This window comes from Pseudonaja textilis, chromosome 3 (assembly GCF_049901715.1).
Source record: "Pseudonaja textilis isolate UNSWEBS1 chromosome 3, rPseTex1.2, whole genome shotgun sequence".
NCBI classification, from domain to species: Eukaryota; Metazoa; Chordata; class Lepidosauria; order Squamata; family Elapidae; genus Pseudonaja; species Pseudonaja textilis.
The window spans coordinates 128,215,795-128,468,413 of NC_141992.1; the positions used below are offsets into that span (position 1 = coordinate 128,215,795).

Below are 252,619 nucleotides of genomic sequence, written 5' to 3' on the forward strand. Positions count from 1 at the left end.
ATGCACTTTTGTGGCCCGCTGGAGGTCATTTTGCAGGACTCTGGCAGTGCTCCTCCTGTCCCTCCTTGCACAAAGGCAGAGGTAGCAGTCCTGATGCTGGGCTGTTGCTCTCCTATGGCCTCCTCCACATCTCCTGATGTACTGGCCTGTCTCCTGGTAGCGCCTCCATGCTCTGGACACTATGCTGATAGACACAGCAAACCTTCTTGCCACAGCTCGCATTGATGTGCCATCCTGCATGAGCTGCATTACCTGAGCCACTTGTGTGGGTTGTAGACTCCATCTCATGCTACCATTAGAGTGAAAGCACCGCCAGCATTCAAAAGTGACCAAACCATCAGCAAGAAAGCATAGGAACTGAGAAGTGGTCTGTGGTCACCACCTGCAGAACCACTCCTTTATTCGGGATGTCTTGCTAACTGCCTATGCTTTCCACCTGTTGTCTATTTCATTTGCACAACAGCATGTGAAATTGATTGTCAATCAGTGTTGCTACCTAAGTGGACAGTTTGATTTCACAGAAGTGTGATTGACTTGGAGTTACATTGTGTTGTTTAAGTGTTCCCTTTATTTTTTTGAGCAGTGGATATCTATCTTTAAAAGTAAAACTTCCTTATTAAAATCTTTATGTACCAGCAAAATGTAAAAATATACTGATGATTAAAATTATTGATAGTGATTTTTGAGCATTTAAAATAGTTTATTGTTATTATTATTGGTTGATTGTATTTACTAAATTATTTTGGACACCTACCTCATATAGTATTAAAAAAGAACAGCTACTGATTGCTAGAAAATGAAATTATTTTTGATGCAATTTAAATTATTTATGGAATTTGCAGATTTATGATATTGGTTTTTTAAAAAATACTGGACAATATAAAAACAGCCCTATATTAAAAAAACATAGTTTCTAATATTAATGTGAATGATAAATTTCAGAATAGTATCTAGCCCTAAGTATTCCCCTCATGCTATTCTTATGGTTTTGATTTTGTTTAATCACCACAGAATTTCATAGCTGCTTATATTTTCAGACACACTCATGTATATGTATGTGTGCATACATATGTATACACACACATACTGTATGTGTGTAATAAATATATACATACTATAATATGCACCATCATTGCAAAAATTGCATAACTGATTCTTTAAAAAATAAATATCCAATGCTTTTAATAGTAACCAAAAACAAAAATTGGGAAGATTAAGAAAGATCACTTTCCTCACATCATTTAACAAGTTATGTTAACTTTTTTTAAAGTGTAATAAATTATCACTGACAAGAAATAACAATAAGTGCAAATATTGTTTTTGTGTGGTGAACATCTTCCAAAAAAGCTTTCAAAGACCAGGACACAAAATAAATATATAATCTAGTTCTAAAATCAGATCAGTAAACTGAGGCAAAATGTGACACCTTGAAGGATGACAAGACATCTAGATTTCCCAACTGCCAAAAAATGGAGGAGAATGGCCAGTGGTGGGATTACTACCGGTTCTGTGGGTCTGGCTTGGTGGCAGGGGTGGGATTCAAATTTTTTAACAACCGGTTATATGGGCGTGGCTTAGGTGGTGGGCGTGGCTTGGTGGTCATGTTAATGGCTGGGTGTGGCCAACTCAATATCATCACACGAAGGCATGCATGCCTGGCCTCTCATGACTGTGGGGATGCTGCGACAGTCGTAAGTGTGAAAAAAGTCACTTTTTTCAGTGTCATTGTAACTTTGAATGGTCACTCCACACAAGCAAAGTACCAGCAAAGGAGGGGGAAAAAACTCCAGAGAAGTTCCTGAGACAGGAAGTCTAGTCCTGCCAAGAGTGTAATAAGGGTTAACAGAGAGGCAGTTCCTATAAGCAACACCAGAATGTTTCCTTCCTGCCTTCCTTACAGGATTAGGTCAGTAATTTCTTCTAACAACTGGTTCTCTGAACTGCTTAGAATGTTAATAACTGGTTCTAGCGAATAGGTGCGAACTAGTAGAATCCTACCCCTGCTTGGTGGGCATGGCAGGGGAAGGATACTGTAAAATCTCCAGTCAGAGGTGGTATTTGCCGGTTCTCTGAACTACTCAAAATTTCCGCCACCGGTTCTCCAGAACTGGTCGTAACCTGCTGAATACCACCTCTGTTATGTACCCTTCATAAGCAACCCTTCTGTAAAACTGATAACTGATCAAGTTTTAGCGTTAGGGTTAACATCTGTGAAGATGTTTCCAAGACAAACATAATACACACACACACACACACACACACACACATTTGCCATCATATCATGTCAAATCTTAGTGACTGCATTTCTCCATGACAATTTCTCCTTAACTTGGTCCTTTAGGTGCCCTCATTGCCACTTTAATTGAAGCCTCTCCTCTCTGCTAGTTTTCCTACTTTTCTCTTTCTGCCCACTTTTCCCAGTGTTAGAGCTTTCTCCAAAGAAGTGGGTCTTTGCACAATGTGTCTGAAATAGGATAATTTGAGCCTGGTCATTTGTGCCTTGAGTTCATCTTCTTAACAGTAGCGTGGCACCAGCAGAACGTAGCAGAAAATAGCATTCTGTTTAATACCTTATCATTTCATATGACACAACAATATGAATAACACTATATTTTTCTTATTTTTAGAACATATTTTTGAAATAAAACATTTTATTGTTCACAAACCGAGTCTGGGGACACAAAATTCTTCAGAAAGCATATGTTCTTCAAAAAAAAAAATCATTTTTAAATTTTACGAATACAGCTTTGCCTCTTAAAATGGAGATAAAACATATTAATAAAAAAACACACACAAAAGCAAACATGATTTCATTTAGTTTCATGAAACCAGGATGGTTTTTTTTTATAGGCCATGGTCAAAATGAAGCAAACATACTACAGTTTCCTTCCCCCTTATTTTCTCATGTCTTCTATATCATCCAGATCTTTTTCTTGATGTTCTCGTTCCCACCTCATTTCTTTAAGCTCTTGTCGGTACTTCCGTTCAATGAACCGTTTTTGATGGGCCATCTGAGGAAAATTATCTGAAACAAGAAGAAATATGTATCAATAAAACCCAGCCAATGACATGATCCTACCACCATCAAATATAACATCTATATATTATTATTGTACTACCAAGTCAGGATAATAAAGAGCACTTGTTGCACATATTGGTTTGGTTGTAACCCCCTATTTACTTTGAAGTAGTCTACTGATTTATGTGAATAAAATTTATGTGAATAAGATTTATCAGATTTGTTAGCAATCAGAGGATGATTTAAATGGAATAAGATAAGTCAAAGTGTCATAGTAAATATTGGGATACGATTGAGATTCCACCACAAAGCTATGGGGTATTTAACTGTTATTTTCTGTTTTATGAAAGTTTCCACAGAGATCCGTTTGAGTTGATGATTACTTAAGAGATTATATTAGGAATGTAAGATGAGTGATCCTCGTGTTCCACAAAATACTTGTTCAGTAAGCTTCTACTGTAAACATGTCAGCAGGAGGGCTGGAAAGAAACTTATTATGATGATACAATTCTGCCATAAAGCTTAGATTATTAATGGATTATGCTGAGAAGTCCTGAAAAATCCTATCACTCTTCATCAAAGATGAGAAGAGGCCCATCTGGAGCCAATCAAGCCAATTTTCCTCCATTACTACTATAAAAGACATGTGTGTGTGTGAAACAGAAACAGAGAAGCCATTAAACTCCTAAAGACCAAAGTACCCAATCTAGAAGCCAAAATCAGTTAACGCAACCCAGGAGAAGCGGTGCAAAATAAGGCGTATAAACATATCAACAATGGTGATGCCAGATGGAAGGTCAACGTGGAAAGTGTTGCCTTGGTTGAATTTTGTGCCAGAGAACAAATTGCCATGTGTGATAGATGAGCTTGCGCTGATGCCAAAACAGCTGATGTCCTTGGGAACAGGAGATTTGACACAGCACCACCACTTGGGAAATGCAGCTGAAAGCAAAAGGTGAAGGAAGAGCTAAAGAAAGCAGAGCTTTGACTGTTTTTTGAATTCAAGAGTATCTTATTAAGTACATCACTTCTCTGAAACAGGTGAGAGAAACCATGACTGAGGGACAGACATCTCCCGGTGGTGAAGTGTCAGAAGTCTTAAAAGTGGATGTGTAAAAAAAAGAAGGCGTTTTGGCCAACTGGTTTACAATGGAAGGCAAAATTTGGAGAGGTCTTTTCTTATGAATTTTCTCCAGAATCACTTAAAAACCTTGATCATTCTTCAACATTTCTCTATTGTTTAATATGATTCAGACATACACATCCTGGCTAAGAATATAAGTGCAGACTTACATTGCCAGCTAACATAAAACACTTGTTTGTCATGAGAATCCCTGATCTGCTTTGAAAATATATGAGCTAAATTAAAGACAAGAAGTATGCAATCTTTTTTTGGCTGGTCCCTGCCTTTGGCCTTTAAGAGACCCTGCTTAAATTAGAAGATGTGACTTCATGCATATTTATTTTTAGTTAGTATTATTGCCCTTTGATTTAAATCCACCCTTGGAGGTAGGCCAGGTCAAGAAACTAGCATTGCAGTGATTCCAGGATTGCCACTGTATTGTTGGAGGGTATAAATAATAGAATCTCAGAAGCTTGTCCATATATCTTTCCCAACATATAGAAGAAAATTAAGGCAGGGTTACTGTGAGCTTCTTTCATTTGCTTCAATCTCTGGATTGTGTAATCTGTTCTCCAGGTCCCTCCTAAATGGCTTCTTCCTTCCTTCCTCAAAGTCAACCCTAAATTCCTTTACATTGAAAAATGCCCACTGTTAGGAATAGCTTTTTAAGGGGGCTCCAGGATCAGCCTACAATAGGGATCCTCAACCCTGGGTCCACGGATTGGTATCGATCCGTGGCCTGTTGGCTATGCAAGTATGTGCAAGATGTAGGTTGCTTGCACGAAACCATCCCCCAATGCTGTTGGTCCATGGAAGATCATTCTTCTTCCAAAACTGGGCCCAGAAGCCAGAAGGTTTGGGGACTTCCGGTCACAAGACTTTGGCTCAGAGATTTCGGATTTTGTACCTATGTTATAGGTCATTGTTTTTCAACTTTGCGTACCTAGCATGCTGGCTAGGGAATTCTGGGAATTAAAGTCCATGCATCTTATTCAAATGGCCAAGGATGAGAAACACTGCTACAGGGAAAAAAACTGTAGCATGATTGAAAGGTTCCGTCCCAGGTTTCCATATCTTCCACATTCATACGAGGAAGCAAATGATTAACAGAGAACAAATGTAAAAATGAAAATCTCCCAGAAGCACATATTCAATGAAAGAAAAGCCAAGCCTTTAAAATGTGGGCCAAAGATTACAAGCTGGCTGATGGAAGTGGACAAGCTCAGTTCCACTAGATAAAGCTCTTCTTCAATAAATAAAGGCAGGCAACCTCTGTCAGAGGTTTCAATAAGATGGAGAGTTACGTAGGGTTGTAATACAAAGATTTAGGTTCTCATTTGGCAGTAGCTTGTGAGTTTTGCTATCAGTCTTACAAGGTGAGCACAATGCCCGCATCTCACAAAATAGCGACTTTATTTTAATCACTGTACGTAGATCATCCATGTCAGAAGAATATTTGCAGGCCTGAATTTAAGCATGGGCTTAAGTGCTTTGCTGGACCCAGGCCAGAGAGCTCTTGTACTTTATTTGACTGAGTCCCTGACTATTGGATCTGAAATATGAATGCTTCCAAGGGATTATGATGATAAGGAGAGAAAGCTAGATATAAAAAGTTGTGCAGAATAGCAAGCAAGCAAATATTCCCCCCCCCCGCCCCCATCTCAGCTTTCACCAAAATACAAGCCCACTTCAAACGGATCGTCTCCTGCAAGTTTCTCAACAGGGGGAAAGGATTTTATTTAGAAAGGGAGTCTTTGGTTTTTCCCCACAACACCCTCATTCTGTGTATAGGCACAGCATGTACTGTATGTAGCCCATGTCAACATCAATGGCTCCCTTAGGCTGAAGCCAACAATGATCCCCATCCTCCAAAGCAATCCTTTGGAGATGGTTTGCTTGTCTTCCTTTTTCAAGCAAGTTTCCATGATAGCTGCCTGGGGCAGCGGTGCATGAGATCCAAGTGATTGCTCAACTCTGTGATAAATGATCACAAAAGTTGGGCAATCTGTAAAAAGGCTGTGTGCAAATGGCCCTGAGAGACAGGAGGGGAGCCACAGCTTTAGAGAACGATCAGACGAACAGGGGAGGAGAAAGTTCTCCCCGCGTCTCAGGAGGGGCTTCCCCTTGTTCTCTGAGAAGGAAGGAAGGAAGGAAGGAAGGAAGGAAGGAGGGAGGAAAGGAAGGGAGGGGAGAAGTGTTTTCAGATTTGCAGGATTATTTCTCTGTAATCTTAAAATCAAGGAAGCATCCATCATTTTGCTTTGCTTTGAACTATCTTGAAGGAGGAACTCAATCTGAGTAACAGGCAATCAAACCTGTTATGAAAACAGGAATCTGTAAAGAAAGTCTTCAACTTACAACAACTTCGTTAGGTGACCGTTCAAAATTATAACAGCACTGAAAAAAACGACCTCTGACTGTTTTTTGCACAACCATTGCCCAGGGTCATGTGATCAAAATTGAGATGCTTGGCAACTGGCTCATATCTACGATAGGTTGCAGCATCCCGGGGTCATGTGATCACCTTTTGCAACCGTCTGACAAGCCGAGTCAATGAGGAAGTCTGGTTCACTTAACAATCATGTTGCTAACACAACAACTGCAGTGATTCACTTAACAACTTCAGCAAGAAAGTCTGTAAAAATGGGACAAAGCTCACTTAAAACTCACTTAGGAACAGACATTTTGGGCTCAATTGTGGTTGTATGCTGGGGACTACCTATATCATGTGAATGCTATACAGGTGAATAGAGAAAATCCATGAGCCTGGAGGTCAATGCCTACTGGCAGACCCGTGCCTAAAAACCAACATGAAGTTCAGCATCAGTTGTGACCACAGAGATAATAGAACATAAAACAGTTTGTTCACTAGTCAATACATTATTTTACTAGCAGGAATGATAACAGTAAACAGTGCTGGGGCAACATATTCACTTGTTCACTTTAATCTGTATTTTCCCTTTGTTGCACATAATGTGTCAGCCATGGAAGCCATATTTTACTTAGAAGCTTCGAGGCTGCCCCATTTAGTGCCTGGGAATTTGGGAGGGGGGATTTCACAGAGAGGTAGAAGATTAGACTCAACAATATTCTTTCTTATAAAATCAAGGACATGTCACCCGGGCACCTGGAGAGGAGTGTCTGGAGGAATGTCTCCAGTTGGGACGATGTTTGATTGGACCATGTGATGGGCTGGTGAGTGCAAGGGATGTATCTTTGAATTTCTATTGGGGAGGGAAAACCCGGAACTCTCAAATTTGGGTTTTCCCAGATGTGCCAATATGACAACTCTAATAAAATGGAACTTTGAAGAAATGCCTGTCTCGGAGTTTATTGGTTTGGAGCTGGTTATTTGGGACGCTGACACAATGCTTATAACTCCTTCCCCAGAATTACTCTAGTAATTTCCAAGAAACCCACTTACATTTTTCCAGTGCATCCATTGCTGCACACATCTCTGCTTGCTGAATGCTGCAAAAAATAAATAAATAAATTATGACAAATGTAATTCAGAAGCAAGTTACAGCTTCCCAGAACTGCTGTGCAGTAACTAATTTTTCAAATAATTACTGGCAGTTGTTACCATAAAAAACTCTTCCAGTCTGCCAAACCCGCACTACATGTATATTACGACTTTGCAGAGAGTTATTTTAAAAACAAAGAATCCATAGTGTTAAACATCCCCTTTTCAAAATTCTTTGGTGATTTGTTTGAACAAAGCAATTAAAAGTCAATTAAGCAAACGAACAAACAAGCCCCCATCTTCAGCAGCAAAAATGGACTGGATTCTCCATTTCTTCCCAAACCACCTTATTTTATTAGGAGTTGTTTTAATGTTATTCTTAAGATTAGTATGCTTTGTGTCAAGTCGAGGAAAAGTGAAAAAACCTTTTAAATGTTATTTATTCTGCAGATAGCACTTGGCATTTACCGTGCAGAGAACTTTAAGATATTTTTTCCATTCATCATACTGAAATCATTTTTTCCATAAAATGGACAGTCAGGTTGGAAGATACTTATCGGTTTGCAGGTTAGACTGAGCTGCCACCGAGTCCAGGTTTAGCTGGGCCTTGACACCAAGCTGCAGGGGGCAACAGTGTGCTAAAAGTAAACCATGACCATGCATCCAGTTCCAGCTTATCAATTTGCTGCGTTCTTTGAAAAGAACTTGTGGATATTAGAGTGTCTTTCCAAGCATTAAAGCATTAAACAGAGTGACTCTTCTCCAGTTTTCCATATATTACTCCCTCACTGGATCAAATTTTTTTACTACAGGTTCTGTGGACGTGGCTTGGTGGGCGTGGCAGGGGAAGGATACTGTAAAATTTCCATTCCCTCTCCATCCCATTAACCTGCTTTCTAGTTCCGTTCTCCTGTGCAGGGCAACAAAAGAAGACCCAGCCAATCAGCTGATACTCAGGAGGCAGAGAATAGATGGGGGCAGGGCCAGTCAGAGGTAGTATTTCCCGGTTCTCTAAACAACTCAAAATTTCTGCTACCAGTTCTCCAGAACTGGTCAGAACCTGCTAAATACCATCTCTGCACTGGACACTGTCTTCTGTCCTACCTCTCCCTAATGAAGATTCTTTTTCTCCCTAACAATCATTCTTTTTAATATGTCCCCAAACACAATTTCAAGAGATTAAAAAAAAATGGAGCTTGGACTTTTTTTAAAAAAAAAGTTAATAATGCACTAAAATATTTGTCAGAATAAAGAGTAGTGACTGACACATTATCTCTTGACCTTCTGGCATTAAGCAAAGTCACCGGAAAGAATATTTTACAAACTGAAAAGGTTCTCCAACAATAATTAAAACTCAGTATTGTGTCAAGCTGTTGCTTTATGCCACTAATAGGCACACTTCTCCTTTCTCACCTTGGATACTTGACATTGAGAATCAATGTGCCTGTGAATCTTAGATTGTCTCGATCCCAGGTTAAGGTGCAGAAAAGGGAGAAGTTTTCTAAAATTCACTTTTTTAGAAGTCCAATTAAATCGTCAGTGAATGTCATTTAGCTCTCCTTACCCACGATAGATAGATAGATAGATAGATAGATAGATAGATAGATAGACAGACAGACAGACAGATAGATAAATGTAGGTAGGTAGGTAAGTTGGCCGGCAGGCCAGCAGACAGATGATAGATAGGGAGGCAGGCAGGCAGGCAGGCAGGCAAATATATAGAATATATATAAATTATGCAAACATTTTACATACCTTGGTCCCTTCCCACAACCTATTCTCTCGCCTTTGAAATAAACAGCCACGGTGTATGTCCTAGCATGAGAAGGTCCAACTGTTTGCAGTGTTCTAAACCACAAACAAACAAACAAAAAAACAGTTCTGAAAACATTCTCTCTAATACATCTGAACAGAAATGCAACTATTTTAACAAAAGTCACAGCACACGGATGGACCCTGACAGATTATTTTATGAAACAATGCCATCATTTCATTAGTGAATACTTATGTTTGCTTAATAGAGAATTTTCCTCTGTCAATCAATAATTGCTTCTCTTTCTACTATAATTTCTACTTTATATACATAGTTATGTGGTTAACATCAACTGCATCATATATTTTAGAATGATTTCATACTTCAATCTTATAGTCATTTACCTTATCCTTCACCACATCCTCACTTCTTATTTGAACAGGATGGAGTATATCTTTAATATTTTGCCCTTGATCCAAAAATATAATCTTAAATGATGAAACATCTCAACATTTTCTGCAGCCTTTTCCCCCAAACATATGTTAAACTGGTACTACCTGTTCTAGCAGCAACCATTTTGTTAAACAACAACAACAGCAAAAGTCTGTTCCTGTCATGTCTGAAGTTAGCTGGATCCTCATTTTACTAACCTCAGAAGGATGGAGGGTTGAGTCAACCAGCTGGTCAGGATCAAATTTCTGGCAGTGGGCAATGAGTTGGCCTCACTACTTATCACTACACTGTATATATATATCCTTGAGACATGGTAGTGCAGTGGTTAGAATGCAGTATTGCAAGCCAACTCAACTGCCCACTGCCAGGAATTCGATTCTCAAGATTGACTCAATCCTCCATCCTTCCAAGCTCAGTAAAACAAGGACCCAGATTGTTGGGGACAATATGCTGACTTTGTAAACCACTTAGAGAGGGCTGTAAAGTGCTATGAAGTGGCATATAAATCTAAGTGCCTCTCATAGCATTTCCATCATAAAGGAAAAGTAATTTGGGCCATGAGTGCTGCATCTGCAAAAGCAATTGGGTGAGCTTAAGAAGTAATAGCATGACCAATGCGATTCTAGTGGACAAAGTGAGAACTGAATTTGGGAAAACTGAATGTACCCAAGACTATCAATGTTCTACTGCACTTACAGCCATCACATTGCCACATGCACAAACCTTCGTGACTACATCTCCAATGCTTTAAACTGAATTTGAGATCCAAAGTGCAACAATATACTTTCATTTAATCAGAGCAACTAATTCCTTCTTTGAATGAAGTGTGTGATATTCCAGTCATGTGGGAATTTATAAAAAAAAGGAGTCACAAAGTAACAATGCATGTATACAAATCAATCTCCTTACTTATACAGAGGAATATCTGGCTCCTTCCCTTCTGTTCTAAGAGTTAAACAGCATTGCTGGAGTTGAGATTTTGGATCATTCCAATCCTGATTTAGGATGAATTCCTAAAATGGACCAAAAAAAAAAGAGAGACGAAGGAATAACAATTGTTCACAGGAAAAAAAAATGGGGATTAGGATTCCAAACAAAAAGAGCCTTTTCAAATATATTTTTCTCTTAATATAGGTAGGGTTGCAATTTGTGTGTGTTTAAATAATGCAGAATTTGATCTAGTATGATTGATAAATTGATACCAGGTCATGTTTATTATAAGACAAAATCCAATTAACCAAGACTAATGTAGCTGCAATCGACACTAGTGTATGTACAGTTAAGGTTGCAGATGTTGGGGTTGTAGATGTTTTAGTTTGTAGAAAATGGAGCAAAAGAAGGTTTTCTTCAAGGGAAGCGTAAAACAAAGAGGCTCATTTTGAAGACGGAATACAGGAGATAGTAATTACGCTCTGGATATAGGTTTATCCACTTTTAATGTTGTTCAGCATTTCATTAATAACATATTAAAAAATTATGTATAAAAAATTCTCTTATTTCCATTGAACTGGAAGCAATTACCCTATTTTCCAGGGAAATATCGCTTTGAATAGTGCAAATTCAAATAATGTGATCTCTTCATGGGTTTCATTAACTGCACTAATCAAGACACTATCTGTATCTAAGCCACGAATGTGAGAGAACAGAGGTTTAAAACCTATATTATTACTCAGGACACAGACAGCAAAAATCTTGGTTCAGCTGGGACTCCGTAGCAAAGTCAGCTTCTTGGCTGTGTAACACATAACAATCGCTCTGAGACTTACTTTCAATCGTGGGAAAAAGCAGACGTTCATGAAGGTGTGGACATATTCAAGATCTTTATCTATGTACAGAGCAGCGATAAAGGCTGAGGAAGAAGGAATAACCAAACATTAGCAAATATTATTTTCTTTCAAAAACACGTTAATATTCCTAGACAATCTGTTGCAAATATTCCAAGTCAATGGTGATGTGCGATGGTATATAGTAAGACATCAAAAACACACATAACTAGGTGAAAGGTATTTTTACCATCTTGGGAAGCAGGAAAGTCTGAGAGGAGGGGGAAAATATTGCAGGGATATTAAAGTCCACACTATCCACAAAAGATATATGGAAGACATGAGCAAAGAGGTAAAAATAAAATGAAAAGCAAAAGCAGATACTTGATTTACTAAATGTTTTCTCAGAAATAAACAGCAAGGAAACAACTTGTGTCTTTCACACACACCAAGATTTGTGCTGGGAGCTGTAGGAAAGCTTGTGCTTTTAGCACTTTCCATATCTATACAGGAAAGAAGTGTGTGCAGGGGAATGCCTCTAACGATTACAGGTACAAGGGCTATACTCTGGATTTTCCTTCCCATTCTGTTAGAACAGTGCTACACTCTCCATCTAAGGTTGGCTGGGAGAAACACAGGAGATGGATACGTGTGTAATGGCCTTGGTCTAAATCAGTGTTTTTCAAATTTGACAAATGATGGTAGTAGACATCTAAACTTCTTAAAATTACCAAATTTTTTTAAAAATAATCGATCTGATCAAATTATTTTCAGTCAGTATTTTAGTCTATGTATTTTAATAGAGATGACTGTTCCACCCTAGTGTCCTTTGCACAGTTTAGAACTTACAAGTAATTGATTAATTCTAGGAATTATAGTCCAAGTGCTTTTAAGAAAGCACTACATTGAGAAAAAAACAGATTACGTTGTTGTGTTATTGGTTCACTACGAATACTTTCCTTTTTGGGGTGAGGAGTGGGAATTCAAATTCTTTAAATGTGAATTCCACTGAAGATCTATCAGAGTCTACTGTTTAATAGATTTCCCTTCAGGGGAGGGGGGGATAGCAAACAAACATCCTGCTAAACTTTGCAATGTTTCAATATTAGACTATGGCTTTTTCTTGCAGCTGAGGCTGTTTTACTCTTATACTTTTTCCCCCCTTGCAGCTGAGGCTGTTTTTTTAAAAAATAAAGTTTTATTTGGATTTTCACACATATAAAATACAAGTAAAACATCTATTTTGAAAATAGCATGGTCCCGGGTTGAACTTCTTTATACAGACACAAAACTCAATTTCATGCTCCTTTTTGTATTCTATTCCATATCTTATACTATTCTACATTTTCTATATAGTTTCTCCCCTCTTTTAATTTTCTCAATTTTATTTTGATTATCTCATCTCAATTCAAATCAGTATATTTATACTTTTGTCTGTTCTGTTTCAATTTCATATTATCTTTTCTCATTAAACAAGTTTTCTCCTGTAATTACTAATTGGAGTATGACACCTTTATATCTTTTAATTACATCCATTCAACTCTTATTTAAACTTCAATATATACCTTAAGGTTATGACCTTCAATATAATACATAATACATAACTTCCAATCGAATTCTGCTTGGTACATTCTTATAATACTCACTATATTCTTAAAAAAAAAAAGATTGTAAATATATGTAATTATAAACCCTCATTCCGTTCCAGTTCAGTTCTATCATTAATTATCATTAAAATCTTAACATCTGTAACACTTCTTTTCAATTAAATATCATACTTCCTTAAAAACACATATAATCTCCATAATTAATTTTTCCCTTATTTCTCTTCACGTTTTATAAATCATTAAATATACCTTTTATTTCATTTATTTATTGACAAGCATTCCACTGAATTACGATAGCTATTTTATCAGACATTTTAATCATACATTGTTTCATATTTTCTAAAATTATTTCTGTTTCTAATATAACGATACTATCTTATGTACCTTTGTAGAATCCCCTTTTCCATTAAATTTTCACCCATTAACTCTAAATAGGCCCTGTTTCTCTGTATTTTATTTCTGTCCTTTATGACTTCTTTTCCTTTCTTTCTTCCCTCTCATCTTCTCCCTCCCCTTTTTACCCCCTTGTCTCTCTAGTTCTAATTCTCTCTTCTGCATTTCCCTCTTCTGTTGCTTTCTGATTTTATACTTATTTTTCACTCTATTTTTTTTTTTTTGGTGGTGGTGGGGGGAGTTGTTTTTCCCAATCTTAAACTTTCCATTCTCTTTCCCCCCTTTCCTTTTTTCCCCCCATCTAAGATTACTTGTTCAATTAAAGATGGCTTCTTCTTTGTCGCAATTTTCTTGTTCTGCGGGCATTTCTTGTTGTTTCTCATAATTCCAAATCTCCATTTCTAAAAACTGAAATTCTTCTTCTTCTTCTTTTTCTTCAGCGTTTGTCTCGCGCTCGGGCGAGGTCCGCTAATGTCCTTGAGTACTGCTTCCACACCTCTCTGTCTGCCACGTGTGTCGGGTCTGCCTTCGCGATCTCTAGATCGGCCTTGATCGTGTCCATCCAGCGTTGTTTAGGTCTACCACGCGGTCTCGCTCCTCCGACAGTCACCTTCATTACAGATTTGATGATGGATTCTTCCTTGGCGCGGCTCACGTGGCCGAACCATCGTAGCCGGGACTGCCTCATGACCGTGGGGAACTTCTTTGGTCGTCGGCCAGCACTCTGCGCCGTATATGGCCACGGGGCGCACCACAGAGTTATAGATTTTCGCCTTCAAAAACTGAAATACGAAGCCAAAAGAACCTCTCTCTTCTTGTGCATCTTCTTTGTACTTTTTAAGTTCCATTTTCAGTTTTTCTAAAAGTGGAGCTATTTTAAACAGTTTTAAACAACCACCCAATTGATTTTAGTCATTCAAAACAATAACCAAGAATCCAGAAATCATCAAGTAATCCAGATAGTCTCGAGTTATATCTTCTTATTTCTTTTTCGACTTTCTCTTCCTGGGGTTTTTGTTGCGATATTTCAGTTAGAATGTATCTTTTGGAAGTCTTGTTGAGATTTTGCTATAAGTTCCTTTTTAATTCCAGGCAGTCTCCTCCCTACCAGATCCTGCCCTTTTATTCTTCCTTTCTCCTTTCCTGTTTTCAAAAGCTTTTAATTATCCAGAAATCTTTATTATCCCTTTGACTTTTTATTTTCAGCATTAAATGCCTATAGATGTCAAAGTAGATTTTTTGTCAATTTCTTGCTTAAGTCTCTTAGCTGTCAGCATAGGAAAAGGAGAAAAAAAAACCAAATCTTTTCCCTTTTCTCTCTCTTTCGCAGCTTAAAAATCTTCTTAGGGAACAATGTTATTGTTTTTTAATAGTTTCAATTCCAGGGTACCTTATTTGTTACTTTTGCTGTTTGACCCGGTCAACCAAAACTTTCTCCTCTTATCTTCCTCCTGCACATTCTTTTCCGGTTGAGTTCTTTTTTGTGGTGGCCATTTCTGACCACCGCTGCAACTGCCTTCGGGAAAGGGAGCAATGGCCAGCTGGGGAGGAGAGATGCGGCTCTCCTCAACCCGGCAGGCAGTCTACCCCTCTTCACCACCTCTACGGGGTGGCTTAGCCCTGAAGCCAGCCGGCTCGGGGCACTCCAGTGGCGAGCACAGATTGAAGCCTTGCAGAGACGAGGTTTCGGTCTGTCGCTGAAGAAGCTCAAACTGGAAGCCCGCAGCTGCTAAACTTTGCAATGTTTCAATATTCTTGCAGCTGAGGCTGTTTTACTCTTATACTTTTTTCCCCCTTGCAGTTGAGGCTGTTTTATACTTGAGAGAAACAAATTTCTCCCAAATTGGCCTTCCCCCTCCTTGTACTCTCAGGATGTGTTTTGACTTAATTTTCAGTCAGGTTGCCATCTTGACATATCAGGTCAAGTATCAGGCCAAGAAAACTATTTCCAATCCCAATCAAAGATTCTTCCACTTTTGTTCCTAATACGCTAACAGGTGATACCTACCTACTCTTTTCACAATAGTCTTTCTACCTTAACATACCATCTATCCAGTTTCTACTAAGGAAAGTTTCACCTTCCTGCCCGGTTCTGCTTCAGAACTGTGTTTGAGGCAGCTGGGTTAATTCAAGGTCACTGAGAAAACACAACATCATTCTATATTGCAGTATAGACTTTCTTCTTTAACAAAAACTGAAAACTGAACCAATGAAAAATGCCAAGATCTACACAAATTAATTAAGAAGCAATTCTGAAAAACTAGACAAAGAGACAGCTCTTCAAAACCCATTGTTTAGCCAGGAGACTGTAAGTTTTTAGAAATAAATCACAGCAAAGCACACACTCTCATCGCTTGGCCATAAATTATAATTCTTTGTGAACTACTTCCATTTACTAAAAGGATCTGGCAAGAGACACTGGGCCCGCTCAACTCACAAAATATATTAAAATGCTCTGGATAAAGATTACCTTTTGGGCCTGATATTTATTGCCACTTCTCTTGCACAGGAAGAACAACTTAAAAAAAAAGTCAAACAAACTTAAAATTAAGAAAAAGGTGATATTTCATTTACAATGTGGGTTTTCATCACAGTGCCTTTGGAAACAATGCTACTTAGGAAATTATAAATTGATTATATTTCAAATAAAAGAAGGAAGTCAATTTTTTTCCTTTGTTTCTTTAGTTGGGGTATCTAAGAATAAGCATAACAATGAAAAGCAATTCATTTTCTAATGTAAATTATACAAATGTACACATTTTAGATCCTCAGGATGGCAGCTAGCGGTAACAGATCTATCATATAAACCAAGGGTCTTCACACTTGGCAAGTTTAAGACTTGTGGACTTCCACTCCCAGAATTCCTGAGTTAACATGACTGGAGGAGGAATTCTGGGAGTGGAAGTCCACAAGTCTTGAAGCTGTCAAGTTTGAAGATCCCTGATATAAACAAACTTTCTTTAAGCCAGCACCTTAGAGGTTCTTTGGTCTGGTTCTTGCCTTTAACTGTTGCTGTATCACCAAACTTTATTTAGCTATCAAATCACTAGAGAAGGAAAATGAATTAACAGCATTAGTACTTACATTCCAAAAGATCAGCTAATGTTTTTGTTCGCAGTGCAACAGGCCGTTTGGTCTTATCGTTAGTAATGGCAAACTCCTGCATGCCCAGTTCTTCTGCCACTTTGGCTTGTGTCCTGTTGTTGACCAAAGAGCTTCGCAACAACTGCCAAGGCAAGAGAATCCACTCAGGTAAATGTGCATGGTATTCTGAGGAGCAATTCCCAATTTTTCGCTTAGATCAGAGGTGAGTAACTATGGCTGTTTTATGAAGTCTTGTGGACTTCAACTCCCAGAATTCCTGAATCAGTATGATTTCTGCTGATGGGAGTTGACGTCCACAAGTCATGAAAGGGCCATAGTTCCCTACCCCTGGCCTAGACAAATAACATGTTGTCAGCTTTTCCTTGACGAAACAAAACCGAAGAAGTGCTACTGTTTATCTGGTATAAACACCTCCTGTTTTCTTCTAGCAATTTTTCAAAGAAGAAACAAAGAGAAATGAGGTGGACACTTTTATCCCACTCCTTCGTTCTTCAACTTCCTCATGTTAATAGGGAAGGTCTGCCACATTTCACCTCACTGCATACCTTCAAAGGGCAAAAGAAAAAGGCTAGAAAGATTCAGGTGCTCCCAAAATATACAGGTGTTCCTTTTCTCTCCTGGCCTAAGAAAAGCAGAATGATTTGTGCTGATCGTGCACTATCTCTAATTTATCTTAAATGTCAAGCATCCTATCCGGTTGTATAGATTGTCTTTTTATCAAGAAAGGCAAACATTGAAAAAAAAATTACCCACCCTTGCAATCAAATGTTATTTGTCTTGGTACGCAGTCAACAGAAGTTCCTCCCAACTCTTTTTAGATTAGCCACAGTTTAGACTAGTAGTACACAACCATTCCAAATAAAAAGACACATTATAATGTTGAGATAATATCATTGTTACCCAGAAAGCTAGGGAAGTTTGCCCATTTGTAAAAGAGATGACTCAGTAAGTGAGACCAATCACATAATACCAACTGACCAAAAGAAAGACTGGTGAGGTTGATCCTTCCCATCCTCTCCAGCTGTTCTCCTCAAACAGACACTTTGAAACCCCAGATTATCTTTTCTGGTCTGGTGATGGACACATTTGCAAGTAAGCTATGGACTACAGCCATTCAATTCTTTAAAAAGAAATCTAAGGAAGTCTATTAGCCCTGTGTAAAATCGAAGGAGATTCTTGACAATGCTTTTTAGTTCGCAATTCTGTCCAAAATTAAATTTATTTTTAAAATAGTTTGAATGAAGGCTTGAAAACAAATCATGAATTTTATGCCTAACTGTAACTCAAGGTAATGGAACCAGCCCAGTTACATGAAATGCAATTTGAAACTGAATTCTTGTGATTATGATTAACATGAAGCACTTCACCAAGTCTCAAGAACAGTGGCCAAATCATGGTTAATCAAAGCAAAACTTTCCTTGTTTCTCCTCACAGTTACGGGGGAAAGAAACACAAGTGAGGATTACCTAGCTTCTTTTTGTAACTGCTTAGCCACCCTTTAATATCACACTGAAAGTAATCCATAGTGTGCCCTGTTACTTGCATTTGAAACAAAGAGAGCTACTTAATGATTTGCTAATTATGAAAGTGTCTAAGAATACTGCTCCTAGCTGTTAAAGTAAACTTGCAAAAATTCACACGCTGAAGCCTTATTACTTCCATATTTGATTTTAAGCATTATTATGGCTTTGGCTAATTGAGCAGAAATAGTTTTAAAACATATAATCCTCTCATACTGGACAAATGAGTTGGTCCCCAATGTGTCCATTGTAAGAAGATAGAGGGGGTGGGTTTGGGGGGAGTTGTTTAAAGAAATGCAGCCATCTATGAGACTCAAAAATTAGTTGACAGGGGGGGCGGGGGAGGCAAAAACGCTAATTAACAGCAATAACTTTCCAAACGAATAAGCACATAATATTCTTGGGATTATTTCTGCTATGAATCAAAGCAAAAATGTTGAAATTTGCATAGGATATGAAGAGTGGATGAGTAGCTGAGAGGGAGAAATTTCTGTGGAAGACTAAAAGATATGGGTGGTATTTGAAAGAAGATAGTAAACCTGGGAAATGGAAGGCACATGACACAGAAAAGCAACTTTCTGTTTCCAATGGATTCAATGAAAAACACAATTTGGAAGCATCAGCCTGTTAGGAAGGAAGCAACATACGTGTGCACAAATTGGATGGAACTAGAACATCAATCATAGTGAATAAAAGAGCTTGGTTGCAAGTGAGCTCAAAGGAATCAAAACAGAAAGGGAATAGGGAGATAGGTTTCCCTTTTCAAACAAAAAAAGTAGTGTTAAAATTTAAACTGCCTAGAACTGTGGTTCCCAAACTTTTTCAGTCCACCGCCCCTTTGGTGCTACAAACTCATCCTCAATGCCCCCCACCCAGGGGCGGGATTCAAATTTCTGTGGGCGTGGCCTAATTTGAGGGTGTTGGTTTGCTGGTCACGTGATTGGGTGGGCGTGGCTTGCTGGTCACGTGACTGGGTGGATGTGTTTTGGTGACTGGCAAACCAAATACAAGTGGTTCTCACTTAATGGCCGTTTGCTTAGCAAGTGTTCTAATTTATGACTGGCCTCCCCAGAACTACTTGACCTGTTTTTGGAGTTTTGACAGCCATGCACACACATATACACATACTTCCTTCCAACCCTGCTGGAGCAGGTCATTGGACTAGAATCGGCAAAGCATCTCTGATTAGATTCTAGTAGTGAATAAAATCTAATCAGAGATGCTTTGCCAATTCTTGTTTTATTTGTATTTCTTTATTTTATGTTGCTGAGTTGCACTGACATGTGTGTCTCTTCTTGTGCACAACCCAGAAGCTTTTGTGATTCTTTGCAGCAAAAATTACCGACCTCTGGCTTTGCTCTACTCTAAAGAAAAAGGGACAAAGAAAGGGGGGGATGGACGGGGGAGGGGGAGAGAGGGAAAGAGAGAGACCTGATGCATCAGATTGAAATGAGGCCTAGTTTAGAGGCCCTTTTCCACATTGAAACATCTTTGCCAGCATCTTTGCCAACACATTGAAACATCTTTGGCTTCTATTAATTAAAGGTTTTGTGCATGAAACATGGCCAAGACTATCAGGAAGCTCTCACATTTTGTTGATGCTTTAAACAGGATCCATTGGACCAGATCTCCACCCTAAAAATTACTTTTCCCCAATGTATTACAGTGCCAATTCTGAAGAAGGCAAAATCAAAATGTATTGGTAAATTACAAGGAGAACACACACACACACACTCCCTTCTAACCCTGCTGGAGCAGGTGATTGGACTAGAATAGATATGTCATTATCTTTCTCCTCCCTCCCTCCTTCTTTATTTCTTTTTCTTTCTGTCCCTTCCTTCCATCCCCCTCTTTCTTCGTCCCTTTTTCTTTCTTTCCCTTTTCCCTTTCTCTTCTTCCTTCTTTCTCTCTCTCTCTCTCTTTCCTTTCTCTTACCCTCTCTCAGGCTCACCCCATTGACTCTGTGCACCGCTCCGTTCGGATTTGCTTGGGCAGGTGCCTCCGGTGCAAGGGGCTCGCCCTGAATGCAGCAGCGGCGGGATGTTTGAAAAGGAGAGCAAAACCACTTTGGCTTTGCTCTCCTTTCCCAATTCTGCATTCGGGGTGAGGCCCTGCAGGATCACCCCATTGAGCCTTTTGCACCAGAGCGTGCAGGATGTTTGAAAAGGAGAGCAAAACTGCGTTTGGGTAAGGCCCCGCAGGATCACCCCATTGAGTCTTTTGCAATGGGACAATCCTGCAGAGCCTTACCTCGAACGCAGTGGGGGGATTTTTTCTCACCCCTGAATTGTGCCCTGCTGCTCACCTCCAGCACCCCTCTGCTGCCTCGTAGTGCCCCCCTAAGTCATCCCACCCACCCACCCCCAGGGGGCAGTACCATCCACTTTGGGAACCACTGGCCTAGAAGGTTCAAAGATCATACAGCATTGATAAGGGCATCTGCTTTTTAAAATCTTTTTAAAGAATAATGATCATGAAGGAGGATGGCTGATGAAGGGGTTCTTAGGGTCTCCTAAAGGGGCAGGGTAAGGGACGTGGTGGCTCATATGCTGAGCTTGTCGATCAGAAAGGTTGGCAATTCGGAGGTTCAAATTCCTAGCACCGCGTAATGGAGGGAGCTCCTGTTATTTGTCCTAGCTTCTGCCTACTTAGAAAATAGAGACCACTTTGGTGGGAAGTTAACAGCGTTCTGTGCACCTTCGGCATTTAGTCATGCTGACCACATGACCATAGAGATATTTTTGGACAACGCTAGGTCTTCGGCTTTGTAATGGAGATGAGCACCGTCCCCTAGAGCCAGAGATGACTAGCACATATGTGAGAGGGGAACCGTTATCTTTAAGAGGGCAGAGAGTTAGACTATGAGACCTCCAAGATTCCTTTCAACTCTGTTATTCTGTGTTCTATTTACACTCTATCACCAAACTCTTAAAAATTATTCATGGTCTCTTTTAATGAAAAAAAAACAAAAAACCAAAACTCTAAGGGTTGCACTTTCTAAGTCAGGGGTCTCCAATCTTGATACCTTTAAGACTTGTGGACTTCAACTCCCAGAATTCAAAGGTGGCTGAGGAATTCTGGGAATTGAAGTCCACAAGTCTTAAAGTTACCAAGGTTGGAGACCCCTGTTCTAAGTAATGCAAAGTCAGTAAACTGTATCTTAGCATCTCAAGTCAAGGCTAGGCATGGTACACATACTGGAAGGTTTGAGATTATGGCTAGTAGTCTTTACTTAACAATAGAACAAGATTAGTCATTCGTTCTGTGACTATTCAAAGTTATAATGGAATTTTAATGAGTCTGACTCATAAGCGTTGCTAAAGTTCTGCCTGTGGCAGCATCCCCTCAGTCCTGTGGGTATGATTCGGACACTTGATACCTGGCCTGCATTTCCAACTGTTGCAGTGTCTTTGGTCATGTGATCAAAATTTGCAACTTTTCCCGCCGGCTTCTCACTGGTAAAGTCAAAAGGGAAGCCTGCAGGCCTCGCCAGCCATGGTTATGTGAGCTTCTCATGACAGTGTACAAGTTTACTTTGCAATGGCAGCTAGAAACGCTGGCACTGCTGTTATTAGTTGGCATGGTCACATCACGTTGTGCTTAAGGACAGTGCTGATTAGTAATGAAGTTTCCAGTCACAATTACCACTGTTAAGCAAGTAAATCCATAGCCTCAAAATCTTTCTCCATTAGAACTGCTAAGCCATCAAAAGAGGAAGTCTAAATATCTGGAGGGTCAAGCCCCCATGAAGATACAACCAGCACACCCACAAATTGTTTTGTAACCCCTTTCTGCCTTCTTTGGGCAAATGCTGAAATAAAAATGAAGGATTTTAAGCAGGATAGAGATAGAAGTCAGAGAATGAGAGGAAAAAAATAATACATGACGAAGAGGAAAAATGCACTTTGGACATGTCCTTTCTCTAATTTGATTTCATCTATTTTTCATCTAAGAGATGTGATCTGTAGTTCCTAAAATTCCTAACCCCCCCCCCCAAAATGCATTTACATCCCAGTGCAATGGAGAGCACTATTTTTACACTCAAGCGAACCATAGAGATTCCTAGTTGCCTGCACTTATTCATTCACATATATGTGTGCGTTCCTTTCTCCCCCTTTCTCCATTCATTATTCTGCCTCTTTTACCCCTTTCGCTTCTTGAAACATACTGGAGATTGCCGGTTTCTAGAATATTTGATTTCCTGCCACTAATGGCAGCAGAAAACCAATCAGCAATTTCCTGCAAGCTCTTTATGGATCTTCAGCCCCCAGTTCTTGTGAATGACAGTCATACACAACCTCTAAGATGTAAGATTGTTCGCCTACAGCTTAGCTTAATAATCAGGAAGAAAGCTGGGAGGAGGCTAGAAAAAGCAAACTTCATAAAGTTGCTGCTTGAACTATTCACCTCCAAGAAGCAAGAACAGCGCCCCATCTTAATGGCCTCTGTTGATTTCAATTGTTTTTGCTCTCCTGCAAATGAACTGGAATTACCTCTAGTTTTTTAGAGAAATAACTTAATCAGCATGGTTATTAAAGCTATTGATTTGTTTTAAGGAAGAGATAACATCACATTCAGGCTCCATAAATCACATTTCCTTGATTGTGGCAGGATACACATTTTGAAATTAACAGAACCTTATTAAGAGCAAGTAGAGGAGTGAGGCTGCAGATGTTCGGTTAAGCTCAGAATAATTCACTTGCTGCTTTCACAAAGTTCTTCTCTTTTTCTCCATTTCCTTCCATAATCAGAATATTCCAGTTTTACTCCTGCCAAATATAATGAATGATACTCTCACCGTTAAGTGGCCTTCGTGATGATCAGGAAAATGTATAAATAAGTACTCGGTAGCCACCAACTGCATTATGGAATCACCCAGAAACTCCATCCTCTGATTATGGCCCCTGAAGCATGAGATTAAAGGAAGAGATTATACAGAGAAAGGAACAATGCTACAATGCTGTAGAGAGCTGGATATTTTTTTAAAAGGCAGAACAATACGCTGGTGATCGTATCATACAGTTTAAGACAATGCGGTGTATTTTTATTTGCTAAGTATGGGTTTTCGTGGGAGAGCAAAGGGGAGTCAAATGACAAAACTTATTTGATGTCACCACGTAAATGTTATGATTATGCACGTAATTGCAGCATTTCTGTGATGCCACTGTGCACAGAATGTCATTTTGCAGGTTGCTGCAAATCCCACTTCTGCCGGGTAAGACAAAACAATGCTTTTAGGTTGTCAGAAGTAATAAGGGGTAAACCACTATAAATTTAGCTATGAATCACTTTATGAAAACATAAACTGTATGAAGTGAGGGGATTGCATCAAATGTCCCTGTGAAAGAACATTTGCTTGACTGTGGTTCTGCATACGTTTAAAAAAAAGAAAACAACCTCTGGATACTTTCAACTATGGTTCTTCTGCACAAATTGCTTAATTTGAATGAAATGCCAAATTGTAGCTAGTTAAAAACAGAAGAGATGATTCAACTTATGCCAGGGCCAGAAGCAAACTTTGGGTAGTTAAGCATCTCAGTAAGCAAGAATGTTGTTTCTTGTCCTTCAATATTTATGTGATAAAATCTCAACTAATCTGGAACAAATAAGTTTACAAATCTGGCAAACCCTAAGATGCTTTGGTGGGACCTCTAGGGTCAGAGGTTTGGGAAAATCTGAACTGGGAAAACAGTTGTAGATCAGCACAAGCCCAATTTTTCTTCCTGGACAACAACAGCCACTCAGTCTTCCCACAGAAAGAAAGTGCAAGGCATTTATTTGGGAGAAGGAGAAAAAAAATCTCACAGCGTCAGATGGTTAAATCCCACTGTTCTCAAAGTGAAAGCCCGCGCCAAGAGGCGAACGTGAGTAAAAATTACTCCAATAGCATCCTCAAACTCAGTCAATTTCTGGAGGACAGGAGACGTCTCAATCAGCTGTCTGTCAGTGTTAGATTCTTGCAGCTGTTAAACAATGAGGACAACAAATTAATTTTAGAGGAGAAACTTAAGAGCTGAAATCAGAAAGCAAGGGAAGGAGCTTGATTAGGTACTTTACATTCCATCTTTGTAATATGATGTCTTAATCACCGCACAGTGGACGCTTTGATAGCTTGCAATGCTATCCTAATAATTACCACCGGCCAAAGATCTACCTTTGGAGGGTCCCAGGACACATGTCTTCTCTGCTGTGGCCCCTGCCTAAAGGAACATCCTTCCTCCGGAAATTAGGTTAGTTCCATCCCTTTTGATTGTCTGGAAGGCCCTCAAGATCTGGTTATTGGGGCTTCAACGGAACTGGGGATTTGACCAGACTCCATTGTTGAAGGGGCATTTTTTAAAATTCTCCCTTCATTTTGGAGATTTAGGATATTTATTACTACTGCTTTTGCATTTGTAATTGTTATTACGTTTTTATCTATTGTTATGCACTAAGCAGAATCACCTTCAGTGAGACAGGCGGCAACATAAATTTGAGTAATAAAAAAAATCAACAATGCATGAACTGAGCATGAAGCACTTTTTAATGGCAAACTCTAAAGAATGCTATTGCCATCGCAAAAATAAATCAATCAATCAAGGTTCAGGATCACCATTTTTTTTTTCTCCTACGCAGCAATCTTGTTTAATTTTACTATGCTTTATTAAATAAATACTAAAGCTTTCCTACAACTATTTCCCCCAGTCTTATTCACTCCATATTTATTAGACTTCATCTCTTATAAGTGATGGACAGCTTGGGCTTTCCAAGTTCCTGGAAGGCCGCAGGAAGCCATCCAGTGAAGTCACCTGGAAGGGAAAAAAACCCCAATATTTTCTAGCTCATTTTTTGGGGTAGTTTGAGAACAGATTGTAAAGATGGGAAGGAGGAGGTCTCTGTTAAGCAAAACATTCAATCCGTTACTTTTAATGCCTTTCAAAAATGGCCTTTGCCAATATTCAAACTAATTTGAGCCCACTGGAGAGTTAGGCAGAAATTAAAGAGAAGGAAATAGGAATAGCGTACTTCTCCCATTCTTTCACCCTAAAGCCATAAAAAGTGTCCTTAAATAATGAAGCTGTCTTGAAGGTCAGTTCAATTTTGTTCATCTGATGATGAGAAAAGCAATGTAACGTATCCTTTGTTCCCATTCCCACTCCTAATTCTCAGTTAAAATCACTCAATTCTCTTTATTTTGGTTATCAACCAGCAGTGGATTAAAACACATATAAAAATCTCATCCTCTAACCGGTACATTTTGGTTAAATTTTAATTTTCATTGCTAAATTTCAGCAGTGCATTATCATGGTTTTCTAGATATGAACCATGAAGGGCTATCTGAAAGATACTACATTGGAGAAAGAATGACTAAATGCAGATTCTGCACCATAAATTTAATCTGAAACACATCCTGATATAATGCTACCTACAACACCTAGCTGACCTTGAAATGCTAAGCAGAATCGGATTGGGTTAGTAGTTGGATGGGAGATCCCCCCCCAAATCTCAGGGAAGATGAAGAAAGGCTCCTGGAACAAAGCAACAACCAGATGCTGTTATGATGTTGCCATGAGAACTACACAGCAGTCAGTGACTGTGAACTCAACAAGAATGAAGCTCAGTCTGAAAGATATTTTAACCTAGCTTTAAATATAGGAAGATTCAGTAACCTACGAACATGTATAAACATAATAGTTCCAAGAGTTCTCAGAAATTTTTTCAGGATCCTCATGTGTTCCAAGTCTGTAATTTTACTGATAATTGCAGAGGTCCTATTCTCTCATGCTTGGGTATACTGTACCGTTTTAGCTATTGCCAAGTTTTATTACCCCTCCCAGCTGATTTCTTTTTTTCTTTCAGAATGTTAACTACGATATCTATATATTCTATTTTTTTCCAGTGGCCCATGGATTAACTGCACGCGGATATTTTTTTTAAAAAAGATATAAATGTAATCAATGAATCTCTCCATTTTTTCCCTATAAAAACATAATTCAAAAGGTTTTATTTCACTGTAGAATCCTCTGCCTGTTTTCTTTAATCTAATATTTTCCCATTAAATTATTTTAGCTGGAAGCTAGCAAGAATGTTTGCTGAAAGTGTGAAAATAGGATGCTCAAACTTGGGGATATTGCAGGAACTTAATTGCATTTTTTTATAGGGCCTTGTTCCACTTCTGTTAAAATTAGCTTTTCTAAGAACAAAACCAGAACGTGGGGGATGTTTCAGCCAGTAGTGTGATTTTTACAAGATAAACAATGCAATGCTCCAATAAATGATAGGACTTACCTAGCTTTATAGCACATTACCAACATTCTGTTTATAGCACATTTAGGTATTCATATGCAAACCATAGAAATAAAACTTTTAGGAGCAGCAATCATAACAAAAATTGATAGACAAAAAAATCATTCTTTTCTTTCACTTCTCCTTACTTTTAACATCTATTTTGGCTTATTCAATTTCAGAAGAAGAAAAAAACCTTAAGTATTCATACTATAACTGTGAATAACATACTCCATTTATATCTTGTATCTTTCTGTCCAGGGATACCAAAATTGCACATGATTGGCCATCAGAGAGGAGTCCATTAAAGAACATTCCCCCAAAGTTTTAAGAGCTTTGGAAAGAAGTGCTCTTATTCTTCTCTTTTAATTCTACATTTGAGATGGTGGAAGACATCTTTTTCCCTTGCCTGCCTTGGAAATCAAGGAAGAATCAACCTTCCCAGGAGAAGATGAGGAAATAAATTCCTTCAGGAGCAGGGGTCTCTCTAACCTTGACAACTTTAAGCCTGGCAGACTTCAACTCCCAGAATTCAAAGCTGGCTGAGGAATTCTGGGAGTTGAAATCCGCCAGGCTTAAAGTTGCCAAGGTTGGAGACCCCTGTTCCTGAGGAAATGTTGCTAGCTCAGAAAAGAACCTTCTTCTTCAGAGAGCTGCTTTCTATCTCTTTCTCGTTTTAGCAGAGGAAAGTTCCAGCTGAGATGCTGACAGTCTTCCTGAATCCTCCCAAAGGAATCAGGTGACACTGAAAAGGCCATATGGATGCCCTGCCTCCCTGAGGCTTTGAGATTTGTTGCATTTTTTCCATCCGGAGATAGTCTCACGCTGAGCAAAGTTGCCAGCTTGTTCTCTCCCCGATGCCACCAAGCTGGTGGTCTTCCACGCGGCTGCCCTGTGACTGACATCGGCCTGCCCAATTACTGCCCGCCCACCTGTCTCCTCTAAAATTCTTGCCTGCCTTTAAGCCCGAGCACTTGACACTTATTAGCTGCCAAAAAAAAAAAAAAAAATTCACAAAGGCCATATGTGCATTTGAAGTGCTCAAAGATGTCAACCCAGACAAAAGACCAATAAAAGGCATCCTTAAACTGTTCTGAAATTCGTTAGTGAAAAGCCGGGACACTTACTTGCAGAGGGTGCAGAGGATAATTAAGCCATACTTCCCGCAGGTCCTGCAAAATGTGGAAAGATGCTTTTAAAGCTCAAGGGAACCGTTTAACAAGTTCCACATTGCTAAATAAAATGTCATTCTGCAACAGACTGAAATGGCTTAAGATGCTGACTTGGCTCCTTGCAAATTCAATAGTGCTGGCAAACTCATTTTTAAAAAGCAGGCATTCTTTGTTCAAACTGCCTGTAGTGCTTCCATTTAGTTCATGTCAATTAGGTGGAGGGAGAACACACACCATTCAGGAACTACATAATGGGTTACTTTTGTGTGTGTGTGTGCTTAAAGTTCTGTAACTAAAAATTCAGGAGTTTCACTCCAGCCAAAAGAAAGGAAAGAAGGAAAACCTCAAGACAAATTAACCAAAGCTTGAACGTGGATCACAATTATATTTTGCACATAACCTCACCTGCATGAAACCAAAAGTTTACAATCAATAAAAACTGTACATGTTGGTTGTTTCTGCCAATGCTTCTCTCTTACAACATACAGGTAGTGTGATGACCCAGGGTGGGATACAAAACAAACACAGTCACAGAAAACAGTGGAAGCCCCTTTTATTCCTTCACTTTGCTTCCAAGCTTCGAATATCTTTGATGGAAGACAAAAAAACTCCCACACAAGCAGTTACACAAAGAAGGAAAAAAGCAGCACAAACCAGGAAAGATAAGGGCTGGAGGATGTCCACAGATAACACACACTGGGAAGGATGCCAAACTCAGAGAGGAACTATAAACTAGACATATTTACACGCTTTGTTTCCAGCGTTCACCAGTACGCAGGTCCATACTCTTATTCAGTTGTCACAGCTGCAGGCCATGAAGAGGATCAAGGCCCTCTCCTTCCAAGTAGACCATGTCTCTCCCTTACCCTCTTCTCCCTACGTGCCCTAGGATGGAGAGGGGATGGGCCTGGGTCCTTCTCTGACTGCTCAGCTGCCTCTGCCCTTCCTCAGCCTTCTCCCCAGCCTCCGGAGCCACACTCCCACTCCCTGTCAGCTATTCCTCCTCTCCCTCAGGGTCAGTTTCCACCAGGAGCATGACAGGTGTAGTCTTCGACTTACAACAGTTCATTTAGTGATCGTTCAAAGTTATGACAACATGGAAAAAGGTGACTTTTTATGACTATTTTTCACACTGCAGCATCCCCATGGTCATGTGATTTACATTCGGATTGACAACTGATTCATATTTATGATGGTTACAGTGTCCCGGGGTCACGTCATCATCTTTTGCAACCTTCTGATAATGGGGAAGCCAGTTTCATTTAACCACTGTGTCATTAAGTTAATGACTGCAATGTTTCACTCAACAAACGGAGCATGAAAAGTTGTAAAAGGGGGCAAAACTCACTGAACAAATGTCTCATGTGGCAACATAAATTCTGGGGCTCAATTGTGGCTATAAGTCGAGGACTACAGCCTGTACTTGGCCTGCAGTTTGCACGAGAGAAGTCACGGGTTGAGGAAAGGCATTCCTCCCTTCCTTTATGCGCTGCTAGTTCCCTACATCTCAGCTCAGCTGCATTGCCACATTCCCCAAGATGCCTGCATGCATCAGGAGATCTACGTGCTGATGGCTGAAAGCACAACTTTTGATATGATCTTCTGAAGCAAACTGATTTAAGTGTGTAAGCTTACACTGGCTTATCGTTTCTCATCACCAGCAATCTGTGGTGTTTGCTTCTCCTAAATATTACTTTCCATCAGGAATTCATTGGCAACTTTAAGACTTGTGGACTTCAACTCCCAGAATTCCTCAGCTAACAGCTGAAGTCCACAAGTCTTAAACTTGCCAAGGTTGGAGACCCTTGCTCAAAATCATCCAGCGAACTTACAGGGCTACAGAGGAGCTTTGAACCAGCCTCCGCAGCTTCCTGCTATCTCACATTGGTCTCATTCAACTTTTTCTTCTTCTCATTTGTTCTCTTTACACCCATGTTCTCTTCAGCACTGTCAGTTTTCCTCCCATCAATCCCCAAATAAATTATGTCAGACATGGGAAAGATTGTCTAGATTGCCCCATTTTGCATGCTCCTTCTGAGCAAGATAATAGAAACTTGCTACCGAGTAGTCTTTTCTGGTACCTTGTCTTTAGAGCAGAAAACCGGGTATGTGCAGTAATTACAATAATCTTTTGCTTTATTTTGCTAGATCAAGGTATTACATTCAGAGAGGCAGGATTCTTTTCAATTTTCCTCTGAAGCACTTGATTTGAAGCACTACAGAAAAGCAGAAAACAAGGTGCAAGCTATAATCAAGACAGAAATGAAGTCATACCTTGTCGTTAAAGAGCAGGCGTCCAAACAATTGTTTGGCTTCTTCAAGACTTCCCTCCAGGTAAACTGCCCCTGTGTGAGAGAATGTGCCAAAAGCCTGCATTTAAACCCATTGAAGTTGCAAACTTGAGGCTGCTAACACATGTGTTTCAGTTTCACTTACAGTACCTGTAAATTAAGGAGATAAGAGACTGTTTCATATTCATTTGACTCATAATAGCTAGAAAGGGGAAGGGGTTGGCAGCCACTATCCACAGAAATTTTTGTTACATGTAGGTAGTGAAACTAGAGCAAACATCCATGAATAAGTGCGGTCTTGTTCAATTCATATGCAAATTCCTTAAATGTATGGCAAAGTCTTTTTCTTTGCAGCGAAAAAGATTTTTGCTTTTTAATTTCCCCATAAAGCAACTAGCTTAAACCAGAGCTTCAAAAGTAAACAAATCTCTGTCGAACAGATAACCCTTCTGATTCATCTTTGTTATTTAATTTCTTATTAAAATACTATATAAATTTGTTTAGAATAAAAAGGCAATGTCAAACCAATTGTTCATTGTTGCCAGGAAAAGTACCTTAATATTATTTTGATTTTGAAGGACCGAGTACTGATTAGTTAAAACCTGGTCCAAAAATAGTAAATGTGAGAGGGACTAAATAAATCGCGGATGATCACTTAAACATGAGCCAACCGTGTGCGGCAGCAGCCAAAAAAGCTAATACAATCCTTGGTTGTATAAACAAAGGCATAGAATCAAAATCATGTGAAGTATTAGTAGGGCTTTATAAATCCTTAGTAAAATGTGCAGCGTAAATTCAGCGCCAGAAAAGTAAACACAGATGACTGAGGCTTCATTTGTCTTCTTTATAAACATATAAAGTAAATTTTACAATACCAGTTGTAGATTTCTCCAACATGGAGCAAACTCAAACAGAAGCAGACATGTTACAAGTTAAGAGCAGAACAGCAACTCAGGAGCTCAGTTTCATTTTAGTTCAGCAGGCAAGCAAGACACGCAGCAGAGGAGAGAAGCAGTTTCATTTTCAATAGACAGACTCAGAGCTTAACATAGCTTCAGAGCTGCACAGCTTAATATAGAACCACACCTAGGCTACTTCTCGTTTCAGTTTCCAAACAGTCCTCATTGGCTGACTTAGTTGCTATGTCTATTCATTGGCTGACCTTGTTACCATTCTCTATTCCAGTTCATGAATATACTCTGACATAAGAGCACACCTGGAATACTGTATCCAGTTTTGATCACATTACAAAAAAAAATGTTGAGACTTTGGAAAAGGGCATAGAAGAGAGCAACTAAGACAATTAAGGACCTGGAGAGAAAAACATATGTAGAACGGTTGCAAGAATTGGGTATGGTCAGTCTAGAGAAAAGAAGGATTAGGGGTGACATGTTAGCAGTATTCCAGTATTTGAGGGCTGCCACAAAGAAGAGGGGTTCAATTTATTTTCCAAAGCATCAGAAAGGCAAGACAAGAAACAATGGATGTAAACTAATCAAGGAAAGAAGCAATGTGGAATTAAAGAGAAACTTCCTAACAGTGAGGACAATTAATCAGTGGAACAGTTTGCTGTGTTTATCACTGGAGGTTTTTAAGAAAAGACTGGACAGTCATCCATCTGAAATGGTGGCTAACCTTTTTGGGCTCCTGTGCCAAAAATTGTGTGAGCGCTTGCATGCGTGCGCTCATGTGCCAGCAGCCAGAAAACAATGTGTGCCCCCCCCTCCCACAATCTCCCACATTGCCCCCTTACCTGCACTGCACCTCCCAGCTGATTTTCGGCCCATTTGAGGCCTTTTTCAGCCTCCTAGTGAGGAAAGCTTCTGCAGGCTTTGCAGGCCAAAAAATGGGCCCGTTTCATCACTTCCAGTATTTCTGGAAATACAGGAAGTGATGAAACGGGCCTATTTTTCGGCCTGCAAAGGCTTTCCTGAAGCCTCTGGGAGGCCAAAAATCAGCTGTAAGGGGCATGCATGCGCAATGAGGTAAGTTTGCCTGTGGCTGGCACAAACAGCTCTGAGTTCCACCTGTGGCACACGTGCCATAGGTTCACCATCACGGGTATAAGGTCTCCTGCTTGAGGAGGGGAGTTGGACTACACTAGAAGACCTCCAAGGTCCCTTCCAGCTCTATTCTGATTGATTTGAGAGACATTTTTCATTTATATTTCACAATGCTCAGTGTGTGATCCTTTAGTTGAATTTCACCTGTTTCTTCTTTGGCTAACTACAGTACTTATTTTAATAAGACAAAGAGCAACTGGTTGGGAATTCTCGGAATATAAAACAACACGGAAATATAAGACAACACAGCTGGTCACCAAGCTTGGAAGGCAAATCCTCACTTATGCTCTGCATACTAGAATGGCATATGTTGATTACAAAATGGGACCACTGACCTATATACAAAATGGGGATAACTGCACTTGTCCCACCCCTTATTTCACACACTGTATGCACAACTCAACCATCCCACTGGTGGAGATCCCCTTCTATCTATAGAGTCTTTTTATGCGAGGAATCCTCAATGATGTAGATAGCCTCTCTGGACAGAATAGTTTATTCCCTGTTGACAGTTGTCGTTTCATGTGGTAGGTTATAAAGATAAAGAAGGAAGCAGCTTCCTTAGTTATGGGTAGGCCATTGCCCCTAAGATCTGAATGGGTCCCATCTCATTATTTGGATCTGACTGGCTCCACTCTTGTGAAAAATAAGGCCACCCCAGTTCTGAAAAGCAAAAGTTACAAAAGCCGCTAATGTGTTTTCAGCAAAAACAAACATAATTCAGACCTTTCTCAAAAACATTGAATTTAGCTGTTTCTATTAGGTAAGAGCCTGCCTGCCTGCCCGACTACCCATTAACAATCATATCTATCTATCTATCTATCTATCTATCTATCTATCTATCTATCTATCTATCTATCTATCTTGATCTATATCTATATCTCTGTCTGTCTTCTGTCTGTCTATCTACCTACCTGTCTATTAACTATCATCTCTATCTCCCTACCTATTAACTATAATATCTATCTATCTATCTATCTATCTATCTATCTATCTATCTATCTATCTATCTATCTATCTATCTATCCATCCATCCATCCATCCATCCATCCATCCATCCATCCATCCCCACCCACTGGCCCAACCCCACACTTCTACTAGCTCCCAAATCAGATTTATTATACCAATTAATAGCACTATTAGAGAAAACTCAATCCCCCACTTTGTTTCATCTGAAAAAAAAACTGAAGCATTTGAATTATACTGGAGATATATCTCTTTGGTTATACATGTCTGCCATTCTAATATTCCCCCTCCTTTTCAACATTAAACACCAAAGCAGTGTGAAGAGGCAAGCCGGGTTAAGATGGATGGCTTTCTCCCCTTATTTTGATCTGATGAAACACAATGTAGCCTGAAGCAGAACCCTTATGGCTGTTACGTTGTTTGAAAAAAAATAAAATAAAAAGATGAGGGGAGAAAAGACCCAGAATACATTTTTGCAGGCAAGCTAAAATGCGGGAGAAAGAGACAAGATATCCAATAATAATCTCACCACTTGTACCCCAACCCCTTAGAGAAGAAATCACGCTGAACTGAGAGCAGGGAAGGGAAAAATAAAAGATAGATCCGGATGTACTGTCAGATCTCTGTGTGACTCACATTTGAGTAGCGATGCTTTCAGACTTCCAATTGCTTAATAATAGGAACAACAAAATGTCTCTTTCCTTAGCTCCAAAATTATGATCCTGAAATAAAGTCTTTGCTAACTAGGAATTAATTTTGGCTGGAACACTGTGATTGTAATTCTGGCATTCCAGCAAGTTTTTGAGCCCAGAGTTTTGATAGCTTTATCTATATATGACTTTGTTCTCATGACACACTGTACTTTGGCTTGTTCTAATAATAAATTCAATAATACACGCTGGTTTGGTTCACATATAATGCTTATCCATAAGGGCTGGATTTTTCCAGGAAAAATGAGCAAGCATGTTTTTTTTACTGTTGGCTGCTTTGTATAGATACCCTTAACTGAAAAGGCAGATCTGTTGAAATATAAGCCTGGTCATAGTCAGATGGAACTGGATTTTGCTGCCTGAGATCAATTCCCTCTTGTCACAGAGCATCGATCAATCAAAAAGGAGAATTAAGACCCAAAGCCAGAAATAAGCAGAGGTAGATGCATATAAAACAATCAAACTCAATTTCTTCTGCTGTTTAGGAGATATATTCTATTTTCAACCCTAGGAGCCTGTACAATAGAGTAGGGGACGCAAAACATGGCTCCTTGGATCAGTTCATCACAGCGTTTAGAGCTCTCAAACAAATGTCACTGAAATTGGCAACAAACCGTTCAATTGACCAGAAAAGTGGGGCAGAAATTGGTCAATCAAATAAATAGGCAGTTATTTTTGGCTGGTGACTGGCTAGAACTGTATATTTCAAAAGGCCTATCATCCCTCTCAAAAAATAATAATAATAATAATAATCCATCCGCATTTTGGAATGAGAACATTTCAAACTCCCCTCAACACACCAAGACATTCTGTTTCTGCCTGTTTGCATGAAATGATTCCAATTCTACTGGGCCAACAAAAATTATTAATAATTCTTTAAAGTATGGCAGCCCAAAGATTGCATATGTAGAGGAGATCTTTACATGCTGCCACTTTCTGAATCTCATCATCCAAAATCTGCCATAATACTTCAGGGAAGGAGTTTATTAGGCTCCTAGGTGGCTGTAGCTGGATCGAAGAATGAGTAATCAGCTGGACTAAGCTCGGTTTGTACCCACCTCTCTCTTTTTATGATGACTGATTTGTAATTATAGGGTTTTTCTTTTCCTTTCCTTTTTGCATTCTACACTCCTAGAGTTACTTCACATATTTTTCTTTTACTTGCTGGTAATCATTAGGACCTCATTTCCTAACAATGCTTCTGCATTAATCTAGTTTATGTTCATTATGCTGCATCTTTCATTTCTTGTGTTTTATTAGATTGTTCTTTAGCAGGTCATAAAGCTGATGTACTTAATAATCTTGCTATCTCTTATTTTTCTGGCTTTCTTCTTACTAAAACATGGATTCTCCTGTTAGATGCTCTAAGTCCTGTGATTATCTCAGCTTGGTTCTTCTCTTCTCTCTTTCTCTCTAACACTGTCATCAGCTAATTAGTGAGACTGTACAATAGCTCCTTTACCCATACATATCTGCCATATTCATCTATATCTCTATTAAATTTGAGGAAATACGTAGCCACTATATTTTATAAAAATCTTGGCTTGTGTGCTTTTGCTGTCTCTTGGCCTGACTTCTACTGAAACCTTTCTCGTCCCTCCCTTCTTTCTTCTCTCTATTGTTCTTAAAATGGGAATTTTTTTTAATATCTACCTTGGTTCTTTCATTCAATCTCATGCCTGCTAGTTTGTTTTGCTTCTTAGATCTTTTTATTACTTTGGTGCCTTCAATTCCTCGTTTGATCTCTTTTCCTTACAGAATTCTACTGAAACTCCACTATTCAAAGCTCATCCTTATGTCCTGCTTCCTACAGTACAGAAGATGTGTTACTGTTTCTGAGGAGAATGTCTTCGTGACTGTATGTATGTATGTAACTACCCATCTCACCATAGTTGATTCTAAGTAGCTTTCAAACATTTAGAAGCAAAGGAACAAAAGACAAACACTATATAATAAAACCATAATATACTAATACCATTTCATTTCAATCACTGAAACAATAACTAACAACTAACTAACCGTGTGCCATGGGGGGCTTTATTGGTGATGACTAGCAGCTTCATCTGCATTCATTGAGAGCCAGTGCAGCTCATGGAACAAGAGTGTTATATAGGCAGATCATGAAATGCCCCAACTTGTTGTCTCTATGGAATTTTGGACAGCTTCTAAATACTCCTTAAGGCCTGCTTGAATTTACAGGGGCTGACTAAGACATGAATTATTATTTCCAGCTCATTCCTGAAGCAACCTAGAGTATCAAATTGATCTAGTTTGAAAATTGTATTTTCTCTTCTTCTTTATACCCAAAAACTTCACATATTGATAATCTTGGGTACCATAGGGCCAGAGATTATGTGATCAGAACAGAGAACCATTCTATCTGTCTGGCCAAGAAATGCCCCTTTCCTGTTTTTGCTCCCCATCTGTGATCATTTAACATTTTGTTATGAGAAAGATTGGAAACCTGGTCTAGGCCTCTTTACACTGGTCTATCGAACTCCCAAGAGATCAATATATCAAAAGGTCTATCAACCAGGAAGCCTGTGTTTGGTGGTGTGTACATTAGGGTGGATTTACTGGAGATATTATAAAACAAAGAAACCATGTGAGATATATTATCTCACACACAATGTGTAATACAGGGTAGGAGAGACTTTACAAGAACTTGGTTTTAGGAAGGAGAAAGATTCAGAGGTACAATAGCATTGAGAACATTCTGGACTGGGTTTGTTTACTTTGTATTTCAAATCAGCTGTTCAATCACCAACTGGAGGAATGGAGATATGTTTGACATAGGTACATCAAATTTCTATTTCTCTAATAAAACGATCAATCTCCTGAGAGAGTGATAGCCCTATGAAATAATGTTATAGATAGTGCCATCTAGAAGTTGTCCAGATAATAATAAAAAATCCGTAATCCTATTGGAAGTCTTCTTGTTGTTAGTTGCAAAGTCGTGTCTGACCCATCATGACCCCATGGACAATGTTCCTTCAGGCCTTCCTGTCCTCTACCATCTTCTGGAGTCCATTTAAGCCCACACCTACTGCTTCAATGACTCCATCCAGCCACCTCATTCTCTGTCGCCCCCTTTTTGTTGTTAGTTGTGCAGTTGTGTCCGACCCATCACGACCCCATGGACAACATTCCTCCAGGCCTTCCTGTCCTCTACCATATTCTGGAGTCCATTTAAGCTCACGCCTACTGCTTCAATGACTCCAGCCAGTCACCTCATTCTCTCTTGTCGCCTTCTTCTATTGCCCTCAATCTTTCCCAGCATTAGGCTCTTCTCCAGTGAGTCCTTCCTTCTCATTAAGTGGCCAAAGTATTTGAGTTTCATCTTCAGGATCTGGCCTTCTAAACAGCAGTCAGAGTTGATCTCCTCTAGGATTGACCGATTTGATCACCTGGCAGTCCAAGAGACTGGCAGGAGTCTTCTTGGAAGTGTTACACAGCAAATAGCAGAAATTATGATGTATCCTGAACATCTCCCTGTTCTATGTTCAAGAAGATTGTTAGTTGGTAAAGCCAGTAGGCCATTTACCATTCACTGCCTGAAACCACCCTGCATCGAATAGGCTTAGGATAGCAGCACTCCCTAGGCTGGTTACTGAAGGATGATAAAGGTAGGGCAGTGTTTGTCAACTTTGGCAAATTTAAGATATATGAACTTCAATTCCCAGAATTCCCCAGTCAGAAAAACACTGCACTCCTAATCTCTATGTAATCATCTTTTCGAATTGGAGGAATGCCTAAAATATCTTCTGAGTTTATATAGGTTATATCTGCACTTCAGATTGGCCATGCTTGTCATAGAGCATCAAGCATGCAAAATAAAGGAAGGTTGGAAAAAAGAGATAAACAAGAGCCAAATTGGAGGCAAGCAAAACACCACATAATTCCATCAGGGAATGGGAATACAAATACTCAACTGATCAAGCGTACAGTGTAATAAAACTGGATGAAGTTTATATAGTAGACATTTAAAAAAAATACTGAGGGATATTGAAATGCTGAGATCAAAAAGGGTTAGTTCTACAAAAAAGGGGAAAAGATGTAATAATTTAAGTTATGTAGAAGAAGAAATACATAAAGAATTACAAAAAAATAAAATCAAAGGATGAACCAAGAAGCCTGTTTCAAATGAATCTTGTTCCTCAACTTGAAAACATCCATGGCGAAAAAGATAAAAGCGAGGCACATTTTTAACTGGGAAGATGTGGGGAATGGAAACATAATGATCTTATTTATCTGAATACAGTCATTAACAGTAAAACATGAAAGAAAGTTCACAGGAAATAAAGAGAGAGTCAAGAATAAATGTTGTGGAAAGCCGTTAGAAAAAAAAATGGAAATACTAATGGAAAGAAAGGAATGTTTAAAGAGTTAACATCTGGATTTTTGTTTGATTTGGCTTAATTTTTTTTAAATGTACAGTGTAAATACACAAAAAGTGTACGTGATTAGCAATATACAGCACATACACAAGTCCCAAAAAGAAGAAGTCAAATGATTTGAGGATTTATTGAAGAAAAGAATAATTAAGACGGAAAGCTTTCACAGTTACATTAATATGCTTTCCTGCCTTCCTTGAGCTGAGAAGAAAGCACATTGGCATAAATGGAACTATCCCCATTGCCTACCTTAGTGGTTCTCAAGGTTGGCAACTTTAAAATGTATGGGTTTCAACTTCCAGAATTGGCATGTTGGCTGGGGAGTTGAAAGGCATACATGCTTTATATTGAATTCTTGACTTTGCAATGAAAACACGATCAAGCTGAAGTGCAGATTAAATCAAAGCCTGGAAGATCTTCCAATTCCTCCAATTCATGGAGATTAGGAGTACAGTCTTTTTTCTGCTAGGTTGAAGAGAGGCCAGTTTTCTCTACCCCAGCAAGAAAAGTGTGTGTGTGTGTATGTGTGTGTTTGTAGCAATAGCACTTAGACTTATATACTGCTCCATAGTGTTGTTTTACAACACACTGAGTGGTTTATAAATGTTGGCATCTTGTCCCCAGCACTCTTGTTACCAATCTCAGAAGGGTCGAACTCCTTTCTGTGGACAGAGTTAGCCTGCAATGCTGCATTCTAACCACTGCACCACCACTATATCATATGTATATTCACATGTATGAATATATATACAGACGCGCATATATGTATGTGTTCACAAAGGCATGAATATGTGCACATGCTCTGCATTCTTCTCATAGCTATCTTCTTCTCCTACATCCTAAGGATGCTCTATCCCCCATATGCCAGACACCACTGGCTATCAATCCCATCCCAAAAGACCATCAAAACTGAAGAACTACTAACAATCAAACCCATATTTAAAGGGCACTCCAAATATACCTATCCAGAAATTCCACTGTTTCTCTCAGGTAAGTGGGTAATGGCGTGTAGATGCACATTTCTTGTTCCTTTTTTTCTGAGATATTTTAGTCCTTGTCCCTCTGAAACTCAAAATGTATCATTTGCTCCATTTTTTTCTCCTATTATGTCTCATTTTGGGATGACATTTTTTGATGTTGGAATACCTGAGTCAGTTTTTTTTTTAAAATTGCTTCTCAAGATGCATTTGTACTCTCTGGCCCTTTACATATTAGCTAATTTTCTTCCATTCCCTTTCTATTATGTTTCCTTTCCTTTCCTATTTTTCTTTGTTCGTGAGATTATAAACCAGCAGCAAGGCTTGCTGATTTTCACCTGCTGCATAGCATTTGTTTTGAAAGCACTTTAGAAATTATATTATTACACATAATAATAAATCTTAAACATGAAGTTCACACCCTGGTAAGTGCACACAGGATGCTAGCCTGAGTCCCACCAGGGCAATTTATTTTTAAAGTGATTCAGTTCAACATAAATGCTGTGATCATCTCACATTTAACACTTGCCCATACAGCAGAAGTCTAATCTAATTCTTCATTGTTATACAACAAAAGTCTGATCTAATTCTACCTTGCTGGATCAAGTCACAAACAAGGTAATCTACATTCTGGCTAACCTCAGAACCAAGAGTTTGACTTTCATCAACTATTATTTATGAAGTTGAGAAAGAGTTCAGGGTTGAGTGCTTCTCTAGCATATAACTTCAAAATTTCATTTCTGGCTGATGTAAAAGTGTCCTCATTATGTCTGGACCAAGCAGGAAACAATTGGCTTAACATCAGTACAGTGAGCATTTAAATAAGTGCCTTGTTTTTATACAAATTTGCACAATATTCCCCATGCTCAGTTTCTAAAAGAGAACTAAAACGACCTCCTCAGTTCATTTTTAAGGTCTCAACCAGCAATTTCAATAGCAAGTCTTAATATTTATTAGAAGCGGGTTTAAGGGATATATTGAGCATAGTTAGGATGAGCAAATATAGCTAAATTTATATGTGGATAGAGATGAGATTTTTAATTATTTTTTCAGGATTTCTGAGGGAAGAATTCACCCCTCCCCAAACACACACTTTTTTTTTCCTTTTCTTTGACAAAATTAAGTACCTTTGTAAGGTACATGTATTTCTGCATCAATATATAATAAACTGAACTGAGCATTTTTGGCAACTGCATGGTCAAAATGTGATGGTATAGGCAACAATGCCAGAGAGAGAGAATCACTGATTTGAAAGAGGGGTCAAAGAGGCCATCTATGTCAAAATTGAACAGCCCTCTCTCAACAGAAGGGGAGTGATACCATCTATCTCCTGTCTACAACGTAGCAATTGTAGACTTTCAGCAATTCCAAGAAGGCCCATTTGCACTGCTCAGGTGACCAGAAAAACCTCCAAGTGGTCTCAGTGACTCTCTAAAGGAATGCAAATGACCAGCTGTCTGCAAGGAATATAAATCCTTCCATTCCCCACCATCCAGTCAGAACTGAAGAAGCTTCTTGGATAAGAAGCAAAACGTATTCAGAGAAAAACCAGAAAGTCCAGTTGCCTCCTGAAAAAAGCACCTTTGGGATGCTGGAGACTACAAACATTAATCCTGGGCCACAAGTTTCCCATTCATTTCTAATGAATATGAAATCCGCCGACAATCTGTGCAGAATGCACATGATTACTATAGCAATAGCACTTAGATTTTATATACTGTTTCACAGTGCTTTATAGCACTCTTTAAGCTGTTTACAGAGTCAATATTTTTTCTGCCAACAATCTGTGTCCCCATTTTACCAACCTCAGGATAGAAGGCTGAGTCAACCTTGAGCTGATCAGGATCAAACTGGTGACAGTCAAGGGAATTAGCCTGCAATACTGGATTCTAACCACTGCACCACCACGGCTATACAGTAAAGGCTGACAAAGAGCAAACTTAAAATGCAATAAAAGCTACAGCATAGTTTTCTTACCTATCAAGGCTTCAAAGCAGTTGGCCATTGCATGCCGCAGGTCTGACTCTCTGCATAAATCAGGTCCATGAGCATAAAGCATAAAACGATCCAGCTCCAGTTTCTACAAAACAGTGACACAGGTTATTTTGTAAAATGACAGATGTCCGAAAGAATGCACCATATGCATCATGAAGAAAGACAGGCACCAACAGGATTATGTATGGATTTCTAGGGTGATCTTTTTCAGAAAGAAGGTCAAATGGAAAAGATATAGTGAGCCAGAGACATACTTAATTGACCTGTTTGCTTGCACTAATTATTATAATCTGCAAGGTTTTGATGAATGTAGTGGATGCTAAACTAAAACTGGCAGAAATGCTGCATTAATCTCACAATACTCCAAGCGTTAGGTTGAGCCTCTAAAAACGTTTTTAAATGATGGATAACAACATAGTGGGGTTGAAATATAATAAATACAAGCCTACTTTTAAATTTGTCTCTTTTGAGTCTTATTTCCTAAGTGATGATACTCTATGTAAACAAGGAATCAAGATAACACTATTGTGACAATATTCCTGATATGCTTAACCTATTTTTTAAAGATTTATTTTTTTCAGGTGCTCAAAGCAGTGTATGTATAGATGCCCCTCCTCCTATATTTTTCTCCACAAAAACAATCTTGTACTGTAAAGAAAGTTTACTGACTGGTTCAAAGTCACTCAGAAATGGTTGAATATGGGTCTCCCCAACACTTTAAACAATAGTTTGTCAGTATGTGCACACTTCATTTATTCAGAACACATCTATATGCCTGTACCCATATTGATTTTGATGAAGAAATATTACCTAGACTGGGCTTACTCAGGGTCATTTAAATATCAACACTTTCAGCCTCTATATGAATGTCCTTTAAAAAAGTGTCTCATGTTAATTTTGGAAATCAACATTTGCATTTATTTTTAAAAGAATATATAGATTCTTGGACAAAACAGATAGGCAAAAATCTGGGTCTTAGTTTGTTACCTTCAGGAAAATGTGAGAGTGGGGATTGAAAATGGCTTGGGAATGAACCTGGAAATTGCAACTGGCAAAGTTCCATGTACTGATCACAATAGTCTTCTCTAGACAGGGGGGCAGAGCAGAAAGCATATCCTCAAATACAGTGTCTCTACTCCCAGTCAGCCACCATTCCCTCACCCCAACCATAAATGTCTTCTAGACAGCTCTCAAACACAAGCAGGATGACTATATTAAAGCATCTGGTTTTATGAATTTATGTCTTGCTGTTCATGGTATCTAATTATTGGTAGATATTTCAACAATCCGAGCATCTGAGCATTATGAAATAATAATAAATTTACAAGTGTTTTGATTCTGTTCAATATTTGCAGGTTATTTATTTCTGAAAAATATCCTACTTGACAGAGCTGATAATCAAATTGCACAATGCAGATTAATGGTGATATTAATGGATGATTAAAAGTACCTAGTGTATGTGTCCATGGGGAAGAGTAAATGTTGTACTATCAACTAATATCAACTCAGGATTGGTTCATACTTTGAGAGGAATGTCTGTGATAACTCCATTTTGAAACCAATTGGGGTGTTAATTATTAAAAGTGTAATGAAACAATCAAACGCCAAGGATCTTCCTTTCAAAGTTGCAACTTTCGTATGAAAATGAGAATGTTAATTTTTTCTGATTTTTAATTGTGTTACTGGGCGTAAATATTAACCTCTGTGCTGAACTGAACTGAAAATGACACTGATTTATGTAATGTTATGCACCCACTTTAGAGCTATTATTTGGAGCCTTTGAAATATTGGCAAGTGCTTGGTTTTAAATACCAGAAATTCTACTATACTTCCAGCAGTGAAGGCAGGCAAACATATTTTCATGATAAATAATAAGAAATTAAAATGTGATTTCTGTGCCAATAGCAATAGCACTTAAACACTGCTTTATAGTGTTTTACAGCCCATTCTAAGGAGTTTACAGAGTCAGTATATTGCCCCCAACAATTTGAGTCTCCATTTTACCCACCTCGGAAGGATGGAAGGCCGAGTCAATTCACTTCTCCCAATTTTATCAGCTGTGATAGTTCAACAGGTAAGGATCAAAGGGCAGAGAGCTGATCTATCAAGATTACAGCTTGTGGATCAGGCTTTATTTACATGCAAATTCTGAATGCATGCTACTTCACTTTGGTGGTCAGGTAGTCGGTATAGGGATTCACTCTATTTCATTACAATCTATCTTCCTCAACTAAGCAAAAGATATCTTCAAGTTTAGATTAACCTAGGCCTTTTATCCTGACGGATTTTAAATGCAGTTAGTCATCCTGAGTACTCACCACAGCAGAAAAGCAGCCTACAGCTCAATCGATACATTAAACATCCAAAGATGCTGAGCTAATTTTTAGTTTTTCTTATAACGTCCCTGGAAATAAGTTGTACATCAGTTGTACAGTTCCATGTATGTCCATGGAAATAAGTTGTACTTAAACCAACTGAAACAATTCACATTTAATGGTAAGCACAACTGTTTTACCTTCACATGAGGTTAAGCCACAATGTGGTTTGTGAGGGAGGTGTTTTCTCTCTTTCATATATAAATAAAAATCACATCAACAAAATAAACCACGATTATTTTTTGCAATAAACTCCATTTAAAAAAATAATAATAATGTGTGAATTATGAATCTTGCCTCCAACTATGGAACATTACAAATTACTCTAGAAACTGTGATGTTCTTGTTAGACATTTATTGGCTTCCTCTCTTGTAGATACCTCCCTCTCCCTGCAGTATTGGGAGGTAGGTGACCATTGGCTGAGTATTACATGATTATTTTGCTCATATGTAAAAGTAGCTTTGGACTTGAGGTAATAAACATTGGGTTAATGTTATCTGCAAACCAATCTCTGCCTTCACTTTTAGCATTAACACACATCAAAAAAGTTTCCATTATTGTTTCATTGAAATACATGTTGGCCATTAAATCAGAGTGTATGACCATAGTTTGAAGCTGATTTGCATACTGTGCTTCTGAGGGAATTGGATTTGTTATTATTATTGGATTTGTTATTATTATGATGACGAATATTAGTTTGAGCTAATATCCATTCATTATGGAACCAATAATTCTGATAGGAAAAGGAAACCAATTAACTGAATGAAATTATATATTCATTAAACTATAATTATAAACCCGTAGGGGTTGTTTGTAAAACTTGCCAAACCAGAAACAAACATAACACTTTATGCTTATTCCAACTTTGCAAATCATGGTCTGCAAGAAATCAGAATTACTGGATTCTTAAGGAGAAGAAGAAAAAAATCAAATTGTTCGGTGAGAATGTAGACAATACCATTATATTACACGCTTTTATTTGCTGAAAAACATGCATTAAAACTTAAGAATACAGGGATAAAAGCAAAATTATAGAACATTTTATTGCTTGTGTAAATAGATTCTAGTAGTATTCTTTTCTCTCTCAAAAAAAGCAGGCAAACTTTCAAGCATCTCTTTCAAAGATATTGATACCTTACTCCACAGCTCCACCTAGGCTTTCATTTCTTTTGAAATGTAGATTCCTGATTAGAAATCATGTTATCTGCTTATCTTCTTTTAAATGAAAAGGTCTGTGCAATTTATGGTAATTCTGGCCTAGAAAATTTACTAGGCTTCTACTGTTATTCATTCATCCTATATAGCAGAAAGTGTTTTAGTCATCTGTATTGCCTGTATGCGTTAGAAGAGTTCACTCGGCACTTTTGTGTGTTTCTATTGATCAGTGTATTTCATGTTTCCCTTCCTAAAAATATTTCATGGACATGATTACGTCACCGAAACATACAGCTCCAGAATATTAAATAGGGTTGCACATATTCTGAAACTAATTTGGATCTTGTTAAAATCAATCATACCCCTTCCATGCATTAAATAAAGACAAATTCTTATGAGGCTTTGGGCATACCCCTCCAAAGGTGCCTTTATTCTAAGAGTTGCGTGAACCACAATGAGTAAACTCCTTAAAGAAGCAGCACCCTTTTTCCCAAGCTTATGCAGGGAGCTTTAATGATCAGGTAGGAGATTCTGTCCTTGTGTAAGGTCTGAAACATTTTCCCCACATCACTTTGGAGGCACAAGCATTAGAAATGTAAGATTTTTCAGAAATATTCAGGATTTTTTCTTTTTCTTTCTTTCTTTTTTGAAAAATGGAAATTACAAGAGAAATATACACAAACACACACACACAGAGTAAATGTCAGTCTCCCTGTGCCCTGAATTCAAGGCCGCTATCTAAACCAAGGGTCTTCAAACTTGGCAAGTTTAAGACTTGTGGACTTCAGTTCCCAGAATTCCTGACCTAACATGACTGGAGGAAGAATTTTGGGAGTTGAAGTCCATAAGTCTTAAATTTGCCAAGTTTGAAGACCCCTGGTCTATATTCACTCCAACGCACAACATTCTTTTTTATTTCACTGATTGCTGATATACAAGTAGTACTCAACATATGACCAGTCACTTAACAACCATTCAAAATTACAATGGACCTCCCCAGACCTATGTATGACCTGTTTTCAGGGTTACGTTGATCACACAAGCACAGATGGCCACTCAATTGCACTTTAGGTGCTTGGCAATCAGCTCACCTTTACAGATGTCTGTAGCACCCCACAGTCGTATGGCTTACTTTGTGACTCCCCCCCCCGGTCCGCCCAGAAATACAAATTACTTCCAATTTCTGTCCAAAAAAACCCACAGGGGGAAAAATAAATTCGCTATCAAAATATGGCACTCGCTTAATGACTGCCATAAAAATGTTGTAAAATTGGCTCTGCCCATGCAATGCATTTTTACGACTGTAGGGACTTAGGACAGTTTCAATTACAGCCAAGGGCTACCTGTCAACTTTGGAAGCCACATTAACACCAGATACTTCCACACCGCCACATTCTTGAGGCTGGGAAAATGGGACGGGGGAATTTCTTGGAATGTATGTGGTTAGACAGAATAGCATTCTTCTTCTAAGTCAAGGTCATGTTATTTCTGCACCTGGGTGAGGGGACGTCTCAAGTTGGGACGGATGGTGATTGGGGCATGTGATGCAATGAGAGGTGCAGGGGGTGGATTTGTAGTTTTTACTTATTGCAAGGAAACCCAGAACTTTCAGATTCGGGATTTCCCAGATGTGCCAGTTTATTATCCAAATAAAACAGAACTTTTGAGAGGATGTCTGTCTCAGAGTTATTTGTTGGAGTAGAGGTTTCTGGAACGCTGACACTACCTATAATATTTTTTTGCTATTTTAAAAATAAACAGACTTAGACCTAGGCACAGAGATATATACAGAGGTATATGTATTACTTCAATTATTATAAAGTGCTGCTTGTCATTTATAAAGTCCCACAAGGCACAGGGCCTGGTTACTTGAGGAACCGCCTATCTCCCATAGTATCTGCCTGACTGATTTTATCTGACAGATTTGGTGAGGTACAAGCTCCTTTAAATAATGTCATCTATTGCAGGGGTCCCCCATTTCTGGTCCGTGGACCAGCATCGGGCCACGGCATGATACAAACCAGGATGTACAAACAAGCGAAGCCTCATCTGCAGGATGCAGGCAGCATGAGAGACCACGCCCCTCTCTCTCCACAGAACTGATCCCTGGTGGCCAAAAGGTTGGGGACCACTGATCTATTGGGACCATGGACAATCATCTTCGGTGTTGCAGAATTTGCCCTCTGGTAAAGAGTTTCCCCTCCAAGATCCTAACAGTCCCCAGTCACGCTTTCTCGGCTCAACCCACCTCACAGAGTTGTTGTTGTGGGGAAAACAGGAGGAGGAAGATGTGTTGGATATGTCTACTGCCTCGAATTACTTGTAAAAATAATTAAGGTGGGATATTAAATAATTAAATACATACATACATACATACATACAGGTAAAGATTTCCCTCACACATACATGCTAGTCGTTTCCAGCTCTAGGGGCTGGTGCTCATCTCCATTACAAAGCTGAAGAGCCAGCACTGCTCATATGGCTGGCATGACTAAAATTGAAGGCCCACCAAACGCTGTTATTTTCCCATCAAAGTGGTCCCTATTTTTCTACTTGCATGTTTACATGCTTTCAAACTGCTAGAATGGCAGAAGTATGGAACAAGTAACGGGAGCTAGGGATTCGAACCACCGACCTTTCTGACCGACCAGCTCAGCATCTTAGCCACTGAGCCACCGCGTCCCTTACATGCATTCATACATACCTTTAAATAAATAAATAAATAACCGCTCCCATTACAATATCCTATAAGAATGGGTGCCATTGCTTTTTCTCAATGAGATCAAATGAAGGCTGGAGATTGCAGCCAAAAACTCACATGAGGCTTTAAGAGTGAAGAGCCAGTATTCAGTAAAAGATCAGCAGATGTAGGCTTAGAAAACAAGAGGCCCTTGCATGATGCACTGAGCTTTCTCGTTTCTTGGAGTCCCCTCTCTAAAGACAAAGATGAAAGAGTTCCCTATCGCCAATCACTTTAAACCAAACATATAGAAATGTGTATTTTTGATGATGTTCTTCTCATGGAACTTAGTGGCAATTTTACTCTCAGTGGTTATAAACTCACAATCAGCAATGCGAAAAAGAAAACAATTCAGATGCTAGAAAATGCTGAAGGAATATGATTACTTGGTTGACTTTAAAAATATGAATTTTAACCTATTCTTTTTGGATATAAAATCCAAAATACACAAAAAGCCAAGTGAAATTTGATTCAGACATTACTCTATCCTTGAAGCACCTAAACTATCTCCAGGAACCAGGCTGGAGAAGTGTATCTTGCCATCTTTTATCAGTACGGGCAAGGAAATAATCCGATTATCCAGCCCCTCTCATAGCATTTGCATTTCACGTCGTTCTGGAACTTTGTAGGAACAAATCACAGGAAATTAAATCTCCCCACCTAACACAGATCTAAATGTGAACTGTGTCAACTTGGAGGACAAATCAACTTGGAATGGACAAGCAAGTAAGGAAAAAAATGACAGAATGATTCCAGTATTCCTTTGAAATCTAGAAAGATAACCAAACCCTCCATGAGCTGCACTACAGCCACTGTGTAAGAAGAGCTAACGGTGTGTGTGTGTGTGTGTGTGTGTGTGTGTGTGTGTGTGTGTGTGTGTGTGTAGATGACCGAGATCCTCTGAAATCTCTCCTTTTGCTATTGCTGTGTGCTCAGAATGCAAAATGAATCCTAAATATGGGGAAAGATGAAACACAACCACCTGAACAACTTCCTACTTACACCCTTGAGTTGAGGAGTATAAATTTGGCCCGAAGACAAAACAGAAACCAGTCTGCTTCATATTAGCGATGTTCATGACAGTCAGAAAACAATAGCTTTAGAATAAATGTTCACAAGGATAAAGAACAATGACATCTGGCAGAAGGTGTAGAGAGAGATGATGAAAATTGAGAGAAAGGGATTTAGAGGCATCTAAGAAGTGTAAGGGGAAATCAATGAACTATGTATGTTCAGGAGCATAAGTGGCCCTGATTAAGGGAAAGTAAATTGAAAGATCAATTGAAAACTCTTTCAGTTGTAAGCAACTCACTTCAATGTTTTCAGTATCATCTAGCATCCCCATAAATTTTTCAGAAGGCAGACTCTCATATTATGGTGGTACTTAGACGGAATGTTAGCAGGAATAATTTTCAGGAAACAAAATAAGGACTCAAGGAGAGAGGTCAGAATTCAAATTGCCTCCAGAGCAGGAAGTGAGGAGCCTTGGTGTTGCAGTGGTTAGAGTGCAGCATTGCAGACTAACTCTGCCCACAGCCTAGAGTTTGATCCTGATCGGCTCAAGGTTGACTCATCCTTCCATCCTTCCAAGATGGGTAAAATGAGGACCCAGATTGTTAGGGGAAATCTGCTGACTCTGTAAATTGCTCAGAGATGCTATAAAGCACTATAAGGAGGTATATAAAGTCTAAGTGCTATTGCTATAGTAGCCTAGTAGAAGCTTGCCAGATAGAGAATCAAGCCATCCAATCCAATCCAGCATTCTGTCATTCTGTCATGTAAACCAAATGCATTTAGAAAGAACATTTCTCCACCACTGTTGCTTTCCCGTAGCTGGCATTTGGGGCATGAATACTGAATAGCCATCAAGAAAAAAGAACCCTAAAACTATTCTTCCCTTTATTTAGTCTTAGACATAGAAAATAGGGTTGAAAGGGACCTTGCTCAAGCAGGAAAGCCTATCCTAAACAGACTGGTCTCATCACCTCTCATGTCACAAACTGCAATTCCATGTGTCATGTAAGGCAGTTCTCCTGCTAGTGATTCTGGACCTTGGCTCATTTATTTTCAGGGATAGCCTTGATATCCGATATTGTACACAGGGAAGAAAAAAACTCATCTCTTCTCACATGTTCCAAATTCTGCAAACTATACATCTCTTCATTCAACTTTACTCTCAGATAAAGATCAAGACACTACAATTTTCCCTGACGGGGTAATTAAGGGAGATGTTCTAGCCCTCTAACAATTTTGGTTTCTATATGTTGGACCTTTTTAGTTCCTCCATTATTTTTAAAATGTGCTCACCAGAAATATGATATAATTCAAAAAAAAAAGGGGGGGTGGGGGGTGGAGGGAGATTAATTCTCCAAAACTGGCTGCTTTAATTCTTTTCCTAATAGCCTTGTGCATGGAATTCTCTCAGGCGCAAAGGACCAGGACCATGCATTAAGTTGCAGTTCAAAAAGGATTTACCGCTCAAGGCTATTTATAAGAATCTAATCAACTAAAGTTCAGTTCAAAATTGGTGCCAGATAAGGGTCAGCGGAATTCAAGAGGGGTTGTACTTGGACCATCTGAGGCAACATAATGACTCTAAGCTGATGACGTGCTTAACTCCACCTCCTAGTTCCGTCTCCTCCTACAAATTGATTTTTTTTATAGCAGCTGTACACTGTGTTGATAATTTCATAGATTCGTCTTCACTCCAATTTCAAGATCTCTTTCCTAAACACTCACTGCTATCTCAGCTCCCACAAATATATATGTGAAATTTAGATATTCTTGTGCCCCAACATAAATTACTTTTTGCTTGCTTGCATTGAACTTTATTTCCCATTCTGAGGCCCATTCACTAACTGATCTATTGATGCTGTTTAACAGCTAAAGCTTCTCTTCACTTGTAGCTATAGTGAAAAACCTTTACCTACTAAATTTTCAAGGACTCCTTATAACAGCCTTTGGCAACTTGATAAATCCAGGTTGATAAACCCAACATCCCATCCTGCACAATCAATTGCCATCTGGATGATAAAACCTGGGGCTCCACGAATCTGTAATGGGCCAGGCTAGAAGGAACTGCTAATGAAGGCCATTAATGGAGTTGAGAGGAACATCCATGTAACAAAAAAAAACCCCAATAATAAAATATATTGTAATAAAATATACTATATGCATGTACAGTACATAATATATAAAATTATATACACAAAAACAAAGGTAACAACGGTCCTTAAAAAAAGAGAATATTGGTAGCTCAGGGATGAACTGTAGAGTCCTTGGTGCTCTCTGAACTTGTTTGCTTGCAGATGTTGCATTATCCAACTAGATAACATCATGACTAGCACTGATGACGTTACTTAGAAGGTAATGAAGCATCTGAAGAGAACCACCAAGATAAGAGAGCATCAAGAACTCCGACATTCCTTAAAGCATAATATCAGTAAACAGGACATCTGATTACAAATAACTAGTAAAAGAAGTATTTTCTTTATTCTGTTCTAAGTTGGGTCAGTTGGGTCTGAGTTATATGTGAATTGCCAAACCCAGGTTTGTATTTTAGCACCCCAACTAGGAGATTTCAAGTGCCTCTTCTGAAGGCTGAAATATCAGACCATGTCATCAATAGGGCAATTGCATAGTTGCTCAAACTCACTTTGGCAGTTCTGACCTTTTCAATCTGATTTATTTAGAGTAGGTTTCGCATTCCAACATTTCATTACAGAAATATTTTACCAGTTCCCAAGAACATAATTTAGTCTTAAGAGTTTGTGATGAAAACCGATTACCCATCATTTTCAGCCATATCTTAGCAAAGATACACCTGCATTCAGAATCACTTTCCATAGACATACTGGAAATTATTAAGGTCACTTCAACAGGTTGATGGACCAGGTCATAAAAATATGACCTGCATACAAAAGCATTCAATGCTATTCCTGAAACTTATTGGTTCAGAACACGCCTTGATGTCTTCCAGGTATCTTAGATTTTTAGAATCACGAGCAATGGCTAATCAGGAGATTCCATGAGTTGGGAACAAGACATTAGGAGGAACCAGATTTTATATTTTGAATCAGAAATGGAAAGGCTCACTTGCAATTGAGGTCTTTCCATAAGTTCCTATTTATTTTAACAACATGTGGAATATAGTAAGGTCATAATGATCACTGCAAGATTTCCACAATACAGAGCATTTTTATCTCCTTTCTGCCCCTATAGCTAACTAAACCTTTGCAATAAGATTGGAGATTCTCATGATTTGAAGGCTTGAGCAGCATTAGCTTTAGGCCACTTTCAAAACCTGAAAACTCAAAAGCTAGTCCAAATAACAGAGAGAATAAGAAAAGCAGAGTTGGAAAGAACCTTGGAGTTCTTCTAGTCCAGTGATCGCCAACCAGTGGGCTGGGGACCACTGGTGGTCCGTAAGAAAATTTTGGTGGTCCTTAGAGAAATGCCCCCCTAAAGCAATTAATCCAGGCTGTGTGGGAACACAAGGCTGTGCCGCCCCCCCCCGCTGCTCCCCCCACCCTAACAGGAGGCCAAGCTATCTGCAAACTGTCGAGTGCTCCTTGAGAGAGACAATTTTGCAGATGGCTTGGCTGAACTCCTGTTCCTGGGAGTCAAAGGGCTGAAGCATGAGCGGTGCAGGCGACTTCGGCCGGGTTCCTCGAGCGAAGGCGGAATGCTGATGTCGCGCAAATATAAGTAGCGTGGCGCTTCCGCACCATCCAGCCATCTCCATTGCCACTTCGGCCCACCTGTGCCGCCGCCCCGCTCTTGCCACAGCAGCACCATTACTTTGTCCTGGCTGGCAAGGGCTGCACTGCTTTTTGCACGTTGCACCACCTACAAATTTGCACATTACACATGCCATCCCCTACAGTGGAGATTTCCAACCCCATCATGGGCCAGTCCCATATTCCAGAGATGCAGTAGTCACAAGACTGGCCCTTTGGTCATCCTGGAGCAGCTCCTCCAGTCCATGGCAGGCCAGTGCACCCGGGTGGAGGAGCAGCTGCTCCGGGATGACCAAAGGGCCAGTCATGTGACTACTGCAGCTCTGGAATAGGGGACTAACTTTCCCACTAATGTCAGCAAGCCACCGTCAGTCAAAATTCATATTAGTGATCTGCGGGATTTAAAATTATGAGTTTGGTGGTCCCTGAGGTCCAAAAGGTTGGTGACCCCTTGTTAGGAATTGATAGTCACCTAACAATTGAGTTGGAAATATATAAACCAGGATAGACATTTAATACTGTCTCTCTAAGGGAATGCTAAAATTGTAATTGGGTGTGGTTCCTCAAACGGCCATAAGATGGAGCCAGAAACCTAGGCTGTTCTGTTTTTGCTAGATGTTCTGATGTTTGATGTTGGTTGGTCTGCATTTTCCCCTATTGACTGTTGCTGATCATCGTTCTTCTTGGATTGCTGTAAGTCTGTTACTGAACTGTGTATGATACTGGACTTTGTTATTTGGATTATCCCTGGACTGAATACTGACTGCTTTAACCGTGTATGACTTGGACTGCTTGTTGGACTTTGCTTAACCATTTACTGGAAGTAAAAACCTACATTTTACTATTCAGTGTATCTGTATGCTGGTCGTGTGTTATTCAGCATCACTCTCACTACGTCTCCCTGTGTGCACTCATTCTCCTAACGGGGAATTACCTCAACACCCCTCTTCTAATCCAACCCTTGCTCAGGCAGGAAATCCTATACCATTTTGACAAATGGTTGTCCAAAACTTCCAGTGTTGGAACATTCATAACTTCTGGAGGTAAGTCGTTATATACAAAGGCAAGGGATAGGGTGAATCAACCTATCAGCCAGACATTACAGTTATCACAAACCAAGATGCCATAATAACTATATATACCTTAGCCAGCATTGCAAGATGTTGATTCTGAACAATGGCAGTACGGTATGTTGCTAATCCTCCTTCCTCCAAGCTTGGGAACAAATAGTACAGGTGGACACTAGAAATAAAGATTAAAAATCACATAATGATCCATATACTCTCTACTTCTTATATAAGTTCTTGTCAATAAAATAACCATTCCAATTTTACTTCTATCTGATTTCTGCAGGAGGTAGTATGCATTCCTAAACTCTTGAAACCATTTCAGTATAGTAGAATAAAGCTTTAACTGACAATAGCTTAAAAAAAAAGGGCAGACATCATATGAAAGAGACCTCTGTGATGCAATTCTTTCCTAATTTATTTATTTAGTAAATTTACAATCACCCATCTCATATACATATCTCTTGATGGATCACAACTAAAAGAGAACAAGAAACAAAGTCATCCAGAGTTTTTTTTTTTTTTAAAGCAATGAAATACCATAAAAATAGCAACTGAGAAGACTCTCAGCCATTCAAACAAACCATGATAGGGGCCCACCCTTACTATCAGGACCCCAACTCAGTGGTAAAGACAGCTTTTTAAAAGCTTTTTTTTTTTTTGTAAAGGATCAGAATGTGGGCGAGATTCCAGAGGTGGGCACTACAGCAGGAAAAAAGTGTCCTCCAGATAGAGGACATTTTCTTACCACTGGGAACCGAAGCAGGCCTTTCCTACCAGATCTAACAGGATGGGTAGACCTGAAGAGAGAGATCTCCATAAGTAACTCAGCCCCAACCTAAAATAACTAACAACACCTTGAATTCGCACAGAGCAGAGGTGACATAACCCAAATATCTAGCACCGGGTGAAACTTCCAAATACTCTTCAAGGGCAGCCCCATGTAGACCACTTTGCAGTAATTCATTTGGGACTAGCGCATGGGTGATTGTGAACGCCTCCCCTCCCCCAGTCCAGGAATGGCTGCAACAGGCATACGATACCAAACTGGACAAAAAGGCCCCACTTGCCATGGCTGCTACCTGCTCATCAAGCAGGAGCTGTGAGAACAGAAGGGCCCTCAGAAAGCCCAGATGATCTGCCCAGGGCACAGCAACCCAATCTATAACAAGACATGGAAGTTCCAAAGGCTGCTAAAACACAAAGCTATTTGATCTTACTAAGATGGAGCCGAGGCCTATTGTTCCTTATCCAAGCCCTAGCTTCCAGACACCAGGACAGGACCTTTACTGCCAGAGCAGAGATATATAGTTGGGTATTATCTGGATATTTATGACACTCCTCCCTTAACCAATGAATAGCTTAACCCAGCAACTTCCTGTAACCAATTAAAAAAAGATACGAGAGAGCCTCGAGCCTATAGCACTCCACAGCAGAGGCCACTGGATGACCATTCTTCCTCTATAGACATTGACTGGAAGCAGCCTTGGAAAACCAACACAGCACCCCGCTGCCCACTCCTAATCCTTGCAACCAATCCAGAAGGATGCCATGATCAATGGTATTTAATTCCTGCTCCCTCTCTTTCTGATGAAGCAAGTACAAAAACAGGTCGCGCATTTGGTGTTTTCATCCAACACTGAAGGATTAGAAGCCACAGGGAAGTAGTTTTCATACCATTTATTCCAGTAAAGTAAGAAAAAGGGTTTCTCTGCTTACTTTTTCATACTTTGTACTGTCAATAAAACATGAATCTAGGTAGGTAGGTAGGTAGACAGGTAGGAAGAAAAAGGAAGGAAGGAAGGAAGGAAGGAAGGAAGGAAGGAAGGAAGGAAGGAAGGAAGGAAGGAAGGCCAAAGAACAAGTTCCACGATATATTGTGGCTTTCAATTCCTCCATTAAATTCAAGAGTTTTAGTTTTAGAACAATTCTGCAAGGTACTAAAAGCTTTTTTTAAAAGGATAGAGAGGAATAAATGTTAAAAGAAATAGATAAAATTGATTCTATAAGCTGATCACTAACCTCACTCATACATTAATTCCTGGAAAAAAACTGACTTTAAAACATTTATTCATCCTCTTTGTATGTTTTTATAGAAATGATCGGATGAAAATGTAGAATTTCAGAGGCATGGCCTAGCCACGCTTCCTTCAAAGTAAATGGCCCTGAATTCAATCTCATTATATGGAGATTTATCTGGGAGTATATTTAACCTAATAAATCTATAGTATGAACCTAAGCAAGGTTGCTCAAAAGAATGACTATATCTGAGAAGGATAAGGCCTGTTTCTCAAATAATTTTACAGATTCAAGCTTCATGCTCTCAGAGTGGGTTTGGAGGATTTTTGTCAGCTGTGGAAAGTTCAAAGTAAGCAGTCTTAGCTTTTAACAACAACAACAAAAAAGTCCTGAGGAACTTGTAGTCACTTCATAGTTTTTTGCCTCTCTATGCTGTTATGCCATGATTGATTGATATTTGCAGCCTAGGACTGGTAGCATCAGGATAACATTGTCGTGAAACAGTGGGACTTTGGTGAGAGGACAAATTCCCTTGCTGAGTGGAAAGAAGATGCTTAAGGAAAGATTTTAACAGTGAGTTTGCAGGGTGATGGGAAGATCTTTTGCAGATTAAATTTCCTCGGGCCAGAGATGTTCTCTGTGTTTGCCTGTCTGATCTTCCTCTTCAGTAAAAAGGCATCAGAGCTAGACTTTTGATTTCAGAAATGTTGCAGAGGAGTCTAGGTGATTTGCAGAAATGACATCAGAAGAAGTTACACATTCACCGTGCCAATATTCGAATCTCAAGAAAATGCATGAAAAAAACCCTTTATAATCCAAAATAGTACAACATGGCAATATGTGATGGCATTAAATAAACCAGCTGTCATTCAAAATATATTATTTTTAGGATTTTTTTAAAAAAATCTTTTTACTAGAAACAAGACAAAAGCTCCAAACTACTCTTTCAAAGTAGCTGTTAGAAGGCATTGATAGTGGCAGTTTTCCCCCCTCCTTCATCTTGTAATGCTGCAATATTTTTAGAGCCTCTCTTTAAATAAAACAACTACTTTTCCGAACACAGCTGAGATCTGAAATTGGTTTTGAAAGCTGTTACTTCAGGTTTTGATTTTTTTTTATACTGCCTTCTCTCAAAAATAACACTTATCAAGAAAATGGCTGCTGTTTTCACTAAGCTGAAATATCTGAGCTGAAGTCAATTTTAGTGGGATTTTTTTTTTTTTCTGGTCATTTTTCAGTACTTTTGAAAAACGTACAAAGCCAAAATGACTGAGTGATCATCCATTAACTGGAAGGAACTTAGTGATCTTAGTGATTTATTTTTTTAAAAAAACTGTGAATATATGTATGTGACTGCCTGTTCCTAAAAAAGGCAGAATGCCAAGCTTGCCTTTATGAGGGCAGGATTAACGAATACCAGACTTTGAAAGGGAAGAAATGTTTCGAGATTTACTTGGAAACTCACATCATGCTTGAAATTATAGGCAGAAAGATAAAGGAGTTCCATGACTAGAAGACGACACCATCTCAAAATATGTATAACTTTTATTTGCTGGCTATAAACTTAGAAGCATTTTGGTCCTAAACTAACCACTGATCAGAACAGTTATTACCATGCCCCTGGTGGAGATTGACCCTGAGGGAGAGGAGGAACAGCTGACAGGGAGTGGAAGTGTGACTCCAGAGGTTGTGGAGGAGGCTGGGGAAGGTCAGAGGCCGGCTGAGCAGTCAGAGGAGGACCCAGGCCCATCCCCTATCCATCCTAGGGCACACAGGGAGGAGGATACGGGAGAGACGTGGTTCACTCAGGAGGAGAGGGCCTTGATCCTCTTCATGGGCTGCAGGTGTGAGAATTGCATAAGAATTTGGACCTGCGTTCTGGCAAACACTGGAGACAAAGTATGTTTTATTTTGGTTTGAGGTTATCTTGGCTGGCATCCTTCCAACAGACTGTGCCTTGTTATCTCCTTGAATTTGGTAAATACCTCTCCTGTTCCACTGTGGAAATTTCATCATTGTAGCTTGTTTGGCTTTTATTTTCACCTCTATCTGCTCATTAAATTTGGACTGTATTGCTTTCTTTTAAAGACTATTTTTGAGTACGTTTTACCTCCAACTGAGAATTATTGAACAGTGAGACCAAGTTGGAGGCATTAAAGGACATTTATTTATGTTGAGATTTTGTTATGTTTGTGTTACACTCTGGGTCATCACAGTTATAAGGATTTCTAAATTACATTTAATAGGACAAAAACACGAGCCTTTCACTTCACTCTAGTATGCTTTTGGGCCTGAACATGGTATTAAACTTCAGAAATATCTATGGACTTCTCTTATTCTCTTCTACAATAACATCCAAAAAATGTCACACAGCAATTATTCTGAAACCAATGGATGGAAGAAATGAGTTAATAAATAAAGAAGGCAAAAGCCCAATACTTGGGAAGCATCCCATTGGGATAATAAGTAGACTTCTTCAGTCTTCTAATGCTCTTCAGCTTTAGGCATTTCAAAAACAGACACTCATCTCCAATTGTAGGTTACTAGTTTAAGGAGACTGGAAGGGAAAGGAGATATATTTTTTAAAAGAAACAAAAGAAATGCATGAAGGCCAGAAGATAATAAAGGATCTCCATTTTACCTGTGTTATTCCAGCCACTAAGGACATAACAGCAATAAGAGAAGAAGGCTTGGCTCAGTTATAATTTGGGCTTAGGACAGGGGTGGGCTTCAAAAATTTTAGCAAACGGGCATAGCTATGGTGGGCGTGGCCTAGTCAACCTCCTGCCCCATGGCAGGGGAGAGGGAATTTTTGCCCCCCCCGGGCTCTGGAGGCTTTTTTCAAGCCTCCAGGAGGACAAAAACAGCCTCTCCAGGTGCTGGAGTCTTTCTGGAAGTCAGAAACAGGCCCATTTCCAGCCTTCCCGAATTTCTGGGAGGCACATTTTTGCCCGCCCCGAGCCTCCATGCACACCCTGCACTTACCTGCATCCAAAATAGGCAATGTGGGGACTCCTAGGAGGGCGGAATGGGGTGGGCAGGGCCAGCCAGGAGTGGGATTTGAGGGTTCTCCAAATTGCACAGAATCTTAGCTAGGGGCTCTCATGAACCCCTGCAAACCCCCAGCAGTCCAGCCCTGGCTTAGTATCACGTCTAAATGACAAAATAACAGAGCTGGAAGGGCTCTTGAAGGTCTTCTAGTCTAATCCCTTGCTCTGGTAGGAAACCTTCTACCATTTCAGACAAATGGTTTCCAATCTCTTCTTAAAATACCCACTGTTGGAGCACCCTTAACATCTATATAAGCAAGTCATTCCACTGATTCATTGTTCTAACAGGAAGTTTCTGCTTAGTTCCAGCCTGGTTTTCTCCTTGATTACTTTCCATCCATTGCTTCTTGTCCTCCCTTCAGGTGTTTTGTAGAATAGGATGACCCCCTCTTCTTTGTGGCAGTCCCTTAGATATTGGAACACTGCTGCAATATTTCCCCTAGTCCTTCTTTTCATTAAACTAGACATAACCAATTCCTGCAACCATTTTTTAATATATTTTAGCTTCCAGTCTCTAATCATTTTTGTTGCTGTCTTCTGCACTCTTTCTAGAATCTCAGCATCTTTTTTATATCATGGTGACTAAACCCTCTTATACTACCACCTCTTACAATACTAGACAATACTCTATCAACAGTAGAGACCTTCAAATTTCTAGGTTCTACTATATCACATGACCTAAAATGGACACCTAACATCAAAAACATCATCAAAAAAGCACAACAAAGAATGTTCTTTCTGCGCCAACTCAGGAAGCTCAAACTGCCCAAGGAGATGCTGATACAGTTCTACAGAGGAATTATTGAGTCTGTCATCTGCACCTCTATAACTGTCTGGTTTGGTTCTGCAATCCAATAGGACAGACACAGACTTCAGAGGATAATTAGGACTGCAGAAAAAAAAATTACTACCCACCTGTCTTCAATTGAGGACCTGTATACTGCAGAAGTCAAAAAGTGGGCTGTGAAAATATTTACAGGCCCCTTACTTCCCGGACATAAACTATTTCAACTCCTTCCCTCAAAACGATGCTATAGAGCACTGCACACCCGAACAACTAGACACAAGAACAGTTTTTTCCTGAAAGCCATCACTTTGCTAAAGAAATAATTCCCTCAACACTGTTCAACTATTTACAAAGAGTACACTACTACTACTGTTAATCTTCTCACCACTTCTTATCACTCATCCCCTCCCAGTTAGTATGATTTGATTATTGATTGTACCCTATGACTATCATTAAGTGTTGTACATTATGATTCTTGATTCTTAACGAATGTACCTTTTCTTTATGTATACTCAGAGTATTTACACTACAAATTCCTTGTGTGTCCAATCACACTTGGCCTATTCTATTCTATTCTATTCTATTCTATTCTATTCTATTCTATTCTATTCTATTCTATTCTAGTTAGTCTTACTAAGGCATTATAAAGTGGTACTAACACGCTTGTATTTTAGGATCAGATCTTCCCTCTGTTTATAAAATAAAATCAATTTTGGGGTACATTTTTAAATTAATCCTTTCTATGATCATTTCTTGAAATAGTCAGGATATGTAAGGGAAGCGTACTTTTTAATTCAACTATTTGCTAACAAAATTCCAACAGTTGTATAGTATTTGTGACAGTACTTAGACAGAGACCTGGGTCAATTCAGAATGTAGGCCCAACTAGACTTGAAGGCACATGGGTCATTAGACAAGTTGAGGGAAAATGCACTTGGTGCTTTAATCAATGAAGGGGGCAGGAGGCAGAAGCAATGCTAGGCAAATCCCTGTCTAATCGTTTCCATTTCCTATCTCTAAGGGAAAATGAGCACTGCTCAAAATATGGTAATCCAACTCAAAATATGTCAAAAAGGCATATGTACAATTAAATGCTTGGCACGTCAGAAATGCCGCACAATTTTGAAAAAGATACAAATTTGGAGGTGGTTAAGTTTTCTTGTTAGCAATGATGAAATCATACAAAAAAACCCACTGGTCAGAGATGTATTTTATAGGTTTAAAAACAGGGTGGGACCACCTTTTCCCCTCTAATTTAGTTCCAAGTTTCCCACAATCAACAACAAAAAAAGTATGGTAGAATTTGCTACTGTACAGCATTTTTTGAGGGCTGCCTATCTGTTCTCAGTGACTAAATGGGGTTCAGAGGTGAATAAGGGATGATTTATTGCACGGCAGAATCAGGTGCCGGACCTAAACGCAAACACTTACCTGGTTAAAAACTCAACCACAGCATCTCCCAAAAATTCCAAGCGTTCGTTGTGGTTAATCCTGCAAAAGAATGCAAAGGTGATTAAGAGTGATTCTTGCACCCACCAGGGACACTGCTGATGGCAAGCAGCTAGCCATCACTTCTTTGGGCAATAAGCAGAGAAAGTTAGCCTCCTGCAGTTTTTCTTTCGGAATGCTGAATTCCCGATGCACAACAGTGAATATCTGGGCTTCCCTGCCACCATACAAAAGCCACAGGCGGCCTGAAAGATAATAAGGCAGATTATAATTTTGTGTTGACTGATTAGTAAGAGAGGATAATGACGTGCAGAAGCCTGCTGCGAGGGACTTTTCCGTGTGCTGTTATGCCTGTCAATGATTTAAAAGAAATGCCTGCCGCTAAGCCATCGATAGACTCTTGCTGCCATACACAAACAAAAAAGAAAAGCACCTCGCAGGGAGCACGCTGTTTCTTGAAGCAGCTATAATAGTGAGCCTGACCCGTCTTCTTCTTCAGCATTTTTTATTCTCTAGGTACAAGCAGGATTATAGCTTATGAGAGAACTACATGTTTTGCATGCAAAACATTACATATTCAGTCCTTGGCATTTCTCTCTAGAAAAGAACTAGTGCCTGAAATTTTGGAAATAGTTGCTGGGCCCTGTAGAAAATGCAGTATTGACCCAACCACCTGAAATGAAAAAAGCTTTCCCTACAGTTCTATGCAGGCGCTGGCACAATTCTTAGCTTGTGTCCTTGCCTTTTGAACAAGAAGGAAATTGCCAGACCTGCAGCTAAAGGGATTAATAGGCCTCTAAAGATGATTGTGCAGGAAAGCAAAATACTGAGAGCAGGACTGGGTGACATTCCTCCCTCCAAAAAGATAGCCATTGGTGATCAAAAATTCAGTTATGGTAATCAGGGGAAAAAATCTTATGGTCAATTCAAGGTAATTCGAGGAGCCTTGGTGGCGCAGTGGTTAGAGTGCAGTAATTGCAGGCTGCTTCTGCTTACAGCCAGCTGCCTGCAATTTGGCAGGTGGAATCTCACCAGGCTCAAGGTTGACTTAGCCTTCCATCCTTCTGAGGTTGGTAAAATGAGGACCCAGATTGTGAGGGCAATATGCTAACTCTGTAAAACTGCTTAGAGAGGGCTGTAAAGCACTATAAAACAGTATGTAAGTTTAAGTGCTATTGCTATTGCTAATACATTTTTAAACTTCTGATGCAACTAGATGGCTAACTAGACTATCACTTGCAAATTAGGATTATTTCTTCCATCATATTCCAAAAGTGGTATCATGTCTTGAGGGTAGAGAGTGCAATAAATACATATGCTGTAGATTCAACTTTCTGCTACTTCACTGTAAGATTCCTTGGGGGTGGGGGGTAGCAGGTGTGAGTAGCTTTTGGCACCTACAATTAACTAGCAAAACCAGCTGAAATGTGTAGACCCAAGGTGGACATATGAAAAACACATGGAGCTCAGGAAAGGCATGTGAAAAAAAACACAAAAATTCAATCTAGATCTTCTGGCATCATTGTGATACGAGAACGATGATGTGTCAGCCATGGAAGCCATATTTTACTTAGAAGCTTCGAGGCTGCCACAGTTAGTGCCTGGGAATTTGGTAGGGGGGGATTTCTTAGTGAGTAGAAGACTCAACAACATTCTTTCTTAAAAGTCAAGGGCAAGTCACCCTGCATCTGGAGAGGAGTGTCTGGAGGAATGGTTCCAGTTGGGATGACATTTGATTGGGCCATGTAATGGCCATGTGATGGGTGCAGGGGATAGATCTTTGATTTCTCTTGCGGAAGGGAAAACCCGGAACTCTCAGATTTGGGTTCTCCCAGATGTGCCAATATGACTTCTTTAATAAATTTTTACTTGGATGAACTTTGTTTTTGAGTGTTGAATGGAAATGGGGAGTTTCATTGGAACGCTGACATGATGATCGTTCCTGCTGCCATTCAAGACAGAGAAGTTTAAATGAAGGGCCACAGAACAGAGTTTTCCATGTTAAGCACTGCCCCAAATCCACAGCCAGATACTGTCAATGAAGCAAATCTAAATAGATCACTATTTGGATTCAATATATGGTAGTTTCCAGTGCAACTAAGAAATAGATTTAAAAAAAACCTGAGGCGGGATTTCAAAAGATTGCACAGGTCCTTCTCCTGCCCCATGATTAGCAACAACAGTATCAATAATTTGCAAATTATGTGTAAGGATTCAGTCTTAAATATCACAGTTTAAACACAACCAGGGCCCTACATTAAGATTTGGATGGCACACCTATTTATGGTATACATCTCACTTATATATTACACATACTAGATCTCCTTCTTTCACTCCTCCCCTCACAGAAAGATTAAAAGTAATTAAGTTTAGATTTAATTTACTTCAGAATAATGGGAGGGAGTAAAGATTTAATTTAAATATACTGTAATTTTCTGTGGAGAAAAAGGAGAACAAACAGCATCAAAATCATTCCACTGTAGTATATATGACACTGCTGTAATTACACAGGTTTGTCAGATATAGCCTAAGAATGATACACAATCTATAAAATTCAGCTCTCCACACAAATTGAAAGGCAGGATTCCCATTAAATTCTGAATTGCAAACATTCCTGAAAAATGTTCCTATGCCAGAACCGATATGATTGGCCTGCGCAAATATTTGGGCTATATTATTTTGAGAAATCTATTCTACTTTATGAAGTTGAATATGAAGAAAACTAATGACATTTAAAGAAAGTAATAACTGATCTGGAGAAAAATATCTTTATCGGAATATTGGAAACAATAGGCAGTAAGAAAATAATAAGAAATTGCAATGTACTTTGCTATCTCAATCATTTAGAATAAACAGCAAGCTCCATATAACTTTGAAATTGTTAAGCCTGCCTGAAATAGCAATTTCCTATGGAATATATCAGCACTGGAATATCCTCTAGCCCCATTTATCCCCGTAAATCATAAGAAGAGAAGCTCCAGGAGCATCATTCTACAGCAGGACCATAGGTGGTGTTCAGCAGATTCTGTCCAGTTCTGGAAAACCGGTAATGTAAAGTTTGAGTAGTTCAGAGAACAGCAAATACAACATCTGACTGGAGATTTTACAATATCCTTTCCCTGCCACGCCCACCAAGCCACACCCACAGAACCGGTAGTAAAAAATTTTTGAATCCCACCACTGAGCAGGACTACCCAGCTATGCTGACTGGTGACCTTATCACCACACAGTTTGACAATGAACATGGAACTCCTTTGAAGTCCACCTCAAAAACACAATTGGCTAAAAGCAGTGTTCCATGTATTGACTGGTGCTAGTCACTAATGTTTGTTTGTTTATGTGTTTGTGTGTTTATATATTTATTTTATCTATCTATTCCACCCACCTCCCCTATAAGCTTACAAATACCACAAGTAAAAATAATTTAAATATTTAAACATTAAAACTGCACGGATTATGATTTTAAAATTGTACTGAAATCAGAACCAAGAGACTGATAGGATAGGGACGTGGTCTTCTTACTCTGTCAGCCACCTCCAGCGGCGAACGCTCCCTTCGGGGCCCCAGGCCAGCAGCAAAGCCAGGGTTTGCCAGAAGGCTAAAATGGTGGGAGTATTATGTTTACATTACACCTATGCGGTCTGCCCCATATTGGTTACCAACAGATTTTTAGTTGCAATTCAAAGGGCTAATTTTGACTTATAAAGCTATAGGTGGCTTGGCACTTTCAGGACTGCATAATTCAACTAAGAGTTGATCCATCCAAAATTATTCTTTCCCTTTACTCTCACTGGCTGTAAATGTCGCATCGCCTGTAACTCTGCCTAATTAGACCACATCAGACCAGAATTTCTCGACAGTTGAGAACATGATATTGCTTATTAAATGATAGCTGGGCTTCAGGACTAGGCAGAAATTTTGATGTAGTTTGAATATTCAAAACAGTACAGAGTATTAGAATTGACAATGAAAATATTGAAGTGGTGGATAGTTTCTGCCTTTTAGGATCAACTAACAATAATAACACCAACAAGCAGTCATGAAATAAACCACAGACTAGCTCTTGGTAGATTTTACTTGAAGCTGACTCTTGAGTTGCAAATCCTAGTTTGTACAGAAGCAGCTTTCCTTCTGCATTTGTGAACTTGTATCTTCTCCAGCATTTTACACCATGTACTCTCTCATTGTAAATGCATCATGTTCCCATTAATTAAACTGAAATTCTGAAGACTTGTTCTATCAATGCAGGCAGGCATTACATAATGTGAATATTGTTGCCACACACTTGAAATGTTGTTGTCCGATGGCAGCCTGCGGAGACGGTAGCAGAGTCAGACAATGGGGAAGAATAAGGGCCAATCTGGGAGTTTGGGAAGGACTTGGATGAGGGTTCTGCATCTGATACAGAGATGGGGCCAGGGTCATCTGTGAGTTATGTGCTGACTCTGGAGCCTCTAGAATCTGACAGCAGCGAGGCAGAGGAACAGGGGGAGCCTGTTCCCAGTGTGCGCATGCACAAAGCTGCCACAAGGCAAGAACAATTAAGACAAAAGGGGCGACTTGGGAGTAAGGCTTGGAGGTGATTGGCCCTCCCATAAGACATAAAGGAGGAGCAAAGGGACATGAGCCTTTGCAGGAAGCAACTTTGTTCAAACTGGTCGGTTTGAAACCTGAAGCTCTGTGTTGAATTTGTGCTATGTTTGGCCTGTACAACTAATTGGAAATTTAGTCGTTGGCAGCATTTCAAAGATAGAGGTGTGTACTTATCAGACGTATCCTGAAGGAGTTTGGCAGACTTCCATGGGACAGTTTGAGACTCATTATGGGCTATGAATGACTAAAATTCATAGCCGTTGAAATAAAGAAAAAAAGGGTTTGGGGACTAACGTGTGTTTGCTAAGTGTCTCAATAAGCCTTGGTCAGAACATGTAATGCATACTTCTTATGCCCAGAGAGAAAATAATATTTATATACATACCTGGAAGGAGTTGGATCATCTTGACCAAGACGTGACATAATATTGATCAAAGTGTTTATACCTGTAAAATACAAAATCACATTTAAAGATATAGTCATATATTCAATATTGTAGCTTCCTTTCAGTCTGGTAAGATAATTTCCTCTGGTCTAATGTACAGTGGTACCTCGATATTCATTGTTAATTGGTTCTAGGAGATACAATCAGTACCAAAAATGATGAGTATCAAACAAATCTTTCCTATAAGGAATAATGTAGTGAGTCACAAAGCCACCAACATCGACAAGTTCTAGTTAGCTTGTGCGTTGAGTACCAAACAAATGATGAGTACCCGGGCAAAAATTTTGCACAAAATGCGTTGAGTACCAAATTTGATGAGTTTCAAAGCAGCTGAGTACCAAGGTACCACTGTAGTCTGATAATTACAGGGACAATATTTATGAAGAAACAATAAATGTTCTGCTTCTCAAAACTTGCTTTTAAAAAAGGTTCAAATGAAGAACTCTTGGAAGTGACTTCAATGCTCACATCAGAGGAGGAAATGGCAACAGGAAAGACAATCAAACTGACCTTTCTTCCTCATATGCATATGGTGAACTTTCCTATCCCCATATTTGGGTTGCCGAATCCCACAATTTGATAAGGAATTTCTGGCATGGTCTGGATTCATTCCAAAGTTCAAGTGATGGCTTGGGTGAGTCATGGCAAGCTAAAAAACAGAATCCCAAAATCAAACTGAAACACAACGAACAATGTTCATTCAAGTTCAAATGTTCACTGAAACCCCAGAGAAATTTAACTAGGTTCAGTGTCAGGAGTAAGTCATTTATGGTTTTCCAAATGTTGTTGGAAGTGTTTAATCTAGTTAGGTGAAATAAACTCCAAACTCTCATTATTTGATACGATATTACAGGCAAATACTACTGTAATATTAAATGCATAGTTATAATAAAATATAATTCTTCTGTGAGAATCTGTTGAATCTAATTCTGGTTTGTTTTTGTTCTTTTGCAAAGAGTTCAAGCATGATAGTATCTGTGAAATGCTATGCATGACAATTCAGAAGAAAGCCCTCACTGTGCCTAGTAAACTTACTTTCAGATACTTGGTCTTAAGTTTTGTCTGTTACATTTTGGCTGTTACATTGTGTTTTATCATCACCAGGATATTTATGTACTTCTTTGTTCATTTTGCAATATTTATAAATCACTGTGATCAATTATGTCGGTAGAGGACGAGCCACGAAGTAGAATTAAACAGAATAAAATAATGAGGTGATCATTAAAATGATAAACTCTTTGCAGACCCATTATCAATATTGGTCGAAAGCACAATGGAAAAGTTTTATTTTAATTGCCTTGGAAAATGGAAGGATAGGACCAGAAGTATTTCTGGGGAAAAGTATGTTCCAAAGCATGGAGGCTTTTCTTCACAGAAGCTTCCAAGTAACTAGTCCCCTGAATAAAAATCCAAGGCATCCATGTTTCTTTAAAGTCTGTTTATTAGGGACATATCAAATTGGCAAGGATCTGGTGCAATTCTGACTCTGGCTAGATACCAGAATTACACCCAATAAAAGCAAAAGTTTGAAACTTCCCCCCAGAGTCACAATCTCCAATCAATTCTCAGTCCATCAATCGGTGACTCCAAACTCCACCTTCCTCCAGCTGCAGGAACTTTCTCTGTTCTTACGGGAAAGAATGCCACCTAGATATAACAACCCTCCCCCTTATCTCTACAAACCCCCCCCACCAGCTAAAAAGTGGCAAACCTAAAATAGCACTAAAGTCTTTGGCAGAAAGCTTAAAGAAGCTAAGGAAAAAGACAGACAAAAGCTAGAATAAAATATGGCGACACATAGGTCATCTTCAGGGTCAACAGAAGCCCTGTCACCTAACCCACACCCTTCCTGCTTGATGGGGATGTCTTCAGTAGGTTTTCTCAAGGTGCTCAGACTCTGCTAAGCAGAGTCACATTCAGCAATGTGCAGTTTCAGATGATACGCCATATACAGTTTTTAGGGGACAACCCCCATTTAAAACTGGCCCCTGAAACCTATTAGCAGCCAATCCTGTGGCCTCACAGTAGATGTTATTCTAAATGGCAGAGCTGTCCCCCGCCAACTTGTTCACATTCTGAACAAGTTGCAGGTTCTGAGTTCTCTCCAAATAGTGTGCCTTGCAAATCCAGCTATTGTTGATCAAGGCACCAAGTAGCAGGATATCCTGATCTAGGCAGGGTCATAACTGGAACATCAGTTAAAAATGGCCACGACTGTCACATTATGACAGTTCAAGAAGATATCTTAAATTTCACACCTATTCTGTCAGAAGTACTGAAATTGCATCCTGAGTAATAATTCAAACCAGAGTTAATGGATTGCACATCATCAAATATAGATGTGAGATTACATCTTGACTCCTTTCCAAACTTTTGCTTCCATCTATGTCCACATCCTGCTTTCTATACTTCTCTTCTTCATCCATGTTTGTTTCTACTTAATTCTTATTCCAAAGATCAGCAACAATTTCAGAACAGGATCCTCTCCAAAGCCAATAAAATGAGCAAGATGTTGCAATCTTACCAGGGAATAACACGTTCTATGAAATTTTGACTTCTCCAGATAACAATCCTGAAATTCTTTGCAATCACACAGCCTTTTGTTGTTTTTAATATAAAAAATATTTACAATTTTAAACTTTACCGTACCATATTGCTGTCCTTTATTTTACATTCCCATTCCATTTTTTTCCTATCTAATCAGCCATTGTTCAATGATCACAGCCCAGTTGGATCAACTGTGTTCTGGCTCTTTTTCCAACTACAGTACCTCACTTAGTTCCTGTCCCCAGGCTAAACTCTTAGGATCTAGGCTTTATTACTACACAATCTCCCTGAATGAATTGGATTTTGGAGAAGGATGGGGGGATCCTGGAATTAAAGGCCACACATTTGGAGGGCACTTGTGTTTGGGCAAATGAATTTAAACATTAATAGGAAGATACCAACACATTTCTTTCCTGTTCCCTTCTTTTTATCCCAACTTAGTACAGTAGTCATGATTGTCATGTATATGATTGTCAACATGAGCTCACCTGCAATAAACACCGGTCTGTAAAAATGTAGCCTATTAGTCTGTCCAAATGCATCAGACACTGATGGTAACGGATGTGGTGTGTTAGGACAGGAAGCATCATGGCATGCTAGAGAAAGAATCATCACAATTCACGCTCGAAAATTCTTGAATGCAACAAGATCTTAAACACTGCTTTTAGCCACTACTTTACATTCATAATATACATTGCAACTCTTCTTAGCACTTCCATAATTTTTACAAAGGCTTTGAAAGACAGCAGTACATTATACCCATGCTGCATAGGGGATATGTGTATGATAAAGCAGGGAGAATTAAGTTTTTACATTATCTAGTAAAGTAGTGGGTACAGATCCATCTTAGATATGGGAGATCATTGCTTACCTCCTTATCTGCTTAGATTAAATTCAAAGTGTAACAATTAATTCCCAGAGTGGTCCAATAAAATGTTATTTTTAATTCACCATCCCCCAACATTTACAGAAGATAAAAATGATGAAGTATAGAATTTATCTAAATCATACAGTATATCCATGATTTAATTGGGATAACGGACTTCTGAGTGGAATTCTAGAATTTCTGTATATTGATCTAAGGCAGGGGTGTCAAACTCATGGGCCGCAGGCTGGATTACTCACATACTGGCCACACCTAGACCCGGTTTAGCAAAGGGGGGGAAAGTTGTAATACATCGCGTGACGATGCTGTGACGATGCAAGTTTGATACCCCTAATCTAAGGGCTCAGATTATGGAAACCAGAACAGATAGACCCAGAGGTTTAGGAAGGGAGGAAAAGTGAACATCACTGACGGTTAAACTAAACGTTTTTATACATATACATATACTCAATCATAGTCAATAATGTTTTGGATAATTAACAGAGGTAGGGTTTCTAAAACAAGGGAAGCAATATTCTGTATTAGTGTGACCCCTTTATTGAGTACGGTGTTGAATTCTTGGCACTCTGCTTTAAAAAGTATTCAGACAACCCAGGGGTGGGATACAATAGGGTTAACTACCAGTTTGGGATTTACGAGCTTCCCTGCACGCTGTGAGCCGTGCGCCTGTAAATCGTCATCAGCATGCTGTGTGCAGAGACGCAGCCTTTGAAGCAGCCCTCTTTTCCTGCTTTTTTAACTGCAGCTGTGCCTCGTTCGGCAGCTGAAGTTGAAAAATCAGGAAATAAAGATCCAGTAAGAGCCCGGGTGGGCGCATGGGCAAAAACATCAGCAGACATAGAACCGGTTCTATGTCTGCTGCTCTTCAGAGCTACTGGTTCTACAGAGGAGACAACCTGGAACATAAAAATACAACAATAAATTGATTAGGGTCCTGGAAAGTCTTATGAAGAGATATAAAAGAACTGAGAATGTTTAGTTTTGAGGAGAGAAGAAGGGGGAAGCGATAGCCATTTTCAGAAGATGGTCAAGACCTTCATCATTCAAGCATGCAATCTAGAACACATGCCAAACTGGAGTTTGGATAACCACCAGGGATTACTCATTTACAAGGAGCAATCCATTGTAGAGCAGAGGGGGTCTCTTCAGTGCCTCTCCATGGAGGTTCTCAAGGTGGGAAGAGAAGAGCTTTTGAGATGCAGCTTATATGTCTAAAGCCCTAAGTTCTTCACTTGCCTTGTTGTGCTGTCTGTCCATGGGCCAGTGAAAACACAGTTTTCTGTGAAAACTCTGCAACCATCATGCCCAGGGACCGTGCCCAGGTATTTTGTTAGCAGCACATTGAACACAAGGACATTTCAATTTATTAAATTGAAACTCTAATCCTGAACCAATCTATTCCACTGGGCAAGAAAGAAAAAATACTACACCAATAACTTTCAACTACCCTGTAATGTGCTTGTGTTCACAGTCGCACTACACACTTAATTGCATCCTATTGCCTTTTTAATCTGGCAGGAAGCAGCATAGATAGCAATAGGGATAGATACATATACAGACACACGCATACGGTACATGTAAAGATACATCTCCTTTGACATCTTGGGGGGAATATATGAATATACATATGAATATATATGAATATGGATATGTTATATCTATGTAGTTTTCTCTCAAAAACAATGGATTCTGAAGGAAAGCAGCTTCATTGCCACTTGGTACATTGTCCTTCACAATAAAAAGAACAAGAACATTTCAGTGGATAAACTGCACAAGATTTCAAGGCCATGAACAATGTAAGTGCTAAAAGAAAGAAAAATGCTGTTTGACATGGATTTTCCATTAGAACATTTATTCCTCAAGAACAAAAGCTACATATAAAAAGAAGAACATCGGGGGTAAGAGGAGGGATACCAATTCCACTCTGTACATCTCAGTTTCAAAGCAACCAAGAATAATAAAAATAAAACATTAAGCAAGATTGAGAATTCCTCTCGCTGAAGGATTATTGTGCAGTTCTGCTTTCATAAACATTTTTCCCTTTCTATTCTCTACTGAGGGCTGGTCCAGAAATGAGTATATGTGCCTTATAATCTGCAGTCTTCTGAAATTTGATTGGTTGATTATGTGACAACAAATTGGTCATAACTCAACGGTCTATGAGCAACCATATAGATATTCTCTAGGACTATTCTGAAAGGGAACAGAATGAGTGTGCTATACAATATCTTTTGTTTACCTGAGCAAAAAAATTGCAAAAAGTACCGAGGTTCTCCAAGATTAGATCTGCAAAAGTAGATTTGTTGAATTTTGAAAATGTGGGAGCCACGCTCCTTCTTATTTGTATTCCACAGGTTTGAAAGAGCCTTAAGTTAAAATTGACTTTCACCATCCCCTAGGAAGAGAAAAGGAACTCCAACTCACCTGACAGACATCAGAACGAATTCCTGTCTTCCAGAATCCTTGGCTGCTCAGCTCCACAGTTACTTCCCGCCTCATGGTATTCTTCTGTCTGATTTTTTGCAGGGCTTCCTTTGGAGAAAGAAAAAGAGGACGGTATTTTGCTAAGGAACCAAAAATCCCCTTGAAAACTTGATGAGGAAACATCCTTCATGTGTTCTTTGGAATCTCACAATGGAATTATTGGTGAACTAAAAATATATATACTTGAGATACAGTAGTGGTAGTCTTCCAGTTCGGCCCAGGTCTGGCGTACCAGTAGCGCCGAAGATCAGCTGACAGAGAACCGGTTCGCTCCGAGCCTCTCCGACGCTCTGCAGTTGGGCCCACCCACCCCCGCTAGGTCCTTTTTAATCACTCAGCTGTTTGCCGCGGCAGAGCAGATTGCTGTGTTAGACAGCTGAGAAGCGCAGGAGCTTAGTTTTTACTGTTTTAAAGTGGTAAACACGCACGTGTTTGGCACGCATACACGCGCAATTGTGCAAGTTGCGTGATCCCACCCCTGCAGCCATGCCCACCAAGCCACGCACACAGAACCGGTGGTGGGAACTTTTGAATCCCACCATTGTTGGTATATATATACGAATGTATATGAATATATATGAAATATATTTGCCAACATAGGACAACCATACTCTAATACCATGATGACAAACCTATGGAACGTGTGCCGGAAGTGGCACGCAGAGCCACTTCTGCCAGCACGCAAGAGGTCACCCAAAAGAGTCTCACTATGCATGCGCGCATGCACTGCCGCCCAATAGCTGATTGCCGGGTATTTGGCGCGCATGCACGGGGACGGGGGTGCGCAGGAGAAGCACACGCATGCACAGAAACGTGCTGTGTGCATGGGGGACATTGCACATGCATGCACAAAGATGCATGGCGCACAGGGGTGATCACATGCACATGCGCAGGGGGCATGGGGGCCCCCAGCATGCACTGCCTTCTGGGTGCTGGCACGCGAGCAAGCGCACACAACCACACACGCAATTTTCAGCATAGGAGCCGGAAAAGGTTAGCCACTACTGCTCTAACACATCTTAGGAGAAAGGATAAATAGGGGTGGCTTTACTACTGCCATAATCTGGCATACAAATATGCAGAACCAGGAAGAGCTGGAAGAGAATCAGGATTAGATGCATCTAAATGGTACATTGTCTTCCAACAAAACAAAAGCAGGTTTGGATGAAGGAAAAGATACAAAGTTTTTCCTACACAGGTACTCCTTGAGTTATAACAGTTCATTTGGTGACATTCAGAGTTACAACGGTACTAAAAACAGTGACGTATGACCTTTTTTTTTTTTACACATATGAGCATCCCTGTGGTCATGTGATTTATATTTTTGGAAGCTTGGCAAACCACTCGTATTTATGATGTTTGCAGTTGTGTGATCCCCTTTGGGCAAGCAAAGTCAATGGGGAAGCCAGATTCACTTAACAACCGTGTCACTGAGTTAACAACTGCCGTGGTTCGCTTAACAAACGTGACTTGAAAAATCAGGGAAAACTCTCTTAACCAATTTCTCACTTAGCAGCATAGTCCAAGGAGCTGCTGATACAGTTCTACAATTATTGACTCTGTCATCTGCACCTCTAACACTGTCTGGTTTGGTTCTGCAACCCAACAGACTTCAGAGAGTAATTAGGACTGCAGAAAAAACAATTACTACCAACCTGCCTTCAATTGAGGACCTGTATACTGCATGGATCAAAAAGAGGGTTGTGAAAATATTTACAGACCCCTCACATCCTGGACATAAACTGTTTCAACTCCTTCCATCAAAATGACACTATAGAGAACTGCACACCAGAACAAGGAGACACAAGAACAGTTTTTTCCCAAAAGCCATCATTCTGCTAAACAAATAATTCCCTCAACCCTGTTCAACTATTTACGAAGTCTGCACTACTATTACTGTTAATCTTCTTATCATTCCTTATCACCCATTCCCTCCCACTTGTGACTGTATGACTCTAACTTTGTCGCTTGTATCCTTACGATTTATATTGACTGTTTCCCAATATGATTTGATTGCTTATTGTACCCTATGACTATCATTAAGTGTTGTACCTGATGATTCTTGACTAGTGTATCTTTTCTTTATGTATACTGAGAGTATTTGCGCCAAGACAAATTCCTTGTGTGTCCAACCACACTTGGACAATAAAGAATTCTATAAAGAATTCTATTCTATAAATTTTAGGCTCCACTGTGGTCATAAGTTGAGGACTACCTCTGTTATATGTGGACTTTCAAAAAGTTATCTGCTGCCTCAGCGCCTGTTTGCCTCGCCACCTCCATACCCGACGCTTTGCAACCTCCCAGTAAAGCAGTTAAGAAGAAGAAAAAAGAAGCATCTGCTCTAATGTACTTGGGGATATACTGAATTTTAGAAGGGAAACAATGCAGCTACTGGCTCTCTTGCAAACCCATCTCGTTCTTCTCAATAAATCTTGCTAAAGAGATTCTTTGAGAATTGTGCTTGGAAAAGAATTATTTTAGTTTAGGCAGATGCTAAAGAGCCCCACAGAGGGCAGGATTCCCATCATGGAAATACCTATTTTAAAGGGTTATAAAGAAGTTCCTGAAAGCACAAATCCACATGTGGAAATCACAGACACTACAATGAAGAATAACGAGGACAAGCGAGTATTTAGCTGTCTCTTTATCTTGCTGAAATGGTAGGCTTCTCTGGTAGGCTTCTGTTAAAGTGACTGTCTTAAGACCCCTGAGTACATCCACGAGAGAAGCAAAAAAAAAAAAACATGAAGCAGAGACATTTTCAGGAAACAACCAGTCGACTCATGTGATAAAAATCTAGAAACAGAGATTTACACTGCAGGGTAATAAATGTCAAAGTAGCACTCTTTCTTTCTTTCTGGTTGGCAGGGAAATGTAATCCCCCACAAACCCTATCTGCTACACTTTTAACAATAATGTGTCCATTATTCCCTAGAAAGAATTTTTTTTAATAAAAAAAAAAATTCTTGTCTTCCATTTGTTCTACATTGCAGCAATGAAAAGCTTCTGTAAAGTTGAAAATAATCTACAGTATTAAAAAAAAAAAACAGTTATTGTCTGTCAAAGCCACAGGGCAGGTTTATTAGTAGGGCATGGACCTTCCCACTTAAGAGAGGAAACCAAAAGTTGATTTTTGCAAGACTCTAAGCTTGTAACACCATGAAGGCCAACATAACTGGAATGTGACACTTGGCTGTGCAAGGCTGCTAAAAACATTAATTGGAAGAAGTGCCATTGCATAGAGGTTTTTTTTTTCTTGAGCAAGTATCTTCAGATTTACACTATGTGATTAAAAAAAATAAAGTGTGAACAGGTTCCTTATTTCTCCAGTACAAAACTACTTAGCGGTATAGTAACGTCAGGTGTTTTTTTTTTCTTTTAAAAAAAGAGAGAAGTGTTTTGCTTTTTAAAAAAGGGACTTGACATTTTTTATCTCCTTTTGCTCTCCCCATTTCAGATCCATGAAGTTGTCGTGTTATTATTTTCTAACCAGGCTTTTAGTGTAAAATTTTCTGTCCGTACGGCTGAGATGCCAGCATTTCAAGATTAGATCTGGCTATCTTAGAATGCTGTCTCTCAATTTTGACCGTGTCCATAAATACACATCCTTCTTAATTGGAGTTGCATTTTAAGAGTCGTTAGTTTTATAGGAGAGCATTATGGTTTTAAAAGGAAATGTGAGGTTGCAACATTTTACAAGTAACGCATGATATATAATAGGATTCTGCTGTTAAAAGGAAACCCAAGGTTGGATGTATGACAGCTACTACACCGCCTACAGCAACTCCTTTTCTTGTTTGGAAGATGTAAATACTATGGAAAGGAATTTTAATGTCCCTGGGCTCTAGAATATTTCACACAGATATATCATAAGCCCTGACTACAGCAACAAGTCTTATGATTTGCTTAAGGGATTGAGCTATCAGCAGTCTTTGTACAAAGCTGTTCCTTGTCTGCTCAAATGCAACCCTTTTTTCACTAATAAAACTCATGGGCTTAATTGTGATTTACCGAATTGAGCAATCAAAGATTGAAACTATAGGTACTCCCCAACTTACAACCGTTTATATAAACACTACTCAAAGTTACAACTGAGCTGAAAAAGGGAATTATGACTGGTTCTTGGGCTTATTACCATCACAACATCCTTGCAGTCGTATAACCAAAATTTGGGGTCTTGACAACCAGCATGTATCTATATACAGTATATAAAAGTGAAATACCACTCACACATCATCACAAAATCTCCAGAACCATAAAGCCTACAAACTTGAAATTTGGGCTTCTAGGTGCTCACTAAGAAAGGATTTTTCAAAATGACCATCAGAGCATTAGTATTTCCTATATTATTGTTAACACTCTCTGATGCTAAGGAGTTCTACTCCCCCTTCCCACCTGAAAAGAAATCTCTTCCAATGCAAAACACAAGCACAGGAGAGGAGTTTCAGTTTGAGTTTCATAGCACCAAGCAGCTTTAGTACAGAACAGTTGAGCTAAGCCATACCTGGGCTCCTTGCTGTCTCCTTGCTCACACAGCAAATATGATTTCAGTTTCCAAACAGCCCTCAACTCTCTCACACACTGACAGGACGCTAGTCAGATGAATACCAATGGATGCTGGTAGACAGAAGCAGAATTTCCCCCCCACCCCCTTATTTTCCTCCCCCGATCCTAAGCCCGATCACATATTTTCATAGCAAAGCACGGGTATCCAGCTAGTTTATAATAGTTGTGGTACCCCAGGGTCGCAATATACAACTTTCCCAGGGGATCTCTGACAAGCAAGTCAATGGGGAAAGTTGCTGAACTACCATATGATTTGCTTAATGGCCATGGGGATTTGCTGAACAACCACAGAAAAATGGTTGTAAAAATCAGGCACAATTCACTTAACCATTACATTGCTTAGTGACAGAAGTCCCAACTGCGGTCGTAAACTGAGGAATACAGTACATTTTAGTACTTGTATTTCTATCATCTCCTAAGAATTCCAAACAGCTCATATACTGGAAAAAGTGTAGCTCAGGGATAAAATTAAGATTAATCAGATTAGACAATACTGAGTTGATGGACCACTAACCTCATTTGTACAAGATAGCTTCCTAAATCCCTAGAAAGCAATTAGCATTATTTTAGAACATTCTAATATATTTTGATATATTCAAAAGATCCTCAAAATTCCAGAAGTCATACGCAATCCTTGGGTAGTATATTATTTACTTATTTTCCTCTTCTCTATCCCCACTTTCCATCCATAAGACTATTTGCAGCTAAAAAGAAAACAATGAATACCCATATCAAATTAAAAAGGATTAAATTAATAAGGAGCCTCTGTGGTGCAGTGGTTAGAGTGCAGTATTGCAAGCTACTTCTGCAGCCAGTTGCCTACAATTTGGCAGTTCAAATCCCACCGGGCTCAAGGTTGATTCAGCCTTCCATCCTTCCAAGGTGGATAAAATGAGGACCCAAACTGTTGGGGGCAATATGCTGACTCTGTAAACCGCTTAGAGAGGACTGTAAAGCACTATAAAGTGGTATATACAGTGTTTCTTCAACCATACGGCCTCCACCAATAGGAAGGCCCAGCATGATTTCTAGGCATGAGGTGAAATTAAGCCCCGCCCCCCAAATTTAGGCCTATTTAATCCATGCGTTTCCCCGCCATTTCTCACATTGTTCGTTAAAACTACACAAGGTGAAGAGAAATGGGGGGGAAGGGCGGGGGAACTTGCCTTTAGGAGTGCCCTGCAGGTAGCCTAGGCTAGAATACCCCGATAGCCTATAGAAGCTCCCTGAAGGCAGAGTCCCCAGCCGCTTCAGGGCATGGCGTAGCTGCCCGTGTCCCCTCGCCTTTAGGCAATCTCTTTTGGGCGGTGGAAGCTCCCAAGTGCAGTCACCAGCCACTTCCATCAGCTGGCAGAAGCAGCCTCGAGGCAAGCGCACACACACACTCCCCTCGCCGCAAGGCCGCTTCTATAGGCCGACGAAAGCTCCCTGAAGGCAGAGTCCCCAGCTGCTTCAGGGCGAGGCGTGGCTGCCCGTGTCCCCTTGCCGTTAGGCAGTCTCTTTCAGGCGATGGAAGCTCCTCAAGTGCAGTCACCAGCCACTTCGATTGGCCGGTAGAAGCGGCCTTGGGCCGAGCGCACACACATACTACCCTCACCACGAGGCCGCTTCTAGGGAGCTTTCGTCAGCCGATAGAAGCGGCCTCGCGGCGAGGGGAATGTGTATGTGCGCTCGCCCCGAAGCCGCTTCTACCGGCCGATTGAAGTGGCTGGTGACTGCACTTGGGGAGCTTCCATCGCCCGAAAGAGACTGCCTAAAGGCAAGGGGACACGGGCAGCCACGCCTCGCCCTGAAGCAGCTGGGGACTCTGCCTTCATCAGCCGATAGAAGCGGCCTCGCGGCGAGGTACATGCATATGAGCCGCTCTCAGTGGGGGAGGAAATTAAGTCACCCCCAAAAAGACGGCCTAGCCGTTGTTTGGGAGTCAAAAAAAATAAAATAAGGCCCAGCCTTATTTTGTGAGAAACACGGTAAGTCTAAGTGCTATTGCTATTAGTAAATTTAGTTAGTAGTAATTAATAAAGGTAGTAAAAGAGCCATGGTGGCGTAGTGGTTAAAATGTAGTATTGCAGGCTAACTGAGCCGACTCCTAGCAGTTCGATCCTCACTGGCTGAAGATTGACTCAGCCTTCCATCCTTTTGAGGTCATTAAAATCAGGACTCAGATTGTTTGAGGCAATAGGCAGACTCTGTAAACCACTTAGAGAGCACTGTAAAGTACTATAGAGCAGTATATAAGTTTAAGTGCTGTTGTTAGTAATGCAACTTGAAAAACCTGGCTTTTGTGCATACAAGTGAGTTATAGTAAATTACATATCAAAAAACTGAGTATTCTTCCCAGGAACCCCTAAAGCCAGCAGACACTGGCTTTACTCCCTTAAAATTGCCAACTGCCCTCCTCTCAATCTACGACAGTCTATCTCTCACAGACATCTCTTTGCATCTTCAACCAAAATACAGAATTCAATAGCTTCTAGCTATAAAATTCTTCTAGTTCAGGCTCAGCCCAAAAGAATAACAGAATAGCATAAATTAAAACACTCAGATGCCTATAACCTTGGAGAGTAAACTAGGATTCACGACAGACTGGGATTAAAGGGAACTGCTAAACCAACAATGCCAGAAGATGAAATTACAACATACTTCTCTCTGAACTAATTTCTGTTTATCTGCTTGTTTCACTTTGGGACTATTAGCCAACAGGTGGCGTAATTTCACATAACTTTTCCAGAGTTTTTGGTACCTGAAAGAGATGAGAAAGAACAATAGTTACATTTTGGAACATTGTGTGTTTAGCTTGGTGATCTGTCCAGAATTATTTTATACACTGGAATTCTCTTTATAACCATACAAACTAATACAGTTGTCCTCTATTTGCAATAGTTCATTTAGTGATTGTTCAAATTTACAATGGCACTGAATAAAGTGACTTATGATTATTTTTCACAGTTCCAACCTTCGCAGCATCCCCGTGGTCATGTGATCAAAATTCAGATGCTTGGCAACTGGTTCATATTTATGACGGTTGCAATGTCCTTGGGTCCTGTGATCCCGTTTTGCAATCTTCTGACAAGGAAAGTCAATGGGGAAGCCAGATTCACTTAACGACTGGTTTACTAAGTTATGAACTGCAGTGATTCACTTAACAACTGAGCCAAGAAAGGTCATAAAATGAGGCAAAATTCACTTAACACCTATATTGCTTAGCAATACATATTTTGGGCTCAATTGTGATTTTAAATGGAGAACAACCTGTATATCGTCTTTGCATTCCTTTTCAGGATTAACCACAACGAACGCTTGGAATTTTTGGGAGATGCTGTGGTTGAGTTTTTAACCAGGTAAGTGTTTGCGTTTAGGTCCGGCACCTGATTCTGCCATGCAATAAATCATCCCTTATTCACCTCTGAACCCTATTTAGTCACTGAGAACAGATAGGCAGCCCTCCAAAAACGCTGTCCAGTAGCAAATTCTACCATACTTTTTTTGTTGTTGATTGTGGGAAACTTGGAACTAAATTAGAGGGGAAAATGTGGACCTACCCTGTTTTTAAACCTATAAAATACATCTCTGACCAGTGGGTTTTTTTGTATGATTTCATCATTGCTAACAAGAAAACTTACCCACCTCCACATTTGTATCTTTTTCAAAATTGTGCGGCATTTCTGATGTGCCAAGCATTTAATTGTACATATGCCTTTTTGACATATTTTGAGTTGGATTACCATATTTTGAGCAATGCTCGTTTTCCCTTAGAGATAGGAAATGGAAACTATTAGACAGGGATTTGCCCAGTATTGCTTCTGCCTCCTGCCCACTTCATTGATTAAAGCACCAAGTGCATTTTCCCTCAACTTGTCTAATGACCCATGTGCCTTCAAGTCTAGTTGGACCTACATTCTGGATTGACCCAGGTCTCTGTCTAAGTACTGTCACAAATACTATACAACTGTTGGAATTTTGTTAGCAAATAGTTGAATTAAAAAGTAGGCTTCCCTTACATATCCTGAGTATTTCAAGAAATGATCATAGAAAGGATTAATCTAAAAATGTACCCCAAAATTGGTTTTATTTTATAAACAGAGGGAAGATTTGATCCTAAAATACAAGTGTGTTAGTACCACTTTATAATGCCTTAGTAAGACTAATTTGGACCATCCAGGTTTGGTTACCATGATATAAAAAAGATGTTGAGACTCTAGAAAGAGTGCGGAAGACAGCAACAAAAATGATTAGAGACTGGAAGCTAAAATATATTAAAAAATGGTTGCAGGAATTGGTTATGTCTAGTTTAATGAAAAGAAGGACTAGGGGAAATATTGCAGCAGTGTTCCAATATCTAAGGGACTGCCACAAAGAAGAGGGGGTCATCCTATTCTACAAAGCACCTGAAGGGGGGACAAGAAGCAATGGATGGAAAGTAATCAAAGAGAAAACCAGGCTGGAACTAAGCAGAAATTTCCTGTTAGAACAATGAATCAGTGGAATGACTTGCCTCTATAGATGTTAAGGGTGCTCCAACAGTGGATATTTTAAGAAGAGATTGGAAACCATTTGTCTGAAATGGTAGAAGGTTTCCTACCAGAGCAAGGGATTAGACTAGAAGACCTTCAAGAGCCCTTCCAGCTCTGTTATTTTGTCATTTAGATGTGATACTAAGCCAGGGCTGGACTGCTGGGGGTTTGCAGGGGTTCATGAGAGCCCCTAGCTAAGATTCTGTGCAATTTGGAGAACCCTCAAATCCCACTCCTGGCTGGCCCTGCCCACCCCATTCCGCCCTCCTAGGAGTCCCCACATGGTCTATTTTGGATACAGGTAAGTGCAGGGTGTGTGTGGAGGCTCAGGGAGGGCAAAAATGTGCCTCCCAGAAGTTCGGGAAGGCCGGAAATGGGCCTGTTTCCAGCTTCCAGAAAGACTCCAGCACCTGGGGAGGCTGTTTTTGTCCTCCTGGAGGCTTGAAAAAAGCCTCCAGAGTCTGGGGAGGGCAAAAACTCCCCCTCCCTTGCCATGGGGCAGGAGGTTGACTAGGCCACGCCCACCATGGCTACGTCTGCCCATCAACCAGGCAAAGGACCCTTTGCTAGAATTTTTGAAGCCCACCCCTGTCCTAAGCCCAAAGTATAACTGAGCCGAGCCTTCTTCTCTTCTTGCTGTTATGTCCTTAGTGGCTGGAATAACACAGGTAAAATGAAGATCCTTTATTATCTTCTGGCCTTCATGCATTTCTTTTGTTTCTTTTAAAAAATATATCTCCTTTCCCTTCCAGTCTCCTTAAACTAGTAACCTACAATTGGAGATGAGTGTCTGTTTTTGAAATGCCTAAAGCTGAAGAGCATTAGAAGACTGAAGAAGTCTACTTATTATCCCAATGGGATGCTTCCCAAGTATTGGGCTTTTGCCTTCTTTTTTTATTAACTCATTTCTTCCATCCATTGGTTTCAGAATAATTGCTGTGTGACATTTTTTGGATGTTATTGTAGAAGAGAATAAGAGAAGTCCATAGATATTTCTGAAGTTTAATAACACGTTCAGACCCAAAAGCATACTAGAGTGAAGTGAAAGGCTCATGTTTTTGTCCTATTAAATGTAATTTAGAAATCCTCATAACTGTGATGACCCAGAGTGTAACACAAATGTAACAAAATCCAAAACATAAATAAATGTCCTTTAATGCCTCCAACTTGGCCCCATTGTTCAATAATTCTCAGTTGAAGATAAAATGTGCTCAAAAATAGTCTTTAAAAGAAAGCAATACAGTCCAAATTTAATGAGCAGATAGAGGTGAAAATAAAAACCAAACAAGCTACAATGATGAAATTTCACAATGGAACAGGAGAAGTATTTACCAAATTCAAGGAGATAACAAGGCACAGTCTGTTGGAAGGATGCCAGCCAAGATAACCTCAAACCAAAATAAAACACACTTTGTCTCCAGCGTTTGCCAGAACGCAGGTCCCAATTCTTATGCAGTTCTCATACCTGCAGCCCATGAAGAGGATCAAGGCCCTTTCCTCCTGAGTAGACCACGTCTCTCCCGTATCCTCCTCCCTGTGTGCCCTAGGATGGATAGGGGATGGGCCTGGGTCCTCCTCTGACTGCTCAGCCGGCCTCTGCCCTTCCCCAGCCTCCTCCACAACCTCCAGAGCCACCCTTCCACTCCCTGTTGGCTGTTGCTCCTCTCCCTCAGAGTCAGTCTCCACCAGGGGCATGACAACAACTGGCTTGAGCTACTGCTAATGGAAGTGAATCTTTCCAACAAGGGGGGAAAAAGCACCATCCATCCATCCATCCATCCATCCATCCATCCATCCATAAATAAATAAATAAATAAATAAATAAATAAATAAATAAATAAATATTTAAATGTGCAGTGGAGTATTCAGAGAAAAAGGATGATTGCATGATAAATGTCAACTCATAAAATATCTCTATGGTCTTTTTAGAGTTGCCAATAGAAAGGGAGAGGGGATCAGTGCAGCAGCTTGCAAACCGAAACTGCAATACATAAAAGTTTTCAAAGATAATAACTAGGTGACTGAAGTTTCTGCCCCACAAAATTCTAACTGGAGAGCATGATTGATGACTCTTGGCTATGGATGTGACCCATTGGAGAATATTAATTACAATACACCCAGGGGGAAAACCAGGGTCAAGGGTGACAATGACTTTTGTGTCTCAGAGTTGGCTACACCCAGGCAGTGCTGGACAGTTTAATTCCCAATAAATCCTTTTTAAATTTTGGAAGTTTGGCTCGAGACTCATGATTTAAATGGGGGTAACTGCCAGAATCTTGACAATAAAGTTAATTCAGTTAATTCCACCAAATCTTGACCATAAATCCATCTAGAACAGGGGTGTCCAACCTTGGCAACTTTAAGACTTGTGGACTTCAACTCCCAAAGCTGGCTGAGGAATTCTGGGAGTTGAAGTCCACAAGTCTTAAAGTTGCCAAGGTTGGACACCCCTGATCCAGAATGTTTTATGGAGACAGTGGCACTTTGGCCACTCTCAACAAATGGGAAAAGGTGGCAAGCATTGTAGACATGGACACCTGAGAATAATATTAAATGCTTCACTACTTATACATATTGTCTAGGAAAAAAAAGTTACATTGTTGATTAGTTCCATATAACTAATAAGGGAGCAGCTTACTGTGGGTCTCCAGCATAACTGAGTTGAGCTGGTCGTATTCCAAAATGGACAATAATGGGAAAAGTAATCACATCAGGGTTGAATTGTTCACGATCCAACTGATCAATGCGAACAGAACTGGGCTTCTGCAGGAAGAGAAAAGGTAAAAAATAATAATAATCAATTTTTCCACTAATAATGGCTCCATCAATGTTTATTTGAACTATGGTGGTGGCGCTGTAGTTAGAATTCAATATTGCAGGCAAACTTTGCCTACTGCCAGGAGTTCAATTCTGACCACCTCAAGGTTGACTCAGCCTTCCATCCTTCAGAGATCAGTAAAATGAAGACATAGATTGCTGGGGGCAGACATGGAGAAAGAAGGATAACAAGATGGTCACCTTATTTCATGCTACTGCTAGATTTAAAACACAAAATGGCTGACACTGTAAACCACTCAGAGAGAGCTGTAAAGAACTATGAAGCAGTATTTAAGTGCTACTACTTTGGAGTTTGGGATATATATAAATTTCCGAAGATACAAACATACTTAACACACTGAAGCTTCCATGGACTATATCTACTAACACTATTTTGAAAGTAGCTAGCAATTCCACATAAAAATTAAAAGTTTGAATCTAGCAGGATCTCTTCCAAGTTTATGTGGATTCTCTTCCTTAGGCAAATAAAACATCCTATTCACATGTGCAAAGATTATGTGAGGGAAAAGTGTGAAATATCCTTTCTGTTACTCTTTTCACGTTCACACACAGAAAAGGATTGTCTAACCACAGAGGCTTCTTAAACAATGGAAAACTTTGAGCTGGCTAAATAAGTTCAGCCTGAACGTAAGACAGACATAGAGAAAGAAGGATAACAAGATGGTCACCTCATTTCATGCTACTGCTAGATTTAAAACACAAAATGGCTGAGGTTAATTTTGGGTTGATTAACTCACAGTTATGTATTGATTACAGTAATTTATGGGAGGACTAAAATTAGAATTACAATCCTTCTGCTTCTCCCAAAAGTTCTCACAGAATTAACCATTCATTTTAGGAGTTCATAATGGTTGCAAGAACTAATATAAATGTAGGCTAGTGGTGGAATCAATAAAAAGTCTGTTAAAAGTTTAATTATCTTGCGGGAGCCACTGTCATTCTAAACTTCAGAGTTAAAACATCACCAAAGAAAGGAATGGGTATTTAGTCCTGAAGGAGACTCAAAATTCATTTTTATTTGAATAATGCAATGCTCTTCTCAATAAATTTGCAAGGTTATGCTTTGTAAGATATTCCTCCTCTCTCCCTGTTCCTAATTTAGTCTTCACATTAACAAAGAAGCAGAAAACCTACACAAATCCCCCTCTTCTATTTGTTCCCAGCAGAAATTAGAATAATTGCTATCGTCACAAAAGGAACCTGGCAGAAAAGAAAAATATGCACACACAAAACCTTATTTTTCTTCCTTTTTTCATTCTCACTTTAAAAAGCTGGAGACAGACACAGACACAAGAAAATGATGCTCCATAAATCCCCTCATGATCTTAGTCATTATAGACCAGTAGCAAGGTGAGAGGCTCATTATTAAAATCTACAAAAGTTACTCCTGTGGTCAGAAGAACGGAGTCTTCCTTTATGTTTTCTACAATACATATTAAGGAGAACACAACAGGAAGAGGTGTTTACGTGACATGATTTTCTTTCTTTTGAGAGATGGATGAAATGTTCTGGAGCATGGAGAAGAGAGGGAGACATTCAAGCAGATCATTTATTTAAAACTCATTGCTTGGATTGCTTCCTGCCTTACTTTTTTTTTTGGGGGGGGGGTCTGGTTTTACTTTCTGAACTTTGTATTCCCTTGCCAGTATTTTATCCTATTGTTCTATGCTTGTTTCATTGGCATTCAGCATATTAGACAGACAGAATAAAACCTAATGCCTTTAACCCACACATCAATACAAAGGCATGTTAATATCTTAGACCAGGTGGCCTGGTGCCGGGGGAGGGGGGATGGTTTTGTGGGAGGGACAGGCATGTATGGGTTATGCCTCTGTTGGAATCTGATTCCAAGGTAGAGGTCGAGCAGCTGAAAGGGAGTGTGGCTCTGGTGGCTGTGGAAGAAACTGGGGAAGGGCACAGTCCGGCTGGGCATTCAGAGGAAGACCCAAGACCATCCCCTCTTCATCCTAGGGCACACAGGAAAGAATGGAGAAGGGAGCAACATGAGTTACGTAGGTTACGTGGGAGAAAAGGGCCCAGATTCCCTTCATTAGCTGCAGCTGGGAAAACAGGATTTAAAAAGGGTGTTTGCGCACAGCATCTTGCTGGAAGCAAAGCATGGATTATTTTGATTTGTCAAGTCTTATCTGGATTCTGGCATCCTCCCAACTGTGTGTGTTTCGTTATCTTTTGAAGTCTGCAATTCCTTATCATGTCCTGTCTCATTAATTGCTGCAGCGTGGTTTGTGTTGGTTTTTATTTATAGTTTATATGTACTTGGTTTTGGACTAATTTTTTTTCCCTTTAAAAACTGTTCTTGGGAGAGTTTTTTTCTCCAGCCGATGATAACTGGACACTGGGGGTCAAATTGAAGGTATTAAAGGGACTTTACCTACTTTTGTGACTTCGTTGCTTTTGTGCCACATCCTGGGTCATCACAGTATGCATGCACGTGGCAAGCACCCGTTGCCCGTGTGAGTGGGACTGAAAGCGCTCGCGACACTCGCGCGATGCTTACTCGAGTAAGGCTGTGGACGCGCATGCACGCACACCAGCTGGCCACTCATACAGCCTGGTTTGGGAACAGGCTGCAGACCGGTAGTCAGTTGTGGCCAACAGGTTAGGGGCCTCTATCTTAGACAATGTCATTGTTAGATTTCAAAAGAGGTAGTCCTCAAGTTATGATAGTAATGCAGTCTACCCATTAAAATTATAAGTCATCATGGTCATAAAACCGACGTGTGGTTGTTAACAAAAATTACAGTCGTAAAATGAACAATGGTCTTGGTTCGGGGTTGTGTCAAAAACCAGAGGAAACTCTCAGTTTTGGGAAAACTACATTAAAATACACTTATGTGACATGGGATGCTACAGACATCCATATATGCAGCTGTGTTGCTAAGTGCCCAAAGTACAGTCACATGACCACAGGTGTGGGGAGGGAAGATGGCACAACCACCAGAAGTTTTCACCCGGGTCGTAAGTTCCCCTTTTTGGATTTGTTGTAACTAATTGTAATCATTAAGTAACTTGTTATAAATCAAGGACTATCTATAATCAAATACTAAACGGAAGTGAAAAGTATCTTGTAAATAATAATGGACAAAGACCTCTGAGATTGATCCTGACAAGTAATTGCTGGCCCCATTTAGCTTTTATTGCACCTGCCACCACCATAGCTGTTCTAGCTTTTGATCTAAAGATACATTTTTGTTTTTAGATAGGACTCAGTGATATTGAAAGGCTCCTCTGCTCCAGCCCCAACATGCCTTGGTACAAACTATTTGCCCCTTTGGTCTTGTGGTTGCTACCAATTTACAACTTCCAGCAGACCCAATGATCACAGTCAAGATGGGAAATGCTAGGAGCTGTAATTCAATATCTTCAAGGCCACACGTTCTATATTCCTGACCTTATCTATAAATAGGAAATCTTACACATGGTCTTGGGAAATAACCCAGAATTTCCCCAGATCTTTAAATACCAAATGATTAAATCAGGGGTGGGATTCTACCAGTTCGCACCTATTCGCTAGAACCGGTTGTTAACATTTTAAGCAGTTCGGAGAACCGGTTGTTAGAAGAAATTACTGGTCTAATCCTGTAAGGAAGGCAGGAAGGAAACATTCTGGTGTTGCTTACAGAAACTGCCTCTCCGTTAACCCTTATTATATTCTTGGCAGGACCCGACTTCCTGTCTCTGGAACATCTCTGGAGTTTTTTTTCCCCTCCTTTGCTGGTACTTTGCTTGTGTGGAGTGACCATTCAAAGTTACAGTGGCACTGAAAAAAGTGACTTATGACTGTTTTTCACACTTAAGACTGTTGCAGCATCCCCACAGTCACAAGAGGCCAGGCGAGGAGATGCATGCCTCAATGTGAGTGATGTTGAGTTGGCCACGCCCAGCCAGTAACATGACCACCAAGCCATGCCCACCAACTAAGCCACGCCCACAGAACCAGTTGTTAAAAAATTTGAATCCCACCCCTGGATTAAATCCACCTGCTGTGGCCTCTATTCTTCTCCTTCCCTTAATTTCAGGACAAAACTCTTTTTGTTATTATATTTTTAGAGTTTTATTCTTGATGAGGCACCCAGGACACACTACAGTAGTCCTCGACCTACGACCACAATTGAGCCCAAAATTCCTGTTGTTAAGCAAGACAGTTAAGTGAGTTTTTCCCATTTCATGACTTTAGTTACCACAGTTCTAAAGTAAGTTACTACAGCTCTTAAGTTAGTAACATGGTTTTTAAGAGAATCTGGCTTTCCCATTGACTTTGTTTGTCGGAAGGTCGCATGACACTGGGACACTGCAACTCATCATAAATATGAACCACTGCATGGTGACGCAGTAGTTAGAATGCAGTATTGCAGTATCCATCCTGGCTCAAGGTTGACTCAGCCTTCCATCCTTCCAAGGTCGGTAAAGTGAGGACACAGATTGTTGGGGGGGCAACATGTTGTGTCATGCCCTTGTTAGAGTTAGACTCTGAGGGAAAGGAGGAATAGCTGACAGGGAGTGGAGGAGTGGCTCCGGAGGTTGTGGAGGAGGCTGGGGAAGGACAGAGGCTGGCTGGGCAGTCAGAGGAAGAACCAGGCCCATCTCCTCTTCATCCTAGCATATGCAGGGAGGAACGGAGAAGGAAACAACTTGGCTTACTAGAGAGGAAGCGGCCATGATCCCCCTCATTGGTTGCAGTTGTGGAGAATAGTATATAAGAGAGTTGTTAAAACATATCATTGCCAGAAGCAAAGCGTGTGTTATTTTGGACTGAAGTTATCTTGGTTGGCGTCCTTCCAACAGACTGTGCCTTGTTATCTCCTTGAAGTTGGTAATTACTTATCCTGGTCCATTTATCCTGTGGAAATTTCTTCACTGTAGTTTGTTTTAGTTTTTTATTTCACCTCTATCTGCTCATTAATTTCGGACTGTATTCCTTTCTTTTGAAGACTATTTTTGAATAAGTTTTATCTCCAACTGAGAATTATTGAACGGTGGGGCGAAGTTGGAAGCATTAAAGGACATTTATTTACGTTTTAGATTTTATTACATTTGTGTTACACTCCGGGTCATCACATTCTGTAAACCACTTAGAAAGGTTGTGCTGTAAAGCCCTATGAAGTGACATATAAGTCTAAGTGCTATTGCTAGTTGCCAAGAGTCCAAATTTTGATCATGTAACGATGGGTATGTTGCAATGGTCGCAAATGTGGAGAAACGGTCAAAAGTCCCTTTTTGTCCATGCTATTGTAATTTTGAGTGGTCACTAAACAAATAGGTTGTAAATCGAGGACTACTTGTATTTTGGGCCCTACTTGTGGCCCGCAAAGGGGGCCACAATTGATGCCATGATGTCATTGGAATACTCAGCCCCACCCAAATTAGAGGAGTAGGGGTGGCACATGGAGTACAGAGGGACCCATTGCTCAACCATAATAGATTCTGTGGTAATATAACATTAAAAACGTAAGATTGTCAGTAGTAGTTAGAATGGCTAATATTTAGTATATATTTAGTTTTATTTCAAGAGAGAACACCTCAGTACCATGCCAGAGCTGGTCACTATCATCCCTTTGCATTCCTCGGCGTATTTCTGCCACTCCAGTTCTTCCCACTGTAGCATATTGGCAATCTCTTCTTCTGGCACGAGTGGTTTATTGCAGCGTAACAAATACAGGAGGATCTGATGCATTGAGAGAACTTCCTTCCCGCCATCTTGAAAACAGAATAGGACTGGTTGTCAAACTCATTGAAAGGAAAGCATTTGAAAACTAGCAATGGCTTCAGATCAGCTAAACAGCTCCAACAGAAAACTTAAACAATAGCTTGTCTACACATCACATTAAGCCATAACTTACAACTGGTGGGATTCGCATATCGCACTATTTTTTAAACCACGGTCTGGAAATCATAATAGCTGGGATGAGCCAAAATATTAAACCAAAGCCAGACCAACCATATTTTGGCCTACCATGATGCACTAACTCAAATAATAAGCCACCCTATATAAGATAGCCACCACACAATTATTTGAACTTGGTGTCACTCAATTTAGTGCTTGCACAATATCTATAGAAATTCACAAAAGGTCCAGCATGGAGGTTGGGTGTACAACTTCAACCAGCTGAGAATGACTAATTCCCCTGTTATACATTATACTAAAAGTTAGATGTAAATTATTTTACATTTTTTGTTTCACAAAGCAAATGCAAGAGTTTAAGGGAGGGAGGCTATTTAGGTCTTAAAATAAGCAGCAAAAAGTCTGTTTTCATATGAACCTGGACTTCTGCCTTCAAAGCTAGTAGGACTGTGATACCACATCAGGACTTGGTATACACACTTATTTCATAAGCCTGAAAGTCTACAATCTGCTGAATTTAAAACATATTTAAATTAAAAAAACATTTTACTTAAATATTTATAAGTCACCAGTCTGGACCTGGTCACCTGAGGCAGCACGATACATTCAAATATAAGCTACAGCAATAAAATACAATAAAACTATATTAAAAAATTCATAATCAAATCTTAATATTCAAAACCTAAAAAACCCCAAATAATTACATCAAATATAATTCAAGCAGCAGAAGAAAGGACATTTCCAGTGCTAGGCAGAAATAATAAAAATATCAGATCGTTGAAAACAAAACATTTAAAAAAGCACACCTTCCAACTCTAATAATAAACACATGTCGGCAAGATATCTATGGATGGGGGATCAAAATAAACTCAAGGGAAATCCTGCTCATCTTCTCATTATTTGGACAACAGTTAAATTTCTTTGGAAATTTTGTATGATGGCTGCTGTTGCTAGAAGATGATAACTGATAATCTCACTGATGTCAGCTTTGGAAGCCATTTTTTGCTTGGAAGCTTCGAGGCTGCCACGTTCAGTGCCTGGAGAGGGGATTTCATAGTGAGGGAGAGGGGATTTCATAGTGAGGAAGAAGATTCTTTCAACAACATTCTTTTTCAGAGAGTCAAGGACATGTTGCCCTGCACCTGGTAGGGAGTGACTAGAGGGATGTCTCCAGTTGGGACAAAGATTTGATTGGGCTGTATGAGGGACTAATGGATGCAGGGGATGGACCTTTGAATTTCTTTTGGGAAGGGAAAACCAGAACTCTCAGATTCGGGTTTTCCCAGATGTGCCAATATGACAACTCTATTAAAACAGAACTTTGAGGAAGTGTTTGTCTCGGAGATTATTGGTTCGGAGTTGGGTTAGTTGGAACGCTGACAACTGATCATTCTGACTCGCTATAAAGCAGCTTCCTATGAAAATTCCAGTGAAATAATTTGTGCTGCATGTTCTCCACCATAGAGAAGTATACCTAACACAACAGAAAGCTGTTAGTTCAACCAGAAGTGATCAGAAGTAAAAGTTTCCTATAGGTAAGCATCATTCCGGAATCTCTGGAATGAAGAAGAAACCAGAAAAAGAAAACCAACTTCAAAAGCAGTGTATTACAAGTGTTCCTATAGAAATTCTCAGTCACCCAGGTCATGGCTGCCACAAAGGTGCTTTTTTCAAAAAGCAACTGGACGTTCTTTGGGTTTTTTTTTTCCTCGAAGACGTTTTGCTTCTTACCCAAGAAGCTTCTTCAATTCCAAGAAGATTCCACATCCATTTGCACTATTTAGGTAACCCTGACGGCACAGATGAACTGAAGAAGCTTCTTGAATGAGAAGCAAAACATTTTCAAGAAAAAACAAAAGAAAGAAAGTCCAGCTGCCTTTTGAAAAAGCCCCTTTGGGTATTTCAGGAGTGGCAGCCAAAAATCGGAGTTCAAACATTCCACAAAGTTTCCGCTGCTTATGAATAATAATCAAAAATTCTCCACAGGTTCCAGACAACATTTATACAACATACTTAATCAGGCCAGTAAAAGCAATACATACTTTTAAACTTGGTTACTTTTTGACCTGGTTAATTTTGCTTTCCTTATGGGTTCTGCTTAGCATTCCATCTGAACCATAGTAGCAAACTAAGCTTTGTACACAGTAGAAAAATAAGTGTTATGGCTGAACATAGATACTAAATTACTTTTAAGTACTGAAGCTGTTAAAGTAAACTGTTAAGAACAGACACAAATAATATAGATTTAAATTTAAATGCCTCTGTGGATTCTTCTACACACATTTGCTAGTTTGAAACAAGAATAGTTCAGACCACTAAAAGATGTGTGCAATTCAATTCTCAAGAATTTCCCAGCAAGCATAGTTCGCTGAGGAATTCTGGGAGTTGAAGTCCTCACATCTTCAAGTGCCAAAGTTGAGAAACACCAGTCCAGGCATAGATTTATATCTTCTCAGAGAGAAGTAACTAAAAGAATAGCTGTCACACTAAAACCAAATACACTTACCTGGAAGAAACCTTACGAAGCGTGGCATGAAGTGGAACCGAGGACATGAAGTATCACTGTTTTCTGATGAAGGACCTTATATAACAAAATGAACAGCAAGGTGTAAGTTCATAGAGCATTTACCTTTATCTTTGGCACTTCAGTAAAAATTAAGCTACTTTTATAGAACTGAATTTGTACAAAGCAAATGATTTTGCAGCCTATGAAACAGTGTTTTGTTTTGTTTTAGCTCCTTTTTCTGGAAAAAAATGGGAATACAGGATCCTCCAAATATCATTATACTACAGATGGGCAGTATATGGGTGGGACTTATGGGAATTACTGTAGCATTTGGAAAAAAACCAATAGAACTAAAAACATTTGTCTAATAAAAGGAAAACTCAGAACATACAACTGCATGGTCTCAGAATTATAGCGGACAATAAAAACCATTTGCCACAAAATCTGCCATGTGCATTGTTATAATAGCTATGAAATATGTAGATTATAATGTATCAACTATTTATGTCCACCAGTCAACACAAAGCTGGCTTTCAATAACCATTGAACATAATGGATGGGGAAGTTATCCCTTATACTTTTCTCCTTCTGCCTGTAAGCTTTGAATTCTTTTGAGTATATTTATACCTCCTTTATTTTCTCAGCACCTATGCAATATTCACATCCCCTAGACTGGGTATCTATCTCCTTTCCTGAAATATTCTGAATTAATTGACTACCTCCTAATTTAGAGGTACAGGCAGTTTGGTGTAGTGGTTAAGGCATCAGGCTAGAAAACTGGGAGTTTTAGTCCCATCTTAGGCAATAAACCAATTGGATGACCTTGGGCTCGTCACTTTTTATCAGCCCTAGGGAGGAGGCAATGGCAAAGCACTTCTGAAAAACCTTACCAAGAAAACTTCAGGGACTTCTCCAGGAAATCTCCAAGAATTGAACATGATTGAACGGAAGGAAAAAAAAAATTAAGGGTCCCTAATATTTTAGGGTCAATGGCTCATTGGATTTTTTTTTTTCACAGCATATCATCTCTGCATATCGTTGACACTTTACACAACATGGTGGCAATGGAAGCAGTTAACTATATCTAGTCTTATAAGCTTGGTGGGCATGGCATGGCATGGCTTGATAGGGGAAGGATATTGTAAAATCTACATTGCCTCCCCACTCCTGGGGGAAGGTCACTGCAAAATCCCCATTCCCTTCCCACCCTACTAACCTGCTTTCCAGCTCTGTTCTCCTGTGCAGGGCAACAAAAGAAGACCCAGCCGATCAGCTGGGACTCGGGAGGCAGAGAATAGATGGGGGTGGGGCCAATCAGAGGTGGTATTTACCAGTTCTCCAAGCTACTCAAAATTTTCGCTACTGGTTCTCCAAAATGCCACCTCTGCTTATAAACAAAATACTTATTTATCAGGAGACAGACTTAATTCTATAGCTCTTCATATGGCTTCCAAACTCTCAAAGATACTCTTAACTACCATCCCTAACTATCTTATCTCTTTTTTTTTTCCTTGGAGAAATAGGGAAGTTCTAAAAATCACAGCACAAAAATGTGATGTAAGTGTCCGACTTTTGCTTTTTAACAAAATATCTTCCCTTCTTTCATTAAAAGAATCTGTAGTCAGGGAGGGGAAGGGTTCTAGCATGCATCAAGAGAGAATCTACCAGCATATTACATTAATATAGCGAATAAACAAATAGGCAACAACCTAGAGATCTCCCACTAATATACTTTTAAGATAGTTACCAATCAGATTCCAATCGTAAAGTTCTAAAATATCTTTGAAGAGATAAGAAGAGAAGAGTTCCAGGCCTCGGACACAAAAGTTCTGGGAGGGAAAAAAGCAGGCAACTCAAGACCATACAATGAACATCTTCACCAACTTACATCGTGAGAGTTGAATGTATTCTCTGAAATCAGGGATGGGACAGGACAGGAACTAACCACCCTCAATTTGCAGGATCCTCCCTCCTCAGCCCAAGTTCCCATTTCTTTATGCTTATGACAAGAGGACTGAAAAACAAAGATTACTTTTTACAAAAACTGAGAAACCAGAAATGAAGATGGTAGCATCTCCATCAGTCAAGGAGAAAGATATCCCTATGTTATGTTGGCACTTTGGTTCTCCCACCTCTCACCTCCAGCTGTGTGGCCCAGATTCTAACAGGCTACGGCCCGGTACCGGTCCATAGCCCAGGGACTGGGCACCCCTGTGTTAGGAGAAAGGTTTCCACTTTTCTTTTCTTTTTCTACAATTTTTAATTGCTTCTGTCTCAAATTGGGAGGGGGGGAAGGATTATTAATTTTTTTTCCTGATTTTCTTCCTCAAAACAAAAACATACAAAATGAGTCAGAAATCTTTGTATGTTCCCACAGAGGTTTTATTTCCTTAAAAGAAAATGGTGGTACAGTGGTATTGCAAGCAAAATCTGCCTACTGCCAGGAGTTCAATCCTGATGGGGGTTCAAGATTGACTCAGCTTCCATCCTTCTGAGGCCAGTAAAATGAGGTTCCAGGTTGTTTGGGGGCACGGATGGACAATAGGCTGACATTGTAACCCGCCCAGGGAGAGCTGTAAAGCATTATGGGGCGGTATATAAGTCTACGTGCTGTTGCTATTAAATAATCTCTAAATCTGGTACAACCAGAAGACATTTCGGTGGGACATTCACAGTATCTGATCTGACTAGTCCTGTACGCAAAAGCCAGGCTATATAGTACAGCTCTCAAATATAAGATCAAGAATGCATTTCTTCTACTAAGGATCAATGACATTTTCATAATCAAAGCAAAGAGACAGTCCTTCTGTACTGATGGGTTCACCTCTTCTTTTCTTTTTTTAACTTCTGATCCTCATGCTGTTGGGTTTCTACTTCACCTCAAATTATGAGGTTTGAAAAGCCTACGTTGATAGGCAAACCAAGTTAAAATTGCATCTTACAAAATAAAAGCTGTTAAAAATAAATAAGTTTTACATAGGTTTCAGAATTCACTCCCCCCAACAAATCAAGAGCTAAAGAATTGTGTTGTTGTTGTTTTTCCCCACTCTTTTAATTTCTAGACTTTTTTTTCTTGCTCATTATAAACATGGAAGCCTAGAGTTCTTTTCAAGCACCCTACATAGTTTTATATTAAAATTCCAAAGCCAGGCTAACTCCAGATATAAACTCTATATAAGGCAGTCCTCGACTTACAACAGTTCACTTAGTGACTGTTCAATGTTACAATGGCACTGAAAAAAGTGACTTATGACCATTTATGATGTTGCAGTATCCCATGGCCACAGAGTTTACATTTGGACGCTTGACAATTGACTCATATTTATGACGGTTGCTGTGTCCCTGGGTGATCATCTATTTACAAAGTCAATGAAGGAACCAGATTGACTTAACAACCATATTACTAATTTAACAACTGCATTGATTCACTTAACAAATGTGGCGAGAAAAGTCATAAAATGGGGCAAAACTCAACTTAACATATTTCTCACTTAACAACATAAATTTTGGGCTCAATTGTGATTGTAAGTTGAGGACTACTGTTATGAACAAATGAAACATTCAGAAAGGCATTTCTTTCCCTTAACATTCACTTATTGGTAACGTTGGTATTGGCATAACAAGATCGTTTTGCATTCCAGCGCCTATCTTATGAAGAAACGTGGAACAAATAATTTAAACATTCATACTTTACTTTGGAGAAAAAATTGACAATTGACTGTTAAAGAAGCGAGAAATAGAAGAAGGAAAGGAGGAAATAGAGAATGATCTCAGCAGAGGATCAATATTTAGCTTCCTAAATAGGAACTTCCTCTCTGAAAATATTTATTTCAGGCCCCAACTGATAGATTAAAATCATTATATGCAGCTTCACCTCTCTTTTCACAGAACATTTTTTTCCATCAAAACTAGTTAATTTTATCATTTGAAAGAAATGTTGAAAACTTTACTTCTCCCCTTAAATATACATCTTTTTTTTTTGTAACAGAGCTACAATAATCTGACTGTTTTTCCCCACCTGAGGAAAAGCTTCAGCAGCACTTAATATTTTACTCAGCCAAGGTTAAGGCCTGCTCTTATGGAGGGCATATGTTTAATTTGTTTTAAGTCTTGCTTTATTGTATTTTTATAATTATATTTCAGAATCATAGACATTGTGATTCTAAAACCATGTATCTTTAATTACAAGTGCCTACCCAGGCATACAATATGTTCCACTATATATCCACTTCAGATTATGCATGAATCAAAAATCTAAAATATTTTGCAAGCTAAACAGATGTCTTGAATAATCACACTCATAACTTACTTCAGGCATCATCTCCTCAATGAAATGAATTGTATAATCAATGTTAAATCTGATTACTTTACACAGAGGAATCTAGAAAGAAACAAAGAAACATGGAACACTTTTAAGGAGCAGTTCAATCAATACTCTTAAGAGCCTTTGTTGTCTTCTGATCAAAAGTAGCAGCATTGCATATGTAAAACAAAGTTTGCGATCACCAGGTGGCAAATGGCATCAAAAAGCAGAATGGTAATGGCATGATCAAATGCTGCCACCTACTGGACATTTAAAGCAGATGCACTGAAGCGACCGAATGTGAACAAGTTACCTATGTACTGTGTAATCTACACTTCCTACAATGAGAATATATACACTGTAATGGGAATACAGGAAAGCTGTTCACACATTTGGTGCTATTCTAATCCATCAAATAGTTTATGCTTTTAGAATTTGAGATGTAAATACAATAACAAAATACAGATCGTTAATAATACCAGTGGACATTTGCTAGTAAAGAAATACTAACATTATTTGATTAGAGAAGAACAGAGTTGGAAGGAACCTTAGAGGTTTTCTAGTCCAACCCCTTGCTCAGGCAGGGAACCCTATAACATTTCAGGTAAATGGTTGTCCAATGTCTTCTTAAAAAACTTTGTTGGAACACCCGCAAATTCTGGAGGCAAATTGTTCCACTGATTAATTGTTCTGTCAGGAAGTTATATATTCTTTTATATACATATACATACAATATCTACATATACATACACATACAATAACACACACATACACACACACATGCAACATTACAAGAGCACAAAACAGATACAAACTCAATGTAAACCGCTCCAAACTTGATTGAGGAAAGTACGACTTCAGCAACAGAGTGGTCAATGCCTTGAATGCACTACTTGACTCTGTTGTCATCCTCAAACTCCCACTCCTTTAACCTCAAACTATCCACTATTGACCTCACCCCAATCCTAAGCAGTCTGTAAGGGGTGTGCATAAGTGCACCATCGTGCCTCCCGTCCCTGTCCTATGGTCCCCATTTAGTCGTACTTATTTCCTGAATTCATACTCATGTTTATTCTTATACCTATTATCTTGTAAGAGATTGACAAATCAGATCAATAAATAAGATATATAAAGTTTCTCTTTAGTTCTAAGTTGCTTCTCGTTTTGATTAGTTTCCATCCATTGCTTCTTTGTTGACTCCTCCTGTCTTGTGGCAACCCATTAGATTAGGGGTGTCAAATGGCGGCCCACGGGTCACACACAGGCCACGCCCACCGCAGCTCTATGAAGGGAAAAAACGTGGTGAAACGTCACAAAATGTCACAAGATGGGAACGTGACACCATGAGTTTGGCACCCGTGCCTTAGATATTGGGGTTGACACAAGGAAGAGGGAGTCAGCCTATTCTCTAAAACACCTGAATTATATAGTATTTATTTTGCTTTAAAAACTTCACATCAGCATTCCCATCGTAATATTACACAAATAGTTCCGTGGCTTATCCAACAGCCACTCCAAGACAGGTGTTCCCTCATCTCATGCTCCTATGATCCCTAAAATATAAAAGAAGGCTCCATACCCCCTGCCAGGGAACAGAAACAATGCTTATTTATACTGAGGTGAGGAAATGGAAGCCTTATTTTAAATCCCATAGCTACATTTTAATCTATATTTCATAGAGGTTCATCAACTTGCACAGGCAAACAAAGAAGAAAGACCAGATCAAGTTTTGACAGTCAACCCTTGCTCTGGTTTCATCTGAGCAAGCCTGCAGCCAGTTTACAGGGCAAGATCTAAACCCCACACAGGGGTGGTGATGAGAGATATCCCATGTCACATTGCTGCACGTTATTAGCTGAACTAAAATTTGAGCAGGGTCTTACTATTCCCAGGTCATGCTCTTCAAACATAGCAGAAAATGAACTCTCATGATTTAATTATAAAAGGTCAACAATTCTTGGCCCCCACACAGGCTACAATTTTCCAACTGAAACAGAAGACGTGCTCTTTCTGAGATGCTAGCTTAGGAAAAGTCATGCCTTTTTAAATAAAATGGATTCCCCTGAAAAAAAAAACAACAACACAGTTTTTAAACTCTTTCTTATTTTTCTCTCTAGCATACCTTTTTAGCCACAGAAGTGCAGTTTTAGCCAAGAAATTGTTTTCGGTTTCATATTGTCTTGTCAGAATACCTTGGATGAATACAGGTAAAGGAGGTCCTCGACTTACAACTGTTCATTTAGTGACTTTTCAAAGCAGGGGGGGGACTTCAAAAATTTTAGCATCGGGTTCTCTGCCCAGTTGCTGGGTGGGCGTAACCATGGTGGGCATGGCCTAGTCGGCCTCCTGCACCACGCCCCGGGGCGGTGTTTTTGCTCTCCCCGTGCTCCAGAGGCTTTCCTCAAGCCTCCAGGAGGGCAAAAATGGCCTCCCCGGGCTCCGGAGGCTCTCTGGAAGCCGGAAAAAAGTCCATTTCCGGCCTTCCTGAACTTCCAGGGGTCCTGTTTTTCACCCTTACCATGCCTCCCTACCAGGGGTAAAATTCAACCACCTTGCACCACCTTGGGAGAGGAGGTAGGGATGATTTGAATCGGTTCGGAGAGGTGGTAAGGACGATTTGAATTGGTTGGCCCCGCCCATGCCCGCCTGCCTTCTTCCTTTTAGAGACTGACTCCAACCAAGCCACGCTTACCAAGCCACGCCCACAGAGCCAGTAGGGAAAATTTTTGAATTTCACCCCTGCTTCATGTGCGCCCTGCACTTACCTGAATCCAAAACGTGTTGTCTGGGGACTCCTGGGAAGGGTGGGGTGGGGCCAGCAGGAGTGGGATTCAAAGGTCCTCCAAACTGCACAGAATTTTAGCTAGGGGCTCTCCTGAACCCCTGCGAACCCCCAGCAGCCCACCCGGGTTCAAAGGTTACAATGGCACTGAAAAAAGTGACTTATGGCCATTTTTCACACTTAAAACCGTTGCAGCATCTCCACGGTCACATGATCAAAATTCAGGTCCTTGGCAGCTGACTCATAGTTATGACGGTTGCAGTGTTCCAGGGTCATGAGATCCCCTTTTGCAACCTTCTTAGAAGTAAAGTCAGTGGGGAAGCCAGATTCACTTAACAACCATGTTACTAAGTTAATAAGTGCAATGATTCACTTAACAACTCTGGCAAGAAAAGTCATAAAATTCACTTAACAAGTGTTTAACTTAGCAATTTTGGGTTTAATTGTGGTCATAAGTCGAGGACTACTTATAATTTAATTGACACTTCAGTAATAATGCAGGAGGAGGAGGAGAAACTATCTGTATACAGCAGTAGTTTGGGGTTATGTTCCTCTGCCATAGATCTGTTTTTTTTTAATAATAAACTTTACTGAACTTTTATTACATTAAAAAAATAAAAAATATATCACTCAATAACAGCAATTTGTAGTGTTTATCATATAACAATAATTTGTGCTCTATTTACAGGTATTGATTTATGTGTAATTACATTCTTATTTTATCTATTACTTATATATAAAAACTATCTATCTCTGTTCTATCCAGCTATACCACTGTTCCCACAACTTATAAAATATTGAAGTTTCTTTATCTTTTAAACTCAGCGTTAATTTGTCCATTTCAGCACAGTTCATAACTTTTTGTATAACAAGTTTCTCTGAGGGTATATCTGGCCATTTCCAGCATTGGGCAAAGGCGATTCTAGCAGTAGTCAATATATGTAATAATAAATATTTTGTGCTCTTTACATACTTTTTTAAAGATTCCCAATAGGAAAAGTTCCGGTTCTAGGTCTTGTTCGTTAGTGATTTCCTATAACCAATCTTTGATTTTAAGCCAGTATTTTTGAGCCTTTGGGCAAGACCACCACATATGGTAGTATGTTCCCTCTTCTTCTTCTTCTTTTTTTTTTTGCATTTCCAACATATGGGACTCATTTTGCCATTGATCTGTTTATGTAGTATGTGTTAAGCCTTATGAGCTTAGAAGAGAATTAAGAAGATGCAAAAACAGGACAAAAGTTCTCTCTTGCAATAGAACAGTTGATGTTTTAGGAAAAGATACCCTTCTTCAGAGAAAATAAGGCTCTAGAGAAGTCTGAAACCAAACTTTTCCTCTCAATAAAATATAGGCTTCTACAAAAAAAATGTTTACATGTTTAGAAATGCACTGTTTCATAAAACAAAGTAGTAAACAAAACAGCTATATGGAATACAGGCTAAACTGGAAAACTCAAATGAACCCAAGGGAGATAGAAAATCACTCTTATGATTAACTCTGGAGAAATATTGGTTTTCCCCCTCTAGGCACCTTACACATTTCAATTTGGCAGTAACTTCAGAAATAATAAAACAGAAGTAAATAGCTGTACTATACAAAACCGTATTATGAAGGACTTTTTATTCCAAAACTATTTATTCAGCTGTGCAGCAGGTTCTTTAATCCTACAGAAAATTTCCCCTGGAGGATTGTTCCAATAAAACCCTCGAAAACAGGGTGGGAAATTAATTGGGCTGTGCTGGCTTGGAAAATTATTTGGAAGAAGTGCTTTGGACCTTACTCTGCTATTCATTAAAGCAGCCCGGGCTTTTTTGCAGACCCTTGCACGAGTCTGTAAACAAAGATTCCATTGCTTTAAGAACTTGGACATTCAAAGTAATGTAGGTTTTAAAACATTGTCACTGTTTTTTTCAGGCATCTGATGTCCAAGGTCCAGAGCATATCTTTCCGAGATGTTTCAGAACCATGCATAGCCCTAGGAATTAAGCTGGAACTTATTTACATACAGAAAGGTAAACACTATACCCGTGATGGCGAACCTATGGCATGCATGAGCCTTTTCTGTGTGTACGCGAGCTGTCGCTCCAGCTCAGCCCCACTGCGCATGTGCACATACCTCCCGCCAGCCAGCTGGACTTTGGGAATCTGCAGTAAATGCGTAGAAGAAGGGGTGCATGCAGGGGGTGGGATGTTTTGGACACTCAGTGCCAAAATGGCTAGCCATCACTGCACTGTACAAAATACCAGAATTTGTGGGGTCCCTACTGCTCTCTGAGCTTGTTTGCTTGCAGACGTTTCATTACCCAATTAGGTAACAGCATCAGTAAAACTGGAGTATAAAAGAAAGTGTACTTACGTTTGTGAGAGGAGCATGGGAAAACATGGAAAATCCTTCAAAAATGTACTCATGGTCATCATACTCTACGACGGTGGGTCTGTCTGTCTAAAGAAATAAAACCAAAAGTTGGGGAAAGCCATCCTGGGAGGCTCAAGAAGCTGCTATCATGCTTCAATTTACTTACTAAGAAGTTGGTAGGAGGCGACACTGTAATGCGGTAATGGAACAATCTTCCAGCATTGTTGGTCATAGGACGGCAGGGTTTAATAGGCTTTAAGGAGAGAAGAACAGATTAAAGACATGATGAAGGAAACTTAATCCCCACAAGAGAATAGAAAAATCATGACCATTTCAGTGGAATCCATTGCAGTTGCTAAATGAGGACTGCCTGTAGAGAGTCTGCATTATGCATGTACGTACCATAAATGGCGGATGCCATTTGGCTGCGAAGAGATTTCATTTCGGTTTTTTACAGCATAAATATTAAGGGAACGTAGACATTACAGAATGGAAAGTTGTCATTTTTTAAAGATTTGATAGGGAAGATTTTAAGTTGGCCAATCTCATATTGGTTTAAAGCAGGACAAATGGTTTTGAGATGATACTCAGAATAATCCAATTTTTCTTGGGCAGCTCAAATTATTTATTAAGGGCACTGAAGAATATTTCTACTTTATCTGGCTGTAAATCATTTGTTGTCTTATATTCCAATCTATACTTGGTGGGAATTCAAACATCAAGGCAGGCTGGTTGGTCATTACATGAAAAATCTTATTATATTTTATTCTACATTTCAGAGAAGGGAGGAAAACCGATTATTAGCTTGGATCCTAAGAAGAGAGAAAAGAAATGAGGAAAGAAACTTAATCCCCACAAGAGAGCATAAAATTCCTGCTTCCTCTAAACCAGCCGTCCTGAATTTAGAACCATTTATACATCTGGATTGCCTGATTTCCCAACCATTGCTGAGGATTGTGACGTCTACACATCTGGAGGGCACCCAGGTTGGGAAAGTGTTTTGTAGAGCCCCCCGTGAGAATGGCTGAACTGAAGCAGAAACAATACAATTTAAGGCTGGCTGTGTTTCTGCCAGGGAAAGGATAGGAATGGACTTTGCTTCAGGAGCATTGAGAGGGGGCAGGGAGTTGTCTGTTTTGATGCTTCCCAATGTTCAAAATATCTAAGTATAATTATTTATGTATTTATTTACTAATAGCAACAGCAACTTAGACTTATATACCACTTTACGGTGCTTTACAGCCCGCTCTAAGCGGTTTACAGAGTCAGCATATTGCCCCCAACAATTTGGGTCCTCATTTTACCAACCCTGGAAGGATGGAAGGCTGAGTCAACTTTGAGCCTGGTGAGATTTGAACGGCCAAATTGCATCCAGCAGTCAGCAGAAGTAGCCTACAGTACTGTACTCTAATCACTGCGCCACCATGGCTTATAACATACAGCTGCCCATTTCAGGAACACGATTCTGGATGTCATACAACAATCCATTAAAACAATAAATCTGAAACGATTACCTCAAACCATTATATAATAATTATTTTTTTTTAAGAAAAATTATATAAGTAGAATAAACCAGAAAAGAAAATAATAGACAGAGGAATGTTAATAATAGAGGAGTTAATAAGAGATTAATGCGCTGACTAAGCTCTTCCCACCTGAAACAAGAGGCTATGCGTATTAGACATTAACAGAATTGCAGTGTTGCACATCTGGAAAGCTGCAAGCTAATCAAGACTGAACCAGCCTATCATTCCCTGCTGGGTATATTTCCTTCATACAGGTTGCCTTCAAGCTAACAGTTGTTCTCCTTCTAGCTACAGCCCTTCCAAATATAGATTAAAGATTCCAGCGGTCCCTGAAAATAATCATTTATTAAGACTTGTATGCTGTCCAACTCTCAATGAATTTGCCCAATGGTGAGAAATGCTGAGAGTTACGTGGCTCCAGATCTGGGCTAATAGAAAATAAAGCCTCATTTTAGATCAGTCTGACAGATCTGCCCATAGTCAGCCATGTCCATAAGCAATTCTTCTCATTGAGAAATGAAAATCCGGTTACCTCTTCTCCAGGATAGATTCCGTGTCGTATTCCTGTTCTCCTGGCTTTGGCACTACATTTGCAAAGAGGCCCATCGTTCATCTGTTTTGAAAGAAAAAGAGTTAAAGTGGACTACTTAAAAAAAGGAATATTTAAAGAGCGTGGGCAAACATCCAAGGACCACAGATCTTTTAAAGTCCTGTGGCTTTCGACTTAATCAATCACAATTATGATGGATGTCTCCAAGAGCTACTTACAACCTGGTTTTGAGGTTTCAATGGCTGCCCCTCCCCCTCCCCTTCCCCCTGTCATGTGATCGCATTTGGGTGCTCGGCAAATGGCCCACATAGTGACCCCCTTAATGTCCAGCATGACTTACGACCATAATTCCAGACTCAATACATATATATCTATATAGCATATCTATATGTGTGTTATGTATCTGTATACTTTTGAGAACAGGCAACAGAATTTGATTATTATTTTTATGTGTGCCAGAGTGCCCACAGGAAAAAAAATGGCAATAAAGGTTATCTTCTCTTATCTAATTATGTTTGTAGGTAAAAGACTACCTATGATGTTGATGTTATTATTAAGACTTTTTTTTCTTTAACAGGGAAGCTTTTTCTAGAGTAAGCCTACTCCTGCCTTATTTTGTTCCTCACCAAAATCAGGATGAAATCCTGATGATGAAATTGCTGTTGTTACGGAAACTGCAACAAAGATCTCCAGATCAATACCAAGAGGCTGAAATGTGATCTATTTAAGGAGAAGTACCTATCTCGGTTGCAAAAGTCCAAACGGCAACTAGGTGGCAGCAGAAGGTAAGAATTTTCTTCCATTTTTTGGTACCATCTAGTGTCCATCTGAATTTCTGCTGCTCAGACAAGGCATTCATTTTAAAAAATTGAGGTAATATGGAAAGTAGAGCCGATGCATCTATTTATCTAAACACTGCTGAGGTAATAATTATTCATAAAACTAAAGATTTTAAAAATGGATTATAGTACTTTCCAAACTGTGTCCACTTTCAGATTCATAAATGGAAGTTGTCAGAATGATACCCAATCGTTTTTATTAGGGGGTATTGAATGCTTAGAATCCAATTTTAGCCTAGGCTTCTTGTCCACATAGTAGCTTTCTACCTAAAGTGAGGTTTGATATAAAACATTCCTACATGAATTCATGAAGAGATTACATTATACAGGTAGTTCTCGACTTCCGACCACAATTGAGGCTCAAATTTCTATTGCTAAGAAAACCACTTTATGACCTTTCTTGCCGGGTTGTTAAATGAAGCACTGCAGTTGCAACCCGGTTGTTAAGGGGATCTGGCTTCCTCAATGACTTTGTCAGAAGATCAAAGCAAAAAGCGGGACACAGCAATCGTCATAAATATGAACCAGTTGCCAAGCATCACATGACCATGGAGATGCTGCAATGGTTGCTTAGTGTGAAAAATGGTCTTTAGTCACTTTTTTCAGTGCCGTTGTAACTTTGAACAGTCAATAAATGAATGGTTGTAAGTTGAAGACAAGCTGCATGCTTTTTTTCTGAAATTTCCAGTTATTAGCCTCCCTAATAAAAAGCACTAGAAGCCAACTCTGATTACGGTAGTCCTCGACTTGCAACAGTTCATTCAGTGATCGTTCAAACTTATAATGGCACTGAAAAAGTGATTTATGACCATTGTTCACAGTTCCAACCTTTGTGATGCTTGGCAACTGGTTTATATTTATGACGCTTGCTGTGCGTCATGTGATCACTTTTTGCTTTGATCTTCTGACAAGCAAAGTCAATGGGGAAGTCAGATTTCTTTAACAACCGGGTTACTAACAACTTCAGTGATTCACTTAACAACTGTGGCAAGAAATGTCATAAAATGGGGCAAAACTCATTCAATAAATGTCTCGCTTAACAGAAATTTTGGGCTTAATTGTGGTCATAACAATACTTCCTCTATTGTTCTCTTTAGTTCAGGGCTGGACTAATGGGAGCAGTAAGGACACTTGTTATTTTTTCCCATGTTCTGGAATTCCTCTGTATCAGGGGTCCCTAACCCCCGATCCATGGACAAGCTGTGGCATGACAGAAACTGGGCCACGCAAACAAGTGAAACCCCGTCTGTGGAATGCAGGCATCATGTGAAATCATGCCCCCACCAGTCCTTGGAAAAACCTCTCTCTACAGAAACAGTCCCTGGTGCCCAAAAGGTTAGAGGCCATTGTTCTATATCCCAATTGTCCCAAAATTCAGTAGTAGGCAATATCTCACCTTTTTAAGGAAAGAGGAGCATGAAAATTATAAGCTAAACATTGATTGAAACTTCTACATTTTTCTTTTTTGGGGGTGGAGACACAATTTCTCCTCCCAAATCTATTTTGTTCACACAGAACTCCTTTCTTATTCAGAATTTAAAGAGCACTGTAGCACATTTGAAGTTTCGACTAATAATAGCTTGATGGTCCACAAAGGAACACTATTATGGAAAGAAAAAGATAGCTCAAGAAGCATATGATTCTTATAAAGAAATTGGTGGTAGCTAGTGTTTTTGGATACAGCTTAGTATTTGTTCTCTGGGAATATTTCAATTTCCGGTGCCTTCAACGCTACAAGAACATAGGCAATAATAAAACAAAATACAGTCTTCAAAATTAAACTCTGTCTATTGAATACCATCTTTCAAATCTCATTCAAGGTGTCAGAGTAATTCAGAAGATGCTCTCAGAATGGAAGGGTGGGGGAGTGTGTAAGATGCTCAAATTGCTGCTTTTATATCAGTAAGCCTATGATTTTGCTTCAATATAAGTGGCTGATCTTTCTAAATTTATGTTTGCAGACTGTAGCCCTATTATTTGCAAAGCTGAGTTCAGGACACAAAAGCAATACACCAACAATTTTAAGTGCTTTCCAACCTACAATGTGTTTGTTTTAAATTAAATGAAAGCAATACACAACACACCAAGACGCCTTGATACATGGATACAACCAAATGAAAAAGGATAGCAAATACAATTTACATCATTAGCTCTTGTTTGTCGACAACCGTCCTGTTCTTTAGCATTAACCATCTTGGGATTTTAAGGTAAACAGACTTGTTCTACCTAATTTGTTTTTAGAAACGCCAAGGCCATCAATTTCCATTTAAATTGAGAAGTTCAATTTAGATTTAATGACTAATCGGGGGACAAAAATATAAAAAAACAGATGTGAAACGGAAAAAAAAATTAGAACAAGAAGGAAGTCACTGCAGTCATACTTTTAACCTGTAAACAATTGGACATCAGTTATAAGGAAACATTCAAATTGGCAAAAAGATGCTACATTTCAATTTCAACTTTGTTCCTGTAAAGTAAGTAGTTTTAAATTTGGGGGTCCACGTTAAAGTTTAGGGGTCTGTATACTTGGATGGGAAAAATATAACAAGTTTATTTTCACTAAATTTTAACTGAAGTTTAGCTTATAATTTAATAAGAATATATGCAACCAAGTCATTTATGCCCGTAGACTCCCCCCAAAAAGCTTAACTTCAATCAACCTCACTAGAATAATTATTATACCCTAAAAAAATGAAGTACAAATACATTTAATGTATGAACTACATTTTCCTCTGAAAGCAGGATAATGGTGAACAGAATTTGCATTTGAAAGGTTCTTTTGTAGCTAAATATCTATACAAGCCATTAATATTTTAATAGCTGAATTTAAGCACAAGTGGATTCTTTTGTGATACAAGCTATACCTATGCATTTTATTTTATGCATTTGAATATATTTTTCTATGAAGCAGTCCATGGCACAAATAAATTAAGAACACCTGACATATAGGTTGTGTTCTCTTCTGTTCACTTACAGATTTATTGAAATAGACAACTTGACAGGAATGCCCAAATGTTTGCATAATATATGTGGGTATATACATAATTTTGTGACCTTTTGAGAGCTGTATGCAATGAAATTTCATTTTAATGTATGCGAATTAATGTACATTCAAAGTGACCATAAATTTATTCTAAATCTAAGCTGTAGGTTAATCTCCCTACAAAATGAATGAAAAATGAGCATAAGGGAAAAAGAACATAAGCCAAAATACTTGTAAAAACGACTGAATTGAACTCCTTTTGTTGTAAAAAGTTTCTTGATCTCTTCATCTTTGACATTTGCCACACTCTTAACCACTAATGGCTTTCCACTTAACCACTAATGGCTTAGTTGGTGGGCATGGTTTGGTGGTCATGTGACTGGGTGAGCGTGGCCAACTCAACGTCACTCATGTCAAGGAGCACTTCTCCTCACCAGGCCTTTCATGACAATGGGGAAGCTGCAACAGTCGTAAATGTGAAAAACAGTCATAAGTCACTTTTTTCAGTGCTACTCTAATGTTGAATGGTCACTAAATGAACTGTTGTAAGTTAAGGATTACTTGTGCAAAAATACAAAAAGCTTCTTTGCTTGCAAAAAGCTTCCCTAAATACCAATCATTAGATTAAAAATACCTGAAAGCCAGAATTACAAATCAGGCAGGGTGCCAGACTACCTTGAGGAATTAAAATAGTTAAAATGCAATAATAACTATCAGCAGCCAACTCTTGTTCATTAAGTGAAACCCTTTAGCAGAGAGGTCATTGAAGCTCTCCAGAAAGAGCACACCCAGGAAAAGCAACCCTTAGATCCATTTGCACCACTTAAAGATACCAGCTGGTCTCGCTCACCTCACAATATCCTAAAGAAATAATCCAGATTTAAAAAAGGGGCCCGTGGGCCAGATCTAAGCATCCTGTGGGCCACATTCGTCCCAGGGGCCTTGAGTTTGACACCTCTGTCCTAGATAGTCCTCAAGTTACCACCATGATTCAGCGACCGTTCAAAATTACAACAGTGCTGAACGAAGGTACTTGCAACTGGTCTTAAAGTTGTGGCAGTTACAGGACCTCCATGATCACAATTCAGGCACTCAAAGGCTCGGTTCACAACTACATGACAGCAAACCACCATCACACAATGACCATTTGTCACCTTCCCTCCTGCTTCCCACAAGCAAAGACAAGGGGGAAGATGGCAGGGAAAGTTGCAAATTTTCTCCCAAGGAGCCCCACTAAGGAGTACCAGTTCCCAGGAAGATGTCTTTTGGAAGACTATTTGCTTTACTGAAAGGCAGATGATTTGCTTATTATTTACTAAAAGGAAGAAGGCGGGAAATTATTTAAATAAACAAACAAGCAAATCAGGTAAAGCCAAGGCTGATTTTGTACCGGAGTGGCCAATTTATCAGGCCAGCAGAACCTGTAATATTTAATAGTGCCCCAGCTTGATAAGTGAGACAATTCTACTCAATACCCCCAGTTAAGTACAAGTAGTTCTCAATTTACGACCGATTTCTGTTGGTAAGTGAGACATTTGTTCAGTACATTTGGCTCCATTTTATGACTTTTCTTGCCACTGTTGTTAAATGAATCATTGCAGGTGTTAGTAACACAGTTGTTAAGTGAATCTAGCTTCCCCATTGCCTTTGCTTGTCAGATGGTCGCAAAAGAGAATTACATGACCCCAGGACATGGTAACAGTCATAAATATGAGTCAGTTGCCAAGCGTCTGAATTTTGATCACAGGACCATGGGGATGCTGAAATAGTCGTAAATGGAAAAAATAGTCGAAAGTTTTTTTTTCAGTGCCATTATAAGTTCAAACTGTCACTAAATGAACTATTGTACCTGCACAGAGCTAGCTAGCTAAAAAAAATAAACTTGGAGAGGCTGAAACCAATGCAGCAAATGAGTCACTACTAAAATAAATCTTGCTCCTGAGAAGCCTTTCGCTTCTTTCCTCAAGTGGAGTACCTGTCCAGGATCATTGTACCACAGCTCCTCGTGCAGACGATCAGGGTGGGCCTTCTTCCGCTTAATTTCAGCAATGACATCAAAAACCTCCGAGTCAGAACTGCTGGAACAGCTGTCGTCTTCCGAGTCGCACTCAGAGTCACTGGAGCTCCCTGAAGGAATCAAGAGACAACAAAATGGGAGATGAAGAAAATTGCCACCCCCTTTGTGTTCCTTGGAAGTCTCAAGTGAGTCACTGGTCGACCAATGGGCTTTCATTCCAGAAGTGGAGAGACGTTGAAGAGGCGGTCAACAAGTGCTTCCTTCGAATCAACTTAACTCACCCGCTCACTGTTTATTTATTAAATTTGACTGCCCCGACTGAGATGGTGCTGGGAAGTTCACAATATTAAAAAAAAAATGAAATGAAAGCACAATAAGACATGAAGAACCAAGGTGGCACTCAACTGATCACTCAGTGAGGAACTCATACAAAAGTTCATGCAATAAGGGGGGGGGTCCCATCCTCCCTAGCCCAAGGCATGGGACCACAACCATAAGGATTGTTGGGACAACAACCACAAATCTCAGGAAGGATTTCATTGCAGAGGGTGGGGTGCCGTGACAGAGAATGTACACAATGATATTGTTAAGTGCGCCAACTCTACCATCTTTTACCAATTGGGCAGAAACCATGGGATATAAGTGGACCCTCAGGATAATACCATGTAGAACCATGTAGACTCTCTCTAGCACCTTGAATTGAGCCCAGAAGCATACCAGCAACCATTGCATCTCATAAATTGCGGGTCCCATCACCTGGTGGGACCCAGAAGAATAGCCTTCTCCATGGTGGCTCACTCTCTCTGGAATATCATTCCCCCAGAGATAGAATGGTCCCCTCTCTAATACTCTTCCAGAAAGCACTGAAGACCTGGTTCTGCCAGCAGATCTGGGGAAGCCAGAGCTGGATGGTGCCCATCAAATGGCTCGTGTGATCTGCTGTCATCGGAGCAGGGGACGGGAGTTGGGAGGTGATATTTTTATTTATTTTCCCCCAGATTTTGTTCTATTGTACTTTATTAATTTATTTGATTCTTTCGTTCATTTTTATTGTTTTTTATTTTAAATATGGTTTTACATTCTGTAAGCTGCCTCGAGTCACCATGGGCGAACAGGTGGCAATATAAATTCAAGAAAGGGAGGGAGGGAGGAAGGAAGGAAGGAAGGAAGGAAAGACAGACAGACAGAAAGAAAGAAAGAAAGAAAGAAAGAAGGAAGGAAGGAAGGAAGGAAGGAAGGAAGGAAGGAAGGAAGGAAGGAAGGAAGGAAGGAAAGAAAGAAAGAAAGAAAGAAAGAAAGAAAGAAAGAAAGAAAGAAAGAAAGAAAGAAAGAAAGAAAGAAGAGGTGTTACATGTCTACACCATTTTGTTCTGAACCAGTTGAAACTTCCATGGCCTTCAAGAAAGTGCCAAGTAGATCAAACTGCAATAGCTGAGCCATGTTGTGATGAGGGCACGAGTGACTGTCTTACAGCCTCTTGATCCAGCTCAACCAACATAGAAGACAGAATTATGCAAAGGCCTTCCTAGCCATAGCTACCACCTGTTCTTCCAACAGCAGCTATGAATCTAAGAAGATCTGCAGATTATACACTGGTCTTGAATAGGGAAGGGCAACTAAGATTCCAAGAAATCCTGGTTATGAGGGAATCAAATAACTACAGCCACTCAATTTTGATCAGTTTAAGCTGAAGGTGATTTTTTCCCCAGACTCCAGGCATTGAGATAGGACCTCGAGTGCACATCTTGGCCAGATGAGGATAAAAATATACTTTTTTGTATCATCAGCATATTGATGATACCAAACCCCAAACTGGTAGATGACCTCACCCAACAGTTTCATGCAGATGTTAAACAGGTTTCCATTAAATGAGGCAGACACCGCTCCAAAGGCCCAGCCACAGCATATCAAAATTAAGGCAAAATTAAACTATACTTTCATCATTTTGGGTAGCCTCTCTTAAAATAGACAGATCATCATAGGATTCATTCACATTTGCTCTTGGTTCAGTATCAATTATTTCTTGCATCCAGCCTTTCATAAAACTGCCCTGACATATAGAGAATGGGATAAATGGAATGGATGAAATAAAATAAAGTTATACGTTGGAATGATAAACCAGAAAGTTAGTGTGGGATTAAAATTGGTTTTAATGACTCTGTTAAAAATAGTATGGATCATATAGTGATTTTTTAATCAATTCAATTAAGGAAAAAAATTCAGAAAGCACTGCTGCAATAACAAGAGATAATTAAACATCTAAAAGAGTATTTTATAAATTCTATTAACTGGATTAGTAAGTGAGAAGTTGAATCTAATTGTTGTAGTTCTTATACTGATTTTTTTTTTAAAAAAGCTAAGATTCACTATAAAATATTATCAAAATGTAAATGAAAAGTATTATTCTTTGATATAATCATCTATAGTAAAGAATATTTTGACTACTGTAACTAGTAAGACTTTGGAGTAGGCTGCTCATGCCTCCAACTCCCAATGTTAAAAATGGGAATAGAAAACCTGTGGTCTCACATTTAAAATAGACATGAAAAGAAAGTGGAAAAAAAACATAAATACTGCCAAGTTGCAAAGTCTGTTCATTATTGGTTCTGATTCTGCCCATCATTGGCACTAAAAAGAATGCAAATCTTAATAGATTAAAAAAAGTCAAAGATCCACGACCCTATCTTCAAAATATGATATCTCTTTGCATTCCAAAAATCTGCCACAGCTTTCTGAATATACAATGGCATAGGCTCTCTCATGGGAAAAATAATGCAAACATCATTCTAGTCTTCTCAGGCTTCATAGACAATATAGAGAATTATGTCTCACGTAATGCAGTGAAATGCAATATAGGTAGTTCTCAACTTATGACCACAATGGAGCCCCAATTTTCTGTTGCTAGGCGAGACATTGGCTAAGTGAACTTTGCCCCACTTCCTGACTTTTCTTGCCACAGCTGCTAAGTGAATCACTGTAGTTGTGAAGTTAGTAAAAACGTTTGTTAAGTGAATCCGGCTTCCCCATTGACTTTGCTTGTCAAAAGGTCATCGAAGATGATCCCATGACCCAGGAACATTGTGACCATCATAAATATGAGCCACATGCCAAGCATCTGAATTTTGATCACGTGACCATGAGGGAAGCTGCAATGACGCATGAAAAATGTTCTTGTCACTTTTTTCAATACTGTTATAACTTTGGTCACTAAATGAAATTGTTGTAAGTCTAGGACCGCCTGTACAATATAGACCCAGTTTGGTTTAGTGATTAAGACACCATGAGGCCAGAATTCTAGGTAAAGGTTCCCCTCCCACATACATGCTAGTTGTTTCTGGCTCAAGGGGGCAGTGCTCATCTCCATTAACAAAGCCGAAGAGCCAGCACTATTCAAAGACGTCTCTGTGGTCATGAGGCCGGCATGTCTAAACATCAAAGACGCACGGAACGCTGTTACCTTCTTACCAAGGTGGTCTCCATTTTTCTTCTTGTATTTTTACGTGCTTTCGAACTGCTAGGTTGGAAGAAGCTGCGACAAGTAACGGGAGCTCACTCCATTACGTGGCACTAGGGAGTCGAACCGCCAAACTGCCAACCTTTCTGACCAACACTATCTTAGCCACTGAGCCACAGCGTCCCACTCAGGCCAGAATTCTAGTCCCATCTTAATTATGAAAGCCGGCTGAGTGATATTGGGCCAGTCACTCTCTATCTCTAGCTCACCTCATAGGGTTATTTTTTGTGGGAAAAATAGGAGCTAAGAGAATTAGGTATGTGCACCCCCTTTATAAAAATAATAAAAGAGGAATAAAATTTAATAAATATGATGATAATGATGACAACGTCATCTATGGAGATTGTCAATCATCCAGATCACAGTTGTCCCAAAGGTGCTTTTTCAAGAGGCAACTGGACTTTCTGGTTTTTCTTTGAAGACATTTCGCTTCTCCTCCAAGAAGCTGAAGAAGCTTCTTGGAGAAGCAAAACATCTTCAAAGATGATGATGATATGATAGGCTTTCTTATCTTATTCCAGCTTCCCACAACAGAGAAAAAGTTTGAAGAACTGAATACTTAATACAGGGTTCAAGGACCTAAAGAAAGAGGTGAATTTGGTTACCTCTTCAAGAAAGTAAAAAGTATCTTCCCGCAACATGTAGACTTTTTACCCATATGACTCACCTACATCTTCATCCAGTTTAGTTTTAGGGGGCTCCCATGGAGGCCTGGCAGCTTTGGCCTTTGCTTGACGCTTTCCTAGCTCTTCTTCAAATTTTTCATACAAATCTCTGAGCCGGCTCGTACCCACCACTGTGGAATCCCCCTTGCAAATGCAACCATGGGAAAACAGAAAAAGTTACAGCTATTTTGAGAGGATAGGGATCTGCTGAAAGCAATCTGGCTATTTAAAAACAATCTCCCCTCATGCAAATCATTTATATCGGTGCTGGCATGTAAACATAGCTATTCCACCACAGAGTAATACTTAACATCCACCCAGCCTTGATCACTAATGCAGAGTAATAAATATGTGGGGAAATGGTCTGCTCCATACAGATGGACATGAGAGATCATCTGCTCTCTGTGGTTTTGTGCCTCCTGGATAAACAGCAGCAAAAGCATTTCCAAATTGTAAACAGCACGCAATGCAAGTGTAAATTGTTATTTTGTGAAACAATCATAAAATCCCATTTATAATAAGCTGCAACCAAACATAAGGTAATAACTGACGGGTAGGACTGCAGGATTTCCTTATCCAAAAAGGCCTTTTATAACTGCATACAGAAAGCCCTCATTTACCAACTTTCAGAAATCATTAAAAGTTATAATGGTGCTATCCTTCAGTTACATGATCCCCAGTCATGTATTCACCATTACACCCAATATTTATTGTTGTTCCTTTGCAGAGCAGAGAAATTGGAGAAAAGGGGATTACAAGAGAATAACAAGGCACACAATGGGGAATACACCAGCTTTTAGTTGAGCGTGCTTAAGGGTGCCAGCGCACCACATTGCTTTTGACATGTGTTCCATGTTGTATCCTTAGTTACTCTCTTGTAATACCTTTCTCTCTATGAGGGAAAGAAGAAGTAAGCAATTTCTGTAGGCAGGTGCTTAACGCATCAGGCTAGAAGCCAGGAAACTATGAGTTCTAATCCCACCTTAGGTATGAAAGCTGGCTGGGTAAATTACACCAGTCACTTTCTCTCAGCCCAATTCACCTCACAGAATTGTTACTGTGGGGAAAATAGTAGTAGTATTGTAAATGTTCGCCACATTTTTATTTATAAAAACGAGGGCAGGATAAAATAAAATAAGTCTCCTGTGCCTGACCCTTTGCATCTTGCTCACAGAGCTGAGAAAATGACAGGAGAAGATTATTGGACAGTAAGTAGGCACTGGGCTGTGTATTTTTATTTTATGAATATCCCTACTTTATATGTCCGTAAACCTAAAAAAAAAAAATGCAAGGTTTAAAGTGATATCCCATATTTCTCCCAAAAGTGATGTTCAAAGCAGTTCACAAAAATGGTATACAGATCAAGTGTAAAACTATAATTAAAAGTTTAACATTAAATTCAATTTGACAAAAAGAATCAATGTGGATAGTTTAACCTCTGATGAGTTTTTTTTTTTTAAAAAATACATCTGATTTTTAATTGTAACCTCAAGCTTTAGTCAAACCTTTTCTCCAACCAACTCCTTGCTATGGAAAAAAAAAAGCCCATCCAATAACTGACATTGTAATCCAATAAATGATACAGCTGCGGTATAATAATAATAATAATAATAATAATAATAATTATTATTATTATTATTATTATTATTATTATTATTATTATTGATGCCCCTGGGCTCAAAACTACAATTCTGTAGCCATGCACCTGCCCTATCTTATTTACTTGGTATACATACAAATACCAGGCATCCTTAATTATTTCCATTAGCTAATATAAACTCTAATTAAAGATATGTAACATTCACAATCACAAGTAATCCTCATTGAGCAACTGCCTCACTAGGGAACTATTTTCTCCAACCAATGCATGCCCATGTGCCAAAAATTCTGCACCTGATAACAACGCATGCCAGAGTAACACTGGCATTGTTGCATGAGAGAACTTTAGCTAAATAACATGGCAACAGCCAGAAATTTCCACAAGTCTCCCACTCTCTCTTCTGGTAGTAATCATGTCACTTAGGGACTATTTTGGTGGAATTAATTGTGAATACTAAATGAGGACTACTAGCAGAGAGTCTGGATTATGTATGCATGTACCATAACAGTGATCAGATTTGGTTGCCAAGAAATTTTGTTTGGGTTGTTTTCACAGCATTAGCATTAAGGGAACATACAGAATGGAAAGTTGTAATTGTTAAAAGATTTTAAAGGGAAGGTTTTAAGTTGGACAATCTCATGTTGGTTGAAACCAGGATAAATGGGGAGACGATACACAGAATAATCCAGCTTTTCTTGGGCAGCTCAATATATTTGAGCCCCCAAATCCTTTATTAAATGCAAATATATTTGAGCCCCCAAATCCTTTATTAAATGCACAGAAGAATATTTCTACTTTTTCTGGAAGTATATCGTTTGCTTGTCTTATATTCCAATCGGTACTATTTTCTTGGTGAGAGTGCTAACATCACAGCAGACTGAATGGTCATTCCATGAAAAATCGTATTATATTTTATTCCATAGTTCAGAGAATGAAGGATCCTAAAATTAACTATAATTAGCTATGGAAACTAAACTTCATATTTTCCCTCCTTTTCTGCAGACCATGAGAAGACTCTGGGAGATTGGTAAATTCTTCCTGTAACATAGCAAAATAATGTGTAGAAAGAAAGTGGAAGAGAATAAGACATTGACCTAAAATCAGACACCTGTCCCATCACAACAATTTTGAGTAATGTTCTGAAAGTCATAGCCCAACACTCCAGAGAAACCTTATAGTGAGTTGAGAGAGCTGCAGAAGGCCTGGGGAAAAATTATTTCCTGTTCTTCTTCAGTCACTTTTATTTATAACCCAAGTAATTGGTTGCCAGAATTCCTCAGAATACATACCACTTGATCCATGGGATCATTTGAATAGTAGCTTTCTGAATGGGTACAACGAACCCACACTGGCTTCAGTAGATCCTCATCTTCTTCCTCGTTCTTTTCACCTGTAGCCTCTTCTGGCTCTTTGTCCTTGATGGAGGTGTAACTCTTCTCTCGACTGGCATTTTCTGACCACCGCTCCCTGTCCTCTTCCCAACGGGGTTTCTTTCGGTCCTGGCTGGGAGATCGACTGTGCAAGAAGGGAAGGAAATAAAAGTCCACATTTAATAGCAAAACTGACCCCGGTTCACATGTAAATACACTAGTGCAGTGGTGGCAAACCTTTTTCAGCTCCCTTGCTGATAATTCTGCTTTCAATGCGTGCTGGCCCCACCCCTCCGTGCATGTGCGCACGATCCTCCTGCAGCGTGCTGCGTGCCTGCGCATGCGATCCCCTTGCCGCGCTCCATACGTATTCACATATTATTCCCCTCCTGTGCGCCATGCATCTCTGCACCTGCGTGCGTGATTCCCCCGTGCGCCATGCACCTGCGATCACCCCTCCACACACTGCGCATCTGCGCCTGCGTGCACAATCACCCCTTGCGCCATCATCTTCGCATGTGCGTGCGATCCCCTCTATGCATGCACATGTGTTTCCCGCGCACCCCCGCACCGTCCCGTGCATGCATGCCAGATACCCGACACTCAGCTGTCGGTCGGCGGCGGTGCATGCACATGTGAAGTGGGGCTCTTCTGGACAAACTATCACGTGCCGAGAGAAATGGCTGTTCTGTCCCAGCCGAAGTTTCCGAAAGCAAACACAGATAAACTCCAAAACTGAAACGTTCACGGCTTTATTCCACAAAGAACCAGCCCTCTTTGTAGATAACAGATGGCTTGCAGCCAATTAGTCCAATAAATCAGAGTCTGTAATCATCACACTAACTCCTTCAAACTTTTGCCTTTTGCAAAAGCCATTTGTAACCAAGCTTATATTCCCTAGTAGGAGAGGCCATTAATTAGCATTCTTACTCCCAATTCCCCTGTGTTGCTCTTCCACAAATCATCCTGCTCTCACTCATACCCAGCACAGGCTTCTCGGGAATGACCTCCTGATTGCTGCTGGCGAACCACAGCAATGGCTCTGCATGCCACTTCAGGCACGTGTGCCATAGGTTCGCCATCACAGCATTAGTGCCTCATAAAAAAGGTAGCCATAAGATCTCGGGACAAACTGTGTTTCAATTAAGGGGATGCTGACAAAACTGCCAGTCATACAGCCAGTTTAGTGTAGTAGTTCAGGTGCTGGATTAGAAACCAGGAGACTATGAGTTCTAGTCCTCCCATAGGTATGAAAGCTAGCTGGGGGATTTTGAGCCAGTCATTTTCTCTCAGCCCAACCCATTTCACATGATTGTTATTGTGTGTTGGGGGGGGGGGGCAGCGTTATGTACGCTGCCTTGGAGAGTAGAAAATAAAAACAGAAGATAGATTTAATTAATAACAGTGTCATTCCACTTCAAAATGCCTTATCATATCCTCCAAAGTATACCATATTTAAGAGTTAGGGCGAGTATAAAGACAGGGCAATCATAAGAGTTTTCTTCTTACATATACCACTCCTCCTAGTACAAGGCAAAACTAATGTTACCTTGTCTAACCTAACTATTCGGATATGTTGGCTTCATATCCATTATGCCTAGCCAAGATGGATGAAAAAATAGGAAGATGCTAGCTAAGTCTTGCTCACGTGAGATGGTATTCTGAAAATAAAGAAACAAACCAAAAAAACCCCTAACAGTCCACTCAATACTAGTCTTCACTTACAATTTGAACTTACGCAGACCCCCAATGATCCTCACAGATAACACTCAATTTGCAATTGTTCACTTAGCTAGTGTTCAAAGTTACAACGGCACTGAAAAAAAAGGGGGGATTTATAACCAGTCCTTGTGCTTACAACCATGGTCATGTGTCCAAAAATTCAGGTGTCTGGGGACGGGCACGTATTTGTGAGGGTGACAACATCCTGGGATCGTGCAAGCGCCCTTTGTGGCCAAGCAAAGACAATGGGGGAAGGCCAGATTTACTCAACAGTTGCAGTCATTCTGTTGTAGCCTGTCGGCTGCCAGCAGCTGAATCAGAGGAGGAAGAGGCATGGGAGTCAGAGTCAAGGCAACCTGAGAGCTCTGAGGGGGAAGAGGGAATGGAGCTGGCAGAGAGAGAAGAGAGAGAGAGACAGAGGCAGAACCAGGGCCATCATCAGCCCTCAGATGGTGAGTCAACAGCCCCCGGGGTCTGGAGGTGGCTGATGAAGAAGAGGTGGAACAGCTGGGTCCAGTGCCTGACATGGGGATGTGCAGAAGGCAGAGGAGAGGAGAGCAGTGGAAATCCACGGGCCGATCCTTGGGAAGGAAGAGCCACCCCTGCTAGAGAAACCCCACTCTAGCTCTGGGAATAAAAGGCAGGGGGCGGAGATGAATAGATGTGTTAGACAACTATTTATCTCCCTGCCGGACAGACAGACTTGTTAGCCTGCGGTGAGAAAGAAACTTTTTGCTGGGGCTCCTAATAAAGGAATCTTTGAGTTAACTTCAGAGGGTTTGTCGTGTTTGGGGAGCTGGGTCAGAGCACCTTCACTTAACAATGGCAAAAAGATTGTAAAGCCAGGTGCAATGGAAATTCCAGCCCCAATTAAAAGCCACAGCCTACATACACAGTACCTACAACCAGGGGTGGGATTCTACCGGTTCGGTGATTACCAGGGATGTTACTACCAGTTCGGTGATTGCGTTTTGCGTGTGTAATACACCTAAAACTCTGTCGCCCAGACAGATGATAGGCATGCGCGTGGGTGCGCAGCATTTGAAAAAGCACCATTTTCCTGCTTTTTCAACCTCAGCTGTGCTGCGCAAAGCAGCTGAGGTTGAAAAAGCAGGAAATAAAGGTCAGGTAACAGCCCAGGTGGGCGGGTGGGCCAAACAGCAGCAGACACAGATTCTATATCACAGTTCTGTGTCTGCTGCTTTTCAGAGCTACCAATTCTATACAGCCAGGCAGAAATGGTAGCATCCCACCCCTGCCTACAACTTGTCCTTAAAGTTTTGACTACCATCACACCCAGTGACATGATCACATTTCAGGTGTTTGACAACTGTCTCGCATTTACAACTAGTTGCAGTGCTCTATGATCCTGTGACCATAATTTGTGATGGTTTTTTGTCTATTTCCAAATTCTGACTAAAAGAAAGCCCATTAAGAAGAACAGATTTTCTTAACAACCATCTGGTTCATTTAACAATCATGAAATTTGCTTATCGACCACAATGGATCAATTTGTGACCATCATAAAAACGGTCAGAAGATCAAATCAGATCATGCAGAGAGTCGCTTAACCATGACAACGTACGACCAAAATTCCGGCCTCGGTTGTGGTTGTTAAGTGAGAACTGGCTATAGCTCCTTAGAGTCAAACATCTTACCTTCCTGTTCTTTTGTGGTCTTTCCTATAGGACTTTTCTGTAGATGGCGATCGTCGACTATCCCGGTGCCTGTGCCTTTCCCTTTGATGTTCCCTTTAAGAATATTAAAAATAAATACAATTCTCAGTATGCAGAAACTTTCAGGTCTGAAAATACATGGGGAGAACCAGAAGGGAATAGATTACCAACCTAAAAGCTCTGTAGTGCATCGCTTTTCCCCATGTCACATATGGTGTGATATCTGCTAAAAATCTTGCTTTTTCCCCCTTAATCTCATCTAGTTCACACTCATTGATTTGAATGAGGATTTGAAGAAAGAAACCAGACTATAGTGAGTACAGTGGTTAGAGTGCAGTACTGCAGGATACTTCTGCTGACTGCTGGCTGACTTCAATTTGTCAGTTCAAATCTCACCTGGCTCAAGGTTGACTCAGCCTTCCATCCTTCTGAGCTGGGTAAAATGAGGACACAGATTGTTGGGGGCAATGTTCTGACCATGTAAAACCGCTTAGAGGGGGCTGTGAAGTGGTATATAAGGGCTATTGCTATCACTACAGACACTATAAAAGACGACCCTGGGATGACTCTGGTGATCTGAAGGAAGCAGTGCGAGACATGGAGAATGCTCATCCATGGAACAGCTAAGGGTCAGACAGGATTGACTGGCTGATAATGATGATGACGTATGAAGCTTCAGAAGAAGTAAGAATTGCTGCTTTATTCTCAGCTCGTTTATAATGCAACACCAAGATCAACAGCAGCCTTTTCAAAGAACAGTTGCCATTATGTGATCTTGCATGAGGGTATGGGCGCCCACCAATAAAAATCTCTCCAAACTTTACAACATGATTACATTTCAACAGATGAAGATTTTATGTGAGGACACCAAACGTTCATGAGATTCAGGTACTTGGTAAAATTTCTTACATTTTTAAAAACCAATCGTAATTTAGAATTGGGCATGGATATCGTTAAGAGCATCAAATACGGCAAAAGGGAGAAAGATAACGCAGATGCTTCTCCAGAAGAATGCAAGCTACCCAAATTACCAACGGGTTCTACTCACCTATTTCTATACATCTGCTGATTCTATCTTGGTCTTTTAATTTTAGCAATGTGACACTGAAGAACCATCTGATCAGGAACTAGTATACACTAAAACAGCACAACGAAGGGCGAGTAAGAGAAGGGAACGCTTCAAAAACCTTTGTTTACTATGACAGAAGGAAAGCTAGACCTGGATGAACACAATGAATCTTAAAACTTCTGAGAATCTGGAACTACAAATAAAACAGGATGACAAGGAGACATGGTGATATGAACTGAACACGAACCCTCTGGACTGAATGTTCCTAAGCATCTTTACTCCTTATTCCTCAGTTCTGAATTTCTGGGATATTCTGCCTTTGAATCACTAAGGAAACAAAGTCAAGAAAAATAGCTATTGGAGAGGCAGTGAACAATTAACAGCGAAAGAGCTGCACCTGAATTTAAAGAGAAGATGCTTACTTAAGAGTATTTTGACAACTGCAAAAGTGTTAGAGATGTTGGTAATAGCTTAGACGTCTAACTAAATGGGCTTATGTTGCCTTTCTTTTCTCTTTGTTATGGATAGTAGTTTTATTTGTTTATTTTATTTTTGTATTGAAGAACGGATCAACCTATTCGCCAAAGCACCTGAAGGCAAGACAAGAAGCAATGGATGGAAATTAATCAAGCAGGGAACCAGCCTAAAACTAAGGAGAAATTTCCTGACAGAGCAATGAAGCAGTGGAACGTCTTGCCTCTAGAAGTTAATGATAATGATAAAGCTACAAGAAGAAAAACAGAATAGAAAGTTTTGTTTTCTTCAATCCCCTCTTTTTAAAACATTACAACATGTACTACACTATTCCTTTGTTTGAATTTCTAGTTTGGGTCTTGGGTACTTCAGATATAAACAATCAATGTTCATGCAAAAAAAGTATATTTGGCTGATATCATGCAGAAAGTTTATCAGTTCTACATTAAGTATTCGACTGAAATAAGTGATTTAGTAACTACACATTTAACCAGTGCAACAGCGATCACATAACTTTATCTAGAGCTATAACTTAGCAAAACCAACAGGCATTAAATCAGAGAGCTCTTCAATTTCTGCGTTTCATTCTCCTCAGAGTCTGGATATTGAGTAAGATTGGCTGTTGTGAGTGCTCCAACACTACACGTTTTAAAGAAGAGATTGGACAACGATTTACCTGAAATGGTACAAGGTTTCCTGCACGGGCAGAGTATTGGACCACAAAACATCCAAGGTCCCTTCCAACTCTATTATTCAATTTTTCTGTATACTTCCGCTGATCATTCAAGTTAGTATTACGTTTAGAAATCTGTCAATATTGTCAAACAAGTGTTACCCGCCAATGAATGCAAACTTGTGTGTACCCAGATATCTGTGAGGTTCAAAAAGAAGCAACAAATAGGAAGTCATTCTTCTGTAAACTGCAAAGTATGGACTACAGGTAGTCCTTGACTTACAACCACAGTGGAGCTCAAAATTTCTGTTGCTAAACACATTTGTTAAGTGACTTTTACAACCTTCCTTGTCACAGTTGTTGATTTTGCTTGGCAGGAGGACACCAAAGGTGATCACAAGACCCCAGAATAAATATGAGTCACTTGCCAAGTGCCTGAATTTTGATCAACTGGTCACCTGCAAGAGTCGTAAGTGTGAAAAGTGGTCGTAAGTTACTTTTGTCCAGTACCATTGTAACTTTTGAACAGTCACTAAATGAACTGCTGTCAGTCGAAGGCCACCTGCAGTTTCCCACAACTAGCAGAACTACCATGTGTGACCTCAGTGCCAATAAAAAATAAGACAGAAGAGCTGAGAAGAATAGCACCATGGATAATCCAGATTACCTGTACCATTCATAACTCCGATGGCGAGGTGGGGTTCTTCCTCTGACATAATCCGATCTGTGACGGCTATTTTCTGCCCGCCGGCGATCTGGGCTCCTCCCTCGATCCCGCCGGTCCCCGTGATTAGTGGACCGATGCCTGTCCCCATGTCCGTGTCCGTGGTCCCTGTGGCGGTGTTCGTCATAATATTTGCTCCTCTCCGGAGACCTCCGGTCAGTCTGAGATTTTTCCACCAGGTATTCACTTGGATGCCGGAAGTTACTGCTGGTGCTACCGCTGCTATTAGCGCTACCACTGTTGCTTTGATAAGAGTTTGCACTGTGTTGGTAGTTATTATAGTTAGGAGGCGAAAAGGTCTGCTGGGAGTAGCCTGGAGAATATGTGGGCTGGTAATTTACCTGTTGAGTCATTACTGGTGGAGGCATGGGATGTGATAGGGATGGAGGTGGCATCATGTATGGGAAGGTGTTTTGACCAGTTGCATTGGCTAGAACGGGAGGGTTACCAGGATTTGGGACAGGGGGAGGAGCTGGGGGAAAACAAGGAGGAAGTGGGAAAGTCTGCCTCATTTGAGGGCCTGAAAAAGGAGGTCGGGGCGGACATTGGGCGATTGAACTTTGAGGCGAAGGGGGGATTGGTGGGGGATACGGGACAAAATCCGGCCTAGGAGGGACATAGTTTGGAGTTGGAGGGCTCGCATAGAGGGAGGTGGTAGCAGGTTGCTGATCATACTGATACTGGATTGAAGACTGCTGAGGATGTAGCTGCCTCAAGTTTTGGGGGCGAAAGGTTTGCGACGAAGCTCGGACAGTAGCTCCTCCTCGGCCTCGGGGGCACCCACGCCCGGAATGAAAAGACATTACCCAGCTAGAAAGAGAAGAAGGGGAGGCAGGAGAAAACAATTTTGTCACATTTCTTTGAGTTAAGATAGGGAAGAGCTAGGCACCTTAGCAGCAGGCCGTGAAAAGGAGCCCATGCTGCAATATTTTAATAGTGCCCATTGATTTCACTATACATTTGTTTGCGTAATGTGAAAGTCACTACTCAATGTTTTGGTGAAAAATTAAACTACAAAATCACTCTCTCTGAGAACTTAAAAAATATTTAGATAATATCATCTAATATTATTATTGAGCTGTGATGGCACAGTGATTACAATGAAGTATTACAGGCTAATTCTGCCGACTGCCAGCAGTTCAAACCTGGCCAACTCAAAGTTGACTCAGTGTTCCATCCTTCCCAGGACAGTAAAATGAAGACTCAGATTCTTGGGGGCAACAGGCTGACTCTGTAAACTGCTTAGAGGGGGCTGTAAAGCACTGTGAAGCGGTAGATAAGTCTAAGTGCTAGTGCTATTGATATTATTATTATTAATTATGTATATTTATTTTGAAATAGGTAGGTGATTATTCTGAACATAAGCACCATTATTCATACCTGTATTCACTGCATGTTTGAAGCTGCATATCTGCTACTCACCTATGCGCTTTGGTGCTTACAAATCTACATAAAGGTGAAGGTTCCCCTCGCACATACATGCTAGCCATTTCCGGCTCTAGGGGGCGGTGCTCATCAAAGCCAAAGAGCCAGCGCTGTCCGAAGACGTCTCCATGGTCATGTGGCTGGCATGACTAAATGCCAAAGGCACACAGAATGCTGTTACTTTCCCACCAAAGTTGTTCCTATTTTTCTACTTGCATTTTTTACATGCTTTCGAACTGCTAGGTTGGCAGAAGCTGGGACAAGTGACAGGAGCTCACTCCGTTACCCGGTGCTAGGGATTCGAACCACAGACCTTTCTGATCGACAAACTCAGTGTCTTAGCCACTGAGCCACCATGTCCCTTTCACAAATCTACAAATCATAAAATCATATAATCTTTCAAATGGCATTTCCAGCATTTTCAGTAATATCTTCCTGCAGGTTCTTAAGAAAAGACTCAACCACTACCAAATGTAACTATTAATTCATAAGGGACACTTTTAGATTTTGCAATCTAAAACCTTAAAAATATTAGCTTGGAAATAAATCCTGCTTCTCTTTTTGCAATTTGTTTCTGACTGAGCATGCATAAGTCTGCATTCTAAATTATATTACACTTATTAGCTTTAATTTAAAAAAAAATCTTGTTCACCATTTGTTTAGGTTATGTATATCTTCGATTACCGTTTGGTAACTCTAGGATACTATGACCGACAGTTTTTAGCTTTAACGTCCAAAGAGATTATACATTTGATGGCTCTGTCTTACGCAGGGTTTGCTCTTTAAAGACCTCCACCTTTTCAAAAGAAAAACATGCGTGCTTCCGGTTTTAAATCGGGGAGGGGAATACGATAAGCAAGTTGCAAATGGGAAATTCCAAGTGTTCAATATCAGCGAAGCCATTTCTCGCACTATGTATTTCCAACATCGTGCACGGCTTTTAAACAAGGGCAAAAATAGCTGCGTTCTCAAACGTCAGACATCACCTCTTCCACCGAAACAAAGACGACAGAAAAATCACCCAAGTCCTACTTAGCGTCGTAGAGCCATTACCTCCCTATCAAAGAGTCCCGTGCAACTTTTAGTTTACCTGGAAACATTCCTTTTGACATGCCACAACGCAGAACTTAGGTACCGGCAAAGACAGAGCAAACGTGCGCGGAAAAACCCTGACACCGGAAGAAAACACTTGGAAGGAGGAGCTCTGTGCATGGTGTCCAAACGGAAGCTCGGGGAGGGAAAATGTTTCTTTTCTTTTTTCTAACAAAGGAGAAAAGAACCAGGGAAACTTATGATGAACGAGTTAGTGATGAATGACACTAGAATATTTTGGAGAGTCCTGGCAGCCAAGATTCCTTGTCCTAAAAAATGGAATAATCTCATCATGCTCACGCTCCCGCCTCCTTTCCTTTCCCAACATGCCTAAGTGTGTCACGTCTAGACGCGTCCCCCACCCCCACCCTACCCTTCGTTCTCTTTGGAACACGACCAGGGTTGGGATTCCGGGCTTAGAACGTAGAACGTAGCGTTTCTCAGCATTCGATGCCCCTCCCGCGCTGAAGATCTCGGGCGTTCTCTTTTAGAACCTTCGATGTGTCCCGAGCGTTCTGTGTGACCTCAAAGCTGATCAAAATGAGTAGCGGCGGCGGCGGGGAGGAGCAGAGCGTTGGACACGAGAGCAGCGGGGGCAGCTCCCTCCGCACCTACCCGAAGTTGCCGGTTTGGGTGGTGGAAGATCATCACGATGTAAGTTTTAAAAGCCGGCCGGCAGATGGTTTCGTCGGCACTTCGCTAATGCGCGATGCGTTGTGAAAATTCGGGGAGCAGCTTCAAAGAAGTCGCGGGACCGATTGTTGTTGAGTGTAGTTGGCAATTTGAAGTTGAAAACCTCAATACTTTGTGTGACCGCTTGCACTTTGCCATACGCAAAGATGCTTTGATCAGAAGTCTTCTCTCTTAGCCCCTCCCCCCCCACAAGGTTGCCCTTATCTGGTCCCCAGTCCAAGAATGAAAACGTACCAATTTTAACATAGCATCCCCCCCTCACTCCTTACACTGAATTCTCCTTACACTGAAATTACCCCACCGTGGCTTCAAAACTGTCACACTTTTGTTAACCTTTTCCTTTTTATTTATTTATATTAACAATATATTATTATTAATTAATCTTGGAAACCAGGTTTGCTGACTTGTAATGGGTGTAAACCAGTGTGTTAGGGAAATCTATGGTCACTTTCCTTTCCCAAAATATTTTATAAAGTGATCAGGCTTTCACTAGGAAAGTCTGGGTTTTTTTTCCCTGTAGAGTTCACTTTTAGCAACGATCTGGAACATTGAGATTTTCTTTTAACCTAGTTGGAGTTGAAGAGGAATATCCTTGCACTTTTGTGCTTTGACATTGTTCTGAAACACAGTTTTAACTTTACAGGTGGCAGCCCCGTTTTTTCTTCACTGCGGTGCCTCTATAAGTAATTTTTAGGCCATCTTTATTTCATGAATAGCAGTTAAACTCGATAAGAGCCTGAGTATCTTTTAGTCAATTCAGGGTACTTGGTACTTAGGACTGTAGTATTACTTAAGAGTGAGTTTTACTGATCTTGAGTTATATAACAGGACATAAGAACTTAGCTGCTAAGATGATTGGTGTGCTGTCCCAGCCAGTCTATGTGAATTGAATAATTACTTAGGAATTATGAGCTGTCCCCTTAAGGGAATGCATCATGGGAAATGTAGTTAAAGGTATCCTGGGAAATGTAGTTCATGTCACGTGGCCACATCTGATTGGCCACTAATTTGACCCTGGAGGGGTTGGGGGAGTTTTCCTCACTTTTGCCTGAATTCTCTAACTCATGGCAGCTGCTTTCTATCTCTACAAGATGGGTTAGGAGATAACCATCTTTTACTTTTCTGTCTTCTGCACAGTGGTGGATTTGTAAGGTGTGCAGATGCAGATAGATAAACTCAACAAGATGTCCATAACGAAGTACATTTATTAGTTCATCAGGTATCCTCATAACTCACATTTGTGACAAAGTTCTTCTTTAATGACCAATTCTTTGTATATCTGTCTTGTAGGTAAAAGATGGTTATCTCCTAACCCATCTCGTAGTGATAGAAAGCAGCTGCCCTGAGTTAGAGAATTCAAGCAATAGTGAGGAAAACTCCCCCAACCCCTCCAGTGTCAAATTATTGACCAATCAGGATTACAGATGTGGCCACGTGACATGAACTACAATTCCCAGGATACCTTTAACTACATTTACCATGATGCATTCCCTTAAGGGGACAGCTCATAATTCCTAAATAACTATCCAATTCCCATAGCCTGGCCAGGACAGCATAATTGGGATGAAGTCAATTATTTCCAGGCATCCCTATCCCTCTTTCTGATGACATTTTTGGCCAACCTGATGAATAATAAAGTTTATCCATAGATTTCCTTGCACTAAAACACCTGCAATGCTGTCATTCCAGGTTCTTCCCTTCATTTACCGAGCTATTGGCTCGAAGCACCTTCCTGTTAGCAACATCAGCTTTGTTCATTTGGACTCCCACCCAGATCTCCTTATTCCAGTGGACATGCCTGCAGATACTGTGTTCGACAAAGAAGCTCTGTTTAGGTACGATGATTCAGTGGTGTTGACTGGGTAGAATTTTAGCTTAAGTGCATCTAGAATTGTTAGCTAAATGTGTTTTTTTTGTGTGCCTTGTTCTTGGAATGCATTGAAATTACACAGACATGTGATTAAAAAAAAACCTATTCAGCTCACATTACATAATCAAATAATGAAGTAATCGGGGCGAAACGTTTACGTTCTTTAAGCTTTATGATTTTGTTTTATGTCTTTTACATAAATGGCCAGACGGGGGCGTCCAAAGTTCATACTAAGAATTCTACTTACCTAAGACTTGGTACAATACTAGCCATCCTGCCCTTTATTTCTGAGAAGTCAGTTCTGTTGCTTTATGTAGAACAACATGATGTGGTCCCAAAGGGTTTTTTTTTTTTCAAGAGGCAACTGGACTTCCTTGTTTTTCTTTAAAGAGGTTTCGCTTCTCATCCAAGAAGCTTCTTCAGCTCAGAAGAAGCTTCTTGGATGAGAAGCGAAACCTCTTCAAAGAAAAACAAGGAAGTCTAGTTGCCTCTTGAAAAAAAAAACACCTTTGGGACAGCTATGCCTTGGATGACTGAGAATCTCCATAAACGTGATGAAGTTTGTACATCATTTAAGAAGGAAGCCCCATAATGAAATGAGGGTGGACCACAGAATGACGATTGATAATGTAATAAGTAGAAATGAATGCTTTGGAACCTAACAACTGAAGAATAGACAGGAGCACTGAACACTGCAATGTTTTTGCTACAGGTCCTGTAATTTTACATGCTAAGTATATCAGAATTCTCAAAGAACTGTGAGGTTTCCAGAATTATAAAAATGCTTCATAGAAAGATTGCACTGCAGGGAGCTGAAGAGCAAACCATTTGCATGCAGTATTTAGCATACACTACCTACGATATGTCTACACATATATAGAATGATGAATAGGAACATCCAGAATGCAACATTTCATGGTAGGATCCTGCCGTAAAATGGTAGTCCTTGACATACAGCAGTTCGTTTAGTGACCTTTCAAAGTTACAATGGCACTGGAAAAAAAGTGACTTATGACCGTTTTTCACACTTACAAGCTTTCCAGCATCCTCATTGTCACATGATCAAAATTCCAATGCTTGGCTACTGGTTCCTATTTATGATGGTTGCAATGTCCCAGGGTCATGTGATCACCTTTTGCAATCTGAAAAGCAAAGTCAATGAGAAAACCAGATTCATGTGCTCTGTACATGTTTCATTATTTATGTATTGGAGGAAAACCCAATAAAGTTAGCAATGTATTGGATGAACCAAATGGTTTCTGCACACTAAGGCTATAAATAAAAAAATATTACTACCATTTTCCAGTTTTTTTTATTTAGATAGATAGATAGATAGATAGATAGACAGACAGATAGATAGATAGATAGATAGATAGATAGATAGATAGACAGAGAGAGAGAGAGACAGACAGACAGACACATATGGTATAATAATGTATATATACTATTAAGTGTTGTAAGTCATGCTGATCATTAAGCAGGGTTAAAGTTAGGGTTAAAACTTCAAGTCATAAGTACTTTTTGGGGTCTGTTGTAACTTTGAATAGTCACCAATTCAGTTCAATTCAAATCTTTATTATCAATGCACAACAAGTGTACAGTGAGATTGGATGAGCCTTCCTTAATGTACTCCTCCCCAACATAAATACATCTCAATAACTCACAGTGAAAGAAAGAAAATCCTAACCCAGTGGATCATACTAACAGACACACAATCTTATACACATATATATGCTTAACATTATATTATATTATACTGCACCAGTGTAGACATATTGCACATTGTGCTGGCCCTGCAAGTCTATCATACTAAATAGAAAGAGCAAATGATTTTTTATAATTTAAGGACTACTTGTATGCTTTTTCTCAGTTTTAAAAAGTATCTTTGAACAGTACCGATTTTGTATCTAACAAAAGCATTCTAATATTTCTTAGCCGGGTTTATTTTCGTATGGGCAAGTATGTTGCCAATACTGTTTGGTTTTTTTAAAAATGTCACCTCTACCCAGGTTTCTAAGACATTTCAGCCCATATTTATCCTTTGTTCTTTTACAGTGAACTAAGCATTGAAAACTGGATTATGCCTGCTGTTTATGCTGGTCATTTTTCACAAGTAATATGGCTACATCCAGCTTGGGCTCAGCAAATAGAGGAAGGAACTCATCATTTTTGGGTGGGCAAAGATACCTCTACTACTACAATAAGGTAGGGAATGTGTTTCTTGAAGCATTTCAAGAGTTTGTTTTAGAATGTGTTTGTGGGTGGGTGCTTGCATGCATATCTGAGTTAGTGTAGGTTATTTTATTACTTATTAGGTTTATCTATCCCTCATCTCTTTCACACAAGAGTCCCAAATAAACTTCAGAATGTGTGAATGGGTTATTCAGTATCCTAATAGCCATGAATAAGACCCAAACTCAGGATTAGAGCAACTGCAATCCAAAACATTCTTCATCCATCCACAGTTTATTCTATTTTGGTATCTTGGTAGTTTATCAAGGTCTTTTTCTCCTGTGCTGCTTTTAGTCTTTCCAACCCTGTGGAATATTAAAAATTATGTAAACGGGCTCAGTGGACAGCAAAATGGCTGTCTGAATGAGACCTAAACCTGATGTAACAGGAGAAGATGGAGAAAGATCAAGTTCAAAAAATCAACTCGATTTGGCCAAGAGATTACAGCGTAAAATATTTCCAGAACAATATGCAGACCCCATGAAAATAACAACACACTCATATTTAATATGTTACTTCTTTTTAAAAAAAATAAATTTTATTGATTTTACAATTAAAACAAACCAACAACACATACATAAATGAAAGAGAGAAAAAGAAGAAAGGGAGAAGAAAATAGAAAGAAAAAAATAGAAAACAATTAAAAACATTCTCATCTTCAATACTTACTCATCTTGTAAGACCTCTTTTTTATCCCTGTTTTATGCCATATACACACACCTAATCTTTACATATATCTGTGTATCACTACTATGGATTTATCCTATCCTCTTTTGTCTTTTAATGTGAAGTCTATCTTTGGTCTATCCATTTGTACCAGCAGTTCCAGCTGTTGTAGTATATTGAAGTGTCTTTATTTTTTAATGCCAAAGTTAATTTGTCCGTTTCTGTACAACTGAAATTTTTTGAATGATCATCTCCTCTGATGGAACATGAGGCTGCTTCCAACATTGTGCAAAAGCCAATCTGGCCGCTGTCAAAATGTGTATTATTATATATTTCACTTTTTTTGATATTTGTTCATCAAAAATCCCTAACAGAAAGGACTCTGGTTTGAATTCTATCTGTTCTCTTGTCATTTCTTCCAGCCAATTTCTAATTTTCTGCCAATGTGCTGTCAACAATATTCCTAAGTATTTAACTTTCTTTATCACTTGTATTCCCATAACTTCTTCTAGTTCTATTTTCTGTTTTTCTGTTAAATTTTTTTAGTCATTAATTTTGTTTTCTTCCTATTAATTTCAAGTCCTGCTACTGCTCCAAATTGTTCTGATTCATTCATCAATTTTTGTCCTCTTTTTATTGGTTCCTCAATGAAAAAAAGTCATATTGTCCGCAACTTATATTCTTCTATTCTTCTTTCTTAAGCTTTAATCCTTTTATGTCTGGGTTCTGTCTAATTCGCATTAGTAATGCGAATTCTAATGATAATATGAAGAGCAGGGGTGAGCGTGGGCAGCCCTATCTAACTCCTTTTCTATTTTTATTGGGCGGGTATATTCCCCATTTATTATAATATTAGCCTGTTGTGTATCATAAATGGTTGTTATAATATTTTCAAATTTTGTGCCTAAACTCATATTATATTTTTTTTGGATTAAAAATTGCCTTCTCTGCATCTAAAAACATAAGTGGAATTTGTTTTTCGGGGTGGGCTTCGTAAAATTCTAAGATATCTAGCACTATTCTTAAGTTGTTCCTGATTTGTCTGGTTGGGAGAAATCCATTTTGATCTTCATATCTATGCTCATTTAACATTCTTTTTAGTCTACTTGCAATAATAGAAGTGAATATTTTGTAATCAGTATTTAACAGTGAAATCGGCCTATAATTATATATATATCGGGGATCCGAATCCTCCTTCAGGATCAGCGAAATCAATGCCCCCCTCCATGAGTCCAGCATCCTGGCTGCCAATAAGATGTCATTAAAAACTTCCACCATAAGAGGTCCTATTTGTTCTGCTATTGCCTTGTACAGCTCCCCTGGAATCCCATCTGGCCCCGGGGATTATTGTTTTCCTGGTTCTCTATTGCTGATTTAAATTCAAACCAAGTAATGTCTTTGTTTAATAATTCTTCCATTTCTTCCCCAGTTGCTTTATCCTTCACTTCATCTAAATAGTTTCTTATTCTATCTTCGTTAACTTCTTCCTTTTTATATAACTCTTCAAAATACTTATGGGCAATTTCTTTTTTCTGTTCTATCTCCTGTTGTATATCCCCCTTTCCATCTATTAGCTGGTATATCAATCTCTTTTCTTTCCTTTTTTCAATCTATATGATAGCCATCTCCCTGGCTTATTAGCATGCTCAAAATAAGTTTGTCTAGTTGTATTCAAATTTATAATCATTCTCTCTTGTTCAATTAAATTCAATTTATGTTTAATTATTATTATCTGATTTTGCAATTTTGAATCCTTTGGGGTACTCTGTAATTGAGTTTCTAAATCCTTAATTTTTTGTTGTAATTTGTCTATATATGATTATACAAGTGGATGAAATTTCATCCAGATTTTAAGGGAACCTCCAAATAGGATAAAGTAGTAATTTTTTTAAAAAAAATACTATTGCTCAAAAATATTTTTTGCCTGAATGTCATGACTTACTACCATAATGGGCAGGCTCCCATTATGGTCATAAATCAAGGATTATCTGTATATAGCATAGTTAGGAAGGCTTTTTACAAATACAACCTCTGAGAGCCATAGGTTTATAATAACAATACACTAATTGTGAGTAGAGCCAAACTTTTTTTCATGTTTTGTGGTTGCATAAAATGTTATAGCAATCTTGCAGAGAGTTACCTCATTCATTTCTTTATGTTTTGAGGGGGGGAAACTACACAATAATTTTACTTGAGGGAGGAGCAAAGGCGTATCCAGCCATGAGTTGTCCGTCCCTTTTTTTAAACATTGATAGAAATAAACTAACAAGAACAACCAACATTTATTATTCCCAGGGTGACAAGCACAGATGCTTACTTCCTTTCTGATGGTCTCTATGTTCCCGCGGATCAGCTGGAGAACAAAAAATCATTATATCTGAATGTGTCCCTCGTGAATCCCTCCACAGCTTCCGGTGATTGGGAAGACAACCAAGCTCCATGTTCTGCTAAGAAGTGCAAATTAAGTGTGGATGACACAGGGGATGACTCTTCTTCATCCAAAGACTCTGCTGACCCAACCCACTGTTGCACAGTTGGACTCTCTGATGGCTTTGGAAAGAGTACCTCCGGGCATGAGAAGCCAAGCAATTCCCGGGCTCCCTCTACATCTGGTTCCACGGGAAAACACCAGTGTCAAATGACAGAACTTGTCCGGGACATTCTTCAAGTGCTGAAGAAGGGCACTGCTTATGTTTTAGATATTGACTTGGACTTCTTTTCAGTTAAGAATCCTTTCAAAGAAATATACACACAGGTAACTATCCAGCTGCAACACCAAACTTGGTGATCTATTTCAAAAGATATTTAGAACAGAATAACAAGAGTTGGAAGGGACCTTGGAGGTCTTCTAGTCCAACCCCCTTTCTAGGCAGGAAACCCTACACCACTTCAGACAAATGGTTCTCCAACATCTTTTTAAAAACTTCCAGTGTTGGAGCATTCACAACTTTTGGAGGCAAGTTGGTCCACTGATGAATCGCTCTAACTGCCAGGAAATGTCTCCTTAGTTCTAATTTCCCCCTCCCTTCTTAGTCTGACATTTAGTTCATAATCTTTGATACTGCTTTTCCTACTCAGAGTATTTGCCCAAATACCAATACCCAAATGCAGTGTTAAAAGCAAAACAGCAAAACAAGTAGCAGTGAAAGAATGGAAACAAATAATATACTAAAAATGCAGTTAAAATAGCAGAATGCGAAACAATCTACACCTTCTTTCAAACACGTTCCCAACAGCTCGGTCATTTTCCCCTTTGATGAGTTTACTGACATGTAGTTAAAATTCAAACTAGGAATGTTCGAAATTGGATATGTTTTTTTCAATCAAGTGGGGTTTTTTTTAAAGAAATTGCATGACTATTTAAATACCTTAGGACCGAAAATTGCCACAAGACTGTTGCAGTATGGAAGCTTTTAGGATACCAGCGTCCTAGGCTTATTTCATTCCATACTACTACTGCCAAGAGCCAGTGTGTATCCACCAACTATCCTTGGCCAGGGGTGGGATACGACAGGGTTAACTACTGGTTCAAGATTTACGAGCTTCCCTGCCCGCTGTGAGCCGCGTGCCTGTTAATCGTCATTAGCACGCTGCATGCCGAGAAGCAGCCTTTGAAACAGCCCTCTTTTCTTGTTTTTGTAACTGCAGCTGTGCCTCGTTCAGCAGCTGAAGTTGAAAAATCAGGAAATAAAGATCAGGTAAAGAGCCCGGGTGGGCAGGTGGGCAAAAACATCAGCAGACATAGAACCGGTTCTGTGTCTGCTGCTCTTCAGAGCTACTGGTACTACAGAGGTGGACAGAACCAGTAGAAACCCACCCCTGTCCTTGGCCCTTTTATGGTTGTTTCTAGCTATTCCTTTTGACTTTGAAGGGATTCCCTCTTTTTTGCTGTTGTTATCTTTTGATAAATCCTGAGGTCGAGTCAAGCCTCTTGACATCTCTAACGATTGTATAGTAATAATAAACCCAGCATTCATTTGAAGACTTCAGCTTGTTACTTGCAGTTAGTGTATAACTATCCTACAGTCTGGATCCCAAGCATAGCTCCTCTGACTATTGGGAGTATGTGAAATTCTCTGTCTTCAAAATCCATTGAGCAGAATCTGAACTGCCTTCCAGAATTTTGAGTATTAAAAGAAAATCTGCTGTTCTTGATTCAGAAGAAAACATTACCATTGCCGGGGCCTTTGTTGTAAACTTTCTTTGCTGTTGTGAATATTAGAAATTTGATTGCCACTAAGTGTAGTAGGCTGAATGTCCATCAGACCACCACCACCACCAGCAACCAGGACCATGGTTCCAGCATGGCTTCTCCTTATGGAGCTGTATACAAGTCTTAAGTGCTATTGCTATGGCTATTATCCTGATCAAGAGGGCCAATCTCCTTTTGGGCAGTCATGTTTGATGGATTGTCAGAAGAAAAAGAGGCATGGATTTGGGCTCAGCCAATAATCCAGATTATTGCTGCTACCTGAATAGGAATCTGTTTTTAGGGCACGTGACATAGTGCTGCCCAGTTGTTCATTTGAATATCTGTCTGGTCCTTGTACTAAACTGCCTGGGAGTAAGTCACTGCTGCCACTCTATCCTTCTGTCTTTTCCCTTAATGTGCAGTAGCAATGATTTCTCACCCAATAGTTCAGACATGATAGTTGGCAGGTAGATAGAAACCTTGAATCCAGTTGCCTTTGCCTGGGTCACTGATGTACATATAAGGCTATATGAACTGGGACATCAATGTAACACTGGCATTAGAAAAGGATTAATAGCAGTAGCACTTACCGCTTCACAGTGCTTTACAGCACTCTTTAAGTGGTTTACTGAGTCAGCATATTGCCCCCAACAATCCTGGTCTTCATTTTACCAATCTTGGAAAGATGGAAGGCTGAATCAACTTTGAGCCAGTCAGGATTGAACTGCTGGCAGTCATCAGAGTTAATCTACAATACTGCATTCTAACCACCGCGCTACCATGACTCATTAAATTAGTTTTACGGAGAGGAGTTTGCTTCTGTGGCTTATGATTTCAGTCGATTATTTAACAAAGATACCTTTTGTAACTAGGTTAGCAGTCTTCCCATTAAATATGCGGTAGCTATGGTATAATTCAAGGTGCCGGTTATCAGACTGGCTAAGTATCTTCCTATCTAAGATACTTGTAGAGAGTTCTTGCTACCCACAAGGATAGGATATTCAGAAGTGAGCATTTTTAACACATCCTCTCCTCCCACCAGATATAAGAATGGTGGATAGTTTTTTTCTATTGTTACCGCTATTGTACTGTTTGCTGTGGGATTTTACCGGCACTTCTCAAAGATACTGCTATATGCTGCTTAGAGTCATATGACTGAAGCAACTTAAAAGCATTCAAAATAATAAAAATCTGCTGGATTCAGCTGGATAAAGCAAATTTTAAAATGGAACTGGAATTCTATGTGGAAATTTTTAAGTCTCTGTATATGGAAAAATCCAGAATAACTGATCTTATGCAGTTTAGTTTTGACACAGAAAATAGAGAAAATGTCTAAAAAATACATTTGATGGTGCATTTTTGTTTTTTTGCAGGGAGTAGCGGGCAATTTCCTATAAGTCAAGTTAGGACTATAAATGGTGTTTTTATTAATGGCATATACCTTGCAGTGTGCTATGAATAACCTTTTTCATTTATTTATTTATACAGGAAGAATACAAACTCTTACAAGAATTGTACAGTTTTAAGAAGCCTAAAAGCAATTTATCAGAGGTAGGATGTTTGTGATTCTCGGTAGAGAATGGTGGAGGTGGTATGTCAAAATTGCTTATCTCAAGGAGAATGTAAGATGTTTGGAAGAGAAGTGATGAGAATGGGGAACAAAGAAAGTTGGTGCTTTCCATTTGATTCTCAGAATGTGCTCTGGAACACGCTTAGAATCTATTTCTACTTCCTTAAAGCAGCCAGTAATCACAAGACATCACTGTTTTAATGAATGGCCACTAGTCCCATATTCGCCTCAAAGCAGATTTTGGGGAGTTGATTCAGAAGGATTTTGGAGTGGCATAGTGGTCTAGAGGGGAAAACACTTGGAAGGTTGAGAATTCAATCCTAGGCAGCAGCAGATATCGTAATGGGCAAAAAGAGGAAATATGTGCTATGAACACCGCTTAGGCATCAGGAAAGGCGTCTGGCCAGTAAATGTTCAGTTCCATTCAATTGCCCCGACTCCACCTCAAAACAAAGGGATTAAACAGTTGGAGAAAGAAAGAAAAAAATTCAGAAGGATTATACAGTTCCCGTATGTACAACAGCTACATAGGTGGCCTTCTGGCTTCATACAGTTGCTTAGTGCTTTCTGCTTTTATATTTGAAGGAAGAGTTGGTCGACTGCGTAGAGAACCGCACACACCAGCTGGAAGATCTAGAAGCAGCTTTTGCTGATTTATGTGATGACGACACTGAAGAAAATCTGAAAAGATGGGCTGCAAATCCTGGGTATTGTAATTGAACTCTGTTCTTGACACCAAGGCTACCGTGAACTAGACTTTTAAAGAGATAAGGCTGGGGAGTATACAGACATTGAAAGGCATAATTTGTCTTGAACTCCGTTATTTTTGGAGGGAAAACACCTTCACGCTTGATGATTTTTTGTTAGAATTTGTTATAACTCCATACAAAACTTTTTTTTCATATCAAGTCTACTATCATGCATCAAAATCTGTTTATATCACAATGAATCTTTGAAAATATTAGTAATTTCCATATTTAATCTCTGTTCCTTCTTTGAGCCAGGCTTACTGCCATGATAGTTTCCACAATAGTTCTCACAATAACAAGGTATAAATAACGAAAGAGAGAAATTAAGTATGCACAGATAAGTCTGTCAAGGATTACAGCCTATTCAAAGAATCTGTGAAGCAGAAAATATTTACCTGAATGTTTTTAAAGTGACTGATTACCAGGACTGTTACAAGCACAAAGCAGTTTTTTAGGTAGAAATAGGACAGATATCACCAACAACACCAAAAGCCCAAACTTCCTCAAAAATACATTTCTTTTGTAGTAGAAATTATACTTAAATACTGATGCTAGGCTATACAATTTGTCCATATTTATGAATAAATCAGACCTAGCTATATTTTCGAAGGAACTTGTTATTATATGATATCTTAAAAGAGAATGGTGCTTCATCCTGATGATGTCAAGATCTTTTTTTTTTCTGGAAGAATTCTGCAGTTGTCACTTTAATGTAGTAAAACTTTAAAAATAGAAAGCCATACAATTTGTAGAACGAAGTATATTGTATATCATAGTTTCTCCAGCTTTCTTAGTTTGTGTCTAAATCCTCTTTATATTAATTGCACAATTTATATTTTAATTCGATGTAGAATGAAACCTCTGGTTCAACTGGTGCGTAATTTGAAAGATCGAATGGGAACTCCAGATTATGAGATGGTAAGCCTATTCTTTTTTTTTATTATTTCCAGACCATAATACTATCATGTAGATATTGATCCACATTGGTTGCAAATCTGTGCTTATCACAACAAGATTAGCTATCTCTCTTCCCTTGCATTCATTCAGCTCTAAGATTAGAAGTGGAGATTAAGTCAACCATAATTTAATGTTGCTCTTCAAATCTGCAGTTTTGAAACAGTTATGTTTCATTTGAATGAACTCAAATTCATAAACCAAGGTCTAAAATTGGCTTAATTTTGGCAAATACTTATTTCTCAAGCAAACCATTTTTAAAGCAAGCACAGTAAGAATTGGTTCAGGACTGTTTTTGGTTTGGTTTTCTTTTGCTTGTTTTATCTTTATTTCTGTTTTTTTAATCTACCTTTTTGATTATTGCAGGTAGAACTTGACTTATGACCACAATTGAGCCCCATGTTTCTGTTAAATGAATCTGGCATCCCCACTAACTTTGCTTTTAACAGAAGATTGCAAAAGTTGATCAAACGACCCTGTTATAAATATGAGCCAGTTGCCAGGCATCTGAATTTTGATCACATGACCATGGTGATGGTCTTAAGTGTGAAAAATAGTCATGTCACTTTTTTTCACTGCCGTAACTTCACATAGTTGCTAAATGAACTGTTGTAAGCCAAGGACTACCTGTATTGCTCTGTTTTGTCAGAGCACAAGGCACCCTAAACTTTGTGTGCTTCCTTTATTTGAAACCAAGTAATCTTGGGATATTCCAATGTGTCATTCAAAGCAGAACTATTTGTTCTGAGATCTGATACAACTTTTCCCCTGAATTTGAAAGGAGGAATGTAAGGGGGAAAGGACCAAGTTCTTTTCCATCGAGGTACACTATAAACATGGATTATAACATTTAAATATATCTAATTTACATAATTTTAGTCCTTATATTGAAATATGTCAAGTATTTTTGACCAAATTAGCATTCTCCAGTTGTGTCCAAATTGGCATTCCGCAGATGCAACATCAACATTTCTAATGACATTTAACACAGCACAGTACTTAATTAAAATGGTTCGGTTGAGATTGGCATATGTGGAACTGATTGGGGTAGATTGTAGGGGTGATACCGGAATATAATTTTACCATATTTTATTTATATATTAAATTATTGTATTTTATTCCAATTCCATTTTAAATTGTTTATATCAGATTTTAGTAAGAATTTGTGTTTGGAACTCTGCACTTTCATATGCCCCAAGGGCTAATCAATAAAGTAAACTATATGTAAACTATAACATTTCTGATCATCCTGGCTGGAGATCCTTGGGAGATCAGGTTTTAAATCCTAGAGAAAGTCAGGAATGAAAAGATGGATCTAATATCATCACCTGACAATGTAATTAGGAAAGTGTTTCAATGTCTTTTAAGGATTTTCTCTTACCACCTATACTGAATTTGCTTTTTAATTTGCTTGGAGAGGGAATTATTGAGCAAAGCAAATATATCTTATTCATTTCTCAGGTTCATCAGGCTGGCCTTACATGTGATTACTCAGAAATACCTCATCATGTCAGCACTGAAGAAGAAATAGAGAGTTTTGTACAGTCGATACAACATATCTTGGGAAGCTTACCGAAACCAACCCTTGTGACCATAGCCCGGTAAGTTTAATGTTTTAAACTTTTATAATTTTATAATTTTTTGTTAAAACCTTTAAAAAAGGAGATTTAAAAACTAATACAAACTAATGTAGAAAGTAGAAAATACAAGAAAAAGAAAGTTGGAAGGAAGGAAGGAAGGAAGGAAGGAAGGAAGGAAGGAAGGAAGGAAGGAAGGAAGGAAGGAAAGAAAGAAAGAAAGAAAGAAAGAAAGAAAGAAAGAAAGAAAGAAAGAAAGAAAGAAAGAAAGAAAGAAAATAAATTGTTCCAAGAAATGGTTTCTCATAGCAGTTAGAAATACGAACACATTTTAACCTCTCTCTCTAAAGTTGCATCACAATACTCTTTTTTTTCTATAATCTATCCTATCTAATCATTAAAACAATAAATTACAAGTTCATGATTTTATACAAAAAGTCCACAGGAGGTTTCTCATCACCAACAAATATAGATAGCTTTTTTTTTAATCCAGTCAAGAAAGTTCATTTATCCATCTCTGTCAATTTCACCAATCATTCTTCCAGAGTGTGTACTGTCAAAATCATTCCATCTCTGTGCATATAATAATCTCACCCAAATTGCATTTTGAAATACTTTTCCATGGCTTTTTTCTAATTTCTGGTAAGTTTAATTGTGAGTGTATCTTCAGTGCAGCTTGATAGGCTGAACATGCCTCACCCAAAATGCTTCTCCAGGCTTAGTAGCCTAGTTCATATTTGACGCCTAGCCTTAATTCCCTTTGCTTTGGCTTTTGAGTGATGCTTACAGTTGTAGCTGTAGTTACCACTATAGTTAATTCAGTATTCTGATTTAGTGCAATGTGGTTTAATCCTGATTTAATGTATTATGAACTTAGTGGTTCAAAAGGTGTAGATGTTGCAGATGCAAAGGAAGGAGAAGAAATAGCATTTCCGTTACTTCTAAATAAAGCTAGTCAGAAATCAAGCACTTTTAATGAGATATAGTTAGTACTTGTAGGTTCCATAATATGTTCTTTTCTTAGAGAAAAGGGAAAGACATTTTTAATAGAGAAAAAGGAAAGGTATTTATAGAACGGGAGAAAAAAATCACATCTAAATGCGTATGTTTCTTAAGGTTCACCAATGATTCCAGGTAGCATTTCAAAATTAGCAAATGGAGACGAATAAAATGTTCAGGTTAAAAATGAGCATTAATGGTAGATGCTCAAATAAGCATGTAGGAGATGCCGTCAATGGATTTCATTTGAAAGCTAGTTTTCCTCCTTGTAGTTTTCTGCTCAACTACTGATTGCTGAGCTATGCTACCCGCATTGTCTGATTATTAATGCTTCCGTCTGTCAATTCTTGAGTAATGTCTGGCTGAGAAACGCTTGCATAGTCTCCAGCGATGTGGAAACGAAGTACTGTGATTTAAGCATAGTACAGCCAGACAAATAACCAACGAGCCTGTCATTTAAAATGCTATTTTGGCAATGAAAGAAGATGATAGCAATTCTTTGAAGTATTTCATTATTTTCCCCTATTTCTAGTAAGCTGCTAAGATGTCACTTCTACCCCAATAAGCTGCTTGGCTGAAATCTCTGGAGCTCCAGCTAACCAGTTATATGTTTCAGGAAACAGAAACAGCTGGCACTTCCATTTTAGACCAGGACATCCTGAGATTCTTTGAAAACTTGTCTGAGCTTCCCCATTGAGACGATCAATGGGATAGAGGGTGGGTGCTGGTGGTTGGTTTTTTTAATCATTTCAGGCTAAGCTCTGTGGGGGATTAAAAAACTGGTAGTGCAAAATGAAGTGGGGGGGAAATAAGGATGAAACTGTATCTTTGAAGATCAGCAGGAAATAATGCTCTTTTGAAATAAACTTAAAAGTCTTAAATGTCGGTGTTCTCAGATCCAGCTTGGATGACTACTGTCCTGCAGAGCAAGTTGAATTCATACAAGAGAAAGTCTTGAATGTACTGCATTTGGTATACGGCACCCTGGATATTCATTTGGAGTACTTGGAAAATGTGTGTCCTATCAGAACAGAAGGTTCATCTACAGCATAATCAACCTGACTGCAGTCTATGGATGTTAAAAAAACAAAGAGAGAGAGAGACTCTGATACTATAAAAGTATTGTGTTTGGCTTTCTGTGGAGTTGTATTCTTAAAGAAGTATTTTGTGAAGCTGAATTGGGTACATAGCACTTAATGATGATACTTGTGATCCCAACCCATTTCTCTTTTTTAAAAAATTGAATTGTTTTTCTGCTATTGCTGTGTAGATTATTTTTTCCCTATATTCCTTTGCTTAAGAAGATGACACAGAAATTTGGATATGGAAAAGCTGGCAGAGAAGATTGATTTTCCTTCTGTTTGTATCTGGTTGCCATACTAGAAACCTAAAAAAAAGTCTGTCAGATATTAAAACAATGTTTTAGGAATGTAAAAAAAAACCACACGTTCAAACTGAAACCATTTCAAGTTGGAAGTATCCATTCTGAGGGTGAAGCATGCCTGCTCCAAATGCGAAGCGAGATTGCCTCAAGAGCTTTGAAAGCATTTTGTATCAAAACAGGATATTTTGCACTTGAAATACAATGGTTCCAAGCTTTTGGAATGTCTGACACTGGAAATGGTTGTCTTGCACCTGAAATTGGCATTGCAAACTTGAAATGGAGGTTTTCAGGTCCAGAACCCTCTAATGCATTTTCAAATACTGTATGTACTTCTTTCTTTCTTTTTTACTTCTGAAGTATGCTATGTGGGATGGCAGTGAGAGTCCTAGTATTATCACCCATTGTCTTACAAATCTTAGGTTAATGATTCGCAAAATTGTTGTATTAAAAAGAGAGAACTTAAGATTAATAATAATAATTTATTAAATTGATAGGCTGCCCAACTCCCATTACAGTCATGTGTGACTTCTGAATGAAATGGTACAGAATTTAAAGCCATGATTTAGTTGTGCATGTGGTAAGCCAGGAACCGTATTCTACCACCTTAGAAACAGGTAGAACAGTCTTAGGGAATAGTCGTTGGGTAAGGCCAGAAGACTAAATACCATATTCAACCAGAACTTTCAAAGTACAAATGAAACAAAGGCAGAAGATACATCCAAGTGTTATGATTTAATTTCCCTCTGGCTTTTTCTTCTTTTGTGCTTTCAAAATCTGCTCTATAAGATGTCTCCGTCTTCTAGAGCAAGTGTGAGGAGATCACGGGTAAGGAGGTACTATTTTTGAGAATTAAAGAGCAATGGATCTAATTAGGCTTGTAGTTATAAGTATTCCTATCCTTGTCTGAGACCATGAAGACCTCTTGTTTAGTCCCACAGGAGTGCTCTGCTAACGTCTATAGTAATTTGTGTTGAATCAGCATCAACAAACCTTATAATTTACTATTTAAGCGAAATATTGTTACTAGAGAAAAATCGAGCCAGACTGTCACCTTCTGCTAAAATTACTATTCCATACACTTTAATTTAAAAAAAAATCTGGTGGATATTACTTAGCTCAGTTGTGCTAAAAAGCTCTAATAGCTGTTTAAAGTTTCTGATAGTGAGAATTTTCTCAGCAGTCTGTTCAAAATTCTAGTACATTTGAACCACTCTGCAAATAAAGCACGTTCTCTTTCATGGACCTCATTGACAGGCACTGGAGGTGAAGCAGACCTCTGATTTGCAAACCAGAAGCCAAATGGAATTATAAACCCAATTTGAGAAGTTTAGTTCCTTGTTATGGAGTACTCTGCTGAAGTATGTCTGCTTTTCCCTTCAGGATCAGTTCATATATTGATGTTCAAAGTAGATCTTTCTATAAGTTCTCTCCTATACTAGAAGTGGGAAACTGATGTTCCTGGGCCTGATTCAGAACAACTGCTGAGAGTTTAGCATAGGATGTTGACAGAAATGATCTCTCTTATCCTACAATTGCTTGCTGGTAGGGAACCAATTATGGCCTTTGTCTACAACAACCTTGATCCTATTAGATATGCAACTGTCAGGCCTTCCAGGTAAACCAGACCAGAAACAGGATTAGATGAACTACTTCTGCTTTATTGTGACAGTAAGTTAACAGAATCATGTAAGCCTGAAGGCACAAACTTTCCTCAGGCCATTTTTTAACTGCTCGATTCATTAAGGCAGGTCCTTTCTAAGTTTATTTCTCTGACCGTTAGGTCACTGAGAGTTCCTGCCTAGTGTCTGATTGTTTCTTAGGCACCATCTCCACTCCTCTTTCCCAAAGTCATTCACACATTCCATAATAACCAACCACCCGCAGATTTTGGCCTTTCACTGATAAAAAGTCTCGATTGGCTCTAGCGGGAGGCCACTTCATCTATGAGACTAAGATTTATAGAAGAATTAAAACAAATCCAATTCAGTTTTGTAGAATTGTTAACAGCAATTTTTGTATCCTTTCAGTAGGTGGTGTAGTTTACACAGAATTCATTGATTCCTCCTTTCTTAGGAAACAATAAGTTTCTTTATGTGTGAGGTGTTCTTTTACAAATGCTTTACTATTTAAAATTAATATATTAGAGTTTATAATAAAAATGAGAAGGGCTTATACTTACAGCATTTTCGCATACTGTGCAAACACCATTTATTTTCTATTATTATTGATCAAATGTACACCATGGTGTACAAATGGTCCCACCATGGCAAGTGCAATTCATCACTCTTATATTGCAGCCTTCTCAGTTAATCTGTTAGCTTTCTTGCCTTCTGGGGAGTTGTAAAATAGGATTTGTTTGGGACCTGACTGGCAGTATATGTCGATTAACCCAGAAGTCTAAGACTGAAATTAGATGACAAAAACCTGTAAAGGGAAGCTGGAAAAAAAAGCGAGTGTGGATAGTGAGAGATGATAATTTGAAAATGGTCACCATCCTGAGCCAATTTTCTAACTTTCAACTGTGAATCTAATATAGCGATATAAATCTCCTTTGATTTCTTTTTGTAACACTTTGAAAACAACTCATATTTAGAAATAACAAAGTGAAACAGCTACATAGCATTTTATGTATTTATTTTGTAAAATCAGATTTACCAAGCTGCCTAACTCAATCAACTCTGGGTGGCTTCTGATAAAAATGATCAGTCAAGAGTCCAGCATAAGATGGCCTGATTAAAAAAAACACAGAAAAGGACAAGGCCCGATAGTATATGTTTACGCAAGGAAAACCACTCATCCCAAATCTTGGAGAAATAATCCAGTCTTCAAGACTTTTTTAATGATCCGCCAGAGTCAGAGCAATCAAACCTTGCAGGAGAGACTTCCAGAGGTCATATGTCACAACAGAGAAGGCAAGTCCTTTTTCCACCCATTAGAGGACATTGTTTGAAGGATGGGATCTGGAGTTTGAATAGCTGGCTGGGCCAGAACAAAGTCATGGAGTATCCCAGTGCTCTTTCTATGTAGGCATAAACCCACTAAGGACCCCATTGTAGGTATTGCAGGTCAGCCAATTGTAAATCTCTTTGGAATTGGAGCCATCCGGTATTCATTGTTCCATTTTTATCATGAGGGAGGCTATGGTCAACTTAATCAAATGCCTTATTGAAGGCTAAGTACACTCATCCAAAGCATTCTCTTGGCTTACTTATCCTTTTCAGTAATAGTTTCCCACTGTCTCTTTCCTAGGGCTGGGAGAAAATGGCAGGCCCAAGATCACCCATCTGGTTTTATGCCTAAAGTGGGACTAGAACTCAGATTCTTCCAGTCTCTAGTTCTATGCCTCAATCTCTACTTATATAGTCATTACATTTGTTTATAAATTTATTTACAAATCTAGCCACTTTATTTAATTAATTACATTTTAAGGCCTAACTCCTTAATGTTTCTGGCAGCTTACAAATTCAAACTATGCAGAGAAAAAAAACTTAAACTCACAACTGACTAGAAAATAACATGTTACCAATAAAAAACAAACGGACTCTGCAACCATCCTATCCAAAGGTCTAGAAGAACAACCAAGTTTTTAATGATTTTCTGAATGTTAGTTAGGGTGGGAGGTATGCACATTTCTGGGAGAGTCATTTCAGACATCAGGTGTGCTCTGATCAAGGCTTCCTGAGACACCAACAAACACATGTTAAATCCAAAACCCTTTTATTTTAGTTCAACAGCTGAGAATTATCGTCATTCACAGCCCGTAATGAGTCCCAACTAGTTATAAATAGTCCCATGGAAGTCTGCCACAGTTCCTTGGGAGAAGTCTGATAAGAATGCACCTTTATCTTACTTGAAGTGCTGCCAACAACTAAAGTACCAATTAATTTTTCAAAACCAAATGGAGCACAAATTCACCACGGAGCTTTCAGGTTCCAAACCGACCAGAGCGAACAACGTTGCTTCCTGCAAAGGTTCCTATCCCTTTGCACTTACTCACATCTTATGGGAGGGCAATCACCTCCAAGCCTTACTCCTGAGTGACCCCTTTTGTCTTAGCTGCTCTTGCCTTCTGGCAGCTTTACGCACATGTGCACTGGGAAAAGGCTCCCCTTGTTCTCTGACTCGCTGTTGTTAGATTCTGGAGGCTCCGGAGTCAGCATATAACTCCCAGATGGCCCTGGCCCCATCTCTGTATCGGATGCAGGACCCTCTTCCGAATACTTCCCAGACTCCTGGACTGGCCCATGTTCTTCCCCACTGTCTGATTCTGCCACCGTCTCCACAGGCTGCCGGCAGACCATAACAAGGTGCCACAACAGAGAATGCACACTTCCTGATCTTGCAAGGGGGCACGGTTTAATCGACAAGACCTAAATCAGACCCACCTCCACCTGATCTCAGCAGACAGGAAAAAGTATCTAGAGTCAGATGATCCATTAGATAATCAAGCCCTGGACCGTGAAGGCTTTATAGATGATAACCAGCACCTTGAATTGCATTCAGAAGCCAATTAGTAATTAGTGCAGTGAGGACATGTGGGCCCATCATTTTCCAAAAGAAAATAGCAAGATTTGTCAAGCACAATCTGTTTTGAATAAATCCAGAAATCATCTAGTCATCATCATCTCCATAGTGGTGCAGTGCTTAGAAAGAAGTATTGCAGGCTAATTCTGCCATCTGCCAGCAGTTCGATCCTGACCGGTCAGCCTTCCATCCTTCTGAAGTTGGCAAAAGGACCCAGAATGTCTCTGTTGACTCTGTAAACCACATAGAGAGTAGTGTTAAGCACTATAAGTGCTATTGCTATCTCATTCTTTTCTAAATGCTTGCAAAATCACTGTTTGAGTACATTTCTAGGTACAGATTGGTCTGTTATTTATTTTTTTAAAGGGGAATCTTCTAAATTGTGCGCCAATACATTTAAATAAATACTAATAATAAGTTTGCTTCCAGTCTTCTGGCACTTTCCTCATGATGAAATTGAACTGATCCCAAAGACTTGAATTCAATTGATGCAATCTGTCCAATAGACATTCTGTCCCTATTCTTTACCTAGATAGATTCATTTGACAAGAAATTTTCATTCAGCATAGATAGCAGCTGTTCATTGTCACAATAGGGAGTGAAAAGCACAGAAATACACCTGCAACATCCCTAAAAGCTTTTTGTATGCAATTAAATGGATTGCCCTGACGATAGAATTTAAAAAGATTATTATGGGTTATAATCTAAGAAAAATGAGATGAGGGGTTTGCTTTTGCCTGGGAAACCAAAGCAACCTCAAGGTTGATGCTGGTCTGCAGTATTAAGTGGGAGGAAAATTGAAAGTTACAATTGGTCAATTTAATCAGATTGTATCTCTGCCTGGGTATCAACCGGGAGCAATATGGCAGAATGGTATGCAGCCTGCTGTGTAAGAATAAAAGCAAAGCAATCATACCACTGATTTAGTTTCTGCTCAATACCTATGCAATACCCGATTTCAGCACTGCCAAACAACTTGCATGGTGGAGTGTTATATAAAAATAAAAATTGATAATAAAGAAAGCATGTTTTTTCCCTTTTGAATGTCCAGTGAAGAAATGGAAAGTACATTTCTGATCTTATTTTCTGTGCTGATTTCTATGAGTAGATGCTTGGGGTGATTTATCAAATAGCATCACGGTGTAGTCGTTTTTATTGTTGCAAATTCTAATCTTTAATGGAATCACTATTTTAAAAAAGACATTTCCAGAGTCAACTTCAGATACTGGAAGCAGACTGAATATTCTCTGTATCCTCAATATACATTTAACAGGACGTAACAGTACATTATATCCTCAACGTACATTTAACAGGACGTAACAGTTGATAACAACTTTTGTAGTCCTGCTTTTACCTTGTTTCTGTTATATAAAGACATTTTAAATGCATTGTAGATTTTTAGACAATGGATCTAAGCTTCAGATTGTGCAGATTTTCAAAATGATGTAAAATCTGGTATTACTAAACTCTGAAGGTGACTTCTAATGATTCCCACATACAGTTTAGTGCTAACCAGCTAAAGATGGGAAAAGGAGATTGTTTTATTTATTATGTATTTATTTTATTTTTGTCAATTGCTTACAAGCTAATAGGTATAAGTAAAACATAGTTATGAATACATGGATACATATAAGAAAAATAAAAAAAATAAAAGAAACAATAGGACAAGGAATGTAGGCACGTTGGTGCACTTATGCACGTCCCCTACAGACCTCTTAGGAAAGGGCTGAGATCAATAGTAGAAAGTCTAAGGTTACCGTTTTTGGGGTTTGGAGAAGAAACTACAGAGTCAGGTAGGGTATTCCAGACATTGACCACTCTGTTGCTGAAGTTGTATTTCCTGCAATCAAGTTTGGTGCGATTAACCTTGAGTTTGTATCTATTGTTTGCTCTTGTATTGTTATGGTTGAAGCTGAAGTATTCATTTTCAGGTAGGACATTGCAATGTATGATTTTATATACTATATTTAGATCGGACCGAAGACAGCGTAATTCAAGGTTTTCTAGGTCTAGAATTTCAAGTCTGGTGGCATAAGGTATTCTGCAACAAGTAGAGGAGTGGAGAACTCTTGTGAACTATTTCTGGACTTTCTCAACTGGGTTAATATCAAATACGTAATGTGGGTTCCAGACTAATGAGCTGTATTTGAGTATTGGTCTAGCAAATGTTTTGTATGCTCTAGTTAGTAGGGTAATATTACCAGAGAAAAAGCTACGTAAGATTAGGTTAACAACTCTTAACGCCTTTTTGGCTATGTAGTTACAGTGGGCTCTAGCACTTAGATCATTAGAGATGAATACTCCAAGATCCTTGACAGAGTTTGGATCATCAATAAGGTCTTGACTGTGCCCCATGCTCTCTGAAGCATTCTCACATTCAGATGGAGGAGGAACAACTAACATCCTAGGCAGGTAAATACGTAAACCAGAGGAGTTGCTGCTGCTGCTGCTTGCATAAAATCATGCTTGGTTTCACAGAAAGGGTGATTTAGAGATCGGGGGAGCTATACAATTGTCAAAGTAGAAGGATATAGACTCTACAGGTGACATAATTACTATAGAGAAGTGTCTATTGTGTAGCGGGCTTCAGTAGGCAAGAAGCCGACCAGCCTAGCTACAACAGCATTTATTGACTCAAACTGGAACTGAGGAGCAGCAGGCAAATGCTTGTAATTTATACTCCTGGCCGACAGGGCCTTAACCAGTCTTAATACTTGAAAAAGCCTGCCCAAATATGAATGTTCTAAGTTTCCCTCCAAAACAGTTGGGAGTTAACAGTTAGGGTCATCTAAAGATTAGTTTCATTTTAGCAGGGCTTAACACAACTATATATATTCAATACATAACAGTGTCCATGGCCATTTCAACTGCCAGAATACAGGTAGGCCTTAACTAAGCAACAGTTCAGTTAGGTTACAATGTTACAATGGCACTGAAAAGTGTCCTATGACCGTTTTTTCACAGTTACGACCTTTGCAGCATCCCCATGATCATGGGATCAAAATTCAGATGCTTGGCAACTGGTCCATATTTATGACCGTTGCTGTGTCCCAACTCCCAAGGTCCCCTTTTGCGACCTTCTGACAAGCAAAGTCAATGTGGAAACCAGATTCATTTAAGACCCCGGTTACTAATTTATCAACTGCAGTGATTCACTTAACAACTGAGGCAAGAAAGGTTGTAAAATGGGGCAAAACTCAACAAATGTCTCATTTAACAACCAACATTTTGGGCTCAGTTATGGTCATAAACTGAGGACTACCATATCAATGGCCATGCTGCTGGTGGAATTCTGGGAGTTGGAAGTCCACACTTCTGGAAATGGCCAAGGTTGGGAAGCACTGCTATAAAGGATATGAATTCTACAGGCAACATCTCTTCAGTGTATCTTCACCTGTGGGCAAACATTACTCCCTGGGTTTGCTGCTCTTAGATTTCTGGATGGGTTCCTTCTACTTCATGCGAAGCAGAATGCATTTAGTCTAAATCTGTGAAGCTGGCTTGGTTTGATGAGCTCATTTGTGTTGCAGAAACCTTTATGTTCTCATTGAGGAGAAGCAGTGGTGGTATTCAGCCAGTTTGAACCGGATCGGGTGAACCTGTAGCAAGGATTTGGTGTGGGTCGCCAAACCAGTAGTAAGTTCTGGCTGGCCATGCCCCTGACTGATGCTCGTTCACCCCGCCCCCCTGACTCTCATGCCTTAAGGTATTTCTGTTTTTTCCCTCCCGATGATCAGCTGTTCATACGATCAGCTGTGCCTGGATTCCCCTTGCTGAGGCCCAGGAAGGCAAAAAATGGAGAGAGGAGCTCAGCCTCCCCTCCATTTTTTGCCTTCCTGAGCCCCAGAGGAGCCTTCTGGGAGCAAAAATGCCCCCCCCCGAGGCTCTTTTGAGGCCAGGAAGGTCCAAAAATGGAGCATGAGGGGTGCTGCGTGCCCCTCCCTTGCTCTGTTTTTTTTCTTCCTGAGCCCCAGAGGAGCCTTTGGGGAGCAAAACCAGCCCCCGGAGGCTCCTCTGAGGCCAAGAAGACCCCAAAAATGGGTGGAAGGGTGGCTGGAAAAATGCACAAAAAAGCCACGCCCACCCAGTCACATGGCCAGGCCTACTAAGCCAGGCCCACAGAACCGGTAGTAAAAAAATTTGAATCCCACCACTGAGGAGCAGGTGTAATTCAGGTGATTTGTATTGTTCGAAGCCCTTCTCCCACACTTGCAGTAGCAGGAAAAGGAGCTGAAGCAGATGGAAGATTTTTTTCGGTTCTTCTTGTGCAGCATGTTGGAAGAATTCTTTTCTTAGCTCCTAGAACTGTCAGAGCAAAGTAACACAGTTCATCTCTTTTCTTAAGAAGCAGGAAATTATATTTCACTATGGAATAGCTTTGAGAAAAGTGTGATGATTTCACACAAATCTTCATCAAAGCAAAGCACACATTTGAAGCTTCCCACAGCCCTGATGGACTCCCCTTCATTTCCCCTCCTATAGTCAGTAAAACATCTTCCTGGTCAGAGGGGTTTCTTAGCATTGTAATGCTGTACCTAACATATTTGACCAACATCAAAGGTTTGTCTCATGTCAGAAGCATCACAGTTAAAGTGAGATTTACTATATGGCATAAAATTTAAAATATAAAATACAGGTTTAAAATATGTACAGGTTAAACAGAACTTGCCCAGAAACTAGCAACATGAATTGCATTCCACTGCACTGCCATCTTTGTTTCATCAAAGGTCGTCATGATATTTTGGGTGACAAAAACATTATCCAGTACCTTACAATTACTCTCAAAAGTGTGCCCCTTTCTCAGCAATTTTTCAAAGATATTGAAGGCCACTTAAGTGGGGTGTGTTAGAATAGGGCCTCTGGACCCTATGGAAGTCGCACAAGATGGCTGTGCTCCTGCCTGGCTTCTAAAATTTGGGCAAGAAAAGGGGGTGTTTTTGCATGGGTGTTCTTTTTTTGGGGGAAGACAGCAGAGATTGCAGAAGAAGCATTCTCTGAAGCCACTTCAAGAAGAAAGGCCTAGTCCTATGGTAAACCAGAGGTGCCCCAGGTAGGCTGGCGGGATCTCTCAACAGGAAGAGAATACTCCCTGAAGGTAAGTGGTGTGAGGTAGAGCCTAGGAATCCCACACGGTTGGCTTGTATTTTTTTAAAAAAATAAATGATTGTATTATTATATTATTATAGTAGCTAAATATCCATGCTTCCAAAACTACTGGTATGTGGTTGGGCTTAGTTTGGGGGAAGGAAAATAATGGGGGGCGGGTTTCTGCCTCTGCCTACCAGCATCCATTGATATTCATCTGGCTAGCATCTTATCAGTATGCGAGGGTTGAGGGCTGTTGGGAAAGTAAAACAGTATTTGCTGTGTGAGCAAGAAGGAGACAGCAAGGAGACTGGGCATGGCTTAGCTCAACCTTTCTGTACTAAAACTGATTGATGCTGTGAAACTAAAACAAACTGAAACTCCTCTCCTCTGCTTGTGTTTTGCATTTGGAACAGATTTATTTTCAGATGGAGAGGGGGAGTAGAACTCCTTAGCATCAGAGGGTGTTAATAATAATATACGAAATATTAATATTCTGATGGCCATTTCAAAAAATCCTTTCTTAGTGAGCACCTAGAAGCCAAGAGGAACATATGTGCCAAATTTCAAGTTTGTAGGCTTTACGGTTCTGGAGATTTTGTGATGATGCGTGAGTGGTCATTCACTTTTATATATATAGTTTATGTAACATTATTATATTATATTATTTTAATTGTTATATTTGTACATCATATAATATATATTATGTTATATTTATTATATTTTCAATTTCTATAGCTGCCACTCTCAGTAAATGACTCTGGAAATAGGATAGAGCAAGGTTTGCTCTATTCTTGGAAGGGACCTTGGACGCTTTCTATTTCAACCCTTGCTCGAGCAATAGACCCTATATCATTTCAGACAAATGATTGTCCAGTCTCATTTTTCTGGAGGCAAGCTATTCTGATTGCTCTTACCGTTAAGAAATTTATCCTTAGTTCTAGTTGCTTCTCTCCTTGGTTAGTGACAATTCAGTTTGGTCTAATGATTAAGGCAGCAGGGTAGAAAGCAGGAGATCGTGAGTTAAGTTCCGCCTTAGCCATGAAAGCCAGCTGGGTGACTTTGGGCCAATCATTCTCTCTAAGCCCAACTCACCTTACAGGGTTGTTGTTGTGGGGAAAATAGGAGGAGGAAGGTGATTTGGATATTTTCACCATCTTGAGGTATTTGTAAAAATAATAAAGGCAATATACAAACAAACAAATAAGCAAATATATAAATAAAATGTCACTTGTTATTTTTTGGTTCTGGAGGTGTGTTGTGTGCAACACCAGCAGATTAGATGTTTACTGAATTTTTGATATGCCATGGCCAAAAGTTCACCATCACTGATATACAGAATTATCAGCTGGATTCTTTGTTTCACCCAGGTGAGTGGTTCTATATAAAAAGATTCCCTGCAGCATTTGATGTATTTTAAGATTGCTGCTGGCACATGATGGGCAGCTTTTTATCCAAAGAGTGGTGCAGTAGAAAAGAGGTTGTGATTTATTGATGGGATACAGTGAAACATGTTACAAGAAAGCATTGATTAGATGGTAAAACAAAATCATAGATCTGGAATGTCTGGAGGAATAAATGTCTGATAAATAATACATTTTAGATATATGATATATATTATACAATTCAGGGATTTTTTTTCCCCTCTCAAATACACACAAACTCATACATGTCTACCTTGTTTCATTTTTACTGTATCTGACCTGCCTACTCCGGTTCCCCCGCCCCATACAACAATAAATACTTTTCATATATTTGCTTGCCAATCTTATTTGCACTGTTATAATAGTGCAATGCTTACCTTTCATCCCAAAATCATATGCAGTGGAGTGCCTGCCTACAAAAATCATACCTAGCAATCAACATGCAAGAAATGGACTCCCACATGTTATTCCTGCATCAGCCTGCACTTCATTAACCTTGCTTAAAAGAACAGTCACCACCTACTTTTATGATAACATAAAGTTTCTGCCATGGGAATGTTCCCCTTAGAGTCTATGGAGATTCTCAATCATCCAGGTCATGGTGGTCCCAAAGGTGCTTTTTCAAGAGGCAACTGGACTTTCTGGTTGTTCTTTGAAGACATTTCACTTCTCATCCAAGAAGCTTCTTCAGCTCTGACTAGGTGGTGGATCCTTCCATTCCCCAACTTTCTAATCAGTTTCCTCCTCTCTCTCTCTTTCTCTCTCTCTCTCTCTCTCTCTCTCTGTGTGTGTGTGTGTGTGTGTGTGTGTGTGTGTGTGTTTGTGTGTGTGTGTCGCCCTCTCCCTCTCCCTCACTTGATTTTTCCTCCCTGTTCATATAAGTGACACACAACTAATTCTCACTTCATCTCATATATCATTAAAAGATGAAATACATTATGTAAAGTGAATAAAAGCAAGCAAGATCTAGAGAAAGAACAGCTTTGTCTTGCATTGCTTTTCCTGAGCCTTAAGAATTGAGTATTGGAAATTCCTGGCGTGTTCAAGCATTGATTGTTTACCTTCTCTGAGTTATATGCTATTAATATAGTTTAGATATACAAAAGAAGGGGTGATTTTTGAACTGAATGGTCTTTTTTCAGGCAAGGACTTGCATTTTAAATTCCACAACCAGTGATTATAAAATAAATTGCAACACATTTCTATACCGTTTAAAAGGAGGGTGCACAGTATTTCTGAAGTAATACTAAAAATTGCATGAACTCCTCACCTCCATTTTAATAAATAATCATTTTGCACATCTAGTATCAATTGGGAGCCCAACAATTTAGCCAATCAAGCCTTTCCCAGCTTAATGGTACCTGGTGATGAAAGCTTCATCTCTTAAATGGCCTAGCCTGCTATTTCAGACACCAGAATGCTACTTTGTTAAACTGGGCAATCCTGAATAAAATGGTTCTTTGACCCTGCTAATCGAAAAATACATTTTCCTTTTCAAATCTAGCTGGAAACTTCAAGGAGGTGGAAAAATCATGCTTTTTAAATGGTCCAAATCTATCACTATTCTCTTAATGGAATATCTTTTGGGGGCGGGGGTCATTGAGTGACATAGTTGAGTATTCTTGTTAGTCTTATAGTCTTATCTTTAGGGCCAATCCTCCTTTAAAAAAAACATCATTGCTAACCAAGTATAGGTTGTTAAGTGTTAAAATTAAGTTGTAAACTTAATTTTACAACTTTTAGTGCAACGGTTGTTAAACAAAACAGTTAAAGGATAACAAATCTGGTTTTTCCCACTAACTTTGCTTGTCAGTAGCCAACAGGAAAATAGCAAAAGTGATAAACATGATACTGGGATGTGTCAACTATCATAAATATATGCTGGTTGCCATGTGTGAGTGCCTGAATTTTAATCATGGGACCATGGACATGTGAGAGCTGGTCCTAAGTTACTTTTTTCACTGCCAGGGTAACTTTGGTCATGAAATGAATGGTTGTAACGTGAGAATACTTATAGCTCTACGTCTTCCTTTCTTCAGAGAAAATAAAGGGATTTTTTTGGAGGTTAATTCTGTTTATGATGTGGACATTATTAATTCTTGCTATTCTCAGTCTCACTATCAAAAGAAATTGTCCATAGACCCTTTGAACCAAAGCAAGCAGCCTTGTGGAAGCTAGAACTCATTAAGACCTTCCTTAGTGGTCACTGGTTTTCCTTCCCCACCTGACATTTTTCAATCATTGAGGTAGCAAGCATTGATAAGATAGCCATTCTAATCAATATGTCCCAAAGAACAGCATTTTGTAACCAACCATAGTTTTACAGTCCACTTCTCTTTTACTTTTATAGAAGAAACTTTATTAAGCAAGTGAACAAACTTAGTTTTATTTGTGCTAATAGCATTTTTAAAAGCCTCTTATGATCTAATCATCCTATTTATTATATAATCAAGAAAGTTTTTCCTTGAGTCCTGGGGGAAGTTACATGAGAAAGCAAAGTGGGAGTAGCAGGGGTGGGATACGATAGGGTTAACTACCGGTTCGGGATTTACGAGCTTCCCTGCACGTTGTGAGTCCCGCGCCTGTAAATAGTCATCAGCATGCTGTGTGCAGAGACGCAGCCTTTGAAACAACCCTCTTTTCTTGCTTTTTTAACTGCAGCTGTGCCTCGTTTGGCAGCTAAGTTGAAAAATCAGGAAATAAAGATCAGATAAGAGCCCGGGTGGGCAGGTGGGCAAAAACATAAGCAGACATAGAACCGGTTCTATGTCTGCTGCTCTTCAGAGCTACCAGTTCTATAGAGGTGGACAGAACCGGTAGAAACTCACCCCTGGTGTTGTTCGAAGAATATCTCTGCTTTATAATAATTACTTTAAATGACTTCGATTTCCTAGGCTCCTAACTATTTGCCCAATTCAACCAATTAATTAGTTGATAGACTTGGGTAAGTTGAAACAAACTATAATTTAAATTAAGGATAGGTACAGAAAACAAGGCAAAGCAAACCACAACACAGCCTACTAAGAAAATCCAACCAATGTATCCATCAGAAAGCATTTTACCAGTTGAATTATCAAGCAAAGAAAACTTAGACCAGTAATTCAGCATCCAAAGCATAACTTAATAGCTCTGATCAATATTCCACCCTACAGAAATTAGATCAGATCTCATCTGCTTCAGAATCAAACATCAACATATTAAATGAGTCGCCATGGATGAATAGGTGGCAATATAAATCAAATAAATACATCAAATAAATAAATCAAATAAATAAATAAATGTTTAGTATCGTCATAGACCAGCAGAATGTCAACAAAGTCCATCACTATATAGTCCAAGGTCTTTTTTTTTCTCTTTTTCAATATAATTATTTTAGGGTGACAAATGCTTTGAAACAGTTCCTTGAATTTCTGAAGCTTCAATGAACCCATACCATCAAAGCAGAGTCATGAACTCAAGAGGTAACCCGCATCCAAGTTCTTTTTGAAGTGGCAAAACTAACATTGGTGAAGGCATTATTCATTTTCTTACTTCTCAACATCTTTAGTGTGGCCAATATCAAGCCTTCATTTTGTGTTCTCCTTATATATTTCTATACTGATTTTATGAATACAAGTCAGAGTTTAATTCAACTGGGAACATGAGCTCCAAGCTGACCAGTCTAGTACATGCTCTTGAATCAAATATTTTCTGCAAAATTGAAATTAGATCATCTCTCAACATAGAATGAATGGCTGTTAGATAATGGCTCAGATGTTTACTTCTAAGGAGGGTTAAGGGTTTGAATCTTGTTTTTACTTAACCAGCTTCTTTCACTATGGGATTTTATTTCACTGGGCTGATTTGCTTCTGCTAAATAACTAAAAGAAGACTATTGCCAGCAAATAACAAACCTAACATAACTTAGTTCTGTCAGTGATGAGAGTACCCCTTCTGTGATAGGACCAATTGATGCTAGCTATGCAAACTCTTCTGTTAATTTATTAGACCCAATAAACAGAGGCAGGAGACTCCATGCGCCATGGTGGTACAGTGATTAGAATGCAGTATTGCAGGTTGCTGACTGCAAGCAGTTCGATTCTCACTGGCTCAAAGTATCAAGGTTCCAAGAAATACCCCCAACAGAATTAAAACTCCAAGGCAGACTTCTTCCTCAAAGGATAAATTTATTGGAGACGTCATATTGGCACATCTGGGGAAAAAACTAATCTAAAATCCTGCATTTTCTCCACCCACGGTAAAACTCAAAGTGCCTTCTCTGCATCTACCTCTGCATTACATGGTCCAATCAAATCAATGTCTCAACCTTAGCCAACTTCTATCATGCCTTCCCAGGTGCAAGCTGGACATCCTTGGTTCCCAGGGGAAAGAATGTTGTTATGGATTATATACCCCACACTATCTATACCTCCCCCCCTTTGGTTCCCACAGCTTGCTGAACCATAGCTGTGGCAGCCCTGTAGACTCTCATATAAGATGACTATAGAGCTGACCCAAGGTTGACTCAAATTAAACTAAAAAAATCTCTCTCTCTCTGAGAACTTAAAAATATTTAGATAATAACATCTAAATTATTACTGAACTGTGATGGCACAGTGGTTACAATGCAGTATTACTGGCTAATTCTGCCAACTTCCAGCAGTTCGAACCTGGCCAACTCAAGGTTGATTCAGCCTTCCATCCTTCCAAGGTCAGTAAAATAAGGACCCAGATTGTTGGGGGCAATATGCTAACTTTGTAAACCATTTAGAGAGGGCTGTAAATACAGTATATAAGTCTATATATAAAAGTCTAAGTGCTATATCCCAAAAGTGGATCTTCAGAGTACTACGGAGAGGGGACTGAATTTAATGACCCTGACCAGCTTAGTAGCTCACTGCAGTGAGTGACAAAAGTATTTTGGGAATGTTTAAACCTGATAACCTTTTGGAACCCTAGAAAACCCAGTGATCACAGGCAACAACACTTTGAAAATAAAAAGCCATGAAGATAAGTCAGTAGTTTTTTCAGTGTTATGGCTGGCACACCAGAAAAACAAGATAAGACCTTGCTTATTTAATATTTTGTAAGATATTTTTTGTGTTATCTATTGCTTTAAATCAATATTAACAATTTAATATCCGGCATGATATGAAAGCTACCATGATTTCTGATTTATTTCAGGGGCAATATTTTTTTTAATTGAAATGAAATACAATATTCAGTTGATACTTAGCAGGATTAGTATCGAACAAAAGGTTAGCACCCATGCTTTTATTTATTTTTTTAAAAAAATCCTATTCCATAAAAGAGAAGTTTTGCAAGCATTTTATTGCTTCCCCATTATTAATTTATGGACAATTTTTTTAAAGATCAAATCTTGAATGGCTAAAAAGTCTGCATAATGGCTTTTGCATCCCAAACTCAAGCTGAATCATGACCTTTCATAAATTATGAACCATGATGCCATCAACGTAATGATGTGTGCTAGGACCAGGGGTGGGCTTCAAAAAATTTAGCAACCGGTTCTCTGCCCAGATGCTGGGTAGGTGTGGCCATGGTGGCCGTGGCCTAGTCAGCCTCCTGCACCATGGCGGTGGGGGGGTACTTTCGCCCACCCCAGGCTCTGAGGTCTCTCTGGAGGCTTTCCTGAGGCCTTCAGGAGGCCCATTTTTCGCCCTCCCCAAGCCTCTGCATGGACCCTGCACTTACCTGGGATCCAAAATGGGCCATGTGGAGATTCCTGGGAGGGGCAGGGAGGGGAAGGGCAGGGGGTGGGGCCAGCCAGTTGTTGCAACTACCAGTTCACTGGTAAAATTAACATCCGGTTCGCCCGAACCAGTGCGAACCGGTAGCAGCCCACACCTGGTTAGGATAGGATCATAGAAAGAATATCTGATACAAGTACGTAAGAATCTTTTCCACAAGAATATCTGGAACCCTGCATTAATGATATATGTTATAATAACAGATTCTTAAAAGCATAACAACATTTCTTTTTCCAGAGTTAAAGCAAAGTTAGTACAAAATTATTTTCTCCTGTTTCCTTGCTGTCTTCAAATGATTTTATTTCCATTACTGCTGCAAAATTTATCCAAGGTCATCTGCATGGTTTTGCCATGCAAATAGTCCTCAACTTATGGACACAGTTGGGACCACAACTTCCAATGGGTAAGTGATGTGGTCATTAAGCGAGTCAGGCTTGATTTACAACCTTTTTGCCACGGTCATTAAGCAAATCACAGTGGCTAAGTAAATCCTGTGCTTATTACACAAATCTGAGTTTCCCCAATGATTTTGCTTGTTGGAAGACCCTGGCAAATGACCATCACATAACTAGAGGTCCCTGCAAGGGTCATAAATACAGGACATGCCAGTTGTCAAGTGCCTGAATTCTGATCACCTGACTACAGGGATGCTGCGATGGTTGTAAGTGTGAGGACTAGTCATAAGTCACTTTTTCCAGTGAGTTCATAACTTCAAACAGCTGTTAAATGAATGGTCATCATAAGTCAAAGGCTACCTATAATAAGTTCTATCATTTGTGTAACCATGTCATGATATTTGAATCTTTAGTTCAAATCGCATAAAACTGGTTTGTAAATCCCTGGTAATTTCTGTGGAACAGCAGCATAAAATAAATCCTGCTTTCTGTGTTATGATTGAAAACAAGTGAAAGGATTGGCATACCATCTTTCCTAAGGATAGCCGTGTAATAACCCATACCTGTTCACATGACAACCATATTTTTTTTCTGTAAAGTATCCTTCTGAAAAAAATGATGCCCTCATACCACATTAGACCCTGGGTGATTTGTAACTTCAGTTGCTATACATGTAGCAACTGGAGCTTGAGGCGGCTGTAGTGAATTACTGACTTAGAAATAAAGAAAAGATTATTCCAGTTATGTAATATGGAGAAATAAATAAATAAAATGATTGCTAAACACCTATTAGAGTTCTGATACTTATTAGGTTAGATGTAATGTGTGTGTGTGTGTGTGTGTGTGTGTTTACATTTATATAAATTTAAAATTTTTAGATAGGTAAAAGTTAAATATGAAAATTTATAAGGAAAAGTTAGAAAAAGATAAAAGACAAAGTGGAGAAAACAATATGGTTTTTTTTTAAAAAGATAATTAAGGAAGCAACTTCTTTGCAGGAATTGCAGATAAAGTTATTATTCCTTGTCTCTTTTGCAAGTTATGTTATAGATATCCCTTCTGTCCTATATTCGACTCCTTTTTCAACAAATCCACAAATTACTAACAAACATTTTTTTTTCCTATGTTCAGCAAGTAATCCAGAGGTGGTATTCAGCAGGTTCTGACCAGTTCTAGAGAACTGGTAGTAGGAATTTTGAATAGTTTCTGCCTCCAAGAGCATGTTTCTCAATTTCTCATCGAGGGAAATATAATATTCTGCCTTTTTAATATTTCTTAAAGTATTTCATTATTCTAGGAAGGGTTAGTGTTAACTTTATTCACAACCATCATGCGAAAGATAACACATAGAAATAGATGAGGTATGGGAAGTGTTTCAGAAGCAGCCGTCCCAAGTCTTCTGGAATGTAGAAGTAAAGAGGGAGAAATACTTTCAGACTTTCAAGATTGTTACTGTAGTTCTGTCAATGAAGAGTTAGTCTGCATAGTTGTGCTTTTTGTTTGGACTACTGAACCTTGAAAGGCTAACATTCATATACAGTGGAGCAAGGAAGGTAATCTCTCTAAACGTAAATGCCTTAACCTGTACATAAATATAATTATTTATTGGCCAAGTGTGATTGGACACACAAGGAATTTGTCTTGGTGCAAATGTCTCAGTGTACTCTTGTCAAGAGTCAAGAATCATCAGGTACAACACTTAATGATAGTCATAGGGTACAATGAGCAATCAAATCATACTAGGAAACAGTCAATATAAATCCTAAGGATACAAGCAACAAAGTTACAGTCATACAGTCACAAGTGGGAGGGGATGGGTGATAAGGAGTGATGAGATTAATAGCAATAGTAGTGCAGATTTTGTAAATAGTTGGACAGTGTTGAAGGAATTATTTGTTTAGCAGAGTGATGGCATTGGGAAAAAATTGTCCTTGTATCTAGTTGTTCTAGTGTGCGGTGCTCTATAGCATCGTTTTGAGGGTAGGAATTGAAACAATTTATGTCCAGGATGTGAGGGGTCTGTAACTCACACAAGTCTGTAATCATTCTTCATGCAGCAAAAGACTGCATTATAATAATATTTTAAAGTATTTTCTATGTCCAAATTCTATCTTATTTCTGGAGAAGTCCATATGGAAATGTGATGAATACTATGCATAAAAAAAGGATGAGTATTAAATTAAAATGGTTTTCAACCATCTGTTCAGTAGAACAAATAAGCATTTTATCTATTTTGATGTCTTCTCCTGGATTTCAGTTAACAGTAAAGATCAGTTGACTTGCTCAAATGATGAGAGTGTTTAGTTTTCTTGACAATGGTATACAAATGTTTAGCTTTTTTGACAATCCACCAGAGTCAAGAACTACCAGCTGCTATGAAATCTTTCAGTTCAAATCCTTAATTATCTACAGGATGTCATAGTTCTGTTTGTTTAATGATCTGGTTAAGTTTCTTATAAAAGAAGTCTGAGGTGCTTCTCTGTTTGAAATTGTAATCCATTTACTGAAGAACAAACAAGCACAAAATTACGTATTGAATCAAATTAAGAAGAATAGTTGGTAGAATCTTCCAACCACAATACAGTGCAAATTTGAAATACAGCATTGATATCTTTTATTTTCAAAATTTAAGAGAAGATGATCAGGAACAGAAGTGGTATTCAGCAGGTTCTGATCAGTTCTGGAGAACCAGTAGCGGAAATTTTGAATAGTTTGGAAATACCACCTCTGACTGGAGATGCCCACCAAGCCATGCCCACAGTACCGGTAGTACAAAAAATTAAATCCCACCACTGGTCAGGAAAATAAGCAAATTAGAAGGAAAATATGTTTTTTTTTTTCATTTTCAAAATTCAAGAGAAGGTTGGCAAGAAATGGAAGAAGGAAGTGGAAGAAAAATGTTATTGGTTTTAAAAACAGATTATTTGTCCATATGGTAAAAACATTTCTTAAAACATCTTTAACCCTTAAAAAAATATTTGCGAAGAAAAACATGCAAGAATTGTGTCATCAATTTTTAACTGGCAATTGCTTTGCATATATATAATTATAACTGATGGATTTCCCCCATCCCCCAAAATACAATGGTACGTTATCAATTATTTTTCAGATCTCATGGACATCTGTTGAAAACAAGTCTCTTTTAATAAGCACTTGTGGGATTTAAACAATAGCTCTTGAAATGTATAATTAATTTAGAGATTTGGATAAATTACGCATGTGGGAGGGAGGAAACAGATTGAAAAATGATTACCTTGAGGAGTTGTTTATGTGTGATACTTGCTGTCGGGAAGAACTGTCTTTCACACTGATATAAAGTGAGAACATTTATTTAATCAATTAGATGTTTACTTAATTCACACTTGTGACTCCAGGAAGCTAGCATAGGATTAAAAAAAATCACAAAGGCCTTCCTGGCCAAGCTGTCACTTGCTCATCAAATAAGGATTTCAAGTCCAAAATACCTCCCAAATGCACACTACCTTAATAGGAAAGTACAACTCAATCAAAGGTTGAAGATAGAATATTCCCAGATCCAGGTGGCTGCTACAACCACAGCTCTTGGTAGGACTGAATTGGAGACAGTTCTCCCCTCCTCCCACACACCATCATCCCCATGTAAACCAGACAGTAAGTGCAAGTAGATGTACTACTACTTTATTGTAAGCCTGTATTAATAGAATCTTGCAAGTCTAAAAATACAGAGTTACCACTGTCAGTTTTAACTGCTTGATCCTTAGGTCCTAATTTTTCTTCCTTTGACTGTTAAACCATTGAGGGCTCCTGTCTCTCTTCTCTTAAGTATTTCCTAGGAAGCATCTCTTCTCCTCATTTCAAAGGTCATCCATACATTCCATTACATTCCCATCCAAACCCATACAGCTTCTACTTGATAAGCATCGAACAAACATCAAACAATAGTCTAAATATAAATTGTACTGGAGGTCTATAATATGGCTTCCATAAATAGATAAAGTACATAAAATAGGGTCATTTAACATCTTGTCTCCATGCTGTGAGGAATATTCAGGTTTTTAAAGTCAGGATCATGCCATTATTGGTATATTATGCTGTTCCAGATAGTGAGAGTCATGATGGAAAAGGCACACATCTTGGATCCTATTAGATGGCTGTTTTTAACAGTCAGCACCTGGACTATATGTCCACTCAGATGGGACAAGACATCCATATCAGATATACCCATATCTGAAAAATGTTGGCTTGCTCATTGTTTATACACAATGAAGGCCTTCATTTCAAATGGCTTTCATTGGGTCCTGTGCTGTTGGATTTTGCCCTTAAATCCAACACCGACAATGTTTTAGCCAGCTGCTGGTTCTAGTAGAGATGGTGATTATCAGGAGGAATCCTTCCCCTTCTAGTAATAATTATCTATATCAAATATTCTAAAGTTACTAGAACATTTGATAAAATAATTCAATAATGCTCATCTATAGAAGTACAAAAAGTTTATTCCTGTGTGTATACAAAATCTATAGCAGCAAGTTCTACTTTATATCTTTGGGAGGATTGTGTTAAAAGGGATGTAATATATCAGCAACCACCTGATTATTAAGTATTAATAATCAGTGCACAGCCTTACTTTCAATGAGACTTTGCTTTCAGCCAGACGTTGTTTATTCATTTTTTTTAACAGTCTGCTTCTTTATGAATGGCTCCTTGAAAGCTGTGTTGTTTTGTCACATTTGCAGTAAACAGAGGGTGCATAGCCGATTTTGGAAATGTACTCAAAAACTGTGGAATGGAACGAAGTACGAAGAGTTCTATTTTCTTGGTAATATTAGAAGCAACAAGAATACAAAAAGAAAAATAGCATGGTCTTAGCACCTTTAATTACCTTTCCTGGATATTTTATTTTATTTATTTGTCAATTGTTTACGAGATAATAAGTAAAAGTGTATACATAATTATGAATACATGAAATGAGTACATATAAGAAAAATGAAAGAAAAATAAAAGAAACAATAGGACAGGGACGGTAGGCACGTTGGTGCGCTTATGCACGCCCCCTACAGACCTCTTAGGAAAGGGGTGAGGTCAATAGTAGACAGTCTAAGGTTAAAGTTTTTGGGGTTTGGGGAAGAAACTACAGAGTCGGGTAGAGTATTCCAGACATTGACCACTCTGTTGCTGAAGTCGTATTTCCTGCAATCAAGCTTGGTGCGGTTAACCTTGAGTTTGTATCTGTTGTGTGCTCTTGTGTTGTTATGGTTGAAGCTGAAGTATTCATTGACAGGTAGGACATTGCAATGTATGATTTTATATACCATGCTTAAATCAGACCGAAGACGGCGTAATTCAAGGTTTTCTAGTTCTAGAATTTCAAGTCTGGTGGCATAAGGTATTCTACAACAAGTAGAGGAGTGGAGAACTCTTCTTGTGAAATATTTCTGGACTTTCTCAATTGTGCTAATATCAGATACGTAATGTGGGTTCCAGACTGATGAGCTGTATTCGAGTATTGGTCTAGCAAATGTTTTGTATGCTCTAGTTAGTAGTGTGATAAAAAGCTACGTAAGATTAGGTTAACAACTCTTAATGCCTTTTTGGCTATGTAGTTGCAGTGGTAAGAAGGCTAAGAGTTATTCAGATCAAATATCTATCTTAATTCACAGAATTCTTAAAACAAGTTTACAATAAAAACTTGAGGTTGTTCTTTTAGATTTGATGGATAAACAATTGAAGAGAAACCGTAGGTTTTAGTTTTTATATATACTTTACAATGAGTTTTTATATGCCAATATTGACAATTTTTAGATTGTCAAGTGTCATGTAGGAGATGACACAGATTCCACAATTGAAGAATGGATGGTGAAGCTCGTGGAACTGGCTATCGTGGCGAAAACAATCTTCTTGTTTAAAGAAAAGACTCTGTATAACTTTGTTTTTACATGGGCAATACTTTTGGACTTTTTGCTAGAAACTGAAAGAAATTCTACATTAGTTTTTAGATTTGATGATTAGAAATATTTATGATAATAGAAATACTGTGAATTGAATGAGAAGAAAGTTGAAAGCTATCTTTTTCTATTTCTGTTCTTTTTTTCTATTCCTTTGCACCTTCCTCCCCCTTATTATTTTTCCTCCTTAATTCCTTTTTTTATTTTTATTTTGTAGAAATGTAATAAAGTATTTTTTAAAAAGCATAATCTCAAAGTAGCCTGTTAGTACTACTTCTCGGTAAGCCTCAGAGCAGATTGATAACAAATTTTGGAAGAAACAGGAAATAGTTAAACCATTTTATATATTTTCATTGTATCATCATCATCATCACCACCATCATCTATTCATTCTATGAATATTGCAATCTTTGGGACAGATATTTTCTGGTGATGCAGTTCTAAACAACTGTGTGTTGTTGTTGTTTTGCAAAGGGAATAGTATAAAATTTGGTAGATTTAAAATTTCCTATATTTGGTGAATCCTTTTGGTAGGGCTCGGCTCTAATTATGGTTGGTTATTGTGGTTGACACTTTCTTTCAACCTTAATTTGCAAGTTGTTATTTTTTCCAATTTGGATTTGATCAATTTGATTATCTTTTGTTACCGCTGCCTCTATGAAGATTGAATCCCACCCTTGCTTGGAGTAATTCTCCCTCCCTTTTATATCTGGGAAAAGAGAGCCGTCTACATCTCGCTTGGTGGAAAGCATTATTCACAGTCATTAATTTTCTTGTTTTCCTATCAAGTCTAATTCCACTTGGGTCCAAAGAATTGCACCTCTAGTCTACAAAATAATTGGGACAGCCCAAGTGTTTATGGCTTTAATTATGCTCCCTGCATTTCATTTTGTTATCAAATTACTGGATTTATATATTTAGAACTAGTATTCTATTCATTCATCTAATGAATGAGAATCTTTTATCTATCCTCATTATTTTCTTCTTTTGGTGCCAGTTGGTTTATGCCATTCCCATTTGTTAGCTGTAATCCATCTTCAACAATTTTGCCTCTTTTAATTGCCAAATTTGTACTTGTCTAGAGCAAATTGCATTTTTGTATTCTTTTTGTATCCATAGATTGTGTCCTATCTCTGTATTCAGCAGAGATTTGAATTCTACTTTGGACTTTGTGAATAATTGTAGATTTTCCATGCATAGCAAATGGGTTATTTGGGTTCTTTGTTTGTGAACTGATAGGCATATTCTGATTTGTTTAAATTATTTGTAATGATATTTCTAAAATAAATAATGAAAATTATTCACCTTGGGATGTTAGAAGAGAAATATTCCATGGTGAATTGTTGTCATCTTTAGTATTTATTAGGAAATGTTGTGCCAGTCTATTTACCATTGATTGTCTTTCGTGCATTTATGGATGGCAATCCCACCTCCCCTACCCTGAACATCCTGCTCCTTCCCTTCCCATCTTCTAACTATAATTCTACTTTCGATCCTAATTTCCATTTTGATTATTTTAGAAATATTCATCTTTTATAATTTTAATGCTTTTACTACTTTAAGTTACCCAGAACCATTTCTAAATAAGATGGGCAGCAAATACATTTAACAAATCAATAACAAATACATTCATCGACTGCTTTTAAGTATCTTTGAATTATTTTTACTAATCAGAAAATTTCTAGTCATTTTTTCTGCTCAGGCTATGGTCAGGAAGTGGATGAAGTGTCTTTTTATATTCTACCCTAAGAGTTCATTTTTTTTCCCCTCATTAGTTTCTTAGGACCCACTTTTATATTATTATCAATAGTAATTGTACATTTTAATGGATAACAAATATTTCTCTGTCAATGCCTGTTCCCTTTACATTTTTTGTTGAAGAGTATAATAGCAGAATCTTGAAGGCTAGTTGAGTTTCTCTCTACCACATTTTGTGGTATCGACATTTGCACAACCAAGATTCTTTTTTTAAAAAAAGATTCTTTTTCATCTTTTCTTCTTTCTCAGCACTGAATAATTTTTTTCCCTAAAACTACTCCCTTAATGATTTGTTTATTCCCAGGGCTAGATCTACATTTTATTTTTTTCTAAGCGGTTTCACTCTGCCTAGCCATGTTCATGGTATAATGCTTTGCACTGGGATTCTAACATCTCCCTCAGCTCATTTATTCAATCCAGTTTAGTATTTTGCCATTCCTACTTATAGAAGTAACCTTCTTTCAGACAGCTCTGTAGTATTGTTAAAGTTCAAAGTAAAACCTGAAATGAGCTTATAATGATTTGTCTGCAAATGTTACTGTTATGGTGTGCTATACTGTAGTGGGCACAGCACCATAATGAGCAATATACCTGCTAACTCAACAGCAGTGTAATATTCATCTCATCTTGCAAAGCAAGCAATGAACTCCCATCAGTTGTAACATAAAAGAGTCAGATGTTGAGCAACTTGGATGTATAACAACTTAAATATCAGCAAGAGACTTCATATTCTGTTGCCTGATTACTGTAGAGCTGTATTTAAGAGGCCTCACTTAAGTCAAGATATTTCCTGATGTTTTGCATTTTTCTTGGCCTTCTTTAGAATGTTATAGTCCAAGCTGAGCGCTAGTGCAACCCTGTTGCAAACCCCCTGCGATCCAACCTGGAATGCTGTCTTAAGAAACAGGTAAGAGAAGCATGGGAGACATGTTTAGGCTACAGGGTGGTTAGATGCAGATTTAAATCATAGCCTCGCTTTAGGAAATCCAAAACTTCACACCTCTCCTTGAATTAACAGGAAAAGTAAATTGAGTAGTTGTATCTTATTTACTTTCTTTTTGACAACATCAAGTGGCATTTTATAGTTGTGCAAGGTGTATATGTGCACATCCAATGGGCTGCAACCGGTTTAACAACTGGTTCTATGAGCACACATTTTGCACATGCACGCGCAGCATTCAAAATGCAGCCATTTGAAGCTCAACTGCTTACCTTCTAGGGCAGCCCCGGTAAGTAAAACAACTGAGGCGCAGAAATCAGCTGTGCCACGCAAATCATATAGGACAGGGTTGAGTGGGCAGGACCAGCTGGTGGTCGGAACTATCGGTTCGCTAGAACCGGTCTGAACCAACAGCAGCCTACCACTGTGCACATCCCATAACTATAGTCATTTGGGCTCTGCTGATTTTCACCAAGGATCTCAAAAACCTTCTTTTCATAATCCTGCTGAGCTGTCCTAGCAACTCCTGCAGAGAGGTATTCTGCCATCAGTTACTTTACAGAAATTGTCTCTGCCACAGATTTATCAGACAGGAGAAAAATGGCCCTCCCTCCCTTCCTTCTTTCCTTCGTTCCTTCCTTCCTTCGACCATTTGGGTAAACATGTGCTAAATGTTAGATCTGTTTTCCAGAAGGAGCTCCCCTTCTAAATCTTTGTTTCATTCAGCAAGACAGAAAGGCAGGGCAATCACTTTCTCAATAGACTGAGCCATCTGCTTTCTCCAGCCTAAAATCCAAAATCTCAGTCAAGCCCCAATATAAAATAAAATATGTGTACTAGCCATTAAATAAAAATAGTTGATTACAGCTGATACCAAACTCCTGCCATATTGCTATTGGCTGAGGCTTTGCTGTTACCTGGTTTTCAGCCAGCCTCAGAAAACTCTTATCACTTCCTACTCATGATGAGGTCAACACAATATGCTCAAGTGCAATGTTACACTTGAGTCAAATTCTCTCTTACCATATTTCAGTTGCAACGGCAGATATCACTATGAAATGGGACACATTTGTGTTATGATATAATGTGCATTGTATCACACCCACACCCACCCACACCACACAGTGGATGCTTGTGCTTAGGGAAAATAAAAAGATAAAACCCATGAGGACATATCCCATTAGGAAAATAGGAAGACTGTTCTGTGATAACCCACCGTTAGTGGAAATGCACACTTCTGATTTGGTACTAAGAATTTGATTCTCATTGGCTTTGGTTTTCTCTGCCAGTTATCAGATTGACATGGTTCAACTCTATTAGTTTAGTTTACTTTATTGTCATTGCACCTCGTACAACAAATTCAAACGCCATCTTCAGTGCACATCATGACCATGAAAATAACCACAAACCACATCCTTCACCCTTCACACATTGAACCGGAAACCCCTGACACCACACCAACACTGCACTATACAGCAGAATTCAAAAGAGCTACTGCCCTGGGATAGAAGCTGGTTTTTCAGCCTATTTGTCCTTGTTTTTATTATTCTGTACTGTCTGCCAGATAGTAATAGTTCAAAAAAAGGGTGGCCAGGATGAGATGGATCTTTGAGAATGTTTTGAACTTTCTTAAGGCAGCGGGAGCTATAAAACTCTTCCAAAGAGGGGAGAGGGCAACCAATGTTTTAGTGTCTAAACCAGGGGTCTCAAACACAATTTACTTGGGGGCTGCTGGAAGCAGAATCTGGGTGAGGCTGGGCCGCATAATATTATACTTTATATTATACTTTATATTTATATTATACACTAATATTATACTTTCATATCACGGTGGGGGTCACAGGATATTGTCCTGCGGGCAGCAATTGGCCCGCGGGCCACGAGAATGAGACCTCGGGTCTAAACCATTGGGAAATGGAATTTCTTCACATGAAGCACAGCAGTCTCTTTGAGTGAGTGTATCTTGCCAGATTTCAGGCAGATAATGTCAGTAGTTCATTTGTTTTCTTTGAGAAGACCAGCCCTTTAGAGTTTAGAGGTTTTCTAAAAAAAAAAAAAAAACTGATTTTCAATTCCCCATCTTATTTGCTTCTGGGAGGAAGCAATTTATATGAAAATTATGTACTTACTCTAAATGGCCGTAGGGAAGAAATTACACCATTTGGAAAGGAGAGTTGTGAAAGTGTTTATGCCAGTGATGGCTAACCTTTTTATCATCGTGTGCCAAAAGTGTGCATGCATGTGTGCTTGCACCCATAATGCAATGCATGGCTGACCCCCCCCACACTCCCCCATCCCCTGCACATGCATGCAACCGCTCCATGTTTCCTCCTGCCCCCTGTGCATGTGTGTGTGACCCCAATGCTCCCTTCACACCCTGCACATGTGCACACATCTCCCACATGCACCTGCCCCCTGCACATGCATGGTAGATACATGATAATTAGCTGGCTGGTGGGGAGCGCGTGCACATGCGCAGCCTAACTAAGCTGGAGCGACAGCTTGTGTGCCGACAGAGATGGCTCTGTGTGCCACTTCTGGCATGTGTGCCATAAGTTCACCATCACGGGTTTATGCTATTCCGTTCAAAGTTGATGGGGACAATTAAATCATATTTTTAATCTTAAGAAGTCCTTAAAGGGGGCATGCATAAGCACACCAACGTGCCTACCACCTCTATCTTACTGTCCACATTTATCTGTATTTACTTTCATTGCTCTTGTTTATGTTCATACTTACACTTGTTATTTTATACATGTTTGACAAAGAAAGAAAGAAAGAAAGAAAGAAAGAAAGAAAGAAAGAAAGAAAGAAAACATGATTTACTCCCTGCTGTAGGATTTCAAAAGTCTTAAAATGGTTTTTTAAAGTGTTAAATTGTCATACATAGTTGTAGTAATAAGGCAAATAGTTTCACTTTTGTCAGAAGCAAATCTAATATTAAGGAGACCAAGAACAATGCTGAATCATTTAAACTGCCTGGAGACCATGAGTTATGGACATTCATGTAGTTGCTATTAAGAAGATGTTGGCGTCCGGTTTGAAGGGCTCTGGCAGCAGACAGAAATCCATGATCATGCGTGGTTTCTGTCTGGCCTCGCCGCTTGAACAAGCAATTTTATGTGGGGAAGAAAAAGGAAAGGGGGGAAAGAGAATGGAGAATTTAAGACTTAAAAAAAACAACCAAAGAAAAGAAAAATAATTCAAAAAATATGTATAATACTGGAAAGCAACAGAAAAGGGGAATACAGAAGAGAGAAATAGAGGTAGAGAGACAAGGGGGTAAAAGGGAGAGAGAAGAAGAGAGGGAAGAAGGAAAGGAAAAGAAGTTACAAAGGACCGGAGCAAGATATAGAGAAACAGGACCTATTTAGAGATAATGGGTGAAAATCTAACTGAAAAAGGGATTCTGTAACATAAGATCATATTGTTATATTAGTAATAGAAATAACTTTTGAAAATTGGAAACAACGTATGATTAAAATGAGGGATAAAATAGTTAGTGTAATTTAGTGAAATCTTTGTGAATAAAATAAGTGAAATAAAATAAATGAGAAAATTGAATTAGGAAGGAATGGGAACATTTTAATTAGTTAATGTTTTATAAAATATAAGTGAAGAGGGGGGGAATTAACTATGGAAAGCTTATAATTGTTCCCATAGAAGTATGATATTTAATTGAAAAGTAATGTTAAAGATGTTAAGACTTTAATGAATATTAATATTAATGATAGAATTGAATTGGAATGGAATGTTGTTTTAATTATATACATTTATAATTTTTTCTTTTTTTAAGAGTACAATGTGTATTTTAAGAATGTACCAAGCAGATCCAAATGGAAGTTATGTATTATATTGAATGTTACAACTTTAGGGAAAAGATATAAAGGCGTCATACTCCAATCAGTAACTACAGGAGAAATTTTGTTTAATGAGAAAAGATAATTGATAATTGAAACAGGACAGACAAAAAATATAAATACAATGATTTGAATTGAGATGAGATAATTAAAATAAAATTGAGAAAATTAAAAGAGGGGAGAAGCTATGAAGAAAATGTATAATAGTAATAAGATATGGAATAGAATATAAAAATGAGCATGAACCTGAATTTGTGTCTGTACGAATAAATGTAACCCGGGATTACGCTACTTTCAAAAAAGATGTTTTATTTGTATTTTTTTTCTCTTTGAGAAAACTCAAATAAAATTTACAAAAAAAAAGAAGAAGAAGACGTTGGCAACAATTCTACCTGGAATAGTCCAGAAGTAAGTTCTAGTGACTTTAGCAGCATTTAATTTCAGAAGGTAGTAATAGCTTAAGTTCTTTATTTAATGATTAGTATTTAGCGTGGATCTAAAACAGAAGATTCTCAGCTGAAGCTTTTACCAAATTCTGTCCTCATTCACAAATGTTATCAAACAGCACATGAGTTGTTGGTTTCCATATCCTTTTTATTCATCCCACAGTGGATGTTGGTAAAGTATCAGTCAGGTGCAGATGAAATGAAGAGACTTTCATGCTGGTCCAGGGAAGTTGTTAATTATGTAGCAATCACACTATCCCATTTCCCTCAGAACTGGGCTCTTCAGATGTACAAGTCTTTTAATTACTGACACATTGCGGGATGATTTTCCTATTCAATGACTCACATATTAAAGCAAGGTGCCACTTGTTATTTATTATCAGCCAGCAGCAGTCATTATGTTAGATATGTGAATCACTCCGCTAATAACTCAGGCCCTTCAACCAGGTGAAAAGAAGCTAAGGGTTTGTTGCCAAAGGTTTGGATGGAGAATTTGCAATATAACTCTAAGCAACTAACAGATGTGAAAGCTTACTAATAGGTACTTGATGCTAATATCGTAATAGCTTGCTTCTTAGATGCTTCTAAAGCTAATTAGCAGTGTTTGTACTCTGTATGTTCTTGTACAGAGCCACACTATAAGTAAATGTAACAGTTGTAAAAGAAATACTTAACAGTTTGTATTTCATGTAAAATGTCTGATCTTATTAACCTATTGCCTGCTGATTATTAATTTCTTTTTCATACTCTAGAGGGCAACTTCTATTAAATTCTAAGCTGTTTTGATGCAAGTACATACAAGATGGTGAGCAGCACATTTCAATATTTCAATTTTTATATATGTTTGGAAAGTACAAGACAAAAAACATTTTAATGCAGATGTAAGGTGCGGCATCTGCTGTCATTACAAACTCAATAGACAGTTTAGAAAGGTTTCCATATTTCTTCATAAAATGTGTAAACTGCTCTTTCATTTGCAAGTTCCAAATCATATACAAACGCTATATAGGAACATGATGAAATAAGCATAAAATAAGTACATGGTTAGAGTTTGAAAAATTTGGCATTGTTTGGTTATTTGAATGAAAGAATTTTAATAAAGCATAAATAATTTGGGGAAATATGAGGTTAGGGGAAAGCAAACATCCCTTTTGCTCTGGTGCAGTAAGGTCTAACCTTAGAGGGCTAAATAATGCAATATAAGCTACAGAGTCCAATTAATCTTCTGCAGAGGAAATAGAGAAAAATAATGTTCAGCAACTATAAATAAATGTCCTTCAAAGTACAAAATGCAGTTTAGTTTCTCCATTTGGTCTGGCTTTGGATATGTATGTTATAGTTGCTACACAAATTGCAAGTAAACTTAACTATAACAAATGGCATTTTCAAATTGCATTTCTGTTTCCAACCAAGTCTGTGTTTATTCAGGCTTCTTTTGGATTAGAGAGAAGCTTTCCAAGCACAAAACGTTCCTTTCTCAATGCCCTCCATATTATATTAAGCCATTTTTTCTTCTTCTTGATGTCATAAATTATTATGGTTCATGCTGTACATTTAGTTTATGTGTTGTTTAAAATTGGTTTGTTTTTTTTTTTTTGCTTACTGGTTCCTATTACCTTTTCCCGTAGGAAAAAAAAACAATATAGGAATATTTCCGAAATTTATTGAGAATCATAAAAAACAAAAAAACCACCAGCTTTTGTATACTTCGAAATTCTCTGCATAATAAAGAATAAAAAGGGAAAAAAAGAATACACATGGAGAAGTCTACAAAGGCTATATAATGTTGCTGAAATTCTTTTTGCAATCTCTTTCAGCTTTCTTTAAGGAATATTACTGATGGTTAAATCTCATCTGGATAGTTCTAGTCTTTTGTCCAACTAGCACTGAAGTCAATCGTTCATAGTTGGGGAGGGGGCAGGATATTAATTAAAATTAGTATGATGGAAGATGATACATAACAATGCAAACTCTGTCTTTTTGTATGTCCATAGAAGGTACTATGAAGCATAGAATCATAGAGCTAGAAGGAACCTTGGAGGTCCGTCTTCTAGGACAGGAGACCTTATGCCATCTTGATCGGGTTGTCCAGTCTATTTTTGAAAACCTCCAATGATGGAACTCCCAGAGGCAAGCTATTTCATTGTGTTGTGTTCATTACATTCTATTGCATCAATGTAGTACACATTCATCACTGTAGCCGTCCACCATCTTGTCAATTTTGATACATTTACACAGATGCCAGTGATGGAAGAGAAACACTGTGAGGGTGAACAGCAACCTCACTGATTTTGTCTTCTATATGTAGATCCTTTGTGAGTGGTGCAGTGGCCTAGAGGCAGAGCTTTCCCCTTAAAATCAGGAGGCTGTGGGTTCAATCCTAGGTAAAGGCAGACTGAGAATATATCTGCTGAATGTAACTAGTATCTATTTCCGATTTTTGAAAAAAAAAAAAAAACAAAAAAAAAATAATAAAAAAAAAAAAAAATAAGAAATAATAAATTTAACCACCCTCATTTGGTGGGGAAAAAAAAAAAAAAAAACCAAACAAAAAAAAAAAAAAAAAAAAAAAACAAAAAACCCCCCCCCCCCCTCCAGAATAGAGCCATATCTTACCTCATTTTGTGAAAAACAAGGCAAATCCATGACAGATGTTTTCTAAGAGTGCCTACAAGATATTTTAAATGTGCCCATCTCTGCTTTACCAGGTCAGAATGATATACAGGCTGCACCGTTTTTATATAAAACATTAAAATCTATCTATTACTTATAATTGGTCTTTGTCCTGCTGAGGAAAAAAAATACCCTGATGTTTTTAAATTTTCTATAACAGTTCATTATCAATAATATTAGATGGTGAAATAAATGGTTTTAAAATCATTTCTGGGTAGTTTAACCAAACAAATGCAGGTCTTCCTCAGAGAATAAATTTCAACTGTTGAATAAGAACTCAAAGTTAAATGGCTATTTGAGATATTCTTAAAGATGTAGAACACCAAGTCAGAAATATTTTTATTGGGCCAGTTTAAGCTCATGTATGTAAGCTTTTGAGTTCTGCAGAAAAATCTCAGTAAATACAGCAAGAGAGAAGGAAGCAAGCCCCACAGTCTGCATTCAGTTATTACAGGGGTATCAAACTCGATTTCATTGAGAGCTGCATCAGGTTGTGTTTGACTTCAGGGGCCAGGGTGGGTGTGGCTGGGGTAGGTGTGGCCATGGTGGGCATGGCCAGTTCGACATCACTTGTGTCGGGGGCACTTTTGGTGGCCAAGTGCTAAGGCAGGACTTCCCTCAGACCCTCCCTCACTTTCATTATAATCTCCTTTCTTTCTTTCTTTCTTTCTTTCTTTCTTTCTTTCTTTCTTTCTTTCTTTCTTTCTTTCTTTCTTTCTTTCTTTCTTTCTTTCTTCCTTCCTTCCTTCCTTCCTTCCTTCCTTCCTTCCTTCCTTTTCTTCTTTTTCCTTTCCTCTTCATTCTCCTTTCTTATTTTTCCTTCATTGCTGTCTTCCCATCTTTCCTTCTTTTCTTTGTCTTTCCTCTTTCCTTTTCTCCTTGCCTGTCCCTTTTTGCATGCTCAAATGCAAAAGGAGAAACATTTCTCCTTTTGTTTTGTTTTTAGTTTGTTTTGCTAGGGTCCCATTTTCACTTGCAGAATGCTGCAGGACGCCATCGTGGAAGAAAATTGAGCCCAGGAGGGTCACGCTAGCAGAGGCACAGCGGGCCAGTCCTTTGCTGTTTCCAGGGCATCTCAGTGGGCTAGATCTAAGCACCCCCATGACCTGGATCTGGCCCATGAGCCTTGAGTTTGACACCCCTGAGTTATTAGAATTGAATGTAAGAATAGGCTGAAAGATTAGAATCTTTGAGATTCTGAAATTATGGCACAGACATCTATAACATTAAGAAAAAAAATCAGAAGTAGACATAAACTTTCATTTTTGATGTTGGGATATACTGTTGCCATCAAGATATTTTTATTATGTAGAGACCTACATTGTACTACCTGTCTCCAGTTCTTCTAGGTCAGTGATGGCTAACCTTTTTGTCGTTGTGCCAAAAGTGTGTACATGCGCGTGATCCCCCCTTGTGTGCCATGCACCTCTGAGCATGTGCATGCATCTCCTGCATGTGCCCCGCCCCTGCTCATGCACGGCAGATACTTGACAATCAGCTGGCTGGCGGGAGGCACATGCACATGCGCAGTGGACCTGATCTGGGGCGACATCTTGCATGCCGGTTGAGATGGCTCTGTATGCCACTTCTGGCACGCGTGCCATAGGTTCGTCATCACGGTTCTAGGTAGTCTATCTTCATTCATAATACAAAGAAGTAAAAAAAAATGGCCTTCATAATATAAATAAAAAACCACGCAATATAATGTGTTCCAAATCAGGTTATTGTGGGCTGGTTATTCCTAACGTTTATTTAAAATGAAGCAACTGAGAAATGCTATGCAATGGAACTGCATGGCAATTAAAAAATGAATGCAAAGTTTCAGAAGGTGTATACTATGTGTGAGCTACTGATTCTAGACTTGGCAAGAAATGATTGTTGTATTATTTAGACTTTTCTGATCTGCAAAGAAGTTAGGGAAAATACTTACATTTGCAAACATCTTTACAATCACAAGGCAGCAACAATTCAAAATATTCTTTTCTACTGTAATATCTATCTATATGACTACCTTTCTTTAACCCTATAAACAAAGTAGCAGGCAGTCTTAATAACTAAGATTACAAAGGTGCTTTCTCTCTGAAGTTCTTGATTTCCAGCTGTGTTATGTGTAAGACAATTCTTAAAAATAAAGCAATTTGAAATCATAGAATATATGATTTCATTTGATGTTAAGCTAGAAATATTCCCTGAGAGACGCATAAATCCAGAGTTAGAAAATGAATGGTTGTACGGGAACAGCATGGCTTATGAGTGCATTTCAGCTACTCACAACCCTATTTCTTGGACACCCATATTATATGTCAGACAGCTTTACAAAGTAGCATTTGTTTTACTTGTGTTTAATTTCTTTTGGGGTCAAGGTGCACTTAATGAAGTCTGCCAAAGTTGAACAAAGAATCTAAGTTTATCATCTCCTCCCTATTATTCTGTTGTGTTTGGAAGCTGTGTACATTATTACTATGGTTTGTTGCAGTCAATCAGATGTTTAGACTTGATTTGGCATTTTTATCCACCTATTTGAGTCCTTTCTAAGGACCTCAGATAGGCATTTTATTAACATTATCCAGGGGATGTCATAGTCTTTAGGTTAGGTATTTTCTAATCAATGAAATTCTAACCAAGAGCTTCAGAAAAAGGTGGCAAGGTGGCAAAATCAGTTGTGTAAAGCCTAGTAAATTTAAAACTTCCAAATGTTAGTAAATCCCATGTATATTTCTTTCATATGTCTCAAGAACTCCAAATACTAATAGTATTATATAGTTGTCTTTTTCTTCCAAGGTGTGTTATGTTTCATGTATCTCAAAATCCAAAAATCATAACCTAGTTTGTTCAAATGTTTGGTTTCAGCAATTTTGACATATATTCCAATACACAACTTTCACAACTGTAACATAGCATTGCTTATACTTAATTTAGGCAATTTTAGTACAGCTCTAATGAGGTCAATTACAATTCAAGATTACATTTTAAACAATTGGCATTTGCAATAATTTAAAATCATTTCAGTTTTGACTATGATAATTTTAGATTAAGTAGTTTGTTTCTGTACTGCCATGACTGCTCTTTTAGTTTATTGTTTAAAAATTCCAACATTACCCCATTGCCAAGTCATATTTTTATCTGATATTCCTTCAGTATGATGTGTATCATGCCCACGAAGAGCTTTAACTTCAACTTTCAGTTGCTTCTTTTTCTAATTTTCTTTTGATTTTGCAGTTTCCATTAGCTTTTCTTTACAAACATACATCCAAAATAACACCTTACTGTGCCTGTTTTCATCATTCCAGCTGTGTTTCTCTTCATCCGCTGCTAGTTTTACTTGGAGTAATTCTCTCTCTCATTTATTTCTGGCAAAATAGAGTCTGACAACTTTGCTGTTTGATGGAAAGCATGTTTCACAATCATTAATGTTCCCGTTTTCCTCTCAAGTCTAATTCAAATAGCGTCCAATCAATCATACCTGCACATGGCAAATAATTGAGATAACACAAGTGTTTATGGGTATAATTATGTTTTTCACATTTCATTAATTGTTCAAAATTTTGGGATTTGGTTTATATAATTAGAGGTAGCATTTGCTCATGTAATAAGGCAGAAGCTTGCATTTAAACTCAATATTTGTTTCCTTCTTCTAGTGCCAATTGTCTTAAACCATGTTTGTTCATTAGCTATAATGCATTTTCTTTCATACTTTTATCTCTTCATTGCCAGATGCACATTTCTCTAGACCAAATTGCATTCTTCTAATCTTACTGTATCCATAGACCATGGTCCACAGATTGTGTCTTAAATGCTTAAATAGATTTTGTGAATAATTGTACGCCATCCATTTACAGCAAACAGGGTATTTGGGGGTTTAGCCACATTTAGTTTTGTTTAAATTATTTGTAAGTAGTATTATTGCTAAAATAAGTGGTAAAGATGTCATTGGCAAGCTTCTTTTACTTCGTTAGTCGCTTCACCATTAATTATTAGATTTGTTTTCCATGCGGTTATTGACACTTTAAAGTATTTTTAAATGTTTTTACTAATCTCTAAGACAGAATCATACAATGATATGGTTGGAAGGGACTTTGAAGTTCTCCTAGTCCAACCCCCTCAATAAATTGAGCTTATGTCTCCCCTGCTCGCCATGGGGACGTGAAAATTTCTACTATTCTGTTGCAGCCAGAAAACCCCAGACCATTCAAAGTCCCTAACCCATGATGGCAAACCTATGGCACGCGTGCCACAGGTGGCACAAAGAGCCATTTGTGCCGGCACACAAGCTGCAGGAAAACTTACCTCACTGGGCATGCACATGCCTCACAGCTGATTTTTGGCCAGTTTGAGGCCTTTTTCAGCCTCCCAAAGGCTTGAGGAAGGCTTCTGCAGACTTCTGCAAGCTTTGCAGGCTGAAAACTAGTCCCGTTTTGTCACTTCCTGTTTTTCCGAAAATACTAGAAGTGGTGAAACAGAGCTAGTTTTTGGCCTGCAGAAGCCTTCCTCAAGCCTTTGGGAGGCTGAAGACCTCAAACCAGCCAAAAATTAGCTGTGAGGTGCATGCAGGTAAGGGGGCGGTGGGGTTGGATAGGGATTAAGCATGCATGAGTAGAGGGCGTGGGGGCGCGCATTGCCTTCTGGGTGCTGGCATGCGAGTGCATACATGCAAGTTTGTGCACGAGTTTTGGCGTAGGAGCCCAAAAAGGTTAGCCACCACTGCCCTAACCTGTTGAGGAAAGCAAACTGACCCAGCACAGAACTACCCAATAAACATCTACACCAGTCTCGCCAGCTGGTTGACCACATCCAAATTTTTGACAGACATAGTAGCATTCACAGCTAGGTAGTTTCCTAGCCCACTTAGTCTACATCACCTTATGAGCCCCCTTAGAATAGAAAAACAAAAGCTGGCTAATACAAGGTAGAGCAGAAGAACAAGAGAAGGGAAGAATCAATCAGGCAATAAAAAGGATTGCATTGAGGAAACTGTGGAATATAATAAGACTTGTGTAAAGTATTCAGGCAACCTATGGCATGTACAATCATAGCCAGGAAAAAAAAAACCAACTGTTGGCTGGCTGGATGAAAACACATTCTTATGTTTCTGTTGCTAATAGGAATAGGAAACAGTCAGCAGGAAGTACAGGAGACAATTTTGAAAACGATGTTGTGCCATCTTAACATCAATGACACTACTTACAAAGGGGACAGAGTTTATGGTGCAACATTTCTTTCATCATTTTGATGAAAATCAGAGACCTCTCATACATGTTAGGAAAACAAATCTTTGTCAATTTCTCTGGGGGAAGAGGAGTAAACTGGAACAATCCTACTTTTCAAAAGAATGAATATTCTCTAATCATCATACAAGAAGTTTTCAATCTCCTCTGAGATGAAACTGGTTGGGGCAAGGATGAATGTACATGATTCATTCATGAGTAACTGTCCACCATGTTATGCAATAGTGACATATAAAGCTCCCCAGCCATCAATGACACATCAAAGCTGTGCTCATTACTATTACCTCAACATAGCAATAGATGGATAACCAGAGGTGGGATTCTACCAATTTGGCCCAGTTTGGCTGAACCAGTAGCTCCGAAGATCATCTGGGAGCAAACTGGTTCACTCCAATGATCAGCTGCTGGGCTCACCTGCCTGCCCTGGCTCCATATTGATCTTTATTTCCTGCTTTTGAACCTCAGCTGCATCGCCTGGCAGAGCCGATTGCTGCATGTCAGCTGTTGAAGACACAGGGAAAGTGCAGGAGTGCAGGAGAAGGTCAGTAGGAAAGTCTCTGGGTGCGCGCAAAGCATGCCCACCTACCAAACTGTTGGTAAAACAATTTGAATCCCACCACTGTGGATAACTGAATAGTCTTCATGGGTTCAACCTCACATTCCCTGAATATGAATGTGTTCCACTAAGTGTGGAACTGTGCCATGTTCACAGGACTCTGTTCTTATCTCACTCACAAGGCACAGCAGACATCATTTAAAGGTGGCCAAAGCATTGTTTGCATCACCAGGGAAGGAGATGTAAAGCATTGTATCAGTATATTGATGGTATCTCATCCCAGGGTGTCAGATGGTCTTACCAGCAGTTTCATGTAGATGTTAAAAAGGAGCAGGAAAAGTACTAAGCCCTGTGGAAATTTAGGACAAAGGCTTAGAGACAACACTTCAACATGTTCCCTATAAGTCACCAATGGATATCCTGCCAAAATGTCTCACTGGTTAAAGTTCCCACAACTCTGTTTGCTATATGTATGAGCATGCTTTTCTTTTGATGCAACTTCTTTGCTTTTTTAAACTACCTCCTTGCTGTCTTTTATCTCTTGCAGGTCTGGATTCATGGATGATGTCAATGAATATTAATATATTTCTCCTGAATAAGTAATGTTTTGTTCAGAAGTTCTGATTTGCCTTTTAAAGAAAGTGTTGAAAGGTTTATCTGCTGCACATTTGAATACGAGGTACAGAAGCTTCTTCAAACTTTGAAACCCCTGAGGTGCCTATATTTTGCTTCAGCAAAGGCTGTAAAAGAATTAATAAACTACAGAAAATTGCCACGAAGCAAACTAATATTCCAATTCTTTTCTTTCTGGGAAATTTGAAGAAGAATGCTGTAGCATTGTGGTAGATTCTGAAGCTTGTTGGACAAGATAGTAGATCAGGTTAGATGTAAACGTTTTCCTGTCAACCCACCACAATTGTTGAAAGGCTGGAAAATGCCTTTCTTCTGAGGATTCGGTTTTCCTGCTGGGAGGGCTCCGGTGCAAGGACACAGACAACTGCTTGGTAGCGGGTTCCTTTTATTTTTCAGGAAGGCAAGAGATAGCAAGAAGTCTGCGTTCCTGGGGCTAGCCATCTTTGTATAATAAACCCCTGATTTTTATACCTTTTCTCCTTTTGTGTGTGAGTGCTTGTGTTTGTATTTCTTAATGTTTTAAATCCTGTCAGGGATTAAATCCTGTCTTCATTTCCGCCTGAGGGTAAACTCTGCGGGGTGGTTTGATTGGATTATCAGTTTCATCCTAATGTTTTCTTATATTTGTTTGGTGGCAATCTCCTGTCTGCTATGGAATTTATTTCGTGTCTTTTGTCTATTTGTTTTGCTGATTTGGCATGACCTGTTGTTTGTAAGGGATTTCTTTTTCTTGTTTCCCTAGCTTTCTTAATTACTTGGCTTTTGTCTAGGGGGCTTCTTTCAATACCTTTTATTAAATCTCTTTTCCTTTGTTTGTTTTATGGTTGGCCTGATGTTCCCTTTGGGCTTTTCCTGCTTGGGTGTCACCACTGTCCTCATGAAGTTCCCTTTCCACACAATGAAACAGTTGGTAGTTCTGCTGCTATGCTGTGACACGGTAGGGGTTTTGATGATATATGTTAGCATCTGCTTAGAGACAAAAGGAAGCCCTTTGGATCATACTGATTAAGATCCTGCCAATTTCAGAAAGCAGCCTGGGTGCTAATTAATTAATCATAGTTGCAGAGTTGAACTAACCTGCAGTTAACACCTTTCAGCCCAAGCCTGCACACAAAGAAAATCAGGTTAGGAAGAGATAGCATGTTTAAGCAATCTCTCCCATCTGCAAGAGAGGAAACTTTTTGGAAATGGGGTGTGGGAAGTATACCCTAACCTAAAAGGACAGTGCCAGAAACCTCACAGCACCAGAAATCTCAGAAAACAGTGCCAAGAGACTCAAGCCAGCCCTTCCCCTTTTCAGAAAACTAAGAAGCACCAGCTGAAAGGAAAAGTCAGAGCAGCTCACAAGAAAACTTGGAGAGCTGACAACAGAAACATTTAAGCGGAGCCACTAAGATAAAGGGAATCAGGCTAAAAATAAACTCCCCAACCCAAGGAAAACCGAAACTCCCTTTTTTCTGTACCTGACAGGATTAAACCCCAAGGAAAGGAAAAACAAAAGACCTGGGCAATCAGAAACACGTCCAAACCCATCAAGCTGTGGGAGCTTCAAAGTGGAATTAAGCATAAAAGGCTCAGAATCACACTCACAATCTTGCTTGCAAACCAGGAACTCTTGAGTTGTGCCACTTTTTGCTTCTTGCCTTCCTACATTAAAATAATTCCACTTTCTGGCAGCTGGCTTCTGAATCCATTTCTTCTCAGCATCTGTGGTGCCCCAACTGGGAATGAACGGGGAGGAGGGGGGATTTCTTCCAGTGGGGGAAATGGAGAAGAAAATATAAAAATACAAATTGGACAGTCAGGCACAGGTAGCTGAGTTTTTAGGGTTTTTTTCTTTTAGTTTTTATAGTTTTATTGTGACCCACTCAGAGATGCTTTGATATATAATAAATCTTTTAAAATAAATAAATGCAATGAATAAATGTGATCAGGACAACCATAAAACCAAATTATTTTCTTTTGAGATTTATTTATTGCATTTTCTGCTTAGTTCCTGTAAAGAACAGTATCTGCTAACCTGAAAGAGTTTTGAACCATCATCAACCCACACATATCGAAGGCACTTGCCTGTGGCATCAATTCTCTTTTCTGGTCTCTCCAAAGCAGTATGAAGTGGATTGATCTTTCTTTCTAACATCTCCAAACTGCTGTTCTAGGAATGCTGAAATGCTGAGATCAAACTAGCTGATCTGGGCTTTCATCAGGCTGACAAATACTTTCATGAAAAAAACAATTGTTAAGTCACTGCCTTGTCCAAGCAATTGCCACTAGGAAAACAATTTTTTTTAAAAAAAATCCTCTCATTTCCACTCTAATTATCAAGGAAATTAAATTCATTCCTAGCATCCTTCTTGTCTACATTAAATAAAAATAAAGTGGATGAATGGGGCAACAGGTTCTAAGCAAAATGCACACTGGCTACTGTCAGTACTGTATGTGTGCATGTGTGTGAGGTATGTATGGAAGGACACTTCAACATTGCTACTACTTATTGGAGTAATGGACAGCCTTTCACTCATATTTAAGGCAAAGAAAAATATAAGAAAAGCCTTATTCTTTGCAGGTTGCTTGTCTTCTGAACAGAATGAGGAAAAAATACTTCATGTCTTGTTTTATTCACTGCTGTGAAAGGATCTACTGGACCTAATGAAATTCAAGAGATGGAAGGATGGCGCAGTATTTGAGGGGCTGCCACAAGGAAGAGGGGGGTGTCAATCTATTCTTCAAGGCACCTGAAGGCAGAACAAGAAGCAATAGATGGAAACTAATCAAGGAGGGAAACAATCTAGTACTAAGGAGAAATTTCTGGACAATGAAATTCACTAGTGGAATGATTTACCTCCAGAAGTTGTGGATCACTGGTTCGCAGGAGTTTGGAGATCCTCTAGCTAAATTCTACACAGTTAGGAGAACCCTCAAATCCCACTCCTGGCTGGCCCCACCCACCCTGCCCCTTCCATCCCGGAAGTCCATTTTGGATGCAGGTAAGTGCAGGGGGTACGTGGAGGCTTGAGGAGGGTGAAAAACGGGCCTCCTGGAAGTTTAAGAAGGCCGGAAATGGGCCTGTTTCCAGATTCCACAGAGCCTCTGGACCCCAGGGAGCCTGTTTTCTCCCTCCCGGTGGCTCAAGGAAAGCCTCCGGAGCCCAGGGAGGGCAAAAACACCCCACCCACCCCCCGCCATGGTGCAGGAGGCTGACTAGGCCATGCCACCATGACCACATTGACCCAGCAACTGGCAGAGAACCCGTTGCTAAAAAATTTGAAGCTCATCCATGGAAAGTGACATCAGAAGTACTAATCCACTGTGGAAAGGAAAAAAGAAGCCCTTGCCCTTTAAGGAATAGGCAAAGTTCTTTCCTTTTGTGGATTCAAATTTCCTGGCTGGGAGAAATGCAAAATGATTTGGTCAGCTGCTTGGAGGTCAGAATCAGTTTATTAATAGGAAGGCAGGTAAAAAGAAATCTCACAGCGTTCCTAGGATTAATCTAATAAGTGAGTAGGAAAACCTCTCTTTTATACATTTCAGGTTCTTTGAGTTGTAGGTGTGAATCTTTGAAGACTTTGATTTTTTGTATGTTGAATTCCTGTCTCTTTGGGATCTCTTCTTGGGGTCTTGGTTTTATGGTCCTGATCCCTTGTAGTTGCTTGTTTGCTATCATGTTTCCTTCCTGCCATGCCTCTTGGTTTGCTTTTCACAAGTTTTTATAACTTGCCATCTATTTGATTTCTATGGGAAAGGATCTTAGCTAGTTTGTAGGGTTTTTTTCTCTGTATCTCATGCCTGTAATTTTCTCCTTCCTTTGTTGTGAAAAGTAAGCTGGCTCCAGCTATTTTAATAGCCCTACTTGATAAAGGGTGGGAGCTGTTTCCCTAGAAGAGGGAGGAATCTTAACTTCCAACACCACTAACTTATTCAAAATAGTTGATCAAAGATTCAAATATTTGTGTGTGTGTGTGTGTGTGTGTGTGTGTGTGTGTGTGTGTGTCTGAGAGAGAGAGAGAGAGAGAGAGAGGGAGAATCTCCCAAGACATCTCTATTTTTCTAGGTTTCAGAGAAAAGTGCAGGATTTCTTTATTTTTCTGAATGTAGCAATGTTAGATTGTATTATTAATGCAGAATTGTATATTCTGTCATTAAACTACAGTACTGTGTGTGTAGGCTGATTTCCTTGGTGCTGAGTTCCTAATACACAATTGTTTTTCAAATTATATCTGCAATAATCCTTGAAGAGACAAAAGACAGTTTTTTATGATTGTATTAGCCATGGGCGATGCCAATTAATTAGCAATTCAAGGTCATATTTCATCACACAAAGCCTCCAACATAAATAGAATCCAAATTAAAAGGGGCTGTAGTTCTTACTGAAAACCAGGTCACAGCCATAACCAGACTCAAGTAAGGGCTGATGCGCAGTGAGATATAGCTTTCCAGGTGGTTTAACAAAAGGTACAAGGTTGCATTCTTTTGGAGAGTTATTTCAAGACTGGATTGCACTTCAGTCAGATCTTCAACACACACACACACACACACACACAAAACCTGAATTCCCACCTCAATACTGATCAATTTTGATTTCCAAAGCAATTCCAAAATTCTTCCTGTGCCAACACAGAAAGCTCAGGCTGCCCAAGGAGCTGCTGATACAGTTCTACAGAGGAATTAATGAGTCTGTCATCTCTGTAACTGTCTGATTTGGCACTGCAACCAATCAAGACATATACAGACTTCAACGGATAATTAGAACTGCAGAAAAAACAATTGCTACCAATCTGCCTTCCATTGAGGACCTGTATACTGAATGAGACCGAAAGCGGGCTGTGAAAGTATCTACAGACCCCTCGCATCCTGGACATAAACGTTTTCAACTTCTACTCTCAAAATGACCCTATAGGGCACTACACATCAGAACAACTAGACACAAGAACAGCTTTTTACCCAATGCCATCACTCTGCTAAACAACTAATTCCCACAACACTGTCAAACTATCTAAAACGGCAGTATTACCATCATTACTGTCATCTTCCCTATTATCTATCTCCTTATCTTATGTCTATAACTTTGTTGCTTATCACTATTGTTGTATGTACGTTGAGAGCTTATGCACCAGAAACAAATCCCTTGTGTTTCTAATCACACTTGGCCAATAAAGAATTCTATTCTATTCTATTCTATTCTATTCTATTCTATTCTATTCTATTCTATTCTATTCTATTCTATTCTATTCTATTCCATTCCAATCCATTCCATTCCATTCCATATTTATATTTTTATTAAGATGTTCTCAAGAGGATTTATATGTGCTAAGGAGACAATTGAATTTCCATGGGGTGGCTGGACAAGATTGAGATTCCAGACCACAATCTCAAATTCTCACATTATTCATTACTTTTAAAACCCTCAAAGTAAGCTCAGGACTGATTGGAACAAATGCCATCTTTCATCTGTTGCTATGGCTACTTTCTTTCTGACTGTATAAGAGCTTCACCCTGATCCTTCTCCTCTTCTGATTGGTTATGTGCCACCAAGGCATTTTTGACTTCTAGCAACCACATAAATAGACTTTCTCTGTAACAATCTATCCCAGGCTTGTTCTTTCATGTCTCCCAATAGTGCACCCTTCTTTGGAGGATGGACAATTCCACCAAATACTATCAGAAATGCGAGCATCATTCCAAATCACCATAAAGCACCCGACGAAGACACCAGCACTTTTAACTAGTTTGCCTGGGCACATGACTAGGCAGATCACACATTAGGCTAGCTGCATTTTACAGAGGATCAGATGAGTCCATCAAATCCATCGATGGGCCTTTCCATACACACCCAACAATATGCATCCCCCCAGTCTTCAAGTATTCTTTCCTTACTTACAAAAGGTAAAAGTTCTCATGATTGGAAGGCTACTGTGGGGGAAGAGAGATGGAGGGCTAGGAGCAACAATGGGCAAATGAGCAGGAAAGGTTAAAAAATCCTTATATTCTAGGTTTTTCTTTTACGCAGCAGGCCTCAAACCTGTTGAGAACATGGTGTCAGCTTTAAAGCCATTTTTCTTTGAGGCTTCTGGGTTGTCACATTCAGTTCCTGGGAAATTGGGAGGAGAACTTCAAGGAGCGGTGGAAGATTAGCTACAACATTCCTTTCTCGGATAGTCAGGGACATGTTACTCTGCACCTGGAGGGGAGTGCCTGAGGACAGTCTCCAGTTGGAATGAAGTAATGATTGGACCATGTGATGAACTATTGGATGCAGGCATTGGATTTTGGATTCTCTTTGGACTAGGGAAAACCCAGAAATATAAGATTCAGATTTTCCTCAGATGTGCTAATATGACATCTCTAATAAAATGGATCTTTGAGAAGATGACTGTCTCAGAGTCTTTTAATTTGGAGGTTGTTACTTGGAATGCTGACACATGGAGTAGAGAAAAACTTCATAATTTTTATGCAAGGCAGCAACAAAGTTGTGAATGGCAACTTCATGGAACATCTTCATCGAAAGAAAACAAAAGGATATTTTGATTGCTGGAGAAGTTTTGTTCTCTCCAGCATACAAAACAGAAATAGCTGAAGTAGAACAGAGCCCTGCAGCTAAATGGGAGGAAGAATCTCAATTAGAGCTCAGCAGATCATTCATCTCTTTCACTCTCCTTTGCCCTGCAAATTAGAATATCCATCTGCATTACATTTTCTTGTGGAACACGCCACTTTCTTGCCCGATCGTTTTATTAAACTAATGTGATAGGATTGTTTCCATGCAATTACCAAGTAATCTCCCATTGCTAGAGTTGAACCCCACAAGTATGAATGAGATTAGGAATATTCTGTATCTCATATTTGTTGATATGCTTCCCACTGAAAGTATATGATCAAAAGAGTAAAAGAATTGACATAGAAATGTGCTGGTCACATAGCAAGAAGAGCTGATGGCAGGTAGACCAAGGAAGTCATAGAATGGATCCCACTGATAAAAAGCATCCATGAAAGAGACCTAAAACAAGATGGATCAACGACAACATCAGCAAATATTGTAAACCCAACTGGCAAAGGAAAGCTCAAGACCGTACTAGTTGGAAACATGCAGAAGAGGCCTTCACCCTGCAGTGGAGAGACAATGGCATGAATGATGATGATGGTGGTGGTGATGATGCTTCACCCTAAATAAGTGATAGAGTATGTCATTGTGAATGCATCGCCTATCTCTCAAATTCATCATACAGAGTGAATCAATAAGATGCATTTTACACCAATGCTCCCTGATTCTTCTGCACAAGCTCTGACTGGAATAGAAATGATTTCATGAGTGATTTATGGTTCCTAAATGAAACTGATTTATGGGTCCTAAATCAAACTGATGTGAATTTCTCTGGAGTTCTGCTTTTCTTTTGATGATCATTCTTCTTTTTAAAGAGGAGCCTTCAGAATGGTTCGTGCTAATTCCTCAGTTAATAATTATGCTCTTCACAAGCTATTATCATTGCTAGGCCATTATCTCCCCTTTCCTCCCATCAGCTTCGATAGTTTCAATTAATTCCTTACCATCTGTGATTATGAATCAAGAGATGCTTAGGGAAACAGGTAATATGAATGTCAGGGAACTTGACTGAGGCCATAACATATTTATCCATCTCTTTTTCATAATAAGTTTTGCATAGTTGGACTTCATTTGCAATAGAGGATACAGTGGGGAGAGTCATCCACTTACAGGAAGATCGAGACAAAATTAAGTGGGTTCAGATAATTGAAAACAAATATCAAGAAAAATGAGAAAACTGGATATATTTAGAAAAAAGATCTGAAAAGATATAACTGAAGATCTGTAAGAAAAAAAGATAAAAGAAATATTGTCTCAGTAATTTATTTTATATACAAGATTTTCAGATACAGAAGTGTCTTCTCGTTTTCTTTATTAAACATAGGAAGAAAAAGAGTGGCATATACAAAATCAAGTGCAATATATGTTAATGCATGCATTATCTAAAGCATGCATTATTTAAATTAGGAATATATATATATATTCCTAATATATATAATCCAAGATCCACAGATTGCAACCAACTCTATTTTTAGGTTCCCAAATCATGTCACCCATAATTGGAATTCAGTGAAAGTTTTTAGTGGTATTATTTCTTGCTTTTTTTAAGGAATGAAACTAAGCATTAAACTAAGTGTGTTGCATCTGAAGTTAGTCTTTATGCACATAAGGTAAAGGTTCCCCTTGCACATACATGCTAGTTGTTTCTGGCTCTAAGGAGCAGTGCTCATCTCCATTTCAAAGCCAAAGATTCTCCATGGTCATGTGGCCGGCATGACTAAATGCCGAAGGTGCATGGAACGCTGTTACCTTCCCACCAAAGTTGTCCCTCTTTTTCTACTTACATTTTTACATGCTTTCAAACTACTAGGTTAGCAGAAGCTGGGACAAGTAACAGGAGCTCACTCTGTTACGTGGTGCTCGGGATTTGAACCGCCGAACTGCCGACCTTTCTGATAGACAAGTTCTGTATCTTAGCCACTGAGAAACCGCATCCCCTTAGTGTATTTACTGGCCTTAAAAACATGCTTTGTGCTGGCTCAAACACACTATTCGCAACCTACAATCCTCAAAGATTGCTTTTCTTCCCACTCCTTTTTTTTAAAGTAACTTCTTGACTGAAATGTAGAAGCCAATATATAAAATGGTTGATTCTTAAGAAGATTCTTGAAGCATTTTCTTATATTTTCTTGTGTCATGAAAAACTCGTGGTAGCATTCTGGCATTGTAAAACTTCTCACTTGCTGTTTGCTAACTACTGTAACATTATTTATCTCTTTATGTATTATATTTATATCCTTCCCCCCCCCCCCCTATCATTCTAGGTTTTATCTCTATTTTTTTTTCCCTTCCAACCACAACCCAATTGGCTGGGTTGAGAAATTACGACAAACCAGTGAGCTCTGGCTTTGTTCAGTTCTAGTTAAACAACATAACACTTGTGCTACCTTGATTCTCAATGCACACTACAGGTAGTCCTTGAGTTACAACCGAATTGAGCCCAAAATTTATGTGCTAAGTGAAACATTTGTTAAGTGAGTTTGTCCCATTTTATGACTTTTTTGCCACAATGGTTAAGTGAAGCAATTGGCTTTCCGATTGACTTTGCTTGTCAGTAGGTCGCAAAAGCTTATCACATGACACACTGCAACCATCATAAATATGAATCAGTTGCCAAGCATCTGAATTTTGATCATGTGACCATGGGGTGCTGCAATGATCATAAGTGTGAAAAATGGCCATAAGTCACTTTTTCCAGTGCTGTTGTAACTTTGAACGGTTACTAAATTAAGTGTTGTAAGTTGAGGACTACCTGTATTAATATTTCTATACAGTACTTCAAATTATGTCAACCCTTCCGAACCTAATGTTGAACTACAACTCTCATAATTCCTAGTAAGTATGGGTTAGATTGTTTTCAAATAAGTTTTTGTCTGCTGACTTCCAAGCTATGGATGCAGTGATAAGGTCCTTTGTTTGGTTGCACATTTAATGTCTATCTAAAGGGACCATGTGTACCTCCTCCTCCTCCAAAATATACAGGGCTCCTTCAAATATGCAGGCACTGTGTACATTATTGGTGGAGGCAATTTGTGTAGTATCACATATGTCTATTATATATATATTTTAATACAGGAAGAAGGAACCTGAAAATCTCTCTGTAAAAATGCCACAAAGTCAAGCCAGACTTAATAAGAAAAAGGCTACTTTTTTTCCTAAGGCATAATCCTTTTTCTTAAGTTTATTGTGTTATTATCTAGACAGAAAGCAATGACCTGAAATATTATGAGTGTATTTTCAATGACTTTCTGAGTCATTCTTACTTTTTTCCCCCCATGCAGCAATAAAAGACCAACAGAATCAGTTCCAAACTGTTTCATAAATATAAAATCCAGTTATGTCTGTTCTCTTATTTCCTTTTTTCAAGTTTCATTATAATGAAATTACTTTGGGATAATTTGCTTGGATTATCCAAGCAAATTATCCCAAAGTAATTTCATGTTTGAGTCAGAGATAACATAGATTTAAACCAGAAAGGCTAATGATAGAAAGGGAATAACAGCAATGTGGGAAAGAGTAGGTGTCATTTTGTTTTGGTGATGATGGAGACCCATAGTGGAAATCAAGACAAAGGTATTTTTAGAATGTTAAAAGATTAATACAAAGGAGAAGACTAAACTCTGATTCAGTTGATCAAATGTAGATTTAACCCATATAGGGAGGGAGTGGGATTGTGTTAAGCTATCCTTATAGATGTCATATATTGTCATATATAGTGTCTGACAGAAACCTCTGTAGAAAGTTAGCACCCACCCCTCTCCTAGAAGAATGAAATATTTTTAGGAAATATTAAAAAGGCAGAATATTATACCTTCCTGGATGAGAAAATGAGAAATATGTTCTTGGAAAGCAGCCTCCACCTTTGTCAACAGCCCCAGAAAGACTGGGACAGCCTATCTACAAGACAAAAGGCCTTCACCTTCAGGACCTAATAGGATTAGCGCTCTTACCCATCTAGCAGCAGAGCTCACCACATGGATCTGGGGATATTACATCAGCCCAAGGTTCAACCAAACTTGATTCAGATAAATGTGACTCCACATGGGATTCTGACAACAACCAATAGAATACACTTCTTGAACAGGAACAGGAAGCTCAAGGGCAAGGCCCAAGAGAAGGTCTCTCTCTCTCTCTCTCTCCCTCCCTCCCTCCCTCTTTCTCCTCCATGTGGTCAGCTACCCAGAATGATACGTGCTTGGTTCTGCTTCACCATTAAACCATCTTTCCAATCAGTCTCCATGTTTCCATTGTCTTTCTCTATACTTGGAACTGAACCCAGATGGGCATTTCTTCCAACACCTCTAATGCCTGATTCCAAGAAGCCAGCTGCCACTTCCCATTACCTATTCCACCTATTCCTTGCCTTGATTTTTGGACACCTGTGCTTTTAGTGGTGGAAACAGTCCCAAAGTGTTGGCTTAGTCTTATCTAACTTGTTTTGATGGTGTGGAGTAATAGTTATGGTAATGGGCTATAACTGGGAAGACCCAAGTCCACACTCAACAAATAAATTCACTGGGTGACTATGGTCCAGTTCTTTCTTTTTCATCTCATCTGATGGGACTGTTGGAGGGGTAAAATGAAGCTGGTATTTAAGCTGCTTTTAAGTTCCTAGGTAGGATTTAAATTTTCCAAAAGGTAGACACAGTTAAGCAATCTTGTGAAAAGATCCTTGTGAACCAGAACATAACATCATAACCTCATTATTGATTCATATTGTTAGAACAGGTCGCACTGCTCTGGGTTATATCCCCATTGGTAGAGTGATCAAAAAGTACATTTGTTACTAAAAATTGTACTTTCATATCTAGCCTGCTTATAAGATGTACCAAAACCAGAAGCAAATTTTACAACACTTGAAACCACTTACACAGATGCAGTGCTCCAACATTCATAGCAAGAAAGAAAGAAAGAAAGAAAGAAAGAAAGAAAGAAAGAAAGAAAGAAAGAAAGAAAGAAAGAAAGAAAGAAAGAAAGAAAGAAAGAAAGAAAGAAAGAAAATCCCACAATGGAGAATCAACACAAACCAGGCCTTAGTTTGAAAGCTTCCTTTGTGGGTCGAAAAAGGAAACTGCATTACATCAGGGTCCTCTCCAAGTCTGGGTAGTCTGGGGAGAAGGAGATGACACTTCAGATGACCTTGTGGGACAACAGCCTGCCTCAGAGAGCAGTGGAGAGGCACCTGTTGGTAATTTGGCTGCAGAGCATTCAGAAGAGCAGGAAATAGCAGAGAATGATGGACCTCCTTCTGGCAACTATAAGGCATTTAGGGTTGAGCAAGGGACAGAATGTAGGAGGTCTGCAGGACTCTTTGCAAGGTATGAGTGTTTCCAGCACCAATTGCTTGCATCTGATGGGAGCTATATTTTAGCTTTAGCAAGCACCCCCCACCCCACCCATGTTAGGAACAACCACTTTGCTACCCAATGCTGATGAATTCTTCATCTTTCTTGATCTTTTCTATACCACTTCTTCTGTTATCATTCATTTATTTTTTTCCCCTTCTCCACCTCCTCTCTCCAAGTTGCATGCATTTCTTTGGGTTGTCCCATGGCTATGTACAGAACTGCACTGTTTCTTCTTTGACAGGTGTTGGCTGGTTCATTGAAGTCTCTCCATTGATGGATTGCTGGATACCTTTCAAATTTGGCTGAAATTGGAGATTCTGCCTATAATGTACAATTCAAGCTTCATATCTGTTGATTTTATATTTTTAATACAACTGTTATTTTCTGCTTTATTATTTCCAATACTTCCTTAACCTTCCTTGCCCCTAGGTGATATTTCTCAATCAGTTATTCTTTGGCTTTCTTGTCCAGCTTCTTTTCTTTCATCTGTTCTAGCTTTCTTGCACCTGAATGTAGTATGCTGATCTTATTTTTCAATCTGATCTTCCATCTGATGATGTACCTTTTGGCTTTTTTTTTCTTGATTGTTATTTTACATCTTAGGCATTCAGTTACAACTGCAGCTGTACTGTACATCAATTGGCTTGTTTCTTGGCTTGTTTCTTGCAGTGAGCTGATGCTTATATTGGCATATTAGCTACTACTTTTTTGTAACAAGTTTCAAGGCTGGCATATTTATAATGTTGTTTTTGTGCTGTTCTAGATTCTGTTATTCTTCGTTTCAGTCCCTCTTGTTTTTTAATTAGACGACTTTGCTCTTTCTGAGGAAAAGGTAGAGAAGACACTTTCTGATTTGGGAATGAAAACAATTCTAAGGCTTAGGCTTGGAATAACTTTATTGTCACTTTGAATGTGCACTCATCGGCATACATTAAAATGAAATTTTGTTCCATACAGCTCTCAAAGGGTCTCCACCTCCAATATATACTACATAAACATGACAAAATAAATAAATTCATGCATACATACATACATACATACATACAGTGGTGGGATTCGAAATTTTTTATTACCGATTCTGTGGGCATGGCTTTGTGGGCGTGGCAGGGGAAGGATATTGTAAAATCTCCAGTCAGAGGTGGTATTTGCCAGTTCTCTGAACTACTCAAAATTTCTGCTATCAGTTCTCCACAACTGGTCAGAACCTGCTGAATACCACCTCTACATACATACATACATACATACATACATACATACATACATACATACATACATACCAGAGGTGGTATTCAGCAGGTTCTGACCAGTTCTGGAGAACCGGTAGTGGAACTTTTGAGTAGTTCAGAGAACTGGCAAAGACCACCTTTGACTGGAGATTTTACAGTATCCTTTCCCTGCCATGCCCACCAAGCCATGCCCATAGAACCGGTAGTAAAAAAAAATGAATCCCACCACTGATACATACATACATAGAAAATTATGCATATACCCACATATATTATATGACACAGAGAAACAGCCCAGTCTAATTTGCATATGTACATGTGCATGGTGAGAGAAACGAATCTTGCGAGTTTACCAGATGGATAGCATAGGAATAAAGCTGTTACAGAATCTGGAAGTCCTTCTAGAAATACTTCAAAATGTCCTCCCAGAGGGAAATAACAGAAACAGACCGTGAAGTGGGTGTGTGGGGTCTCTAACAATGCTTTGAGCTCTAAGCACATAGCATTTATAGTTCAATAGTGATGCTGGCTTCCCCTATGATCAACTTCCCCTAGTTTGTTTCTACTTTCTGAGCTACTTCTGCATAGGCCTTTGTAGTTCTTCCATTTCTACTTCTGCTAGCTTATGTTCTGTTATTTCTGATTCTGGATATTAGTGAATTCTTTTTAGGAATCCTCCTCTCATTGGACTCGATTTGTAATAGTAAATCTTTATTTCTTTTTTTTCCCAGTCTTTAATTTTTTGTGATGGGAAAGCAACTTTTCTTTCAGTAGTCCAACAACTGGTAGACTGGTTGCTCAATCACCAGTCCTAATTCCTGCAGCCCACTTGTTACCAGATGTCCAGAATCTCTAACACCTAGCTTAGACCTTATTAAGCTGGGTAATGACAGATGTGTTGTAGATTTCTCAAAGTTACAGCTCACCATATTGCTTATTGGACAGCACATCTTCACCTGGTTCCTCTGATTGACACCTGTGTAGTGTGGTTGAGCTTCTGGCATAGCATTTCTCTTCCTCAGAACATGCAAGTTCCACAACCATGTCAAGATACTTAGTATTATTTTAAATGGAGGCTGCAGTGGCTCACTGCTCTGGGCCTGAACACCGGTGAGGTCGGCAGTTCAGTGGCTCGATTCCCGTGAGTGAATAAACTGCGTAGGGACAAGAAAGGAGCCTTCCACATTTGCCTTCCAGCATTTAGATGTCCCACAGGTAAAGATAACACCGCTCCAAAAATTCATTCCACAAGGGCAGCCAGACACCTTGGTGATCCCTGGTTAACATGTGCCATACGCTAAATAAATAAATTATTTTCAATTTATTGGCTGCTCACCTGTAGCAGCTCCACTAGCTACATTAAATATTACAATGTTAAGTATTATAAATCTAAGCAAACAAATACTTATAAGTTATCTATGAGGTAAAAGTTTAATAATGTATTTCATTTCCTATCCTCATTGTACAATTTACTAGAAAGAATAAATTACTAAAAAATTGCTTCCAGAGATTTTCATGAGTTATAGCCTGTTCAATAAAAATAGCTGCTAGGGTTTTTTTTTTTTTACAAGGAAGCTTGTAAAGATTGGAGTGGAGAGGAACAATAAATTAAAGACTTCCACAAACAAGAGTGAACAAGAGCGTCCCCCCCCCCCCCCCCCCCCCCCCCCCCCCCCCCCCCCCCCGGCCCTTCCCCCCCCTTTTAAAAGTATTTTTCAGCCTCCAAACTTAACAAGCCTATTTGATCCCTTGAATATTTACATAATGATTATCTGATGTATAAGTTCTCTGTGGGAGTAACTGATAATTTTTTTAAAAGGAAAATACTCCTTTGTTTTAGGTTTATTGTACCTTATGAAGTATATTGCTTTTGATGGTAACAATATTGAACAAAAATATTCCACTTCTCCCAGCCAGTTGACCAACAAGCCACACCCACAAATTAAGACATGCCCACAGAACTGGTTGTTACAAAATTTGAATCCCATTCCTGACCCTACACCCCCAGACTTGAGATTCTAGGCTTAGACAACCTTGAACTAGGCTGGCTAAGATTGGACTTAAGCCTAGTACATAAAATCACATGTTACAATGTCTTACCAGTTAATCAGCTTTAACCACAACAACACAAGAGCACACAACAGATATAAACTTAATGTAAACCACTCCAAACTTGATTTCAGGAAGTACGATTTCAGCAGCAGAGTGGTCAATGTCTGGAACTCACTACCTGATTCTGTTGTCACCTGCTCAAACTCCTTTACCCTCAAACTAACCTCTATTGACCTCACCCCCTTCCTAAGAGGTCTGTAAGGGGCATGCATAAGTGCACAATCGTGCCTACTGTCCCTGTCCTATTGTCCCCAATTATTAGTTCCTATTTCTTATATTTAAAATTATGTTTATTCTTATTTCTATTTTATTGTAAGCATTTGACAAAATAAATAAATAAATAAAATGAATCCTGATACTGCAATGACTGCCCTTGCCAAGATTTAAAGATAATTAAATCCAGGGTCAGGTAAATAAATAAAAATCCTAACATCCCTTAAAGCAGAGATTAGGACATTTTATACCAGAGACATAATTATTTGCTTACAAACATCCCTAAAGAGGGGTCGTATGAGCTTTCCAGATGAGGCATAAGTTTGTATGTAGTTCATCTGTCAAAACCACATTTTTCTCTATATCCAATTCCTTTATGCTCATTAAACTATTCTTCTCTTAGTTACTTTAAAGATTGTGTTTGTTTTGACAGCACAAAACATATTGATAAATTGTCCTGTTTAAAATCAGCAGATTTTTTTATGTGGGATTGTGCTGCCTTTTTCGTTGTAAACTACTTCTGTAACCTTTCTGCATAATTTTGTTTATTTCTTTTCCTTCACTGCTTCCATCTGCTCAGAGACTGCTAGGAAATTATATTCGATAGTTTGAGAAAATAATGATGAAAGCTATCTACTGCCATTCAACATGTCTAGAAAACCAGCCCATAGTCTATGTTAGAATCATAGATGAGATGGAAGAGGCGATTTAGAACATCATTTATTTAAGAGTCTAAATAAAAGTATTCCCACCAGATGACTGTGTAGCTTCCACATGAACACCTCTGAAGAAGAATTGCTTACTGTAAATCTGGATAATCAATTCTACCATCAAACTGCTCTGAGTCCTAGAAAGTCCCCCCGCCCCCTAACATTTAGTAGATATTTATTTTTCTGTAATTCACTCTCTTGTATCATGCCCTGTACTCTGGAATGAGAAAGTACCAATCCTGATTTTCTTTTCTGTAACATTATTTGAGATATTTGAAGAATGTTATCAAATTCTTCATCTTTTTTTGAAAAGGTAAATATCTTCATCTCTTTCTAGTGCTTTTTATACAGCTAAGTTCTAGACCAGTGGTGGCTAACCTTTTTGGGCTCCTGTGCCATAAATCGCAAGCATGCGGTCATGTGCCAACACCCAGAAGGCAATGCGCGCCCCCCCATGCCCCCTGCACATGCATGCACGATCCCTCCCTGCCGCCCATTACCTGCACTGGACCTCCCAGCTGATTTTTGGCCCATTTGAGGCCTTTTTCAGCATGCCAGAGGTTTGAGGGAGGTCTCTGCAGCCTATGCAGGCTGAAAAATAGACCTGTTTTGTCACTTTCTGTATTTCCGGAAATGCCAGATGTGGGCCTATTTTTCGGCCTGCAAAGGATGCAGAGAAAATCAGCTGGGAGGCACACGCATGCGCAGTGAGGTAAGTTTGCCTGGGGCTCATGTGCCTGCACAAATGGCTCTGCGTGCCACTTGTGACACGTGTGCCATAGGTTCGCCATCACGGTTCTAGACCCTCATGGATCATCTTTATTGCTCTTCTCTGAATCTGCTCCAATTTCCTGAATCTCTTCTTAAAATGTGGTACCTACAACTGGACACAATGCTTGAGTGTGATCAAAGCAAAAACAGTAAGATTATTATTTCCCAGAATTTGGAAACTGCACTTCCCTTGATGCAGCCTAAAACTGCAGTTGCCTCCTTTGCATCACTGTATTGACTCATATTGAATTTGCAATTAGTTACTATTCCAAGATTAATTTTTTCGGAACTACTATCCCCATCCTGTAATTTGCATCTAATTCCAACTCACAGGATAATATGTACTATTCTCTACCATATTTAATTCAGTTACCTTCAGCCCATTTCTCTATTCTATCAAGATTACTTTTACTTGTATTTCTACCTTTTAGGCTATTAACTCTTACACCCACCCTGTACCCCCTGCAACCAACCATGTCTCCCTTCATCCCTCCATCCATTCAATTTCTACACTGCCTATCTGACCCAAATGACTCTGGATGACTTACAATAAAGCCAATAAGAAAATACAGTTAAAAGCAATATTAAAGCAGAATTAAAAAGTTAAGAATTACAAAATAAGATAAGAAAGCAACAAATTGTGGAACAAAAGTATGGGTGAAGTCATCAAGGCTTTTGCCCCCCCTCTGTTGGAAAAAGTAGCATAAATCTCTAGGTTGCAACTTAGCTACTTTGGGAGAGAACAGGCTATCAAATCAATCCTCTGAAGTAACCTCTCTGCTCACAGATCCAGCAAGGTTAGTTGCTATGGGATTTCAATCCAATTTTCTCTGGAATAGAGTAAACATTTCTAATATAAATAGAGGTAGTCAAAAAGGTTATTGAATTTGATGTATGAAAATCTGCTTTGAGAAATCTTAGAAAACAGCCACAATAAAAGGATTCTAAAACAGAACGACAGTGACAGCATCACGTGTATTTCGCAAAGGTGTCATCCACATTTAAACACCATGAGATCTCTAGAATGAATTGCTATCTGAACTTTGACTTGAGGAAATGAGTATTGGGTAAATGCGGCTTGAGAATCTTGGCAGTGGAATGGATCAGTTCTATTATACAAACTCTTTGTTTATTTGTGGGAAGAAGAGCTGTTCTGTTGCCAAGAGCTTACAGCTGCAAACAAGCTTACTTGGCTGGACTTCAGCCTCGAAAACTTTGTTAATAACTCATTAAGAACTTCACTCATTCTTTAGTCAACTGTCAAACTGTGCACTGGGAATAAAGTAGCACCACTTTGAGATGTACTTCTGAGAAGAATAAACAATGGAAATTGATTAGCTTAGATTTATGACCAATTTTTTGCTGGGATGTTTGCTGCAATGTCAGAACTTGCTTGTAAATATAATCTATTTCTGGAGATAAGTTAGAATTTATTAGACTGAAGGCTTACAGACTTCAGGTTGCACTGAATAACTTTGCAAGTTTGCCTTTCAAGTAGCAAATGTAAAATCTTGCTTGAGTTAATTTCAAGTCCTTGTGACTACATGGACATGCCCATCAGTAGGGCTTTGTGTGTAAGTGAATTGGCAACAATATGGAAGTGGTTGCCATTGCCTATTTATAGGATGTTTTATTTTATTTTCTCCAAACTAGATTAATGCTATAGGATTTCTATTCAAGTATTAATCTAGTCCTGCTCAGATTCTTTTTTAAGTTAGCTAAGACTGGCTAAATACTGCCCCCTGTTGTGGTGGTTTTAGATTTCATGGCGACATTATCAAGGCATTATCATTTGTCCAGAGTTTAGCAGAATATAGAAAGTTTCCAGTACATAACACTAAAGGGCATACATATTTATGTTTTATGCGTAACCAGTGTGCATGCATGCACATGCACGTATTGGAGGGGAATAGGAATAACATTTTGTAGTTTTCTATATACAGATGAGTAAGAGAAAACAGAAATACTTTAGACAAAGAGACAATCAAGTCATTGCCTCGGAGATGTAAAAAACTGGAGGAGAAATCCATATAGATGCTTGACTGGATGGCCTTGGACTTGTTATTGTTATTCATATTGTGTGTGAATGATTTCCTTTCATTCTTGAAAAGATAAACCTTTCCTGTAGAAAAGGCTGAATATAAATGAATTAAAATGGGGGAATGAGATCAAATGTTCGTATTATTACTAGTTCAAAATAAGCTCATAAAAAATGAAAAATCAAATTTACACATAAAGGGACCTTGGGGAAGAAACCAATTCTAAAATCTAGTATTTGAACAGGACGTGATCTTGCTTCTCAGTTACCAAATTTGCATGCTTGCCTCAGTCTTCTGTAGCCCTGAAGGTATAAAGCCACATGATGCAGATTTGCTTAGGATAAAAAAAAACCTTATGCAATGAGTCCTGCTTCAAGGTCTGTACACAGTTACACTTTTCTGTTATTGTATATACCTATTTATCAAAACATCCAACTGTATTCAGCAAGAGGCAATATAATGGCAGTCGGAATCTCTCTTCAACGTCCCCTTGGCTGCTGGATAATTCCATTTCAAACAAAACAACAACAGAAAAACTATACACATGCATGCTAGATTGGAAAATGTGACTGGACAGCTAGAGTTGGCCAGGATCTTTCTCAGAAATGACAAAGGTGCTCTCTTCTGCCTCATTTTTGCCCTTCTTAGCACTACCAGATCAGGGCACTAGACCGCTGAAATCCTGGGAAGAGAAAAAGGATAAGTGCTAAATGGAAAGCACTGCGATATATACTGATCCTCTCTGGGTTTCAGTGCAAACCAGGTGAGACTTCAATTATAGTAATAGTAATCAATTAAGTATCCATCAATTAATGAGTACTTCTGAGGGAGAAGGTCTCTTCTGGTGCAATGGGCTTGCACACTCAAGTTGTTCTTCAGGGATAACAGCAACAGCAGTGTCTATGAGTTTTAGCTTGCAAAACTCCATATATCCAATATAGGGCAAAACTAGTGTTCTGTAATTTTTTGAAGACATTTCACTTCTCATCCAAGAATGAGAATGAGAAGCTAAACATCTTCAAAGAATAACAAGAAAGTACAGTTACCTCTTGAAAAAAAAAGTACCTTTGGGACAACTGTGACCTGGATGACTGAGAATCTCCACAGACATTTAGTTTTCTGTAAGTATCTATTTGCTACCATCTAATCATATGTACTAATCATTCACCTTTCCAGTTTTGTCAGTTTTCTTACTTTTGTCCATCTGTGGACATTGTGGCTTCACTGGTGCCTTGAACTACAGCTACCATCCTGCCTCATACATTGGGAAGCATTTATCCTAGATTTTTGAGTTTTCTTTCTTTTTTTAGCTATGCCTACTGATATACACAACAGGATTTTTGGGTGGTAAGCAGGGGTGGGATTCAACCAATGTTACTACTGGTTCGGTGGCTACTTTTTTTACACACTGTGCACACATGTAAAAAAAAATTAAGCTGTGCCACCTGGACAGCTGAAAAGCGCTGCGTAGGTGCGCAGCGTTTGAAAAGCCTCTTTCCCCCTGCTTTTTCAACCTCAGCTGCGCCGCGCAAAGCAGGTGAGGCTTGAAAAAGCAGGAAATAAAGGACAGGTAAGAGCCCAGGTGGGTGGGTGGGCCAAACAGCAGCAAACACAGAACCAGTTTGGTGTCTGCTGCTCTTCAGACGTACTGGTTCTATAGAATCGAGCAGAACCAGTAGCATCCCACCCCTAGTGATAAGAGTCCTTTTACAGATTTGCAAAGGTTTCAGATTTAACTGGAGTTCTAAAAACTGGCATGCATAATATATTGCACTAAACTTGAAGAAGAATAGAAAAAAGGAGTAAAAAGGAAGGAAGGAAGGAAGGAAGGAAGGAAGGAAGGAAGGAAGGAAGGAAGGAAGGAAGGAAGGAAGGAAGGAAGGGACTTCTAACCATCACAACAAATGTAAACAAATTTAGTGAATTTCTCCCACTCTAAGGTTACAAACATTTATTTCTTCATACCACATCACATCTGTTATATAGAAACAAATCTATATCAATTGTAATTTGATGACATTTAGGGTTAACGTGTCATTGTTACATGATTCTCTTCATGTCTGTTTGTATTTAGAAACATAGAAATAGATCTCAGAAGGGAATAAAATATAAAAGAAATGGCATCAATGTTCACAGCAGTTTCATTTATGAGTTTAGGAAATCCCCAGTCTCCTTCAAAGAAACATCACCAATAAAAAAATCACCCTCTGTTATCATATTCTTGCAAAGTTTAAAATAATTCTTTCCCTCTGACATGTGTAATTTAAAGATAAATGGTTTGGAGAGAGAGAAACTAGTCTTCCATTTAGATAACTAAAATATTAATGTATTTCAATGCCCCCGCCTCCCGGACAATTGAAACCAATGCCTTTTTCATGTGAATAAAATTTATAATGAAGTATTTTATTCTCATTCCATTAGACAGATTAATTTTCTCCATTAGGAGAAAAAGAAAGAAACACACATTAAGGAGTTAAATATTTATTCAAGAGAAATAGAATAATAATTAGGGGCCACATTCATTTCAAATGATAGCATTGATTGTTTTACAGTTTGCCTCATTCCCTCTCATTCTGAAGCATGCTTTTCTTGGTTTCAAATTTTCGCTTGCAGGTTACAGTTTGAAAAATAACTTATGTATGACTGCAATCCACAAACACTGAACTTGGTCTGATGAGGATGCAAAGACAATATTATACCTCTGTTCCTTCCTTGACTGGTTGGCTGATTCCACCCACGATTTTTCCCTTCATGATTGCTTACTATCTTCACAGAAACTTTATTGTTCTTTCCATTGCTGTAAAACAGGTTGTTGTTTTTTTTTCTACATCCCACTCATCCTGCTGACAGGCTAGCAGGGATTCTGATTATTCTCACCATCGTCAATCACAACATCTAAACAAGCAAAAGGAACCCGCCAGCTTGTGCTGATTTGGACTCCTTTGTATCATTCAGGAACTGCATCGTCTTGGAAGCCCTCCTGCAAGACATGTAGAAAACTGAAGTGAATTCAGTGCCTCCCGCACTCCCTCTTCCCTTCCTCTCTATTGGCTGATCGCTAAACTGAAGGGGTGGGGAAGAGCTGCCTCTAAGTACCTTTCTATCCCATTTCCATATAAAGAAGCGGCAGAAAGCAGGCAGGAGGGCAAGCATTGCATAGAGACCTGAGTAGTATTTGTGTTCTGAAACAATTGTTTTAAAAATCCCAAGCAGCAACAGCAGCAGCAGCAACAGCATTTCATTTCTGATGCTTTAGTTTTACAGATTGAGGCTCCAGGAGATAAGATAAGAAGAAAGCCACCTTCAGCTGTATTCATTCCAGTGAATACAGGTACTTGTGGAGTTGGCAAAGCATTAATTGCCGGAGACCTGACTGATTTTTTGTTTGCATATCAAACTTATTTTTTTTCTGACTTGCACCTTGCTGCTCCTTGGAATGGCATTTAGAAATCCCTAGCCATTGAAAATCCCAGGGTGTCATTCCAAGAGTGACACTTGAATGTGTGGAAATAATCTGAAAGCTGCAAGTTGGCCAAGCCTGATGTGCTTGTGGATGGAGACTTTGTAAGAATGAATTTCACTTACCGCTATGGAGTTCATCGACCTCTTCATGCCTGGAACCACAGCCATGGACTACATCACAGTGATCTGAATAGATCAATGGAAAAAGGCTACTCTTCAGAAGGGTGTTATGAGCAACTTTTTGTCTCGCCGGAAGTATTTGTGACCTTAGGCTTTGTCAGTTTGCTCGAGAACGTGCTGGTGATCGCAGCTATAGCCAAGAACAAGAATTTGCACTCCCCGATGTACTTCTTCATTTGCAGCTTAGCAGTGGCCGACCTGCTGGTGAGCATTTCCAATGGATCAGAAACCATCGTCATCACCTGGCTAAACAATACAGAGGTCGACACACACAGTTTTACCGTTAGCATTGACAATATCATTGACTCGGTGATTTGCAGCTCTCTCCTGGCCTCCATTTGCAGTCTGCTTTCTATAGCTGTGGACAGGTATTTCACAATCTTCTATGCTCTCCAGTACCACAACATCATGACAGGGAGGCGTGTCGGTATCATCATCACCTGCATCTGGGCTGCTTGCATAGTTTCAGGTGTCCTGTTCATTATTTATTCTGACAGCAGTGTTGTCATCATTTGCCTCATCACCATGTTCTTCACCATGTTAGTCCTCATGGCATCTCTCTATGTCCACATGTTCATGCTAGCCCGGCTGCACATGAAAAAGATTGCAATACTCCCAGGCACTGGCCCAATCCGCCAAGGGGCCAATATGAAGGGCGCCATTACTCTGACCATCTTGATTGGAGTCTTTGTAGTGTGCTGGGCCCCACTCTTCCTCCACCTGCTTTTCTACATTTCATGCCCTCATAATCCTTACTGTATCTGTTTTATGTCTCATTTTCACCTGTACCTCATTCTAATCATGTGTAATTCCATCATCGATCCGCTTATCTATGCTTTCCGAAGCCAAGAGCTGAGGAAAACCTTCAGAGAGATTATGTGCTGCTGTAGCCTGAGAGAGTCATGTGATTTCTCAGGAAAATATTGAATGCCTCTAAAGAAGCTATTGCAGAAAGGCAATTGGCTCATAAATTGATGTCTGTTCTAGTGCTGCAGAGCATTTGGCTTCACTAGTCACAAGGAATATATTTTGAACAATACCTGGTACATGAATGTTTGTTTCTGTCCAAGCTTATCAAACTACATATGTAATCATTTCAAGGTTGAAGTGATGTTAGTGGTAGTTAGCAACGACTCAGCAGGCTGCCTGGAAAATGCCCACATATTTTCAGAACGATGAGAGAGAGCAATGAAACTGGGTTGAGGAATAGAAACAAAAGTATTATGCACAACTAAGTCCTCCACTTTCCTCAACTATTTATATTTAAAATTTGGGAGCTTGCATTGTCTTGGACTTGTATGTGTATCATTAAATCAAATTAGAGTTTATTAGAGAGTTGTGCTTTGTATCACATTTTGCTCAAATGATTGTTAAAAAATTGCATCTTGCATCTTGTTCTTAAGACAATAGACTGAGTGAAGATAAAATGTAACTCAGCTGGAATCCATTGCTGGGATGGATCTGGTCTGGGAAATTGGGAACTATACTTTGAAAGGATTTCATGTTAATGAATATGACAATAAGAGATACATTTGGTATGTACTGTATGTATTTACTTTCTTACTCAATTGAAACAATTTTCTGTTAAGTAGTCTAGATAGTGTGCAGTTAAATTTGTGTCATGAAATATATAAAATGAATTGCACTGAAAATGTACAAGAGAAAAGTCCGTTAGGGCAAGAAAAAAATCCAAATGTGAGGCATGCAGGCATAGCCTTATTCCTTATCATTTACTGAAAGAAGCATGAAAAGTGTAAGATCAATTGTTAAAAATCATGTCAAAATGAATGCATCAAATAAAGGCAACAATAAAAGTGTGGCTTTAAATATCAAGCAAATGTGGTAAAAATTAAATATTTATCGTTGGTTTTAGAGCACAAGTCTAATCCTTCTGAAGGACCTAGGTTAGGCAGATATTGTTATTTGATTGTATTAAACGTATTATCACACATGTAAACTGTTTGAAGTAAAGCTACTTTTTGCAATTGACTTTGTCAATCTCAATTTCTATTATTATTGGTGGTAGTAATACAATTATTTTCCCCCTCAGTTATGGAGAGATACTACTTTTGCCTCAGGAACAACAAAAAAGTGCTTTTACTTTTGTGGGGAATGGAGTGTAATCCTCATTGCTGAAATACTATGGTCTTGTACTCACCTGAGCATCCAAGCAGTGCAGCTAAATATCCAGTCTTTCATTAGACAATAATTCTCTACCAGTTTATAACCATCCTTGATACTTATGCTTCAGTGAAATCCAAGACCATCTAAATTTGGCAAGTCTTGCCTGAAACACTGCTGCTTCAGCTGACTATATCTCTGAATTCTTACCAGGATTTTGGAAAGTTATCAACTGAAGCAGGGGTGGGCTTCAAAAATTTTAGCAACCGGTTCTCTGCCTGGTTGCTGGGTGGGCGTGGCCTAGTGGGCCTCCTGCACCATGGTGGAGGGGCATTTTTGCCCTCCCCAGGCTCCGGAGGCTTTCCTCCAGCTTTTGGGAGGGTGAAAATGGCCGGCCTGGGCTCCAGAGGCCCTCTGGAGGATGGAAATAGGCCAGTTTCCGGCCTTACAGAACTTCTGGGAAGCCCAATTTTTGGCCTCCCTGGGCTCCAGTGGCCTGGAGGCTCTGTTTCCAGCCTTCTAGAAGTTCCGGGAGGCCTGTTTTTCGCCCTCCCCATGCCTCCACGTCGGCCCTGAAATTAGGCTGTGTAAAGATTCCTGGGAAGAGAAGGGCAGGGTGGGTGGGGCCAGCCAGGGATGGGATTTGCCAGTTTGCCAAACCATTCATTAAAAATTATAAAATTAGGTAATGGTTTGCCTGAACCGGGGAGAACCGGTAGCAGCCCGACCCTGAAATGAAGTCTCATTCCACATCTCTCTCCAATGACCTTCATGTTTAAGAGTTTTTCCTTCTACAAAGCAGTAACCAAATAAAATAGCAAGCTGCAAGGAACATCATACATGCAAGAAAAATAACAAAATGCTTATACCAAACCAATACAATTTAAGAGAATTAACAGCTGATGCAAAAGTCATACCCAAATTAAATCTTTTTAAGAACATTGTGTCAACTTAACCAAACATTATATTTTGTTTAACTAACCATCACCAAAATAAATGAATAAATAAGTATATAAAATAAATAAATTTGGTTGTGTTTGTCCAGTCTTATTGAGTCAATTACTTTTCAATCAAGTCTAAACTCCAGTTCTTTCTGTACCACTCAACAAATCATTATCCTCTATTTAAAAGCAACTTTTTCGTGTGCTCCAATCAATATACTGCTGCTATATCAAAATTGCCACCTTTAAAGTCACTGCAAGTCATTAATGGAGTATGCCTCGGGGTTAGGAGAAGCTGAGTTGGAAGAACCACAGTTTCTAATCTTTTATTTATTCACACCAGCTGAACAAGAGAGATACAACTTTAATTTGACCATATCACTTCATTTCCACCCATTGATTCCAGTGTGAGAGAAATTTATGTCCCTAAAGAGTACCCATGCAATATCTTTTGTTTTGCGGTTTTCCAAATGTCAATTGAGCATTCTTCTAAACTTTGTAACTTTAATACCGTTCTCCAAAGTAAACTTGTCATGAGTTCAGAGGCTGAAAAACCATACAAAATGAAGAGTTGTTGAGAACACTCCCATCACTAGGAAGTATGACAATTTGAGGTACCTGATTCCAGAAGCCCATTCAGTTAAAACATTTATAGATATATTTTTTAGTTTTTAAAGTAATATTTTAAGTGTCTCTATGAACAATTTGTCATATCAGGAACACGGGATTCTGTGCATACTCCTTCGTACCCATGCTGTGTCACCCAGTGAAATGATTTTTCTTCATACTTTGATTGTGATCTGAAAAATATAACACTCCCATATTCTTCAATTTCTGGGAACCCTGATGTGTTAGATTATGAGTTTTTACTTATCTCTATATCTGATGGATCTTTCAAACTCAAAACATACTCAAAGCAGCAAAATGTTATTTTAACTGGATATTGGTATTGATGCAAATGTTTGCAAATGGCAATTGCTGCAGTATCTTCAGATGTCTTATCATAAGAGAATAGAAAATGGGTGGGCATTACAGGTGTAATCACATTTAAAATTTTCAAACTATGTTACTCAATAAACATACAAGACTTTGTAGAATAATATATGGAAATGAATGCCTTTTGGGTGTTGTATTTTACACTGATTAAAAGTAAAATTAATTAATACATGAATACCACAAACGTGCTTTTCAAAAAGCAACTGGACATTCTCTTTTTTTTCTTAGGACATTTCGCTTCTCATCTGAGAAGCTTCTTTGGTTCTTCACTGAAGCTCCTAAATATACCTAAATTTAGGTTTTTTTAAAACAACAACTACCACATAGTAAAGTGGCTAAGAAATTAATGGGTTATTGTTTTCCTTTATCTCCAAGAATGCTTAAGATTGCAGATTGTAACTGACAAGCATGGTTTTATAATTTTCTCTATAATTGCTCAAAAGCCAGCTTTACTGAATTCATTCCCAGATGAGAAAATATATTATAACTATATCACCTGAATGGCATTAACATGTGGTGAAAATTTTGCTTTTGGTAGAATTTCACATGCTTTACTTGTGTTGTTTGTCAATATGCAGGGGTGGGATTCTACTGGTTCAGGCCAGTTCTACAGAACTGGATGTTATGATTCTGGGCAGTTCAGAGAACTGGCAAATTATGCCCCTGGCTGGACTCCTCCCCTGCCCAGTCAGTCCTTATCACACATGTGCCTGACATCGCTGACTGCATTCTTCCCTGCCCAAGTCACTCCTTAAGATATTTCTTTTTTTCTCCTCCTGACGATCAGCTGTTCCGATGATCAGCTGTGCCAGGATCCTCCTGCTGTCTTACTCCTTTGCCCAGGAGGCTTCCCTGAGGCCCAGGAGGCTCCAAAACAGAGCATGAGGATGTTGAGTGCTGTGCCCCCCGTTCCGGATTAGCAGGCTCGTAGCCTGCAAATCTGATTGGCCTGCTGAAAGCTGATCGTGATTGGTCGCCATAGACTGATGCGATTGGCCAGTAAACAGGCTGCCGCGATTGGCCCTGCCAAGAGCGGCAAACTCAAATCGCCTTCATTGGCTGCCTAGCCGCAGCCAGCCCTATATAAGGGGCTGCTGCGGCTGGGGTTAGTTGCTCAGATCTGAAGTCACAAATAAGGAGCTTTAGTTACTGTCTGAGTCTTGCCTCCGTTCTTGAACCGTCCTCCCAGACTTAACACTGGCGATGAGGATGGGATGCGGAGGCAACAGAAGCTATTGAATTGAGCTAGCCGAAGGAGCACGTGGCTGACAGAGCACAATGACGGCGACATGGCCAGCAGCGCTATACCACCCGCACCATTCGATCCAGCTAGCGAAGATTGGGACTCATACATGGACAGATTTCAAATGTTCCTGGAGTCCAACAACCTCAAAGATGCCACGCCCAGCAAGAAACGAGCCGTTTTTCTAACCCATTGTGGACCAGCCGTTTTTAAGATGGCTAAAGCCTTAGCCAAGCCAGCTGAAGTTAAAACCATGGATTGGGACACCCTTGCTCCCATCCTGCGCAACCATTACGCCCCAGCCGTGCCAACTCTCATTCGCAGGCATGAGTTCTACCAGAGGGACCAACATGAAGGTGAGAGCGTTGGGGATTTTGTGGCAGACCTGAGGAACCTGGGTGGTTTGTGTGGCTTCGCCAACCTCGAAGAAGCCATGAGAGATCGCATCGTCCTTGGCCTCAGAGACCCAACCGTCCAGAGCAAGATTATGGCCAAGGGAGACATCTCGCTTGCAGATGCCACAGCAGCTGAAGCCACTTGTAAATCGGCAGCACGAATGCGTTGAACCAGCGGGACCAACCGCCAACCCACCAACGATGCTGGGAAACCTTCAGACAAGTACACATCAACCACCCATCACGAAGATGTCGAGTCATCCTCAGACAGCGAGGAAGAAGAAGTCCACAAGCTCCGGTCAGAACGTGAGCAATGGGATCAGCGGGGTCATAAATCCAACTACCAATGCGCCGGATGCGGGGGAAACCATCCCCGATCATAATTCAGATTCTTAGACACCATATGCCGTTTTTTCAAGAAACGGGGACACAACGCGAAGGTATGCAGAAACAAGAGAAATTCCAGCCCCAGACGGAGAGGGAGCAGCCCAAAGAGAAATGATGGCAATGCCACCACGCAGAGGGAACGCCCTAGCAACCAGTGGAACCGGTACAGCAGACCCCGAAGGTTTAACGACACCCCCAGACAAGAGGAGGCTCATCAAACCATCACCATCGGCCACGCTTCATCACTTGAGGCTAAAAAGATCCGAGTAGAGGTCACGATTGAAAACAAACCGTGCAACATGGAAGTCGACTCTGGGTCATCACTATCCATGGTATCCTGGAACACACTCAAGCAGCTAATCCCCAACATCCGACGCCAAGACCTCAGCAGTCAGAGACTCATACTGAAAGACTATCAAGGCAACCGGATTCCAGTTGCAGGTACCCACCATGTGCAGGTCTCGTTCAAGGGACATAATGAAATTCTACCACTCACCATCGTAGACCGAGACCGGCCAAGTCTATTGGGCCTTCAGTGGTTCGCGCCATTAGGAATCGGAATGGCTGGCATCCATCATACTGAAGACGATGACTGGGAGGCGGCACTCGTCCACGACTTCCGAGAAGTGTTCAACGAAAGCCTAGGCAAGTACAAGGGGTCCCCTATTTCATTTAATCTTCGCCCCGACATTGCACCCATTCACCTAAAGCCACGCCGAGTTCCCTTTGCTCTCAAATCCAAAATTGACGAGCAACTGGACAAATTAATTGCACAAGGCGTGTTAGAACCTATTGACCACGCCCGATGGGAGACACCAATTGCATTTTTTTCACGAACTCTATCAAGAACAGAAAGAAACTATAGCCAATTAGATAAGGAAGCCCTTGCTATTGTCTCTGCAATAAAACGATTTCATGAATATGTTTATGGGAGACAATTTTCTATTATAACGGATCATAAGCCACTACTTGGGATCCTGGCGGGCGACAAACCTACTCCACACAAATGTATTTCCACCTAATACATTTGTATCTCAAATATGTGTTCACTATAAGCATCTTGTTCAGCCCAACCTGAATCTTTCTGCAATCTGTCAGATCACAGCCATTTGCTGGAATACAATGAGACTGGAATATAATAATGCAATAATTGTACCATTTCTTCTCCTTTTCATCTGGCCAAGTCTACCCAATTATGGGTTCTTTTTTCAATTCAATTATTAGTTCTTTTTTCATAGAGTGTCATTTTGCAATTGCTCATCCTAATTTCATCTGATAGTGATGTTCTTAAAAAAATAGGGCCCTGTCAGAGGCACTGAAGGCTGAGCCATTAACTATATCAGAGATATATAACCTAGGGCCTCAAAAACTCTCTGAAGCTTCCAAGTTATAATGTTTAAGAGAAAATGTAACTCAAAAAATTGTTAAATACATGAGGAGTAACTGTTTTAATGCTCCTACATGGACTTCCTGCATAAAATATATATTTCTATGTGTACTTTGCAAATTTGGGGAATGGATTAAATGCATTTGTGAAGAATCATTACAGTTCCAAGTAAAATTCTCAATGTTCCTCATTATTGACCATATTGATTGGAGAGATGCAATTTGTAATCCATCAAAGACTAAAAGACCACATCTTCCTCATCTTTGTTCGTAAATACCGTAGAGAAACGATTTGGCATTTATGACACATTTATTAACACATTCCCTATATTTTTAAAGAAAAAATATATAGCATATTGCTATTATGTAAGAAATAGCCTTAGTTCATAAAGCTGGTATGAAATTATATTGTCAGATACAATTCTCTATCGCAAAGGATGCTTTCAAATCATAATCTGGAAAAAGAACCACCAATGCACAAAAATAAAGATTTATATCTACAGAAAATGCCAAATTTTAGGATGACATTTTCATTTCATATCTAAGAAAATGTTTGTATGAAAGACCAAAATAATTAGCTAGCCAGAGAGAGACAGACAAACAGAAAGAGGGAAAAATCTATAGAAATATAGAGAAGTGGGAGAACATAGATCTGCCATTTAAAATAAATTATTTAATCCCCCCCCCCGCCTACATTAATATATAAAATGACATATAGTTACTCTTTGGACAGTATACTTTTAAAGAAAACTATCATCACATTTTTTGTACAGAAATGTAGAGAAAAAGTTATATATATGCATATTAGAAAAAAATTGTATATCAAATAGATGCAAGGAAATTGTATGTGGAAGTAAAGTATGATTGTTTGTATGAAAACAACATTACCCCACTATGGGGCAATGCCAGAAAAAAAAGTACTTTGTATTGTCCAGTGGGGGCAGTATAAAAATAGTCCTTTCCATCATGGAGATGGCTCTGTGGAATCCAGAGCCATAGGCTTCTTTGATGGTCTCTCTATAGGTAATTTTGGAAGATAAACATTTATTCAATTTTAAAGAACTAACATACCATAATATCTGTCACTGCTTCTGTTTGACCTGTTCTCTGATCTAACTTTCCAGGTTGCCTGATTTTGTGCTATCATTTGTTATAACCATTCCTTCCTAGTATTGAAGTTTAGCACAGATTTTGCTGATTGCCATTGCTACCTGTGTGTCAGTTACCATAATAATTGCATCAATTTAATTATATTGCATTTATGACTTTTTTTACAGTTTTGTTAATAATTACAGGTTTACGAATTTTAATGTTGTGATGTGGGGCTCAAATATGTAAAAGGGTTTGATTAATGATGTGTCTCATTTTATTGGATCTTGATGCAAGGGACTTCTCATGCAGTGGATTGAATTCCCAATGGCATCATGGCATCATCATCTAAATGAGGTAATTTGCATAAACATACATTTCTTGCATAGTGATGCATAACATGATGCTTTACATTTCAAGTCAATGGCTAGTTCTCAGTGATGGAGGCCCTTCCTTCCAGTGAAAATAAGGTTACACTGTATAATTGATCTTCACAGAAAGTAAGCACACACTCGGCACAAAATTGTCTTCCTATGATGGTTCAATTTTGTAATTAACTAGGACTGTTAATACCATAAAAGCCATTTATGAAACCCTTTCTACATTTACAGAATGCACAAGCACTACTGAAAATTGTGTTCAGGGCAAGTTTGTGCACTGTAGGCTATTACACTCTGCAGGAGATTACTAATACCAAAGGTGCTGCAATAGAAAATCTGTGTGGTTAAAATCCATTCCATAATTCAGTCAGATTTCCAGACTTAAAACAAAGTTTATAATATAGATAACAGATAATAGATAACAGATAATCAGAGTTGGAAGGGACCTTGTAGGCCATCTAGTCCAACTCCCCACCCAAGCGGCAGACCCTACACCATTTCTGACAAATGGCAGTCCAATCTCTTCTTGAAAGTCTCAAGTGATGGCACTCCCACAACTTCTGAGAGCAAGCTGTTCCATTGGTTGATTGTTCTCACTGTCAGAAAGTTTCTCCTTATTTCCAGGTTAAATCTCTCCTTGTTCAGTTTCCATCCATTATTCCTTGTCTGGCTTTCAGGTGCTTTAGAAAATAGCTTGACGCCTTCCTGTTTGTGGCAGCCCCTCAAATATTGGAAGACTGCTATCATGTCTCCCCCGGTCCTTCTGTTCACTAGACTAGCCATGCCCAGTTCCTGTAACCATTCTTCATATGTTTTAGCCTCCAGTCCCCTAATCATCCTGGTTGCTCTTCTCTGTACTTTTTCTAGAGTCTCAACAACTTTTTTATAATGTGGTGACCAAAACTGGATGCAGTACTCTAGGTGTGGCCTTACTAAGGCTTTATAGAGTGGTATTAATACTTCCCTTGATCTTGACTGTATCCCTCTGTTAATGCAACTTAGGATTGCATTAGCTTTTTTGGCTGCTACTGCATACTGCTGGCTCATATTTAGCTGGTTGTCCACTAAGACTCCAAGTTCCCTCTTAGATATAGGAGATATATCACCTTATCCTTCGTTAACATAACAAATTCTAATATTTATATAAATTAAACCATTCAGTAAGTCTAACTCTAACAATCCTATGTTTTATTATGAAAATGCAGTCTATCTGTGGTTCATTATTCTGACCAGTCAAATAAAGACATACTTTGTATAAAGCCATAAAGGAGGCTTGCAATCCCAATCCTCTTTCTTATTTTTGAAACTATATCTGTCAATAAAATGTATTTGTGCTTCAGTATAATTTTGTCTTGGTCTCTGGTTCAGACTTATTTCTGGAAAATTCCCCTACAATATTTATCACACTCTCAGACCAATACTATGGTATTTTGCAGTAGAGACAAAGAGACATTATTGTGAGTTGTGGCTGGTATGACTATCTTGGTCCTGCACTGCTAATTTGTGGAGATGCAAGAAAACACCTGCAGAGAACTTGAAGTTTAAATCCATTCAGGGAAATGCCTGAAGCCAAAAAAGTTCTCTTCCATCAGTTTGCCATCTCCCATTTTAGCTTAATTTGCAACCAAACAGCTGTTGCCTCAGGGACATTAAGCTTGCAGGATGGGCTGCTTCATTGTTTAAGATGTTTCATAAATCTCAGAGAGGAACAATATAGTGTACATTTGTAATCCTATAAATTAATCACATCAAGGTAGCTTATGAGTCAAACAGAGGAAAATTAAATTATTTCTCAACAAAATCAGCTTTATTCCATCCATTTTATGAGGGAATCTTACTAAATGTGGAATTTTCTATCCAAACCCATAAAATGAAAGCAGCAAGAAGCAGTCTGATAGCAGGCACTTCAAAGCAACTCTAAATAGCTTGTACTTTGGATATGTCGTGGCCTTGGCTGATTCAGTCAGTAGAAGAGAAAGCTCTAATATTTGCAATCTTTGGCCATTCATTTTCTTTCATAAAGCAGCAGGACACCATACGCTGGCATGCCATTTCCAGCGGATGAAATTTGTTATATCTGGGAGGACGGTTCAAGAACGGAGGCAAGACTCAGACAGTAACTAAAGCTCTTTATTTGTGACTTCAGATCTGAGCAACTAACCCCAGCTGCAGCAGCCCCTTATATATGGCTGGCTGCGGCTAGGCAGCCAATGAAGGCGATTTGAGTTTGCCACTCTTGGCAGGGCCAATCGCGGCAGCCGTTTACTGGCCAATCGCATCAGTCTATGGCGACCAATCACGATTGGCTTTCAGCGGGCCAATCAGATTTGCAGGCTACGAGCCTGCTAGTCTGGAACACCCCTCCCCTCTCGGTTCCGTTTAAGGGGTGGAGTAATATAGTCTCGCAGGTAAGCAGGTCTTCGCACCTGTCTGCCTGACTTACGCAGTTCCGCTTGACCCTATTCAAACCCGGGTTCAGATGGACTGCTTGCTGGATCAAACAGGAACGGTGAACCGGTGTCATGGTCAGGGCTCTCCTCTGGTGCCTCCGGGGTGATGAAGTCCTCAGCCTCGCTGTTACTGTTCTGGCTCCCGGGGCTCGCTGAACCTGCCTGGTTGCTGCTTCCTGGTGAAGCGGTCGACTGTCCAATCTCAGTTGCAGCTGGTGAGTGTTGCCAACCATGGTGCGGTGATCTCGGTGATAGCTCAGAATAGACAGGTGTTGGTTCTAATTCTGAGTTCACTGCTTCCCCTCCCCCCTAGTGTCAAAGTTAGGGTCAGGGTTGGAAGATGTGGTTAGTCTGGAGCGCAGTTGGTCAATATGGCGTTTCCATGGCCTGCCATCAGTGGTGAGTAGACGGTAGGAGTGGGGACCCGTAACTTGAGTTACCTGGGCAGGAATCCAAAGGGGATCCCCAGAAATTTTTTTTGCGAAAACAAGGTCTCCTACCTTGAAAACACAGTGCTTGCTGCTGGAACCCAGGGGCTTTTCTGGGGTGTAGGCAGGGTGCAAACGATCTAGAGGCGATCTGAGTTTCCTGGCCATCAGGAGTTCAGCTGGGCACTTGTTGGTTGTGCTGTTTGGTGTGATGTGTTGTAGGAGCAGCATTCTAGTGACTTTGTCATGGATGTTGCCTTGATCCATTTTTTGTAGGTTTTTTTTTGTAAACTGAACCATTCGTTCAGCCCGGCCATTCGCCGCAGGATGAGCCAGCGATGTGAGTGCGTGTCGGATGCCCAGTTCCACTAAATACTGTTCAAAGGCTAAGGCAGTAAATTGGGGCCCATTGTCAGAGACCAGGACATCTGGTAACCCGTGTGTGGCGAAGAGTCTGTTCAGTTTTTTAATGACCACCTCAGTAGTGGTTGCTTTCATTTTACTGACCTCAAGCCAGTTTGAGTAGGCATCAACAGTTATTAAGAAGGTGTGGCCTCTCGTAGGTCCCGCAAAGTCAATATGAATGCGAGACCAAGGACCCCTGGGTGTTTCCCATTCTGTTGGTGGGGCTTTAGGTGGAGCTGAGTGGTTTTCCTGGCATTTGTTACAAGAGGCGACCCAGGTTTCGATTTGTTTATCTATACCTGGCCACCAGGCGTAACTTCTTGCCAGCGCTTTCATACATACGATGCCTGGGTGTCCATCGTGTAGCATTTGCAAGACCCTTTTTTGTAACTTAGTTGGTACAACAACTCGGTCTCCCCACAAAACACACCCTTTTTGTGAAAAAAGTTCCGTTTGTCTGTTTTTAAACGGCTTAAACATTTCCTTAGTGTCGTAATCTGGCCATCCCCTCTCCACCCAGCCAAGAACTCATGCCAAACAAGAGTCTCTTTTGGTTTCAAAAGTGATGTCTTGAGCTGTTAGTGGAGGTGATGGCATTGTCTCTATTTGAAGTATGGGGAGTGTGGGAGCTGGGTCTTCCTGTGGCTCGGGTAGCAGTGAGCGGCTCAAGGCATCTGCGTGGGGAATAGATTTCCCCGGGCGGTACTTTAATTGATAGTCGTAGCTGGATCGAATGGTGCGGGTGGTATAGCACTGCTGGCCATGTCACCGTCGTTGCACTCTGTCAGCCACGTGCTCCTTCGGCTAGCTCAATTCAATAGCTTCTGTTGCCTCCGCATCCCATCCTCGTCGCCAGTGTTATATCTGGGAGGACGGTTCAAGAACGGAGGCAAGACTCAGACAGTAACTAAAGCTCTTTATTTGTGACTTCAGATCTGAGCAACTAACCCCAGCTGCAGCAGCCCCTTATATATGGCTGGCTGCGGCTAGGCAGCCAATGAAGGCGATTTGAGTTTGCCGCTCTTGGCAGGGCCAATCGCGGCAGCCGTTTACTGGCCAATCGCATCAGTCTATGGCGACCAATCCCGATCAGCTTTCAGCGGGCCAATCAGCCTGCTAGTCCGGAACAAAATTATTCATTATATAATATTTCTTCATTAGGTTTTAGATATCTGCAATAGATATCTAAGTTTTTAAAGGAAGACACTATGTGATAGCAGACCTAATCTGTCTCTAATTCTTACAAAACAACAAGGTGGCTGCTAATGGTATCTGGAACTGTTTCTCTCACAATAGCTTGGATTCCTCTATAAACATTTATAGCCATAGTGGCTAAGTAGTAGAAAGCATATGAAAAAAAAATCTATATTGTGGAAAGCATGTATCAAGGATGCAGAATTGCCTCAAAAGCAATAACTACAGTGCCCATTAACTATAGAAGAGGCAATATAATTCAAAGGAATACTTACCCATACCAAGTCTCCCAAAAGGATACAGCCAAAGTAAATAGACGATATCAGCTATAAAAAAGCTGTGATAGTGTTACCCATAAAACTCAGGCACCAGAGTTGGTTTGGAAAAGACATAGAGTCCTTGAATTTGAGGAACCACCCAATATCTTTGCAAAGTGGCTTTTAATTCCCTTCCCTCAATACAAACCTCACACTTTAGGCAATGTGAAAGGCATTTTATTAAGGTGGAATCAAATCTTTACAATGATATATACATTCAAGATATGTGATACATCATAAAAAAAACCAAACAACAAAAGATATCTATTAGATACAGTAGTGGTATGCTCAAAAGGCTAGTTTTTACATATCAAAAGAAATGACTTTGGCTCAAAGGATAAACATGGTTTCCTAAACTTCAAAATGAGGCATGCTAATATCAGCTTTATTAACATGCTAATAATAAAGCTAAATTTTGACATAATAATAGCTGAACAAAACCTTCGTTTTTCCAGACTTATTTAGTCAGATCAAGATTACAATCAGGGCAGAAAATTGCCCTCAAGTTTACCAGATATCCGAAATTATTATTCATGGAACACTCTGATTTTTCCAACGGTCATACAATTTCAAAGAAATCCATGCTTGAGCTACCATTGTTATTTCAGTTTGCCATAATTTTCCGGTTCTCAAGTGTAGTTTTAAATTGTGAAATGTAAGTAATCGTTTGTTTGAATATTTAACCCATGAACATTTATTAATGAGTTTTTCAAACTTCATTAAATATTCCTGGCTATCACAGCACAGAAAGAAAAGCAAAAAAGAGAGGAGTTATCCATGCAAAAGCCCCCTGTGACTCCTGTCTTTTGTTTAGTGCCTTCGCAAGTGCTGAACTACTTATCTGTTCATCTTGAAATAGGAATAGCATGCTGCATTACAACAACATCTCTACCCTGTCAATGTAAACTGATTTGAACATTGTATTCCAGTCTTGCCATTATTACTAGGAGCTCTGGGAATTATAATTTTCCAACTGCTGAACCTTAGCACAAGTCTATGCCTCTATACTTTTGCCCCAGACAGTGTAGAGTTGTAATTGCAGGAATGTTCCAATCTCGAATGGCAAACCTCAGATAAAGAATGTTTCCAAGCAAATACAACTCAGGTAAACAAAGTCACTAATCTAAAGGAGGATTAGAGAAAGGAAGTAAACATATGTTAGACTTTAACTAGAGATAATTAATTGTATGGATTACTGTGCTAAACAGTAACGAAAGTTAAGCAGTAACCAAAGTTAACCAGTGATGGAGGATAACTAAAAATGTGTATAAATGCAAGACTAGACTCCAATAAAGATTCAGTTGTTCATGATCAAACAACTTGACTGCCTCGTCATTACAACAAGTGGCGCCTGAACAGGACCCTCTTACTTCGTCAGGCAAGGATTTGATGCACCTTCAACCCTTTGTGGTTTCTTCAACCTTTTGGTTTCTGTAAGTATGGGGTCTTCACTTTCTGAGAAACAAAGGAAGCATGTAGATGAATTAGGCTATTTGTTGAAGAAAAATAATACCGATGTACCACAGAGAAATCTCTTAAGGCTGGTCCAGGAGATTGCAGCTCAGTGCCTAGGGTACCCAGAAAAGGGGTCTTTAAAATTAACTGATTGGGAATGTATTGGAAAAACATTGCATACTGAGCCTCGAGCAAAAATAGAAGTTTTGCATGTGTGGCATTTATGTAGGCATGCAATTGAAAAATTTGGCCACAATGAACTTTCTCTTTTAACACCTCCACCTTCACGTTATACTAATGCTGTCATTTGTCCCCCTTCTTCACCTGAATATAAGTCTTCAATTCCCTCAGCTCCTGCAGATACAGGGCAAAAGCCTCCTGACTCTATTGTTCAGTCTTCTTTTCAGAAAATGGTAGAGACTTGTAAAAGGGATGCCTCTGTCTCAGGAACAGAACTTGCAGAATTACTGTCTGTTTGTCCAGTGCAATATAGTCCTGGTCAGGGGCCACAGCTTGGACTGCAAGTAGCAGAATGGGAGGGTCTGCCTTATCAGATCTTAAGAGAGTTAAAAAAGGCAGTTACAGACTATGGGATTAGTGGTAATTTTACAAGAGGACTTGTAGAAGGAATAAAAAATGGTTATACAATGATCCCTGAAAATTGGAAGCAAATATTTCACATGATTTTAACATCCATGCAATATGTGGTTTGGGAGAGTGAATATATGAGACATGCTCAAGCTGCTGCTTTAGGAGTGGGAGGAGCATATACAGTTGAGCAGCTATTTGGTTCTGGACCATTTGGTACAATTCCTACTCAAGTTGTTCTTCCTCCAGCTACATTAACTATTGTTTCTGAATGTGCCTTTCGTGCTTTTCTTAAGGTACCCCAAGCTGGGGAACCTAGAGCAAATTTTTCAAACATTCGACAGAATGCCAATGAGCCTTATGCTGACTTTGTTGAGTGTCTGTCCAAAGCAATTAGACAGCAGTTTGATCATCAGAAAGCTGCTGGTGAACTTCTTTGCCAGTTAGCTATTGAAAATGCTAATGCAGATTGTAAAAGAGCTTTACAGCCGTTAAAGGCTACTGCTCATTACACTCTGGCAGATATGCTGTGAGTCTGCCAGGATATTGGATCACAAACTTATAAAATGCATATGTTAGCAGCTGCTATTCAGAAAGGACAGCAACCAATTGGTAACTGTTTTAAGTGTAAGAAGCCTGGCCACTTTCAGAAGGACTGTTGTTCTACACCTTCTATGACTCAGAATCATCCTTCTAAGAAGTGCCCTATTTGTAAAAAGGGATTTCATTGGGCCAATCAATGTTGGTTTTGGTCGGGAAACTTGCCAGTGGGTGTGGCACCCACCTGGAATCCAAAGCGTGCCTTTCCCATCACTCTGAGTCCTCCAGCAGTCTCTCTCACTCCTCCCCAGCCACAGCCGGTAGTGCTGGGATCGATTTAATCACTCAAGAGGAAATTGAGTTTAAATTTCCCATGGAAGTTAAAATAGTTCCATCTCAATTTAAAGGTCCTCTTCCTTTGGGATTAGTTGGCTTAATGTTGCCTCATTCTTCTGCACAGAAAAAGGGCTGTTTTGTTGTGCCTGGGTTAATAGATTCAGATTACACTGGTATCCTCATGATTCAGATTTGGGTGAATCTTCCTCAAGTTCTGCCTTGTAATTCTTCTGTTGCTCAATTGCTTCTTCTTCCATATGAAAATCCATCTCCTGGTATAGGTAATCATCGGGATGCAGGATTTGGATCAACTTCTTTATCTGTAGACTTACTTCATCAGCTGAACTCCTCTTGTCCTTTGTTAACGCTCTTCCTTAATAAACAAGCATTTCAAGGGTTATTGGATATTGGAGCCGATGTTATTGTCATCTCCTCTTTACAGTGGCCAGTACAGTCGCCAAAAACAACAGTTTCTTCATTGTGGGGAATAGGAGGTTCTACAGCTGCTTGGCAGAGTGTTCAAGAAATTAATGTTACAACATCTGCTGGTAAGTCCTTTTTCCTACAACCATACATTCTAGATATTCATACTAATATTTGGGGCCATGATATCCTTTCTCTTCTTAATGCCCATTTGATTCTTGATGATGGCTCTTCCTCTTAAATGGCTCTGTTCTACGCTGGTTTGGGTGGAACAATGGTCAAAGGAAAAACTCGCTACTTTACAACAATTGGTTCAAGAACAATTGGCTGCTGGTCATATAGAACCTTCTACTAGTCCTTGGAATACTCCTGTTTTTGTTATAAAAAAGAAAAATGGGAAACATAGAATGTTGCACAATTCCTCCATTCCAATTCTTCCTGAATTACAAGTACAGAAATCATATACATTAGTACAATGGCAAAAATTACTTGGCATTATTAATTGGGCACGCCCATTCTTCTACATTACAACTGGTGATATGTTGCCCTTATTTCAGTCTTTGAAGGGAGCACAATCACCAGGAGATCTAGTTGTATTAACTGATCCTCAAAGAACATGCCTTCAAGAAATATTGAATAAGTTTAAGCATCGATATGTGGACAGGATAACATCCTTAACAATAGGACTTTGCTTAGCTATTCTTCCCACTACACCCTTACCCACGGGATGTCTTTATTCTAATGCATCCCCGCAAGCGGTCAACATTCATGAATGGATTAATTTGTAAGCTACTCTGCCTAGAAACATTTATCCTTATCAATCGGGATTAGAGGATTTGATTATTAAAGGTCGTAAATAAGCATTACACCTTACAGGACAGGATCTCATTAGCATAGCTTTCACTCTTACAAAGTTGAACATGAGCATTTGATGATCATTTCAGAATCATATCAGATAGCCTTTTCTCAATATGTGGGAAACTTGTTGTATTCTTTACCCAAGGATCCTAGAATAGTGGTTAATACTACTTTAAATCCGGCCTTTTCTTCCATTTTTGTGCGAAATCCTATTTCTAAAGCTCTTACAGTCTTTACTGATGGATCACCTACAAGGGGTGTGGTTGTCTGGAAGATTCAGCAACAATGGTATCCTAAATTTACTGCCATGCAGACTTCAGCTCTATGTGCTGAGCTGGCTGCTGTGATTTTGGCTTTACGATTGTTCAATGACCAACCTATTAACTTGACCGTTGATACTCAATATGTGTATTTAGCTATGCAATCTCTTCCCTTTTCTTATTGTGCTCTCTCTTTGGATAAGAATTTGTTATCCTTGTTTTTATCTTTAAAGAATAGTTTGGAAACTCGCTTGTATTCTTTGTATGTAGAACACATTTGAAGTCATACTCCTTTTACTAATGCCTTGACTGAAGGAAATCGGAACGCAGATGAATCCTTAAAGGATGTTGAGTCTTTGTTTAATCATTCTTATTTTCATCAAAATGCCAAATCGCTTGCAAAGCAATTTAAAATTTCATTATCTCAAGCCCGGGATATTGTCCATGCTTGTCCAGCTTGTCAGCAACTGGCAGTTCTCTTTCCAGTGGGTGTCAACCCATGAGGAACCCAAGCTAATCAAATTTGGCAAATGGATGTAACTCAATTTTCAACCTTTAAGCCATACGGTTATCTTCATACGTCTATTGATACTCATTCACACTTCTGGCTATTTTCTACACACCCTATGCAATTGAATTTTGTCCGTTGGCGTTACTTGAAAGTTAGTCAATTTACAAGGGGTCTGTGTTTCTGTTGTCACGCTAAACACACTTGGCTTCATAATTGGTCTGATTATGATGCTGCTCAGCACATATTAAAAAAGCTAGGGAATTATAGTTATTGTTCTGACTACTATTGGCTGTCAGGTACCTTTAATTCTTCTTTGCATGGAATTAATATAGCTCCTGATATGTATCCTGACAATTTTCCTATTTTTAATGCCTCTGATCAATCTAATACAGGATCGATAGGCGCTGGTTGGCAACTTAAGGATTCTAATATGTGGTTCTTTTTTGATAAATATGCTACTAATGTTCATCCTCAGAATTATCAATGTGCAACTATAGGTTATTTTACTCTACCTGTTTAAATAGGTACGTTCCCATCAACTTGATAGAGGCGTTCCTCTCTGGGGCCTACATGTAATGATGAAGTCATTATTGACACACAATTGTCTTCTGGTTCTACATTTGGCCGTGCATTGGCAGGGGCCATTACAGGAGTCCTTACTCTAGGCTCTTATCCTGGCATAATTGCTCAAGAAAACAGACGATCTATTCTTGGTCTCACCTGCAGACTTGAAAAATCCATCAATGCTACTGCTGCTATTATTCGTGATTTGCAGCATGAAATAGAAGACTTAAATCAAGATGTCTTACAGCAGCATTTTGCCGTAGACTATCTTTTAGCCCATCAGGGAGGGTTCTGTACGTTAGTTGGACACCGTGGATGTGCTGTGCATTTTCATTCTTTGAATAAAACTATTGAGGATGAGCTTGCCAATTTACAATCATACATTCAAAGTAATATCCATGCTCATTACTCACCTTTTGAGTGCCTAACCAATTGGCTCCCTGATTGGTCTTGGCTCAGACAGTTTTTCTTTTATGCTATAATTATTATTATTGTACTAATTGCAACCTGTTGTTTTATTCAATGTATTCCAAATTTATTCACATTGTTTCATCCTGCTTCCCCTTCTCTTAATCCTCTACAATTGCGATACATTCATAAATCTTTGAAACCTCCATTTAGAATAAAAAACGAGGATATGTAGAGTTGTAATTGCAGGAATGTTCCAATCTCGGATGGCAAACATCGGATAAAGAATGTTTCCAAGCAAATACAACTCAGGTAAACAAAGTCACTAATCTAAAGGAGGATTAGAGAGAGGAAGTAAACATATGTTAGACTTTAACTAGAGATAATTAATTGTATGGATTACTGTGCTAAACAGTAACCAAAGTTAAGCAGTAACCAAAGTTAACCAGTGATGGAGGATAACTAAAAATGTGTATAAATGCAAGACTACACTCCAATAAAGATCATCATGATTCAGTTGTTCATGATCAAACAACTTGACTGCCTCATCATTACAATAAGACAGTTTTTCATGCATGTTGCAATAATTCCAAGGAAGATTTCAAAAGACAAGGACATTATATTTCAAGCTGCTCTTTGTCCTATGTTTATGAAACTTGACACTAAACAAGTTTAAGAGAATCCTGTTCAAACTGAGCCACTTCAGAACCAGTGTGCAAGTTATTCAGTCTGGTCTGCAAGCTACCATACCTCTTTCTTTCCTTTTTTCCTTCCTTCTTTCCTTCCTTCCTTTTCTTTACTCTTTCTTTCTTTCTTTCTTTCTTTCTTTCTTTCTTTCTTTCTTTCTTTCTTTCTTTCTTTCTTTCTTTCTTTCTTTCTGTTTGGAAGCCATTTTTTACTGAGGCTTCTGGGCTGCCACATTTAGTGCCTTGGAAATTGGGAGGAGGATTACAAGGAGCGGTGGAAGATTAGCCATAACAACATTCCTTTCTCTGGGAGTCAAGGACAATTGCCCTGCACCTGTAGGGGAGCAATTGGGAGTAGTCTCCAGTTGAGATTGAGAAATGATTGGACCATGTGATGAACTTGTGGGTGCAGGAGTTGGAGTTTGATTTTCTTTTGGGTGGGGAAAGCCCAGAGCTCTCAGATTTGGGGTTTCCCCAGATGTGCCAATATGACATATCTAATAAAATGGATCTTTGAGGTAGTGATGGGGTCAGAGTCCTTTGCTTTGGAGGTGGTTACCTGGAACCCTGACACTTCCTTCCTTCCTTCCTTTCCTTCCTTCCTTCCTTCCTTCCTTCCTTCCTTCCTTCCTTCCTTCCTTCCTTCCTTTCCTTCCTTCCTTCTCTCCCTTTCCTTCCCTCTCCTCCCTTTCTCCTCTCCTCTCCTATGACATTTCTGAATAGATAGTTTTTTCTCTCCATTGTTTTTTTTTCAGTCCAGAGTTTTAATATTTTCCCAATCACTTGGGAAAACTAGAAAAGTTTATCCCCAGCCAAGGTTGGCTCTAAACTTAAGGCTCACTAGGCACTCACTTAGGAGCCAACAAACATAAAAGACTTCCAAAACACACAGAAACAACAACAAAAAAAGTAACAGCACATTTCATGAGCCAGCACACCTGCTCCAGAGTTAAATATAACTTTGCAGAATTGTTGCTAATGTAATTACAATTAATGTAGTAAAGAGAGTGAAAATGTTAGAGAAAAGGAAAAAATTGTTCAGGGTTGAAAATTCTAAGTAAAAAGCTTAAATATTTGAAGAGGAAAAAGTGAGACAAGAAGGTGCTGTTTTGAATTTCCTAACAAATTTGGAAGATCAGCCAACCATGGATGACCTGGCCTAAGCTTTCAAAATGTCTGCCCTCAGCTCCTAAATAACCTGAACCAACCCCAGGCATTTAAGGTGGCATTCGTCCTTCTATTTTTCTCCACAACAGACCTGCAAGGTAGACTGGACAGAGTGAGAAACTGGTTTATACATACAGGGATGTTTTGTGGCTGAGAGTAGATTAGAACTTGTTTCTAATCCATTACCCTTAACCAAAGCACCACATCGGCTCTCAGTTGTTAAGTGCAGGTATATAAGTCCTGTATTTAAAGACTAAATCCCATGTCATCAGTAGTATTGCATATTTCAGGAGTTTTCAGACATTAAGTCCACATTCTATTCATTGCAATTTCCAATTTTCATCCCAAAAAATCTGCTATTGTTGGATAACATTGTTGAGTGAACATGATCAAGTGGTTTATGTGATCTGTCACCTTACATATAGGGTTTTAAAAAGAAAAGAAGAAATAAAGAAAGGAAGGAAGGAAGGAAACCACACCGGAAGGCAATAGCAACATACTTTTATATTCAGATAGCCACCTGCATAAAATGGCAATACTATTTTTAAAAAAACCTATCAATTTGTGGGCCAATGTTCCATATGATCAAGGAGAATGTGCATTTCCCAAGTAGAAATTGGTAAATGTTGCTTCAATAGCATTTATAGATGGCAGAAATATATTAAAAAATTTGTATGATATGGCAAAGCAAGATTTGTTTTGGTGAAACTACAAAATCAAAACACATTATGTACATTAACCATAGAAGTGTTGACCAAGCTCAAGACTGGGTTCATTTTACTCATCACTTTATGAGAGAGAGGAAAATAGGATTCAACAGTTTATTGCTGTGCAGAAGTAAAGACTCACAAGGTCAAGGTCAAGGTCAAATCAAGCATGCCTGCTGACATTCAATAAGTTGTTTTTATACTATAAAACCACCTTTGTATTTCCTGACATTTTATTGTTTGTTTCTGATTTATTGATGGTATCTGCAGTTTAGGATACTGTCCCATGATAAGCATGGAAGTGCACTTAATTAGTTAACCTCTCTACATTTGGCTGTGCTTTTTAATATGCTAATGATGAACTTTTTATCTCCAGACCTTCACCTTAAGTACAGCTTAAGCAAAATACCATGTTACCTTTCCTTGTTCCAGTAATGGACCCAGCTACAAAATCCTTCAGAACAAACTGCCAGCTAGAGTAATACTTCCTATAACTGAAGTGTTTGTGGAGAGCCTCTTCTACTAAGTGTCAAAGTCTGTGTTATTTAGATGTTCATTCTAATAATAGTTATATCGAAGAAAAACATAGACAGAGTGAATAAGATGGACTAGCTCAGATTCATTCCAATACCACTAATATTGAGGGGAAATATTTCTTAAACTTTACACAATATCTGGAGTTGTGTACTGAATTCCTTTAGATTGGGTGGTATTGGAACGAGTGTAAACAGTGATAAAATAAATGTTTAGACACTTTGTGATGCCAAGTCCATCTGAAAGCTGAAGTGCCCAGATAACCAGGAAGAAAAGATTTAAGGTGCTTCTTCTTGAGTTTATAGAATAGCACTATAGCAATAGCAATAGTAGTTAGATTTATATACTGCTTTACAATGGTTTACAGCCCTCTCTAAGTGGTTTACAGAATCATTATATTGCCCCCCAAAATCTGGATTCTCATTTTATCAAATGGATGGAAGACTGAGTAAACTTGAGCTGGTGAGAATCAAACTCCCAAAATGTTGCTGTCAGTAGGATTAGATTGCAATACTGCAGTCTAATTACTGCACCACCACAGCTCTGAATAGAATAGAATTCTTTATTGTTCAAGTGTGATTGGACACACTGTTAGGAATAACATAGGTTACCTAACGGAGTTTGGGTAAAATAATATATATAAACTATGATAGTAAGTTTAAGTGTGTGTCACTTTAAACTGCAAAGCATGTAATTTTGGGTGCGGTTGTGAACCGCCATAAGAGGGAGCAAGAGAACCTGATTGATTGCTGACGATTCCTGACGATTGCTGGTTTGATGAATTGATGGTTTGTTAACTGCGTGCTTTCCCTACTGCTGAGTTGCTGAAGGAAGAGAGGAGTTTTGACTTCTTCATATCTCTACTGCGAGGAGATATATTCCTGGACTGATATTTGCAAGTTTACTGACCTCTTTTTCGACACTGGAATTTGCAACTGAATAATCCCTGGACGGACTGAACTAGTGAATGATATATGGACTGTTTGACTATGCTATAACTCTTACTGGAATAAACTATTTAACTAGCACAGTGTATCTGTTTTACTGAGTGTAAGCTACAAAAACGTTTATCTCACATATTTTGCCTGCCTGCCTGACTGCCGTGCAGATTCTGCTAGGGTGTATCCCTAACACTGGTTATGGGCCCAGATGCACAGTCAGACTAACCAGGATATAACAGGCTTATATAAAGTGAGAGTTAGTGTAGTTACACAATACTGTAAACAGACAGCTGTGTTTTATTAATTATAGTTTAATATCCAGAGAAAAGATGGCACAAGTCAATTTACCAAGTTTGTCTCTAATATCCAAACTGGATGGAACAAACTATGTTTCATGGTCTATGAAATGCAGCCTACTTCTACGTAGAGAAGGTTTGTGGAGTATAATTCAAAACCCACCAGAGGTAGATGCTTGGGATCCAGAGGATGAAGATGATGCCCAGAAAATACAAGAATATAAACTGAAGAATGAGCAAGCTCTCTGTATAATAGGACTGACACTCTGTGACCAGCAGCTTGTCCATATTCGTGGAGAAGAAACAGCTGCTAAATGTTGGGAGAATTTAAAGAAGATTTATGTTCGAGACAGTGTAGGAGCACATATAAATCTTACACGGAAGCTGTTCAGAACACATCTTCAAAAGAATGGAGACATGTTGACTCATATAAACACTATGAAGAGGATTTTTCAGGAACTGCATGAAAAAGAACTTATCTTCACTGAACTACATCAGGTTTATATAATTTTGTCTTCATTAGATGAGAGCTATGACGACTATGTAACTTCGCTGGAAGTACTGCCAAAAGATAACCTCACATTAACTGACATTACTGGCAGATTAATTGAAGAAGCCAGGAGAAGGCTTGAAAGGGATCAACTCAGAAGGGAACAACCACAAGAAGAGAAATTACCTTCGTCAGCCTACACAATTAGAAAATGTTTTAATTGTGGAAGAAAAGGACATTTGGCTAGATTCTGCAAGAAAGAAAAATGCCACAATGCCAGCCAGAATGCAAAAAGGCATCAAAAGGATGAAAAATGTATAGCTATGTATAGCAACCAAACTGTGAACAATAATAATTTTTGGGTTGTAGATAGTGGAGCATCGTACTGCATAACGAAAGATAAGAAAAGATTTATTAAGATGTCCATGAGTTCAGAGCAGATATCGTTAGCTAATGGCTGGAAACTTAAAGCAAGGAATTTGTCCCTGGTGCATATGCTCTCAGTGTACATACAAGTAACAAGTGATAAATCATGATCATAATAATAAAATATAATCATTATAAATCTTAAGATACAAACATAAAGTGATAGTCATAAAATACCAAATAAAAGCAATCAACATACATCATAAGATACGAACAACAAAGTGATAGCCAAAAAAGACTAAAGGATCAGGTAATAGGAAAGAATGATATGAGAAGGATAGTAGTAATTCAGCCCTACGACATGGTTAGATATCCTAAGGCATAAGAAATTGTTGTGGGAATTAGTTGTTTAGTAGTAGAGTGGTTAAAATGATGGATGGTTATAGAAATTACAAGTAGAATTGAAGGAAAGCTTACTTCTGTGAAAACTTTCCAGAAATATACTACAATGGTAGTAAAACTTCATAGTGTGATACATATATATATATTTTTTTTTTCTTAAGTTTTCGCGGGTACTTATATGTATGGCATTCAGCTTTGTTTGGGTATTTTCCCACGTCATTGTAGTTGTGCTTTTAAAGTGATAGCAACGTTCCTAACTAATGATAGCCGTCCATTTACCCAGAGCCAAGCTGCACTAAAGGCCTCCAATAAAGTAACACAATGTTGCCAGCCAATCAAGATACAAAAAGAGCCAAAAAACAGACAGAAGATATTAGAAACACCAATCAAGCAGAACACAGCAAACTCCAAGACCAATAAACACAGACCAATACTCCCAACCAATCAGGGTGAAGAAAAAACGATTCTGGCACAGCAATAGGCTACCCCAAATTTAAATCTGAAACCACTGTAAAAGTCTGACTCACAGATGAACACTATACAGAAGCCTGATGATGGCAGATGAGATTCTGCCGAAACGTTGCTACAACTTTAAAAGGCTACAACTTTAAAAGCACAACTACAATGACGTGGGAAAATACCCGAACAAAGCTGTGTTAAGCTGGCCAACCAATTTATGGCACTCATATTGAATATCATTTAAAAAAAAAAGCTGTACATTTTCTCCATCATTTATTCCTGCCTGCATAGCCAGTTTGTAGAAGCTTTCCCTGTCTTTATAGCCATCATAGAAGATAGAAAGATAGCAAATAATGTGATAATGGTGTTCTAAGAACTCCATTTATGATTTCAAGAGCTCTCGCCAAAAATTGGCACAGGGGTGTTTGCTTATTATCCACCATTCATGGTCTTTGAAGGATGAAGGAAGGAGACTTCGCACACAGAGCATCAACTGGGACAATTACTTCCCAGGCTGCATAGATTGGCCCTCATTAATAACTCACATTGCATTTCTGTCAGAAATTATTGTAGTAAGCACACACAGGCATTGTCTTCTGTAATGGTGAACATTTTCTGATTCTCTCCTGACAGTTTGATAATCAAATACAATAGCACCACCTACTTGTCAAAGAGCATGTCAGCATCATACCAAGCTTATTTTCCCATTAAGCCTGTTTTAACCCCAAAAGAAATGAATGAAAATTGTAGGTTGTATTTGTGTAACATTCTAACCTAAAATGAAGCTTGCTTGTTTGTGGTCTAAAAGATCAAATAAACTACAATTTACTGCTTAGTTTATTTGTGCATTTATTTATTATTTTAAATTATTTGTTTGTCAAACATGTACAAGATAACAAGTATAAGTATGAACATAAACAAGAACAGAGGGACAAGAAACAAAGCGACAATAAGACAGGGATGGTAGGCATGCTGGTGCACATATGCCTGGCCCTTTAAGGAACTCTTAGGAATGGGGTGAGGAGGTCCATGGTCGATAGTTTGAGGCTGAAGCTATGAGGGGTTGAGGCTGCAACAACAGAGTCGGGAAGGGCGTTCCAGGGGTTGTATACTTTTCCTCCATGGTGAGAAATGTTCTCCTGGTATGATTATTTCTAAAATGTCTTAGGGATTAGGAAGAATAGAAAGATTGCGCTGCAATAAAATTAAAATGATATCACATGTGAAAATGTTTGTATCAATATTTATTACTATAAATATTAAGTAATAATTAGTTTATTAATTAATTATGTGTGTGTGTGTGTGTGTGTGTGTATGGCATTCGGCTTTGTTCGGGTATTTTCCCACGTCATAGTAGTTGTGCTTTTAAAGTTGTGGCGACATTTCAGCAGAATCTCATCTGCCATCATCAGGCTTGATGAAGCCTGATGATGGCAGATGAGATTCTGCTGAAACGTCGCTACAACTTTAAAACGCACAACTACTATGACGTGGAAAATACCCGAACAAACCGAATGCCATACATGTAAGTACCAGCGAAAATACATACATACATTGATTAAATTTATTTATTAAAATAAACATCAATACCATAAGTATTAATATAATTAGTGATTAAATAATATTAATATTTCTATTTAAACTCTACAGCTGAATCTCATTGAAATCCATAAGATTTTAAATCAATCAGACTGAAATATTATGTTATTTATTTATTTATTTATTTACTATCCCAATTTGTTTTCTACAATTCAAGGTGGTGTAAATAATGCTTCTGCACTGTATTTTCCCCACAATAACAAGCTTGTGTGGTATGTTGGAATGAAAGAGAGAGAAAAACTCACTCAGCCAACTTCCAAACCTGCTCAAAGCATAATGAAGTCTAAATTTCACTTCATAGATTCCTCTCTCAGAATTGTTAGTGTAAGTGCTGCATGTGGTTCTGGTACTTGTGAGATTGGGGAAAACTAGTGTACAAAGTAATTAAAAAGTAAAGTGATTAAAAGAAAGCATGCTTTTTTTTCATTTCCTTTCACTTCTTATTAAAAGATATAGCCCTCTGCTGGCAAAGTGAAACATTAACAAACAGCAAATATACTTCCTATTATTCCACCAACATTGGTTTTCTGAAAAATAATTTCTGGCTGAGGAACTCTGGGAATTGAAGTCCACAAATCTTAAAAGTGACCAAGTTGGAGACCCCTGATTTACAGTATATTTTATGCCTGTTGCTGCCTAAGCCATGGCTTATAAATTGCAGCTTTCTGAGGGACACAAGAAGACCAGAGTTCTTCTCCCTTTGGACAGGCCTGAAACTGAACCTGAAAAATAGTGGGACTTCTGTTCATAGGTTCCCTTTTCTGATCAACAATTGCATAAATCATTTTGCTTACTTACTCATTACAAGTGCCCCAAAAGATAAAACAGTTGGGCAATATATCCTAGTGACAATTTCTATGCTACATAGGCTACATATAACTTAGGCACCAATGTCATATTATGCTTTGCAATGCTTGGGAGAAAGTAGCAAAAAAGAAAAGATAAAAAGGTTGAATGAGTGAATAGACAAGAACTAGCTGTTCAGGGGAAAAGGCAGACCAGCAACTTAAGATTCCTTAACTCTAGTGAAGTTTCTGGCGTAACAATAACAATTGTGTTTCTCTGATGAATGAGAGAGAATTATTATTGCTTTACATCAGCTAATTAAGAAAAGAAAAAGAAACACAACTGTGTTAACAACTTAAGATAAGCTCAAGAGTGGTGAGTCTTTATTCCACCTGGCCCCATCAGTTCGCTGGGGACTTGTGACACGCAGGTTGTGCTGGCTCATCAGACCCGTGAGGTTTGTGTCGTCATTCGAAACCTAAGCTCTTTGGACCTTCAGCCAACCCATACGCGGGTGAATGGCGTAAAATTTTAAGCCCTTTGGCTACAGGGCGGCTGAATTCTATACGAACGTGTCGCGGACCAAGAAGGAGTCCATGGGTAGCGAACAGCGTTAACCGTTGATTGCTGTGTGTGTGTGGATAGTCCACTCTATCCACTTACGTCACCACTGGAACATCTTTGGCCAATGACCAGGCGCTTTCCATCTAGGGGTGGCGGGGAACGGGCCTCAAATGCCATTTACCCATTGACATGTCTGAGGCCACCCGCCCGCTACACCGCGCGACCTCGTCTCCGCCGGATGATCCCTTACGTGGCAACCCTGCAAACTGGCACTCCTGCATCGTCTGAAGGCTGAATTTCCTCACCTTCTCCTCACCAGTCGAGCTACCTGGCGGCTTTGTCCGGGTTTGGCGTGGTGATGCGGTCAGCTGGGGGTTCAAAATAAAATGAGGCTGGGTCTTGCCGGAGGGTAAGGCGCGACTAAGCGGCAGATAAGCCTACCAGTCACCTTCGAGGAGGGACCTGATGTCTGTTTGCTGCCAGTGCCCAGGACTATGGTCGTGACGTTAAGTGGCCAGAAGCGTGACTTTTTCCAACAGCCGAGGCTTTCTTTGACTCCGTGGCCAGGGCCTGGAAAAAAGCATGGCCTCGGCCATTACAGTCGGTGACAGACCCCTTGCAAGATGTTGCCGACAAAGGAGGGTGGGAATTAGATGAGCACTGCCTCTGGCGTAAGTAGTGATTTGGCCAGCGGTCGCGCCTGGTCTTCTTGTGCCCCCAGTGCCACGGTGACTTTTGTCTAGTAATCTGTGTAGGGGTTCGGCTACTGAGGCTTTATGGGGCAAAAGGATGCATAAAAGTTTAGGAGTCCAAGAAAGCTTGTAGCTCCGTTTTGGAGGTCGGTGTGGGAGCTTCGTGGATCGCCCCTGACCCACTTGGACTCAGGGGTGAATACCAGAGGCATCAATTTTATAACCCAGAAAGTCCACCTGTCTAGTGGCAATGGCGCATTTTTTCTTTTTTTTAACTTGAGGCCATGCTGTCTGAACCTCTCTAACACTGCTCGCACTCTCTGGAAGAGTTGGGGTCCTCCCTGGCCGATACCAAGATGTCGTTAGTAGGGTACTACACCAGGAGGCCCTGTAAATCCGCTCCATGAGGGATTGAAAATACCGGGGCAACATGGAAATTGGAGCGCTTGCATCCAGGAAGGCACCCCTGTAGTGTGATGGTCTGAAGTTCCGCTGTTTGGTTATCAACAGGGAACTGTTGATATGCTTGAGACATGTCCAATTTAGCAAAAATACTGCCCGATTGAATGTGTGCCAATAAGTGCTGAATGACGGAGTACACGGATAGGTGCCTAACTTGTAAATATTTATTGATTGTTGTCTTGTAGTCGGAGAGCAAATTCTCAGGCTACCATCTTTTTGAGTGTGACAATGGGCGTCTCCCACTTGGCGAAATCTGTTGGCTCAATGACCCCTTGTTTGTAGTAGTTTATCCAATTCAGCGTCTAGTTTTGGTCGAATAGCAAATGGAACTCTACGTGGCTTTTAATCTGATTGGGACTGCCTGGGGGTCAATGAGTGAGCGAGATGGGGTTCCATTATAACACCCCAGCTCCTCGCTGAACACATCTGCGTAGTCAGCGAATAAGGAGTCAGTGTCTGAGGTTGAGACAGCATGGACTCCTGTTAGCCCTAGGCCGAGGTGGGGAAACCAATCGAGCCCCAATAAGGTGGGTAAGACCGTTAACTACCACTAGAGGTAGGTGGCCTTTAAAAGCTCTAAAACTGACAAAGAACTTGCCTCTGCCGATCACGGGAATGGCCTTCCCCTGGTAGTCCTTCAGACCGAACTGGCATCTCTGAAACCCCGGGTAGTAGATAGGCTGGGGTGGAGTCTCTTGAGGGTGTTCCCACGAGATTATTGAGAGCGCTGACCCTGTGTCAACACTCCATGTGGCACAGTTTACCTTCTAGGGAAACGGAGAGAGAAATTTTACTAACAGAGTGGCAAGCTCGCCTGGCAAGGGGGCGGTGCGTCACGACAGTTTAATACTTGCCTCTGTGGTCCCGAGAATGCGAGGATAGGGAGGTCTTTGTGTGCAGCTTTGGGGGGTTTGGCAGACTCTCGCAATGTGCCCCCTCTTATGGCAGTTGTTACAAGCGGCTCCCAAACTTGCAGGTGGCCCTTTGATGTGATCCCCCACAGGCTAGGCACAGGGTGATGTGCTTGGGTGGACCGGTGTATTCTTGTTTGGCCCCCTACCTGCGACCGTCTCTCATTGGTGAGGCGATGGACATCGTTCTCCATCGTTGTGGCCTTCCTCCGCTTCCACCTCTTGGAATGGACTGGGAACGCTGCTAGCTTGGCGCTTGGGCCCTGAATTTCGGTGGCTGAGTTCGCCCAGCTAGCTCGGCTGCTAGGGCCTCCTCGACCGCTTGCGAGGTTGAGGTCTTTTTAGCTAGCAGTCGCCTCTGTAGGTTGAGATCCTTGACCCACAAACCAATTGATCGAGGAGCATGTCCTCCAGGTATGTTCCAAACCCGCAGTGCAGGGGCTGCTGTTCTGAGGCGGCCATATATTGGTTGATGGTCTCCTTACTTGATTGCTTCCTCATTCGGACGTGAACCTCCTGGCGATTTGTGAAGGCCTGGGAGCGTAGTGGTTTGTGAGGATCTCAAGCAACTCCGGACCCGCGGGCGTTTTTAATTCTCTCGGCGCCAGTGCTGCAGCGGTATAAGTAAGCGGTGGCTCCATGATAGATTAGGAAATAGGTTTTTCCGATGCTCTCCCGCATCCGACAGGCCGACCCGCATCGATGTAATGATTGAAAGCGGTTCTTATCGATTCCCACTTCTCTTCGTCTGGTTTTAAGCGCCGGGAATACTGGATTGGAACTCATGGTGCTGGAACGGCTGGGCTACCTGCGGGAGAAATCTCTCTGGGACTACGACGCTCGTGAGTTACAAGTGATATCAGCTCTGGAGAGGTTTTTGCTACCCTCTCTTTCTCTCTCTCTGGGTTACCACGTTGGCTGCTAGCCATTGGAAGTGTCTTGATTCGCGCCAAAAAAAGTGGGCGTTAGTGACTCTCTACAGCGATGTGCTGTGATTCCTACTGGCCCGAAATTCAAATGACACCCATTTGAATTTCGCGCCAAATGCAGAGCGGCTGTGGCTGCAGCGCTTCACTTTCCCGTAGCGAGGCTAACAAGCGGCTACAGAGCGCTTCTAACTTTGACTCAGACCGCTTTCTCTGGCTGCGGATCTGCGTTTGCTCTTTTTGATCGCTCGTTTCGCTAGCTGACCGCTCTCTCTGGCTGCGGATCAGCGTTTCCCTTGTTGCCAGCCGATCGCTCTCTCTGGGCTGTAGATCGGTGGCTAGTGACTCAGCGGTTGCAAGGTGCTTCTGGTAGCCATCCCATCCTCGTCGCCAGTGTTAAGTTTGAGCAATGAGAGGCTGAACCAGAGCATGAGTGCAACAGTACTTTATTTACAAATAAAGGGCTGACCGTGCTTGCCAAGCCTGGAACTGGCTCGCAGCAATCAGCAGCCAGTTGGACCCGCAGCCTGCTTTTATAGCTGGCTGCTGGGGAGAGCATTGACCAATGGGAATGGGGGGAATAACGCCCACACAAGTGAGTGGACCTGAGTGAGAACTCCTTGAGTCCTCAGGACATAACAATAATAATGAAAACAAAGAGACCTGGGAGTGAAAAAGAGAAACATGATTTAAAAAACATCTTCAAACAATAACTTTACAATTTAGGTTTGAAACAACAGTGATTTATTTCTGTGTTTGATGTTATCATTTGTTCTGAGATGGATATATCACTTCATCTAAAATTCTATGTTAAATTTCTGACTCTTTAAACTTAACAACTTCATCATTAAAGATGATGTTGTCCCCATCTGAATTAGGCAAGAAACAAAGCAAGAAAGTTGAGCCAGTTTATGGTGTAAAAGATTGCTGTATATTAAGTAGTGCACAAGGTCCTGATAAAAATCCAAATAGTCATGCAACACAATAAACATTTTAATATGGCACTACTCAGCTATCAGTCCTGATTGACCCATCCTTTCAAGTATCTTTATTCAGACTGCTCTGTGTAATTCAAGAAATTCTTACCAAGACACTCCATGCTCATTTGCTAATTATTCAACACAATTTCACAAATGAAAATGATCTTTCAAACTCAGAAGAATCTTCCTTTTCTTGATTCTTTCAATTTCAATTTTACAAATATAAATGTCATAACTAAATAGGACTTGGGATTTTAAACCCATTAAATAGGGAAATTCTGATAGAATAGGAATGTGCTTTTTCAATATACATGTAATTTATAGATTACATAGATTATATAGATTTATTGCTAGAAGGAAATTTGTGAGCAAGTGGCTGCTGAGAAAATTGACATTGGGCTGAAAGTATCACTTCAAAGGGATTCTAAGTCAAAATGGGGTGCTAACTAGAATCACATTAGGATCTTCACAGAGTTTTTTTGGGTTTTTTTTGACAAAACCTCTTACATTGTATTGTATGATACAGTATCTGTTAAATATAAAGAGACTGGAAGAAAAATGTGGTAATCCTAATTCAATAACTGTAATGGGCTGCTAGAATAACCTTGAGTGGGAAGAAGAGCCACAGCCTGGATGAAATTCAGATTAAAACTGGTTTTAATCTGATTTTTGGACAGAACTGTAACCTGAGCCTCAGACAAGACCCTCCCTGGTTCTCTCAAAGGTATGGTAAGATCAGGCTTGCAAGATGAGATTACTATAAACATATAATAAAATTAGTATTAAATGGTGTCACTTTAGTTTCCTAAACCCAGTATATCTTGAAAGGTTGACAAAAACCACAGATACTGGCTGAATGCCGAGAAAGTTTTTAAAAGAGAGAGAGAGTTAAAAACTCAAATCTAGGTGAATCTGTGGGCTTCACTTTGTCTTAGGTCTATTTTTTAAAATGTCCTTTATGGTAGGACATTTGTGAATCTATTAGCATAAAAAAAAAGATAAATCTAAATCCAGAAGTTACTTCTTGAAACATACTGAATGGTTCCTGTTCCGTCTCGCCTTTCCTCTTTCCGAAAAGATGAAAGAGTACACACACACACACAAACACAGACAGGCAAGCTGGCTCGGACTTCACAGAATTAATTCTTTGGAACTGATAATATTCTTGGTATTCCACCACGTCCTGCCTGCCAAGTCCGAACTGATAGCAAATAAACTTTTACTCACAGAATATCACAAGGCAGTCCACAAAGAAAATCTGAAGTAAGGTTAAACTTTGTCCCGTACAAAGTTTCAGGAGAAAACACACCCACTGTGGGGTATGACTCAATGACTCAGCTCACTCTCTGACCCCCCCACGCCTCCTACATTGCTGCTCACATTTCTCCCTACGAAGCTACTTAGGATCAAGCCAACACTCTTCCTCTTTACTCCCTGTCAGGGGCTGCTCGGATATGCTTTCCTCCTGATTAATCTCAGGCTGTTCCTCTTGGTTGTCTGATGGAACCTGAGGCATTATCAGGGAAGAAGGTCCTGGGGAGGAAGGCATTGCCAGAGAGGAAGGTCCTGGGGAGGAAGGCATTCCCAGTTCCTCCTCCTCATCTTCCAGGTCCTCTTCCTCTGACAGCATAGACTTGGGAATAGGGGCCACAACAGGTTCCACTTATTCTCAGTGTTAACACATTTTTAAACATCTGCAATAATCAAAGAAATTATATTGTTTCTACGCTATATTTTTGTACACACATCTATGTATACATGCATTTTCTTAAGGTCCTGAATCTCTGTGAGCGGAGTTATATTACCTGGACACATCTGCCTTATGTTTGTTTTAAAGATTGAATCTGAATTACTCAAGCATCTAGGACTACCAACAATCTTAGACCCCCTATATTTTACACATCTGATGGGAACAATTGTGATCAGCAAATGTTATCAGCAAAATCTCACTGCTGGCTTTTTAGCTATGTCATGTAAATGTAAGCAGAAGAACAATGATATGCAAAGGTTTTCCATTGATATACAATACTTTCATTTTCAATACATGATTGAAAATGAAAGTGTGTGTAATTGTTGTGCAAATGGACTTTGAGGGAGACCAAATGTTGCCTACCATAAAAGTCCTAATTCATTTCAGAATTTCCAAGTGTTTAACAATCACTTGTTCTTTTTATATTATCTAATGGAATTCTCTGGAATTAAAAACAACTATTCCCGCGGTGCCAGAGAATACATTGGATTCTTTCAGTGTTATTCATAATTTATTTGGCATTCCACTTTGGATAACTATTGTTCTTATACCCAACTACACAAACCATGCAAGAATACAGGTACTCCCCTACTTACGACTGGAATGGAGCTTGCCGATCACCATCCTAAGTTGTGATAGTTGTAAAATAGGTTGGCCATGTGGCTGACTGTTGCAAACTGTTCGCAAACTGTTGCAAAAAAAGATCATAGTCATAAAATGACTATTGTGGTCATTATACAAATAGATGGCTTGCTATGAGTGCGATTTTTCCAAAAACGGTAAATAAATACCATTTTTGACAAACCCCTTTTAAAACACAGTGAGATGCTACTAATGACCTTAAGTTTAGCCATGTTTCCCAGTGCTCAAAGTTAGGCTATGTGACCACAGAGGTCACTTTGAATACAGGTGTTAAGTAGCCCCAAGGTAGGCCACTCATCAGTTTGAATGGTCACTAAGCAGCCAGTCATAAATCAAGGATTATCTAGTCTATAGTCTGGTTTATTACCTTTTGACCTCCCCTATTTAGACTTATGAAAATTCTTATTTTTAAAAGGAGCGGTTGCATGCACAAATACATTTTGCTTCTTCCTGCTTCCAGGACCAAAGATGAACAGTCCAGATCCCGAAGGATGCTAACAAAACAAGAGGAAGTCATCCCACAAAATCAAATAGGGACAATGATTTACGAGAAGCAAAAATGATTTATCTGAGACTGTATACTTATTTTGAAAGAAAGATATTCACTGTTGGAATTCATATTCTTACTTTGCTTCCTTTTAAATGCTCTGAATAGGAAATTACACAATGTGTGTGTGTGTATGTGTGTGTGCACACATGAGCATGTGCCAGAACAGTCAATATAGTGGCCATAAGCATGTGTTCAAAGTTCTTCCTAATTTTTTACATACACATAATGCATATTAAAACCAGAACGAGCTTAGGCTCCATGTACTGATTGTGAAGGAATGACCTGACCTTGGACATGAGGAAGGAATATGAGTAGAGGTGGTATTCAGCAGGTTCTGACCAGTTCTGGAGAACTGGTAGTGGGAATTTTGAATAGTTCACAGAACCGGCAAATACCACCTCTGACTGGAGATTTTCCTTCCCCTGCCATGCCCACCAAGGCACACTCACAGAACTGGTAGTAAAATAAATTTGAATCCCACCACTGAACATGGGGACTTCTAGCACAGATTACTTGATCTTGAGAAAGAGGAAAAGGTGAGAAAGGGTCTCAAAAACGATTCTGCCTCGATTTCGTTCGGTATAAGACTGATGCCTTTCAAGATGGATACCACTCTTTGAGGCAGCATATTTGACAAAGAGGTAGGGCAAAAATTCCAAGAATGATCTAACGTTATAGACAGAATAAACAACCTTGAAAGAGTCTCAGTGTTTCTGCAATACTAATTCTTTATCATTGCTGTGGGCGCAGCATTACTTAATAAATGCTATCTAATTCCAGAGAATGGTAAATTGGTTATTATTACCTGTCCCTTTAATTAGATGAGTCAATGACACAAGAAGGAAGGGTAGCTTCCTCAGGGCAATGAAAGGGCAACATTGTTTGAATGATTAAATGACTGATAATAGAGATACATTAGTTAAGACCGGAGCACTTCGAATTGTCCTTTTCGTTTCATTTGGAAATAGAATTACCCTATTTTCATTCTTCCACCAAGGGATTGTGATATCTGAACTTTACAACTTCCAGATCATGTGACTGCCTATGTGTTTTATGAAGTATGATATTTGTTTTGCTTAAGGCAAAATAATCTTACAGTGAAGTATACATTTGGCAAACTTCAGTCACTATGTATTTGGTATATTAATAATGCTTTAAAAGATTCCCTTTAGATGTACACATATTATTTGAGATTAACATTACACTAAAATATTTGATTTTTTCCAAATTCATAAGGTTATATTCATATAAATAGAGAAGACATATTTGTAGTTTTAACAATTTTATTTTTACAAATTTTATATGTTCATTTTATAACAATAAAAAAGCAATAGAAATATATAGGGAGAATGCAATTTCAAAGAGGTTTCTTTTTAAAAAGGTAGTCTTTGCATAACTCTGACATGCTTTGAGGTTTTAAAAAGAATAATTAAATAAATATTTCAAATCATTGCTATATGTCCCACATGATTTTATTAATTTTCTTAAATATTACAATTAAAAAGATAAAAACAATACAAACTAAGAAAAAAGTGCAGAAAATAGAAAAGAAAGAAAAGCTAAAAAATGAAATAAAAATAAAAATGTTAGTAATTTATCACTTTCTCTTAAACACTTTCTCTTTCTCCCATATTTCATCTCTTATATACAAACAAATCCATAAAACCTTATCATTCAGTCCTGATCAGCAAAAGTCCATTAAGGGTTATAGATAGCCCTCAACAATTGGCTGTTTAATGAATATTCAAAGTTACAATGGACACCCAAAAAGTTATTACAAAATGATTCCAGAATTCTGACAGCTGTGCCATCCTGTTCTCATATGTATGGACATTTTCGGTACTTGGCAACCAGGTTGCATTTATGCCTGTTTCCAGTGTTTAATGATCATATTGTAGTGATTTTCAGTAGTGTTTTGCTGGGTTTTGGTGCTTAATTCTGGTTTCTGGCAAAAAACAACACCTATTGGAGTGAGTCTTCTTCAATCCAGAGCAAAAGAATAATAACTTAAGATACAATTCTTCTTGTTGTTGTTCTGATGATGGTGGTGGTGGTGATTGGAACTTAATTGTAAGAATCTTTCACATAGAAAAATATTCTTTGAATTCTTAAAAAGAAATCATGAAGGGGTTTTGTAAGTTGGGCACTAGAGCAGGGCTGTTAAATTCCTGGCCCGTGGACCGAATGCTTCACATGCTGGCCACACCCACACCTGGTTCAGTGAAGGGGGGGAAAGTCCCTATACGTCATGTGATGCCACCGTGACAATGTAAGTTTGACACCCCTGTGCTAGAAGAACCAGAAGGAGCTAAAGTTTACAATTAAAGGAGAAGAACATTTAAGATAGTCCTCAACTTATCACTGGTCATTTGGTAACTGTTTGAAGTTACAATGGATTCTTCAAAGTTATTTATCACCTGGTTTTGATGACTCAGTCCCCCACATGCACCACATTGTGGGCACCTGGCAACCAGCCCACATTTATAATTGTTTGCACCATCCCATGCTCACAGGGTCATAATTTATGATGGCATGGCAAGAAACTGATTGTCATCCTTCAAGATTTTCTCCCTTTGCTTTGCATCTTTCGGCTGTCATAAGTAACGGGGGGAGGAGGGGGTAATGGTTATGGGAAGTGAGCTGGAGATGTTACAAACCAGAACTGTATAAACTGGGTGGGGATACATTCTTGCTTAGGTTTCTATCCTATGCTATGCGCAGCTGCAACCCTTTATCAAATTATGTCAAGGTGAACGGACAGAAGCCTCATCACCACCTGGAGATGGCCACATGATGATATACACAACTTTTAATTGGATGAGCCAATTGAATTATTGGGGATGGGAACGTTGCCATTACTTTGTATATGTGTTTTACGCGCCCATTTTCTCAGATTCAGAATTCTTTTGTTGCTACCACTTGATTTCCAGTAAAAAATATCTTTTCTCTGATTAAAGGAGTCTAAGTATTTCTTTCTTGGATTTTGAATGGAGCACCAGCTGATACTGATATTTATTTCTTGTTTCTGGTAAAAAACTGACACATAGCCAATAATGGGTTCTCTTAATAACTATGATACTCACTTTACAATCATTGTATTTGCTTAATGACTGCTACACACACAAAAATATAGTAACAATTTTTGTGGTTGGTTGGTGATAAAATAAATCCACTTATGGCTATTACAACTTACAACTGTAATTGCCAGGATCAATTATAGACATAAATCATATAGACCTGTACACAAAGGAGCAAAATAAGACTGGGGATATTGAAGGATAGTTGTGAACAATGGACCCAGAAGTTAATTTTAAGACTCTCTTCCATTATAGATGAACTGTCTCTAAAAAAAATATTGTGAAAGAGAAACAAATTTTACTGGACAAAACTGAGATGGATCTGAAAGTGGATGGAAAAAGATGCTAACCGGATATACAAATGAAACTGGCTGATGTCTTAATAATTAAAAGGCATATACAAATAACAATCTGAAAGAGTGACCTGGATAGCTTTCTTATAAAGTGCTTCCATTTCAAAGTAAACTTGGGATCAAAGTGTAAGATGTTAAAAGACTTCATTTTTGAGTGCCACAGAAGTTTATTAGTGCAACTTGAGTCAGTCTGCTCTGTGGAATTCATTAAGCAGGGTAATGAAAAAGTTCATTCTTTATTAAGTTTTATTTTCTATGTGCCCCAAGGAGGGTAAATGTATTAAATTATGGGCTCTCCCACTGACTTAGGGTTCCCCCACTGCCTTGTATAACTTTCTTAATAAGGGAAATTATTACACATACTATAAGATTAATTTTGCCCTGGTGATGGAAATTATATCAGCAGAACAACTGTTTAATAGGCAATTTGCTTTCCATAATGTTTCTGGTAGATAGTTAGTGTCCACTTAAATTTTTAATACACGGTTGAGCTAGCATTCCATTTTTTAGAATGTTGGAGCTATAGTATGAGCAGAGAACTCACTCCAACCAGTGTTTAATCAAAGTAAGAAATTTGATATTTTCCAAATATTTGGAATTAAATTTCCTATGAATTCTATCCATCATGGTCCATGTACAGAAAGGCTGTGAGTCCTAATTCTGAACAATGGGGGGACACAAAGGTGCTACTCACCTCTATTTAAATATTACAGTCTACTGTTAAACATATTTTGCTGTTAATATATCAAGATAATTCCAATCAATATGGAAAAGAGCAACTGTCTTTAAGAACTTCCAGGAAAGAGTTTTGAGAAAGAAATTGACAAATTTCTGACAAAGTGATGTTGTTTTGTTGGAAGAAATATCCTTCTAGGTTCAGTTCCAAGTGGGGAAAAAGACACTGGAAACATGGAGGCTATTTGGAAAGATGATTAAATGGTAGACAAGACCACATGGCTCGAAGCTCCAAAGAAGGATGATCACATGCTCCAAGGCAGGGGTGGGATTCAAATTTTTTAACAACCAGTTCTCTGGGCGTGGCTTAGTTGGTGGGCATGGCTTGGTGGTCATATGACTGGCTGGGCGTGGCCAACTCAACATCACTCACATTGAGGCACGCATCTCCTCGCCTGGCCTCTCGTGACTGTGAGGATGCTGCAACAGTCGTAAGTGTGAAAAATAGTAATAAGTCACTTTTTTCAGTACCATTGTAACTTTAAATGGTCACTCCACACAAGCAAAGTACCAGCAAAGGAGGGGAAAAAAACTCCAGAGAAGTTCCTGAGACAGGAAGTCTGGTCCTACCAAGAATGTAATAAGGGTTAACGGAGAGTTTCTGTAAGCAACACCAGAATGTTTCCTTCCTGCCTTCCTTACAGGATTAGGCCAGTAATATCTTCTAACAACCAGTTCTCTGAACTGCTTAGAATGTTAACAACTGTTTCTAGCAAATAGGTGCAAACTGGTAGAATCCCACCCCTGCTCCAAGGTGAAGGAAAAGAGAAAAAAAGGGCAGGTCAAGATGCTAAGAGACCCTTATATACATTCTGTTGGGCTCTACCTTAGTGTTTCCTGTTCCTGTGCAAGAAATGTATCCCATTGGCTGTCCCAGGGGTGGGGGGTCATAGCTAACTTTGTAGGCTTTCCTGAGTTCCAGGCTTGGTTGAGCCTTGCTGGATGATTATGCACTGAAAGGGTTCTTGGGCAATTGCTATATCTTTACCTCAAGATCTTTGTTATGTAAAGTATTCTGGCCCAGGCCTTAATGGCCCACCCGTTAACAAAGTTGGGAGGGGGGCTGAGTTTCTGCCTCTCTGAGTTTCTACTTTACTCTTTTTAGGAGAAATATTCTGCCTTTTAATATTTTTCAGGATATTTCACTTTTTTAGGAGGGGGTGGGTGCTAACTTGCTACAGTTTCATTCACCCTGCCAGATTTCAGTAATGTGTATTAGGTGTATTGACTTGTTCAACACTAAACTATGAATAAATGTGATTGGGTTGCAGACTTGGTATTAATCATTGGCATCTTAAGGCCAAGAACACTATCAACTGGCCACCTGGTTCTGAGAATGGGACAAGCAGATTGGAAGTAGGGATTGCCACTGAACTGGGAGATCTCCTTTCCCCTAAAACGGTATACAGGTAGTCCTCAACTTATGACCACAAATAAGTCACTTTTTTCCAATGCCGTTGTAACGTTGAATATAACTAAATGAGCTGTTGTAAGTCAAGGACTGCCAGTAATTTTAGTATCATAGTATCTCCTATGATCCCACATGGCAAGGATACATTACATTGATGCAATGTAATATAGAGAGAGCAAATAGCATCTAGAGATTAGAACCTAGTAAAATCCAGCAAACTGCATCTAAGAGTTTTTAAAGGCTGATCTACACAACAACAACTCCATTGGTATATTCAATGGATAATTGGAACATAATTGAATTTATGTAAATTATTTATATAACAAAGTTTCATTTATTAATTTCTGTTCCTCATGTTAATATTTTACAAGTTTGCTTTTTCATGTACACTTTAAAAAATACACATAGAAAGAATTGTTATTCACATGTTCACTTCATGCATCAAAATTCAGGGAAGTGATTAGATGCCTGGCATTTTGAAAAATAACAATAATTATAAGTTCATGAAGGTAATATATGTAGTGAGCCCTTGTTTAAAGCACTAATGACAGCACATTGCATCCCATCTTCAAGTGTATGTATTATCTGTTCACAAATACAGTTTTGTAACATTAGCTTTCCATCTTAATATATCAAAATATACGAGGCAAAATCATCTCAAGGATTCTTTTGAAACAAAGATAAATATTAAAGATGATTAATGATCCCCCAACACAAGTTGTATTCTGCTGTACATCACAACTGAGTTCATAGTTACGGTCAAGACGGATGACGTTGCCAGCAGTTTTCTATTTTTCTAATCATAAGTTCATTTCAGCCTGTTTTTGGATCAGTTTGCAAATTTAGCAAAAAAACGTTTCTCCAGCAAATATTGTCAGAAATATACTGCTGCTGATCTGGAGATGCTGTATAATGTTCATAATATATAGACATTCATAGTCTTAGTAGTCATGAATTTGATGAATCCCTTTTAAACCTGTCTGAATTACGGTAGCATCCATCACTTCATCTTCTGCTAAGTCTATTCAACAATAATGATTTATTATTTGAAAATGAATGTATTTTATCAATTGGGTGTTTGCCAGTGGTGGGATTCAATCTTTTTTTACTACCAGTTCTGTGGGCGTGGCTTGGTAGGCAGGGCAGGGGAAGGATACTGAGAAATCTCCAGTCAGAGGTGGTATTTTCCAGTTCTCTGAACTATTCAAAATTTCTGCTACCGTTTCTCCAGAACTGGTCAGAACCTGCTGAATACCACCACTGGTGTTTGTCTATAAAAGTGTGCATCCCCATATATCACAAAATTGTTCATTTTTCTAAGAGAAGTTCTAGAGTTTAGACTAGAAATTTATTAAACTAGCTCTTTCACCGAACAGATCGTTGAACTAAAAAAAATATTTTGAAACAGAGCACATGTAAAAACATACTGCAATAAGGGGGAAACAAGCGAATGATGTAAGCTACACAAAAACAAATTAAATCATTAGAAAAATGGTCTCGTGTCAGAGACAATAAAAAAGGCAACAATATCTCAGAGGACGACTAAAAAGAACCCTGTTAGTTTTCTGGCTAATAGCAGATGCTGGAATAGATGACTCAACTGGGGTTTTCAATTTTATATGATGATACCAACAATAAACTCTAGAATAATGTACAATGAGACTCTGAATTTTTAAGGATGTGACAATTGTTTTATTATACAACAGATGCTTTGTTCTCTTTACACCATCTTTGATGTAGGGTAGTTGTTGCTTTGAGTTATAGGAAATTCTGCATCTTGGTAAGTCATAACTTTATCACCTTCAGAAGAATTTAATTTCAGTGGTTGGTTTAATTTGAATTCATGTCTTGTCATTGGCAAACTTTGTTGGCATTGAGCAGACAGCTGCTCGGGGAATCTTACAATATTCACTTTAAAAAGAGCTTCACAGGGCTCTAATTCTAAGATCCAACCCTCTTAAGAATTCCTAATTTATAATAGAAGAAATGGGAAAACTTTCAAGTTGCAAACATAGGACTCAGGAAGTCCTGGTCTATAAAGAACAGATAAAGCATCAGAAGTCAGTGTTATACAAGAAAGTTTTAGAATCACTCTTTTATTGTGAAGGTTAAGAAATGCATATATTAGATGCACATATTAGAAATTCAGCACTTCTGAACATTTCCTCAGAGCATAAAATTACACTTCCAGCATGTAATGGATTAGGATATTCAGGTGTGACCTTTTGGAGTTTATGTCCAAACTTTAAATCAATAACTAATATTTTAGATTTTAACTGCAGCTCTAGGAAGGATTAATTGCCCTTCTAGATGAAGCAAGGGACAGCCTGTGCAATTTCTAAGTAGATTTGACAGACAAATTCACATTTAAACCATAAAATCGATGTCTTTTCATAATGTAGATGATTAAAACAAGACACATGAAAAAAGTCACCTGTCACTTGGGCATTTATTAGTTATAAAAGCTCAATTGGCAAGAATATGTGAGTTCCATTTATCATATGGAAACTGGGCTTTTCTTTTAGTTCTTTGTTCATTCCTAAAAGATCCAAACATTTTTTATCATTTGAAATAAATGAAACAGGTCGATTTTGGAAATTCCAAGGAGAAATTTTGCAGCAGTTATTCAGGACATATAAATGTATAAAACAAGCAATTGCTGTATATTAATGGCAGACTCAAAGACAGCATGTCTTAATTGTCAGCTGCTAAGAAATAGTATCTTCCAATAGTTTTCCAGTAATATCATACCTACGCTAGGAAGAAATAATGTGCCCAAATGGAGAATAAAGATAATTTCTAGAAAATAGTGTTAGTTAGTCCCTGGATGGAAATGGCAGAGACCGTAGATGATATCTTCTATTTCAACCTTATCAGCTTTATCAATCATTTGCAAATTACTATATGTGACCTCTAAAAGTCAGTTCTAGATTTATTTATTTATAAAACTTAGATCTCATATTTAAATTGGTTTCTTAAACCAATTAAACAGATTGTCAGACAAACATTTAAAACATCATATAAGTTCATAAGATATGGAATTCATTTTGCTTATCATAAAATCCCTCTGCTTTGGAATCCTCATAATACTTTGAATGTATTTGCAAATATGAAAACCAATTCATCTGTATACCTTGTTCTTCCAGTTTTTGCATCGATTTAAGTTCACCCTTTTCATCTAATAATTCCCCATAATTAACTGTTTGTTCCTTTTTATAGATTATAGGATAGGAGAACGCTTCTATCGTCGATAACCAAACTGGAATTTTCAAATAACACTGTTTTTTTGTCTTCTCCCAATTTAGCCACAGAGACTCCCGTATATAATGTCTTCTAAAATACCCCTGTGTTTTGGTTCCCTTGTACCATAAAAAAGCATGCCAGCCCAACAGCAAGTCATGACCTTCTAATGTCAACAATCTGGTTTTCCTTAATGTTATCCATTCTTTAACCCACGTCAAGTTTGCAGCTTGGTAGTACAACTCCCAATTAGGCAGACCAAACCCTCCTCTAAATCTAGCATCCTGTAAAAGCTTTAACTCATAAGCTCATAAGATATGGAATTCATAAGTAGGATTGGAAGGAAAAAAATAGCATTCACATGACATGGTAGTATAAAGTCATCTCCAAGTGAAGCCAAATGACTTCCCAAACTAGATAAAGAAGCAAATTTACAGTAGGTTTTCAGCAAAAATCTGAAATTCACTGTGGGGTAGTAGCTATACTGTCCTTGACAAGAAAGCTAGGAAACAAACATTGTATGTGGTTGAAAGATTCTGTGTGTGCATGTATGTGTTCCCAAGATGCAGAATCTGACTTGAATAATGATTAGTGAAATAAGTTTTTAACAGTGGTGGAATTCAATTTTTTTTCCTACCGGTTCTGTGGGTGTAGCTTGGTGGGTGTGATGTGGCTTGGTGGGTGTGGCTTGGTGGACGTGGCAGAGGAAGGATACTGTAAAATCTCTATTCCCTCCCCACTCCTGGGTGAAAGTTACTGCAAAATCCCATTACTTCCCCACTCTACTAACCTGTTTTCCAGCTCCGTTCTCCTGTGCAGGGCAACAATAGAAGACCCAGCCGATCAGCTGGGACTCAGGAGGCAGAGAATAGATGGGGGCAGGGCCAGTCAGAGGTGGGATTTGCGGTTCTCCGAACTACTCAAAATTTCTACTACCGGTTCTCCAGAACTGGTCAGAACCTGCTAAATACCACCTCTGGTTTTTAAACTATAACAGAAATGAGATTTATTTACAGGACTTAGAATTTAGGGATAGGTAAGGCCTAGTTCCTGACTAGACGCATTCTATGAAAGGAGCAAAAGAGCATGTGAGCCTGGGAAGAAAGCCAGAAGTGATCTCAGATTAACCCTCTCTTAGACAGAGAACAAGTAGGCTGTCAGACAAAGAGGGAACACATAATAAATTCTTAACACTTTATTTACATCTTCTGCTCCTTGTGGCTCAAACAATACTGAAGAATCAATGTCTAATCAACATCATTGGAAATGTTCACTGCTATGAGGATAGGACCTGAGGAATAGAATGTGAGGGAAAATAAATAAATGTGAACTGGATCCAAATACGTGTGTGATGATCCAGGGCGTGGCACAAAGGCAACACAGTCAAATAAGCAAGAAGTGTCCCTTTAGTACCTCCAACTTTGCCCCTAATGTCCAGGTTACCTTCAGCTGGAGAAAAAACTCTCCAAGAAGAGTCTTTAAGGGGAGGAAATTCAGTCCAAAAACAAAGTATATACAAACTATAAATAAAAATCCACACAAACCACGCTGCAGTAATTAACTTGACAGGGCAGGAGAAATAATTGCACTTGAAAGCCAAGCAAAACACACACAGTTGGGAAGACACCAGGATAAGCCTTGACGATACCGGATAATTCACAATTTGCTCCCAACAACTTTGCTGTGTGCAGCTTCCCTTTTTAAACACTGCATTCCCAGCTTCAGCCTCAATGTGTAATTCCTGCTGGCCAGAAGACAATAATGTCATCAAGTGTATCCAAGTACAGAATTTGGCAAACAATCAGGTTGAAATTGAAATCATAATATGGGAAATTAAGTCTGATAAATTATGTTACACTGAGGTTTGGTAGGTATTTCAAGTACTACATATACTAAACCAAAGGAGAGACAGAATTGTGACAAAAGATATTTGCTTAGATGTTATTTCATGATTTAGATCTTCCAAACATAGCCCTAGTTAATAGCCAAGATAAAACACCCCACTCAAGGCAGCACAATTGGGTTTACTAATAAAAGGAAATAAGTTAGTGTTGTGGTGAGATATTTTTAAATTAGTAATAATAATAATACTTTATTTGCGGTCACAGACCAAAACACAAATACAACAAAAGAAGAATATGGGAAAATTAGTCATGAACAATTGGTCACCAAAAGCTTGACTAAGGGGAATTACAGTGTTCTCCTCTGATGGTTACATCTCTTAAAAAAAAATGGAAACCTGAGAAGTGATGTATGAGGAGCCATCCCCTAGACCAGGGGTCCCCAATCACCGGGCCGCAGACCGGTACCGGTCCGTGGAACATTTCCTACCGGGCCGCCGGTTTGCTAGGTGCTGCCATCTTGTTTGATGAGAAAGTGCTTCCGGGTGAGCTTTTCCAGTTGGAAAGCGGCGTTTGGGTCCTGAAGGAATCCTCGCGCCTTAGTTTCATCGAGGGGGGGCTTCAAATGAAATTAAGGCGCGAGGATTCTTTCAGCACCCAAGGGAAGGCGAGCTGAGCGACCGTCCCAAAGCTGTCCCGAAGCGAAGCTCATCGACAAAGGTACAAAGGAGGAGTTGACGGTGGCAGGGAGAAGCGGGAGACGGCCGGCTGGCCGGTCGCTTGGCTCACCTTGCCTTGCCTTGGTCATGCGCACTGATGCCAGTACCAGTCCGCGGATCATTTTGTGATGCCGGTACCGGGCCGTGGCACAAAAAAGGTTGGGGACCACTGCCCTAGACAACATAAGAACAAATTACTAACATTGGGTCTAGAAGGGTCTGTTTCAAGGAGAGACAGTAACTTAGATCTGCCTGCATTATACATAGGGCAATATAAAAGGACATGCTCCACATTTTCGACCTCAGCTCTGTCACAGGGGCATAGCCGCTTGTTAATCGGGAGCCTCTTAAATCGCCCATCCAGTAGTGCTGAGGGCAAGACATTAAAGCGAGCTAGGGAGAAAACTCTTTTATACTTAGGAATGGTTAGAGTGTAAAAATAAGAAGCCATCCTCAGTCCGTAATTATTAAATTGGCTGAAGATCAAAGAGGAGCAGGTTTTGTTGGCTCTGGCTCATAGATATTGCAAGTCAATGTCCATAAGCTGTTGGACTATCCTAAATTGGGCATCCTTAAGGCCATAATCTCCCAGGGCATCTCCCGTAAAACCTAGCAGGTGAAATTTCTTCATCAGCTCCCTCTCCCAACGAGAAATATGGGAGTCAGCAAACGCCAGGGAGAGGTAGCTACTAGGAACTGCCAGAAAGAGCAATTAGTAATACTTCAATTTTCTATTTCAGAAAATTCTTTGGACCAGATGTGTCATCCCAGGTTTAAAATCTGATGTTACTTTTTTTACTTGGTAAAGCACAAAACTGATGACATTATAAATAACATTTGCAACTTATTTAATGTTGTTATTTGTTTGCTCTGTTGTTTAATTTTCAAAAGATGCTTGATTTTCCCCACTAGCATGAAAGATTATTGCCACAGCAATCTCTTGACAACAAAAATTACAATCGTACCTGATCTCCTCTTATTCACCTGTGACAGAGTTTTAGTATTCAAAGATTTGCAGTTAAGAATTGACCAATTATTCCTATTTCCACCAGAGGAAGAAAGCTCATGTGACTTATGGGTTAGCTGAGAAACATACAAACAAAAGTAATAAAAATATACAATAAATAATCTCCCATCATAAAAAAAATCACACATAACATTACATGGGGAAGTATTTTTGTCCATAAATGAAAGGTGTGAGAAATTACCTAGTCTATTGAAAATACTTCAGTGGCATAAATAAAAAGGAATATGTTATCACATTCTTCTGCATATTTAAGAGAGAGGAAGTCCCATTGGACTTAATGAGACTTACTTTGGAGTAAATAAGTTTTGTTACTCATTACATGATTGTTTTATTAGTTTTAGAAAGTAAGACTCAGTGAACAGAGTACATATTATTTAAGTCTCACAAAAATTAACACTGGGAAAAATGAAGATTATTATTAATTTATTGCTAATCTTTTATACTTTGAACATAGCATGTTATATTTACTGTTGTTTCACAAAGTGCTATAATAAATGCTTAGTGTTTGGAAGAAAACAGAACAGCCAGTCATGAAGATTCTAGGAGCTATTATTTATCAACCTTTGTAAAGCCATATCTCACATAGTATTCCAGAAATTTATGCCAGGGTTGAAGACTGTATGAAGAACAGAATTTGGAATGCTACAGAAAAGGAGGAAATGATTTAGCCAATGTGCCAATATTCAGTTCTGTCCCAAAAATGAGAAATGAGCAACCCAGACATAAAATCTTTTAATAACGATTAAATTTGCTTTCAAAATGAATTTCAGAGAAATAGGATAAATTTATCTAATGTGGCGTCTGCTATTCCTTCACTAATTTAGTTGAGATCTTACCAAGTGTATATGTGATATCCTCTATCATTGCATAGTCATCTTG

The 252,619-nt window shown here is 39.2% G+C and overlaps 3 protein-coding genes across 5 annotated transcripts; 2 read left to right on the forward strand and 1 right to left on the reverse strand.

Annotated features, from left to right (window-relative positions):
• Positions 1-2,631: 2,631 nt before the first annotated feature.
• DROSHA (drosha ribonuclease III) lies at positions 2,632-125,183 on the reverse strand. Of its 3 annotated transcripts, none has more exons than XM_087930749.1 (32): positions 125,019-125,183; positions 122,453-123,313; positions 119,546-119,638; positions 116,085-116,310; positions 113,198-113,339; positions 108,975-109,126; positions 103,160-103,240; positions 101,268-101,354; positions 101,102-101,188; positions 95,969-96,040; positions 93,407-93,488; positions 91,660-91,734; positions 88,839-89,008; positions 83,091-83,215; positions 78,582-78,681; positions 71,310-71,417; positions 68,488-68,595; positions 65,963-66,101; positions 65,393-65,453; positions 60,397-60,456; positions 53,185-53,284; positions 41,015-41,117; positions 29,911-29,981; positions 27,592-27,636; positions 24,005-24,162; positions 22,998-23,103; positions 16,659-16,800; positions 11,578-11,660; positions 10,721-10,824; positions 9,361-9,453; positions 7,567-7,613; positions 2,632-3,025 (listed from the first exon to the last, which is right to left on the reverse strand). In XM_087930749.1, exons 1-32 carry the CDS (start codon positions 125,138-125,140, stop codon positions 2,895-2,897), a joined length of 4,134 nt encoding a protein of 1,377 aa, XP_087786875.1. In that variant the 5' UTR covers positions 125,141-125,183; the 3' UTR covers positions 2,632-2,894. The 3 variants fall into 3 exon arrangements, with proteins under 3 accessions (XP_087786875.1, XP_087786874.1, XP_087786876.1); XM_087930748.1 differs by having other exon boundaries at positions 122,447-123,313; XM_087930750.1 differs by having other exon boundaries at positions 122,447-123,313; positions 124,982-125,103.
• C3H5orf22 (chromosome 3 C5orf22 homolog) lies at positions 125,100-142,145 on the forward strand. Its single transcript, XM_026701064.2, has 9 exons — positions 125,100-125,674; positions 127,403-127,548; positions 129,639-129,788; positions 132,777-133,236; positions 136,162-136,224; positions 136,829-136,950; positions 137,844-137,910; positions 139,408-139,547; positions 141,419-142,145. The coding sequence occupies exons 1-9, from the start codon at positions 125,561-125,563 to the stop codon at positions 141,573-141,575; spliced, it is 1,419 nt and encodes a 472-aa protein (XP_026556849.2). The 5' UTR covers positions 125,100-125,560; the 3' UTR covers positions 141,576-142,145.
• Positions 142,146-203,252: 61,107 nt separating this feature from the next.
• On the forward strand, positions 203,253-205,741 carry MC4R (melanocortin 4 receptor). Its single transcript, XM_026700886.2, has one exon. It carries the CDS (start codon positions 203,681-203,683, stop codon positions 204,677-204,679), a length of 999 nt encoding a protein of 332 aa, XP_026556671.1. The 5' UTR covers positions 203,253-203,680; the 3' UTR covers positions 204,680-205,741.
• Positions 205,742-252,619: the final 46,878 nt, after the last annotated feature.

Bases quoted from the DNA above. Each gene is read 5' to 3' on its own strand.
- DROSHA (XM_087930748.1), bottom strand. From the start codon at position 125,140: ATGCACAGAGCTCCTCCTTCCAAGTGTTTTCTTCCGGTGTCAGGGTTT. The intron at 93,489-95,968 runs GTAAGTTATGAG...TTTCCCTCCCAG, and splicing joins TTGAGGAGATGATGCCTGAA to AACTTTTGTGTCCGAGGCCT. The intron at 83,216-88,838 runs GTACTGAGGTGT...CTCTTCCTGCAG, and splicing joins TAGTGACCAGCTCTGGCATG to AAGCCCAGTTCTGTTCGCAT.
- C3H5orf22 (XM_026701064.2), top strand. From the start codon at position 125,561: ATGAGTAGCGGCGGCGGCGGGGAGGAGCAGAGCGTTGGACACGAGAGC. The intron at 136,225-136,828 runs GTAGGATGTTTG...TTATATTTGAAG, and splicing joins CTAAAAGCAATTTATCAGAG to GAAGAGTTGGTCGACTGCGT. The intron at 139,548-141,418 runs GTAAGTTTAATG...CGGTGTTCTCAG, and splicing joins ACCCTTGTGACCATAGCCCG to ATCCAGCTTGGATGACTACT.
- MC4R (XM_026700886.2), top strand. From the start codon at position 203,681: ATGAATTTCACTTACCGCTATGGAGTTCATCGACCTCTTCATGCCTGG.